Below are 212,768 nucleotides of genomic sequence, written 5' to 3' on the forward strand. Positions count from 1 at the left end.
CTATATAATTTGATGTTTTGACATCTTAAAAGTCACTTCTAGGTCCCGGCGTTTGGCACAGCTCCTGGGACTCCCGTATGGCATATCAGAGTGCCTCACTCAAGTCCCAGCTCCGCTCCTGATTCCAGTTTCCTGCTCGTGCCCATCCTGGAGCCAGCTCCTGATTCCAGTCTTCTGCCCATGCCTCCCATATGGGACACCCAGAGTTCCCAGACCTTAGCTTCCACTTGGACCTGCCATGGTGCAGCAAGAGATGGGCATTCTTTCTGTGTGCCTGCCTGTCTCTCTGCCTTTTAAATAAAATGAAAATAAATATGTTTTAAAAAGTCTTTCTGGGGCTGGCATTGTGGCATAGCGGATTGAGCTGCCGCCTGCCAAGCGGGCATCCCACATGGACGTCGGCTCGTGTCCCGGCTGCTGCACTGCCGATCCAGGTCCCTGCTAATGGCCTGGGAAAAGCAGTGGAAGATGGTCCAAGTGTCTGAGCCCCAGTCACCCATAAGGAAATTGGAAGAGGCTCCTAGCACCTGACTTCACCTGGCCCAGCCCCAGCCCCAGGCGTTATGTGCATCTGGGGAGTGAACCAGCAGAAGGAAGATTCTCTCTTCCTCTCTCTCAATCTGTCTCTCCCTCTCTCTGTTTTACTCTGACTTTCAAATAAATAAAGAAGTTGTTAAGAAAGTCTTTCTGCAGGGAACACTGGCTGCGTGTCTACGCTGTCTACACTGTCTACCTGGAGGCAGAAGCAGATCCCACAGGTTGAGGACTCAGCCCCACAAGACTACTGCCCCACCTCCCCCAGTTCTGATGCCAATCTCAAGTCCCACTTTTTTTTTTTTTTTCTTGACAGGCAGAGCGGATAGTGAGAGAGAGAGAGAGACAGAGAGAAAGGTCTTCCTTTTCTGTTGGTTCACCGTGCTGATCCTAAGCCAGGAGCCAGGTGCTTCTCCTGGTCTCCCATGCGGGTGCAGGGCCCAAGGACTTGGGCCATCCTCCACTGCACTCCCAAGCCACAGCAGAGAGCTGGACTGGGAGAGGAGCAACTGGGACAGAATCCGGCGCCCGGACCAGGATTAGAACCCGGGGTGCCGGGGCCGCAGTTGGAGGATTAGCCTAGTGAGCCATGGTGCCAGCCAAACTCCACGTTTTATCTTTGAAGGTGGCTGATAGGCTATAAACTGAGGTTCCTATGACCCCCTCTTTGGGCTCAATAATTTGCTAGGGTAGTTCACAGAACTCGGGGATGCATATGCTTACATTCACCAATTTATGATAAAGTATATTTTAAAGGACACAAATGAACAGCCAGATGAAGAGACATGCAAGCTGAGGCCTGAGAGCTTCCATCCCAGGGAGTTAAGGTGTTCTACACTCCCTGGACCTGGCTATGTTGTTCACCTTTCTGGAAACCTCTTGATCTCAGTCTTCTAGTTTTTGTTTTAATTTGCACAGAGGTTTCATTACATAGGCAACACAATTGGATCATGGGTCACTTTCAGCACCACCTTCCTCCCTGGAGGTGGAGTGGGTAAGGCTGTGAGTCGCAACCTCTGCACCTCTTGGTCCCCCTGGCAAACATGCCACATCTGAGGTTAGGATGGTTTCTACGCACTTCCAACAGTTAACTCAGGTGTGGTTGAAAGGAGCGCACTTGTAGCAATTGCAAAAGACTGACTTTTATCTTTGTTGCTCTGGGACTATGCAAGGGGTTATTTCAGGAACCTAGGAGAAAAGGCCAAATATTTTAACAGAAAATACTTATTCTTCCAGTGACTTAGGAAATTACAAAGGTTATAGGAAATGTGGTCCAAAACCAATACATATAGCTATATATGATATATATATATATGTTTTATATTCAACATAGTTAGGCCAACAATGGCCGCATCTGTACTCAATAGGTACTTTTTTCTTGCCACTATTCCCTAAATGATATAATAAAACAACTACATATGTAGAATTTATATTGTATTAGGTATTTTTTTTTTTGACAGGCAGAGTGGACAGTGAGAGAGAGAGACAGAGAGAAAGGTCTTCCTTTGCCGTTGGTTTACCCTCCAATGGCCGCCGCGGTCAGCGCGCTGCGGCCGGCGCATCGCGCTGATCTGATGGCAGGAGCCAGGAGCCAGGTGCTTTTCCTGGTCTCCCATGGGGTGCAGGGCCCAAGCACCTGGGCCATCCTCCACTGCACTCCTGGGCCACAGCAGAGAGCTGGCCTGGAAGAGGGGCAACCGGGACAGAATCCGGCGCCCTGACCGGGACTAGAACCCGGTGTGCCGGCGCCGCTAGGCAGAGGATTAGCCTAGTGAGCCGCGGCGCCGGCCCTAGGTATTATAAGTAATAATTTAGAGAGATTTAAAATATGTGGAAGGATATGCGTAGGTTACAGGCAAGCATTATGCCATTTTACCTGTGCATTTCTTAACTTACAGCAGGTCTTGGAACCAAACCCTCAGTGATACTAAGCGGATTCCTGTATGGGAATACTGGTTCAAGGCCTGGCTACTCTGCTTCTGATGAACATTCATGATAATGTGCTTAGAAAGGCAGCAGAAGAGGACTCAGGTACTTGAGCGGAGGATGGCCGGACTGCTTGGGCACCTGTACCTATATGGGAGACCTAGAAGAGGCTCTGACCCCTGACTTTGTCCTGGCCCAGCCTCAGCCACTGCAGCAATGCAGGGAATAAACCAGCAGAGGGAAGATCTCTCTCTCTCTCTAACTCTTTGAAATAAATAAATAAATCTTTAAATAATAATAATAACATGGAAAATTAATGACCATTGATTACATATTATGCTACAAAGAAAACCACGCTAAGTTGTCAACATATATAGAAATAGCATAACATCTTTGGGATTTTTTGAGCTTTATTTACTTATTTGAAAGGCAGAGATAGAGGTCTGGTGCTGTGGTGCAGTGGGTTAACTCCCTGGCCTGAAGTGCTGGCATTCCAAATGGGTGCTGATTCGAGACCCAGCTGCTCCACTTCCAATCCAGTTCTCTGCTATGGCCTGGGAAAGCAGTAGAACAGAAGATGGCCCAAGTCCTTGGGCCCCTGCACCCATGTGGGAGACCCAGAAACAGCTCCTGGCTGCTGGCTTCGGATCAGCACAGCTCTAGCCATTGTGGCCAACTGGGGAGTGAACCATCAGATAGAAGACCTCTCTCTCTCTTCTCTCTACTTCTCCTCTCTCTCTGTAACTCTGACTTTCAAATAAATAAATAAAAAATCTTAAAAAAAGAAAGGCAGAGATAGAGAGCATAGGAGAGAGAGAGAGAGAGAGAGAGAGAGAGAGAGAGAGAGAGAGATATCTTCCATTGGCTGGTTCACTCCCCAGATGTATGGAACAGCTAAGGTGGGATAGGCGAGGCCAAAGTCAGGATCTGGGAGCTGTTTCTGGGTCTCCCACATGGGTGTCAAGGGCCCAAGCCCTTAAGCCGTCTTCTGTTGTCTTCCTGGCTATTAGCAAAGAGCTGGATCGGAAGTGGAGCAGCCAGGACTCAAACCGGCACCCATATGGGATGCCAGCTTTACAGATGTTGGCTTAACCTGCTACACCATAATGTCAGCCCTGGGTTTTCTTAGCAATGGCTACAAATCGCCAGAAAAAAGAAAGTACATACACAAAAGGATCTTCCATCTCAAAACATCTCAAAGCATCACTTCCTAGAGTCTTTGATATACAAATGAAAATACTTTCTTTGAGTTTAAAAACAACTCTAAAAGGGTTTATGTCTGTAAACACACGTGTCTGTTCATTTAGCAGACACGTGGACATATTTCCTAGCTGTTGTTGAAAGGCAGAGAACAATTCACTCTAGTAACACTGAGTGAGCTTAATGCCCAATCTTGATGTATCATTTCATCCTACACTGAAGGCAACCACAGTCCTCCACAATTCTTGATCTGAGGTATGGGTCAGGCCATACATAAGGTGATTCTGGAACATCATGTTATCCCATAAAATCAGAAATTGCTCTTAAAAAAAGTTGGGAGGGACCAGCACTCTTGTGTGGTGGGTAGGGCCGCTGCCTGTAGGGCCAGCATCCCATGTGAGCACCATCGAGTCTCTGCTGCTCCTCTTTGATCCAGCATTCTGCTGTGGCCTGGGAAAGCAGTGGAAGATGGCCCAAGTGCTTGGTCCCGGCACCTGCATGGGAAACACGGGGAAAGTTCCTGGCTTCAGATCAGCACAGTTCCAGCCATTGCAACCATATGGAGAGTGGATCAGTGGTTGGAGGACCTCTCTCTCTCTCTCTTCCTCTCTTTAATTCTGCCTTTCAAATGAATAAATAAATCTAAAAAAAAAGTAAGGAGCACATGACAGAAAACACAAAAGACAGCTTGAAGGATTTCCTGGTGGTTAAACATTGGGAACACTGAGCACCAAGATTTAACCATCAGTCAATTTCATAGATAATGAAGAGCTCTTGACTTTACAAAGTAAATTAATTAACAAATGAATAAAGACCGACAGGGAGGGATGCTGCTTCCTATAGTATGTTGCCTGTATATGTGGAGAGAATGTTGGAGTTGGAACATTTAAATAATCATAGTAAACACTGATTTGGGTTCCAAGTTATGGATGAAAAATCTGGTCTTAGAAAATTTGATGAAGTAGGTAGGATGTTTATATCTCTTGAAGTGTCTCCTCACAGAATGACTATATATTGCTAGGGGAAAGTTATGAAATAATAGAGAAATGAACAAATAGATAGGGAAATGGACAGCACCTTGTCACAGGGATCAAAGTGAACACCAATGAGTGTTAGATGAACATGTGCTCATTCTGTGACACTCGGAGAAAGATTCCAGCCCTGAATGCTAGAACAGCAAATTCAATGTAAGGATCACTCAGCTGAAAAAATGGTGTGTGTACACCCACCACCTTCTTTAAAATGTCAAGGGACAGAACATTAAAAGAAAATGAAGAGAAAGTTATGTTTATTTCCTCGCTGACCAAGACCTATTGGAAACCCATTTCCTTACATCAACATGGCAGTTTCTGGGAACAAGAACAATGAAAGGCCGGTGCTGGGGCTCAATAGAGTAATATTCTGCCTGCTGTGCTGGCATCCCAGGTTCTAGTCCCGGTCAGGGCACTGGATTCTGTCCTGGTTGCCCCTCTTCCAGTCCAGTACTCTGCTGTGGCATAGGAGTGCAGTGGAGGATGGCCCAAGCCCTTGGGCCCTGCACCCTCATGGGATACCAAGAGGAAGCACCTGGCTCCTGGCTCCTGGCTCCTGGCTCCTGGCTTCAGATCAGTGTGGTGCACCGGCTGCAGCATGCTAGTTGCGGCGGCCATTGAGGGTGAACCAACGGAAAAAGGAGGACCTTTCTCTCTGTCTCTCTCTCTCACTGTCCACTCTGCCTGTCAAAAAAAAAAAAAAAAAGAACAGTGAGGATTGTTGTGGGGCTGCAATGCATCTTGTGCTATTGTCTGAATGATTGTGTTCCTCAAACTCATATGTAAAAATCTGGCGGAAGTCCCACATACTGGTGGATGTCCCAGAGACCTCCTGGGGAGGTGATTAGGACATCAGTGCAGGGTCTTGAAGAGCAGAATCCATGCCCTGAAAAACCAGGCCCCTGGGAGCTTGTGACCCCGACCCAGTGTGAGGGCACAGTGAGAAGGCACCATCAGTGAATCCAGGGTTGAGCACACAGGGGGACTACAGCTGCCAGCAATTCCAGTCTCTAAAACAGGTGACAGTAATTTTCTGACTTTTTAAGCTTCCTATTTCCTGGTATTTTCTTGTAGTGACCAGTGAACTGAGACACTTTGGGTGTGAGGCCACCTTGGCTCAGACATGCCCTCTACCTTGACTCAGAGAGTGGGATGCCGGGAAGTACTCTGCTGACCCAGGAGCCCTCCTCACTTCTCACTTCACTCAGGACCCTTCAAAGCCCAAACACGGCTTCAACCTGTTGAGGACACAACATGGCCAAACAGCCTCTGGCTCAGGGAAACCACAGTCCTGGAGGCTTGATGCCCAAGGGTCTAAGACATTGACACATGAGGGCTTGATGTAGCAAACTCCAAACATGTTTTTTCATTTGTGTTTTTCACTGGGAACCAAGACGCAGATGCATGAGCTCAGGGCAACATGGCCCCAGGTCTCCTATCTGGGGGATTTTTGTGAGATGGCTTCCTAATATCCAAGTGTTGTTAAGGTTCTAAGAAATAGTCACATCTTAAATACTCCTGCATCCTGTACTCAGGACTGCCTGGACCTGGACAGTTGTCTGAAACACATTGTCCTCTTTTTCCACAACTGTGTGTTGGGCACCTGCTGCTTCATCCCAGCCCAGGGTAGTTAATGTGAGCTGCATCTGCACTTGCTTGATCCACATGCCTGGGTCTCTGGCTGCGGTCTCTAAAGACAATTTGGGCATGCTGGCTGGTACTTTCCTTCTTCTGCTCCTGCATTTCCCACTCTCTCTTGGCAGCTTAGAGATGCTCTCCTGCGTTACCCGCATGAAGACCCGGCTGCTCAAGGATGGGGATCTGATTGTTGGAGGGTTTTTCCCACTTTATTTATTTCAACATAATACAAATCTCCATGAATTGGCTATCAAACCAAAGGCATTGAAGGAACTATATTTTGACAGGTAAATTTCTTATTTGTCTTTGATTATTTTTGAAAACCCAACTCTACTTATCTCAAGATGATTTTGAAAAAGACACCGTGCAGTAGGTCAACTATGCCATGAATCTCCCTGCACCTTTCCTGCCCTTATATATCACAATGCTCAGAGTTTAAATATTGTGCCTGCTCCCAGTAGCCAGGGTTCCTCAAAGCTGAAGAGAAAGTAACTCCTCTTGCTTAGATTCTGTCTACCTTCTATTCCTGCAACCCTCGCCCCTTCGCCTGGAGTCCATGCCCACAGTTCTTTCTTTCCCCCATGGCTGGGTATAAACAAAGAGAGACTCAGACCCTGGGATTTGAACGGTAGTCTCACTTTGGTGGTTATCCCTGAAATGGTGTCAAGTCAAGTACTTCAATGACAGACTTTGGCTGATAGGATAGCAGAAGAGCCTGGAGCAAAAGTTCCCTTCCATTGGGTATCATGCAATTGTCAGAGTTCCTTTCCCACAGGTGTTCAATGCTGTCAGCTAGCACAGAGACCAAGACATCCCAAGTCTTGCCCCTAGCAGGAACAGATGCCTGCTAAAGTCCTTTGAGCTGTAAAGTTCTAGAATCCATTTATACACTTCCTGCCTGAGGTCTGTGTACCTGCAGTGCTGGAAGTCCGGCGAGGAACACAGCACTGCTCCCCTAGCTGTTATTGCTTCCATGTAGCTGCTCTCATAGTGCTGGGACTTGAATTTCTTCTCTTTTGTATTTAATGATGTGTGTGTCATTCCTGTATCCCTGGCCTTTGAATTTATCCCTGATATAATTATTGTGTGTGTTGGGAGGTGTTTCCAGCTATCCTTTGTTGCTGCTTTGGTTTGGGGTGTTGTTTTTCTTTCTTTGGCCATCCATCACCATAAGAATTCTCCATAGGACACAATCAAAGTGTTTTGGGGGAAGACGGAGAAGCATCTTTGTAAGGAAGAGTTGCAGTGTTTTTGGTGACATGACATGCTCTGTTCCAATGTGCTACTATGTTCTCTAGGTTTCCCTTTATAGTTCATCAATCATTAGCTTTTTTTCCATGTCTTCCTATCCTTTCTCCTCCATGTATCTCCCAGAGGGCCCTTTAAAATAACGTTGTTGTTGTTGCTGTTACTACTGCTGTGGAATTATGTTTAAGTACTTCTTAGGTTGTGCTGTGGCTGCTGATGCTGGCGTTGTGCTGGGGCTTGGTTGAGGATCCGAGAAAGCTAAAGCAGAGTGCTTTCCTGTACTGGTCTAGACTTGGACAGGGTTGTATGATGGCAGAAGAGATGAGTGATTTGTCCAAGCCACCAGAGAGACCTTAGGACGCTCTCTCATGGTCTAGGAGGATGCCTGAGGAAGGGTCATGTTCATCTCAAGGCCTCCTGGAGCTCCAATAATCTTCTTGAAATTATAGGAAACTTTTATCTAATCTTCTACATATACATATCAATAATGAACCAAAACAGGGTGGCTTTCAATACAATTCCTTTAGTATGGTTTTCTTTTCTTTTTTTTTTTTGTTAAGACTTTTTATTTATTCATTTTACAGGTAGACTTACAGACAGAGAGAGAGACAGAGAGAAAGGTCTTCCTTCCATTGGTTCATCCCCCAAATGGCCACTACGGTTGGACCTGTGTCGATCTGAAGCCAGGAGCCAGGTGCTTCCTCCTGGCCTCCCATGCGGGTGTAGGGGCCCAAACACTTGGGCCATTCTCCACTGCCCTCCTGGGCCACAGCAGAGAGCTGGACCAGAGGAGGAGCAACTGGGACTAGAACTTGGTGCCCATATGGGATTCCAGTGCTACAGGCAGAGTATTAACCAAGTGAGCCATGGCGCCGGGCCCCTAGTATGGTTTTATTATCTAACATCATACCATAAGTATGTGTTGTAACAATAAACATTAATGTTATCAATTTTAGAGTTAGTCCAACATACTTTTTGGATAATAGGGTAACTTTTTAAAGAAGATTTATTTTATTTGAAAAGCAGAGTTAAAAGAGAGAGAGAGGAGAGGGAGAGGGAGAGGGGGAGAGAGAGAGAGAGAGAGAATCGTCCATCTGATGATTCACTCTCCAATGGCTGCAACAGCCAGGGCTTGCCAGATGGAAGCCTGGAGTTAGGAGGCTCCTCTGGGCCTCCCACATGGGTACAAGGGCCCAAGGACTTGGGGCATCTTCTGCTGCTTTCCCAGGCCATAGCAGAGAGCTGGATCTGAAGTGGAGCAGCCAGGACTAGAACCGGCACTCATACGGGTGCCAGCATTACAGGTGAGCTTTACACACTGCACCACAATGCCAGTCCCTTGAGTGACATTTTTGGTGTTTTATAAATAAAAGTATCAGCAGCATACTTGGTGATACATCTTTGCACACTGAGAGTGCAGGAAATGAACTCTTAATAGAGCAGTGAGGACAGCAAGCTTCCTTCTGACTTTTCACAAATAGACTAAGTCTTCCTAGATGCACTGTTTGACATGCTCACTAGGAGCACTTATGAGTATCCATATTCTGTACTTACAGGAAGTCATTACTCATTTTATGTTCACCAAATCTGATACATGATGAGGGGAGAACCATAAATACTGTCGGTTACCTTTGTTATTTTTTATCATGTAGTTCCTAACTTAGGACTGATTACTCATGACCTACCTTTATTCCCTTAACCTACGTCTGTTAGTCTCAAATGTGTTGCTTTCTTTATAAAAATCTGTTTGAGAGACAGGCATAGAGAGCGTACTCCCATTCACTGATCTATTCCCACCCACTATATCCAGGGTTCTGAAGTTGGGAGTGCAGAACTTAAGCCAAGCCTCCTAAGTGTGTGGCTGGAACCCGATTACTTGAACCATCACTGGTGCCTCCCAAGGTCTGCATTAAGATGAAGATGGAGGCAGGAGCTTGGGCCAGGAATTACACTTTAGTAGTTTAATGTGGGATTGGGTATTGTGTAATCTTTAGATTAGATGCCCTTCTCACACACTTTTTGTTTCTATGAGATCAGTTTATATGTTTGTTTGTTTTTTATTTTTCTTTTGATAGGCAGAATTAGACAGTGAGAGAAAGACAGAAAGGTCTTCCTTCCGTTGGTTCACTCCCCAAAATGGCTGCTACGGCCAGTGCGCTGCGCTGATCCGAAGCCAGGAACCAGGTGCTCCCTCCTTGCCTCCTATGCTGGTGTAGGGCCCAAGCACTTGGGCCATCCTCCCCTGCTTTCCCAGGCCACGGCAGAGAGCTGGACCGGAAAAGGAGCAACCAGGACAGAATCCGGCACCCCAACCAGGACAAGAACCCGGGGTGCTGGTGCTGCCAGTGGAGGATTAGCCTAGTGAGCAGCAGCACCGGCCTGAGTTTATATATTTGTACAAGAGTTATGTGTATATGTCCAGCAAGTATTTCACATTTTTTGTGTCAATTTGTGTATTTTTGTTATCTTGATAGCACAGAAAGTACCATAAATTTGCATGTAGAATAAAGGATATACATAATTTCTTTTGTTCCTCTGGCTTTTTGGGTCAGAGAAAGGTATATGTTTAATTTAAGTACCTTGAAACAACTAAAATTTGGTTTTGTTTAATCTGTGAAGTAAGAATTTAACTTGGCTAAATGTTCCACATGTTTAATCTGTAGGATTAGATGACTTTTCCCCACTGATATAAAATATAAGCTTTGTTACAAATGCAGAAATATTTTCAAGGCCATTTTACTGGTCTGTTTTATTGCACTTTTTTTTTTTTGGAAGGCAGAGTGGACAGTGAGAGAGAGACAGAGAGAAAGGTCTTCCTTTGCCGTTGGTTCACCCTCCAATGGCTACCACGGCTGGCGCACTGTGGCCGGTGCACCACGCTGATCCAAAGGCAGGAGCCAGGTGCTTATCCTGGTCTCCCATGGGGTGCAGGGCCCAAGTACTTGGGCCATCCTCCACTGTTCTCCCTGGCCACAGCTGAGAGCTGGCCTGGAAGAGGGGCAACTGGGACAGAATCCGGCACCCTGACCGGGACTCGAACCTGGTGTGCCAGCGCTGCAAGGCGGAGGATTAGCCTAGTGAGCCATGGAGTCGGCTGTTTTATTGCACTTATTAAAGTAATTCCACTGACACATTTACCTTAAATGTGAGGGTCAGAGGACATCAAATATTCTTTCTAATTCATAATTATCATAGTGCATCTGGTAAAGACATTTCTCCTTTTGTGAGTTTTAATTATTTTCCACAATGCCCCCAACACTGCATTGATTTTCTTGGAATGAATGACTTGAGTATACAGCAGATGTTTCCAAAGAACAAGGTATGAACTTGTTTGTGAGGTCTGGGTATGCTTTCTTGCAGGTTACAACTTAAAAGTTACCAGTACCTTCTGGCCTTTATATTTGCCATTGAAGAGGTCAACAGGAGCCCACACCTGTTACCCAACGTGTCCCTGGGATTTGGTCTCTACAACGCCATCCATAGTGAATGGAAGACCCTGGAGAGCACCCTGACCTGGTTGTCTGCCGTGGGCAAGGCCATTCCTAATTACACCTGTGTGAGGAAGAGCAAGTCTGTGGCAGTCATTACAGGAAACACAGGGGCGATTTCAGCACAGATAGGGGTGCTGTTGGAACTCTACAAATTCCCTCAGGTAAGAGGAGAAAAATGTCTTTCCTCTTCAGGTGCCTTCTTAGGTGGCTTCAAGAGTATAAGAAGTGAATGGGTTTATGTGTTTTCAAAGCACCAGAATATAACTGTGTATGTTTGTGTGTGTGTCTTCATTGGACTTTTCCTTTTATATATTGCTTTATTAAAAAGGCAGAGTTACAGAGAAGGGGAAAGAGAGCTACAGAGAGAGAGAGAGGAGAGAGAGAGAGAACGTCTTTCATCTGCTGGTTCACTCCCCAAATGTCCACAACAGCCACGGTATGGGCAGGTTGAAGCCAGGAGCCAGGAGTTTCTGCTGGGTCTCCCATGTGGGTGGCCAGGACCCAAGGACATGGGCCATTTTCCTTGCTTTCACAGGCACATTAGAAGGGAGCTGGTTCATATGTGGAGCAGCCAGGAACCAAACAGGCACACATAGAGCTGCCCCACCACAACTTTGCTGGTGGAGAGGAGGTTATGGGTAAAAGGCAGCAAGAAATAATTTTCTATGCACTGTGATACCTTGAAGTGCTGAGCTGCAAAGCTTTCTCAGTCTTCCAGTAACACTCGTAGGGAGAGTGACGTCCTATTAATTGTCTTCCAACACTTCCTCCAATCAACATCCTGCAGTTACTGAATGAAATCTTAGAGCCAAGGGTGTGCATGGAGTGTGGTGCTTCCCTGCAATACGTTCTGAGGTCTTGCTTCTGCAGAACTCATTTTCACTCTAGCTCACCTATGGTCCTTTTGATCAAATTCTGGGAGAAAATCATCAGTTTACCTACCAGAAGCTCCCAGGGAATCATCTCTGGCCCTGGGCATGGTGTCCTTGATGCTGCACTTCCACTGGACGTGGGTGGGGTTGGTCATCGCTGAGGACACCAGGGGCATTCAATTCCTGTGGGATATAAGAGATGAAATGAACAAGAACGAGATCTGTGTGGCCTTTGTGGAAATGCTCTCTGTCATGGGCAAGAGGAATGCACCATCTGATTGGCACTACTACTTTAGAATCTTAGAATCAACTGCAAGTGTAGTGGTCATTTATGGTGACACAAACTCATTAATGAGCCTGAGTTTCTCAAAATATGGGCTCCTTGTGACTTGGAAAGTGTGGATCACGACATCACAATGGGATTTCATCACCAGTGATGTGGAGCTCATGATGGACACATTCCATGGGACTTTGAGTTTTTCACACTCCCACAATGAAATCCCTGGTTTCAAGCATTTTCTCAAGACAGTGAATCCATCTGTGTACCCAGAAGACTTTTATCTCACTAAATTTTGGTTTCTTTACGTTCCCTGCTCGATTTCAAAGTCTGACTGTGAGACGTTGCAGGGCTGTTCTGTGAATGCCTCTCTGGAGGATCTGCCAGTGCACGTCTTTGACATGAGCATGTCTGAAGGGAGTTACCACATCTACAATGCTGTGTATGCCATGGCCCACACCCTTCATGAAACGCTTCTTCAGCGGGTAGAGGTGCAGCCAGTGTGGAATGGAGATGGGTTGATGATGTACCCCTGGCAGGTACTGTATCTTCTCCAGGCAGCTTTGCTGTGTTCCTTGTTGACCTATCACAGTACAGAGTCTGTGCTCACACTTAGCTACATGGTGAATTGCTTTAGGGTTTGATGGGAATGACAGAGTGCTCTGTTGTTACAAAATATGCAGCACGTGTGGCCATTATTCCCTGGCATTTTCAGTGTGCCACATCTATAGCTCTTCTAGCACTGAGGAATTTTACACTGAGTGGCATTACAGAAGCTGGGAAGCTAGTCTGTTCATGACAACATGATGCCAGGCACCAGCAAGGCTAATAAACAAAACTGACCAAGGAATTCTGCAAGTGTTTTAGGCAGTAAATGTTATTATGTAAATTTGCATAGAAGGTAACCAAGCTCTAATAAGTGGGTGGTGAGGAATTTAACTTTATTATAGAGAGGTTTCTGAATTCCATATACAGTGATCATATTCATGTTTCATAGTATAGACTGGGTAGTTTAAAGAAAAAATTTCTTGCCTTATGCCTCTGGTGGGTGAAGTCTATGACCAAGTTGCCATTAGGGTTGATTTCTTCTGAGGTCGGCCTCCTCGACTTCCAGAAGGCTATGCTACCCCTCTGTGTTCCTAGGGTCTTCCCTGTGTGTACACTGTGTCCAGACTCCTTCTTTTTCTGAGGAGGCCAGCCGGACTGGATTCAGGAACCACCAAAGATGTCATTTTAACTTCGTTTTCTCCACAGAGAGCCAGTTTACACAGATAATTACAATTATGAGCTTCTAGTAGTTAAGGATGACAATATCATTTTAATTCTGTAATATTTCCACTATCAGACTGTGTATTGTAATACACAACAAGACACATATATGATGTATATAGTGCATTTCATATGTAGTCTCCTTAACCATGTGCTACAAATGTATTATCCATTTAATAATTATAATTTTAACAATTTTTAAACAGTAACAATTTAAACCAAGAATTCTGATGAGCTTCAATAGTTTGACTTTAATCAGAGATTCCTCTATCTAAATTGAATACACAATTATGTAAGTGTGCTTCCTTTCCTTTGTTCTTAAGCTTAACTCCTTTCTGAAGAACATCAAATTTGACAACAGTGTTGGTGATGAAGTGAATCTGGATCAGGAACGAGTTTTTAGGAAAGACTATGACATTCTCAACTACTGGAATTTCCCTCAAGGCCTTCACCTCCAGGTGAAGGTTGGAAAGTTTTCACCACGGGCTCCACATGGTCACCGTCTTTCCATATCTGAGGAGATGATAGAGTGGAATGTGGAGTTTAAAGAGGTCAGTTGCACAGATGAAATACCAGGTTTGTGGCTGGCACTGTGGCATAGGGGTACAGGTACTACTTGCAGCACTGGCATTCCACGTGAGAGTCAGTTCAAGTCCCTGCTGCTCCTTTTCCAATCCAGCTCCCTGATAATGCACCTGGGCACGCAGCAGAAGATGGCCTAAGTGCTTGGGCTTCTGATCCTTGTGGGAGACCTGGGAGAAGCTCTGGCTCCTGACTTTGGATCGGTTCAGCTCTGGCCATTGCAAATGTCTGGGGAGTGAACCAGAGTATGGAACATGTCTGTCTGTCTGTCTGTCTGTGTCTCTCTCTCATTCTCTCCCTGTAACTGTGCCTTTCCAATAAATAAATAAGTCTTTTCCAAAAGTATGCCAGTTTGTGCTTACAGAGAGATCTTCAGTACAGAGCTCCATGCTGGGAATTGTGCAGGTCCTGAGAGCATGGCAGAGCAGCACACAAGTGCATGCCAACTTCCCTTCTGCACTGCCATTTTGCTTACTCTGGTGATTTCCACGGAATGTCCAAGAAAATGTTTCCCTGTGGATAACTGAGTGTCACCTGCTGAAACAGAGTGCCCAGGCCATGAATGGAGTGTGCCGATTTCTTGTCCACCTGGATATTCTGACAATGCACAGTGGGAACAGAATCAGATAACCATGATGACACTTCTCAAGACTCTCTGATTTGTTTTAGATTCCCCGTTCTGTGTGCAGTGAGAGCTGTGGCCCAGGATTCAGGAAAACCCACCAGGAGGGACAGGCTGCCTGTTGCTTTGACTGTACCCCTTGTCCAGAGAATGAGATTTCTAATGAGACAGGTACAGAATTGAAGATTCTCTGTAGTTTTCATTAATTTAAGTTAAATTTAATTGGGCTTATGACTACCATGAAAGCACAGCATGAGATGCAAATTTGAAATTTGTTGGGGTCTTGAGAGAAAGAGCGTAGTGAAATCATGTGTTGAGGACTTGAAGGCTTCTGAGAACCAATCTCAGCCTGACTGTCCTTTGCCTGCTCACTCATATTGGTCATGAGGGATGCAAGTGAATCCAAACTCTGGCCTGTTTCACCCCATTGTTTGCCTCTGTGTAGTCATGACTGTAGGCACTCAGGTACAACGGTCCCTGTTTTTATTAATTTATTTTTTAAGCGGCCTACCCCAGCATTCTTTTATTCCCCTACAACAGGTGCCAGCACTTACCACAGAACACATGCAAGCTTTCCTGAAAGGAAACAGAGTGTGGGAGAGACTGCTTACTCTCCCAGTGTCCACAGCTAGAAATCAGGACGTAGGGATTGGCCATGGGAAAATAGTCTAAATGAAAGAAGTACCCTAGAAGAGAGAGACCTCCAGTGGGAGTTGGGCACAGCTGCTAACTCATGTTGACATGTGTGCATTTCTACCAGAATGCTTGGTTCCAGTCTCATCTCTTCCACTTCCATGCCAGCTCTGTGCTGCAGTGCGTGTTTCAAATTTCTTTATCTACTGGAAAAGCAGAGTTGCAGAGAGAGAGGGAGAGGGAGAGACATAGAAAGAAGTCTTCCATTCATTGATTCACTCCATAAGGGCCAGGACTGGGTCATGCTGAAGCCAGGAGGCTGGAACTCCATCCAGGTCTCCCATGCAGGTGCCAGGGGCCCAATACTTGAGTCCTCTTCTTCTGATATTCCAGGCACATTAGCTGGTAGCTGCATTGGAAGTGGAGCAGCTGGCACTGGTACAGGCATAGAGCATGCCAGCATTGTGGGCAGCAGCTTGACCAGCTCTGGCACAGGCTATCCCCCCACCCCCGCTTCCTATCATGCATGCCCCGGAAAGAAGTAGATAATTACTTGAGTACTCAGATCCCTGCCACCCATCTGAGAGATCTGAATTCACTTCTAGGTTCCTGACTTCGGCCTGTCCTGTCCTTGGCAATGTCAGTCTATGGTTAATGAACCAGCAGAGGGCAAATCTCTCTCCCTCCTTATTTTATATCTCTTCCCATTTCTGTGTCTCTAGTCATCTCTCTCTCTGCCTTATAATTAAGTACCATTAAATTAATATTTGACGTCAGTAAGGTTGCCAGGTAGCTAATCAGTATAGTAAGTAAGAGTTTCAATTTATGCAAGAAATACACTTGATATTAATTATAGCAGAAAGCAATGATTCCGCCGACACCAAGACATTCCTATAGTAACTTCAAGTTGAAATGAAGGTTACCAAAATTTGCTAATGCCTATAAAAGAATTGATGAAATGGAAGCGAGTGAAACAGGAATGAACTGCTAAAATGATACTCTATTTAGTGACAAGAAGACTCAAAATTAAATGTTATCAGTTCCTGTCATCTGTAAGGTGTCCACTGTGACATTCTAACAGACACTGGGAGTTGACAAAGTGTTCAGAAGTTTGAATGGAAGGATAGCAAGAGGACTGGATTCCAGACCACATTCAGAGTGGGAACATTGACTGTCACGTGTGAAAATGTATGTTATTGCTGAGACAGTGTTTCTTTCTTTGCCTTTTGACACTCCTATGACCTCTGTATTCATATTCTGAAATGTTTTATAGTTATCGTGAATATCATAATTTATCTGTGGGGTTTCAGATATGCATCATATGTTAGTTGTGTTTTCCTGTGTGTACACCACAAAAGAAGCTAAAAGTTACTCTACTAACACATTTCCAGTATAGAGTATTATAAGCTGTAGTCATCATGTGTGCATAAGATTTCCAGACTTACTCATGGTCATTGAGCAACATAGGTATAGATGAAGGTTTTGTTGTGATACAGAAAACTACACTTTGAACATAAAAGCTAATCACAAAGGGGAAAAGGGAATATTATTGCTATTACCAAGCAAGGGAGAGAGAGAGTACACGCATGTGCTCAATGAGAGAGAGAAAAAGGAAGTCAGAGAGGGGGGGGAGAAAGAGAGAGTGAGAGAGAGAAAAAGAAAAGAGAGAAAAAAGAAGAGGGGGTGGAAATGACATGAAAACATACTCCATGTAATAATCTCAGGTTGGTGTCTATTATGGCAACAGAGATAAATATGAATATTTTCCGTGACTGTGCTGAGTGAATGCTGAGAACCACTGCCAGCCAAATAATGCCCTGCTTGTCTCCCCAGATGTGGAGCAGTGTGTGCGCTGTCTAGACGACCGTACCCAAATCCTGCACGAGATCGGTGCCTGCCCAAGGTCGTGGTGTTCCTGGCCTATGAAGACCCGTTAGGAGCAGCACTGGCCGGGCTGGCTCTTGGCTTCTCTGTGCTCACTGCTCTGGTACTTGGGGTGTTTGTGAAGCACAGAAACACTCCCCTAGTCAAGGCCAATAACCACAACCTCAGCTACACCCTGCTCACCTCCCTGTGTCTGTGCTTCCTCTGCTCCCTGCTTTTCCTTGGCCGTCCCAACACAGCCACCTGCATCCTCCAGCAGACCACGTTTGCCATCGTGTTCACAGTGGCTGTGTCCACCGTCTTGGCTAAAACCATCACCGTGGTCCTGGCTTTCAAGGCCACAGCACCAGGGAAGAGGATGAGGCAGTGGTTGGTGTCAGGCACACCCAACTCTGTCATTCCCATCTGCTCCCTCCTCCAAGTGATGCTCTGTGGAATCTGGCTGGGAACGTGTCCTCCCTTCATTGACACAGACACACATGCTGAGCCTCAGCAGCTCCTGGTCCTGTGCAACAAGGGCTCTGCCACTCTCTTCTACCTCGTGCTGGGATACCTGGGTCCCTGGCTCTGGGCAGTTTCTCAGTGGCTTTCTTGGCCAGGAGTCTGCCTGATACATTCAATGAAGCCAAATACTTGACATTCAGCATGCTGGTGTTCTGCAGTGTGTGGGTGACCTTCATTCCTGTGTATAATAGCACCAAGGGGAAGGTCATGGTGGCTGTGGAGGTCTTCTCCATCTTGGCCTCCAGTGCGGGACTCCTGGGCTGCATCTTTGCCCCCAAGTGCTACATCCTTCTGGTGCGGCCAAACAGGAATGTTTTACAAGGAATAAAGGAGAAAGCAAGGTGTAGTTAATGCAGACTGTGCATTAACTCACAGGTTTTATAAAATGAAAGCAAGGGCTGAATCTAACCACAGCACTCTGGTATGCAGGACTGAGGTAGAGCAGAACACTGCACCTTCTCATTGGACACGAGGCTCTCCTTTCTGTAACAGCTCAGGGCACTCCAGCCTTCTTTCTGTTCATCCTAACAACACGTAGGTTTTTGTCTTCTTGACTGTGTTAATTTAATTTCAATATCATACCTTAAAATTTCTAGTTCTTGTACATAAATTACTTTTCCAGTGCTTTTACTGTACAGGTTTTAATTGCACAATATATTTTGATATGGCTGTAAAGGTGAACTAATGACTAGAGTCAAACAAACTCACATATGCATCATTTGTGTAGTTGTATTTTCCAGTGTGTGCACCACTAAAGCAGCTAAAAGTTGCACTACTAACACATTTCCAGTATAGAGTACTATTAGCTGTAGTCATCCTGTTTGCCTCAGACTTACTCATTTCACTCACTACGGGCGGAATAGTGAGGGCGTGCATCGATAGTCCAGGAAAAGATAGTTTAATAAAAGTGGAGTTACGGTAGCCTCAGGAAAAGGAGCAGGGAGAAATTGCAGAGGAAACTCTTCCAGATCTAGTGGCTGTGACTCAGAGGACCTATGAGGAGAGCAAGGTCGCCCAGTGCATGGAAGCGGAGCCGCAGGACCCTCAGGACCCTCCGGACCCGCCGGAGCTGCAGAGTCTGCATGCCAGCACTGGAAGGGGAGGTGAGACAAAACCTCTCGGTAACCCAAGACATTGGCGGGGAAAGGCAGAAAGAGCCTGCAGAGAACGAGGCCTGAAACCCCATTAGGGAAAGTTCACCAGGCTGGCTGGAGGAGAGAAAAAAATCGAATAAATAAGGGGAACCTGCACGGACATTTAGCCTCTCTGTCCACTCACCTTACAAAGCCGAGCAAGACAAAGGACAGGCGCCATTTTTCATAAGTAAAGCGGTGCGTGCTATTTTGCATATGTAAAGCGGGTGCCCCTCATTAGCCAAGCAGAAAAACCTGACTCTGGTAAGCAAACGAATACCCACAGGGGCCAGATTTCATACATCAACTACTCTCAATTCCACTCAGCTTGTGGAATTACTTCCCAACTGAGTCGAGAGAGAGAGAGAGAGAGAGAGAGAGCAAGAGAACAATCAGGGTGAATCACCTTTGGCACACCCTTAACCCTGTAGAACCAGAGCTCTCTGGCCACACCCATTACAGCCTCTAAGGATCCATCAAAGCAGACAGTCTTCTTAATGTAGAATCACAGTATATCAAGAAAAAACCAAAGAAAATCTCCAATATGCCAAACAAATGCAAAAGCCGAGGTAACAAGAACAAGGAAGACACTATGACACCCCCCAAATGAAATAGACACCCCAATTCAAGATTATGAAGATGATGGGATAGAAGAAATGCAAGAAGCGGATCTCAAAAAATTTATGATAAGAACATTTAGAAGTTCTCAAAAACAAATTCTCGAACTACAGAAATCCTTAATGGACAAGATAAAAAATCTCTCTTATGAAAATGAAATATTAAGGAGGAATCAAAATGAAATGAAACAACTAGTAGAAAATGAAACTGTGATAGTGACGAGAAATCATAATGAAATGAAGAATTCAATAGATCAAATGACAAACACATTAGAGAGCCTTAAAAACAGAATGGGTGAAGCAGAAGAGAGAATATCGGACTTAGAAGACAGAGCACAGGAAAATATACAATCAAACCAAAGAAAAGAAGAAGAAATTAGAAATCTAAAAAATATTGTCAGGAATCTTTAGGATACTATTAAAAAAACCCATCATTCGGGTTCTAGGAGTTCCTGAAGGCATGGAGAGGGAGAAAGGATTAGAAGGCCTTTTTAGCGAGATACTAGCAGAGAACTTTCCAGGTTTGGAGAAGGACAGAGACATCCCAGTACAGGAAGCTCATAGAACCCCTAATAAACATGACCAAAAGAGATCCTCACCATGATACGTTGTAATTAAATTCACTACAGTGAAACATAAAGAAAAGATCCTAAAATGTGCAAGAGAGAAACGTCATATTACTCTCAGAGGATCTCCAATCAGACTCACAGCAGACTTCTCATCAGAAACCCTACAAGCTAGGAGGGAATGGCGAGACATAGCACAGGTACTAAGAGAGAAAAACTACCAGCCCAGAATATTATATCCTGCAAAGCTCTCATTTGTGAATGAAGGTGAAATAAAGACCTTCCACAACAAACAGAAATTGAAAGAATTTGTCGCCACTCGTCCAGCCCTGCAAAAGATGGTTAAAGATGTGTTACACACAGAAACACAGAAACACGGTCATCAATATGAAAGAAGGTAAATGAAGGAAATCTCACACCAAAAGATCACAGGACGTTCAAAACATGTATCAGAAAATATCTTTGGCAAATGGCAAGGCAAAGCTACTACTTATCAATAGTCACATTGAACGTTAATGGCCTGAACTGTCCAGTTAAAAGACACCGATTGGCTCATTGGGTAAAGGAACAAAACCCATCTATTTGCTGCTTACAAGAAACACATCTTTCCAATAAAGATCCATACAGACTGAAAATGAAAGGCTGGAAAAAGATATACGATGCCAACAGAAATGAAAAAAGAGCGGGCATAGCCATCTTAATATCAGACAACATAAACTTTACCACAAAAACTGTTAGGAGAGACAAAGAGGGGCACTATATAATGATTAAGGGATCAATTCAACAGGAAGATAAAATGATTATCAATGTATATGCACCTAATTACAGGGCACCGGTTTATTTAAAATATTTGTTAAGGGACTTAAAGGGAGACTTAGACCCCAATACAATAGTACTGGGAGCCGTCAATAGCCCACTCTCATAGATTACAGATCAACAGGACAGAAGATCAACAAGGAGACAGTAGATTTAAATGACACTGTAGCCCAAATCGATGTAACAGATATATCCAGAACTTTTCATCCTACACAGAAAGCATTTACATTCTTCTCAGCATTACATGGAACCTTCTCCAGGATTGACCACATACTAGGCCATAAAGCAAGTCTCAGCAAATTCAAAAGAATTAGAATCATACCATGCAGCTTCTCAGACCACAGCAGAATGAAGTTGGAGATTAGCAACTCAGGAATCCCTAGAGCCTATGCAAACACATGGAGATTGAACAACATGCTCATGAATGAACACTTGGCCATAAAAAAAATTAAAAGACAAATAAAAATTTTCTGGAAGTAAATGAGGATAACAGCACAACATACCAAAACTTATGGGATACAGCAAAAGCAGTGTTAAGAGTAAAGTTTATATCAATAGGTGCCTACATCAAGAAATTGGAAAGGCACCAAACAGATGAGCTTTCACTGCATCTCAAGGATCTAGAAAATCTGCAGCAAACCAGACCCAAATCTAGTAGGAGAAGAGAAATAATTAAAATCAGAGAAGAAATCAACAGGATTGAATCCAAAACAACATTAGAAATATCAGGCAAACGAGGAGTTGGTTTTTTGAAAAAATAAACAAAATTGACACCCCATTGGCCCAACTAACTAAAAAAAGAAAAGACACAAATCAATAAAATCAGAGATGAAAAAGGAAATGTAACAACAGACACCACAGAAATAAAAAGAATCCTCAGAAATTACTACAAGGACCTGTATGCCAGCAAACAGGAAAACCTATCAGAAATGGATAGATTCCTGGACACATGCAACCCACCTAAATTGAACCAGGAAGACATAGAAAACCTAAACAGACCCCTAACTGAGACAGAAATTGATACATAATAAAGGCCCTCCCAACAAAGAAAAGCCCAGGACCAGACGGATTCACTGCTGAATTCTACCAGACCTTTAAAGAAGAACTAACTCCAATTCTTCTCAAACTATTCAGAACAATCAAAAAAGAGGGAATCCTCCCAAATTCTTTCTATGAAGGCAGCATCACCTTAATTCCTAAGCCAGAAAAAGATGCAGCATTAAAAGAGAATAACAGACCAATATCCCTGATGAACATAGATGCAAAAATCCTCAATAAATTTCTGGCCAATAGAATGCAACAACACATCAGAAAGATCATCCATCCAGACCAAGTGGGATTTATCCCTGGTATGCAGGGATGGTTCAACATTTGTAAAACAATCAATGTGATTAACCACATTAACAGACTGCAAAAGAAAAACCATATGATTATCTCAATAGACGCAGAGAAAGCATTTGATAAAATACAACACCCTTTCATGATGAAAACTCTCAGCAAACTGGGTATGGAAGAAACATTCCTCAATACAATCAAAGAAATTTATGAAAAACCCACAGCCAGCATCCTATTGAATGGGGAAAAGTTGGAAGCATTTCCACTGAGATCTGGTACCAGACAGAGATGCCCACTCTCACCACTGCTATTCAATATAGTTCTGGAAGTTCTAGCCAGAGCTATTAGGCAAGAAAAAGAAATTAAAGGGATACAAATTGGGAAGGAAGAACTCAAACTATCCCTCTTTGCAGATGATATGATTCTTTATTTAGGGGACCCAAAGTACTCTACTAAGAGACTATTGGAACTCATAGAAGAGTTTGGCAAAGTAGCAGGGTATAAAATCAATGCACAAAAATCAACAGCCTTTGTATACACAGGCAATACCATGGCTGAGGAAGAACCTCTATGATCAATCCCATTCACAATAGCTAAAAAAAAATCAAATACCTTGGAATAAACTTAACCAAGGACGTTATAGATCTCTACAATGAAAATTACAAAACCTTAAAGAAAGAAATAGAAGAGGATACCAAAAAATGGAAAATCTTCCATGTTCATGGATTGGAAGAATCAATATCATCAAAATGTCCATTCTCCCAAAAGCAATTTACAGATTCAATGCTATACAAATCAAGATACCAAACACCTTCTTCTCAGATCCGGAAAAAACGATGCTGAAATTCATATGGAGACACAGGTGACCTCAAATAGCTAAAGCAATCTTGTACAACAAAAACAAAGCTGGAGGCATCACAATACCAGATTTCAGGACATACTACAGGGCAGTTGTTATCAAAACAGCATGGTACTGGTACAGAAACAGATGGATAGACCAATGGAACAGAATTAAAACACCAGAAATAAATCCAAACAGCTACAGCCAAGTCATATTTGATCAAGGACACAAAACCAATCCCTGGAGTAAGGACAGTCTATTCAATAAATGGTGCTGGGAAAATTGGATTTCCATGTGCAGAATCATGAAGCAAGACCCCTACCATTCACCTTACACAAAAATTCACTCAACATGGATTAAAGACTTAAATCTACGACCCGACACCATCAAATTAGTAGAGAGCATTGGAAAAACCCTGCAAGATATAGGTACCGGCAAAGACTTCTTGGAAAATACCCCAGAAGCACAGGAAGTCAAAACCAAAATTAACATTTGGGATTGCATCAAATTGAGAAGTTTCTTTACTTCAAAAGAAACAGTCAGGAAAGTGAAGATGCAACCGACAGAATGGGAAAAAATATTTGCAAACTATGCAACAGATAAAGGGTTGATAACCAGAATCTACAAAGAAATCAAGAAACTCCAAAACATCAAAACAAACAACCCACTTAAGAGATGGGCCAAGGACCTCAATAGACATTTTTCAAAAGAGGAAATCCAAACATCTAACAGACACATGAAAAAATGTTCAGGATCACTAGCAATCAGGGAAATGCAAATCAAAAGCACAATGAGGTTTCACCTCACCCCGGTTAGAATGGCTCACATTCAGAAATCTACCAACAATAGATGCTGGAGAGGATGTGGGGGAAAAGGGACACTAACCCACTGTTGGTGGGAATGCAAACTGGTCAAGCCACTATGGAAGTCAGTCTGGAGATTCCTCAGAAACCTGAAGATAACCCTACCGTTCGACCCAGCCATCCCACTCCTTGGAATTTACCCAAAGGAACTTAAATTGGCAAACAAAAAAGCGGTCTGCACCCTAATGTTTATTGCAGCTCAATTCACAATAGCCAAGACCTGGAACCAACCTAAATGCCCATCAACGGTAGACTGGATAAAGAAATTATGGGATATGTACTCTTTAGAATACTATACCGCAGTAAGAAACAACAAAATGCAGTCATTTGCAACAAAATGGAGGAATCTGGAACACATCATGCTGAGTGAAATAAGCCAATCCCAAAGGGACAAATACCATATGTCCTCCCTGATTGGTGACAACTGACTGAACACCAAAAAGGAAACCTGTTGAAGTGAAATGGACACTATGAGAAATGGTGACTTGATCAGCCCTTGCCCTGACTGTTGATGAACAACTTAATACATTATTCCTCTTAGTATTTTTTTTTGTTTGTTCTACTTAATATGACTGGTTTAATTCTGTAATTAATACACAGTTATTCTTAAGTGTTGAAAATTAACTGAAATGTGATCCCTGTTAAACATAAGAGTGGGAATAAGAGAGGGAAGAGATGTATAATTTGGGGCATGCTCGGGCTGACTTGCCCCAAATGGTAGAGTTAGAAACATACCAGGTGATTCCAATTCAATCCCATCAAGGTGGCATGTACCAATGCCATCTCACTAGTCCAAGTGATCAATTTCAGTTCACAATTGATCATAATGAAAGGACTAAGAGTCAAAGGGATCACATAAACAAGTCTAGTACCCGCTAATACTAACCGATAGAATAAATAAAGGTGAGAGTGATCCAACATGGGAAGCGAGATACTCAGCAGACTCATAGAATGGCAGATGTCCTAAACAGCACTCTGGCCTCAGAATCAGCCCTAAAGGCATTCGGATCTGGCTGAAAAGCCCATGAGAGTATTTCATGCATGGAAAGCCAAGACACTCTGGCAAAAAAAAAAAAAAAAAAAAAAAAAAAAAAAAAAAAAAAACCAAAAAAAAAACAAACAAACCCTAAATGAAAGATCTCTGTGAGTGAGATCCCAGTGGAAAGAACAGGTCTTCAAAGAAGGAGGTACTTTCTCTGAAGGGAGGAGAGAACCTCCACTTTGACTATGACCTTGTCTAAACAAGATAAGAGTCGGAGAACTCAAAAGGCTTCCATAGCCTTGGAAACTCATGACTGGAGCATAGGGAGATTACTGATGCCATAGACAGGAGTGTCAATTTGTAAAGTCAACAACAGGAGTCACTGTGCACTTACTCCTCATGTAGGATCTCTGTCCTTAATGTGCTGTACATTGAGATTTAATGCTATAACGAGTACTCAAACAGTATATTTCACTTTGTGTTTCTATGTGGGTGAAAACTGTTGAAATCTTTATTTAATGTATACTAAACTGATCTTCTGTTAAAAAAAAAAGAAAAAAAGAAAAAAGAAATTATCAATTCCCAACTTGGCTCTTACTGGATTAAACATGACAATAGGTCTGATCTGATTTCATCATCATTTAAAAAATCATCTATTGTTTTTCACTTTATGTTTCTGTGTGGGGTGCAAAATGTTGAAATCTTTACTTAATGCATACTAAACTGATCTTCTGTATATTAAGAGAATCGAAAATGAATCTTGATGTGAATGGAAGGAGAGAGGGAGTGGGAAAGGGGAGGGTTGCGGGTGGGAGGGACAGTATGGGGGGGAAGCCATTGTAATTCATAAGCCGTACTTTGGAAATTTATATTCATTAAATAAAATTTAAAAAAATCAATGTGAATAACCTCAAGAGCATAGATGATAATAAAAATGTTTTTTTTTAACTTTTATTTAAAAAATGTTTTGAAAACAGAAAAAAAAAGAAATTATGGGACATGTACTCTATAGAATACTATACAGCAGTCAAAAAAATGAAATCTGGTCATTTGCAACAAGATGGAGGAATTTGGAAAACATCATGCTGAGTGAATTAAGGCAGTCTCAAAGGGACAAATATCATATGTTCTCCCTGATTGGCGACAACTAACTGAGCACCAAAGGGGAAACTTGTTTAAGTGAAATTGACACTATGAGAAACAGTGACGTGATCAGCTCTTGTCCTGACTGTTGATGTACAATGTAATACTTTACCCATTTTAGTATTTTTTTGTTCTTGTACTATTGGTTCAACTCTAATTATCACACAATTATTCTTAGGTGTTTAAATTTTAACTGGAAAGTGATCCCTGTTAGGAATTTGGAAAGCATTATGCTGAGTGAAATTAGCCAGTCCCAAAGAGACAAATACCATATGTTCTCCCTGATCAGTGACAACTAACTGAGCACCAAAAAGGCAACCTGTTAAAGTGAAATGAACATTATGAGAAACGGTGACTTGATCAGCCCTTGCCCTGACTGTTGATGAACAACTTAATACGTTATCCCTCTTAGTATTTTTTTGTTTATTTGTTCTACTTAATACTTTTGGTTGAATACTGTAATCAATACACAGTTATTCTCAAGTGTTGAAACTTAATTGAAAAGTGATCACTGTTAAATATAAGAGTGGGAATAAGAGAGGGAAGAGATGTGCAATTCGGGACATGCTCATGCTGACTTACCTCCTACAGTAGAGTTAGAAACATACCAGGGAATTCCAATTCAATCCCATCAAGGTGGCATGTACCAATGCCATCGCACTATTCCCAGTAATCAATATCTGTTCACAATTAATCATAATTATAGGACTAAGAGCCAAAGAGAGCACATAAACAAGACCAGTGTCTGCAAATACTACCTGATAGAATAAAAAAGGGAGAGAACGATCCAACATGGGAAGTGAGATACACAGCAGACCCATAGAATGGCAGATGTCCTAAACAGCACTCTGGCCTCAGAATCAGCCCTTAAGGCACGCGGATCTGGCTGAAAAGTCCATGAGAGTATTTCAGGCATGGAAAGCCAAGACACTCTGGCAAGAAAAAAAAACCTAAATGAAAGATCTCCACGAGTGAGATCCCAGTGAAAAGAACAGGTCATCAAAGAAGGAGGTACCTTTCTCTGAAGGGAGGAGAGAACTTCCACTTTGACTATGACCTTGTCTAAATATGATCAGAGTTGGTGAACTCAAAAGGCTTCCATAGCCTTGGCAGCTCATGAGAAGAGCCTAGGGTGATTACTGATGCCATAAACAAGAGTGTCAAATTGTTAAGTCAACAACAGGAGTCACTGTGCACTTACTCCTTATGTAGGATCTCTGTACTTAATATGCTATACATTGTGATTTAATGCTATAGCTAGTACTCAAACAGTATATTTCACTTTGTGTTTCTATGTGGGTGCAAACTGTTGAAATCTTTACTTAATATATGCTAAACTGATCTTCTGTATATAAAGAGAATTGAAAATGAATCTTGATGTGAATGGAAGGGGGGAGGGAGAAGGAAAGGGGAGGGTTGCGGGTGGGAGGGGAGTTATGGCGGGAGCAAGCCATTGTAATCCATAAGCTGTACTTTGGAAATTTATATTCATCAAATAAAAGTTAAAAAAAAAGAAGTAAAAAATTTCACTCACTACACATTTGAAACCTCTGACCTATTTTCCACACTCCTTTTCTCCTGACCTCAGGATCCACAGGAACCACTATTCTATTTGAGACAACACAGATAAATGTGGTTGAGTACAGGAAATTGAACCATGCCATTATGAGGCCTGATGTGTCCAAAATCTGCAGGGTACACCAGGAGGCTCAGAACTCAGGAAGGCCAAGGCTGCAGGCCTTGTCTAGTGTCCTGCTGATGAGCCAGGAAGGGCTGAAGTCGTCCATGAGAATGCTGAGCTGCCTGCTGCACAGTCTCCTTCTTGGTTTTCAACTCAGACCTTCCACTGACTACAGGAGACCCAGCCAGAGTAGCAAGGGAAACGTTCTTTGCTCAAAGACCACCAACTTCATCACTCATCTCATCTAAAACAACCGACCAGAAACCCCAGAGTAATATTGATCAAATGCCAGGGTAATCAAGGGTCCAGTAGGGATGAAACATCTAATGAGAAATCACATATTTTCTTACTCAGCAGGGTCAAAATCCACTAATTTGATTTACCAAGTATAGGGATAGCAGAGAAAATTGCACTGCAGGTACATATCTGTGCTAGGCTGACCAGGAAAATGAGTAGAGGAATGGTCTTTCTCGGTGCATCAAACACCTCTCCCCAAAGAACAGAATCACAAGAGCATGGTCTCACTGCAATTTTGCAAAGTGCAAAGGGAAGAGATGGGAGATGCTCCTGGGAAGATGGAACAAACTGATATTTCCTACTGGGCTACGTTCAGGCGCTTGGATTCTCTTCTGTGGTGGATGGAAAGTTGCGAGGGGTGTGAGTCAGTCACAGTCATTATGACATTAACATCATCTTGGGGGCAGAATGATGGTTGGGGAAAGGGAACTGAATGTGCCAAAGGGCCAGTCAGGTTTTCTGGCTCTGTCTCTGGCAACTGCAGACCTCTTTATGCAACAGACACTGGGGTCTCATCTCTGCACACCCAATTTCACTCTGCATCATTTAGTCAAAATCCAGAGGCTGTCACTATGGTACAGTAGGTTAATATTCCACCTGCGACTCTGGCATCACATATGGGTGCTTGTTTCAGTCCCAGTTGCTCCACTTCCTTCCAGCTCTCTGCTATGGCCAGGGAAGGTCGCAGACGATGGCCCAAGTGCTTGGGCCCCTGAACCCATGTGGGACACACGGGGAAGCTCCTGTATTCAGATCAGCTCAGGTATGGCCATAGCAATGATTTGGAGTGGATGTGGGAGACCGGGAAGAAGCACCTGGCTCATGGCTTGTAACTGGCAAAGCTCTAGCCATTGCAGCCCTTTGAGGTGTGAACCACCAGAGGAAACACATCTCTCTCTCTCTCTCTCTCTCTCTCTCTCTCTTTCTCTCTCTCTCTCCTTCTCTCGATCTCTCTACTGTCTGTATCTCTACCTGTCATATAAAATAAATAAAATCTTTTTAAAAATTCTGGTCTTAGAATCTTTGATGAAGTAGTAGGATGTTTACATCTCTTGAAGTGTCTCCTCACAAAATGACTATATATTGCCAGGGGAAAGTTACGAAATAATAGAGACGTGAACCAATAGATAGGTAATGGGCAGCCCCTTGTCACAGGGATCAAAGTGAACACCAATGAGTGTTAGATGAACATGTGCTCATACTGTGACACTCGGAGAAAGATTCCAGCCCTGAACACTAGAACAGCAAACTCAACATAAGGATCACCCAGCTGACAAACGGTGTGTGTACCCCCATCACCTTCTTTAAAAACAATGTCAAGGGACAGAACATTAAAATAAATGAAGAGAAAGTTAAGCTGCTTTCCTCACTGGCCATGGCCTATTGGAAGCCCATTTCCTTACATCAACAGGGCAGCTCCAGGAACATGAACAGTGAGGATTGTTGTGGGGCTGCAATGCATCCTGTGCTATTGTCTGAATGATTGTTCCCCTCAAACCCATATGTAAAAATCCTAACCTGCACATACTGGTGGATGTCCAGGGACCTCCTGGAGATGTGAGTAGGACATCAGTGCAGGGTCTTGAAGAACAGAATACCTGCCCTGAAAAACCAGGCCCCTGGGAGCTTGTGACCCCGACCCAGTGTGAGGGCACAGTGAGAAGGCACCATCAGTGAATCCAGGCTTGAACCCGCATGCGGACTATGGTTGCCAGTACGACCCAGGCTCTGGAACAGGTGGCAATAACTTTCTGACTTTCTGAGCTTTCTGTCTCGTTGTATCTCCTTGTATTTTCTTTTAGTGACCAGTGAACTGAGACACTTTGGGTGTGAGGTCACATTGGCTCAGACATGCCCTCTACCTTGACTCAGAGAGTGGGATGCTGGGAAGTTCTCTGCTAACCCAGGAGCCCTCCGGACTTCTCACTTCACTCAAGACCCTTCAAAGCCAAAACATGGCTTCGACCTGTTAAGGGCACAACATGGTCAAACAGCCTCTGGCTCTGGGGAACCACAGTCCTGGAGGCTTGATGCCCAAGGGTCTAGGACATTGACACATGAGGGCTTGATGTGGCAAACCCCAAACATGTTTTTTCACTTGTTTTTCACTGAAACTGAGACATAGGTGCATGACCTCAGGGCAAATATTGTCCCCAGGTCTCCTATCTGGGGGATTGCTGTGAGATGACTTCCTAATATCAAGTGCCGTTAAGGTGCTAAGAAATAGTCACGTCTTAAACACTCCTGCATCCTGTACTCAGGACTGCCTGGACCTGGACAGTTGTCTTAAACACATTGTCCTCTTTTTCCACAACTGTGTGTTGGGCACCTGCTGCTTCATCCCAGCCCAGGGTAGTTAATGTGAGCTGCATCTGCACTTGCTTGCTCCATATGCCTGGGTCTCTGGCTGCGGTCTCTAAAGACAATTTGGCAATGCTGGCTGGTACTTTCCTTCTTCTGCTCCTGCATTTCCCACTCTCTCTTGGCAGCTCAGAGATGCTCTCCTGCGTTACCTGCATGAAGCCCAGCCTACTCAAGGACGGGGATCTGATTGTTGGAGGGTTTTTCCCACTTTATGTTTTTCATCATTTCCCAGATCTCTATGAGTTCCCTATCAAACCAAAGGCATTGACAAAACTGTATTTCGACAGGTAAGTCTCTTGTCCATCTTTGATTATTTTAGGAAACCCAGCTCTACTTATCTCCAGATGATTTGGTCAAAAGACACAGTGTGGTAGGTCAGACAATGCCGTGAACCTGCATGCACCTTTCCTGCCCTTAAGGACAACATTCCTGGAATTTAAATATTGTGGGTGCTGCCAGTAGCCAGGGTTCCTCAAAGCTGAAGAGAGAGTAACTCCTCTTGCTTAGATTCTGTCTACCTTCTATTCCTGCAACCCTCACCGCTTAGCCTGGAGTCCATGCCCACAGTTCTTTCTTTCCCCCATGGCTGGGTATAAACAAAGAGTGACTCAGACCCTGGCATTTGAATGGTAGTCTCACTTTGGTGGTTATCCCTGAAATGGTGTCGAGTCAAGTACTTCAATGCCAGACTTTGGCTGATAGGATAGCAGAAGAGCCTGGAGCAAAAGTTCCCTTCCACTGGGTATCACGCAATTGTCAGAGTTCCCTTCCCACAGGTGGTCAATGGTCTCAGCTAGCACAGAGACCAAGACATCCCAAGTCTTGCCCCTAGCAGGAACAGATGCCTTCTAAGCTCCTTTGAGCTGTGAAGCTCTGGAATCCATTTACACACTTCCTGCTGTGGTCTATGTACCTGCAGTGTCTGCAAGTCACGCTAGGAACACAGCACTGCTCTCCTAGCTGTTTTTGTTTTTTTTTAACTTTTATTTAATAAATATAAATCCAAAGTACAACTTTTGGATTATAGCTGCTTTTTCCCCCATAATCACCCTCCCACATGCAACCATCCCATCTTCCACTCCCTCTCCCATCCCATTCTTCATAAAGATTCAGTTTCAAATATCTTTATGTACAGAAGATCAATTTAGTATATACTAAGTAAAGATTTCAACATTGCACCCACACAGACACACAAAGTATAAAGTACTGCTTGAGTACTAGTTATACCGTTAATTCACATATTACAACACATCAAGGGCAGAGATCCTACGTGGGGAACAGGTGCACAGTGACTCCTGTTTTCCATTTAACAATTGACACTCTTCTTTATGACATCAGTAATCACCCGAGGCTCTTGTCGTGAGCTGGCAAGGCTATGGAAGCCTTTTGAATTTGTCAACTCTGATCTGATTATACAAGGCCAGAGTCAAAGTGGAAGTTCTCTCCTCCCTTCAGAGATGGCCCATTCTTTCCACCCTAGCTGTTCCTTATTTGCTGCCTGCAGCTTCTCTCCTAGTGCTGGTGATTTGAATTTCTTTTGTATTTAATTATGTGTCAGTGCTGTAGCCCTGGCCTTTGAATGTATCCTGATACATAATGGCATTTAGGTTGACTTAATTTCCTGGCTAGCGTGGTTTGAGCTGCAACAAACATAGAGGTGCAGAGGACTTTATTATTTGCCAATTTTATTTCCTTTGGGTAAATTTTGAGGAGTGAGGTGGCTGGGTGGTATGGTAGGGCTATATTCAGATTTCTGAGATATCTCCAAACTGTCTCCATACTGGCTTTACTAGTTTGCATTCCCAACAACAGTGCATTAGGGTACCTTTCCCCAACATCCTCACCAGCATTTGTTGTTTGCTGATTTCTGTATGAAAGCTGTTCTTACTGGGGTGAGGCGAAACCTCATATTGGCTTTTATTTGCATCTCCCTGAGGGCTAGGGATCCTGTGCATTTTCATGTGTCTGTAGCCTTTTTGGATTTGCTATTTTTGAGAAATGTCTATGTATGTCCTTTGCCCACTTCATGACTGGGTTCTTTGCTTTGCTATTGTTGAGTTTTTGATCACTTTATATATTCTGGTTATTAATCCAGTATCAGTTGCATGGTTTGCAAATGATTTCTCCCATTCTGTTGGTTGTCTCTTTACTTTCCTGACTGTTTCCTTTGCTCTACAGAAGCTTCTCAACTTGATATAATCCTACTTGTTAATTTTGGATTTTATTGCCTGTGCCTCTTGGGTCATTTCCAGGAACTCTGTGCCTAGGCCAATGTCTTGAAGGGTTTCCTCAATGCTCTCTAGTAATTTGATGGTGTAGGGACCTAGATTTAATCTTTTAACCATTTTATGGCTTTTTCTTAAGATGTAAGTTAAGGGTCTTGCTTCATATTTCTGCAGTGGAAATCCAGTTTTCCTAGCACTATTTGTTGAAGATAGTGTCCTTGCTCCAAGTATTGGTTTTAGATACTTGATACAATATATAAATATAAGTTGGCTGTAGATGTTTGGATTGATTTCTGGCATTTCTATTCTTTTCCATTGGTTTATCCTTCTGTTTTTGTACCAGTACCAGGCTGTTTTGATTATAACTGCCTTGTAGTATGTCTTAAAATATGGTATTGTTTGCCTCTGGCTTTGTTTTTGTTGTATAAGATGCTTTAGCATCTTACGTTTCTAAATGAATTTGAGCATCATTTTTTCTAGATCTGAGAAGATTGTTGTTGGTATCTTGATTGGTATAGCATTGAATCTGAAAACTATTTTTGAAGAATGGACATTTTGATGATATTTATTCTTCCGATCTATGAAATTGGAAGTTTTCCCATATTTTATGTCTCCTTCTATTTGTTCTTTAAAGTTTAGTAATTCTCATTAGATACCTTTGAGTTCCTTGGTTAAATTTATCCCAAGGTATTTAATTTTTCTGTAGATATCATTAATGGCATGGATGTTAGAAATTCTTTCTTAGCTATGGCATTGTCTGTGTGTAAAAGGCTGTTGTTTTTTTTTTTTTTTTGTATGTTTTTAGATCCTGCTATTAAACTCCACTCTTTTATGAGTTCCAGTAATCTCCTAGTGGAGTCTTTTGGTTTCCCTGTATGTATCATCGTATCATGTGCAAAACAGGATTGTTTGACTTCATCCTTACTGATCTGGATCACTTTGATGTTGTTTCTTGCCTGATGGCTTTTGGTGCAACTTCCAGGACTATATTGAACACAATGGAGAGAGTGGGCATCCATGTCTGGTTCCAGATCTCAGTGGGAATACTTCCAGTTTTTCCCCCTTTGACAGGATGCTGGCCTTGGGTTTGTTGTAAATTGCATTAACTAGTTTGAGGAATGCTCCTTCTAGCCCGGATTTGCTTAGAGTTTTCATAAGGAAAAGTATTTTAAGGCTGTTTTATGGGTCAGTTTCAATGCACTTTTTAAAGTAATTCCACTGACACATTTACCTTTCATGTGAGGGTCAGAGGACATCAAATATTCTCTGATTCATAATATTCATAGTGCATCTGGTAAAGACATTTCTCCTTTTGTGAGTTTTAATTATTTTCCACAATGCCCCCAACACTGCATTGATTTTCTTGGAATGAATGACTTGAGTGTGCAGCAGATGTTTCCAAAGAACAAGGTGTGAACTTGTTTGTGAGGTCCGGGTATGCTTTCTTGCAGGTTACAACCTAAAAGTTACCAGTACCTTCTGGCCTTTATATTTGCCATTGAAGAGGTCAACAGGAGCCCACACCTGTTACCCAACGTGTCCCTGGGATTTGGTCTCTACAACACCATTCATAGTGAATGGAAGACCCTGGAGAGCACCCTGACCTGGTTGTCTGCCGTGGGCAAGGCCATTCCTAATTACACCCGTGTGAGGAAGAGCAAGTCTGTGGCAGTCATTACAGGAAACACAGGGGCGACTTCAGCACAGATAGGGACGCTGTTGGAACTCTATAAATTCCCTCAGGTAAGGGAAGAAAAATATCTTTCCTCTTCAGATGCCTTCGTAGGTGGCTTCAAGAGTATAAAATTGAGTAGTTTCATGTATTTTTATAGAGCCAGAATATAAACTTTGTGTGTGTGTGTGTGTGTGTGCTTGTCTTCATTGGACTTTTCCTATTTTTATGGATTTATTTGTAAGGCAGAGGTACACAGAAGGAGGGAGGGAGGGAGGGAGAGAGAGAGAGAGAGAGAGAGAGAGAGACAGAAGAGCTTCCTCTGTGTCTTCCACATGGGTCACATGATCCAAGGATTTGGGCCTTCTTCCCTGCTTTCCCAGGCACATTAGCAGGGAGCTGGTTCAGATGTGGAGCAGCCAGGAATTGAACAGGTACACATAGAGCTGCTCCACCACAACTTATCTGGTGGGAGGAGGAGCTGAGTAAATGCAGCATTGATAATTGTCTATGCACTGTCATACCTTGAAGTGCTGAGCTGCAAAGCTCTGTCAGTCTTCCAGAGAGCCTATGCAGGGAGAGTGACATCCCATTTATTAACTTCCAACACTTCCTCCAATCAACATTTTTCAATAACTGAGTGAAATCTTCTCAGAGCCAAGTGTGTGTATGGAGTGTGGTGCTTCCCTGCAATACATTCCGAGGTCTTGCTTCCACAGAACTCATTTGTTCTCAACATCTTCATTTTCACTCTAGCTCACCTATGGTCCTTTTGATCAAATTCTGGGAGAAAATCATCAGTTTACCTACCAGATGGCTCCCAGGGAATCATTTCTGGCCATGGGCATGGTGTCCTTGATGCTGCATTTCCACTGGACGTGGGTGGGGTTGGTCATCTCTGAGGACACCAGGGGCATTCAATTCCTGTGGGATATAAGAGAGGAAATGAACAAGAATGAGATCTGTGTGGCCTTTGTGGAAATGCTGTCTGTCACAGACAGGACGTATGCACCATCTGATTGGCACAACCACTTTAGAATCCTAGAATCAACTGCAAACGTGGTGGTCATTTATGGTGACACGAACTCATTTATGGGTCTGAGTTTCTCAAGACACGGGCTCCTTGTGACTTGGAAAGTGTGGATCACGACATCGCAATGGGATTTCATCACTAGTGAGAATGAGATCATGATGGACACATTCCATGGGACTTTGAGTTTTTCACACTCCCACAATGAAATCCCCGGTTTCAAGTATTTTCTCAAGACAGTGAATCCTTCCAAGTACCCAGAAAACTTTTATCTCACTAAATTTTGGTTTCTCTATTTCCCCTGCTCAATTTCAAAGTCCGACTCTGATATGTTCAAGGCCTGTCCCGCAAATGCCTCTCTGGAGGATCTGCCAGTGCACGTCTTTGACATGAGCATGTCTGAAGGGAGTTACCACATCTACAATGCTGTGTATGCCGTGGCCCACACCCTTCATGAAATGCTTCTTCAGCGGGTAGAGGTGCAGCCAGTGTGGAATGGAGATGGGTTGACGGTGTACCCCTGGCAGGTACTGTATCTTCTCCAGGCAGCTTTTCCTTGGTCCTTGTGGACCTATCACAGTACAGAGACTCTGCTCATACTTAGCCACATCATGAATTGCTTATAGGGTATGATGGGATGACAGAAAGCTCTGTTGTCACAAAATCTGTAACACATGTGGCCGATGTTCCCTGGCATTTTCAGTGTGCCACATCTGGATCTCTTCCAGGACTGAGGAATTTTACACAGGATGGCATACAGAAGGTGGGAAGCTAGTCTGTTGATGACAACATTCGCCAGGCATCAACAAGGCCTGACCATAAGGAATTCTGCAAGTGTTTTAGGCAGTAAATGTTATTACCTCAGTTTATACAGAAGGCAACCCAAGCTCTAAGTAAGTGGGTGATGATGTATTTGACTTTATTATAGACATGTTTCTGAATACCATGTACAGTGATCATATTAATGAGTAGTGTATACTAAACAGTTTAAAGAAGAGAAATTCCTTTTCTCACAGTCCTGGTAGCTGAAGTCTTGGACCAAGTTGCCCGGAGGGTTAAATTCTTTGAGGTCTGCCTCCTCTACTGCCAGATGGCTATACTACCTTTGTGTCTTTGTAAGGTCTTCCCTGTGTGTGCACTGTGTCCAGACTTCCTCTACTTCTGAGGATGCCAGCCACACTGCATTCAGGAGCTCCACCCCCCATGACATTATTTTAACTTCTTTTTCTCCACAAAAAGCCAGTTGGCATACACAATCACAATTCTGAGGTTCTAGGAGTTAAGGACGGCAATATAGGAAAGGTTAGGGATCATTTTAATTCTGGGCTATTTCCACTATAACACCGTGTATTGTAATAGACAATATATATTGTACTTTATACATAGTCTCCTGAATCATGTGCTATCAATGTATTATCCCATTTGAATAATTATAAATTTAAAATTTTTTGAACAGAAACAATTTGAAGCATTAATTCTGATGAGCTTGAATAGTTTGACTCTAATCAGAGATTCCTCTATCTAAATTGAGTACACTGTTATGTAAGGGTGCTTTTTTTTGTTTTTAAGCTTAACTCCTTTCTGAAGAACATCAAATTTGACAACAGTGTTGGTGATGAAGTGAATCTGGATCAGGAACGAGTTTCTAGGAAAGACTATGACATTCTCAACTACTGGAATTTCCCTCAAGGCCTTCACCTCCAAGTGAAGGTTGGAAAGTTTTCACCACGGGCTCCACATGGTCACCGTCTTTCCATATCTGAGGAGATGATAGAGTGGAATGTGGAGTTTAAAGAGGTCAGTTGCACAGTTGAAATACCAGGTTTGTGGCTGGCACTGTGGCATAGGGGGTACAGGTACTACTTGCAGCACTGGCATTCCACGTGAGAGTCAGTTCAAGTCCCTGCTGCTCCTTTTCCAATCCAGCTCCCTGATAATGCACCTGGGCACGCAGCAGAAGATGGCCTAAGTGCTTGGGCTTCTGATCCTTGTAGGGGACCCGGAAGAAGCTCTGGCTCCTGACTTTGGATCGGTTCAGCTCTGGCCATTGCAAATGTCTGGGGAGTGAACCAGAGTATGGAACATGTCTGTCTGTCTGTCTGTCTGTGTCTCTCTCTCATTCTCTCCCTGTAACTGTGCCTTTCCAATAAATAAATAAGTCTTTTCCAAAAGTATGCCAGTTTGTGCTTACAGAGAGATCTTCAGTACAGAGCTCCATGCTGGGAATTCTGCAGGTCCTGAGAGCATGGCAGAGCAGCACACAAGTGCATGCCAACTTCCCTTCTGCACTGCCATTTTGCTTACTCTGGTGATTTCCACTGAATGTCCAAGAAAATGTTTCCCTGTGGATAACTGAGTGTCACCTGCTGAAACAGAGTGCCCAGGCCACGAATGGAGTGTGCCGATTTCTTGTCCACCTGGAAATTCTGACAATGCACAGTGGGAACAGAATCAGATAACCATGATGACACTTCTCAAGACTCTCTGATTTGTTTTAGATTCCCCGTTCTGTGTGCAGTGAGAGCTGTGGTCCAGGATTCAGGAAAACCCACCAGGAGGGACAGGCTGCCTGTTGCTTTGACTGTACCCCTTGTCCAGAGAATGAGATTTCTAATGAGACAGGTACAGAATTTAAGATTCTCTGTAGTTGTCATTAATTTAAGTTAAATTTAATTGGGCTTATGACTACCATGAAAGCACAGCATGAGATGCAAATTTGAAATTTGTTGGGGTCTTGAGAGAAAGAGCTTAGTGTAATCATGTGTTGAGGACTTGAAGGCTTCTGAGAACCAATCTCAGCCTGACTGTTATTTGCCTGCTCACTCATATTGGTCATGAGGGATGCAAGTGAATCCAAACACTGGCCTGTTTCACCCCATTGTTTGCCTCTGTGTAGTCATGACTGTAGGCACTCAGGTACAACGGTCCCTGTTTTTATTAATTTATTTTTTAAGCAGCCTACCCTGGCACTCTTTTATTCCCCTACAACAGGAGCTAGCACTTCCCACAGAATACATGCAAGCTTTCCTGAAAGGGAACAGAGAGTGGGAGAGACTGCTTACTCTCCCAGTGTCCACAGCTAGAAATCAGGACATAGGGATTGGCCACGGGAAAATAGTCTAAATGAAAGAAGTACCCTAGAAGAGAGAGACCTCCAGTGGGAGTCTGGCATAGCTGCTAATCACGTTGACATGTGTGCATTTCTACCAAAATGCTTGTTTCCAGTCTCAGCTCCTCCACTTCCATGCCAGCTCTGTGCTGCAGTGCGTGTTTCAAATTTCTTTATCTACTGGAAAAGCAGAGTTGCAGAGAGAGAGGGAGAGGGAGAGACATAGAAAGAAGTCTTCCATTCATTAATTCACTCCATAAGGGCCAGGACTGGGTCATGCTGAAGCCAGGAGGCTGGAACTCCATCCAGGTCTCCCATGCAGGTGCCAGGGGCCCAATACTTGAGTCCCTCTTCTGATATTCCAGGCACATTAGCTGGTAGCTGGATTGGAAGTGGAGCAGCTGGCACTGGTACAGGCACTCATAGAGCATGCCAGCATTGTGGGCAGCAGCTTGACTAGCTCTGGCACATGCTACCCCCCCTTCCCGCTTCCTATCATGCACACCCTGGAAATAAGTGGATAGTTAGTTGAGTACTTCGATCCCTTCCACCTTCCTGACTTTGGCCTGGCCTGGCCTTGGCAACTGTGGGTCTATGGAGAATGAACCAGTAAATGGAACAATCTTTCTCCCTCTCCCTTCCCATTTCTGTGTCTCTTGCCATCTCTTTCTCTCTCTGTCTTATCATTAAGTACCATTAAAATTGATATTAGACTTCAGTAAGGTTACCAGGTAGCTATCATTATAGTAACGAAGAGTCTCAATTTATGCAAAAATACACTTGATATCAATTATAGCAGAAAGCAATGATTCCACTGACAGCAAGAAACATTCCTATAGTAACTTCAAGCATGAAATGAAGATTATCAAAATTTGCTAATGCCTATAAAAGAACTGACTAAATGCAAGCGAGTGGAACAGGGGTGAACTGCTAAAATGAAACTCTATTTAGTGACAAGAAGACTCAACATTAAATGTTATCAGTTCCTGTCATCTGTAAGGTGTCCACTGTGACATTCTAACAGACACTGCGACTTGACAAAGTGTTCAGAAGATTAAATGGAAGGATAACGAGAGGACTGGATTCCAGACCACACTCACAGAGGGGACATTGACTGTCATGTGTGAAAATATATGTTAAAGCTGAGACAGTGTTTCTTTCTTTGCCTTTTGACACTCCTATGACCTCTGTATTCATATTCTGAAATGTTTTATAGTTACCCTAAATCTCTTCACATATATCACTACTCTTATTGTTACATACTAAAAACTGGAACTTCCTGGAATATCTCTGTAATTTCTATAGTTTGCTGACCTTAGAACATTTTAGGAGAAAATTTATGGATTTTATTGACTATAACAATGTTGTTGGAGGCCAGAAATATCCTAGGGTTTCACTCACATTTCCTTTCATGGGAATCTTAGTTCTTCCAGGACATAGGATGAGTGGATTACACTCTGTGGTGCATTTTCCTTTTCTGAAAAATGGGATATCGCAGTGGGTAAAATATGCAATTCCAAAGGTCTTCAAGTCCACATTCTATGTCTTGATCATGTAATATCACCCAGAACCTAGGCCCTCTCTAGCTTGTTGCTTGCTTTTCTGCATGAATGAATAAAAAATATGGGAGAATGATGTATTGAGCTAAAATAGGTATAGATTGATGGTTTCATTGTGATACAGAAAACTACACTTTGAACATAAAAGCTAATCACAAAGGGGAAATATGAATTTTATTGCTATTCCCAAGCCAAGGAGAGAGAGAGTACATGCATGTGCTCAATGAGAGAGTGAGAGAATGAGAGAGAGTGAGAGAAAAAGAGAGAAGAGGAAGAAAAGTAGAAGGGGACAGAAATTGCCTTGGAAATATACTCCATGTTTTAAACTTGGTTGATGACTAATAAGGCAACACAGCTAGAGAGAAATATTTTCCGTGACTGGGATGAGTGAATGCTGAGAACCACTGCCAGCCAAATAATGCCCTGCCTGTCTCACCAGATGTGGAGCAGTGTGTGCGCTGTCTAGACGACCAGTACCCAAATCCTGCACGAGATCGGTGCCTGCCCAAGGTCGTGGTGTTCCTGGCCTATGAAGACCCGTTAGGAGCAGCACTGGCCGGGGTGGCTCTTTGCCTCTCTGTGCTCACTGCTCTGGTACTTGGGGTGTTTGTGAAGCACAGAAACACTCCCCTAGTCAAGGCCAATAACCGCAACCTCAGCTACACCCTGCTCGCCTCCCTGTGTCTGTGCTTCCTCTGCTCCCTGCTTTTCCTTGGCCGCCCCAACACAGCCACCTGCATCCTCCAGCAGACCATGTTTGCCATCGTGTTCACAGTGGCTGTGTCCACCATCTTGGCTAAAACCATCACCGTGGTCCTGGCTTTCAAGGCCACAGCACCAGGGAAGAGGATGAGGCAGTGGTTGGTGTCAGGCGCACCCAACTCTGTCATTCCCATCTGCTCCCTCCTCCAAGTGATGCTCTGTGGAATCTGGCTGGGAACGTGTCCTCCTTTCATTGACACAGACACACATGCTGAGCCTCAGCGGCTCCTGGTCCTGTGCAACAAGGGCTCTGCCACTCTCTTCTACCTTGTGCTGGGATACCTGGGGTCCCTGGCCCTGGGTAGCTTCTCAGTGGCTTTCTTGGCCAGGAGACTGCCTGATACGTTCAATGAAGCCAAATACTTGACGTTCAGCATGCTGGTGTTCTGCAGTGTGTGGGTGACCTTCATTCCTGTGTATCATAGCACCAAGGGGAAGGTCATGGTGGCTGTGGAGGTCTTCTCCATCTTGGCCTCCAGTGCGGGACTCCTGGGCTGCATCTTTGCCCCCAAGTGCTACATCCTTCTGGTGCGGCCGAACAGGAACGTTTTACAAGGAATAAAGGAGAAAGCAAGGTGTAGTTAATGCAGACTGTGCATCAACTCACAGGTTTCATAAAGTGAAAGCAAGGGCTGAATGTAACACACCACTCTAGTACACAGGAATGAGAGAGAGCAGAGCACTTTACCTTTTTCTAGGGACATGACATCTCCTTTCTTTCATAACCTCAGGGAACTGTGTGACTTGCAGTGATTGTCCTGAATTTTGCGTGGCTGCCATTATTATTGTATCTATTGAACACTTTTTTACACTAAGACTTCTCTATCTGACGCAGTTATCACTTTAACAATACTTTCACCTATTCATTTAAATTGTAAAATGTTTTGTTTCAGATGTGCAAAGTGAATTGTTATTTAGAGACAATCGTACTTATGTATTGCCTTGCAGTTACCTTTTCCTATGTGTGTATCACAGCAGCAAAAATCTTCTCCACTAAAAAATTTAGTATAGAACAGGATACTAGGGGCCAGCACTATAGTGTAGCAGGTAAATCTGCCTGGAGTTTTGCCATTCCATATGGCCTCCAGTTCGAGTCCTGGCTGCTCCACCTCCACCCCAGCTTTCTGATATGGCCAAGGAAAGCAGTGGAAGATGGCTTAAGTCCTTGGGCCCCTGTACTCACATGAAGACCTGGAAGAATCTCCTGGCTCTGGATATTGTAGCCATGTAGGGAATGAACCAGTGGATGGAAGACCTCTCTCCCTCTCTGTAACTCTGTCTTTCAAAAAAATAATAAAACTTTAAAAAAAATTTAAAATGAGCAACTGTGTATTTCTGCCCCTATGGCACACCTTGATGTTCCTGAAGTAACTCAAATGAAGAATGTGTTTTATTTTTTGAGTTGGCTAAACTTGTGATGGAGGCAGCTAAGTTAATCACATTGTCTCGTTTACTTGTTGGTCTACAAACTAACCCAAAACATAGAAGTCACAGAAGGAACTGATTTTTAAATATCACATGATACTGTATATGAGACATGGGAAGTGTCCTTACCTGCCCACTCCAAGGAAGTGCAGTGAGAAGCAAGGCTTTATTAGTGGTCATGCAAGAGTGGATGCAAGAAGACAACCAGGGTGGTTAAAGTAAGTGATATATTCCCCACAGCACGCAGGTCGCTGCCCCGGTTCCTCAATGTCTGTGTACAATGCCTTGTCCAATCCTTTCCGAGGGTTCTCTTACACCATGATCTTTTTCCTCCCTTCCCTATTTAATTGTCTGTTTCTCAACAATGAAACCTTCCCTCCCTTCTCCATGTCAGCCCTTCCCTAATGTCCCATTTGCCTCAGGGCATTGAAGTTAGTAAGTCTTGATATCAGGTATTGTGATGCCTCTGACTTTGTTTTGGTTGTACAAGATTGCTTTAGCTATTCGAGGTCTGCTGTGTCTCCATATGAATTTCAGCATCATTTTTTCTAGATCTGAGAAGAATGTTGTTGGTATTTTGATTGGTATCACATTGAATCTATAAATTGCTTTTCAGAGAATGGACATTTTGATGATATTGATTCTTCCAGTCCATGAGTCTGGAAGATTTTTCCATTTTTTGGCATCATCTTCAATTTCTTTCTTTAAGGTTTTGCAATTTTCATCGTAGAGATCTTGAACGTCCTTGGTTAAGTTTATTCCAAGGTATTTGATTGTTTTTGTGGCTATTGTGAATGGGATTGATTCTAGCAGTTCTTTCTCTGCCATGGCATTGCCTGTGTATACAAAGGCTGTTGATTTTTGTGCACTGATTTTATATCCTGCTACTTTGCCAAACTCTTCTATGAGGTCCAATAGTCTCTTAGTAGAGTTCTTTGGATCCCCTAAATAAAGAATCATATCATCTGCAAAGAGGGACAGTTTGACTTCTTCCTTCCCAATTTGTATCCCTTTAATTTCTTTTTTTTTTTTTTTTTTTTTTTTGCCTGATGGCTCTGGCTCAAACTTCCAGTACTCTATTGAATAGCAGTGTTGGGAGTGGGCATCCCTGTCTGGTACCAGATCTCAGTGGAAATGCTTCCAACTTTTCCCCATTCAATAGGATGCTGGTTGTAGGTTTTTCTTAAATTGCCTTGATGGTATTGAGGATGTTCCTTCTGTACCCAATTTGCTTAGAGTTTTCATGATGAAAGGGTGTTGTATTTTATGAATGCTTTCTCTGCATCTGTTGAGATAATCATATGGCTTTTCTTCTGCAGTCTGTTAATGTGGTGTATCACATTGATTGATTTGCAAATGTTGAACCATCCCTGCATACCAGGGATAAATCCCACTTGGTCTGGGTGGATGATCTTTCTGATGTGTTGTTGCATTCTATTGGCCAGCATTTTATTGAGGATTTTTGCATCTATGTTCATCAGAGCAATTGGTCTGTAATTCTTTTTCTCCTTGCTTCTTTTCCAGGTTTAGGAATTAAGGTGATGCAGGTTTCATAGAAAGAATTCGGGAGAATTCACTCTCTTTCGATTGTTCTGAATATTTTGAGAAGAACTGGAGTTAGTACTTCTTAAATGTCTGGTAGAATTCAGCAGTAAATCCATCCATCCAGTCCGGGTTTTTTTCTGTTGGGAGGTTCAATTACTGATTCAATTTCTGACTCAGTTCTGCGTGTTTTAATATTTCTGTGTCTTCATGGTTCAATTTTGGTAGGTTGCCTGTGTCCAGGAATCTATCCATGTCTGATAGATTTCCCAGTTTGTGGACATAGAATGCTTTGTAGTAATTTCTGATGACTCTTTATTTCTGTGGTGTCTGTTGTTACATTCTCTTTTTCATCTCTTATTTTATGGATTTGGATTTTCTTCTTTTTCTGGTTAGTTGGGCCAATGATATGTCGATTTTGTTTATTTTTTCAAAACACCAGCTCGCCGTTTTGCTTATCTTTTGTAATGTGTTTTTTTTTTTGGATTTAATTCTGTTGATTTCTTCTCTGATTTTAATTATTTGTCTTCTCCTACTAGTTTTGGGTCTGGTTTGCTTCAGTCTTTCTAGATCCTTGAGATGCATTGATAGCTCAATTCTTTGTTGCCTTTCCAGTTTCTTGATGTAAGACCTATTGCTATAAACTTTTCTCTTAATACTGTTTTTGCTGTATCCCATAAGTTTTAGTATGTTGTGTTATTATCCTCATTTACTTCCAGAAACTTTTTTATTTCTCTCTTGATTTGCTCTATACCCACTGTTCATTTTGGAGCATGTTGTTCAGTCTCCATGTGTTTGCATATGCTCTAGGGATTCCTGAGTTGCTAATTTCCAGCTTCATTGCATTGTGATCTGAGAAGATGCATGGTATGATTTCGATTCTCTTGACTGTCCTGAGACATGCTTTATGGCCTAGTATGTGTTCAATCCTAGTTTTTTTATTCATTCATTCAGTCTGTGACTTTTAACTGGAGAATTGAGGCCATTAACATTCAATGTGACTATTGATAAGTAGTGACTTTGCCCTGCCATTTTCCCAAAGGTATTTCTTTTTTTTCACTTTTTTTAAATAAATATAAATTTCCAAAGTACAGTTTATGGATTACAATGGCTTTTCTCCCCCATAACTTCCCTCCCACAGCAACCCTCCCATTTCCCACTCCCTCTCCCATCCCATTTGCATCAAGATACATTTTCAATTTCTTTATACAGAGAAGATCAATTTAGAATATATTAAGTAAAGATTTCAACAGTTTGTACTCACACAGATGCACAAAGTATAAAATACTGTTTGAGTACTAGTTATAGCATTAATTCAGGGTACAACACATTAAGGACAGAGATCCTACATGGGGAGTAAGTGCACAGTGACTCCTGTTGTTGACTTAACAAATTGACACTCTTGTTTATGGCATCAGTAATCCCCCTAGGCTCTAGTCATGAGTTGCCAAGGCTATGGAAGCCTTTTGAGTTCACTGACTTCAATCTTATTTAGACAAGGTCATAGTCAGAGTGGAAGTTCTCGCCTCTCTTCAGAGAAAGGTACTGCCTTCTTTGAAGACCTGTTCTTTCCACTGAGATCTCACTCACAGGGATCTTTCATTTAGGTCTTCTTTTTTTTTGCCAGAGTGTCTTGGCTTTCCATGCCTAAAATACTCTCATGGGCTCTTCAGCCAAATCCAAATGACTTAAGGGCTATTTCTGAGGCCAGAGTGCTATTTAGGACATCTGCCATTTTATGAGTCTGCTGTGTATCCTGTTTCCCATGTTGGATTATTCTCTCCTTAATTCTATCAGTTCGTATTTGCAGACACTAGTCTTATTTATGTGATCTCTTTGACTCTTAATCCTGTCATTATGATCAATTGTGAACTGAAACTGATCATTTTGACTAGTGAAATGGCATTGGTACATGCCACCTTAATGGGATTGAATTGGAATCCCCTGGCACATTTCTAACTCTACCATTTTGGGTATTCAGCTTGAGCATGTCCCAAATTGTACAGCTGCTCCCTCTCTTATTCACACTCTTATATTTAACAGGGAACACTTTTCAGTTAAAATTTAAACACCTAAGAATAATTGTGTGTTAATTACAGAGTTCAACATATAGTATTAAGTAGAACAAAAAAATACTAAAAGGGATAAAGTATTAAGTTGTTCATCAACAGTCAGGACAAGGGCTGATCAAGTCACTGTTTCCCATAGTGTCCATTTCACTTCAACAGGTTTCCTTTTTGGTGCTCAGTTAGTTGTCACAGATCAGGGAGAACATATGATATTTGTCCCTTTGGGACTGGCTTAATTCACTCAGCATGGTGTGTTCCAGATTCCTCCATTTTGTCGCAAATGACCGGATTTCATTGTTTTTGACTGCTGTATAGTATTCTATAGAGTACATGTCCCATAATTTCTTTATCCAGTCTACAGTTGATGGGCATTTAGGTTGGTTCCAGGTCTTAGCTATTGTGAATTGAGCTGCAATCAACAGTAAGGTGCAGACCACTTTTTTGTTTGCCAATTTAATTTCCTTTGGGTAAATTCCAAGGAGTGGGATGGCTGGGTTGAATGGTAGGGTTCTATTCAGGTTTCTGAGGAATCTCCAGACTGACTTCCATAGTGGCTTGACCAGTTTGCATTCCCACCAACAGTGGGTTAGTGTCCTTCTTTCCTCACATCCTCGCCACATCTGTTGTTGGTAGATTTCTGAATGTGAGCCATTCTAACTGGGGTGAGGTGAAACCTCATTGTGGTTTTGATTTGCATTTCCCTGATTGCTAGTGATCCTGAACATTTTTTCATGTGTCTATTGGCCATTTGTATTTCCTTTTGAAAAATATCTATTGAAGTCCTTGGGCCATCTCTTATATGCGTTGTTTGCTTTGGTGTCATGGAGTTTCTTGTTCTCTTTGTAGATTCTGGTTATCAACCCTTTATCTGTTGCATAGTTTGCAAATATTTTTTCCCATTCTGTCGGTTGCCTCTTCACTTTCCTGACTGTTTCTTTTGCAGTACAGAAACTTCTCAATTTGATACAATCCCAATAGTTAATTTTGGCTTTGACTGCCTGTGCCACTGGGGTCTTCTCCAAGAAGTTTTTGCTGGTGCCAATATCTTTCAGGGTTTCTCCATTGTTCTCTAGTAATTTGATGGTGTCAGGACATCGATTTAGATTTTAATCCATGTTGAGTGTTTTTTTGTGTAAGGTGTAAGGTAGGGGTCTTGCTTCATGCTCCTGCATGTGGAAATCCAGTTTTCCCAGCACCACTTGTTGAATAGACTGTCCTTGCTCCAGGAATTGGTTTTAGTCTTTGATCAAATATAAGTTGGCTGTAGATGTTTGGACTGATTTCTGTTGTTTCTATTCTGTTCCATTGGTCTATCTGTCAGTTTCTGCACCAGAACCAGGCTGTTCCCAAAGATATTTCTACAGTATGCTTTGAACTTTTTGTGAACTTATACTGAGAGTTTGTCTTTGTTAGGGAACGATTCTTAGAGAAAGTAATTGTAGCACAGTTTGAAAGAAAGTCACTGTGGGCTGGCACCGTGGCTCAATAGGCTAATCCTCCACCTGTGTCCCTGGCACCTTGGGTTCTAGTCCCAGTTGGGGTGCTGGATTCTGTCCCAGTTGCTCCTCTGCCAGTCCAGCTCTCTGCTATGGCCTCGGAGTGCAGTGAAGGATGGCCCAAGTGCTTGGGCCCTGCACCCACAAAGGGAAACCAGGAGAAACACCTGGCTCCTGGCTATGGATCAGCATGGTGCACTGGCCACAGCACACCAGCCGCAGCAGCCACTGGGGGGTGAACCAATGGAAAAAAGGATCTTTCTCTCATCTGTCTCACTGTCCACTCTGCCTGTCAATTAAATAAATAAATAAATAAATAGAAATAACTGTGCAGTAGAAAAGTAGCCACTCAAGAGTGCAAGTTTGACAAGATAAGAGTCGGAGAACTCAAGGGGCTTCCATAGCCTTGGAAACTCATGACTGGTGCATAGGGAGATTACTGATGCCATAAACAGGAGTGTCAATTGGTAAAGTCAACAACAGGAGTCACTGTGCACTTACTCCTCATGTAGGATCTCTGTCCTTAATGTGCTGTACACTGAGGCTTAATGCTATAACGAGTACTCAAACAGTATATTTCACTTTGTGTTTCTATGGGGGTGCAAACTGTTGAAATCTTTACTTAATGTACACTAAACTGATCTTCTGTTAAAAAAAAAAAAGAAAAGAAACTATCAATTCCCAACTTGACTCTCACTGGGATTAAACATGACAATAGGTCTGATCTGATTTCATCATCATTTAAAAAAAATCATCTATTATTTTTCACTTTATGTTTCTGTGTGGGAACAAACTGTTGAAATCCTTACTTAAGGTATACTAAGCTGATCTTCTGTATACTAAGATAATCGAAAATGAATCTTGATGTGACTGGAAGGGGAGAGGGAGTGGGAAAGGGGAGGGTGGTGGGTGGGAGGGACGGTATGGGGGGGAAAGCCATTGTAACCCATGAGACGTACTTTGGAAATTTATATTCATTAAATAAAAGATAAAAAAAAAAGTGCAAGTTTGAAAAGGGATAGCCTGATTGGACAGTCTAACCACAAACCAGAAACCAAATGTCATAACCATCATCACCATGACTATGGGACCCTATGAAGTCAGCTGGTGGGCAGGGATAGCCTTGAAAAACTGTATATAAGGGGATGATGCTCAGACACTATAAACCGGAGGTTGCTCAGTCTCTCTCCCCGGTCCGTAGTGCCTTGTGCCTGTGGGGAGAAGCTCCTGGTCTTTAGCTCCTAGTGCCTACAGGAGTTGGTGATCTCTTCCCCTAGTCACCTAGAGTACCAATAAAGTGTGTTTAGCTTGACCTTCCTCAGTCTCCTCGACTCTTTCTTTGGGGCAACCCGGCCAGTTCCCGGAGGGGGAGTCCTGACAGCTGGCAGTAATACATTGACTTGATGTTGGACGGTGAGGGGATGAGTCCTTGAGGAATCATTAAAAGGGTGAGTAGTGGTGGTTGAAAGAGACCACAATGGGTGGGATGTCCCAGTCAAAAGAATATAGACAGGCACTAATGAGTGTAGAGAAGGTGAAGGTCCTTCCAGGCCAGGCACCAAGAGGTAAGAAAGTGAAGTGCTACTCACCAGGAAATATAACATGGGCTTCTAAGCTGCAAGCAGCTTGTACAGGACAGGACCTCCAAGATCTGTGGATCTTGGAAGAGGTAGAAAACCCCTTGGAGGGCCGGCACCGTGGCTCAACAGGCTAATCCTCCACCTTGTGGCGCCTGCACACCAGGTTCTAGTCCCGGTTGGGGTGCCAGATTCTGTCCTGGTTGCCCCTCTTCCAGGCAAGCTCTCTGCTGTGGCCCAGGAGTGCAGTGGAGGATGGCCCAAGTGCCTGGGCCATGCACCACATGGGAGACCAGGAGAAGCACCTGGCTCCTGCCTTTGGATCGGTGCGGTGCTCCTGCCAACCAGCGCCAGCTGCGGCGGCCATTGGAGAGTGAACCAACGGCAAAGGAAGAACTTTCTCTCTGTCTCTCTCTCTCACTATCCACTCTGCCTGTCAAAAAAAAAAAAAAAAGAAAAAAGAAAAAAAAACAAACCTCTTGGAGGAATTTCTACAAAGAGAATGTGCCACCACCGGGAAGGAGTATAAATGTGCAGTAGACACCCTTAAGGTGTTAATTTGTTGTGGCAAGGGATTAAATCTAGAAAATACAGGAGATGCCTGTAAATTCTATGATGCCATAACAGAATGTCGGCAAAAACCTCAGGTTGTTCCCAGGGAGTTAACAAGGAAGTAAACACAAAAGAACAGTCAGCTTACCCGATAATGTTAAGAGGTGGTAGACAAGAATATGAGCCTGTGGGACCTGGACTAATAGCCACTTGACTTAAACAAGTCCAGGAACACGGTCTCACGCACCCAGCTACCATCACTTATTTTGCAGTAATTTCAGTAAACTTGACATCGATAGACATTAATATGCTACTAAATGTAACTCCTGGCTTTGCAGCAGAGGAACAGCTAGTCATAGACAAGATAAAATAGAAGGCAATAGCATGGGATGAGATGCATCCCCTTATCCCAGCTGAAGAACTCAAACTATCCCTCTTTGCAGATGACATGATTCTTTATTTAGGGGACCCAAAGAACTCTACTAAGAGACTATTGGAACTCATAGAAGAGTTTGGCAAAATAGCAGGGTATAAAATCATGCACAAAAATCAACAGCCTTTGTATACAAGACAATGCCATGGCTGAGGAAGAACTGCTAAGATCAATCCCATTCACAATAGCTACAAAAACAATCAAATACCTTGGAATAAACTTAACCAAGGACGTTAAAGATCTCTACGATGAAAATTACAAAACATTAAAGAAAGAAATAGAAGAGGATACCAAGAAATGGAAAAATCTTCCATGCTCATGGATTGGAAGAATCAATATCATCAAAATGTACATTCTCCCAAAAGCAATTTATAAATTCAATGCAATACCAATCAAGATACCAAAGACATTCTTCTCAGATCTGGAAAAAAATGGTGCTGAAATTTATATGGAGGCACAAGAGACCTCGAATACCTAAAGCAATCTTGTACAACAAAAACAAAGCTGGAGGCATCTCAATACCAGATTTCAGGACATACTACAGGGCAGTTGTAATCAAAACAGCATGGTACTGGTACAGAAACAGATGCATAGACCAATGGAACAGAATTGAAACACCAGAAATCAACCCAAACATCTACAGCCAACTTATATTTGATCAAGGATCTAAAACCAATTCCTGGAGCAAGGACAGTCTATTCAATAAATGGTGCTGGGAAAACTGGATTTCCACGTGCAGAAGCATGAAGCAAGACCCCTACCTTACACCTTACACAAAAATCCACTCAACGTGGATTAAAGACCTAAATCTATGACCTGACACCATCAAGTTATTAGAGAACATTGGAGAAACCCTTCAAGATATTGGCACAGGCAAAGAGTTTCTGGAAAAGACCCGGGAGGCACAGGCAGTCAAAGCCAAAATCAACTATTGGGATTGCATCAAATTGAGAAGTTTCTGAACTGCAAAAGAAACAGTCAGGAGAGTGAAGAGACAACCGACAGAATGGGAAAAAATATTTGCAAACTATGCAACAGATAAAGGGTTAATAACCAGAATCTACAAAGAGATCAAGAAACTCCACAAAAACAAAACCAACAACCCACTTAAGAGATGGGCCAAGGACCTCAATAGACATTTTTCAAAAGAGGAAATCCAAATGGCCAACAGGCACATGAAAAAATGTTCAAGGTCATTAGCAATCAGGGAAATGCAAATCAAAACCACAATGAGGTTTCACCTCACCCCGGTTAGAATGGCTCACATTCAGAAATCTACCAACAACAGATGCTGGCGAGGATGTGGGGAAAAAGGGACACTAACCCACTGTTGGTGGGAATGCAAACTGGTCAAGCCACTATGGAAGTCAGTCTGGAGATTCCTCAGAAACCTGAAGATAACCCTACCGTTCGACCCAGCCATCACACTCCTTGGAATTTACCCAAAGGAATTTAAATTGGCAAACAAAAAAGTGGTCTGCACCTTACTGTTGATTGCAGCTCAATTCACAATAGCTAAGACCTGGAACCAACCTAAATGCCCATCAACGGTAGACTGGATAAAGAAATTATGGGACATGTACTCTTTAGAATACTATACCACAGTAAGAAACAACGAAATCCAGTCATTTGCAACAAAATGGAGGAATCTGGAACACATCATGCTGAGTGAATTAAGCCAGTCCCAAAGGGACAATTACCATATGTTCTCCCTGATCGGTGACAACTGACTGAACACCAAAAAGGAAAACTCCTGAAGTGAAATGGACACTATGGGAAACAGTGACTTGATCAGCATAGCCCTGACTGTTAATGAACAACTTAATACATTATCCCTCTTAGTAGTTTTTTTGTCTGTTCTACTTACTATGACTGGTTTAATTCTGTAATTAATACACAGTTATTCTTAAGTGTTAAAAATTAACTGAAATGTGATCCCTGTTAAACATAAGAGTGGGAATAAGAGAGGGAAGAGATGTATAATTTGGGACATGCTCAAGCTGACTTGCCCCAAATGGTAGAGTTAAAAACATACCAGGGGATTCGAATTCAATCCCATCAAGGTGGCATGTACCAATGCCATCTCACTAGTCCCAGTGATCAATTTCAGTTCACAATGGATCATAATGAAAGGACTAAGAGTCAAAGGGAGCACATAAACAAGTCTAGTACCTGCTAACACTAACCGATGGAATAAATAAAGGGGAGAGTGATCCAACATGGGAAGTGGGATACTCAGCAGACTCATAGAATGGCAGATGTCCTAAATAGCACTCTGGCCTCAGAATCAGCCCTAAAGGCATTCGGATCTGGCTGAAAAGCCCATGAGAGTATTTCAGGCATGGAAAGCCAAGACACTCTGGCAAAAAGATCTCTGTGAGTGAGATCCCAGTGGAAAGAACAGGTCTTCAAAGAAGGAGGTACCTTTCTCTGAAGGGAGGAGAGAACCTCCACTTTGACTATGACCGTGTCTAAACAAGATAAGAATCAGAGAACTCAGAGGGCTTCCATAGTCTTGGAAACTCATGACTGGAGCATAGGGAGATTACTGATGCCATAGACAGGAGTGTCAATTTGTAAAGTCAACAACAGGAGTCACTGTGCACTTACTCCTCATGTAGGATCTCTGTCCTTAATGTGTTGTGTATTGAGATTTAATGCTATAACGAGTACCCAAACAATATATTTCACTTTGTGTTTCTATGGGGGTGCAAACTGTTGAAATCTTTACTTAATGTATACTAAACTGATCCTCTGTAAAAAAAAAAAAAAAAGAAAGAAAGAAATTATCAACTCCCAACTTGACTCTCACTGGGATTAAACATGACAATAGGTCTGATCTGATTTCATCATCATTTAAAAAATCATCTATTATTTTTCACTTTATGTTTCTGTGTGGGAGCAAACTGTTGAAATCCTTACTTAAGGTATACTAAGCTGATCTTCTGTATATTAAGATAATCAAAAATGAATCTTGATGTGAATGGAAGGGGAGAGGGAGTGGGAAAGGGGAGGGTTGTGGGTGGGAGGGACGGTATGGGGGGGAAGCCATTGTAATCCATAAATCGTACTTTGGAAATTTATATTCATTAAATAAAAGTTAAAAAAATAAAATAAAAAAAACTGAAAAAAAAGAAGAAGAAAAAATGTATGTCTTTAGAGAATTTGGGTCCACCTCCTATAAGATGGTCATGCTGGCAGAAGCCTTAAAGGCTGGAGATAGACAGCAAGGGTCAAGAAGTTTTCAGGGAACTTTTTACAGATGAGGAAAAAAGGGGCATATGGAAAGTAATTGTAGGAGTGGAGAAAAAACTATAATTGTGGGAGAACAGGACATATGGCAAAAGTATGTAGACAGCCAAAAAATGGGAAAGTGGGGGGGAATGCCCCCCGGACCATGATGGCATCTGCCCAGAATATCCAGTCATCTATCTCACCATCTGCCCCACCCCAGTGGGAAACACAGATAGAAGCCCCAGCCACAGGGATCTACCTGAAACTACCAAAATAGAATTAAAACAAAGACCTACCTTAAAGGTAAACCTAGGGGGGAAAGATATAATAGGACTGTTAGACACAGGGGCTGATTTAACTATAATAAGGGAACAAGAGGCTAAAGGAATAAAAGAAGGGATAACAGAGGATGGCAAAATATAGAGGGGGTGGGAGGGTGCTCTAAATTACAAAAAATATCACAGGTTACGCTGAAAAACAAAAAAGGAAGGGAGACAAAGACATCCATTCTAATATCCCCAGATAGTCCCATCAATATATTCGGAAGGGATATCTTAACAAAGTTAAGGGTAGCCCTAATTATGGTGTAACTTTCTACCCAAATTACCCCAATGAAGATAAAAATGAAGGATCCTAGTAAAGGTCCCTTGATTCCCCAATGGCCTTTAACCAAAGAAAAAATAGAAGGAATTAAGGAAATAACAAAGAGACTACTAGAGGAAGGGAAGATATCTCCAGCAAACTCAGATAATCTCTGGAATACCCCAATATTTGTGATATGGAAAAAAATCAGGTAAATGGAGAATGTTAATAGATTTTAGAGAACTTAATAAATTAGTAGATAAGGGAAGAGAAGTTCAGTTAGGTATTCCACACCCTGGAGGATTACAAAGAAGAAACCAGGTTACTGTTTTGGATATAAGGGATGCTTATTTTACCATTCCTCTGGATAAGAATTTCAGGCAGTACACTGCCTTTACCATCGCAGAGGTTAATAATCAAGGTCCAGGACATAGGGATGTTTGGAATTGCCTCCCATAAGGTTTTGTATTGAGTCCCTTGATTTACCAAAGATTGCTAAGGGACATACAAGAGCCCTGGAGATAACAACACCCAGAGGAAGATCTTTATCAATATATGGATGATATATATATATTGAGTCCGATCATTCTCCAAAACAACACAAACCGATTGTAGAAAAACTTAGAAAAATGCTTCTAGAAAAGGGATTCGAGTCCCTGAATGAGAAATTACAAGAACAATATCCTTATTCATGGACGGGGTACTTGTTGCACCCGAATAAATGGACATTGCAAAAACTAGAGTTGCCAGAACTTCCAGAGAAACGCACCCTAAAGGAACTACAAAAGTTAGTAGGACTCCTTAATTGGATGACCCAAGCTGTTCCTGGAATTAAGACAAAACCTTTTACTCTCATGAGGAGGGGAAACCAAGAATTAAATAGTATCAGGGAATGGCCCTGAAGCAAGACAGGAGTTACAGACTATAAGGAAGCTATTACAAGAACACAAACCTTTAAGCTACTGGGAACCCAGCAAGGAAGGTTACTGTGCAGTTATGATGGGAGGTAACACCATAAATTATAAAGTGCACTAAGGATCTGATATCCTTTGTGTAGGTAGACAGGAATTTCCAAAGGTATTAGCAGCATCTCCTCTAACTAGAGCCCTAAAATGTCTACATAAAATTAGACAAGAATGTATTATACGAATAGGGCAAGAACCTATATATAGGTTACCTATTAAAAAAGAGGATTTAGATGTTATGATTCATGAAGACCCCTACTTGCATTGGGAACTGAAGATTGAATGTACCCATGTGCCTTTTTTTTTTTTGAAAGGCAGAGTGGACAGTGAGAGAGAGAGAGACAGAGAGAAAGGTCTTCCTTTGCCATTGGTTCACCCTCCAATGGCTGCCACGGCTGGCACACTGCGGCCGGCACACCGCGCTGATTCGAAGGCAGGAGCCAGGTGCTTCTCCTGGTCTCCCATGGGGTGCAGGGCCCAAGCACTCGGGCCATCCCCCACTGCACTCCCTGGCCACAGCAGAGAGCTGGCCTGGAAGAGGGGCAACCTGGACAGAATCCGGCACCCTGACCGGGACTAGAACCCGGTGTGTGGCACCGCTAGGTGGAGGATTAGCCTATTGTGCTGGGGCGCCGGCCCCCTGTGCCTTTAATGCTTAGAAGGGTGCTAAGCAGTCTTCAATATCATCCTGTGCGAGGACCTAATATGGCTTTTGGAGATCAGATGGAGTTAAACTAATTAAGGAGAGTAAAGGTAGTAATCAAGAATTAGAAAAAAGAGCCATGCTACTAGCCCTTCAAGAAGGACCCCCGATAATGAATATAGTTACGGATTCCCAATATGCATATACATTAATTGAGGCTAGACCCCTGCCTGTAAACATTGAAGAACCCTTGCTTAGAACCATACTAGAAGCTATAGAAAATAAAGAAGAAATTTACATCCAATGGGTGCCTGGACATAAGGGAATCCCAGGCAATGAAAATATTGACAAATTAGTTTCACAAATAAGTACAACTCAAGTAAACTTGGTAGTACAAGGTGGTTACATTAAGGAAAAAGAACCAGAACAGATTGGATACTCCATAAGTGCCTCAAAAGATCTGGTACTTATGCCAAAGGTAATAGAGACCCTTAACCACAAACACGGATTACCATAATCCCAGGACAGTGGGAGTGGATAACAGAAAATCAGAGATGGCTGAGGCCAAAGTAAGGGTAGTTAGAGGTTTCATCAGCCCAGGAGATCAAAATCCTTGAAAGATAAGATTGGTCAACCTATCCCAAAAAGTAGTACAGGACAAGTAATAGCTCAGTTAATTTTAATGCCTGTCCTCCATGACATAAATAAGGCACCAAATGTCTTTTTTCTAGAACATATTGAGACAGCCACGGACGATCATGCTAAAAGGCATAGTGATGTGTCATACCTGAGACAACAATTCAGCTTACCAAAAATTGTAGCAGAAAAAATAATAAAGAACTGCCCCAAGTGTGCACATAAAGGAGGAACTACTCATATTAGCAATCAGGGCCAGGACTTTTGTAAATAGATGTGACCGACTATGAGGCCCGGCTAACTCTGGTAGCCATTGAGACATCCCACTCCTTGGAATTTATCCAAGTAAATTAAAGTGGCAAACACAAAAGCTGTCTGCACCTTACTGTTGATTGCAGCTCAATTCACAATAGCTAAGACCTGGAACCAACACAAATGCCCATCAACAGTAGACTGGATAAAGAAATTATGGGATATGTACTCTTTAGAATACCATACAGCAGTCAAAAACAATGAAACCCGGTCATCTGCAACAAGAAGGAGGAATTTGGAAAACATTATTCTGAGTGAATTAAGCCAGTCCCAAAGGGACAAATATCATATGTTCTTCCTGATCGGCGACAACTAACTGAGCACCAAAGGGGAAATTTGTTGAAGTGAAATTGACACTATGTTTTAGTACTAATGGTTGAGCTCTGTAATTAACACACTATTATTCTTAGGTGTTTATATTTTAACTGAAAACTGATCCCTGTTAGGAATTTGGAAAGCATTATGCTGAGTGAATTAAGCCAGTCCCAAAGGGACAAATATCATATGTTCTCCCTGATCCGCGACAACTAACTGAGCACCAAAGGGAAACTGTTGAAGTGAAATGGACACTATGATAAACAGTGACTTGATCAGCTCTTGTCCTGACTGCTGATGTACAATGTAATACTTTATCCATTTTAGTATTTTTTTTGTTCTAGTACTATTGGTGGAACTCTGTAATTAACACACAATTATTCTTAGGTGTTTAAATTTTAACTGAAAAGTGATCCCTGTTAGGAATCTGGAAAACATCATGCTGAGTGAAACATGCCAGTTTCAAAGGGACAAATATCATTTGTTCTCCCTGATATGTGACAACTAACTGAGCTCCAAAAGGAAACCTGTTAAAGTGAAATGAACACTATGAGAAATGGTGACTTGATCAGCCCTTGCCATGACTGTTGATGAATAATTTCATACGTTATCCCTCTTAGTATTTTTGTTTGTTCTACTTAATACTTTTGGTTGAATACTGCAATCAATACACAGTTATTCTTAAGTGTTGAAACTTAACTGAAAAGTGATTGCTGTCAAATATAAAAGTGGGAATAAGAGAGGGAAGAGATGTGCAATTTGGGACATGCTCAAGCTGACTTGCCCCAAATGGTAGAGTTAGATAGGTTGATCAATTTCTGTTCACAATTGATCATAATGATAGGACTAAGAGTCAAAGGGATCACATAAACAAAACTAGTGTCTGCAAATACTAACTGATAGAATAAAAAAGGGAGAGAATGATCCAACATGGGCAGTGAGATACACAGCAGACCCATAGAATGGCAGATGTCCTAAGCAGCACTCTGGCCTCATAATCAGCCCTTAAGGCATGCGGATGGCTGAAAACCCCGTGAGAGTATTTCAGGCATGGACAGCCAAGACACTCTGGCAAAAAAAGAAAAAAAAACTAAATGAAAGATCTCTGCGAGTGAGATCCCAGTGGAAAGAACAGGTCATCAAAGAAGGAGGTACCTTTCTCTGAAGGGAGGAGAGAACTTCCACTCTGACTATGACCTTGTCTAAATATGATCAGAGTCGGTGAACTCAAAAGGCTTCCACAGCCATGGCAACTCATGACAAGAGCCTAGGGGGATTACTGATGTCATAAACAAGAGTGTCAAATTGTAAAGTCAACAACAGGAATCACTGTGCACTCACTCTCTTGTAGGATCTCTGTCCTTAATGTGATGTACATTGTGATTTAATGCTATAACTAGTTCTCAAACTGTATTTTTCACTTTGTGTTTCTATGTGGGTGCAAACTGTTGAAATCTTTACTTAATATATGCTAAACTGATCTTCTGTATATAAAGAGAATTGAAAATGAATCTTGATGTGAATGGAAGGGATGAAGGAGCGGGAAAGTGGAGGTTGCAGGTGGGAGGGAAGTTATGGGGGGAAGCCATTGTAATCCATAAGCTATACTTTGGAAATTTATATTCATTAAATAAAAGATAAAAATGTTGATTATCAACATAAAGACAGACATACAGCAAATGGAATACAATTAAGAGTCCAGAGGAAAACCCATACCTCTATAATGGGTTGATTTTCTTTGTAAAATATTTTATGTATTTATTTGAAAAGCTGAGTTAGAGAGAGAGAGCAAGATAGGGATAGAGAGGGAGAGGGAACGAGGGAGAGAGAGGGAGAGGGAGCAAGGGAGAGGGAAAGACGAGAGAGGGAGAGGAAGAGAGGGAGAGAGAGGGAGAGAGGGAGAGAAAGGAAGAGGGAGAGAGGCAAAGAGAGGGAAAGGGAGAGGGAGAGAGGGAGAGAGAGAAAACTTCCATCCACTGACTTGCATCCCAAATGCCTGCAGCAGCTGTGGCTGGGCCAGGCTGAAGCTAGGGGCCAGGAGATTTTTCCAGGTCTCTCATGTGGGTGGCAGGGACTCAGGGACTTGGGCCATATCTTCCATTGCTTTTCCAGGCAGAATAACAGGAAAATAGAACAGCCAGGTCTCAAACACACATAATATTAGGATGCTAGCATTGCAGGTGGTGGCTTTACTTACTATGCCACAGTTCCTATTCCTCTCAATTGCTTCAAGAAGGGTGCAGGACTAATGGAGGAAACATCTTCTCAACAACTAGATATGCACATACAAAAAAATGTTCCATTACCTTATGGCACATGTAAAACATAATTCAAAATGGATCAAAGATCTAAATACAAGGGGTAAAATCAGGATAAATCTTCCCTTGGATATTGGAATGGTTTCTGAGACATTACATCAACACTTAACTACAATAAAGGATTAAATTGGACTTCTTCAAAATTAAATGTATTTTTTTTGCATCAAAGACACTATGAAAAGAGTGAAGAGGAAAACTCAAGAATGAGATAGAATATTTGGAAGTCATTATCCCAGTATACAGAAAATAAGATGACTTACGACCCAACAAGAGGGGACAACCAGTTTAAAGAATGGCAAAAGATTTAAGCCAGTATTTCCCCAGTGGAAAAAAAACAAATATCCAACAAGAACATGAAAATATGATCGACTCCATTAGTTACCATGGATATGAGTATGAAAACACAATTAGATACCACTTCACGACCTCTAGGATGAATATACTGAAAAATACACAAAGAAAACCCAAAATAGAGAAAATAACAGCATTTGACAAATATATAGAAATATCTCATAAAGTTAAACAGAGCTAACAACTGGTCCAGAAATTCCATTGCTACAGTTTACCCAAAGGAACTGAAAACTGCTGTTCACACCACAGTTTGCACTGAAATGTTAGTAGTAGTGCAGAAGAACATAAATTCTCTGATCCCCTTAATGTGAAATATCTGAATAGGCAAATCCATAGGGACAGAAAGCAGTTGCTAGAGAGGAGGGGGATTAGAGAATGGAGAGTGCCTGCTTACTGAGTATCTTTTTCTTTGTGGATCGATGAAAATTTTTGTAAGGGTTCCTTATATCACTGAATCATGTATCTTAAAATGCTGCCTCTTCTGTGCTACGCCATTCTGAGCTGTTGCAGTAGCACCTGGACACATCATGCATAAAATTCGATGGGACAGGAATGTTTTACAAAGAATAAAGGAGAAAGCCAGGTCTAGGGGACCATAAGCAGACTGTGCATTAACTCACAGGTTTTATAAAATGAAAGCAAGTGCTGAAACTAACCACAGCACTCTGGTATGCAGGACTGAGATGGAGCAGAACGCTGCACCTTCTCATTGGACATAAGGCTTTCCTTTCTTTCGGTAACAGTTCAGGGCACTACAGCATTCTTTCTATTCATCCTAATAACATGTACGTTTTCAATTTTTGACTTAATACATTTAATTTTCTATGATCATATAAAATTTTTCATTCTTGTCACATAAGCTACTTTTCCAGTGCTTTTACTGTACACGGTTTTTTTCCCATTGTTCTGTGAACTTTATTTATTTATTTATTTATTTATTTATTTTAAACTTTTATTTAATGAATATAAATTTCCAAAGTACGACTTATGGATTACAATGGCTTCCCCCCCATACCGTCCCTCCCACCCGCAACCCTCCCCTTTCCCACTCCCTCTCCCCTTCCATTCACATCAAGATTCATTTTCGATTATCTTAATATACAGAAGATCAGCTTAGTATACATTAAGTAAAGATTTCAACAGTTTGCTCCCACACAGAAACATAAAGTGAAAAATAATAGATGATTTTTTAAATGATGATGAAATCAGATCAGACCTATTGTCATGTTGAATCCCAGTGAGAGTCAAGTTGGGAATTGATAATTTCTTTTTTTTTTTACAGAAGATCAGTTTAGTATGTATTAAGCAAATATTTCAACAGTTTGCACCCCCATAGAAACACAAAATGAAATATACTGTTTGAGTACTTGTTATAGCATTAAGTCTCAATGTACAGCACATTAAGGACAGAGATCCTACATGAGGAGTAAGTGCACAGTGACTCCTGTTGTTGACTTTACAAATTGACACTCCTGATTATGGCATCAGTAATCTCCCTATGCACCAGTCATGAGTTTCCAAGGCTATGGAAGCCCCTTGAGTTCTCTGACTCTTATCTTGTTTAGACAAGGTCATAGTCAAAGTGGAGGTTCTCTCCTCCCTTCAGAGAAAGGTACCTCCTTCTTTGAAGACCTGTTCTTTCCACTGGGATCTCACTCACAGAGATCTTTTTGCCAGAGTGTCTTGGCTTTCCATGCCTGAAATACTCTCATGGGCTTTTCAGCCAGATCCGAATGCCTTTAGGGCTGATTCTGAGGCCAGAGTGCTATTTAGGACATCCGCCATTCTATGAGTCTGCTGAGTATCTCGCTTCCCATGTTGGATCACTCTCCCCTTTATTTATTCTATCGGTTACTGTTAGCAGGTACTAGACTTGTTTATGTGCTCCCTTTGACTCTTAGTCCTTTCATTATGATCCATTGTGAACTGAAATTGATCACTGGGACTAGTGAGATGGCATTGGTACATGCCACCTTGATGGGATTGAATTTGAATCCCCTGGTATGTTTCTAACTCTACCATTTGGGGCAAGTCAGCTTGAGCATGTCCCAAATTATACATCTCTTCCCTCTCTTATTCCCACTCTTATGTTTAACAGGGATCACATTTCAGTTAATTTTCTTTTTTTTAATGTTTTATTTAATGAATATAAATTTCCAAAGTACGACTCATGGATTACAATGGCTTCCCCCCCCATACCATCCCTCCCACCCACAACCCTCCCCTTTCCCACTCCCTCTCCCCTTCCATTCACATCAAGATTCATTTTCGATTATCTTTATATACAGAAGATCAGCTTAGTATACATTAAGTAAGTATTTCAACAGTTTGCTCCCACACAGAAACATAAAGTGAAAAATAATAGATGATTTTTTTTTAAATGATGATGAAATCAGATCAGACCTATTGTCATGTTGAATCCCAGTGAGAGTCAAGTTGGGAATTGATAATTTCTTTTTTTTTTTTACAGAAGATCAGTTTAGTGTACATTAAGTAAAGATTTCAATCGTTTGCACCCCCATAGAAACACAAAGTGAAATATACTGTTTGAGTACTCGTTACAGCATTAAGCCTCAATGTACTGCACATAAAGGACAGAGATCCTACATGAGGAGTAAGTGCACAGTGACTCCTGTTGTTGACTTTACATATTGACACTCCTATTTTTGGCATCAGTAGTCTCCCTATGCACCAGTCATGAGTTTCCAAGGCTATGGAAGCCCCTTGAGTTCTCCGACTCTTATCTTGTTTAGACACGGTCACAGTCAAAGTGGAGGTTCTCTCCTCCCTTCAGAGAAAGGCACCTCCCTCTTTGAAGACCTGTTCTTTCCACTGGGATCTCACTCACAGAGATCTTTTTGCCAGAGTGTCTTGGCTTTCCATGCCTGAAATACTCTCATGGGCTTTTCAGCCAGATCTGAATGCCTTTAGGGCTGATTCTGAGGCCAGAGTGCTATTTAGGACATCTGCCATTCTATGAGTCTGCTGAGTATCCCACTTCCCATGTTGGATCACTCTCCCCTTTATTTATTCCATCGGTTAGTGTTAGCAGGTACTAGACTTGTTTATGTGCTCCCTTTGACTCTTAGTCCTTTCATTATGATCCATTGTGAACTGAAATTGATCACTGGGACTAGTGAGATGGCATTGGTACATGCCACCTTGATGGGATTGAACTGGAATCCCCTGGTATGTTTCCAACTCTACCATTTGGGGCAAGTCAGCTTGAGCATGCCCCAAATTATACATCTCTTCCCTCTCTTATTCCCACTCTTATGTTTAACAGGGATCACATTTCAGTTAATTTTCAACACTTAAGAATAACTGTGTATTAATTACAGAATTAAACCAGTCATATTAAGTAGAACAGACAAAAAAATACTAAGTCGGATAATGTATTAAGTTGTCCATTAACAGTCAGGGCTATGCTGATCAAGTCACCATTTCTCATAGTGTCCATTTCACTTCAGGAGGTTTCCTTTTTGGTGTTCAGTCAGTTGTCACCGATCAGGGAGAACATATGGTAATTGTCCCTTTGGGACTGGCTTACTTCACTCAGCATGATGTGTTCCAGATTCCTCCATTTTGTTGCAAATGACTGGATTTCGTTGTTTCTTACTGTGGTATAGTATTCTAAAGAATACATATCTCATAATTTCTTTATCCAGTCTACCATTGATGGGCATTTAGGTTGGTTCCAGTTCTTGGCTATTGTGAATTGTGCTGCAATAAACATTAGGGTGCAGACCACTTTTTTGTTTGTCAATTTAAACTCCTTTGGGTAAATTCCCAGGAGTGGGATGGCTGGGTCGAACGGTAGGGTTATCTTCAGGTTTCTGAGGAATCTCCAGACTGACTTCCATAGTGGCTTGACCAGTTTGCATTCCCACCAACAGTGGGTTAGTGTCCCTTTTTCCCCACATCCTCGCCAGCATCTGTTGTTGGTAGATTTCTGTATGTGAGCCATTCTAACCGGGGTGAGGTGAAACCTCATTGTGGTTTTGATTTGCATTTCCCTGATTGCTAGTGACCTTGAACATTTTTTCATGTGCCTGTTGGCCATTTGGATTTCCTCTTTTGAAAAATATCTATTGAGGTCCTTGGCCCATCTCTTAAGTGGGTTGTTTGTTTTGTTTTTGTGGAATTTCTTGATCTCTTTGTAGATTCTGGTTATTAACCCTTTATCTGTTGCATAGTTTGCAAATATTTTTTCCCATTCTGTCGGTTGTCTCTTCACTCTTCTGACTGTTTCTTTTGCAGCACAGAAACTTCTCAATTTGATGCAATCCCAATAGTTGATTTTGGCTTTGACTGCCTGTGCCTCCCGGGTCTTTTCCAGAAACTCTTTGCCCGTGCCAATATCTTGAAGGGTTTCTCCAATGTTCTCTAATAACTTCATGGTGTCAGGTCGTAGATTTAGGTCTTTAATCCATGTTGAGTGGATTTTTGTGTAAGGTGTAAGGTAGGGGTCTTGCTTCATGCTTCTGCACATGGAAATCCAATTTTCCCAGCACCATTTATTGAATAGACTGTCCTTGCTCCAGGAATTAGTTTTAGATCCTTGATCAAATATAAGTTGGCTGTAGATGTTTGGGTTGATTTCTGGTGTTTCAATTCTGTTCCATTGGTCTATCCATCTGTTTCTGTACCAGTACCATGCTGTTTTGATTACAACTGCCCTGTAGTATGTCCTGAAATCTGGTATTGAGATGCCTCCGGTTTTGTTTTTGTTGTACAAGATTGCTTTAGGTATTCGAGGTCTCTTTTGCCTCCATATGAATTTCAGCATCATTCTTTCTAGATCTGAGAAGAATGTCTTTGGTATCCTGATTGGAATTGCATTGAATCTATAAATTGCTTTTGGGAGAATGGACATTTTGATGATGTTGATTCTTCCAATCCATGAGCATGGAAGATTTTTCCATTTTTTGGTATCCTCTTCTATTTCTTTCTTTAATGTTTTGTAATTTTCATCGTAGAGATCTTTAACGTCCTTGGTTAAGTTTATTCCAAGGTATTTGATTGGTTTTGTGGCTATTGTGAATGGGATTGATCTTAGCAGTTCTTTCTCAGCCGTGGCATTGCTTGTATATACAAAGGCTGTTGATTTTTGTGCATTGATTTTATATCTTGCCACTTTGCCAAACTCCTCTATGAGTTCCAATAGTCTCTTGGTAGAGTTCTTTGGATCTTCTAAGTAAAGAATCATATTGTCTGCAAAGAGGGATAGTTTGACTTCTTCCTTCTCAATTTGTATTCCTTTGATTTCTTTTTCTTGTCTGATGGCTCTGGCTAAAACTTCCAGAACTATGTTAAATAGCAGTGGTGAGAGTGGGCATCCCTGCCTGGTGCTAGATCTCAGTGGAAATGCTTCCAACTTTTCCGCATTCAATAGGATGCTGGCCCTGGGTTTTTTATAAATTGCATTGATTATATTGAGGAATGTTCCTTCTATACCCAAATTGCTTAGAGTTTTCATCATGAAAGGGTGTTGAATTTTATCGAATGCTTTCTCTGCATCAATTGAGATAATCATATGGTTTTTCTTCTGCAGTCTGTTAATGTGGTGAATCACATTGATTGATTTGCGAATGTTGAACCATCACTGCATACCTGGGATAAATCCCACTTGGTCTGGGTGGATAATTTTCCTGATGTGTTGTTGTATTCTATTGGGCAGAATTTTATTGAGGATTTTTGCGTCTATGTTCATCAGCGATATTGGTCTAAAATTTTCTTTTTCTTTTTTTATATTTTTTTAACTTTTATTTAATGAATATAAATTTCCAAAGTACAGAATATGGATTACAATGACTTCCCCACCATAACGTCCCTCCAACCTGCAACCCTCCCCTTTCCCACTCCCTCTCCCCTCCATTCATGTCAAGATTGATTTTCGATTCTCTTTATATACAGAAGATCAGTTTAGCATACATTAAGTAAAGATTTCAACAATTTGCTCCCACACAGAAACATAAAGTGAAAAATACTGTTTGAGTACTAGTTATAGCATTAAATCTCAATGTACAGCACACTAAGGACAAAGATCCTACATGAGGAGTAAGTGCACAGTGACTCCTGTTGTTGACTTAACAAATTGACACTCTTGTTTATGGCCTCAGTAATCACCCTAGGCTCTTGTCATGAGCTGGCAAGGCTATGGAAGCCCCCTGTGTTCACTGACTCTGATCATATTTAGACAAGGCCATGGTCAAAGTGGAAGTTCTCTCCTCCCTTCAGAGAAAGGTACCTCCTTCTTTGATGACCCATTCTTTCCACTGGGATCTCACTCGTGGAAATCTTTCATTTAGGTTTTTTTTTCTCCCGAGTGTCTTGGCTTTCCATGCCTTAAATACTCTCATGGGCATTTCAGCCTGATCTGCATGCCTTAAGGGCTGATTATGAGGCCAGAGTGCTGTTAGGACTTTTGCCATTCTATGGGTCTGCTGTGTATCTCACTTCCCATGTGTGGGGAGCAACTGGGAGCAACTCGGACTAGACTAAGTTACTGGAATTAAGACTTATTCTATGCATCTGCACTCCCACAATATGGCGCTGGGAGAGGAGGAAACAGCTTCTACACAGCTGCCTCCAGTTCAACCAATAAACAGCAGGACCTGCTCCTGATTGGAGGAGAGCAGCGTACTCGGCGTGTGGGTAGCAGAGTTGGGGTTGCAGGAAGAGGACTATAAAGGAGGAGAGAGACAACATGTACCAGGAACATCTATCTGAAGGAAAACCTGTGCAGCCCCTGAGAGAGCCGGCCGGCGGTGTACCGCTCCCCTGCAGAAGTGGGGAAAGTGGCAGGGGGCCCGCCCCTCCACGGAGGTGGAGGGATGGTAGCCAACCTGGGAAGAAGCAGCAGCAAACCCGGGGAGGGCCGAGCAGACAAAAGAACAATGCAGGGTACTGTGTCGTTCCTCCACGAAGACGGGGAGCGACACCCATGTTGGAAAATTCTCTCCCTTTTTGATTCTATCAGCTAGTATTTGCAGACACTATTCTTGTTTATGTGATCCCTTTGGTTCTTAGTCCTATCATTACGATCAATTGTGAACAGAAATTGATCACTGGGACTAGTGAGATGGCATTGGTACATGCCACCTCGATGGGATTGAATTCAAATCCCCTGGTATGTTTCTAACTCTACTGTTTGAGGTAAGTCAGCTTGAGCATGTCCCGAATTGCACATCTCTTCCCTCTCTTATTCCCACTCTTACAGTTAACAGCGATCACTTTTCTGTTAAGTTTCAGCACTTAAGAAGAATTGTGTATTGATTACAGTATTCAACCAAAAGTATTAAGTAGAACAAACAAAAAAAATACCAAGAGGGATAACATATTAAGCTGCTCATCAACAGGTCAGGGTGAGGGCTGATCAAGTGCTGCATCTTTCTCTGGCTTAGGGATTAAGGTGATGCTGCCATCCTAGAAAGAATTTGGGAGGATTCCCTCTTTTTCGATTGTTCTGAATAGTTTGTGAAGAATTGGAGTTAGTTCTTCTTTAAATGTCTGGTAGAATTCAACAGGGAATCCATCTGGTCCTGGGCTTTTCTTTGTTGGGAGGACCTTTATTGCTGTTTCAATTTCTGTCTCTGTTATGGGTCTCTCTGTCTCTGTTATGGAGAACCTCTGAGAGTAATCTGACATTTTTCTCTTGCACATTTTAGAATCTTTTCTTTATGTTTCACTGTGGTGAGTTTGATTACAACATGTCGTGGTGAGGATCTCCTTTGGTCATGTTTACTAGGGGTTCTATGACTTCCTGTACTAGGATGTCTCTGTTCTTCTCCAAACCTGGGAAGTTCTCTGCAAGTATCTCACTAAAAAGGCCTTCTAATCCTTTCTCTCTCTCCATGCCTTCAGGAACTCCTAGAACTCGAATGTTGGTTTTTTAATAGTATCCTGTAGATTCCCAACAATATTTTTTAATTTCTAATTTCCTCTTCTTTTCTTTGGTTTGACTGTATACTTTTCTGTGCTCTGTGTTCTAAGTCTGATATTCTGTCTTCTGTTTCACTGACTCTGTTTTTAAGGCTCTCTAATGTGTTTGTCATTTTGTCTATTGAGTTATTCATTTCATTTTGATTTCTCTTCACTATCACACTTTGTGTTCTACTGGTTTCTGCATTTCATTTTGATTCCTCCTTAAGATTTCATTTTCTCGAAGGAGATTTTCTAACCTGTCCAGTGAGGAATTCCATAGCTCAAGCATTTGTTTTTGAAATCTTCTAATTGTTCTTATCATAAATTTTTTGAAATAGATGTCTTGCATTTCTTCCATCTCATCTTCATAATCTTGGCTTGGGGTGTCTTGTTTATTTGGGTGTGCCATAATGTTTTCCTTGTTCTTGTTTCCTCAGTTTCTGCATTTGTAGCTTGGCATTGTGGAGATATTCTTTGGATTCTTCTTCCCTTGCTGTGGTGTTTTTCCTTGTTACACTATGACTGTATTAAGTGGACTGTCTGCTTTTGATGGAGCCTTAGAGGCTTGAGATGGGTGTGGCCTGAGAGCTCTGTTTGGTTCCTCAGGGTTAAGGGTGTGCCAAATGTGACACTCCCGGGTTAGCCATGGTAAATCTCTCTCTTTTCTTTCTTTGTTTTTTTGATTCAGAAGTGAAGTAATTTCACACAGCTGAGTGGAATTGAAGGTAGTTAGCAGGTGAATGATATACCCACAGGAGCCAGAGATCAGAAGCTCTTTGCCAAGGACCACACAGGGAATCTGTTCTGCCCTCAATGTGGGCTCAAATTCTCCTGCAGTCTCCCACTGGGTTTGCCAAGGTTTCCGAATTGTAGCTCTCTGGAGAGTACTCATGCGAACTCTGTGAGTTCTCTCACCCACCATCTCTTTATTCACAGTCTCAGTTCATTAGCACCATACATTCACTAGGTCCTAATCTCCTGTTATTTCACACACACACCCCCAGAGTCAGGTTTTTCTGCTTGGCTGTGGGCTGGCGCATCCCTGAGGTCACCCCACTTATAACGTATGTCCAAAATGGTGCCTGCTCTGTCTTGCTCACCTTTGAGAGGTGAGTGGAGAGAGAAAAACTCATGTCCCTATCAGTCACATTTTTTTTCCTCTCTCTTCTAGTTAGCATGATGAACTTTTCTCCATGGGGTTTCAAGCCCCATTCCTGCTAGTCTCCTCTTTCCACTTGCCCACCGGTGTCTCGGGCTATTGAGGTTTGGCTCAACTCACGTTCCAGTGCTGGTGCGTTGATTCTGCTGCTGGTGTCTGGAACCGTGGGCTCCCACGCTCTCCACGCAGGTCCACTGTGAATCATAGTTCCAGAAGTGTTTCTTCTGCTGTTTCTTCCCCTACTCTTCCTTGAACCTGCAGTATCTCCACTTTTATTAAACTGTCTCTCCCCGGACTATCAGTGTGCCCCCTTCCTATTTTGCCATCTTGCTGCTCTCCTCTCTTCATTTTCTTTTAACTTTCTGTGTCCTTGACATTGTTTTTAAAGAAGTGGTGGCTGTACACACACCCTTTGTCAGCTGAGTGATCCTTACGTTGAATTGGCTGTTCTAGTGTTCAGGGCTGGAATCTTTCTCCGAGTGTTACAGTATGAGCACATATTCATCTAACACTCATTGGTGTTCACTTTGATCCGTGTGACAAGGTGCTGTCCATGTCTCTATCTTTTATTTTCATTTCTCTATTATTTCATAACTTTTCCCCTGGCAATATATAGTCAGTCTGAGAGGAGACACTTGAAGAGATGTAAACATCTATGAGTATCATCAAATATTCTAAGATCAGATTTTTTTTAATTTTATTTATTTTATTTTATTTTATTTTATTTTTTTTGCTGTCTTGGGATTCTTTTTTTTTTTTTTAAACTTTTATTTAATGCATATAAATTTCCAAAGTACGACTTTTTTTTTATCTTTTATTTAATGAATATAAATTTCCAAAGTACGACTCATGGGTTACAATGGCTTCCCCCCCCATACCGTCCCTCCCACCAACAACCCTCCCCTTTCCCACTCCCTCTCCCCTTCCATTCACATCAAGATTCATTTTCGATTATCTTAATATACAGAAGATCAGCTTAGTATACCTTAAGTAAGTATTTCAACAGTTTGCTCCCACACAGAAACATAAAGTGAAAAATAATAGATGATTTTTTTTAAATGATGATGAAATCAGATCAGACCTATTGTCATGTTTAATCCCAGTGAGAGTCAAGTTGGGAATTGAAAATTTCTTTCTTTTCTTTTTTTTTTTTTTTTTACAGAAGATCAGTTTAGTATATATTAAGTAAAGATTTCAGTCGTTTGCACCCCCATAGAAACACAAAGTGAAATATACTGTTTGGGTACTCGTTATAGCATTAAGCCTCAGTGTACAGCACGTTAAGGACCGAGATCCTACATGAGGAGTAAGTGCACAGTGACTCCTGTTGTTGACTTTACCAATTGACACTCCTGTCTATGGCATCAGTAATCTCCCTATGCACCAGTTATGAGTTTCCAAGGCTATGGAAGCCCCTTGAGTTCTCCGACTCTTATCTTGTTTAGACAAGGTCATAGTCAAAGTGGAGGTTCTCTCCTCCCTTCAGAGAAAGGTACCTCCTTCTTTGAAGACCTGTTCTTTCCACTGGGATCTCACTCACAGAGATCTTTTTGCCAGAGTGTCTTGGCTTTCCATGCCTGAAATACTCTCATGGGCTTTTCAGCCAGATCCGAGTGCCTTTAGGGCTGATTCTGAGGCCAGAGTGCTATTTAGGACATCCGCCATTCTATGAGTCTGCTGAGTATCTCACTTCCCATGTTGGATCACTCTCCCCTTTATTTATTCTATCGGTTGGTGTTAGCAGATACTAGACTTGTTTATGTGCTCCCTTTGACTCTTAGTCCTTTCATTATGATCAATTGTGAACTGAAATTGATCACTTGGAGTAGTGAGATGGCATTGGCACATGCCACCTTGATGGGATTGAATTGGAATCCCCTGGTATGTTTCCAACTCTACCATTTGGGGCAAGTCAGCTTGAGCATGTCCCAAATTATACATCTCTTCCCTCTCTTATTCCCACTCTTATGTTTAACAGGGATCACATTTCAGTTAATTTTCTTTTTTTTAATGTTTTATTTAATGAATATAAATTTCCAAAGTACGACTTATGGATTACAATGGCTTCCCCCCCATACCGTCCCTCCCACCCACAACCCTCCCCTTTCCCACTCCCTCCCCCCTTCCATTCACATCAAGATTCATTTTTGATTATCTTAATATACAGAAGATCAGCTTAGTATACATCAAGTATGGATTTCAACAGTTTGCTCCCACACAGAAACATAAAGTGAAAAATAATAGATGATTTTTTTTAAATGATGATGAAATCAGAGCAGACCTATTGTCATGTTTAATCCCAGTGAGAGTCAAGTTGGGAATTGATAATTTCTTTTTTTTTTTTTTTTTTTTTTTTTTTTTTTTTTTTTTACAGAGGATCAGTTTAGTATGCATTAAGTAAGGATTTCAACAGTTTGCACCCCCATAGAAACACAAAGTGAAATATATTGTTTGAGTACTCGTTATAGCATTAAATCTCAATGTACAGCACATTAAGGATAGAGATCCTACATGAGGAGTAAGTGCACAGTGACTCCTGTTGTTGACTTTACCAGTTGACACTCCTGTCTATGGCATCAGTAATCTCCCTATGCTCCAGTTATGAGTTTCCAAGGCTATGGAAGCCCTCTGAGTTCTCCGACTCTTATCTTGTTTAGACAAGGTCATAGTCAAAGTGGAGGTTCTCTCCTCCCTTCAGAGAAAGGTACCTCCTTCTTTGATGACCTGTTCTTTCCACTGGGATCTCACTCGCAGAGATCTTTTGCCAGAGTGTCTTGGCTTTCCATGCCTGAAATACTCTCATGAGCTTTTCAGCCAGCTCCGAATGCCTTTAGGGCTGATTCTGAGGCCAGAGTGCTATTTAGGACATCCGCCATTCTATGAGTCTGCTGAGTATCTCACTTCCCATGTTGGATCACTCTCCCCTTTATTTACTCCATCGGTTAGTATATGAGAGGTAGAGTTACAGACAGTTGGAAAAGAGAGAGAGAAAGACAGGGGGGGGGTCTTCTATCCATCGGTTCACTCCAGAAAAGAGGAGAATGACTGGAGCTGTGCCAATCCAAAGCCAGGAGCCAGGTGCTTCTTCCCGGTCTCCCACATCCACTCCAAATTGTTGCAATGGGCAGAACTGCCTGAGACCAGCTCCAGCACTCCAGAGTCCCCAAGGTGTGAAAGGTGTCGACGCTTAAAGAAATGAGAGACACACTCACAGCAAGGCTGATGGCATGGCTCTGGCTCTCAAGCGCCAGACTATATTTTTATCAGAAGTCAAATAATGATTCTGTTTTCTCACAATGACAAGTCTGTTGTCCATTTGTTTCTAATTACAATTTCTTTTTTTTTTTCTCAAGGGCACATTAGAGCATGGGTTACAATCACAGACAGGTGCAAGATAACGGGCCGCCCACACACGCCAAGGCCTGGAGTGCTGCTGAGCTATGGAGAAATTGGCTACACAAGCTAGAGTAGTATCTTCCTAATCTAATCTTTATTAGAAGCACCAGGTCAAAGCAGGCCCTTTTTAAAATGGATCCCCTCTTTGCAGTTCTTTCTGTAATTCTTTCATTTCTTTATTGTACTTATTTAAAGGTTCACTTAGATCTATACTACAGTTTTGACATCCTAACCATTCTTGTATTTGTAACATTTACTGAATTAAAGCTTTAATAACATTTATCTTTATTGTAGTGGGAAGTATATTACCAGGGAGCCTGTTGCCTTTTAACCCTTTTCCATAAACAGGTCAACCTTGCATAAAGCATTAACCATTTCTACTACACTAACATTCTGCATGCTTAAAATTCTACAAAGCAGTGGACATTTTGGGTGTTATGAGACAAAGCGTTCTTCCCTAAAATTAATAATACAGCTATCATTAGCAGGGCCACCAGGAAGCTCTGGCTTTCTTATGCAGAGTGTAGTTCCCAACAAAACTAAAACCACCAAGAGCACCACAGCTGTTGTTCTTACCAAATGCTGAGACAGACCTTCTGCTGTGACCTTGTCAGCCAGCCAAAGTTGCTTTCGCCCCACAACAGAACTGAGCAGATCTGATTACAGGAGCTTCCTCGCATCTCCCACATGGGTGCAGGGGCCCAAGCACTAGGGCCATCTACACTGCTTTCTCAGGCCACAGCAGAGAGCAGGATCAGAAGAGGAGCTGCTGGGATTTTAACTGATGCCACATGGGATGGCAGCACTGCAGGTGGCAACCCTATACCCCAGCCACAGTGTCAGCCCCCCACTACCTTCTTTAAAATTGCAATTTCTGACTTTATGAAATAATGTTATATTACAGTGTCATCTTAGGTTTGGCCTGAACCAAACCTAGAATCAAGAATTGTGGAGGATTTTGGTTGTCTTCAGTACAGGATGAAATGATACATCAAGATTGGACATCAAGCTCACTCCATGCTACTGGGGTGAATTGTTCTCTGCGTTTCAGCAAACAGCTGGCAAACATGTCCACATGTCTGCTAAATGAACAGACACATGTGTGTACAGCACAAACCCTTTCAGAGTTGTTTTTTCAATCCAAAGAAAGCATTTTCCTTATATAACAAAGACTCAAGGAATGAATGGCTTAGCGAACAGACTTAAAAGCTATGGATAAAGAGTAGCTTTGCTTCACTCTGCCTTCCCTCCTCCTTGGAGAGCCTCCCACTGACTATTAAGCAGGATGTGCCCTGGTGATAGTGGTACAGCCCCCTGTTAGTGCTCATTAGCTTTCTCCTTTCCTTTTTCTTCTCTGGTCAAGGACTTGCCATAGTTCTTTCTACCCTTTCTATGTAGTGCTTTGTTAGACAAGGTGGAAGTGTGGAGTATCTGAAGTATCATAAGTTTCCACTTTATCTTTGTGTTTATAATTTTCTGATTCTAGTAACACCTTTACTTTTTCACTTATTTTTCTTATTTTTCAATCCTCCCAGTTTTACTACCAGAAACAGTTTTAAGCATTTTCTTGCTTTGAGATGGAAGATCCTATTGTGCCTCCACTGTTTGTTTTCTGGCTATCTGTAGCCATTTTGTTAAGAAAATGCAGGGGCTGCCCTTGTGGTATAGCCTTGTGGTATCTGCCATGCTGGCATCCCACATGGCTGGCAGTCAAGCCCTGGCCACTCCACTTCTTTTTTCTCCAGATATTTATTTATTTATTTGAGAGGTAGATTTACATACAGTGAGAAGGAGAGACAGAGAGAAAGGTCTTCTATCCATTGCTTCACTCCCCAAATGGCCATAACAGCCGGAGCTGAGCCAATCAGAAGCCAGGAGCCAGGAGCTTCCTCCAGGTCTCCGGCATGAAGCAGTGGCCCAAGCACTTGGGCCATCTTCTACAGCCTTCACAGGACATAGCAGAGATCTGGAAAGAAAGTGGAGCAACTGGGACTGGAACAAGAGCCCACATGTTATGTCAGTGTTGCACATGGAAGATTAACCTACTGTATAACAGTGAAAGCCCCTGTGTTTTCACTAAATGATGCAGAGTGAAATTGGGTGTGCTGAGATGAGACCCCAGTGTCTGTTGCATAAAGAGGTCTGCAGTTGCCAGAGACAGAGCCAGAAAACCTGACGGGCCCTTTGGCACATTCAGCCCTCTCTTCCCCAACCATCATTCTGCCCCCAAGATGATGTTAATGGTGTAATGACTGTGCCTGACTCACAGCCCTCACACTTTCCATCCACCACAGAAGAGAATCCAAGCGCCTGAACGTAGCCCAGTAGGAAATATCAGTTTGTTGCATCTTCCCAGGAGCATCTCCCATCTCTTCCCTTTGCACTTTGCAAAATTGCAGTGAGACCATGCTCTTGTGATTCTGTTCTTTGGGGAAAGGAGTTTGATGCACCTAGAAAGACCATTCCTCTACTCATTTTCCTGGTCAGCCTAGCACAGATATGTACCTGCAATGCAACGTTCTCTGTTTCCCTGTACATGGTAAATCAAATTAGTGGATTTTGCCCTAGCTGAATAAGAAAATATGTGATATTTCATTAAATGTTTCATCCCTACTGTACCCTTGATTACCCTGACATTTGATCAATATTACTCTGGGGTTTCTGGTTGGTTGTTTTAGATGAGATGAGTGTTGAAGTTGGTGGACTTTGAGCAAAGAACGTTTCCCTTGCTACTCTGGCTGGGTCTGCTGTAGTCAGTGGAAGGTCCGAGTTGAAAACCAAGACAGGAGACTTTACAGCAGGCAGCTCTGCAAACTATGGACAACTTCAGCCCTTCCTGGCTCATCAGAAGGACACTAGACAAGGCCTGCAGCCTTGGCCTTCCTGAGTTCTGAGCCTCCTGCTCTACCTTGCAGATTTTGAACACATCAGGCCTCATAATGGCATGGTCCAATTTCCTGTACTCCACCACGTTTATCTGTGTTATCACAAATAGGATAGTGTTCCTGTGGCTAATGAGGTCAGGAGAAGGTGTGAAAAACAGGTCAGAGGTTACAAATGTTTAGTGAGTGAAATGAGTAAGTCTGATGCACACAGCATGACTACAGATAATACTACTCTATACTGGAAATGTGTTAGGAGTGCAACTTTTAGCTACTTTGTGGTGCACACACAGGAAAATACAACTATGCACATGATGCATATGTGACTTTGTTTGACTCTAGTCATCAGTTCTGTTTGTATAGCTGCATCAAAACATCATGTTGTGCAATTTAAACCTGTAATGTAAAAGCACTGGAAAAGTAATTTATGTGACAAGAACTAGAAATTTTAAGGTATGATGTTAAAATTACATTAACACAGTCAAAAAGAAAAAAACCCTACATGTTATTAGGATGAATAGAAAGAAGGCTAGAGTGTCCTGAGCTGTTAGTGAAAGAAAGGAGAGTCTTGTGTCCAATGAGAAGGTGCAGTGTTCTGCTCTATCTCAGTCCTGTGTACCAGAGTGCTGTGGTTAGATTTAGCCCTTGCTTTCATTTTATAAAACCTGTGAGTTAATGCACAGTCTGCTTATGGTCCCCTAGACCTTGCTTTCTACTTTATTCCTTGTAAAACATTCCTGTTCGGCCGCACCAGAAGGATGTAGCACTTGGGGGCAAAGATACAGCCCAGGAGTCCCGCACTGGAGGCCAAGATGGAGAAGACCTCCACAGCCACCATGACCTTCCCCTTGGTGCTATGATACACAGGAATGAAGGTCACCCACACACTGCAGAACACCAGCATGCTGAACGTCAAGTATTTGGCTTCATTGAACGTATCAGGCAGACTCCTGGCCAAGAAAGCCACTGAGAAGCTGCCCAGGGCCAGGGACCCCAGGTATCCCAGCACGAGGTAGAAGAGAGTGGCAGAGCCCTTGTTGCACAGGACCAGGAGCTGCTGAGGCTCAGCATGTGTGTCTGTGTCAATGAAGGGAGGACACGTTCCCAGCCAGATTCCACAGAGCATCACTTGGAGGAGGGAGCAGATGGGAATGACAGAGTTGGGTGCGCCTGACACCAACCACTGCCTCATCCTCTTCCCTGGTGCTGTGGCCTTGAAAGCCAGGACCACGGTGATGGTTTTAGCCAAGATGGTGGACACAGCCACTGTGAACATGATGGCAAACGTGGTCTGCTGGAGGATGCAGGTGGCTGTGTTGGGACGGCCAAGGAAAAGCAGGGAGCAGAGGAAGCACAGACACAGGGAGGCGAGCAGGGTGTAGCTGAGGTTGCGGTTATTGGCCTTGACTAGGGGAGTGTTTCTGTGCTTCACAAACACCACAAGTACCAGAGCAGTGAGCACAGAGAAGCCAAGAGCCACCCCGGCCAGTGCTGCTCCTAACGGGTCTTCATAGGCCAGGAACACCACGACCTTGGGCAGGCACCGATCTCGTGCAGGATTTGGGTACTGGTCGTCTAGACAGCGCACACACTGCTCCACATCTGGTGAGACAGGCAGGGCATTATTTGGCTGGCAGCATTCACTCATCCCAGTCACAAAAAATATTTCTCTCTAGCTGTGTTGCCTTATTGGACACCAACCAAGGTTAAAACATGGAGTATATTTCCAAGGCAATTTCTGTCCCCTTCTCCTTTTCTTCCTCTTCTCTCTTTTTCTCTCACTCTCTCTCATTCTCTCACTCTCTCATTGAGCACATGCATGTACTCTCTCTCTTCTTGCCTTGGGAATAGCAATTAAATTCATATTTCCCCTTTGTGATTAGCTTTTATGTTCAAAGTGTAATTTTCTGTATCACAATGAAACCATCACCTATACCTATTTTAGCTCAATACATCATTCTCCCATATTTTTTATTCATTCATGCAGAAAAGCAAGCAACAAGCAAGAAAGGGCCTAGGTTCTGGGTGATATTACATGATCAAGACATAGAATGTGGACTTGAAGACCTATGGAATTCCATATTTTACCCACTGAGATATCCCATTTTTCAGAAAAGGAAAATGCACCACAGAGTGTAATCCACTCATCCTATGTCCTGGAAGAACTAGGATTCCCATGAAAGGGAATGTGAGTGAAATCCTAGGATATTTCTGGCCTCCAACAACTTTGTTATAGTCAATAAAATCCATAAATTTTCTCCTAAAATGTTATAGGGTCAGCAAACTATAGAAATTACAGAGGTACTCCAGGAAGTTCCAGGTTTTAGTATGTAACAGTAAGAGTAGTGATATATGTGAAGAGAATTAGGGCAACTATAAAACATTTCAAAATATGAATACAGAGGTCATAGGAGTGTCAAAAGGTAAAGAAAGAAACACTGTCTCAGCTGTAACGTATATTTTCACATGTGACAGTCAATGTCCCCTCTTTGAATGTGGTCTGGAATCCAGTCTTCTCAATTTCCTTCCATTTAACCTTCTGAACACTTTGTCAAATCCCAGTGCCTGTTAGAATGTCACAGTGGATACCTTACAGATGACAGGAACTGATAACACTAAGTTTTAATCTTCTTGTCACTAAATAGAGTTTCATTTTAGCAGTTCACCCCTGTTCCACTCGCTTTCATTTAGTCAATTGTTTTATAGGCATTAGCAAATTTTGGTAAATTCATTTATGCTTGAAGTTACTATAGGAATGTTTCTTGCTGTCAGCAGAACAATTGTTTTCTGCTATAATTGATATCAAGTGTATTTTTGCATAAATTGAAACTCTTAGTTACTATAATGATAGCTACCTGATAACCATACTGAAGTCTAATATTAATTTTAATGGTACTTAATTATAAGGCAGAGAGAGAAAGAGATGGCAAGAGACACAGAAATGGGAAGAGAGAGTGAGAAAGATTTTGTCATTTGCTGGTTCATTCTCCATAGACCCACAGTAGCCAAGGCCGGGCCAGGCCAAAGTCAGGAACCTATTTCTCTCAGGAAGGTGGAAGGGATCCAAGTACTCAAGTAACTATCCACTTATTTCCAGGGTGTGCATGATAGGAAGCAGGGTGAGGGGGTAGCATGTGCCAGAGCTGGTCAAGCTGCTGCCCACAATGCTGGCATGCTCTATGAGTGCCTGTACCAGTGCCAGCTGCTCCACTTCCAATCCAGCTACCAGCTAATATGCCTGGAATATCAGAAGAAGAGGGACTCAAGTATTGGGCCCCTGGCACCTGCATGGGAGACCTGGATGGAGTTCCAGCCTCCTAGCTTCAGCGTGGCCCGGTCCTGGCCCTGATGCAGTGAATCAATGAATAGAAGACTTCTTTCTTTGTCTCTCCCTCTCTGTGTAAATCTGCTTTTCCAGTAGATAAAGAAATTTGAAACATGCACTGCAGCACAGAGCTGGAATGGAAATGGAGGAGCTGACTGGAACCAAGCATTCTGGTAGAAATGCAGACATGTCAACGTGAGTTAGCAGCTGTGCCCAACTCCCACTGGAGGTCTCTCTCTTCTCAGGTACTTCTTTCATTTAGACTATTTTCCCGTGGCCAATCCCTATGTTATGATTTCTAGCTGTGGACACTGGGAGACTAACCAGTTTCTCCCACCATCTGCTTACCATTAAGGTAAGCTTGTGTTCTGTGGGAAGTGCTGGGACCTGCTGTAGGGGAAAAAGAAGAGTGCCAGAGTAGGCTGCTTAAAAAAATAATAAAAAAAGGGACCGTTGTACCTGAGTGCCTACAGTCATGACTACACAGAGGCAAACAATGGGGTGAAACAGGCCAGAGTTTGGATTCACTTGCATCCCTCATGACCAATATGAGTGAGCAGTGCCAAGGACACTCAGGCTGAGATGGTTCTGGGAAGCCTTCAAGTCCTCAACACATGATTACTCTAAGCTCTTTCAAGACCCCAACAAATATCAAATTTGCATCTCATGCTGTGCTTTCATGTTCATCGTAAGACCAAATAAATTTAACTTAAAATAACCAAAACTATAGAAAATTTTATATTCTGTACCTGTCTCATTAGAAATCTCATGCTCTGGACAAGGGGTACAGTCGAAGCAACAGGCAGCTTGTCCCTCCTGGTGGGTTTTCCTGAATCCTGGGCCACAGCTCTCACTGCACACAGAATGGGGAATCTAAAACAAATCAGAGAGTCTTGAGAAGTGTCATGATGGTTATCTGATTCTGTTCCCACTGTGCATTGTCAGAATATCCAGGTGGACAAGAAATCGGCACACTCCATTCATGGCCTGGGCACTCTGTTTCAGCAGGTAACACTCATTTATCCACAGGGAAACATTTTCTTGGACATTCAGTGGAAATCACCAGAGTAAGCAAAATGGCAGTGCAGAAGGGAAGTTGGCATGCACTTGTGTGCTGCTCTGCCATGCTCTCAGGACCTGCAGAATTCCCAGCATGGAGCTCTGTACTGAAGATCTCTCTGTAAGCACAAACTGGCATAGTTTTGCAAAAGACTTATTTATTTATTGGAAAGGCACAGTTACAGGGAGAGAATGAGAGAGAGAGAGAGAGAGAGAGTGAGAGAGATGTTCCATAATCTGGCAATGGCCAGAGCTGATCTGATCCAAGCCAGTAGCCAGAGCTTCTTCCAGGTCACCCACAAGGATGAGGAGTGCAAGCATGTGGACCATCTTCTGCTGCATTCCCAGGTGCATTATCAGGGAGCTGGATTGGAAAAGGAGCAGCAGGGACTTGAACTGACTCTCACGTGGAATGCCAGTGCTGCAAGTCGTACCTGTACCCCCTATGCCACAGTGCCAGCCACAAACCTGGTATTTCAACTGTGCAACTGACCTCTTTAAACTCCACATTCCACTCTATCATCTCCTCAGATATGGAAAGACGGTGACCATGTGGAGCCCGTGGTGAAAACTTTCCAACCTTCACCTGGAGGTGAAGGCCTTGAGGGAAATTCCAGTAGTTGAGAATGTCATAGTCTTTCCTAGAAACTCGTTCCTGATCCAGATTCACTTCATCACCAACACTGTTGTCAAATTTGATGTTCTTCAGAAAGGAGTTAAGCTTAAAAACAAAACAAAACAAAAAAAAAAAAAAAGAAAGAAAGAAAGGAAGCACACTTACATAATTGTGTATTCAATTTAGATAGAAGAATCTGTGATTAGAGTCAAACTATTGAAGCTCATCAGAATGATTGCTTTAAATTGTTTCTTTTTAAAAAGTGTTAAAATTATACTTATTAAGTTGATAATACATTTATAGCACATGGTTAAGGGACTATGCATAAAGTACACTATATACATCATATATGTGTCTTGTTGTGTATTACAATACACAGTCTGATAGTGGAAATATTACAGAATTACAACGATATTGTCAGGCCAGCACCATGGCTCAATAGGCTAATCCTCTGCCTTGTGGCACTGGCACACCAGGTTCGAGTCCCGGTCAGGGCGCCGGATTCTGTCCCAGTTGCTCCTCTTCCAGTCCAGCTCTCTGCTGTGGCCCGGGAGTACAGTGGAGGATGGCCCAAGTACTTGGGCCCTGCACAGTGTGAGCACAGACTCTGTACTGTGATAGGTCCACAAGGAACACGGCAAAGCTGCCCGGAGAAGACACAGTACCTGCCAGGGGTACATCGTCAACCCATCTCCATTCCACACTGGCTGCACCTCTACCCGCTGAAGAAGCATTTCATGAAGGGTGTGGGCCACGGCATACACGGCGTTGTAGATGTGGTAACTCCCTTCAGACATGCTCATGTCAAAGACGTGCACTGGCAGATCCTCCAGAGAGGCATTCGCGGGACAGCCCTGCAACGTCTCACAGTCGGCCTTTGAAATCGAGCAGGGGAAATAGATAAACCAAAATTTAGTGAGGTAAAAGTCTTCTGGGTACTTAGACGGATTCACTGTCTTGAGAAAATGCTTGAAACCAGGGATTTCATTGTGGGAGTATGAAAAACTCAAAGTCCCATGGAATGTGTCCATCATGATCTCAGTCTCACTAGTGATGAAATCCCATTGCGATGTCGTGATCCACACTTTCCAAGTCACAAGGAGCCCATGTCTCCAGAAGCTCAGGCTCATTAACGAGTTCGTGTCACCATAAATGACCACCACGTTTGCAGTTGATTCTATGATTCTAAAGAGGTAGTGCCACTCAAGTGATGCATACGTCCTGTCTGTGACAGAGAGCATTTCCACAAAGGCTTCACAGATCTCATTCTTGTTCATTTCTTGTCTTATATCCCACAGGAATTGAATGCCCCTGGTGTCCTCAGAGATGACCAACCCCACCCACGTCCAGTGGAAATGCAGCATCAAGGACACCATGCCCATGGCCAGAGATGATTCCCTGGGAGCCATCTGGTAGGTAAACTGATGATTTTCTCCCAGAATTTGATCAAAAGGACCATAGGTGAGCTAGAGTGAAAATGAAGATGTGAGAACAAATGAGTTCTGCAGAGGCAAGACCTCGGAATGTATTGGAGGGAAGCACCACACTCCATGCACACCCTTGGCTCTGAGAAGATTTCACTCAATTATTGCAGGATGTTGATTGAAGGAAGTGTTGGAAGTCAATTTACAGGACGTCACTCTCCCTATGAGCACTTCTGGAAGACTGAGAGAGCTTTGCAGCTCAGCACTTCAAGGTGTCAGTGCATAGCCAATTATTTCTTGCTGCCATTTACCCATAACCTCCTCTCCACCAGGAATGTTGTGGTGGGGCAGCTCTATGTGTGCCTGTTTGGTTCCTGGCTGCTCCACATATGAACCAGCTCCCTTCTAATGTGCCTGTGAAAGCAGGGAAAATGGCCCATGTCCTTGGGTCCCTGCCACCCATGTGGGAGACCCAGCAGAAAAACCTGGCTCCTGGCTTCAGCATGACCCCACCGTGGCTGTTGTGGCCATTTGGGGAGGGAACCAGCAGATGAAAAACTCTCTCTCTCTCTCTCTCTCTCTCTCCCTCTCTCTCAGTAGATCTCTCTCTCCCCTTCTCTGTAACTCTGCCTTTCTAATAAAGCAATACATAAAAGGAAAAGTCCAGTGAAGACACACACACATACACAGTTATATTCTGGTGCTTTGAAAACACATGAACCCAATCAGTTCTTTTTTTATCTTTTTTTTGTGACAGGCAGAGTGGATAGTGAGAGAGAGACAGAGAGAAAGGTCTTCCTTTGCCGTTGGTTCACCCGCCAATGGCCACCACGGCTGGCACGCTGTGGCTGGCGCACTGCGCTGATCCGAAGGCAGGATCCAGGTGCTTCTCCTGGTCTCCCATGGGGTGCAGGGCCCAAGCACTTTGACCATCCTCCACTGCCTTCCCAGGCCACAGCAGAGAGCTGGCCTGGAAGAGGGGCAACCGGGACAGAATTCAGAGCCCCGACCGGGACTAGAACCCGGTGTGCCAGCACCACTAGGTGGAGGATTAGCCTAGTGAGCCACGGCGCAGGCCTCACATTTACTTCTTATACTCTTGAAGCTACCTAAGAAGGCACCTGAAGAAGAAAGACATTTTTCTCCCCTTACCTGAGGGAATTTGTAGAGTTCCAACAGCGTCCCTATCTGTGCTGAAATCGCCCCTGTGTTTCCTGTAATGACTGCCACAGACTTGCTCTTCCTCACACAGGTGTAATTAGGAATGGCCTTGCCCACTGCAGACAACCAGGTCAGGGTGCTCTCCAGGGTCTTCCATTCACTATGGATGGCGTTGTAGAGATCAAATCCCAGGGACACGTTGGGTAACAGGTGTGGGCTCCTGTTGACCTCTTCAATGGCAAATATAAAGGCCAGAAGGTACTGGTAACTTTTAGGTTGTAACCTACAAGAAAGCATACCCAGACCTCACAAACAAGTTCACACCTTGTTCTTTGGAAACATCTCCTGTACACTCAAGTCATTCATTCCAAGAAAATCAAGGCAGTGTTGGGGGCATTGTGGAAAATAATTAAAACTCACTAAAGGAGAAATGTCTTTAGCAGATGCACTGTGAATATTATGAATCAGAGAATAGTTGATGTCCTCTGACCCTCACATTAAAGGTAAATGTGTTGGTGGAATTACTTTTAAAAATGCAATAAAAACTGCCTCAAAATACTTCTTTTCCTTAAGAAAACTCTAAGAAAATTCCCTTTAGAAGGAATAATCTCAACGTAATTAGGGCAATTTATGACAAAACCAATGTCTGCATCCTATTAAAGGGGGAAAAACTGGAAGCATTGCCACTGAGATCTGGAACCAGACAAGAATGACCACTCTCTCCATTGCTGTTCAATATAGTTCTGGCAGTTGTACCCAAAGCCATGAGGCAAGAAAAAATATGAAAGGGATTCAGATCAGTAAGGATGAAGTCAAGCAATCCCTATTTGTACATGATAGGATTATATATATAGGGGAACCAAAAGACTTACTAGGAGACTACTGGAACTCATAAAAGAGTTTGATAAAATAGCAGGATACAAAAAAAAAAAAAAACCAGCCATAACGCACACGCAATGCCATGGCTAAGAAAGAACTTCTAAGATCAATCCCATTAATAGGCTGCCCTGTGGCTCACTAGGCTAATCCTCCACCTGCAGCACCAACACCCCAGGTTCTAGTCCCAGTCGGGCAACGGATTCTTTCCAAGTTGTTCCTCTTCCAGTCCAGCTCTCTGCTGTGGCACAGGAATGCATAGGAGGATGTGCTTGGGCCCTGCACCCGCATTGGAGACCAGGAGGAAGCACCTGGCTCCTGGCATCAGAGCAGCATGGCCCGGACTGCAGTGTGCTGGCAGCAGCTGCAATTTTGGGGGTAAACCAAAGGAAGGAAGACCTTTCTCTCTCTCTCTCTCTCTCTCTCTCTCTCTCTCTCTCTCTCACTGTCTAACTCTTCCAGTCAAAAAACATTTTTAAAAAGATCAATCCCATTCACAATAGCTAGAAAAAAATAAATGCCTTGGGAAAATTATAACCAAGGAAGTCAAAATCTTAACGATGAGAATTACTAAATTCTAAGGAAGAAATAGAAGAAGACATAAAAAAGGGAAAAGCCTCCCATGTTCATGGATTGGAAGAATCAATGTCATCAAAATGTCCATTCTTCCAAAAATAATTTTCAGATTCAATGCTATACCATTCAAAATACCAACAACATTCTTCTCGTCTAGAAAAAATGATGCTGAAATTCATATGGAAACATAAGAGGCCTAGAATAGCTAAAGCAATCTGATACAACAAAAATAAAGGCAGAGGCATAACAATACCAGATTTCAAGACATACTACAAGGCACCTATAATGAAAACAGCCTGGTCCTTGTACAGAAACAGATGGGTAGACCAATGGAACAGAATAGAAATGCTAGAAATCATTCCAACCATCTGCAACCAACTTATTTTAGACCAAGGAGCAAAAACCATTCCCTGAAGCAAGGACAGTCTCTTCAACAAATCATGTTGGGAAAACAAGATTTCCAAAAGCTGAAATATGAAGCAAGACCCCTTCCTTACACCTTACACAAAAGCCATTCAAAATGGATTAACAATCTAAATCCAGGACCCAGCATCATCAAATTACTAGAGAGCATTGAGGAACATTGCAAGACATCACCCTAGGCACAGAGTTCCTGGAAAGGACCCCAGAGGCACAGGCAATAAAATCCAAGGTTAACAAATGAGATTACCTCAAACTGAGAAGATTCTGTACAGCAAAGGAAATAGTCAGGAAAGGAAAGAGGCAACCAACAGAATGGGGGAAATAATTTGCAAACTGTGGGGAGCAACTCGGACTAGACTAAGTTACTGGAATTGGGACTTATTCTATGCATCTGCTCTCCCACAATATGGCACTGAGAAGGGAGTAACAACTTCTGCGCAGCTGCCTCTCCTCAATTTGATTGACTGAGCTGCAGGAGCTGATCTTGCTCCTGATTGGAGGAGAGCAGCGTACTCAGCGTGTGGGTAGCAGAGTTGGGATTGGCGGAAGAGGACTATAAAGGAGGAGAGAGACAGCATGCACCAGGAACATCTAAGGGGAACATCTATTTGAAGGAACACCTGTGCAGCCCCCGAGAGAGCCGGCCGGCGGTGTGCCGCTCCCCCGCGGAAGTGGGGAAAGTGGTAGGGGGAACCGCCCTTCCACGGAGGTGGAAGGGACGGTAGCCAACCCGGGAAGAACCAGCAGCAAACCCGGGGAGGGCCGAGCAGATGAAAGAACAGCGCAGGGTCCTGTGTCGTTCCTCCACGAAGAGGGGGAGCGACATAATGGTGCCGTGACTCGGATAGGAAGCCTAGGCAAGGTTTAGTGTCGTTCCTCCACAAAGAGGGGGAGCGACAGCAAACCACGCAACTGATGAAGGATTAATAACCAGAATCTATAAGATGATCAAAAACTCAACAATAGCAAAGCAAAGAACCCAGTTAAGTGGGCAAAGCACTTACATAGACATTTCTCAAAAATAGCAAATCCAAATGGCCCACAGACACATGAAAAATGCACAGCACCACTAGCCATCAGGGAGATGCAAATCAAAGTCACAATGACGTTTTGTCTCACCCCAGTTAGAACAACTTTCATACAGAAATCAACAAACAACAAATGTTGGTTAGCATGTTGGGAAAAGGTATCCTAATGCAGGGTTGGTGGGAATGCAATCTGGTAAAGCCACTATGGAAGACAGCTTGGAGATACCTCGGATACCAAGTCCAAGTCCAGAACAGTACAGGAAAACACTCTGCTTTAGCTTTCTTAAATCCTCAACCCTACCATGGCAGAATGCCAGCATCAGCAGCCACAGCACAACCTGAGAAATATTTAAACATAATTCCACACCGTAGTTACAGCAACAAGAACTATGTTATGATAAAGGGCCCTCTGTGAAACGCAGGGAGGACAAAGGATAGGAAGACATGGAAAAAACAGCTAATGATTGATGAACCATGAAGAGAAACCTAGAGAACATAGTAGCACATTGGAACAGAGCATGGCATGCCACCAAAAACACTGTAGATCTTACTTAAAAGCTGCTTCTCCATCTTCCTCAAAACACGTTGATTATGTCATACGGAGAATTCTTATGGGAATGGCCAAGAAAGAGAAACTACACCTCAAATAAAAGCAGCCAAAAAGGATAGCTGGAAACACACCCCATTAATTGTATCAGGGATACGTTCAAAGGCCAGGGATACAGGAATGACACACACTTAATGAAGTACAAAAGAGAAGAAATTCAAGTCCCCAGCACTATGAGAGCAGCCACATGGAGGGAATAAGAAACAGCTAGGGGAGCAGTGCTGTATCCTAGCCAGACTTCCAGCACTGCAGGTACACAGACCTCAGGGAGGAAGTGTATAAATGGATTCCAGAGCTTCAAAGCTCAAAGGACCTTAGCAGGCGTCTGTTCCTGCTAGGGGCAAGACTTGGGATGTCTTGGTCTCTGCTAGATGAGAGCACTGACCACCTGTGGCAAGGGAACTCTGACAATTGCGTGATACCCAATGGAAGGGAACTTTTGCTCCAGGCTCTTCTGCTATCTTATCTTATACCCAGCTGTGGGGGAAAGCAAGAACTGTGGGCACGGTCTCTGGGCTACGGGGAGAGGGTCGCAAGAGTAGATGGCAGATGGATCCAAAGCAAGAAGAGTACTCTTGTCACCTGTGAGGAGCCCCCAGCTACCGGCAGCATCCAAAATATTTAAACTCTGACAGTGTGGTTCATAAGGGCAGGAAAGGTGCAGGGAGATTCATGGCATAGTTGACCTACCACACTGTATCTTTTGAAAGAATCATCTGGAGATTGGTATAGTTGGGTTTTCTAAGATAATTAAAGACAAAGAAGAAACTTACCTGTCAAAATACAGTTCTTTCAATGCCTTTGGTTTGATAGCAAATTCATGGAGATCTGTATAATGCTCAAATAAATAAAGTGGGAAAAACCCTCCAACAATCAGATCCCCATCCTTGAGCAGGCTAGGCTTCATGCGGTTAATGCAGGAGAGCATCCCTAAGCTGCCCAGAGAGAGTGGGAAATGCAGGAGCAGAAGAAGGAAAGTACCAGCCAGCATGCCAAATTGTCTTTAGAGACCGCAGCCAGAGTGCAGGCATGTGGAGCAAGCAGGTGCAGGTGGAGCTCACGTTCACTACCTTGGGCAGGGATGAAGCAGCAGGTGCCCAACACACAGTTGTGGTTAAAGAGGACAATGTGCTTCAGACCATTGTCCAGGTCCAGGCAGTCCTGAGTACAGGATGCAGGAGTATTTAAAACGTGACTATTTCTTAGCACATTAATGGCACTTGAGATTAGGAAGTCATCTCACAGCAATCCCCCAGATAAGAGACCTGGGGACAATATTTGCCCTGAGGTCATGCACCTATGTCTCACTTCCAGTGAAAAACAAGTGAAAAAACATGTTTGGAGTTTGACACATCAAACCCTCAAGTGTCAATGTCATAGACCCGTGGGCATCAAGACTCCAGGACTGTGGTTTCCTTGAGACAGAGGCTGTTAGGCTGTGTTGTGCCCTTAACAGGTCCAAGCCATGTGATGGCTTTGAAGGGTCCTGAGTGAAGTGAGAAGGCCAGAGGGCTCCTGGGTCAGCAGAGTACTTCCCAGCATCCCACTCTCTGAGTCAAAGTAGAGGGCATATCTGAGTTAAAGCTGGCCTCACACCCAAAGTATCTCAGTCCACTGGTCACTACAAAAAAATACCAGGAGACAGGGAGCTGAAAAAGTCAGCAAGTTATTGCCACCTGTTCCAGAGCCTGGGTCATGCTGGCTGCCATAGTGCCCAAGCAGGCTCGAGCCTGGATTCACTGATGGTGCTTTCTCACTGTGCCCTCACACTGGGTCGGGGTCACAAGCTCTCAGGGGCCTTGTTCTTCAGGACATGGATTCCATTCTTCAAGACCCTGCACTGAGGTCCTAAGCACCTCCCCAGGAGGTCCCCTGTACATCCACCAGTATGTGCAGCTTAGGATTTTTACATATGGGTTTGAGAGACACAATCATTCAGACAGTAGCACAGGATGCATTGCAGCCCCACAACATTCCTCATTGTTCATGTTCCCAGAGCTGCCATGTTGATGTAAGGAAATGGGCTTCCAATAGGCCATGGTCAACGAGGAAAGAAACATAACTCTCTCTTCATTTTCTTTTAACTTTCTGTGTCCTTGACATTGTTTTTAAAGCAGCTCGTGGCTATACACACACCGTTTGTCAACTGAGTGATCCTTACGTTGAATTGGCTGTTCTAGTGTTCAGGGCTGGAATCTTTCTCTGAGTGTTACAGTATGAGCACATGTTCATCTAACACTCATTGGTGTTCACTTTAACCCCTGTGACAAGGTGCTGTCCATGTCTCCATCTTTTATTTTCATTTCTCTATTGTTTCATAACTTTTCCCCTGGCAATATAAGTCAGTTTGTGAGGAGACACTTGAAGAGATGTAAACATCTATGAGTTTCATCAAATATTCTAAGATCAGATTTTTTTAAACAAATTTATTTATTTTATATGAGAGGTAGAGTTACAGACAGTGGGGGGGAGAGATAGAGAAAGAGAGAGAGAGAGAGACAGAGACAGAGACAGAGAGATGTCTTCCATCCATTGGTTCACTCCAGAAAAAAGTGCAATGATGAGCTGTGCCAATCCAAAGCCAGGAGCCAGGTGCTTCTTCCTGATCTCTCACATCCACTCCAAATTGTTGCAATGGGCAGAACTGCCTGAGACCAGCTCCAGCACTCCAGAGTCCCCAAGGTGTGAAAGGTGTCGACGCTTAAAGAAATGAGAGACACACTCACAGCAAGGCTGATGGCATGGCTCTGGCTCTCAAGCACCAGACTATATTTTTATCAGAAGTCAAATAATGATTCTGTTTTCTCACAATGACAAGTCTGTTGTCCATTTGTTTCTAATTACAATTTCTTTTTTTTTTTCTCAAGGGCACATTAGAGCATGGGTTACAATCACAGACAGGTGCAAGATAACGGGCCGCCCACACACGCCAAGGCCTGGAGTGCTGCTGAGCTATGTAGAAATTGGCTACACAAGCTAGAGTAGTACCTTCCTAATCTAATCTTTATTAGAAGCACCAGGTCAAAGCAGGCCCTTTTTAAAATGGATCCCCTCTTTGCACTTCTTTCTGTAATTCTTTCATTTCTTTATTGTACTTATTTAAAGGTTCACTTAGATCTATTCTACAGTTTTGACATCCTAACCATTCTTGTATTTGTAACATTTACTGAGTTAAAGCTTTAATAACATTTGTCTTTATTGTAGTGGGAAGTATATACCAGGGAGCCTCTTGCTTTTAACCCTTTTCCATAAACAGGTCAACCTTGCATAAAGCATTAACCATTTCTACTACACTAACATTCTGTATGCTTAAAATTCTACAAAGCAGTGGACATTTTGGGAGTTATGAGACAAAGTGTTCTTCCCTAAAATTAATAATACAGCTATCATTAGCGGGACCACCAGGAAGCTCTGGCTTTCTTATGCAGAGTGTAGTTCCCAAGAAAACTAAAACCACCTATATTGGGGGGAAGCCATTGTAATCCATAAGCCGTACTTTGGAAATTTATATTCATTAAATAAAAGTTAAAAAAAATTAAAACCACCAAGAGCACCACAGCTGTTGTTCTTACCAAATGCTGAGACAGACCTTCTGCTGTGACCTTGTCAGCCAGCCAAAGTTGCTTTCGCCCCACAACAGAACTGAGCAGATCTGATTACAGGAGCTTCCTCGCATCTCCCACATGGGTGCAGGGGCCCAAGCACTAGGGCCATCTTCCACTGCTTTCCCAGACCACAGCAGAGAGCAGGATCAGAAGAGATCTCCTGGGATTTTAACTGATGCCACATGGGATGGCAGCACTGCAGGTGGCAACCCTATACCCCAGCCACAGTGTCAGCCCCCCACTACCTTCTTTAAAATTGCAATTTCTGACTTTATGAAATAATGTTATATTACAGTGTCATCTTATGTTTGGCCTGAACCAAACCTAGAATCAAGATTTGTGGAGGACTTTGGTTGTCTTCAGTACAGGATGAAATGATACATCAAGTTGGACATCAAGCTCACTCCATGCTACTGGGGTGAATTGCTCTCTGCCTTACAGCAAACAGCTACCAAACATGTCCACATGTCTGCTAAATGAACAGACACTTGTGTGTACAGACATAAACCCTTTCAGAGTTGTTTCTAAATTGAAGAAAGTATTTTCATTGTATAACAAAGACTCAAGGAAGTGATGACTTTGAGAACAGACTTAAAAGCTATGGATAAAGAGTAGCTTTGCTTCACTCTGCCTTGCCTCCTCCTTGGAGAGCCTCCCACTGACTATTAAGCAGGACGTGTCCTGGTGATAGTGGTACAGCCCCCTGTTTGTGCTCATTAGCTTTCTCCTTTCCTTTTTCTTCTCAGGACAAGAACTTGCTGTAGCTCTTTCTACCCTTTCTATGTAGTGCTTTGTTAGACAAGGTGGAAGTGTGGAGTATCTGAAGTATCATAAGTTTCCACTTTATCTTTCTGTTTATCTTTTCTGTTAATGTTGTAATGACTGTGCCTGACTCACAGCACTCGCACTTTCCATCCACCACAGAAGAGAATCCAAGCACCAGAACGTAGCCCAGTAGGAAATATCAATTTGTTCCATCTTCCCAGGAGCATCTCCCATCTCTTCCCTTTGCACTTTGCAAAATTGCAGTGAGACCATGCTCTTGTGATTCTGTTCTTTGGGGAGAGGTGTTTGATGCACCTAGAAAGACCATTCCTCTACTCATTTTCCTGGTCAGCCTAGCACAGATATGTACCTGCAGTGCAATGTTCTCTGCTATCCCTGTACTTGGTAAATCAAATTAGTGGATTTTGCCCTTGATGAATAAGAAAATATGTGATTTCTCATTGGATGTGTCATATTTACTGGACCCTTGATTACCCTGACATTTGATCAATATTACTCTGGGGTTTCTGGTTGGTTGTTTTAGATGAGATGAGTGTTGAAGTTGGTGGACTTTGAGCAAAGAACGTTTCCCTTGCTACTCTGGCTGGGTCTGCTGTAGTCAGTGGAAGGTCCGAGTTGAAAACCAAGACAGGAGACTTTGCAGCAGGCAGCTCTGCAATCTCATGGACAACTTCAGCCCTTCCTGGCTCGTCAGCAGGACACTAGACAAGGCCTGCAGCCTTGGCCTTCCTGAGTTATGAGCCTCCTGGTCTACCCTGCAGATTTTGGACACATCAGGCCTCATAATGGCACACTCCAATTTCCTGTACTCCACCACGTTTATCTGTGTTGTCACAAATAGGATAGTGGTCCTGTGGATCCTGAGGTCAGGAGAAGGTATTGAAAACAGGTCAGAGGTTACAAATGTGTAGTGAGTGAAATGAGTAAGCCTGATGAACACAGCATGACTACAGATAATAATACTCTACACAGGAAATGTGTTTGTATTTCAACTTTTAGCTGCTTTGTGGTGCACACGAAGGAAAATACAACTAAGCATATGATGCCTATGTGACTTATTTGACTCTAGTCATGAGTTCTCTTTATATAGCTACATCAAAACATCATGTTGTGCCATTAAAAACTGTACAGTAAAGGCACTGGAAAAGTAATTTATGTGACAAGAACTAGAAATTTTAAGTTATGATATTAAAATTACATTAACACAGTCAAAAAGAAAAAAAACATACATGTTATTAGGATGAATAGAAAGAAGGCTAGAGTGTCCTGAGCTGTTACAGGAAGAAAGGAGAGCCTCGTGTCCAATGAGAAGGTGCAGTATTCTGTTCCATCTCAGTCCTGCATACCTGAGTGCTGTGGTTAGATTCAGCCCTTGCTTTCATTTTATAAAACCTGTGAGTTAATGCACAGTCTGCTTATGGTTCCCTAGACCTTGCTTTCTCCTTTATTCCTTGTAAAACGTTCCTGTTCGGCCGCATCAGAAGGATGTAGCACTTGGGGGCAAAGATACAGCCCAGGAGTCCCGCACTGGAGGCCAAGATGGAGAAGACCTCCACAGCCACCATGACCTTCCCCTTGGTGCTATGATACACAGGAATGAAGGTCACCCACACACTGCAGAACACCAGCATGCTGAACGTCAAGTATTTGGCTTCATTGAACGTATCAGGCAGACTCCTGGCCAAGAAAGCCACTGAGAAGCTGCCCAGGGCCAGGGACCCCAGGTATCCCAGCACGAGGTAGAAGAGAGTGGCAGAGCCCTTGTTGCACAGGACCAGGAGCTGCTGAGGCTCAGCATGTGTGTCTGTGTCAATGAAGGGAGGACACGTTCCCAGCCAGATTCCACAGAGCATCACTTGGAGGAGGGAGCAGATGGGAATGACAGAGTTGGGTGCGCCTGACACCAACCACTGCCTCATCCTCTTCCCTGGTGCTGTGGCCTTGAAAGCCAGGACCACGGTGATGGTTTTAGTCAAGATGGTGGACACAGCCACTGTGAACACAAGGGCAAACGTGGTCTGCTGGAGGATGCAGGTGGCTGTGTTGGGACGGCCAAGGAAAAGCAGGGAGCAGAGGAAGCACAGACACAGGGAGGCGATCAGGGTGTAGCTGAGGTTGCAGTTATTGGCCTTGACTAGGGGAGTGTTTCTGTGCTTCACAAACACCCCAAGTACCAGAGCAGTGAGCACAGTGAGGCAAAGAGCCACCCCGGCCAGTGCTGCTCCTAATGGGTCTTCATAGGCCAGGAACACCACGACCTTGGGCAGGCACCGATCTCATGCAGGATTTGGGTACTGGTCATCTAGACAGCGCACACACTGCTCCACATCTGGGGAGACAGGCAGGGCATTATTTGGCTGGCAGTGATTCTCAGCATTCACTCAGCACAGTCACAGAAAATATTCATATTTATCTCTGTTGCCATAATAGACACCAATCCGAGATTATTACATGGAGTATGTTTTCATGTCAGTTTCCACCCCCTCTTCTTTTTACTCTGATTTCTTTCTCTCTCTCTCTCTCTCTCTTTCTCTCTCTCTGTCTCTCTCTCTCTTTCTCCCTCTGTCTGTCTCTGAATTCCATTTTCTCTCTCTCATTGAGCACATGCATGTATTCTCTCTCTTCCTTGCTTGGTAATAGCAATAAAATTCTCTTTTCCCCTTTGTGATTAGCTTTTATGTTCAAAGTGTAGTTTTCTGTATCACAACAAAACCTTCATCTATACCTATGTTGCTCAATGACCATGAGTAAGTCTGGAAATCTTAGGCACACATGATGACTACAGCTTATAATACTCTATACTGGAAATGTGTTAGTAGAGTAACTTTTAGCTTCTTTTGTGTTGTACACACAGGAAAACACAACTACACATATGATGCATATCTGAAACCTCTCAGATAAATTAGGATATTCACGATAACTATAAAACATTTCAGAATATGAATAGGCAGGTCATAGGAGTGTCAAAAGGCAAAGAAAGAAACACTGTCTCAGCTTTAACATACATTTTCACACATGACAGTCAATGTCCCCTTTGTTAACATGGTATGGAATCCAGTCCTCTCATTATCCTTCCATTTAACCTTCTGAATACTTTGTCAAGTCCCAAATGTTTATTAGAATGTCACAGTGGACACCTTATAGATGACAGGAACTGATAACTTTTAATTTTGAGTCTTCTTGTCACTAAATAGAGTATCATTTTAGCAGTTCATCCCTGTTTCCCTCATTTCCATTTCATCAATTCTTTTATAGGCATTAGAAAATTTTGGTAATCTTCATTTCATGCTTGAAGTTACTATAGGAATGTTTCTTGGTGGCGGCGGAATCATTGATTTCTGCTATAATTAATCTCAAGTGTATTTTTTGCATAAATTGAAACTCTTACTTACTATACTGATTAGCTACCTGGCAACCTTACTGAAGTCAAATATTAATTTTCATGGTACTTAATTATAAGGCACAGAGAGAAAGAGATGGCAAGAGACACAGAAATGGGAAGAGATAGAAAAATAAGGAGGGAGAGAGATTTTGCCCTCTGCTGGTTCTTTCCCCATAGGCCGACATTGCCAAGGACAGGCTAGGCTGAAGTCAAGAACCTACAAGTGAATTCAGATCTCTCAGATGGGTGGCAGGGATCTGAGTACTCAAGTAATTATCTACTTCCTTCCAGGGCATGCATGATAGGAAGCAGGGGTGAGGGAGTAGCATGGGCCAGAGCTAGTCAAGCTGCTGCCCGCAATGCTGCCATGCTCTATGAGTGCCTGTACCAGTGCCAGCTGCTCCACTTCCAATGCAGCTACCAGCTAATGTGCCTGGAATATCAGAAGAAGAGGACTCAAGTATTGGGCCCCTGGCACCTGCATGGGAGACCTGGATGGAGTTCCAGCCTCCTGGCTTCAGCGTGGCCCGGTCCTGGCCCTGATGGAGTGAACCAATGAATGGAAGACTTCTTTCTTTGTCTCTCCCTCTCCCTCTCTCTCTGCAACTCTGCTTTTCCAGTAGATAAAGAAATTTGAAACACGCACTGCAGCACAGAGCTGGCATGGAAGTGGAGGAGCTGAGACTGGAACCAAGCATTCTGGGAGAAATGCACACATGTCAACATGAGTTAGCAGCTGTGCCCAACTCCCACTGGAGGTCTCTCTCTTCTAGGGTACTTCTTTCATTTAGACTATTTTCCCGTGGCCAATCCCTATGTCCTGATTTCTAGCTGTGGACACAGGGAGAGTAACAAGTCTCTCCCACACTCTGTTCCCCTTCAGGAAAGATTACATGTATTCTGTGGGAAGTGCTGGGACCTGTTGTAGGGGAAAAAGAAGAGTGCCAGAGTAGGCTGCTTAAAATATAAATTAAAAAAAGGGACCATTGTACCTGAGTACCTACAGTCATGACTACACAGAGGCAAACAATGGGGATGAAACAGGCCAGAGTTTGGATTCACTTGCATCCCTCATGACCAATATGAGTGAGCAGTGCCAAGGACACTCAGGCTGAGATGGTTCTGGGAAGCCTTCAAGTCCTCAACACATGATTATGCTAAGCTCTTTCAAGACCCCAACAAATTTCAAATTTCCATTTCATGCTCTGCTTTCATGTTTGTTATAAGACCAATTTAATTTAATTTAAAATAACCAAAACTACAGAAAATTTTATAATCTGTACCTGTCTCATTAGAAATCTCAATCTCTGGACAAGGGGTACAGTCGAAGCAACAGGCAGCCTGTCCCTCCTGGTGGGTTTTCCTGAATCCTGGACCACAGCTCTCACTGCACACAGAACGGGGAATCTAAAACAAATCAGAGAGTCTTGAGAAGTGTCATCATGGTTATCTGATTCTGTTCCCACTGTGCATTGTCAGAATATCCAGGTGGACAAGAAATCGGCACACTCCATTCGTGGCCTGGGCACTCTGTTTCAGCAGGTGACACTCAGTTATCCACAGGGAAACATTTTCTTGGACATTCAGTGGAAATCACCAGAGTAAGCAAAATGGCAGTGCAGAAGGGAAGTTGGCATGCACTTGTGTGCTGCTCTGCCATGCTCTCAGGACCTGCAGAATTCCCAGCATGGAGCTCTTTACTGAAGATCTCTCTGTAAGCACAAACTGGCATACTTTTGGAAAAGACTTATTTATTTATTTGAAAGGCACAGTTACAGGGAGAGAAAGAGAGAGAGAGAGAGAGAGAGAGAGAGAGAGAGAGAGAGAGAGAGAGAGATGTTCCATACTCTGGTTCACACCCCAGACATTTGCAATGGCCAGAGCTGATCTGATCCAAGCCAGCAGCCAGAGCTTCTCCCAGGTCTCCCACAAGGATCAGGGGCCCAAGGACACATGCCATATTCTGCTGAATCCCCAGGGGCATTATCAGGCAGCTGGATTGGAAAAGGAGCAGCAGGGACTTGAACTGACTCCCATATGGAATGCCAGTGCTGCAGGTAGCACCTGTATCGCCTATGCCACAGTGCCAGCCACAAACCTGGTATTTCAACTGTGCAACCGACCTCTTTAAACTCCACATTCCACTCTATCATCTCCTCAGATATGGAAAGACGGTGACCATGTGGAGCCCGTGGTGAAAACTTTCCAACCTTCACCTGGAGGTGAAGGCCTTGAGGGAAATTCCAGTAGTTGAGAATGTCATAGTCTTTCCTAGAAACTCGTTCCTCATCCAGATTCACCTCATCACCAACACTGTTGTCAAATTTGATGTTCTTCAGAAAGGAGTTAAGCTGAAAAACAAAAAAGCACCCTTACATAACAGTGTACCCAATTTAGATAGAGGAATCTCAGATTAGAGTCATACTATTGAAGCTCATCAGAATTCTTTCTTTAAATTGTTACTGTTTAAAAATTGTTAAATTTATAATTATTCAAATGAGATAATACATTTTTAGCACATGGTTAAAGAGACTATGTATAACGCACATTATATACTGCATGTATGTGTCCTATTGTCTGTAATAATACACAGTGTGATACTGGAAATATGACAGAATTAAAATGATCCCTAACCTTTCCTATATTGCTATCCTTAACTCCAGAACCACAGAATTTTGAGTGTCTATGTAACCTTGCTCCTTGAGTATATATGAAGTGAAAATGATGTCACTGGGGCGGGCGCCAAAATGCAGTCTGGCTGGCCTCCTCTGAGAAGAGGAAGTCTGGACGCAGTGCACACACAGGGAAGGCCCTATGAGGACACAGGGCTATCAGAACCATCTACAAGTCGAGGAGGCAGTCTTCAGAGGAAATCAACCCTGCTGGCAACTTGGTCATACACATCAGCCACCAGCACTGTTTGGCATCAAAGTTTTGTTCTTTGAACTCCCCAGTCAATACTAGGAAACATGAATATGATCACTGTACATGGAATTCAGAAACATCTCTACAATAAAGTTAAATCATCATCACCCACGTACTTAGAGCTTCGGTTACCTTCTGTGCAAATTTACGTCATAACATTTACTGCCTAACACACTTGCAGAATACCTTGGTCAGTTTTGTTTATTAGCCTTGCTGATGCCTGGCAAATGTTGTCATGAACAGACTAGCTTCCCAGCTACTGTAATGCCATTCAGTGTAAAATCCCTCATTCCTGGAAGACATTCAGATGTGTCACACTGAAAATGCCAGGGAACATTGGCCACTTGGGTTACACATTTAGTAACCACAGAGACCTCTGTTATCCCAACAAAAACAAAGCAATTCACCACGTGGCTAAGTATGAGCATAGCTGCTGTGCCATGAGAGGTCCACAAGCAACATGGAAAAGCAGTCCACCACATGGCTATGTATGAGCAAAGCCTCTGTGCTGTACATGCTCTCAAGGAACAAGGAAAAGCTGCCTGGAGAAGACACAGTACCTGCCAGGGGTACACCGTCAACCCATCTCCATTCCACACTGGCTGCACCTCTACCCACTGAAGAAGCATTTCATGAAAGGTGTGGGCCACGGCATACACGGCATTGTAGATGTGGTAACTCCTTCAGACATGCTCATGTCAAAGACGTGCACTGGCAGATCCTCCAGAGAGGCATTCACGGGACAGCTCTGCAACGTCTCACAGTTGGCCTTTGAAATCGAGCAGGGGAAAAGTCTTCTGGTTACTTAGATGGATTCACTGTCTTGAGAAAATGCTCAAAACCAGATATTTCATCGTGGGAGTGTGAAAAACTCAAAGTCCCATGTAATGTGTCCATAATGAGCTACATCTCACTGGGGATGAAATCCCATTGTGATGTCGTGATCCACACTTTCCAAGTCACAAGGAGCCCATATTTTGAGAAGCTCAGGCCCATTAATGAGTTCATGTCACCATAAATGACCACCATGCTTTCAGTTGATTCTAGGATTCTAAAGTGGTAGTGCCAATCAGATGGTGCATACCTCCTGTCTGTGACAGAGAGAATTTCAACAAAATCCACACAGACCTCGTTCTTGTTCATTTCCTCTCTTATATCCCACAGGAATTGAATGCCCCTGGTGTCCTCAGAGATGACCAACCCCACCCAGGTCAGTGGAAATGCAGCATTAAGGACATCATGACCAGGGCCAGACAGGATTCCCTGGGAGCCATCTGGTAGGTAAACTGATGATTTTCTCCCAGAATTTTATCAAGAGGCCATAGGTGAGCTAGAGTGAAAATGAAGATGTGAAATCAAATGAGTTCTGTGGAAGCAAGACCTCGGAATGAATTGCAGGGAAGCAGCACACTCCTTGCACACCCTTGGCTCTGAGAAGATTTCACTGTTATTGCTAGATTTTTATTTGGAGGAAGTGTTGGAAGTCAACTTACAGGACTTTACTCTCCCTGTGAGGGCTCTCTGGAAGACTGAGAGAGCTTTGCAGCTCAGTACTTCAAGGTATCACAGTGCATATCCAATTATTTCTTTCTGCCATTTACCTATAACCTCCTCTCCACCAGCAAAGTTGTGGGGGGTGGGCAGCTCTATGTGCACCTGTTTGGTTCCTGGCTGTTCCACATCTGAAACAGCTCCCTGCTAATGTGCCTGGGAAAGCAGTGGAAGGAAGATGGCCCATGTCCTTGGGTCCCTGCCACCCATGAGGGTGACCCAGCAGAAGCTCCTGGCTCCTGGCTTCAATCTGCCACCACCCTCACCATTGTGGACATTTGGGCAATGAATCCACAGATTAAAGACTCTCTCTCTCTCTCTCTCTCTCTCTCTCTCTTTGTACCTCTGCCTTTCAAATAAATACTTCTTTAAAAAGAAAAGTCTAATGAAATAGCACAAACACACACATACACAGTTTATATTCTGTCTATATAAAAATACATAAAGCGGGCCGGTGCTGTGACGCAGGAGGTTAATGCCCTGGCCTGAAGTGCTGGTTCAAGACCCAGCTGCTCCACTTCTTATCCAGCTCTCTGCTATGGCCTGGGAAAGCAGTAGAAGATGGACCAGTCCTTGGGCCCCTGCATCCATTTGGGAGACCCAGAAGAAGCTTCTGGCTTCGGATCAGTACAGCTCCAGCCATTGCGTCCAATTGTGGAGTGAACCAGCAAATGGAAGACCTCTCTCTCTCAGCCTCTCCTCTCTCTGAAACTCTGACTTTCAAATAAATAAATAAATATTTTTAAAAATACATAAATCCATTCACTTCTTTTCCACTTGAAGCCACCTAAGAAAGCACCTGAAGAGGAAAGATGTATTTCTCCCCTTACCTGAGGGAATTTGTAGAGTTCCAACAGCGTCCCTATCTGTGCTGAAGTCGCCCCTGTGTTTCCTGTAATGACTGCCACAGACTTGCTCTTCCTCACACAGGTGTAATTAGGAATGGCCTTGCCCACTGCAGACAACCAGGTCAGGGTGCTCTCTAGGGTCTTCCATTCACTATGGATGGTGTTGTAGAGATCAAATCCCAGGGATACATTGGTTAGCAGGTGTGGGGTCCTGTTGACCTCTTCAATGGCAAATATAAAGGCCAGAAGGTACTGGTAACTTTTAGGTTGTAACCTACAAGAAAGCATACCCAGACCTCACAAACAAGTTCACACCTTGTTCTTTGGAAACATCTCCTGTACACTCAAGTCATTCATTCCAAGAAAATCAATGCAGTGTTGGGGGCATTTTGGAAAATAATTAAAACTTACAAAAGGATAAATGTCTTTACCAGATGCACTATGATAATTATGAATCAGAGAAATTGTTTGAAGTCCTCTGACGCTCAAATTAAAGGTAAACATGTCAGTGGAATTACTTTTAAAAGTGCAGTAAAACTGCCTTAAAAATACTTCTTTTCCTTATGATAACGCTAAGCAAATTTGCTCTAGAAGGAACATTCCTTAACATAATTAAGGTCATTTATGACAAACCCAAGGCCAGCATCCTGTTGAAGGGGAAAAACTGGAAGTATTCCCACTGAGGTCCAGAATCAGACAAGGATGCCTGGTCCTGCTACAGAAACAGATGGATAGACCAATGGAACAGAATAGAAATGCCAGAAATCATTCCAGCCATCTCCAAACAACTGATATTAGACCAAGGAGCTAAAACCATTCCCTGGATCAAGGACAGTCTCCTCAACATGTCATGCAGGGAACACTGAATTTCCACATGCAGAAATAGGAAGCAAGACCCCTCCCATACACCTTACACAAAAATCCATTCAAAATGATTAATGATCTAACTCTAGGACCCAATGCCATCAAATTACTAGAGAGCATTGAGGAAACCCTGCAGACATTGGCTTAGGCACAGAGTTCCTGGAAATGACCCCAGAGGCACAGGCAGTAAAATCCAAGATTAACAAGTGGGACTGCCTCAAACTGAGAAGCTTCAGTACAGCAAAAAAAAAAAAAAAAAAAAAAAAAAAAAAAAAAAACAGGAAAGGAAAGAGGCAACCAACAGAATGGGAAAAGTATTTGCAAACCATACAACTGATAAGTGATTAATGACCAGAATATACTAAGTGATCAAAAAACTCAACAATAGCCAAGCAAAAAACCCAGTCAAGAAGTGGGCAAAGCACTTACATAGATATGTCTCACAAAAAGCAAGTCCAAATGGCCTACAGAAAATTAAAAATCCTCAGGATCACTAGCCATTAGGGAGATGCAAATCAAAACCACAAAAGGTTTCTCCTCACCTTAGTTACAACAGCTTTCATACAGAAATCAACAAACAACAAATGCCTGCTAGGATGTGGGGGAAAAGGTACCCTGATGCACGGTTGATGGGAATGCAAACTGTAAAACCACTATGGAAGACAGCTTTGAGATACCTCAGAAATCTGAAGATAGCCTTGCAAAAGGTTCCAGCCATCCCACTCCTCAGAATTTACCTAAAGGAACAAAATGAAACTGGCAAATAATAGAGACTTCTGCACCTCTATGTTTGTTGCAGCTCAATTCACAATAGGCAAGACATGCAGTCAACCTAAATGCCCATCAATGGAAGACTATAACCTTGACGTTTATTGTTAGAACAAATACTTACCGTGAGATGTTAGATAAGAAAACCATACTGAAGAGAAATGAATAGAAAACCCCCCCATTTTGATTCATTACTATCTATATATAGAGAATTAGAAGAGTAATTGGCCTCAGGGAAGCCTTGAGATGCAGGTATCCCTTCCTCAGGCATCTTTCTAAGACCAAGGGGGAGCATCCTCAGGTCTCTCTGGTAGCTTGGACAAGTCACTCTTCTCCTCTGCCATCAGACAATCCTGTCCAAGTCTAGAGCAGTACAGGAAAGCACTCTGCTTTAGGTTTCTCAGATCCTCAGCCCTGCCATGGCAGACCGCCAGCATCAGCAGCCACAGCCCAGCCTGAGAAGTATTTAAACATAATTCAATGGCAGTCAGAACAGCAACAAGAACAACGTTATGTTAAAGGGCCCTCTGGGAGATACATGGAGGAGAAAGGATAGGAAGACATGGAAAAAACAGCTAATGATTGATGAACCATGAAGAGAAACCTAGAGAACATAGTAGCACATTGGAACAGAGCATGTCATGCCACCAAAAACACTGCAGCTCTTCCTTACAAAGATGCTTCTCCATCTTTCCCCAAATTACGTTCATTGTTTCCTATGCAGAATTCTTATGGATGGCCAAAGAAAGAAAAACAACACCTCAAGTAGAAGCAGCCAAAAAGGATGGCTGGAAACACACACCATTAATGGTATCAGGATACATTCAAAGCCCAGGGATACAGGAATGACACACACTTCATTAAATACAAAAGAGAAGAAATTCAAGTCCCCAGCACTATGAGAGCAGCCTCATGGAGGGAATAAGAAACAGCTATGGGAGCAGTGCTGTGTTCCTAGCCAGACTTCCAGAACTGCAGGTACACAGACCTCAGGCAGGAAGTGTATAAATGGATTTTGAGCTTTACACTCAAAGGACCTCAGCAGGCATCTTTTCCTGCTAGGGGCAAGACTTGGGATGTCTTGGTCTCTGCTAGTTGAGAGCATTAACTCTGACAATTGCGTGATACCCAATGGAAGGGAACTTTTGCTCCAGGTTCCTCTGCTATCCTATCAGCCAAAGTCTGGCATTGAAGTACTTGACTTGACACCTTTTCAGGGATAATCACCAAAGTGGGACTACCATTCAAATGCCAGGGTCTGAGTCTCTCTTTGTTTATACCCAGCCATGGAGGAAATCAAGAACTGTGGGCATGGACTCCAGGCTAAGGGGTAGGGTTGTAGGAATACAAGATAGACAGAATCTAAGCAAGAGGAGTTACTCCCTGTTCACCTTTGAGGAGCCGTCAGCTACTGGGAGCATCCACAATATTTAAATTCCAGAAATGTTGTCCATAAGGGCAGGAAATTTGCATGCAGGTTCATGGCATTGTCTGACCTACCACACTGTGTCTTTTGACAGAATCATCTGGAGATAAGTAGAGCTGGGTTTCCTAAAATAATCAAAGATGGATAAGAGACTTACCTATCAAAATACAGTTCTTTCAATGCCTTTGTTTTGATAGCAAACTCATCGAGATCCATATGATGTTGAAATAAATAAAGTGGGGAAAACCCTATAACAATCAGATCCTCATCCTTGAGCAGCCGGGTCTTCAAGCGGGTAACACAGGAGAGCATGTCCAAGCTGCCCAGAGAGAGTGGGAAATGCAGGAGCAGAAGAAGGAAAGTACCAGCCAGCATGCCCAAATTGTCTTTAGAGACCAAAGCCAGAAATGCAGGCATGTGGAGCAAACAGGTGCAGGTGGAGCTCACGTTGACTATCCTGGGCAGGAATGAAGCAGCAGGTGCCCAACTCACAGCTGTGGAAACAGAGAGCAATGTGTCTCAGACCATTGTCTAGGTCCGTGCAGTCCTGAGTACAGGAAGCAGCGATATTTAAGATGGGACTATTTCTTAGCACATCAATGGCACTTGGATATTAGGAATTCATCTTGCTGACTTCCACCAGCTAGGAGACCTGGGACCATGTTGCCCCGAGGTCATGCATCTGCGTCTCGGTTTTGAGTGAAAAACATAAATTTAAAAACATGTTTGGAGTTTGCCACATTACGCCCTCATGTGTCAATATAATTAAACCCTTGGGCATCAAGACTCCAGGACTGTGGTTCCCCTGAGCCAGAGGCTGTTTGACCATGTTGTGCCCTTAACAGGTCCAAGCCATGTGATGGCTTTGAAGGGTCCTGAGTGAAGTGAGAAGGCCAGAGGGCTCCTGGGTCAGCAGAGAACTTCCCAGCATCCCACTCTCTGAGTCAGGGTAGGGGGCATGTCTGAGCCAATGTGGCCTCACACCCTAAGTGTCTCAGTCCACTGGTCACTATAAGAAAATACCAAGAAACAGGAAGCTGAAAAAGTCAGCAAGTTATTGCCACCTGTTCCAGAGCCTGGGTCCTGCTGGCTGCCATAGTTCCCAAGCAGGCTCGAGCCTGGATTCACTGATGGTGCCTTCTCACTGTGCCCTCACACTGGGTCGGGGTCACAAGCTCCCAGAGGCCTGGTTTTTCAGGCCATGGATTCCATTCTTCACCCTCACCCATGACCAAATCACCTCTCCAGGAGGTCCCCTGGACATCCACCAGTATGTGCAGCTTAGGATTTTTACATATGGGTTTGAGGGACACAATGATTCAGACAGTAGCACAGGATGCATTGCAGCCCCACGACAATCCTCATTGTTCTTTTTTTTTTTTTTTGACAGGCAGTGTACAGTGAGAGAGAGATACAGAGAGAAAGGTCTTCCTTTGCTGTTGGTTCAACCTCCAGGGGTTGCTGTGGCTGGCACACTGTGCTGATATGAAGCCAGGAGCCAGGTGCTTCCTTCTGGTCTCCCATGCAGGGGCAGGGCCCAAGCACTTAGGCCACCCTCCACTGCACTCCTGGGCCACAGCAGAGAGCTGGACTGGAAGAGCGGCAACCAGGACAGAAACCAGGACCCGGACTGGGACTAGAACCCAGTGTGCCAGCTCTGCAGGTGGAGGGTTAGCCTATTGAGCCACGGCACCAGCCTCTCATTGTTCTTGTTCCTGGAAACTGCCATGTTGATGTAAGGAAATGGGCTTCCAAGAGGCCATGGCCAATGAGGAAAGCAGCATAACTTTCTCTTCATTTATTTTAATGTTCTGTCCCTTGACATTGTTTTTAAAGAAGGCGGTGGCTGTACACACACCGTTTGTCAGCTGAGTGATCCTTACGTTGAATTTGCTGTTCTAGTGTTCAGGGCTGGAATCTTTCTCCGAGTGTCACAGTATCAGCACATGTTCACCTAACACTCATTGGTGTTCACTTTGATCCCTGTGAAAAGGGGCTGCCCATTTCCCTATCTATTGGTTCACTTATGTATTATTTCATAACTTTCCCCTGGCAATATATAGTCATTCTGTGAGGAGACACTTCAAGAGATGTAAATATCCTACTACTTCATCAAAGATTCTAAGACCAGATTTTTTAAAAGATTTTAGTTCTTTTATATGAGAGGTAGAGATACAGACAGTAGAGAGATCAAGGAGGGAGAGAGAGAGATTGAGAGAGGGAGGGAGAGAGAGAGAGATGTCTTTCCTCTGTTGGTTCACACCTCAAATGGCTGCAATGGCTGGAGCTTTGCCAGTTACAAGCCATGAGCCAGGTGCTTCTTCCCAGTCTCCCACATCCACTCCAGACATTGTAATGGCCATACCTGAGCTGATCTGAATACAGGAGCTTCCCCAGGTCTCCCACATGGTGCAGTGGCACAAGCACTAGGGCCATCCTCCACTGATTTCCCAGCCATAGAAGCAAGCAAGATCACAAGAGAAGCAGCTGGGACTCGAGCTGGTGAGCATATGGGATGGCAGCACTGCAGGTGGCAACCCGAAAACCATGCCAAAGCATCAGTCACTCCTCTACCTTCTTTCAAAGAGCAATTTCTCAGTTTATGGGATAATGTTATATAACGGAGTCACCTTATGTTTGGCCTGACCCAAACCTAGGATCAAGATTTGTGGAGGATTTTGGTTGTCTTAAGTACAGGATGAAATGATACATCAAGATTGAATTGGTAGAGTTGGAAACATACCAGGGGATTCCAATTCAATCCCATCAAGGTGGCATGTGCCAATGCCATCTCACTACTCCAAGTGATCAATTTCAGTTCACAATTGATCATAATGAAAGGACTAAGAGTCAAAGGGAGCACATAAACAAGTCTAGTATCTGCTAACACCAACCGATAGAATAAATAAAGGGGAGAGTGATCCAACATGGGAAGTGAGATACTCAGCAGACTCATAGAATGGCGGATGTCCTAAATAGCACTCTGGCCTCAGAATCAGCCCTAAAGGCACTCGGATCTGGCTGAAAAGCCCATGAGAGTATTTCAGGCATGGAAAGCCAAGACACTCTGGCAAAAAGATCTCTGTGAGTGAGATCCCAGTGGAAAGAACAGGTCTTCAAAGAGGGAGGTGCCTTTCTCTGAAGGGAGGAGAGAACCTCCACTTTGACTATGACCGTGTCTAAACAAGATAAGAGTCGGAGAACTCAAGGGGCTTCCATAGCCTTGGAAACTCATAACTGGTGAATAGGGAGATTACTGATGCCATAGACAGGAGTGTCAATTGGTAAAGTCAACAACAGGAGTCACTGTGCACTTACTCCTCATGTAGGATCTCTGTCCTTAACGTGCTGTACACTGAGGCTTAATGCTATAACGAGTACTCAAACAGTATATTTCACTTTGTGTTTCTATGGGGGTGCAAACGACTGAAATCTTTACTTAATGTACACTAAACTGATCTTCTGTTAAAAAAAAAAAAAAGAAAAAAGAAAAAGAAAAAGAAAGAAATTATCAATTCCCAACTTGACTCTCACTGGGATTAAACATGACAATAGGTCTGATCTGATTTCATCATCACTTAAAAAAAATCATCTATTATTTTTCACTTTATGTTTTTGTGTGGGAGCAAACTGTTGAAATACTTACTTAAGGTATACTAAGCTGATCTTCTGTATATTAAGATAATCGAAAATGAATCTTGATGTGAATGGAAGGGGAGAGGGAGTGGGAAAGGGGAGGGTTGTGGGTGGGAGGGACGGTATGGGGCGGGAAGCCATTGTAACACATGAGTCGTACTTTGGAAATTTATATTCATTAAATAAAAGATAAAAAAAAATTAAAAAAAAATCATCTATTATTTTTCACTTTATGTTTCTGTGTGGGAGCAAACTGTTGAAATACTTACTTAAGGTATACTAAGCTGATCTTCTGTATATTAAGATAATCGAAAATGAATCTTGATGTGAATGGAAGGGGAGAGGGAGTGGGAAAGGGGAGGGTTGTGGGTGGGAGGGACGGTATGGGGGGGGAAGCCATTGTAACACATGAGTCGTACTTTGGAAATTTATATTCATTAAATAAAAGATAAAAAAAAAAAGAAATGATACATCAAGATTGGACATCAAGCTCACTCCGTGCTACTGGGGTGAATTGTTCTCTGCCTTTCAGCAAACAGCTGGCAAACATGTCCACATGTCTGCTAAATGAACAGACACATGTGTGTACAGACACAAACCCTTTCAGAGTTGTTTTTCAATCCAAAGAAAGCATTTTCCTTATATAACAAAGACTCTAGGAAGGGATGACTTAGTGAACAGACTTAAAAGCTATGGATAAAGATATGCTTCACTCTGCCTTCCCTCCTCCTTGAAGAGCCTCCCCACTGACTATTAAGCAGGATGTGTCCTGGTGATAGTGGTACAGCCCCCTGTTAGTAATCATTAGCTTTCTCCTTTCCTTTTTCTTCTCTGGTCAAGGACTTGCTGTAGCTCTTTCTACCCTTTCTATTTAGTGCTTTCTCAGACAGGGGGAAGTGTGGAATTATCGGAAGTATCATAAGTTTCCACTTTGTCTTTGTGTTTATAGTTTTCTGCTTGTAGTAATGCTTTTACTTTTCCAAATATATTTCTTATTTCTCGAACTCCCCAATTTTTCTACTAAAAGAGTTTTAAGCATTTTCTTGCTTGGAGATGGAAGATCCTATTGTGCCTCCACTGTTTCTTTTCTGGCAATTAGTAGCAATTGCATTAAGAAAATTGAGGGGCTGCCATTGTGGTATAGCAGGTTAAGCAATCATGTGTCATGCTGGCATCCAATATGGGTGCCCGTTCGAGCCCTGACCACTCCACTCATTTTTTTAAGACATTTATTTAGTTAGTTATTTGAGAGGTAGATTTACATAGAGTGAGAAGGAGAAACAGAGAGAAAGGTCTTCCATCCTTTGGTTCACTCCACAAATGGCCATACTCCGGAGCAGAGCCAATCAGAAGCCAGGAGCCAGGAGCCAGGAGCTTCTTCCAGGTCTCCTGCATGAGTGCAGGGGCTGAAGCACATGGGCCATCCTCTGCAACCTTCACTGGCCATAGCAGAGAGCTGCATAGGAAGTGGAACAACTGGGACTGGAACAAGCACCCATATGTGATGCCGGTGTCACAGGTGGAAGATTAACCTAGTGTATGACAGTGAAAGCCCCTGGATTTTGATGAAATGATGTGGAGTGAAATTGGCTTGAGAGATGAGACCCCAGTATCTGTGGCATAAAGAGGTCTATAGTTGCCAGAGACAGAGCCAGAAAACCTGACTGGCCCTTTGGCACATTCAGTTCCCTTTCCCCAACCTTCATTCTGTCCCCAATATGATGTTAATGCCATAATGACTGTGCCTGACTCACAGCCCTCACACTTTCCATCCACCACAGAACAGAATCCAAGCACCTGAACGTAGCCCAGTAGGAAATATCAGTTTGTTCCATCTTCCCAGGAGCATCTCCCATCTCTTCCCTTTGCATTTTGCAAAATTGCAGTGAGACCATGCTCTTGTGATTCTGTTCTTTGGGGAGAGGTGTTTGATGCACCTAGAAAGACCATTCCTCTACTCATTTTCCTGGTCAGCCTAGCACAGATATGTACCTGCAGTGCAATGTTCTCTGCTATCCCTGTACATGGTAAATCAAGTTAGTGGATTTTGACCCTGCTGAGTAAGAAAATATGTGATTTCTCATTTGATGTGTCATATTTACTGGACCTTAGAGTACCCAGACATTTGATCAATATTACTCTGGGGTTTCTGGTCGGGTGTTTTAGATGAGATGAGTGTTGAAGTTGATGGACTTTGAGCAAAGAACATTTCCCTTGCTACTCTGGCTGCGTCTCCTGTAGTCAGTGGAAGATCTGAATTGAAAACCAAGACAGGAGGCTGTGCAGCAGGCAGCTCAGCATTCTCATGGATGACTTCAGCCCTTCCTGGCTCATCAGCAGCACACTAGACAAGGCCTGCAGCCTTGGCCTTCCTGAGTTCTGAGCCTCCTGGTCTACACTGCAGATTTTGGACACATCAGGCCTCATAATGGCATGGTCCAATTTCCTGTACTCAACCACATTTATCTGTGTTGTCTCAAATAGCATAGTGGTCCTGTGGATCCTGAGGTCACGAGAAGGAGTGTGGAAAATAGGTCAGAGGTTTCAAATATGTAGTGAGCGAAATGGGTAAGTCTGATGCACACAGGATGACTACAGCTAATAGTACTCTATACCGGAAATGTGTTAGTAGTGCAACTTTTAGCTGCTTTAGTGGTGCACACACAGGAAAATACAACTACACAAATGATGCATATGTGAGTTTATTTGACTCTAGTCATTAGTTCACCTTTACAGCCATATCAAAATATATTGTGCAATTAAAACCTGTACAGTAAAAGCACTGGAAAAGTAATTTATGTGACAAGAACTAGAAATTTTAGTTATGATATTAAAATTACATTAACACAGTCAAAAAGAAAAAACTTACATGTTTTTAGGATAAACAGAAAGAAGGCTGGAGTGTCCTGAGCTGTTACAGAAAGAAAGGGGAGCCTCGTGTCCAATGAGAAGGTGCAGTATTCTGCTCTACCTCAGTCCTGCGTACCAGAGTGCTGTGGTTAGATTTAGCCCTTGCTTTCATTTTATAAAACCTGTGAGTTAATGCACAGTCTGCTTATGGTCCCCTAGACCTGGCTTTCTCCTTTATTCCTCGTAAAACATTCCTGTTCGGCCGCACCAGAAGGATGTAGCACTTGGGGGCAAAGATGCAGCCCAGGAGTCCCGCACTGGAGGCCAAGATGGAGAAGACCTCCACAGCCACCATGACCTTCCCCTTGGTGCTATGATACACAGGAATGAAGGTCACCCACACACTGCAGAACACCAGCATGCTGAACGTCAAGTATTTGGCTTCATTGAATGTATCAGGCAGACTCCTGGCCAAGAAAGCCACTGAGAAGCTGCCCAGAGCCAGGGACCCCAGGTATCCCAGCACGAGGTAGAAGAGAGTGGCAGAGCCCTTGTTGCACAGGACCAGGAGCTGCTGAGGCTCAGCATGTGTGTCTGTGTCAATGAAGGGAGGACACGTTCCCAGCCAGATTCCACAGAGCATCACTTGGAGGAGGGAGCAGATGGGAATGACAGAGTTGGGTGCGCCTGACACCAACCACTGCCTCATCCTCTTCCCTGGTGCTGTGGCCTTGAAAGCCAGGACCACGGTGATGGTTTTAGCCAAGACGGTGGACACAGCCACTGTGAACACGATGGCAAACGTGGTCTGCTGGAGGATGCAGGTGGCTGTGTTGGGGCGGCCAAGGAAAAGCAGGGAGCAGAGGAAGCACAGACACAGGGAGGCGAGCAGGGTGTAGCTGAGGTTGCGGTTATTGGCCTTGACTAGGGGAGTGTTTCTGTGCTTCACAAACACCCCAAGTACCAGAGCAGTGAGCACAGAGAAGCCAAGAGCCAGCCCGGCCAGTGCTGCTCCTAACGGGTCTTCATAGGCCAGGAACACCATGACCTTGGGCAGGCACCGATCTCGTGCAGGATTTGGGTACTGGTCGTCTAGACAGCGCACACACTGCTCCACATCTGGTGAGACAGGCAGGGCATTATTAGGCTGCAGTGATTCTCTGCACTCACTCCTGGCACCCAAAATATTCATATTTAGCTGTGTTGCCCTATTAAGACACCACCTAATGAAAGATTACATGGGAAATATTTCTAAGTCTTCCGGTTTGGTGTTCATGGCAGGTTAAGCTGCTGCCTACGAGCCCAGCATCCCATATCAGGGCACCAGTTCAAGTCCTGTCTGCTCCACTTCAGATTCTGCTCATTGCTGATAGACCTGGGAAAGCAGCAGAGGATGGCTCAAGCTCTTGGCCCCAAAGTTGAGACTCAGATGTGCTTCTGGATTCCTGGTTCAGCATAAACCAGTCTGGGTCATTGGGATCACTTGGGGATTAAACCAGCTGAACGAAGACTGCTATTTCTCTCTCTCTCTGTCTCTCTCTCTCTCTCTCTTTCTCTCTCTCTTTCTCACTTTTCTCATCCACACAAAAGTCTGCTGTTCAAATAAGTAAATTAATCAATGAAAAATTTTAAATCTCTCTGTCTCACTCTTACTCTCTAGCTTGATTATGGTAATAAAGTGTGCATTTCCCCCATTATAATTAATTTTCATTTTGAAATGTGGAGTTTTTATATGAAAACAAAACCACCATCTACACCTATTTCTTTAATTTCTTCCATTAAGGCTTGTAGTGTTCATTTAATCAACTCCTCTTTTACAATCAAACACTAGCAAATTTGAGCAATCAATTTCATTCTGAAAATAACTATAGTTTTATTGTTATATCAATAGAAGAATTTTTCTTCTATATTTAAAATCAAATATATTACTCATATAATATGAAACTGTTTGTATATACTGATTGAGTAAATGGAAACCTCAGTGGGCCGGGACAGTGGCTCAATAGGCTAATCCTCCACCTTGGGGCACCGGCACACTGGGTTCTAGTCCTGGTTGGGGCGGCGGATTCTGTCCCGGTTGCCCCTCTTCCAGGCCAGCTCTCTGCTGTGGCCAGGGAGTGCAGTGAAGGATGGCCCAAGTCCTTGGGCCCAGCACCCGCATGGGAGACCAGGATAAGCACCTGGCTCCTGGCTTCAGATCAGCGTGGTGCGCTGGCCACACCGTGCCAGCTGCGGCAGCCATTGGAGGGTGAACCAACGGCAAAGGAAGACCTTTCTCTCTGTCTCTCTCTCTCACTGTCGACTCTGCATATCAAAAAAAAAGAAAAATAAACCTAAGTGGTCTCTAGTGCTAATTCCAATTGCCATTAGCTTCAGTCACCATGTATAGATTTGCAAAATGGTAATTTTATCATCTTGTAATTGGGATTCCTGCTCCCTTTCTCTATAGTGATTGTATTATATAGATTTTCTGGAAAAATATTAAATAATAGTGATAAAATGTGTATTCTATCTTCTGTGTGCTTTAACTGATAAGGGAAAAACTACACTTTAAATAATTCTTACATTTACAAGCCGGGGAATCTATAGTATGTAGTTCCCGTGATCTCCATATTTACTTCACTGTATACAGATTTTTTTTCTCTTTTTTTTCACTTTATTGTATTTAGTTGAAAGACAGTTACAGAGAGAGGTAGATACAGAGAGAGAGGACTTCCATTGGCTCTTTCACAACCAGATGGCCGCAACAGCTGGAGCTGCACCGATCTGAAATCAGGAGCAAGGAGCTTCTTCAGGGATTCCCATATGGGTGCAAAGACCTTGGGACTTGGGCCATCTTCTATTCCTATTCCAAGTCATAGGCAAAAGCTTTATCTGAAAAGGAGCAGCCAGGACTAGAACAAGCACCCATATGGAGTTCTGGCACTTTACACCAGGGTTTCAACATGCCACAGTGCCACCCTTCCTTTTTTATTGTTTGTTCTCTGAAGAGAGAATGAAGAATGGGATATTTTTCCATAACTCCAAAGGAAAACCCTTACATTTTAAGCTTTAATAACATAATGATGAGCAGATTAAGTAGTATTTTCCCATTATCGAGAGTATGCATGTATTCTCTGTGAACTATGAAAATCTGTTGTAAGGGAAATTGTGACTGGTGCCAAGTAGACTCCAAGAAAAAAGGATCCAAATGAACAGAATCAGGAGTATTTATACCCAGCTGCCTGAAATTGTCATATGGGGGGGGACAGGGATGGACAAGACAGATTTAGCAGTCCTTTGCATTCTTCACACGTCCAATATGAGTGAGAGGAGATAAAGGCACAAGGTTGTCACAGGGCAGAGAGAAACCAAAGGCAACAGCACATAGCCTACTCCAAGTTCTTGTACCACAAGACCCAGCCAGAAAGCAACACTGTATTTAATGTTTTCAGGTCCAATATTGTAGCCCCAAGTCTCATTAAATTTTAGCTCAACCAAAATGAAATCTTTTGAATTGTGTACCTGTCTCATTAGAAATCTCATTCTCTGGACATGGGGTGCAGTCGAAGCAACAAGCAGCCTGTCCGTCCTGGTGGGTTTTCCTGAATCCTGGGCCACAGCTCTCACTGCACACAGAGCGGGGATTCTAAATGAAATCAGAGAAGTCTTAAAGGTGTCACAAATGCTATCCTATGTTACAACTGAGCAATTCCAGGACATCTAGGGAGACTACAAGTCATTACATTTCATTCAGGGACTGCGTGTCCTGCTCCATTGTCTGACATGCAGCTTATCAAAACTGGAAACATCTGCCTTAAAATCCAGTGGACTTCATCAGACTAAGGAAAAACTAAGTGTAAAGTACAAGCCAACATCCAACAGTATGGTCCTCCTCCTGCCGAGAGGGCCAGAATTCACAGTCAGGGTGATCTCTGATTGATATGTGTAGATACAAACCCACCATTCAAAACTGCAGAACCAACCTCTTTAAACTCCACATTCCACTCTATCATCTCCTCAGATATGGAAAGACGGTGACCATGTGGAGCCCATGGTGAAAACTTTCCAACCTTCACCTGGAGTTGAAGGCCTTGAGGGAAATTCCAGTAGTTGAGAATGTCATAGTCTTTCCTAGAAACTCGTTCCTGATCCAGATTCACTTCATCACCAACACTGTTGTCAAATTTGATGTTCTTCAGAAAGGAGTTAAGCTTAAAAACAAAAAAGCACCCTTACATAACAGTGTACTCAATTTAGATAGAGGAATCTCAGATTAGAGTCATACTATTGAAGCTCATCAGAATTCTTTCTTTAAATTGTTACTGTTTAAAAAATGTTAAATTTATAATTATTCAAATGAGATAATACATTTATAGCACATGGTTAAAGAGACTATGTATAACGCACATTATATACTGCATATTGTGTCCTATTGTCTATTATAATACACAGTGTGATACTGGAAATATCACAGAATTAAAATGATCCCTAACCTTTCCTATATTGCTATCCTTAACTCCAGAACCACAGAATTTTGAGTGTCTATGTAACCTTGCTCTTTGAGTACTTATGAAGTGAAAATGATGTCACTGGGGCGGGCGCCAAAATGCAGTCTGGCTGGCCTCCTCTGAGAAGAGGAAGTCTGGATGCAGTGCACACACAGGGAAGACCCTATGAGGACACATGTGTATCAGAACCATCTACAAGTCAAGGAGGCAGTCTTCAGAGGAAATCAACCCTGCTGGCAACTTGGTCATACACATCAGCCACCAGCACTGTTTGGCATCAAAGTTTTGTTCTTTAAACTCCCCAGTCAATACTAGGAAACATGAATATGATCGCTGTACATGGAATTCAGAAACATCTCTACAATAAAGTTAAATCATCATCACCCACGTACTTAGAGCTTTCACCTTCTGTGAAAAATTAAATCATAACATTTACTGCCTAAAACACTTGCAGAATTCCTTGGTCAGTTTTGTTTATTAGCCTTGCTGATGCCTGGCAAATGTTGTCATGAACAGACTGGCTTCCCAGCTACTGTAATGCCATTCAGTGTAAAATTCCTCATTCCTGGAAGAGATTCAGATGTGTCACACTGAAAATGCCAGGGAACATTGGCCACTTGGGTTACACATTTTGTAACCACAGAGACCTCTGTTATCCCAACAAAAATAAAGCAATTCACCACGTGGCTAAGTATGAGCATAGCTGCTGTGCCATGAGAAGTCCACAAGCAACATGGAAAAGCAGTTCACCACGTGCCTATGTATGAGCAAAGCCTCTGTGCTGTACATGCTCTCAAGGAACAAGGAAAAGCTGCCTGGAGAAGACACAGTACCTGCCAGGGATACATCGTCAACCCATCTCCATTCCACACTGGCTGCACCTCTACCCACTGAAGAAGCATTTCATGAAGGGTGTGGGCCACAGCGTACACGGCATTGTAGATGTGGTAACTCCCTTCAGACATGCTCATGTCAAAGACGTGCACTGGAAGATCCTCCAGAGAGGCATTCACGGGACAGCCCCGCAACATCTCACAGTCAGACTTTGAAATCGAGCAGGGGAAATAGAGAAACCAAAATTTAGTGAGGTAAAAGTCTTCTGGGTACTTAGATGGATTCACTGTCTTGAGAAAATGCTTGAAACCAGGGATTTCATCAAGGGAGTGTGAAAAGCTCAAAGTCCCATGGAATGTGTCCATCATGATCTCATTCTCACTGGTGATGAAATCCCATTGTGATGTCGTGATCCACACTTTCCAAGTCACAAGGAGTCCATATTTTGAGAAGCTCAGCCCCATTAATGAGTTTGTGTCACCATAAATGACCACCACGTTTGCAGTTGATTCCAGGATTCGAAAGTGGTAGTGCCAGTCAAGTGATGAATACATCCTGTCTGTGACAGAGAGCATTTCCACAAAGGCCTCACAGATCTCATTCTTGTTCATTTCATCTCTTATATCCCACAGGAATTGAATGCCCCTGGTGTCCTCAGAGATGACCAACCCCACCCAGGTCCAGTGGAAGTGCAGCATCAAGGACACCATGCCCACGGCCAGAGAGGATTCCCTGGGAGCCATCTGGTAGGTAAACTGATGATTTTCTCCCAGAATTTGATCAAAAGGACCATAGGTGAGCTAGAGTGAAAATGAAGATTTGATCTCAAATGAGTTCTGCAGAGGCAAGACCTCGGAATTATTGCAGGGAAGCACCACACTCCATGCACACACTTTGCTCTGAATTTATTTCACAGTTATTGCTGGATATTGATTGGAGGAAGTGTTGGAAATCAACTTACAGGACTTCACTCCCCCTGTGAGGGCTCTCTGGAAGACTGAGAGAGCTTTGCAGCTCAGCACTTCAAGGTATCACAGTGCAGAGCCAATTATTTCTTACTGCCATTTACCCATAACCTCCTCTCCAACAGAAACATTTGGTTCCTGGCTGCTCCACATCTGAACCAGCTCCCTGTTAATGTGCCTGGGAAAGCAGTGGAAGATGGGCCATGTCCTTGGGTCCCTGCCACCCATGTGGGTGACCCAAAAAAAGCTCCTGCCTCCTGGCTTCAGTCTGCCACCACCCTCACTGTTGTGGCCATTTGGGCAGTGAATCCACAGACTAAAGACTATCTCTCTCTCTCACTCTTTCTGTACCTCTGCCTTTCAAATAAATACATCTTTAAAAAGAAAAGTCTAATGAAGACACACACACACACATAGAAAGTTTATATTCTGTCTCTATAAAAATACATAAAGCGGGGCCAGCTTGTGACGCAGGAGGTTAATGCCCTGGCCTGAAGCGCTCAAGACCCAGCTGCTCCACTTCTTATGCAGCTCTCTGCTATGGCCTGGGAAAGCAGTAGAAGATGGACCAGTCCTTGGGCCCCTGCATCCATTTGGGAAACCCAGAAGAAGCTTCTGGCTTCGGATCAGTACAGCTCTAGCTGTTGTGGCCAATTGGGGAGTGAACCAGCAGCTGGAAGACCTCTCTCTCTCTCAGCCTCTCCTCTCTCTGAAACTCTGACTTTCAAATAAATAAATAAATATTTTTAAAAATACATAAATCCATTCACTTCTTTTCCACTTGAAGCCACCTAAGAAGGCACCTGAAGAGGAAAGATGTATTTCTCCCCTTACCTGAGGGAATTTGTAGAGTTCCAACAGCGTCCCTATCTGTGCTGAAATTGCCCCTGTGTTTCCTGTAATGACTGCCACAGACTTGCTCTTCCTCACACAGGTGTAATTAGGAATGGCCTTGCCCACAGCAGACAACCAGGTCAGGGCGCTCTCCAGGGTCTTCCATTCACTATGGATGGCGTTGTAGAGATCAAATCCCAGGGACACGTTGGGTAACAGGTGTGGGCTCCTGTTGACCTCTTCAATGGCAAATATAAAGGCCAGAAGGTACTGGTAACTTTTAGGTTGTAACCTACAAGAAAGCATACCCAGACCTCACAAACAAGTTCACACCTTGTTCTTTGGAAACATCTGCTGTACACTCAACTCATTCATTCCAAGAAAATCAATGCAGTGTTGGGGGCATTTTGGAAAATAATTAAAACTCACAAAAGGAGAAATGTCTTTACCAGATGCACTATGATAATTATGAATTGGAGAAAATGTTTGATATCCTCTGACCCTCACATTAAAGGTAAATGTGTCAGTGGAATTACTTTTAAAAGTGCAGTAAAACTGCCTTAAAAATACTTCTTTTCCTTATGATAACGCTAAGCAAATTTGCTCTAGAAGGAACATTCCTTAACATAATTAAGGTCATTTATGACAAACCCAAGGCCAGCATCCTGTTGAAGGGGGAAAACTGGAAGTATTCCCACTGAGATCCAGAACCAGACAAGGATGCCCACTTGCTCCATTGCTGTTCAAAATAATCCTGGCAGTTGTACCCAAAGCCATCAGGCAGGAAACCAAATCAAAGGGATTCAGTTTTAGCCACAGCCATGAGGGAAGAAAAAACATCAAAGGGATTCAGATCAGTAAGGATGAAGTCAAACAATCCCTGTTTGTACATGATAGGGTTATACATATAGTGGAACCAAAAGACTCCACTAAGAGACTACTGGAACTCATAAAAGAGTTTGCTAAAATAGCAGGATATAAAAATACACAAAAAACAGCAGCCTTTACCCACAGACAATGCCATGGCAAAGAAAGAACTTTTAAGATATAGCCCATTCATATGGAGGCACAAGAGACCTCGAATAGCTAAAGCAATCTTGTACAACATAACAAAGCCAGAGTCATCACAATACCAGATTTCAGGACATACTACAGGGCAGTGGTAATCAAAACAGCATGGTACTGGTACAGAAACAGATGGATAGACCAATGGAACAGAATTGAAACACCAGAAATCAACCCAAACATCTACAGCCAACTTACATTAGATCAAGGATCTAAAATCAATTCCTGGAGCAAGGACAGTCTATTCAATAAATGGTGCTGGGAAAACTGGATTTCCATGTGCAGAAGCATGAAGCAAGACCCCTACCTTACACCTTACACACAAATCCACTCAACGTGGATTAAAGACCTAAATCTACAACCTGACACCATCAAGTTATTAGAGAACATTGGAGAAACCCTTCAAGATATTGGCACAGGCAAAGAGTTTCTGGAAAAGACCCGGGAGGCACAGGCAGTCAAAGCCAAAATCAACTATTGGGATTGCATCAAATTGAGAAGTTTCTATACTGCAAAAGAAACAGTCAGGAAAGTGAAGAGGAAACCGAAAGAATGGGAAAAAATATTTGCAAACTATGCAACAGATAAAGGGTTAATAACCAGAATCTACAAAGAGATCAAGAAATTCCACAAAAACAAAACAAACAACCCACTTAAGAGATGGGCCAAGGACCTCAACAGACATTTTTCAAAAGAGGACATCCAAATGGCCAACAGGCACATGAAAAAAATGTTCAAGATCACTAGCAATCAGGGAAATGCAAATCAAAACCACAATGAGGTTTCACCTCACCCCGCTTAGAATGGCTCACATACAGAAATCTACCAAAAACACCTGCTGGTGAGGATGTGGGGAAAAAGGGACACTAACCCACTGTTGGTGGGAATGCAAACTGGTCAAAGCCACTATGGAAGTCAGTCTGGACATTACTCAGAAACCTGAATAGATCCCTTCCATTTTACCCAGCCATCCCACTCCTTGGAATATACCCAAAGGAATTTAAATTGGCAAACAAAAACGCGGTCTGCACCCTAATGTTTATTGCAGCACAATTCACAATAGCCAAGACCTGGAACCAACCAAAATGCCCATCAACGATAGACTGGATAAAGAAATTATGGGATATGTACTCTTTAGAATACTATACCGCAGTAAGAAACAACAAAATCCAGTCATTTGCTACAAAATAGAGGAATCTGGAACACATCATGCTGAGTGAAATAAGCCAGTCCTAAAGGGACAAATACCATATGTTCTCCCTGATCGGTGACAACTGACTGAACACCAAAAAGGAAACCTGTTGAAGTGAAATGGACACTATGAGAAATGGTGACTTGATCAGCATAGCCCTGACTGTTAATGAACAACTTAATACATTATCCCTCTTAGTAGTTTTTTTTGTCTGTTCTACTTAATATGACTGGTTTAATTCTGCAATTAATACACAGTTATTCTTAAGTGTTGAAATTTAACTGAAATGTGATCCCTGTTAAACATAAGAGTGAGAATAAGAGAGGGAATAGATGTATATTTTGGGACATGCTCAAGCTGACTTGCCCCAAATGGTAGAGTTAGAAACATACCAGGGGACTCCAATTCAATCCCATCAACGTGGCATGTACCAATGCCATCTCACTAGTCCAAGTGATCAATCTCAGTTCACAATTGATCATAATGAAAGGACTAAGAGTCAAAGGGAGCACATAAACAAGTCTAGTGCCTGCTAATACTAACCGATAGATTAAATAAAGGGGAGAGTGATCCAACATGGGAAGTGAGATACTCAGCAGACTCATAGAATGGCAGATGTCCTAAACAGCACTCTGGCCTCAGAATCAGCCCTAAAGGCATTCCGATCTGGCAGAAAAGCCCATGAGAGAATTTCAGGCATGGAAAGCCAAGACACTCTGGCAAAAAAAAAAAAAAAAAAAAAAAAAAAAAAAAAAAAAAAAACTAAATGAAAAAACTAAATGAAAGATCTCTGTGAGTGAGATACCAGTGGAAAGAATAGGTCTTCAAAGAAGGAGGTACCTTTCTCTGAAGGGAGGAGAGCACCTCCACTTTGACTATGACCTTGTCTAAACAAGATAAGAGTCGGAGAACTCAAAAGGCTTCCATAGCCTTGGAAACTCATGACTGGAGCATAGGGAGATTACTGATGCCATAAACAGGAGTGTCAATTGGTAAAGTCAACAACAGGAGTCACTGTGCACTTACTCCTCATGTAGGATCTCTGTCCTTAATGTGCTGTACATTGAGACTTAATGCTATAATGAGTACTCAAACAGTATATTTCACTTTGTGTTTCTGTGTGAGTGCAAACTGTTGAAATCTTTACTTAATGTATACTAAACTGATCTTCTGAAAAAAAAAAAGAAAAAACATTATCAATTCCCAACTTGACTCTCACTGGGATTAAACATGACAATAGGTCTGGTCTGATTTCATCATCATTTAAAAGATCATCTATTATTTTTCACTTTATGTTTCTGTGTGGGAGCAAACTGTTGAAATCTTTACTTAATGTATACAAAACTGATCTTCTGTATATTAAGAGAATCAAAAATGAATCTTTATGTGAATGGAAGGGGAGAGGGTGTGGGAGAGGGGAGGGTTGCGGGTGGGAGGGACGGTATGGGGGGAAGCCATTGTAATCCATAAGCTGTACTTAGGAAATTTATATTCATTAAATAAATGTTAAAAAAAATCTATCCCATTCACAAAAACTACAAAAAAAATAAATACCTTGAGATAAATTTAACAAAGGAAGTCAATGATCTCTACGACGAGAATTAATAAACTCTAAAGAAAGAAATAGAAGGTGAAATAAAAACATGGAAAAAACTTCCAGGTTCATGGATCAGGAGAACCAATGTCATCAAAATGCTTCCAGAAATAATTTTCAAATTCAGTGCTATACCATTCAAAATACCAATAACATACTTCTCAGCTCTCAAAAACATGATGCTGAAATTCATTTGGAAACATAAGAGGCCTAGGATAGCTAAAGCCATCTGATACAACAAAAATAAAGCCAGAAGCATAACAATACCAGATTTCAAGACATACTAGAAGGGTCAGCACCACCACTCACTAGGCTAATCCTCCACCTGTGGTGTTGCACCCCGGGTTCTCATCTCAGTCAGGGCACTGGATTCTGTCCCAGTTGTTTCTCTTCCAGTCCAGCTCTTTGCTGTGGCCCGGGAAGGCAGTGGAGGATGACCCAAGTGTTTGGGCCCTTCACCCCCATGGGAGCCCAGATGGAGGCACCTGGCTCCTGGCTTCAGATTGGTGCAGCGTGCCAACTGTGGCGGCCATTTGGGGGGTGAACCAATGGAAGGAAGAGCTTTCTCTTTCTCTCTCTCTCTCTCTCTCTCACTGTCTAACTCTGCCTGCCAAAGAAAAAAAAATAGACATACTAGAAGGCAGTCATAATCAAAACAGCCTGGTCCTGCTACAGAAACAGATGGATAGACCAATGGAACAGCATAGAAATGCCAGAAATCATTCCAACTATCTCCAAACAACTGATATTAGACCAAGGAGCTAAAACCATTCCCTGGATCAAGGACAGTCTCCTCAACAAGTCATGCTGGAAACACTGAATTTCCACATGCAGAAATAGGAAGCAAGACCCTTCCCATACACCTTATACAAAAATCCATTCAAAATGATTAATGATCTAAATCTAGGACCCAATGCCATCAAATTAGTAGAGAGCATTGAGGAAACCCTGCAGACATTGGCTTAGGTACAGAGTTCCTGGGAATGACCCCAGAGGCACAGGCAGTAAAATCCAAGATTAACAAGCGGGATTGCCTCCAACTGAGAAGCTTCGGTACAGCAAAAAAACAGAAAAGGAAAGAGGTAACCAATAGAACGGGAAAAGTATTTGCAAACCATACAACTGATAAGTGATTAATGACCAGAATATACTAAGTGATCAAAAAACTCAACAATAGCCAAGCAAAAAACCCAGTCAAGGAGTGGGCAAAGCACTTACATAGATATGTCTCACAAAAAGCAAGTCCAAATGGCCTGCAGAAAATTAAAAATCCTCGGGATCACTAGCCATTAGGGAGATGCAAATCAAAACCACAAAAGGTTTCTCCTCACCTTAGTTACAACAGCTTTCATACAGAAATCAACAAACAACAAATGCCTGCTAGGATGTGGGGGAAAAGGTACCCTGATGCACTGTTGATGGGAATGCAAACTGTAAAACCACTATAGAAGACAGCTTTGAGATACCTCGGAAATCTGAAGATAGCCTTGCAAAAGGTTCCAGCCATCCCACTCCTCGGAATTTACCCAAAGGAATGAAATGAAACTGGCAAATAATAGAGTCTTCTACACCTCTATATTTGTTGCAGCTCAATTCACAATAGGCAAGACATGCAGTCAACCTAAATGCCCATCAATGGAAGACTATAACCTTGACGCTTATTGTTAGAACAAATACTTACCGTGAGATGTTAGATAAGAAAACCATACTGAAGAGAAATGAATAGAAAACCACCCTGTTTTGATTCATCACTGATATCTATATATAAAGAATTAGAAGAAGAGTAATTGGCCTCAGGGAAGCCTTGAGATGCAGGTATCGCTTCCTCAGGCATCTTTCTAAGACCAAGGGGGAGCATCCTAAGGTCTCTCTGGTATTTTGGACAAGTCACTCTTCTCCTCTGCCATCAGACAATCCTGTCCAAGTCTAGACCAGTACAGGAAAGCACTCTGCTTTAGGTTCCTCAGATCCTCAACCCTGCCACGGCAGAACGCCAGCATCAGCAGCCACAGCACAGCCTGAGAAGTATTTAAACATAATTCCATGGCCGTCAGAACAGCAACAAGAACAACGTTATGTTAAAGGGCCCTCTGGGAGATACATGGAGGAGAAAGGATAGGAAGACATGGAAAAAACAGCTAATGATTGATGAACCATGAAGAGAAACCTAGAGAACATAGCAGCACATTGGAACAGAGCATGTCATGCAACCAAAAACACTGCAGCTCTTCCTTACAAACATGCTTCTCCATCTTTCCCCAAATTACATTCATTGTTTCCTATGCAGAATTCTTATGGATGGCCAAAGAAAGAAAAACAACACCTCAAATAGAAGCAGCCTAAAAGGATAGCTGGAAACACATACCATTAATTATATCAGGGATACATTCAAAGCCCAGGGATACAGGAATAACACACATTTTATTAAATACAAAATAGAAGAAATTCAAGTCCCCAGCACTATGAGAGCAACTACATGGAGGGAATAAGAAACAGCTAGGGGAGCAGTGCTGTATTCCTAGCCCAACTTCCAGCACTGCAGATACACAGACCTCGGGCAGGAAATGTGTAAATGGATTCCAGAACTTCCCAGCTGAAAGGACCTTAGCAGGCATCTGTTCCTGCTAGGGGCAAGACTTGGGATGTCTTGGTCTCTGTGGTAGCTGAGAGCATTGACCACCTGTGGGAAGGGAACTCTGACAATTGCAAGATACCCAATGGAAGGGAACTTTTGCTCCAGGCTCTTCTGCTATCCTATCAGCCAACGTCCGGCACTGAAGTACTTGACTTCACACCATTTCAGGGATAACCACCAAAATGAGGCTACAGTTCAAATGCCAGGGTTTGAGTCACTCTTTGTTTATACCCAGCCATGGAGGAAAGCAAGAACTGTGAGCATGGACTCCAGGCTAAGGGGTAGAGTTGCAGGAATACAAGATAGACAGAATGTAAGCAAGAGGAGTTACTCTCTCTTCAGTTTTGAGGAACCCCGGCTACTGGGAGTATACACAATATTTAAACTCTGAGCATTGTGATACATAAGGGCAGGAAAGGTGCAGGGAGATTCATGGCATAGTTGACCTACTGTACAGTTTCTTTGTCAAAATCATCTGGAGATAGGTAGAGCTGGGTTTCCTAAAATAATCAAAGACAAATAAGAAACTTACCTGTCAAAATATACTCCTTTCAATGCCTTTGGTTTGATAGCAAACTCATGCAGATCTGTATGATGTTGAAATAAATAAAGTGGGAAAAACCCTCCAACAATCAGATCCCCATCCTTGAGCAGGCTGGGCTTCATGCGGTTAACGCAGGAGAGCATCCCTAAGCTGCCCAGAGAGAGTGGGAAATGCAGGAGCAGAAGAAGGAAAGTACCAGCCAGCATGCCCAAACTGTCTTTAGAGACCGCAGCAGAGATGCAGGCATGTGGAGCAAGCAGGTGCAGGTGGAGCTCACGTTCACTACCCTGGGCTGGGGTGAAGCAGCAGGTGCCCAACACACAGTTGTGGAAACAGAGAGCAATGTATTTCAGACCATTGTCCAGGTCCAGGCAGTCCTGAGTACTGGAAGCAGGAGTATTTAAGATGGGACTATTTCTTAGCACCCTAATGGCACTTGGATATTAGGAATTTATCTTGCTGTCTTCCACCAGCTAGGAGACCTGGGACCATGTTGCCCTGAGGTCATGCATCTGCGTCTTGGTTCCCAGTGAAAAACACAAATTAAAACACATGTTTGGAGTTTGCCACATCAAGCCCTCATGTGTCAATGTCCTAGACCCTTGGGCATCAAGACTCCAGGACTGTGGTTCCCCTGAGCCAGAGGCTGTTTGGCCATGTTGTGCCCTTAACAGGTCTGAGCCATGTTTTGGCTTTGAAGGGTCCTGAGTGAAGTGAGAAGGCTAGAGGGCTCCTGGGTCAGCAGAGAACTTCCCAGCATCCCACTCTCTGAGTCAAGGTAGAGGGCATGTCTGAGCAAATGTGGCCTCACACCCAAAGCGTCTCAGTCCACTGGTCACTACAAGAAAATACCAGGAAACAGGAGGCTGAAAAAGTCATCAAGTTATTGCCACCTGTTCCAGAGCCTGGGTCCTGCTGGCTGCCATAGTCCCCAAGCAGGTTCAAGCCTGGATTCACTGATGGTGCCTTCTCACTGTGCCCTCACATTGGGTTGTGGTCACAAGCTCCCAGGGGCCTCATTTTTCAGGTCATGGATTCCGTTCCTCAAGACCCTCACCCATGACCTAATCACCTCCCCTGGAGGTCCCCTGGACATCCACCAGTATGTGCAGCTTAGGATCTTTACATATGGGTTTAAGAGACACAATCATTCAGACAGTAGCACAGGATGCATTACAGCCCCACAACTTCCTTTTTACAGGCAGAGTGGAAAGTGAGAGAGAGAGACAGAGAGAAAGGTCTTCCTTTTGCCATTGGTTCACCCTCCAATGGCTGCCGCATCTGGCGGGCTGCAGCTGGCCCACCTCACTGATCTGAAGCCAGGAGCCAGGTGCTTCCTCCTGGTCTCCCATGTGAGTGCAGGGCACAAGGGCTTGGGCCATCCTCCAATGCACTCCCACACAACAGCAGAGTACTGGACTGGAAGAGGGGCAACCAAGACAGAATCCAGCGCCCCAACCAGGACTAGAACCTAGGATGCCAGCACAGCAGGGGGAGGATTAACCTATTGAGCCCCAGCACTGGCCTTTCATTGTTCTTGTTCCCAGAAACTGCCATGTTGATGTAAGGAAATGGGCTTCCAATAGGCCATGGCCAGTGAGGAAACAGCTTAACTTTCTCTTCATTTATTTTAACGTTCTGTCCCTTGACATTGTTTTTAAAGAAGGTGGTGGCTGTACACACAGCATTTGTCAGCTGAGTGATCCTTACATTGAGTTTGCTGTTCTAGTGTTCAGGGTGGAATCTTTCTCCAAGTGTCACAGTATGAGCACATGTTCATCTAACACTCATTGGTGTTCACTTTGATCCCTGTGACAAGGGGCTGCCCATTTCCCTATCTATTGGTTCATTTATATATTATTTCATAACTTTCCCCTGGCAATATATAGTCATTACATGAGGAGACACTTGAAGAGAAGTAAACATCCTACTACTTCATCAAAGATTCTAAGACCAGATTTTTTAAAAGATTTTAGTTCTTTTATATGAGAGGTAGAGATACAGACAGTATAGAGATAAAAGGAGATGGAGATGGAGATGGAGAGGGAGAGGGAGAGTGAGAGGGGGAGAGAGAGTGAGAGAGAGAGAGAGAGAGAGAGATCTTTCCTCTGTTGGTTCACACCTCAAATGGCTGCAATGGCTGGAGATCACCAATCACAAGGTATGAGCCAGGTGCTTCTTCCCGGTCTCCCACATCCACTCCAAACATTGTAATGGCCAGACCTGAGTACAGGAGCTTCCCCAGGTCTCCCACATGGGACAGTGGCACAAGCACTAGGGCCATCTTCCACTGCTTTCCCAGGCCATAGAAGCAAGCAAGATCACAAGAGAAGCAGCTGGGACTCGAACTGATGCCCACATGGGATGGCAGCACTGCAGGTGGCAACCCTATCCCCATGCCAAATCACCAGTCCCTCCTCTATATTCTTTTAAAGAGCAATTTCTGACTTTATGGGATAATGTTATACTACGGAGTCACCTTATGTTTGGCCTGACCCAAACCTAGGATCAAGATTTGTGGAGGATTTTGGTTGTCTTCAGTGCAGGATGAAAGGATACATCCAGATTGGACATCAAGCTCACTCCATGCTACTGGGGTGAATTGTTCTCTGCCTTTCAGCAAACAGCTGGCAAACATGTCCACATGTCTGCTAAATGAACAGACACGTGTGTGTACAAACATAAACCCTTTCAGAGTGCTTTTTCAATCCAAAGAAAGCATTTTCCTTGTATAACAAAGACTCTAGGAAGTGATGACTTAAAGAACAGACTTAAAAGCTATGGATAAAGAGTAGCTTTGCTTCACTCTGCCTTCCCTCCTGCTTGGAGAGCCTCCCCACTGACTATTAAGCAGGATGTGTCCTGGTGATAGTGGTACAGCCCCCTGTTAGTGCTCATTAGCTTTCTCCTTTCCTTTTTCTTCTCTGGTCAAGGACTTGCTGTAGCTCTTCCTACCCTTTCTATTTAGTGCTTTGTCAGACAAGGTGGAAGTGTGGAGGCATCGGAAGTATCATAAGTTCCACTTTGTCTTTCTGTTTATAGTTTTCTGTTTGTAGTAATGCCTTATTTTTCACTTATTTTTCTTATTTCTTGAACTCCCAGTTTTTCTATTAGGAAGAGTGTTAAGATATTTCTTGCTAGGAGATGGAACATCCTGTTGTGTATTCACTGTTTGTTTTCTTCCTTTTGTAGCCATTGCATTAAGAAAATCCAGGGGCTGCCAATGTGGTGTAGGAAATTAAGCCATCATCTACAAGGGTGGCATCCCATATGGGTGCCAGTTCGAGACCTGGCCACTCCACTTCCTTTTTTCTGAAATAGTTATTTATTTATTTGAGAGGTAGATTTACATACAGTGAGCAGGAGAGACAGAGAGAAAGGTCTTCTATCCATTGGTTCACTCCCCAAATGGCCATAACGGCCAGAGCTGAGCCAATCAGAAGCCAGGAGCCAGGAGCTTCTTCCAGGTCTCCCACATGAGTGCGCTGGCCCAAGCACTTGGGCCATCCTCTGCAACCTTCACTGGCCATAGCAGAGAGCTGGAAGGAACTGGAGAAAATGGGACGGAAACAAGCATCCATATGTGATGCTGTTGTGGAAGATTAACTTGCTGTACCTCAGTGACAGCCTCTGGATTTTGACTTAATGATGCAGAGTGAAATTGGGTGTGGAGAGATGAGACCCCAGTGTCTGTTACATAAAGAGGTCTGCAGTTGCCAGAGACAGAGCCAGAAAACCTGACTGGCCCTTTGGCACATTCAGTTCCCTTTCCCCAACCTTCATTCTGCCCCCAACATGATGTTAATGTCGTAATGACTGTGCCTGACTCACAGCCCTCGCACTTTCCATCCACCACAGAACAGAATCCAAGCGCCTGAACGTAGCCCAGTAGGAAATATCAATTTGTTCCATCTTCCCAGGAGCATCTCCCATCTCTTCCCTTTGCACTTTGCAAAATTGCAGTGAGACCATGCTCTTGTGATTCTGTTCTTTGGGGAAAGGTGTTTGATGCACCGAGAAAGACCATTCCTCTACTCATTTTCCTGGTCAGCCTAGCACAGATATGTACCTGAAGTGCAATGTTCTCTGCTATCCCTGTACTTGGTAAATCAAGTTAGTGGATTTTGCCCTAGCTGAATAAGAAAATATGTGATTTCTCATTAAATGTGTCCTATTTACTGGACCCTTGATTACCCTGACATTTGATCAACATTCTCTGGGGTTTCTGGTTGGTTGTTTTAGATGAGATGAGTGTTGAAGTTGGTGGACTTTGAGCAAAGAACATTTCCCTTGCTACTCTGGCTGGGTCTCCTGTAGTCAGTGGAAGGTCTGAATTGAAAACCAAGACAGGAGACTTTGCAGCAGGCAGCTCTGCAATCTCATGACAACTTCAGCCCTTCCTGGCTCATCAGCAGCACACTAGACAAGGCCTGCAGCCTTGGCCTTCCTGAGTTCTGAGCCTCCTGGTCTACACTGCAGATTTTGGACACATCAGGCCTCATAATGGCATGGTCCAATTTCCTGTACTCAACCACATTTATCTGTGTTGTCTCAAATAGAATAGTGTTCCTGTGGCTCCTGAGGTCAGGAGAAGGTGTGGAAAACAGGTCAGTGGTTACAAATGTGTAGTGAGTGAAATGAGTAAGTCTGATGCACACAGCATGACTAAAGCTAATAATCCTCGATACTGGAAATGTGTTAGTAGTGCAACTTTGAGCTACTTTGTGGTACACACAAAGGAATATACAACTAAGCCCATGATGCATATGTTAATTTGTTTGACTCTGGTCATCAGTTCTATTTGTATAAATGCATCAAAACATCATGTTGTGCAATTTAAACCTGTACAGTAAAAACATTAAGAGTAGCTGACATTACAAAATTAGAAATTTCAGGTTATAATAGAAAAATAAATTTAAAAGTCAAAAATTGAAAACCTACATGTTATAAGGAAGAATAGAAAGAAGGCTGGAATGCCCTGAGCTGTTAGGAAAGAAAGGAGAGCCTCATGTCCAATGAGAAGGTACAGTGTTCTGCTCTATCTCAGTCCTGCGTACGAGAGTGGTGTGGTTAGATTCACCCCTTACTTTCATTTTATAAAAACTGTGAGTTAATGTACAGTCTGCTTATGGTCCCCTAGACCTTGCTTTCTCCTTTGTTCCTTGTAAAACATTCCTGTTTGGCTGCACCAGAAGGATGTAGCACTTGGGGGCAAAGATGCAGCCCAGGAGTCCCGCACTGGAGGCCAAGATGGAGAAGACCTCCACAGCCACCATGACCTTCCCCTTGGTGCTATGATACACAGGAATGAAGGTCACCCACACACTGCAGAACACCAGCATGCTGAACGTCAAGTATTTGGCTTCATTGAACGTATCAGGCAGACTCCTGGCCAAGAAAGCCACTGAGAAGCTGCCCAGAGCCAGGGACCCCAGGTATCCCAGCACGAGGTAGAAGAGAGTGGCAGAGCCCTTGTTGCACAGAACCAGGAGCCGCTGAGGCTCAGCATGTGTGTCTGTGTCAATGAAGGGAGGACACGTTCCCAGCCAGATTCCACAGAGCATCACTTGGAGGAGGGAGCAGATGGGAATGACAGAGTTGGGTGCACCTGACACCAACCACTGCCTCATCCTCTTCCTTGGTGCTGTGGCCTTGAAAGCCAGGACCACGGTGATGGTTTTAGCCAAGATGGTGGACACAGCCACTGTGAACACGATGGCAAACATGGTCTGCTGGAGGATGCAGGTGGCTGTGTTGGGATGGCCAAGGAAAAGCAGGGAGCAGAGGAAGCACAGACACAGGGAGGCGAGCAGGGTGTAGCTGAGGTTGCGGTTATTGGCCTTGACTAGGGGAGTGTTTCTGTGCTTCACAAACACCCCAAGTACCAGAGCAGTGAGCACAGAGAAGCCAAGAGCCACCCCGGCCAGTGCTGCTCCTAACGGGTCTTCATAGGCCAGGAACACCACGACCTTGGGCAGGCACCGATCTCGTGCAGGATTTGGGTACTGGTCATCTAGACAGTGCACACACTGCTCCACATCTGGGGAGACAGGCAGGGCATTATTTGGCTGGTAGTGATTCTCAGCATTCACTCATCCCAGTCACAGAAAATATTTTTCTCTAACTGTGTTGCCTTATTGGACACCAACCAAGGTTAATCATGGAGTATATTTCCAAGGCAATTTCTGTCCCCTTCTACTTTTCTTCCTCTTCTCTCTTTTTCTCTCACTCTCTCTCATTCTCTCACTCTCTCATTGAGCACATGCATGTACTCTCTCTCTTCTTGCCTTGGGAATAGCAATAAAATTCATATTTCCCCTTTGTGATTAGCTTTTATCTTCAAAGTGTAGTTTTCTGTATCACAATGAAACCATCACCTATACCTATTTTAGCTCAATACATCATTCTCCCATATTTTTTATTCATTCATGCAGAAAAGCAAGCAACAAGCAAGAGAGGGCCTAGGTTCTGGGTGATATTACATGATCAACACATAGAATGTGGACTTGAAGACCTTTGGAATTCCATATTTTACCCACTGCGATATCCCATTTTTCAGAAAAGGAAAATGCACCACAGAGTGGAATCCACTCATCCTATGTCCTGGAAGAACTAGGATTCCCATGAAAGGGAATGTGAGTGAAACCCTAGGATATTTCTGTCCTCCAACAACGTTGTTATAGTCAATAAAATCCATAAATTTTCTCCTAAAATGTTCTAGGGTCAGCAAACTATAGAAATTACAGAGGTATTCCAGGGAGTTCCAGGTTTTAGTATGTAACAATAAGAGTAGTGATATATGTGAAGAGATTTAGGGTAACTATAAAACATTTCAGAATATGAATACAGAGGTCATAGGAGTGTCAAAAGGCAAAGAAAGAAACACTGTCTCAGGTTTAACATACATTTTCACACGTGACAGTCAATGTCCCCTCTGTGAATGTGGTCTGGAAGCCAGTCCTCTCATTATGCTTCCATTTAACCTTCTGAACACTTTGTCAACTCCCAGTGTCTGTTAGAATGTCACAGTGGACACATTACAGATGACAGGAACTGATAACGCTTAGTTTTCATCTTCTTTCACTAAATACAGTTTCATTTTAGCAGTTCACCCCTGTTTCACTCACTTCCATTTCATCAATTCTTTTATAGGCATTAGCAAATTTTGGTAATCTTCATTTCATGCTTGAAGTTACTATAGGAATGTTTCTTGCTGTCGGCGGAATCATTGATTTCTGCTATAATTGATATCAAGTGTATTTTTTGCATAAATTGAAACTCTTAGTTACTATAATGATAGCTACCTGGTAACCTTACTGAAGTCTAATATTAATTTTAATGGTACTTAATTATAAGGCTGAGAGAGAGAGATGGCAAGAGACACAGAAATGGGAAGGGAGAGGGAGAAAGATTTTCCCATTTGCTGGTTCATTCTCCATAGACACACAGTTGCCAAGGCCAGCCCAGACCGAAGACAGGAACCTATTTCTCTCAGGAAGGTGGAAGGGATCCAAGTACTCAAGTAATTATCCACTCATTTCCAGGGCTCGATGATTGGAAGCTGGGTGAGGGGATAGCATGTGCCAGAGCTGGTCAAGCTGCTGCCCACAATGCTGGCATGCTCTATGAGTGCCTGTACCAGTGCCAGCTGCTCCACTTCCAACCCAGCTACCAGCTAATGTGCCTGGAATATCAGAAGAGGACTCAAGTATTGGGCCCCTGGCACCTACATGGGAGACCTGGATGGAGTTCCAGCCTCCTGGCTTCAGCGTGGCCCGGTCCTGGCCCTGATGGAGTGAATCAATGAATGGAAGACTTCTTTCTTTGTCTCTCCCTCTCTCTGTAACTCTGCTTTTCCAGTAGATAAAGAAATTTGAAACACGCACTGCAGCACAGAGCTGGCATGGAAGTGGAGGAGCTGAGACTGGAACCAAGCATTCTGGTAGAAATGCAGACATGTCAACGTGAGTTAGCAGCTGTGCCCGACTCCCACTGGAGGTCTCTCTCTTCTTTGGTTCTTCTTTCATTTAGACTATTTTCCCATGGCCAATATCTATGTTATGATTTCTAGCAGTGGACACAGGGAGACCAACCAGTCTCTCCCACAATCTGCTTACCATAAGGTAAGCTTGTGTTCTGTGGGAAGTGCTGGGACCTGTTGTAGGGGAAAAAGAAGAGTGCCAGAGTAGGCTGCTTAAAAAATAAATTAATAAAAACAGGGACCATTGTACCTGAGTGCCTACAGTCATGACTACACAGAGGCAAACAATGGAGATGAAACAGGCCAGAGTTTGGATTCACTTGCATCCCTCATGACCAATATGAGTGAGCAGTGCCAAGGACACTCAGGCTGAGATGGTTCTGGGAAGCCTTCAAGATCTCAACACATAATTAGGCTAAGCTCTTTCTCTCAAGACCCCAACAAATTTCAAATTTGCATCTCATGCTGTGCTTTCATGTTGGTCATAAGACCAATTAAATTTAATTTAATTTAAAATAACCAAAACTACAGAAAATTTTATAATCTGTACCTGTCTCATTAGAAATCTCATTCTCTGGACAAGGGGTACTGTCGAAGCAACAGGCAGCTTGTCCCTCCTGATGGGTTTTCCTGAATCCTGGGCCACAGCTCTCACTGCACACAGAACGGGGAATCTAAAACAAATCAGAGAGTCTTGAGAAGTGTCATCATGGTTATCTGATGCTGTTCCCACTGTGCGTTGTCAGAATATCCAGGTGGACAAGAAATCGGCACACTTGATTCATGGCCTGGGCACTCTGTTTCAGCAGGTGACACTCAGTTATCCACAGGGAAACATTTTCTTGGACATTCAGTGGAAATCACCAGAGTAAGCAAAATGGCAGTGCAGAAGGGAAGTTGGCATGCACTTGTGTGCTGCTCTGCCATGCTCTCAGGACCTGCAGAATTCCCAGCATGGAGCTCTGTACTGAAGATCTCTCTGTAAGCACAAACTGGCATACTTTTGGAAAAGACTTATTTATTTATTGGAAAGGCACAGTTACAGGGAGAGAATGAGAGAGAGAGAGAGAGAGAGAGAGAGAGAGAGAGAGAGAGAGAGAGAGAGGTTGATGTTCCATATTCTGGTTCACAACCCAGACATTTGCAATGGCCAGAGCTGAACCGATCCAAGCCAGGAGCCAGAGCTTCTGCCAGGTTGTCCAAAAGGATCAGTAGTGCCAACACTTGGACCATCTTCTGCTGCATGTCCATGTGCATTATCAGGGAGCTGGATTGGAAAAGGAGCAGCAGGGACTTGAACTGACTCTCACGTGGAATGCCAGTGCTGCAGTTGGCAGCTGTACCACCTATGCCACAGTGCCTGCCACAAACCTGGTATTTCAACTGTGCAACTGACCTCTTTAAACTCCACATTCCACTCTATCATCTCCTCAGATATGGAAAGACGGTGACCATGTGGAGCCCGTGGTGAAAACTTTCCAACCTTCACCTGGAGGTGAAGGCCTTGAGGGAAATTCCAGTAGTTGAGAATGTCATAGTCTTTCCTAGAAACTCGTTCCTGATCCAGATTCACTTCATCACCAACACTGTTGTCAAATTTGATGTTCTTCAGAAAGGAGTTAAGCTCAAAAAGAAAAAAAATAAAAAGAAAGAAAGGAAGCACACTTACATAACTGTGTATTCAATTTAGATAGAGGAATCTCTGATTGGAGTCAAACTATTGAAGCTCATCAGAATTATTGCTTTAGATTGTTTCTGTTTTAAAATTTTAAATTTATAATTATTCAAATGGGATAATACATTGATAGCGCATGGTTCAGGAGACTATGTTTAAAGTAAAATATATATTGTCTATTACAATACACGGTGTGATAGTGGAAATAGCACAGAATTAAAATGATCCATAACCTTTACTATATTGCCATCCTTCACTCCTAGAACCTCAGAATTGTGATTGTATATGCCAACTAGCTTTTTGTGGAGAAAAAGAAGTTAAAATAATGTCATAGGGGGGAGGATCCTGAATGCAGTGTGGCTGGCATCCTCAGAAGTAGCGGAAGTCTGGACACAGTGCACACACAGGGAAGACCCTACAAAGACACAAGGGTAGTATAGCCATCTGGCAGTAGAGGAGGCAGACCTCAAAGAATTCAACCCTCTGGGCAACCTGGTCCAAGACTTCGGCTACCGGGACTGTGAGAAAAGGAATTTCTGTTCTTTTTTTTTTTTTTTTTTTTTTTTTTTTTTTTTTTAGTTTTTTTCTGCTTTAATTTTTTTAATATAAACAGATGTCAAGTAGTTAACCCATGTAATTCTCCTTTCTTTTAATTTTTGCAATAACACTATTAATTTGCTTTGTAGCACAGGCTTTTTTTTTTTTTATCTTTTATTTAATGAATATAAATTTCCAAAGTACGTCTCATGGGTTACTATGGCTTTCCCCCCCATACCGTCCCTCCCACCCACCACCCTCCCCTTTCCCACTCCCTCTCCCCTTCCATTCACATCAAGATTCATTTTCGATTATCTTAGTATACAGAAGATCAGCTTAGTATACCTTAAGTAAGGATTTCAACAGTTTGTTCCCACACAGAAACATAAAGTGAAAAATAATAGATGATTTTTTTTTAAATGATGATGAAATCAGATCAGACCTATTGTCATGTTTAATCCCAGTGAGAGTCAAGTTGGGAATTGATAGTTTCTTTTTTTTTTTTTTTTTTTTTTTAACAGAAGATCAGTTTAGTGTACATTAAGTAAAGATTTCAACAGTTTGCACCCCCATAGAAACACAAAGTGAAATATACTGTTTGAGTACTCGTTATAGCATTAAGCCTCAGTGTACAGCACATTAAGGACAGAGATCCTACATGAGGAGTAAGTGCACAGTGACTCCTGTTGTTGACTTTACAAATTGACACTCCTGTTTATGGCATCAGTAATCTCCCTATGCACCAGTCATGAGTTTCCAAGGCTATGGAAGCCCCTTGAGTTCTCCGACTCTTATCTTGTTTAGACAAGGTCCTAGTCAAAGTGGAGGTTCTCTCCTCCCTTCAGAGAAAGGCACCTCCCTCTTTGAAGACCTGTTCTTTCCACTGGGATCTCACTCACAGAGATCTTTTTGCCAGAGTGTCTTGGCTTTCCATGCCTGAAATACTCTCATGGGCTTTTCAGCCAGATCCGAGTGCCTTTAGGGCTGATTCTGAGGCCAGAGTGCTATTTAGGACATCCGCCATTCTATGAGTCTGCTGAGTATCTCACTTCCCATGTTGGATCACTCTCCCCTTTATTTATTCTATCGGTTAGTGTTAGCAGATACTAGACTTGTTTATGTGCTCCCTTTGACTCTTAGTCCTTTCATTATGATCAATTGTGAACTGAAATTGATCACTTGGAATAGTGAGATGGCATTGGCACATGCCACCTTGATGGGATTGAATTGGAATCCCCTAGTATGTTTCCAACTCTACCAATTGGGGCAAGTCAGCCCGAGCATGCCCCAAATTATACATCTCTTCCCTCTCTTATTCCCACTTTTATGTTTAACAGGGATCACATTTCAGTTAATTTTCAACACTTAAGAATAACTGTGTGATAATTACAGAATTAAACCAGTCATATTAAGTAGAACAGACAAAAAAAAAAATACTATGAGGGATAATGTATTAAGTTGTCCATTAGCAGTCAGGGCTATGCTGATCAAGTCACCATTTCTCATAGTGTCCATTTCACTTCAGGAGGTTTCCTTTTTGGTGTTCAGTCAGTTGTCACCGATCAGGGAGAACATATGGTATTTGTCCCTTTGGGACTGGCTTACTTCACTCAGCATGATGTGTTCCAGATTCCTCCATTTTGTTGCAAATGACTGGATTTCGTTGTTTCTTACTGCGGTATAGTATTCTAAAGAATACATATCCCATAATTTCTTTATCCAGTCTATCGTTGATGGGCATTTTGGTTGGTTCCAGGTCTTGGCTATTGTGAATTGTGCTGCAATAAACATTAGGGTGCAGACCGCGTTTTTGTTTGCCAATTTAAATTCCTTTGGGTATATTCCAAGGAGTGGGATGGCTGGGTAAAATGGAAGGGATCTATTCAGGTTTCTGAGTAATGTCCAGACTGACTTCCATAGTGGCTTTGACCAGTTTGCATTCCCACCAACAGTGGGTTAGTGTCCCTTTTTCCCCACATCCTCACCAGCAGGTGTTTTTGGTAGATTTCTGTATGTGAGCCATTCTAAGCGGGGTGAGGTGAAACCTCATTGTGGTTTTGATTTGCATTTCCCTGATTGCTAGTGATCTTGAACATTTTTTTCATGTGCCTGTTGGCCATTTGGATGTCCTCTTTTGAAAAATGTCTGTTGAGGTCCTTGGCCCATCTCTTAAGTGGGTTGTTTGTTTTGTTTTTGTGGAATTTCTTGATCTCTTTGTAGATTCTGGTTATTAACCCTTTATCTGTTGCATAGTTTGCAAATATTTTTTCCCATTCTTTCGGTTTCCTCTTCACTTTCCTGACTGTTTCTTTTGCAGTATAGAAACTTCTCAATTTGATGCAATCCCAATAGTTGATTTTGGCTTTGACTGCCTGTGCCTCCCGGGTCTTTTCCAGAAACTCTTTGCCTGTGCCAATATCTTGAAGGGTTTCTCCAATGTTCTCTAATAACTTGATGGTGTCAGGTTGTAGATTTAGGTCTTTAATCCACGTTGAGTGGATTTGTGTGTAAGGTGTAAGGTAGGGGTCTTGCTTCATGCTTCTGCACATGGAAATCCAGTTTTCCCAGCACCATTTATTGAATAGACTGTCCTTGCTCCAGGAATTGATTTTAGATCCTTGATCTAATGTAAGTTGGCTGTAGATGTTTGGGTTGATTTCTGGTGTTTCAATTCTGTTCCATTGGTCTATCCATCTGTTTCTGTACCAGTACCATTCAGAAATCTACCAACAACAGATGCTGGCGAGGATGTGGGGAAAAAGGGACACTAACCCACTGTTGGTGGGAATGCAAACTGGTCAAGCCACTATGGAAATCAGTCTGGAGATTCCTCAGAAACCTGAATATAACCCTACCGTTCGACCCAGCCATCCCACTCCTTGGAATTTACCCAAAGGAGTTTAAATTGATAAAGAAAAAAGCGGTCTGCACCCTAATGTTTATTGCAGCACAATTCACAATAGCCAAGACCTGGAACCAACCTAAATGCCCATCAATGGTAGACTGGAATTTCTGTTCTTTAAACTGTTTAGTATACACTACTCATTAATATGATCACTGTACATGGTATTCAGAAACGTGTCTATAATAAAGTCAAATACATCATCACCCACTTACTTAGAGCTTGGGTTGCCTTCTGCGTAAATTGACGTCATAACATTTACTGCCTAAAACACTTGCAGAATTCCTTATGGTCAGGCCTTGTTGATGCCTGGCGAATGTTGTCATCAACAGACTAGCTTCCCACCTTCTGTATGCCATTCTGTGTAAAATTCCTCAGTCCTGGAAGAGATCCAGATGTGGCACACTGAAAATGCCAGGGAACATCGGCCACATGTGTTACAGATTTTGTGACAACAGAGCTTTCTGTCATCCCATCATACCCTATAAGCAATTCATGATGTGGCTAAGTATGAGCAGAGTCTCTGTACTGTGATAGGTCCACAAGGAACAAGGAAAAGCTGCCTGGAGAACATACAGTACCTGCCAGGGTACACCGTCAACCCATCTCCATTCCACACTGGCTGCACCTCTACCCGCTGAAGAAGCATTTCATGAAGGGTGTGGGCCATGGCATACACAGCATTGTAGATGTGGTAACTCCTTCAGACATGCTCATGTCAAAGACGTGCACTGGCAGATCCTCCAGAGAGGCATTCGTGGGACAGCCCTGCAACATCTCACAGTCGGACTTTGAAATCGAGCAGAAGAAATAGATAAGCCAAAATTTAGTGAGGTAAAAGTCTTCTGGGTACTTGGAAGGATTCAGTGTCTTGAGAAAATGCTTGAAACCAGGGATTTCATCGTGGGAGTGTGAAAAACTCAAAGTCCCATGGAATGTGTCCATCATGAGCTCCATCTCACTGGGGATGAAATCCCATTGTGATGTCGTGATCCACACTTTCCAAGTCACAAGGAGCCCATATTTTGAGAAGCTCAGGCCCATTAATGAGTCTGTGTCACCATAAATGACCACCACGTTTGCAGTTGATTCCAGGATTCTAAAGTGGTAGTGCCAATCAGATGGTGCAATCCTCTTGCCCATGACAGAGAGCATTTCCACAAGGCCACACAGACCTCGTTCTTGTTCATTTCATCTCTTATATCCCACAGGAATTGAATGCCCCTGGTGTCCTCAGAGATGACCAACCCCGCCCACGTCCAGTGGAAATGCAGCATCAAGGACACCATGCCCAGGCCCATAGATGATTCCCTGGGAGCCATCTAGTAGGTAAACTGACGATTTTCTCCCAGAATTTGATCAAAAGGACCATAGGTGAGCTAGAGTGAAAATGAAGATGTTGAGAACAAATGAGTTCTGTGGAAGCAAGACCTCAGAATGTATTGCAGGGAAGCAGCACACTCCATGCACACACTTGGCTCTGAGAAGATTTCACTCATTTATTGCTGGATATTGATTGGAGGAAGTGTTGGAAGTCAACTTACAGGACTTCACTCCCCCTGTAAGGGCTCTCTGGAAGACTGAGAGAGCTTTGCAGCTCAGTACTTCAAGGTATGACAGTGCATAGACAATTGTAAATGCTGCATTTACTCATCTCCTTCCACCAGGAAAGTTGTGGTGGAGCAGCTCTATGTGTACCTGTTCAATTCCTGGCTGCTCCACATCTGAACCAGCTCCCTGCTAATGTGCCTGGGAAAGCAGGGAAGAAGGCCCAAGTCCTTGGATCATGCGACCCATGTGGAAGACACAGTGGAAACTCCTGTCTCTCTCTCACTCTCACTCTCTCTCTCTCTCTCTCTCCTTCTGTGTACCTCTGCCTTTCAAATAAATCCATAAAAATAGGAAAAGTCCAATGAAGACAAACACACACACACACAAAGTTTATATTCTGCTCTATAGAAATATGTGAAACTACTCAATTTTATACTCTTGAAGCCACCTAAGAAGGCACCTGAAGAGAAAAGATGTATTTCTCCCCTTACCTGAGGGAATTTGTAGAGTTCCAACAGCGTCCCTATCTGTGCTGAAATCGCCCCTGTGTTTCCTGTAATGACTGCCACAGACTTGCTCTTCCTCACACAGGTGTAATTAGGAATGGCCTTGCCCACTGCAGACAACCAGGTCAGGGTGCTCTCCAGGGTCTTCCATTCACTATGGATGGCACTGTAGAGATCAAATCCAAGGGACACGTTGGGTAACAGGTGTGGGTTCCTGTTGACCTCTTCAATGGCAAATATAAAGGCCAGAAGATACTGGTAACTTTTAGGTTGTAACCTGCAAGAAAGCATACTCAGACCTCACAAACAAGTTCACACCTTATTTTTTTGGAAACATCTGCTGTACACTCAAGTCATTCATTCCAAGAAAATCAATGCAGTGTTGGGGGCATTGTGGAAAATAATTAAAACTCACAAAAGGCCGGCGCCGTGGCTCAATAGGCTAATCCTCCACCTTGCGGCGCCGGCACACCGGGTTCTAGTCCCGGTTGGGGCGTCGGATTCTGTCCCGGTTGCCCCTCTTCCAGGCCAGCTCTCTGCTATGGCCAGGGAGTGCAGTGGAGGATGGCCCAGGTGCTTGGGCCCTGCACCCCATGGGAGACCAGGAAAAGCACCTGGCTCCTGGCTCCTGCCAGGATCAGCGCGGTGCGCCGGCTGCAGCGGCGGCCATTGGAGGGTGAACCAACGGCAAAGGAAGACCTTTCTCTCTCTGTCTCTCTCTCTCTCACTGTCCACTCTGCCTGTCAAAAAAAAAAAAAAAAAAAAACTCACAAAAGGAGAAATGTCTTTACCAGATGCACTATGAATACTATGAATCAGAGAATATTTGATGTCCTCTGACCCTCACATTAAATGTAAATGTGTCAGTGGAATTACTTTAAAAAGTACATTGAAACTGACCCACAAAACAGCCTTAAAATACTTCTTTTCTTTATGAAAACTCTAAGCAAATCTGGGCTAGAAAGAACATTCCTCAAACTAATTAAGGCAATTTACAACAAACACAGGCCAGCATCCTGTTGAAGGGGGAAAAACTGGAAGTATTCCCACTGATATTTGGAACCAGACATGGATGCCCACTCTCTCCATTGTGTTCAATATAGTCCTGGCAGTTTCACCAAAAGCCAACAGGCAAGAAACAAAATCAAATGATTCAGATCAGTTAGGATGAAGTCAAACAATCCTATTTTGCACATGATAGGATGATACATACAGGGAAACCAAGAAACTCCACTAGGAGAATACTGGAACTCATAAAAGAGTGGGGTTTAATAGCAGGATCTAAAAACATACAAAACAACAGCCTTTTACACACAGACAATGCCATAGCTAAGAAAGAATTTCTAACATCCATGCCATTAACGATATCTACAGAAAAATTAAATACCTTGGGATAAATTTAACCAAGGAACTCAAAGATATCTAATGAGAATTACTAAACTTTAAAGAACAAATAGAAGGAGACATAAAATATGGGAAAACTTCCAATCTCATAGATCGGAAGAATAAATATCATCAAAATGTCCATTCTTCAAAAATAGTTTTCAGATTCAATGCTATACCAATCAAGATAGCAACAACATTCTTCTCAGATCTAGAAAAAATGATGCTCAAATTCATTTAGAAAAATAAGAGGCTAAAGCATCTTATACAACAAAAATAAAGCCAGAGGCAAACAATACCATATTTTAAGACATACTACAAGGCAGTTATAATCAAAACAGCCTGGTACTGGTACAAAAACAGAAGGATAAACCAATGGAAAAGAATAGAAATGCCAGAAATCAATCCAAACATCTACAGCCAACTTATATTTATATATATTATATCAAGGATCCAAAACCAATTCTTGGAGCAAGGACACTATCTTCAACAAATAGTGCTAGGAAAACTGGATTTCCACTGCAGAAATATGAAGCAAGACCCTTACCTTACACCTTAAGAAAAAGCCATTCAGGAAGGGGAGAGGGAGTGGGAAAGGGGAGGGTTATGGGTGGGAGGGACATTATGGAGGGGAAGCCATTGTAATCCATAAGCTGTACTTTGGAAATTTATATTCATTAAATAAAAGTTAAAAAAAAAGAAAAAGCCATTCAAAATGCTTAAAAGAGTAAATCTAGATCCCTACACCATCAAATTACTAGAGAGCATTGATGAAACCCTTCAAGACATTGGCCTAGGCACAGAGTTCCTGGAAATGACCCAAGAGGCACAGGCAATAAAATCCAAAATTAACAAGTAGGATTATATCAAGTTGAGAAGCTTTTGTAGAGCAAAAGAAACAGTCAGGAAAGTAAAGAGACAACCAACAGAATGGGAGAAATTATTTGCAAACCATGCAACTGATACTGGATTAATAACCAGAATATATAAAGTGATCAAAAAACTCAACAATAGCAAAGCAAAGAACCCAGTTAAGTGGGCAAAGCACTTACATAGACATTTCTCAAAAATAGCAAATCCAAATGGGCTACAGACACATGAAAAATGTTCAGGATCACTAGCCCTCAGGGAGATGCAAATCAAAGCCAATATGAGGTTTCGCCTCACCCCAGTAAGAACAGCTTTCATACAGAAATCAGCAAACAACAAATGCTGGTGAGGATGTTGGGGAAAGGTACCCTAATGCACTGTTGTTGGGAATGCAAACTAGTAAAGCCAGTATGGAGACAGTTTGGAGATATCTCAGAAATCTGAATATAGCCCTACCATACCACCCAGCCACCTCACTCCTCAAAATTTACCCAAAGGAAATAAAATTGGCAAATAATAAAGTCCTCTGCACCTCTATGTTTGTTGCAGCTCAAACCACGCTAGCCAGGAAATTAAGTCAACCTAAATGCCATTATGTATCAGGATACATTCAAAGGCCAGGGCTACAGCACTGACACATAATTAAATACAAAAGAAATTCAAATCACCAGCACTAGGAGAGAAGCTGCAGGCAGCAAATAAGGAACAGCTAGGGTGGAAAGAATGGGCCATCAAAGAAGGAGGTACCTTTCTCTGAAGGGAGGAGAGAACTTCCACTTTGACTCTGGCCTTGTATAATCAGATCAGAGTTGACAAATTCAAAAGGCTTCCATAGCCTTGCCAGCTCATGACAAGAGCCTCGGGTGATTACTGATGTCATAAATAAGAGTGTCAATTGTTAAATGGAAAACAGGAGTCACTGTGCACCTGTTCCCCATGTAGGATCTCTGCCCTTGATGTGTTGTACTATGTGAATTAACAGTATAACTAGTACTCAAGCAGTACTTTATACTTTGTGTGTCTGTGTGGGTGCAATGTTGAAATCTTTACTTAGTATATACTAAATTGATCTTCTGTACATAAAGATATTTGAAAATGAATCTTTATGAAGAATGGAATGGGAGAGGGAGTGGAAGATGGGATGGTTGCATGTGGGAGGGTGATTATGGGGGAAAAAGCAGCTATAATCCAAAAGTTGTACTTTGGATTTATATTTATTAAATAAAAGTTAAAAATAAAAACACAACAAAAAAAAACCAGCTAGGGGAGCAGTGCTGTGTTCCTAGCGTGACTTGCAGACACTGCAGGTACATAGACCACAGCAGGAAGTGTGTAAATGGATTCCAGAGCTTCACAGCTCAAAGGAGCTTAGAAGGCGTCTGTTTCTGCTAGGGGCAAGACTTGGGATGTCTTGGTCTCTGTGCTAGCTGAGAGCACTGACCACCTGTGGGAAGGGAACTCTGACAATTGTGTGATACCCAATGAAAGGGAACTTTTGCTCCAGGCTCTTCTGCTATCCTATCAGCCACAGTCTGGCATTGAAGTACTTGACTTGACACCATTTCAGGGATAACCACCAAAGTGAGACTACCATTCAAATGCCAGGGTTTGAGTCACTCTTTGTTTATACCCAGACATGGGGGAAAGAAAGAACTGTGGACATGGACTCCAGGCTAAGCGGTGAGGGTTGCAGGAATACAAGGTACACAGAATATAAGCAAGAGGAGTTACTCTCTCTTCAGCTTTGAGGAACCCTGGCTACTGGCAGCACCCACAATATTTAAATTCCAGGAATGTTGTCCTTAAGGGCAGGAAAGGTGCATGCAGGTTCACGGCATTGTCTGACCTACCACACTGTGTCTTTTGACAGAATCATTGGGAGATAAGTAGAGCTGGGTTTCCTAAAATAATCAAAGATGGATAAGAGACTTACCTGTCGAAATATAGTTTTTTCAATGCCTTTGGTTTGATAGGGAACTCATAGAGATCTGGAAAATAATGAAAAACATAAAGTGGGAAAAACCCTCCAACAATCAGATCCCCATCCTTGAGTAGGCTGGACTTCATGCACGTAACACAGGAGAGCATTTCTAAGCTGCCAAGAGAGAGTGGGAAATGCAGGAGCAGAAGAAGGAAAGTACCAGCCAGCATGCCCAAATTGTCTTTAGAGACCGCAGCCAGAGACCCAGGCATGTGGAGCAAGCAAGTGCAGATGCAGCTCACATTAACTACCCTGGGCTGGGATGAAGCAGCAGGTGCCCAACACACAGTTGTGGAAACAGAGAGCAATGTGTTTCAGACAACTGTCCAGGTCCGTGCAGTCCTGAGTACAGGATGCAGGAGTATTTAAGATGGGACTATTTCTTAGCACCTTAATGGCACTTGGATATTTGGAAGTCATCTCACAGCAATCCCCCAGATAGGAGACCTGGGGACAATATTTGCCCTGAGGTCATGCACCTATGTCTCAGTTCAGTGAAAAAACATGTTTGGAATTTGCCACATCAAGCCCTCATGTGTCAATGTCCTAGACCCTTGGGCATCAAAACTCCAGGACTGTGGTTTCCCTGAGCCAGAGGCTGTTTGGCCATGTTGTGTCCTTAACAGGTCGAAGCCATTTTTTGGCCTTGAAGGGTCCTGAGTGAAGTGAGAAGGCCAGTGGGCTCCTGAGTCAGCAGAGAACTTCCCAGAATCCCCTCTCTGAGTCAAGTAGAGGGCGTGTCTGAGCCCATGTGGCCTCACACCCAAAGTGTCTCAGTCTGCTGGTCACTACAAGAAAATATGAGGAGATACGATGAGAAGGAAGCTCAGAAAGTCAGAACATTATTACCACCTGTTCCAGAATCTGTGTCCTGCTGGCTGCTGTAGTCCCCATGCGGGCTCGAGCCTGGATTCACTGATGGTGCCTTGTCACTGTGCCCTCACACTGGGTTGGGGTCACAAGTTCCCAGGGGTCTGGTTTTCAGGGCAGGTGTTCCATTCTTCAAGACCCTGCACTGATGTCCTAATCACATCTCCAGGAGGTCCCTGGACATCCACCAGTATGTGCAGCTTAGGATTTTTACATATGAGTTTGAGGGGCACAATCATTCAGACAGTAGCACAGGATGCATTGCAGCCCCACAACAATACTCACTGATGTTCCCGGAGCTGCCATGTTGATGTAAGGAAATGGGCTTCCAATAGGCCATGGTCAGCGAGGAAAGAAACAATTCTCTCTTCATTTTCTTTTAACTACTGTGTCCTTGACATTGTTTTAAAAGAAGGCGGTGGCTGTACACACACCGTTTGTCAGCTGAGGGATCCTTACGTTGAACTGGCTGTTCTAGTGTTCAGGGCTGGAATCTTTCTCCAAGTGTCACAGTATGAGCACATGTTCATCTAACACTCATTGGTGTCCACTTTGATCCCTGTGACAAGGGGCTGCCCATTTCCATATCTATTGGTACACTTATGTATTATTTCATAACTTTCCCCTGGCAATATATAGTCATTCTGTGAGGAGACACTTCAAGAGATGTAAACATCCTACTACTTCATCAAAGATTCTAAGACCAGAATTTTTAAAAAGATTTTATTTATTTTATATGAGAGGTAGAGATACAGATAGTAGAGAGATCAAGAGAGGGAGGGGGAGAGAAAGAGAGAGAGAGACAGACAGAGAGAGAGAGAGAGAGAGAGAGAGAGAGAGAGATGTGTTTCCTCTGGTGGTTCACACTTAAAATGGCTTCAATGGCTAGAGCTTTGTCAATTACAAGCTACGAGCCAGGTGCTTCTTCTCGGTCTCCCACATCCACTCCAAATCATTGCAATGGCCATACCTGAGCTGATCTGAATACAGGACCTTCCCCAGGTCTCCCAGAAGGGTGCAGGGGCCCAAGCACTTGGGCCATCTTCCACTGCTTTCCCAGGCCATAGCAGAGAGCTGGATCAGAAGTGGAGCTGCTGGGACTCGAGCTGAGACCACATGGGAAGGCAGAACTGTAGGTGGCAACCCTATACCCCAGCCACAGCATCAGCCCCTCCTCTGCATTCCTTTAAAGAACAATTTCTGACTTTATGAGATAGTGTTATCTTACAGAGTCACCTTATGTTTGGCCTGAACCAAACCTGGGATCAAGATTTGTAGAGGACTTTGGTTGTCTTCAGTACAGGATGAAATGATACATCAAGATTGGACATCAAGCTCACTCCATGCTACTGGGGTGAATTGTTCTCTGCCTTACAGCAAACAGCTGGCAAACATGTCCACATGTCTGCTAAATGAACAGACACGTGTGTGTACAGACATAAACCATTTCAGAGTTGTTTCTAAACTTGAAGAAAGCATTTTCCTTATATAACAAAGACTCTAGGAAGTGATGACTTAGTGAACAGACTTAAAAGCTATGGATAAAGAGTAGCTTTGCTTCACTCTGCCTTCCCTCCTGCTTGGAGAGCCTCCCCACTGACTATTAAGCGGGATGTACCCTGGTGATAGTGGTACAGCCCCCTGTTAGTGCTCATTAGCTTTCTCCTTTCCTTTTTCTTCTCTGGTCAAGGACTTGCTGTAGCTCTTTCTACCCTTTCTATTTAGTGCTTTGTCAGACAGGGGGAAGTGTGGAGGCATCAGAAGTATAATAAGTTTTCACATTGTCTTTGTGTTCATAGTTTTCTGCTTGTAGTAAAGCTTTTACTTTTCCACTTATTTTTCTTATTTCTCAATCCTACCAGTTTTTCTAGTAGAAACAGCTTTAAGCATTTCCTTGCTTTGAGATGGAAGATCCTTTTGTGCATGCACTGTTTGTTTTCTTCCTTTTGTAGTCATTTTTTAGAGAAAATGCAGGGGCTGCCAATGTGGTGTAGCAAATTAAGCCATCATCTACAATGGCGGCATCCCATATGGGTGCCAGTTCAAGACCTGGCCACTCCACTTCATTTTTTCTGAAATAGTTATTTATTTATTTATTTGTGAGGTAGATTTATATACAGTGAGAAGCAGAGACAAAGAGAAAGGTCTTCCATCCATTGGTTCACTCCCCAAATGGCCAAAATGACCAAACCTAAGCCAATCAGAGCCAGGAGCCAGGAGCTTCTTCCAGGTCTCCTGCATGAGGCAGTGGCCCAAGCACTTGGGCCATCCTCTGCAACCTTCACTGGCCATAGCAGAGAGCTGGAAGGAAGTGGAGAAAATGGGACTGAAACAAGCACCCATATGTGATGCCGGTGTTGCAGGTGGAAGATTAACCTACTGTGCCAGAGCGAAAGCCCCTGGATTTTGACTAAATGATGCAAAGTGAAATTGGCTTGAGAGATGAGACCCCAGTGTCTGTTGCATAAAGAGGTCTGCAGTTGCCAGAGACAGAGCCAGAAAACCTGACTGGCCCTTTGGCACATTCAGTTCCCTTTCCCCAACCATCATTCTGCCCCAAGATGATGTTAATGTCGTAATGACTGTGCCTGACTCACAGCCCTCACACTTTCCATCCACCACAGAAGAGAATCCAAGCGCCTGAACGTAGCCCAGTAGGAAATATCAGTTTGTTCCATCTTCCCAGGAGCATCTCCCATCTCTTCCCTTTGCACTTTGCAAAATTGCAGTGAGACCATGCTCTTGTGATTCTGTTCTTTGGGGAAAGGTGTTTGATGCACCTAGAAAGACCATTCCTCTACTCATTTTCCTGGTCAGCCTAGCACACATATGTACCTGCAGTGCAATGTTCTCTGCTATCCCTGTACATGGTAAATCAAGTTAGTGGATTTTTCCCTTGATGAATGAGAAAATGTGTGATTTCTCATTAAATGTGTCATCTTTACTGGACCCTTGATTACCCTGACATGTGATAAATATTACTCTGGGGTTTCTGGTTGGTTGTTTTAGATGAGATGAGTGTTGAAGTTGGTGGACTTTGAGCAAAGAACGTTTCCCTTGCTACTCTGGCTGGGTCTCCTGTAGTCAGTGGAAGGTCTGAATTGAAAACCAAGACAGGAGACTGTGCAGCAGGCAGTTCTGCAATCTCATGGACAACTTCAGCCCTTCCTGGCTCGTCAGCAACACACTAGACAAGGCCTGCAGCCTTGGCCTTCCTGAGCTCTGAGCCTCCTGGTCTACCCTGCGGATTGTGGACACATCAGGCCTCATAATGGCATGGTCCAATTTCATGTACTCAACCACGTTTATCTGTGTTGTCACATTTAGAATAGTGTTCCTGTGGCTCCTGAGTTCAGGAGAAGGAGTAGTATGGAAAATAGGTCAGAGGTTACAAATGTGCAGTGAGCGAAATGAGTAAGACTGATGCACACAGGATGACTACAGCTAATAGTACTCTATACTGGAAATGTGTTAGTAGTACAACTTTTAGCTGCTTTAGTGGTGCACACACTGGAAAATACAACTACACAAATGATGCATATGTGAGTTTGTTTGACTCTAGTCATGTGTTCACCTTTACAGCCATATCAAAATATCATATTGTGCAATTTAAACCTGTACAGTAAAAGCACTGGAAAAGTAATTTATGTACAAGAACTAGAAATTTTAAGGTATGATATTAAAATTAAATTAACACAGCCAAAAAGAAAAAAAAACCTACATGTTATTGGGATGAATAGAAAGAAGGCTGGAGTGTCCTGAGCTGTTAAAGAAAGGAGAGCCTCGTGTCCAATGAGAAGGTGCAGTGTTCTGATCCATCTCAGTCCTGCGTACCAGAGTGGTGTGGTTAGATTTAGCCCTTGCTTTCATTTTATAAAACCTGTGAGTTAATGCACAGTCTGCTTATGGTCCCCTAGACCTTGCTTTCTCCTTTATTATTGTAAAATGCTCCTGTTCAGCCGCACCAGAAGGATGTAGCACTTGGGGGCAAAGATACAGCCCAGGAGTCCCACACTGGAAGCCAATATGGAGAAGACCTCCAAAGCCACCATGACCTTCCCCTTGGTGCTATTATACACAGGAATGAAGGTCACCCACACACTGCAGAACACCAGCATGCTGAACATCAAGTATTTGGCTTCATTGAATGAATCAGGGAGACTCCTGGCCAAGAAAGCCACTGAGAAGCTGCCCAGGGCCAGGGACCCCAGGTATCCCAGCACGAGGTAGAAGAGAGTGGCAGAGCCCTTGTTGCACAGGACCTGGAGCCGCTGAGAGATATCCCAGGGAGTCCCAGGTTTTAGTATGTAACAGTAAGAGTAGTGATATATGTGAAGAGATTTAGGGTAACTATAAAACATTTCAGAATATGAATACAGAGGTCATAGGAGTGTCAAAAGGCAAAGAAAGAAACACTGTCTCAGCTTTAACATATATTTTCACACATGACAGTCAATGTCCCCGCTCTGAATGTGGTCTGGAATCCAGTCCTCTTGTTATCCTTACGTTTAACCTTCTGAACACTTTGTCAACTCCCAGTGTCTGTTAGAATGTCACAGTGGACACATTACAGATGACAGGAACTGATAACATTTCATTTTGAGTCTTCTTGTCACTAAATAGTTTCATTTTAGCAGTTCATCCCTGTTTCACTCGCTTGCATTTAGTCAGTTCTTTTATAGGCATTAGCAAATTTTGATAATCTTCATTTCATGCTTGAAGTTACTATAGGAATGTTTCTTGCTGTCAGTGGAATCATTGCTTTCTGCTAAAATTGATATCAAGTGTATTTTTTGCCTAAATTGAAACTCTTAGTTACTATAATGATAGCTACCTGGTAACCTTACTGAATGCTAATATTAATTTTAATGGTACTTAATTATAAGGCAGAGAGAGAAAGAGATGGCAAGAGACACAGAAATGGGAAGGGAGAGGGAGAAAGATTTTCCCATTTGCTGGTTCATTCTCCATAGACCCACAGCTGCCAATGCGAGGCCAGGCCAAAGTCAGGAATCTATTTCTCTCAGGAAGGTGGAAGGGATCCAAGTACTCAAGTAATTATCCACTTATTTCTAGGGTGTGCATGATAGGAAGTGGGGGTGGGGGATAACATGTGCCAGAGCTGGTCAAGCTGCTGCCCACAATGCTGCCATGCTCTATGAGTGCCTGTACCAGTGCCAGCTGCTCCACTTCCAACCCAGCTACCAGCTAAAGTGCCTGGAATATCAGAAGAAGAGGACTCAAGTATTGGGCCCCTGGCACCTGCACGGGAGACCTGGATGGAGTTCCAGCCTCCTGGCTTCAGCGTGGCCCAGTCCTGGCCCTGATGGAGTGAATCAATGAACGGAAGACTTCTTTCTTTGTCTCTCCTTCTCCCTCTCTCTCTGTAACTCTGCTTTTCCAGTAAATAAAGAAATTTGAAACACGCACTGCAGCACAGAGCTGGCATGGAAGTGGAGGAGCTGAGACTGGAACCAAGCATTCTGGTAGAAATGCAGACGTGTCCCATAATTTCTTTATCCAGTCTACTGTTGATGGGCATTTAGGTTGGTTCCAGGTCTTGCCTATTGTGAATTGTGCTGCAATAAACATTAGGGTGCAGACCGCTTTTTTGTTTGCCAATTTAAATTCCTTTGGGTAAATTCCAAGGAGTGTGATGGCTGGGTCGAACAGTAGGGTTATCTTCAGGTTTCTGAGGAATCTCCAGACTGACTTCCATAGTGGCTTCACCAGTTTGCATTCCCACCAACAGTGGGTTAGTGTCCCTTTTTCCCCACATCCTCGCCAGCATCTGTTGTTGGTAGATTTCTGCATGTGAGCCATTCTAACCGGGGTGAGGTGAAACCTCATTGTGGTTTTGATTTGCATTTCCCTGATTGCTAATGACCTTGAACATTTTTTCATGTGCCTGTTGGCCATTTGGATTTCCTCTTTTGGAAAATGTCTATTGAGGTCCTTGGCCCATCTCTTAAGTGGGTTGTTGGTTTTGTTTTTGTGGAGTTTCTTGATACTCATTTTCATGGTAACTAATGGAGCCGATCATATTTTCATGTTCTTGTTGGATATTTGTTTTTCCACTGGGGAAATACTGGCTTAAATCTTTTGCCATTCTTTAAACAGTTGTCCCCTCTTGTTGGGTCATAACTCATCTTATCTTCTGTATACTGGACCTGTAGGAGATAATGATTTCCAAATATTCTATCTCATTCTTGAGTTTTCCTCTTCACTCTTTTCATAGTGTCTTTGATGCAAAAAAAAACACATTTAATTTTGAAGAAGTCCAATTTAATCCTTTATTGTAGTTAAGTGTTGATGTAATGTCTCAGAAACCATTGCAATATCCAAGGGAAGATTTATCCTGATTTTTACCCCTTGTATTTAGATCTTCGATGCATTTTGAATTATTTTTTACATGTGCCATAAGGTAATGGAACATTTTTTTGTATGTGCATATCTAGTTGTTGAGAAGATGTTTCCTCCATTAGTCCTGCACCCTTCTTGAAACAATTGAGAGGAATAGGAACTGTGGCGTAGTAGGTAAAGCCACCACCTGCAATGCTAGCATCCATTATGTGCATTTGAGTCCTGACTGTTCTACTTTCCTGTTATTCTGCCTGGAAAAGCAATAGAAGATATGGCCCAAGTCCCTGAGTCCCTGCCACCCACATGAGAGACCTGGAAAAATCTCCTGGCCCCTAGCTTCAGCCTGGCCCAGCTACAGCTGCTGCAGGCATTTGGGATATAAGTCAGTGGATGCAAGCTTTCTCTCTCTCCCTCTCTCCCTCTCCCTTTCCCTCTCCTTGCCTCTCTCCCTCTTCCTTTCTCTCCCTCTCTCCCTCTCTCCCCCCCTTCCTCTCCCTCTCTCTGTCTTTCCCTCTCCCTCTCCCTTTCCCTCTCTTTGCCTCTCTCCCTCTTCCTTTCTCTCCCTCTCTCCATCTTTCCTTCTCCCTCTCTCTCCCTCGCTCTCTCTCCCTCTCCCTCACTTCCTCTCCCTCTCTCTACCTCTGTCTTTCCCTCTCCCTCTCTCTCCCTCTCTCTGTCTTTCCCTCTCCCTCTCTCTCCCTCACTCCCTCTCACTCTCTCTCCCTCGCTCCCTCTCCCTCTGTATCCCTCTCTTGCTCTCTCTCTCTAACTCAGCTTTTCAAATAAATAAATAAAATATTTTTAGAAAGAAAATCAACCAATTATAGAGGACTCTTAATTGTATTCCATTTGCTGTATGTCTGCCTTTATGTCGGTAATCAATTTTGAAATATGGAAATGTTGATTTTTCAACTTCTGAAAGAGTGTTTTGGCTTCTTGAGATCTTTTGCACTTCCACATGAATTTTAGAACATCTTTCTATTTCTGTTAAAAGAGGTCATTTCAATTTTTATAGTAATCACATTGAATCAGTAGATCACTCTGGAGAGTATTTGCCATCTTAATGTTAAATCTTCTAATCCCTATATTGGGGTCTCTTTTCATTTATGTAAGTTCACTTTCTTTCAGCAATGATTTATAGTTTTCAATGTCCAAGTCTGGTACCTTCTCGTTTATTCCCAAGATTTTATCCACTTTGATAGAATGTGAATGGAACTGCTTTCTTAATTTATGTTTTGTATTCATTGTTGTTACAGAAATGCAATGTGTTTTGTGTGTTGTTTCATATCCTGTAATTTTGCTGAACTTTGTTATTAGTTCTAATGGTTTCTGTGTGGATTCTTTAGGATTTCTGATGTATATGATCTTGCCCCCTAAAAATAGTTTCATTTCTTCATTTCTAATCTTGGTGGCTTTTATTTCTTTTTCTAGTACAACCACTCTGGCTAGAACTTCGAATGAAATGGTAAATAGAAGAGCTGAAAGAGGACATCCTTGTCTTTTTCCTGACCTTCCAGGGAAAGCACCGTTTTTCCCATACTCATCCCCTTTATCATGTGGCTGGAGCTTCTTTCTTTTTTTTAATTTTTTTATTTTTTTTTATTTTAATTTTTGACAGGCAGAGTGGACAGTGAGAGAGACAGAGAGAAAGGTCTTCCTTTCGCCATTGGTTCACCCTCCAATGGCCACCACGGCCAGCGCACTGCGGCCGGCGCACCGCACTGATCCAAAGCCAGGAGCCAGGTGCTTATCCTGGTCTCCCATGGGGTTCAGGGCCCAAGCACTTGGGCCATCCTACACTGCCTTCCCGGGCCACAGCAGAGAGCTGGCCTGGAAGAGGGGCAACCGGGACAGAATCCGGCACCCCGACCGGGACTAGAACCCGGTGTGCCAGCGCCACAAGGCGGAGGATTAGCCCAGTGAGCCACGGCGCTGGCCTGGAGCTTCTTTCTATCTCCAGCTTATTGAGCATTTTTGTCAGGAAAGGGATTGAATTTTAGCAACTTAGTGTCTGCATCAATTGAGATGATGTCTTTTCTTTTCATCTACTAATGTGGTGCATTATTTCTGTACTCTAGAATGTGGTGCATTTGCATCTCCTTTGCATTCCTGGAATAATATCACTTGCTCCTGATGTATAAGTGCACATTTTTAGTATACTACTGCATCCTTCTAGTATTTTGCAGGGGACTTTTCCGTTTATATTCCCTTTCACATAAAATTCCACGTTTCTCAACATTCGTGAATTAACAAGAGAGAAATCTTTCATCTGCAGGTTCACTCCCCAGATGACCACAATGGCCAGAGCTGGGCTGATCCAAAACCAGGAGCCAGGAGCTTCTTCCAGGTCTCCCACATGAGTGCAGGGGCCCAAGGACTTGGGACAACTTCTACCGCTTTTCAAAAGTGGAACAGCCAGGACTCAAACTGGCGCCCACATGGGATGCTAGTGCTGCAAGCTGGGATTTTTTTTTATTTGACAGGTAGATTTACAGAGAGAGACAGAGAGAAAGGTCTTCCTTCCATTGGTTCACCCCCCAAGTGGCCGCTATGGCCAGTGCATTGCACCGGCGCACCGCGCTGATCCGAAGGCAGGAGCCAGGTGCTTCTCCTGGTCTCCCATGGGGTGCAGGGCCCAAGTACTTGGGCCATCCTCCACTGCACTCCCGATTCACAGCAGAGAGCTGGCCTGGAAGAGGAGCAACTGGGACAGAATCCAGCACCCTGACCGGGACTAGAACCCGGTGTGCCGGCACTGCAAGGTGGAGGATTAGCCTAGTGAGCCACAGTGCTGGCCTCACTGAATAAATTTTCTAAGCATTGTTTTTCTATACCTTCAGAATTCCTAAGACATGTGTAGGTTGTCACTTGATGGTGTCCCATAGGTCCTGAAAACTCTTCTGTTTTCCATCTTCTTCTTCCTATCCTTCTCCTTTTATTTTTTTTAACATTTATTAAATGAATATAAATTTCCAAAGTACAGCTTATGGATTACAATGGCTCCCCCCCCATAACTTCCATCCCACCCACAACCCTCCCCATCCCACTCCCTCTCCTCTTCCATTCACTTCAAGATTCATTTTTCCAGTGCCGCGGCTCAATAGGCTAATACTCCACCTTGCGGCACCATCACACTGGGTTCTAGCCCCAATTGGGGCACCGGGTTCTGTCCCGGTTGCCCCTCTTCCAGGCCAGCTCTCTGTGGCCCGGGAGTGCAGCAGAGGATGGCCCAAGTGCTTGGGCCCTGCACCCCATGGGAGACCAGGAGAAGCACCTGGCTCCTGCTTTTGGATCACCCAGTGCGCTGGCCGCAGCAGCCATTGGAGGGTAAACCAACGGCAAAAGGAAGACCTCTCTCTCTCTCTCTCTCTCTCTCACTGTCCACTCTGCCTGTCAAAAAAAAAGATTCATTTTTAAATATCTTTATATACAGAAGAATAATTTAGCATATATTAAGTAAAGATTTCAACAGTTTGCAGAAACACAAAGAGTAAAATACTGTTTGAGTACTAGTTATAGCATTAAATCACAATGTACAGCACATTAAGGACAGAGATCCTACACGAGGAGGAAGTGCACAGTGACTCCTGTTGTTGACTTAACAATTTGACACTCTTGTTTATGGTGTCAGTAATCACCCTAGGATCTTGACAGGAGTTGCCAAGTCTATGGAGGCCTTTTGAGTTCTCTGACTCTAATCATATTTAGACAAGGTCGTAGTCAAAGTGGAAGTTCTCTCCTCCCTTCAGAGAAAGGTACCTCCTTCTTTGATGACCTGTTCTTTCCACTGGGATCTCACTCACAGACATCTTTCATTTAGGTCATTTTTTTTTTTTTTGCCAGAGTGTCTTGGCTTTTCATGCCTGAAATACTCTCATGGGCTTTTCAGCTGTATCTGAATGCCTTTAGGGCTGATTCTGAGGCCAGAGTGCTGTTCAGGACATCTGCCATTCTATGAGTCTGCTGAGTATCTCACTTCCCATGTTGGATCGCTCTCCCCTTTATTCTATCGGTTAGTATTAGTAGGCACTAGACTTGTTTATGTGATCCCTTTGGCTCTTAGTCCTTTCATTATGATCAATTGTGAAAAGAAACTGATCACTTGGACTAGTGAGAAAGCATTGGTGCATGCCACCTTGATGGGATTGAATTGGAATCCCCTGGCACATTTCTAACTCTACCACTTGGGGCAAGATAATTTGGGATTGAGCATGTCCCAAATTGTACATCTCTTCCCTCTCTTATTCCCACCCATATATTTAACAGGTATCACTTTTCAGTTAAGTTTCAACACTTAAGAATAATTGTGTATCAATTATAGAGTTCAATCAATAGTATTAAGTGGAACAAAAAAAATACTAAAAGGGGTAAAGTATTAAGTTGTTCATCAACAGTCGGGACAAGGGCTGATCAAGTCACTGTTTCTCATAGTGTCCATTTCACATCAACAGGTTTCCTTTTTGGTCTCGGTTAGTTGTCACTGACCAGGAAGAATGTATGATATTTGTCCCTTGGGACTGGCTTATTTCACTCAGCATGATTGAGACAGTAATAAAGGCCCTCCCAACAGAGAAAAGCCCAGGACCAAATGGATTCACTGCTGAATTCTATCAGACATTCAAAGAAGAACTAACTCCAATTCTTCTCAAACTATTCAGAACAATTGAAAAAGAGGGAATCCTCCCAAATTCTTTCTATGAAGCCAGCATCACCTTAATCCCTAAGCTGGATAAAGATGCAGCATTGAAAGAAAATTACAGACCAATATCCCTGATGAACATAGATGCAAAAATCCTCAATAAAATTCTCGCCAATGGAATACAACAACACTGGCCGGCGCCACGGCTCAACAGGCTAATCCTCCATCTAGCGGCACTGGCACACTGGGTTCTAGTCCCAGTTGGGGCGCCGGATTCTGTCCTGGTTGCCCATCTTCCGGGCCAGCTCTCTGCTGTGGCCCGGGAGTGCAGAGGAGGATGGCCCAAGTGCTTGGGCCCTGCACCCCATGGGAGGCCAGGAGAAGCACCTAGCTCCTGGCTCCTGCCTTTGGATAGGTGCGGTGTGCTGGCTGCGGCGGCCATTGGAGGGTGAACCAATGGCAAAAGGAAGACCTTTCTCTCTCTCTCTCTCTCTCACTGTCCACTCTGCCTGTAAAAAAAAAAAAATACAACAACACATCAGAAAAATCATCCACCCAGACCAAGGGGGATTTATCCCTGGTATGCAGAGATGGTTCAATGTTTGCAAATCAATGTGAAGCACCACATTAACAGACTGCAGAAGAAAAACCATATGATTATCTCAAAAGATGCCGAGAAAGCATTCGATAAAATTCAACATCCTTTCATGATGAAAACTCTAAGCAAACTGGGTATAGAAGGAACATTCCTCAATACAACCAAAGCAATTTATGAAAACCCACGGCCAGCATTCTATTCAGGCAAGAAAAAGAAATTAAAGGAATACAAATTGGGAAGGAAGAACTCAAACTATACCTCTTTGCAGATGACATGATTCTTTATTTAGGGGATCCAAAGAACTCTACTAAGAGACTATTGGAACTCATAGAAGAGTTTGGCAAAGTAGCAGGATATAAAATCAATGCACAAAAATCAACAGCCTTTGAATACACAGGCAATGCCATGGCAGAGAAAGAACTGCTAGGATCAATCCCATTCACAATAGCTACAAAAACAATCAAACACCTTGGAATAAACTTAACCAAGGACGTTAAAGATCTCTATGATGAAAATTACAAAATCTTTAAGAAAGAAATAGAAGAGGATACCAAAAAAGGGAAAAATCTTCCAGGCTCATGGGCTGGAAGAATCAATATCATCAAAATGTCCATTCTCTGAAAAGCAATTTATAGATTCAATGCGATACCAATCAAAATACCAAAGACAATCTTCTCAGATCTGGAAAAAATGATGCTCAAATTCATATGGAGACACAGGAGGCCTCAAATAGCTAAAGCAATCTTGTACAACAAAAACAAAGCCGGAGGCATCACAATACCAGATTTCAGGACATACTACAGGGCAGTTGTTATCAAAACAGCATGGTACTGGTACAGAAGCAGATGGATAGACCAATGAACAGAATAGAAACACCAGAAATCAATCCAAACATCTACAGCCAACTTATATTTGATCAAGGATCTAAAACCAATTCCTGGAGCAAGGACCGTCTATTCAACAAATGGTGCTGGGAAAACTGGATTTCCACATGCAGAAGCATGAAACAAGACCCCTACCTTACACCTTACACAAACATCCACTCAACATGGATCAAAGACCTAAATCTATGACGTGACACTATCAAATTACTAGAGAACATTGGAGAAACCCTGCAAGATATTGACACTGGCAAAGACTTCTTGGAAAAGACCCCAGAGGCACAGGCAGTCAAAACCAAAATCAACTATTGGGATTGCATCAAATTGAGAAGTTTCTGTACTGCAAAAGAAACAGTCAGGAGAGTGAAGAGACAACCGACAGAATGGGAAAAAATATTTGCAAACTATGCAACAGATAAAGGGTTAATAACCAGAATCTACAAAGAGATCAAGAAACTCCACAAAAACAAAACCAACAACCCACTTAAGAGATGGACCAAGGACCTCAATAGACAATTTTCAAAAGAGGAAATCCAAATGGCCAACAGGCACATGAAAAAATGTTCAAGGTCATTAGCAATCAGGGAAATGCAAATCAAAACCACAATGAGGTTTCACCTCACCCCGGTGAGAATGGCTCACATACAGAAATCTACCAACAACAGATGCTGGCGAGGATGTGAGGAAAAAGGGACACTAACCCACTTTTGGTGGGTATGCAAACTGGTAAAGCCACTATGGGAGTCAGTCTGGAGATTCCTCAGAAACCTGAAGATAACCCTACCGTTCGACCCAGCCATCCCACTCCTTGGAATTTACCCAAAGGAAATTAAATTGGCAAACAAAAAAGCTGTCTTCAACTTAATGTTTGTTGCAGCCCAATTCACATTAGCGAAGACCTGGAACTAACCTAAATGCTCATCAACAGTAGACTGGATAAAGAAATTATGAGACATGTACTCTATAACATACTATACACCAGTCAAAAACAATGAAATCTGGTCATTTGCAACAAAATGGAGGAATCTGGAACACATCACGCTGAGTAAAATAAGCCAGTCCCAAAGGGACAAATATTTCCTTCTCCTTTTCTTCTTTTTGGTCTATTGCAAAAGCTTCCAGTTCAGATAGTCTTTCTTTTCCTTCACTTAGTCTGTTGCCTAGGCTTTCCACTGTATTTTCATTTGTCATATTAATTCTTCATTTCCAGCATTTCAGTTTTTTATTAGTATTTGTGTTTCCAAGAAGAATTTCTTATCCATATCACTTTCAGATTTATTTAATTCATATAACTACTTGGTGTTTTTGAGTAATCTTACCCTCATTCTTTTGAATTCCTTTTCAGGCATTTCATCAATCTCCTTGTCTTCACAACTTAATATTGAAGTTATTGTGATCATTTTGGGGAGTAATGTTGTCTTCTTTGTTCATGTTTCTATTAGTTATATGCTTATTTTTTTCATCTGGAGAAACACTTGTTGATATCTCTTCTGAGGGGAAGGACCTATAGGCAGTGGAATGCCACCACCTTTGGTGGATATCCAGAGGTGTGTGGTGGGTGGGACCAGGGAGTTCTGGCCAGCATTTTTGAGTGAGGAAGAGCCTAGGGTGACACCCAAGTTATTTGTGGTAGATCTCTATAGTCAGTAGAGAAGATAGGATGATCACTCTGGCTGGCATGATCACTGCCTCTATCCTTCTCTATGCCATGGTGGAACAAGTGCCTAGGGTGAGTTCACTGTGGCTGCAACCACCCCCTTCCCAACTCACCTCAAGTACATAGTGTGAGCATGGAGCCCTCCACCATGTCCATTCTGAGCTTCTGGGCTCAGACTCAGTAATTGCCCAAAGACCCGGCAACACCTCACACCTTTATTGGTTTCCTAGCCTATCACACAATCACAGGACTGCTGCAGTCACAAGGTGTAGGGTTCCCACAGTCGCAGGATGCAGGGGATCTACTCTCTGCCCTTTGAGCCTATCGGTCCAGAGATAATCCCCCCACACCCCATCCCTGAAGCCAGCTAACTGCCCAACAGAGGTGTCAGGTGATCCACATTGGCAAGCTGAGGCTGACACTTTGGTGGGAGAAGGGGAGGGGAGCAATGTGCCAAGTGGGAACCTACCCCATGCCCAACGTTCCAGGCCAGACTCAAAGTCAGTGGGGACTGTGGATTTCTGACAAAATCCATCATAGGTGCACAGGCCACAGTCTTCACTCACCTTTTTCTGCAAAGGCGGTGCTTACCCTGCTGGTCACCAGGCACCTTGGAAGGTGGAAGGAAAACAATGTGCCCTCTGTCCACAAAGTTAAGTGCCACCCTGCCCCTAGCCAGTCATCTGCCCAGATTGAAAGTCAGTGGGGACTTTGAATTTCTGTGACAAAATTCACCTGAGGTATGCTGGCTGCAGCAGCCTCCACTAGCCTTATTCTGGAAGTGGGGCTTCCCACTCTGGTTGCTGGGCACCTTGCTGGGAGGCGGGGAGGGGAGCCAAGTGCCCTCCATTCACGTTAAGAGGCACCCTGCTCTCTGCCAACTCGTCTGTCTGGACTCAGCTAGTGGGGCTCACAAGGTTCTACCCCAGACAAGATCACCAGTGGAGCACTGGATTCCGTACCTGCCTCTTACCTTGTTCTGGGAAGATGGCTCCCCTGCCTGCTGCTGGCCACAGGAGTCAGTGCTGGCATCCTGTGAGCTGCCGTGTGTTTCTACAATCTCCACTGCTCCTGGGAGGCTCCCTTCTTTCTGCAGACTTTTCACTGAAAACTTCTCTCCAACTGTCTCCTAGGAAAGCAGATCCTCCCATTTTACTAGTATCTTCTCATGATCAACATCAGTGCATCTTTTCCTTATTTAGCCAGCTTGGAACTCCTCAGCAAGTCTCTTAATTCTTCTGTGTTTTTTTTTTTTTCTCCTACAAAAAAGAAAAAAATCATCTAGGGGCTGGCTATGTGGTATAGTGGTTAGAGCCACTGCCTGCAGTGGCAGCATCCCATATGGGCACCAGTTCAAGTCCTGGCTATTCTACTTCTGATCCAGCTCTCTGCTATGGCCTGGAAAAGCAGTGGAAGATGGCCCAAGTCCTTGGGCCCCTGTACCCATTTGGGAGACCTGGAGAGAGCTCCTGTCTCCTGATCAGCCCAGCTCTGGCCATTGCACCCATTTGGGTAGTGAACTAGCAGATGGAACGCCTCTCTCCCTGCCTCTCTGTAACTCTGCCTTTCAAATAAATAAATCTTTAAAAAAAAATCTAACCACAAGGTTATATTGAGGAATTTTGATTAGTGGGATTAACAGAGGCATTAGGAAGAGGCTGAATTTCACACCGTGAGAATCAGAACACAGGGAGATACTTTTTTCTTGGTATAATAAAAGTAAGTAAAAAACAGGAAAATTCTTTTTACTGTACATCTTTTATACATCTTCAGGTTTTTGAATGATGAGGTCATACTAGTAATCCAAATATTAACATTTTAAAATAAAGTGAAACAATTAAGAAGTACTACTAAAGTAATATGTAGGAAAAAATTTCCTTGAAATGAAAATTTTTTAAAGGCTCCAAACTACATATCCAACTTATGATCCTAAATTTCAAAGATAAACCTTTGTCAAGTGCCAGACAGAAATATGTTCTTAATGAGATAGCCAATTAGAGCCAGCCAAATACAAAACTAATCCCAGAAAATCTGTAAATATGCCACATGGCAAAGAGGAATTAAATTGCAGATAAGAATTTCAGGTTCTTGGGGCCAGTGTTGTAGCATAATAGGTTAACCTGTTGCCTGCAATGCCAATATCCCAAAATATGCACCAGTTCCACTTCCGGCTGTTCCACTTCCTATCCAGGTCCCTACTAATGCACCTGGAAGGTGGAAGATGGTGTAAATCCTTGGGCCCCTGCCATCTAAGTGGGAGACCTGAATGAAGCTCCTGGTTTCAAACTGGCCCATTCCCAGCCATTGCAGCCATTTGGGGAGTGACCCAGTGGATAGAAGATCTATCATCACCCTCTCTAACTCTGCCTTAGAAATGGACACATTTTTTAAAGGAATTAAGGTTCTTAATCAGACGACTTTTAAGGTCAGATAATCCTGAATTACACATATGAGGCCCGAAAAGTGGGAAAGAGGCAGAAGGGTCAGCATCAGACTTGTCTGGTAACTGCTGGCTTTGAGATGGAAGAGTGACACCAAGCCAAGAAATGGGGTTAGCCTCTAGAAGCTGAAAAAGCCAAGAAAAGGATTCTCCCATTCTACTTCCTAAGGAGAACTCACACCTGCCAATATCTTGATTTTTGTCTATAGAGACCTATTCAGAATATTGACTTCCAGCTAAATGTTTTTTAAAAATATAGTATTTTTTAAAAGATTTGTTTAAGAGGTAGAGCTAGAGAGAGGAAGAGATAAGGAAGGTCTTCCATTCACTGGTTCACTCCCCAAATGGCCACAATGGTCAGAGCTGAGCAGATCTGAGCCAGGAGCCAATAGCTTTTTCTGGGTTTCCCACACAGGTGCAGGGACCCAGGCACTTTGGTATCTTCCACTGCTTTCCCAGGCCATAAGCTGAGAGCTGGATCAGAAGAAAAGCAGCCAGGACTCAAACCAGCACCCACATGGAATACTGGAGACAAAGACAGAGGCTTAGCCTCCCAGGACACAGCACCAGCCTCAATAAACCTGTTCTAAGCTGTTAAATTTGCATAATTTGTTATAATAGCAATAGGAAACAAATATACCTATATAGGCCAAGATAACCAGACTAGTACTGGGTTTCTCCAAGACCAGAAGCCTGACTTCACTGACAGGACATCTGTAGAGTAATAAGAAAAAAACCCTGCAGTCCAAGAATGTTGTTCTCACCTAAGATATAATTTCTGATGGTGCAAGAAAATTTTGGAATATAGAGTCACAAATGACCATTTACTGAATAACTATGAATAACTAAGACAACAGTCCAGTAAGTAGCATATGAACTGAAACTGGAAAGCAATGAAAAATGGGACCAGCAATGATTATTACTGAGTTTGTGTAAATTTAGTGGCAATATGGGTAAGTCTGAGAATAGAAGTATCAAAACATTGAACTCAGAGACCTATTAGCTCAGTTTTCATTAGCTTGTGGAAAGATTTAAAAATGAGCTTTCAAGTGTACTCCTCCTACTGAATACATCTTTTCTTTCCATATCTCACAAACAAAAGCTAACTACTGAGCTTGTAACAGACTAAAGTGTTCAACACATCAATAATGCCTGGCCTTGGGAAAGCCAGCTCAAGTTGGAAACTAATCTGATTTAGCCCAGGCAGCATGACCAGAGGACTGAATTTATTGTAACAGACTGTAAAGGGATACAAATAACTAAGAGCACAGGAAGCATCTAGGCTGAACAGGCCTTGTCCCAGTCAACAAAACACTGAACGCTCCTAACACAGAACTTTTTATCTTTCAGATGCCAAATAATATCCCGCTATTTCCTCCTAACGATTAAACCATCAAGCAGCTTTTTCAATGAACTATGTTAACATCCATGACTAATAAAATACCATTATCAGGCACACAACCAGCTCCAGCACCCATCTGTTCCTGACTTGCCATTAGTCACATTCTCGGCAGCTTAAACTCCCTTTCATACTTCTTGTGAGATCAGGCCCACACTGCAGTTCAATAGGCTAATCCTACACCTGGAGCGCTGGCACCCCAGGTTCTAATCCTGACTGGAGCACCAGATTCTGTCCCTGTTGCCCCTCTTCCAGGCCAGCTCTCTGCTGTGGCCTGGGAGTGCAGTGGAGGATGGCCCAGGTCCTTGGGCCCTGCACCCGCATGGGAGACCAGGAGAAGCACCTGGCTCCTGGCTTTGGGTCAGCGCAGTGCGCCGGCTACAGTGCGCAGTGGCCATTGGGGGGTGAACCAATGGAAAAGGAAGACTTTTCTCTCTCACTGTCCACTGCCTGTCAAAAAAAAAAGTGTGTGAGGTCATTCTGATCAAGTAATGACTATTAAGATGGGGAGATAACCACTATCCTAAGGGCACAGTGGAAATTCCAATTAATCCTTTGAGTTTTAAAACTCAGCTAAATTTTTCTTTAATAAGAAATAACAGATCAAGTGACAGGCTGAAAACCAATGGATCAGCAAGTGTACCAGGCAAACAAACATCAGGTACCAAAAGAACTGCCCTAGGCCAAGGGTTGGCAAACTTTAAGAGTCAGAGACTAAGTATGCTTTTGTGGTCATGTAAACTGCTGTGCCTACTCATTTCTGATGTAGCTGTGCAGATGCAGTCAGATGATAAACAAATGAGCATGGCTGTGTTCCAGTAAGACTTTATTCATCAAAGAGGCAGCAGGCTGGATTTGGCTAGTAAACCTCTGTGGTAGGCAAAATTGGTTATTATGTAATTATAAAACCTACAATTCATAATGAAGGGTTAGTAATGTATTTTATAGGCAAAGAACATAAATTAAAAAGCAAATGTCTCTGGAAGTTCAAGATCTAGGTTCAAAAAAACTTCAATTTTAAGAAATTCTGTGCCTGTAAGTCAAATTATGTAAAACATGGGAGAATTTTATCATTATAATTCATTGGCTTGATACTTATTAGAAATGTGTACCCTAAAATATGTATTTTCTCAATATTCATGGAACATACACAAAAATCAATCCTCTATTTAGCCACAAAGAAAAAAAATGTAAAATTCAAAACAGTAGGTATCTCCGGGCCACTTTTATCAATCATAATAAAGTAAAATTTTACTTAGTATGCTATTGGTTACAAGTTTACAAAATACACAACCAACAGTAACTTCACCAATAAAGATTTAGTTTTCTTATAACAAGGCATCAAAGAAGCAGTTCTAGTTGAGTGTTGTTGATCTGGGTCAGCTTGTCTGAATCCTGTTTTCTCCTCCTGGTTCCAAGACAGCTGCAGGCATCACGCTCGCATGGCAAGATGTTTACAAGCAAGAAGTGAGAAAAGGAGTCTTCCAATACTGTTGCTGTGGATTCATTCTGAGAGGAGGAGTGTGGTGGGGGCAAGAGGCGCGGGATCACCACACAGACCCCGGGAGCTGGGTGAAAACAGGCCAGAGGCAAGCAGCCGTAGACTCGTTTATTTCAGTTGGTACAGCAGCTTAAATAACCAAGATAGCCAATCCGGTCAAGGTGTGGTTTATGCCCTAATCAATCACAGCCTGTTGCCAGGAAGGCTCTGATGCCAGGTGGTTTCCAAAGCCATCCAATCTCAGCCTGTTGCCAGGCAGGCTTGGTTGCCAGGTGGGTTTCAAAGCCATTCCTGAGTAACTGAAGCTCATTTGTCAACGGCTACTTGGCACAGCCTTCTCATTCCACCACACAATACATCTCTTCTGAATGAGAAAACTCTTTCCCCAAACCCCCAGCAGACAACACTGGCCACCACTGGGGGACATATGGCCACCCAAAGCTGCACACACTAAAAAGTTAGTATCTGATATTTTCAGACTCTAAGGCAAGGCAAAGGCTTCCATTAAGGGAAAGAGGGCATGGGTGCTGGGTAGGCAACCAGTATTTGTCTGTCATGGAATTCCTAACAGATAACCCCAATTAAGAAACACTCCCAAATTTAGACCACTCCTGAATCACAAAGTAATTAAAACTGAGATTCCTGGACTACCCTCACTCTGCCTTTATTTCGTTCTTCCATTTCCTGGATGCTTGGCAGTCTAGAATAATGCATTTAATGTGTATTTGATATAGTCTTTCAGGTTTCATGTAGATACATGACCTTGGCTGTAAAGATTCCACTGCGGGTGGTTCTGGGTGCATCTTTTGGCAGCTTATTCATTATCATCCATGGTAATTCTGTTTTATTTTTTTGTGAACCTGAGAGTAATTTGGCTTTTTGTTTTCTATTTCCAAGAAAAGGAAAACTTCAGGCTTTTGTTATGATTATTACAATGTGGTTAGAAAATGTGATTCTGAAACATATTAAACATCTTTTTCCCTTCTTCCTCTGCTTCTCAGGCAGCCATGGGTTAAACCATTTACAACCATAAAATTTTTCTTGGGATAGAAATTTTCTGACATACGATAACCTCTAAGCGAATGTATCCTCACTTGTATTAGAGTCCTGAAGACTTTCTCCAAGACACAGGTGTTAGCTTGGATCAGCCTAACCTAATAGGCTTTCCTTGTTACTTTCATTCATATGGCTGCTTGCCAACATAAATTCTCTGATAATTAATAAGGGATACGTGCTGATAGGCCTTTCTACATTTATTATATTCACATGTGTTTCTCTGTTATGCAGCTTCTGACGTTGAACAGTAGTTAAATCGTGAATTAAGGTCCTCCTACAGTCCTTATATTTATAGGGTCTTTTCTCAGTATGAGTTCCTTGATGTTGAATCAGTTGTGAGCAATGACTAAAGGCCTTCCCACATTCCTTACACTCATATGGTTTCTCACCTGTATGAATTCTATAATGCACAGTAAGATGCGAAACCCGTTTGAAGGCCCTTCCACATACTTTACATTTGTAGGGTTTCTCTCCAGTGTGAATTCTCTGATGCTGCTTAAGCTGTGAACTCACTCTAAATGTCTTTCCACATACTTTACAATCATACGGTTTCTCACCAGTATGAATTCTCTGATGTCGAATAAGAGTTGAGCCCTGATTAAAGGCCTTCCCACAGTCCTTACACTCGTAGAGTTTTCTGCCAGTATGAATAGTCTGGTGTTGAATCAGCTGAGACCGATGACTAAAGGTCTTCCCACATTCCTTGCAAGCATAGGGTTTTTCACCAGTATGGATTCTGTAATGTACTTTAAGATGTGAGATCCGATTGAAGGCCTTGCCACATTCTTTACACTGGTATGGTTTCTCTCCAGTATGAATTCGCTGATGTTCAATCAACTGTGAACTTCGACTAAAGGCCTTTGCACAATCCTTACATTCATAAGGTTTCTCCCCAGTATGAACTCTCTGGTGTTGTATGAAATTCGATCCAGAATTGAAGGCCTTCCCACATTCCTTACATTCATAGGGTTTCCTTCCAGAATGAATATTCTCATGTTGAATTAGTCGTGAGCCATATTTAAAGGCCTTCCCACATTCCTTACATTTATAGGGTTTCTCATTAGTATGAATTCCTTGATGATTAATAAGAAAATCCTCTTGCCAGAAGCTTTTTCTACATTTGTTATATACAAAATGTTTGTCTTCAGTATGAATTTTCTGATAAAAAGTAAGGGATGATTGCTGGTCAAAAGTGGGCATTTCTTCGTGACTGATTAACATTTGATTGAAAGGTCTATCTGGATTTCCTGGCTGTCTGTCAAACTGGCTTCTGCCATCCCAATCATCTTGGACACTTGAATGCTCAAGATCATTACTTGTGAGACACTCCCTTATCCCCCACTGGGGTACCTCAATTTCACAAACAGGCTGCTCTGGAGATGATACCCTGGTATCATATTGGGACTCCAACACTGAAAAAGAACAAAAAAGCAAGTGTTTTGTATTCCCTTCCCTGGAAAGAGGACTGTAGACAAAACTGAAGGTACAGACCGAAAACAGCTACAGCCCCTTCCTGTGGTTAGGCAACTGCAAAGTGAACAGGCAGAAGAGAGAAAGGGAAAATATCATGAGGTGAGATGAGGGAGGTAACCAAGTGAGAACTGATTAACAACAGGTCTAAAATGCTAGTGTGACTCACTCATCTCTGAACCATGTTTTTTTAAATGAGTGTTTCCATGAGACTCTAGAAAAGACAAAAATAATCTGTAGAGTGACAATAAGAAATCACTGGTTGCCTGAGGCTGAGAAACTGAGCAATAAGGAACACAGAGAACTATCAGGGTAAAGCAGATATTCTGTCTCGATTGTGTTGGTGGTTACATGAGTGTAGAAATCTGTCAACACTTATCAATATTATATTCAAAACATGTACTTTATTAATTTAAGTTATACCCAATAGAATACATTTTTAAGTGAGGATTTCACAAGATGAAATTAGTTAACAGTTGTATAACATGAATATAATATTATTAAATTGTACACGTAATTAAAATGTTTTATGAGTATTTTACAACGTTAAAGAATGCAAATAAAAGCAACGGAATGAGTGTGGCGCTGGATCCACACCCTGCCTCAGTGGCCAGAGGACATGTGGGAAAAGGAACGAGCCAGAGCCTGCCAGGGATGTGGCAGTACGGTAGCAGTTATTTTCACATACCCAGTGGAAGTTATGGTTATGCTGCTGCCACCTTCTGTGACAGTTCCTGTATCCAACACTGAGCTGAGCACCAACTGAGCAGAAGCCTCCTTTGGATCTTTCCACTGCTTAAAGGTAACCTTGGTAAAAGAAGGCTCTTGTTCCTTGTTTAAAGGATTAGGTCCAGTTTACTGGAGATGGGCATCCTTGCAAAGCAACAAACTTCACTGCTAATTCAAATTCCTAGAACAAGTTGAATGGGATATGTGGTCCTGATTTGACACACGGGGCAAGATTGCAGCTACAGTGGCAAGTCTCAGTTACAGTACGTAACTCCACGTGAACTAAAAAGTCTCCTTAAAGCTTGATGTGAGGATCCATGGCAGAAAGCAAATGAATGCTTTTAACTGCGGCCATAAAGTTTACCAGATGGGTGGCCTTAGAGGATGTCATGGGCACATGTCTGCTGCACACAGTGGTGTATCAGAGATTAACTCATTTTACTATTTGTGAAAATGCTAAGCGAAAACTACTGAAATACAGGATTGCCTCTACCATGGAAAATACTGAAGACTGAAAAGGCATCAGATTTTTGTGGGAATGATGTTGGCTGTCACTTTAAAATTTTACGTCACAACTACTGTGCATTTATGTATCACTGCAACAAGATCATATAAAAAGGACTTCAAAGATATTAGCTCAGATACTGTGTTTGAATGTTCAAGAGGAAGTCTATGGGTCTTTTTGCTGTGGTCCAACTATTCATCTGGCGATATAAACTGCAAACACAACCATTATGATGGCTACTTATGTATTATTTACTCAATGGTTAAAGACACCTAGTTGTTATCTTACAAGAAAGAAAGAAAACTAAGAGACTGCAGTAGACTGTGGGACAGTAAAATTAGCATGGTGCTGAAAGCTGGGTTCCTAGTGTAACAATATTGAGGCGGTGGAACCTTTAAAAAGGAGTGATTAGAGGATGGGGGCGGGGGGGCAGTGACCGCCACTGGAAGGGACTAACGCCCATCTCAGAGGAGGGCAGGTATCATGTGACTGAGTCAGCTCTCCTGAGAGGAGGCTGTTATTGAATGAGGCCTCTCCAGGTGCTAGGGCCCCTGCGCAGCAGCCAGTTCCCTTCCTGCTTTTCTGCCACTGTGAAATCACCATGAGCCCATTACTGGGACTCCAGTGCCATCCCGTTTGGGAATCACAAACCAAATAAACCTCTTTATAAGTTATCCAGTTTCAAGGATGGGAGTACAAAATCGAATTGAAAGATAACTTTATTTTCCTGCAAAAATATTTTGGAATCCATTCAGTTTTTTCATAATATGCACCTCCCATGAACTTTTTGAAGACACCTCAGATATTTAACAATGATTTAAATTGCATTTCTCTCTCTCTCTCTCTCCCTCCCTCTCTGCCTCTACTCTCTCTGTGTAACTCTTTCAAATAAATAAATCTTCAAAAAGGGGGGGGGGGGACAGCGCTGTGGCACAGAGGGTTAATGCCCTGGCCTGAAGCCCCAGCATCCCTTATAGGCGCCAGTTCAAGACCTGGCTGCTCTACTTCCCATCCAGCTCTCTGCTATGGCCTGGGAAAGCAGTAGAAGATGGCCCAAGTCCTTGGGCCCCTGCACCCATGTGGGAGACCCGGAAGAAGCTCCTGGCTCCTGGTTTCAGATCAGCACAGATCAGCACAGCTCCGGCTATTGCGGCCAACTGAGGAGTGAACCATCGGATGGAAGACCTTCCTCTCTCTTTCTCTCTCTGCCTCTCCTCTCTCTGTGTAACTCTGACTTTCAAATAAATAAATAAATCTTAAAAAAAAAATTGCATTTTAAAAAGAGTATTTTAGACAATGTATTTTTTGCCCATTCAAATTTCTTCCTCATCATGCCATTGTATTTCTTATTAATCATTGTATAGATTAATGACTTTTACACTAATCTTTTTTAAGAGATCTAAATTGTTTTATTTTAGCTTTTGCTAAATTATTTGAATGTATACACTGCATATATAAAGAATTAAATAATGGCCTATCACTCATAACTAAAGTCAAGTTTTTAAGAGCTGGTATCTTTTGATTCATGTGAGGTTTGCTATTCTTGCATTTATGTAGATGGCTGTAAATCATGTGCACTGGCTCCATATTTGTTAACCAGATGACTTTTATTTAAATTGTTAGAAGTTAAATATGTACTTACAAAAAAGAAAAAATGATAGGGATTCTGTCTAAAGAACCCAGCAACCAGGATGAAAGGATTCTCACTGGCTAAATCTGGAAAAATATGAACACGATGATAAATAATGGTATGGGATGTAATTTAAGTGATGTAAGATTGACTAATATTTGATAAAAATATTTGATAAATAATAAAATAAAAATATTTGATAAATAAAAATATTTGATAAAAATAAATGCATAAATGATGAAAAGGAAAAAGTTCTTCTTTATAAATAAGCTAACTAATGAATGAGGAAGAATAAAGCTTTTTTTTTTTTTTTTTAAATCACTATTTTGTAGTCATCGTAGGCAAGATCTGACAGAGAGAACTCTCAATGGATTCTGAATCTGGCAAATGAAAAATCTGTTGAGAGGACATTCATATGTTCTTAAAGTTCCCACAAATCATAGCGTGGCCCTCTCCTCCAGTGGCTGCCCACAGATAGAATCCAAACCCCTTAACATGGCTGCCATTCCTATTTTTCCTTTGTGCTCCTTGCCTTGCTTCCAACTCCAGCCACATTAGTCATCCTGTCTCTCAGAGGTACCAGTGCTTCCCCTGGGCAAGTCTTTGACACACACCAGCTACAGCTGATATTTTCCCAACTACAATTCAACTACCATGTCTCAGCTAAACTGTCTTATACTTGGAGAGGTCACCAGTCCCAAATGCACCCCAACAGAAACGGCTTTTTCTTTCATGTATCTGCATACACATGCATGTATGTGAATGCCTATTTTCTCCCCACAGTATAAGTTTTGTGTATGTGTGTGTGTAAATGTCGAATTCTCCCTACAGGATCAATTCCATGAAGGCAGGGATTAAGTCTGCCTACCTTACCAAAGTTTACTGTAGCACATTCTATGGTGCATAATAAAGGCTCAATATGTATTTGCTGACCAACTTGTTCCTTTAGAAAAGTAGTCAAATGGTGTGAGTGGCACAGGGGTTAAGAAACCCCTTGGGGTATCCATATCCCATATCACAGTGCCTACGTTTGAGTCCCAACTCCACTTTTGATTCTAGCTTCCTGTAACACACACCCTGGGAAGCAGCACCAATGGCTCAAGTAGTTGGGTCCCTGCCACTAACATGAGAAACTTGTACTGAGTTTTGGCTTCTGCACAGCCCACCTCTGGCTGTTGCAGGCATTTGGGGAGTGAACCACTGGATGAAAGATCCTCCTTTCTGCCTTTCAGATAATAAAAAATTTGCTAACTGGATAGAAAAAGAGAAGTGGTCAAAAGACAGAAACATCTTCCTAAAGAGAAAATGCTTTCCTCAGGAACCACCATATTTGTATTGTAGCCCTAAAATGCAAATGGAATTTTCAAATGTTTCAGGAAGGAAAGAACTACTACTCTAGTCATATGCTACTGACAAACCAACAAAGATGATAAGCTACACTTTCTGAATTTGGCAACTTGGAGGAAGATTTTCCAATGAAAGAGCCTACTTCCTTGCCAATCAGCTAACATGTGAACCTGCAGTAGCTGCTCCCTTCCCACTGATGTCTCACTCACCTGGACACAGGTCTCCTACCGTCACCCTCTCCTCTATCCAGGGCTCTCTGCCTTGCTCCAGAAAGGAGATCACATCAGGTTTGGATATGCAAAGACCTGGAGATGAAACATGCCTCCTTATTATAGTGTGTGTGAGGGGTGGCGTGAGGGAGGATAAGGTTGGGAAGCAGAACCAGGGCTTGGTCACTGAGCAAAAGGGGCATTGCAGGGACACCAGGGGAAGACATGACAGTCATCTGAGGGTGGGAAGATGCAGCTTCAGCCAATGGGCTATACTTTCACCTCAAAAATGAGCATCTAGTCACAAAATGAAGGTACTCAGAAACTGACCAGGAAGGGATGAGCATACACCAGATTACCTTACCCAATGAGACCAGGCTGCTGTAGGTCTCCAGCATCACGTCTCTGTACAAATCCCTCTGGACAGGTGCCAGCCATTGCCATTCTTCTTGAGAGAAGACTATGGCCACATCTCTGAACAACTCTGACCCCTGAAACAACAGACATGCATGATATATGTGTATTTCAATGTTTCACTGTGGTATGAGAGCAGTCGCATGGGTTTCTGCAGGAAGGGGTTGTTCTAATGAAAAGAAAGCAGGGGCTGGTTGTGAGCAGATGATAGTGGACTATGGGCCTGAGAAAAACAAAATGTTCAAACATTCCGAAACACTCCATTCTATTTCAAATCAAAGCTCTTGTGCACAGATATGGGATGGGACTAAACCATGAAAATCAAAGCAAATGCAATTTTCCTTACTGTAAGAAACAGTGTATTAAACATGTCGTCTACTCTGCTTGGCACATAATAAATTCTCAAAGTGACAGATTTATCATTTTTATCTTCATAGAATAATAATAATAATACAAAGCTTTTTGATGGACTATCTTCAAATATTCTGTTCAAAAATATTCTATAGGGGACAGCACTGTGCCACAGCAGGTAAAGGTCACCAGTGCTGGCATCCTATGTGGGCACCAGTTCGAGTCCCGGCTGCTGCACTTCTGATCCTGCTCTCTGCTATGGCCTGGGAAAGCAGAAGAAGATGGCCCAAGTCCTTGGGCCCCTGCACCCTTGTGGGAGACCCAAAGAAACTCCTGGCTCCCAGCTTCGGATCAGTGCAGCTCCAGCCATTGTGGCCAGTTGGGGAGTGAACCAGCAGATAGAAGACCTCTCTGTCTCTCTCTAACTCTTTCAAATGAATAAATAAATCTTTTTTAAAAATAAAAATATTCTATAAGAACTGTTTTAAGTGTGGGTATTCAGCCTAGTAGTTGGGATGCCCATGTGTCACATCAGTTTCCTGGTAATGTAATTCTGCGAGGCAGCAATGACGACTCAAATAACTGGGTTCCTGCTCCCGTATGGGAGGCTTGGATTGAGTTCCCAGTTCCCAGCTTCCATCCCAAAGGCCAGCCCTGGCCATTCTGGGCATTAGGGAGGGAACCAATGGATGGGAGCTTGGTCTATCTGTCTCTCAATTAAATTTTTAAGAATTTCAATTTTTTTCTATATTACAAAGAGTATTTTCATGTATGTCAACACTTTCTTGAAGAGCTAAGTTCACTGCTACATTAGAACATATCACAAGCATTTTTTATGAGAAAAACATGAAGATCACTTTTATTGAATGTGCAGTTTCCTATCAAGTGAAAAGAAAGACTCATTCGTTTATTTTATATTCATAGGTTGGATCAGATCTCCAAAGCACTTTCAAGTTCTAAACATGTGCCCATCTGACTGTCTCCCTTGCTATCACCTACCAGCCATAGCTCTGCACAGCTGTTGCTCATAAGCTGAGGAAGCTAACGCAGAGTGACCCGGCATCAAACACCTTTCAACTTCAAATTAGAGGTTGAACACCTAATCTCTAATAGAGTCCCAGCTAAGCCTCAATTACACAAGGACACATAACTCTCTTCCAAAGCAGAACACTGCAACAAGGCTGAATTTGAGTCCAACCAGCACCACTTCCCCATGTAATCACTAATAGTAAGTGCTGATTTCTGTCTCTTCAAACTTCAGTTCCTACAATGGATGCTCTCAATTCCTAATTGGAAAGGGACTTCAGCTCCACTTAGCCTCCTGGCAGAAGACTGAACCATGAGGAGATACAGAATCCTATACAGCATGAATCCACGAGGAGGGAGCAATGGGAGAGGGACTGGTTGTGCAGACCTTTTAATTCCCTAAAATGGGAACCTCTGAGAACCGAATTCCTGCGTGGAACCCACATGCCAAGTTTCAGGATAAGCAAATATTTACATGATTTTAAAACTCACGAGGGACATGACTTTTAGAATTTCAAGGGCTGACGAGTTCTCCTCCTGGATCCTCCCTTGGGGAAGGGCAGACTCCTGAGGTGGCAGAGCTGGGGGAGGAAAGAGCAAACATGAGAGGCTAGGCTTGCCTGACAGCTCCCAGAATGCCAAGGTTCAAGTCCCTGCCTGCTGGCCCTCCACCAACCACAAAAATTAGAGCGTTGGGACAAACCGTCATCTTAAAACAACCTCAGGACATCACCATTAGCTGCCAAGGAGACAGGGAACCATGGTTCTTTCTGTCCTGTTTCTACTAAATACTCAGAAGTCCTGCCTTCTCTGCAGACGCAAATCTGAGGGAGGAATGCTGAGACCTGTTCTCACTGAATCCCACCTCAAGGACAAGGAGGGCTCTCAGCAGCCCAGGGATCACAGAGCACCCGCATAATCTGCATCCTCGGTCCGAAATAAAGCCTTGCCAGCACCGAGCCATCTGACTTTGTCACGTATCAAATGTCACACCAGGAGGCTACCTGGCTCTTTTTGGCACGTCCAAGTTCACAAAGAGCCCCACAACTCAACCTGAGGCTGCATGGGTTCTGCCCTAAGAAACAGGGTGGGGCTGCAGGGGACAAGTGGACAACTTAGATGGAGCAGGCCCAGTGCTCCATTATCACCACACGCATATGCCCTTCCATTAGACACGGCAGTGTACAAAACTGCACACACAGTGTCACCTGCCGTAAAACTGGAAATCAGTACACACCAGGCACTTCTGGTGCCAAATGACTGGGTTAATTCTGAGGCAGCTTTAGTGTGCAATGCCAAGCAAAAAAAAAAAAAAAGTCCATAATATGTATCCTTTGTACAATATGAAATCAGTCAGCAAAACAAAAGCCAAGCCCATGCATCCACCGACTCGAACGGTAGATACTAAGTATTAAGAGCGTTCTCGTTTAAACCACTTCTCTAGTTTATCGTCAAGTGTGTGGCACTTTGGACAGCACCTTGCACGTCACAGCCATTTAATTCTAAGCAATGCGTAAGTGAAATAGTCCCTGGAGCTGCCGAACATGCTGGAACAGGCAGTCGCACGATGACGTCTGTCAGTATTACTGGAATCGCCGTAGAACGCTCTCGCACACGCAGGGCCTGGATTTACTCGACTGTTCCACTGCTAAACAGGGAATTCGACCGAGGTCGTCTAAAACGTCCCCGAGTGCCAGGCTGCTTCTAAACTACTACTGGTTCCAAATCTTTTGGGATCACGTCATTGAGTCCTGGAGGCAGTTACTGCACCCGCGTGTCAGCGGACGCATGGAAGCACACTGCACCCCAGTTTCAACCAAACGCTAGTATTCGAAAGGGCCACGGACCCCTCCACACCCACCTACGAGGTCCAGGGGCCTGGGCTATGACGCTGGGCGCCGAAAGGGGGCGCTGGCGGGGCCCGTGCCCCAGGGGCCGGCGGGAGATGTAGTCCTGAGCGGGAAAAGCCACACACTGGCGCCGGCGCCGGACGTCCCGGCTTCTCGCAGGTCCGACGCCTGCCTGGCCGTGGGTCTCGCTCCCGCTAACTCCCAGGAACGCCCGGAAAGCTCCAGAAGCCCTCACGTGCCGCCGCCTCGGGCCCAGGTGCCGCCGGCGCCGCTGAGCGCTCCCAGCCCGGCAGCGGTGGAGTGGCCGCCCGGAGCCGGAAGATGGCGCAGACGCACAAAGCACCGCCGGCGCGGCCGCAATGACTTCTGGGAAACGTAGTCTCTACCAGGCCTCGAGGCCGGGCACCGCGAGGCTTCCGAGTGCGGACGGCGCATGCGTGCGCGCGTCCCGCGTGTCGGGCCCCGCGGCTTCGCCGGCTGCGCGTGGTTCTGCGGCCGTGCGTGCGGGGCTCTCCCGGCGGTCCGCGGGGTCCGCTCCTCGGGGGCGTGGGTCGTGGCTTCAGTGGCTGTAACGTGTAATGGTGGCCTCACGCACTGTGTGGGCTGTGAAACACCCTCTCAGCCGTGAACTCGCCGGTTCCGTGAGGTACAAGTTCACTCGAGGATGGGAAGGGGGGAAAGCGAGGCGCCTGTCGGGAGCTGACACGGGGAACTCGGGTTTCCGGAGAGGAATGCACAGAGATTGACTTGGTGGAGGCTCCAAAGAGTGTATTTGTTGGCCGGCACCGCGGCTCACTAGGCTAATCCTCCGCCTTGCGGCGCCGGCACACCAGGTTCTAGTCCCGGTCGGGGCGCCGGATTCTGTCCCGGTTGCTCCTCTTCCAGGCCAGCTCTCTGCTGTGGCCCGGGAGTGCAGTGGAGGATGGCCCAAGTGCTTGGGCCCTGCACCCATGGGAGACCAGGAGAAAGCACCTGGCTCCTGGCTCCTGCCATCGGATCAGCGCGGTGCGCCGGCCGCGGCGGCCATTTGGGGGGTGAACCAACAGAAGACACCTCTATCACTGTCTAACTCTGCTTGTCAAAAAAGAAAAATGGTTTTTCCCAAGCTGGCATAATCTCAACTTATTGTAAGTCTCGTATTTTTATATGTTTAGTCTGATTCCAACTTCGTGCTGTTAAAAGACACTCTTGTTAGCATTTGTGAGGGGATCGCAATGTGTGGAGGATGGTACCGTTAAGCTCTAGTTGGACAAACTTAGTACTGCCCTGCCTAAAGTGTCACCCTGGTATTCCCCATCCTCTTTCCCCCTGCTCTCTGGTTTTAAGTCCCATTATCACATCTGAAGAAATTAACAGTCGTAATATTCGCATACATACAGCCCAAGTTCAGGTTTTCCACACTTGATTCTAATTTTTAAGTGGATAATTTACTGAGTTGTGTGACCACCTACCGCAACATTTTTTTAACATTATTTATTTACTTATTTATTTATATGAAAGAGTTACGGAGAGACAGGGAGAGAGAGAGAGATCTTCCATCCGATGGTTCACTCCCCAATTGGCTGCTACAGTCAGAGCTGTGCCAATCTGAAGCCAGGAGCTTCTCTGGGTCTCCCACAAGGGTGCAGGAGCCCAAGGACTTGGGCCATCTTCTGTTGCTTTCCCAGGCCATAGCAGAGAGCTAGATCTGAAGAGGAGCAGCCGGGACTAGAACCAGCACCCTTATGGATGGCATGCCAGCGCTGCAGGCGGTGGCTTTGCCCACTACGCCACAGCACCAGCCCCACTTTTTTAACTCTTGATCCAGCCTCTGATTCAGGTTCATACAATGTATTTATTATATCTTTAAACTTTCAGTTTAGGAGAGAATTTCACAATTAAGACATTGATCTTAAAAACTCCTTCAACTACAAAAGATTAATTTTCACCTGCTGTAACCTTGTAACCTGTAACCATGTTGAAGAACAGATCCTGGGGCAGGCACTGTGGAGTGGCAGGTAAAGCCTCCACTTGAAGCGTGGGCATCCCATGTGGGTGACAGTTGGAGCCCTGCTGCCCCATTCCAATCCAGCTCCCTCTTATGGCCTGGGAAAGCAGTAGAAGATGGCCCAAGTGCGTGGGACCCCACATCATGTGGGAGACATGGAAAAAGCTCCTGGCTCCTTGTGGGCAGCCACGGGTAGTCGCTCCCTTTGTTTACACTTAAACATATGAATGGAGACTTCACAGACAATTAGGCTAGGGGAGATTCCGGGAAGAGGCAGGAAGAACCTAAACCTTTCACAAGAGATGATACAGATAATCAGTCACACCTGTAACCTGCATTTATCACCTAAATGTTTTATTGTAACCTTAAAAGCCTTTTTGATATGTAAATCTTTTGTGCTCCTTCTTGTAAACAACTGGTCATGTTTAAATACTACTGGATTTCTTCAATAAACGAGCCTTGATCAGGACTTGTCTTGGCTCCATTCTTTGCGTCCTTGTCCCCGCATTCCCACTCTCTGTTTCAGGAAGACCCAGTTCATTGTGCCGCAGGCCGGCACAGCTCCTGATCGGCACAGCTCTGGCCATTGTAGCCATCTGGGGAGTGAACCAGCAGATGGAAAATCTCTCTGCTTCTGCTCCTGTCTCTGCCTCTGTAACTCTGCCTTTCAAATAAATAAATAAATTCTTTTTTTTTAAATGTCTGTTATAAAAAGGAAAAACAGCTCCTGATCAGACCCATGAAGTCTCACTCATACCCTACAATCTCCTTACTGCACATGTTAGTGCAGACTAGCTTTACCAGTTTTGAACTTTGCGTAAGTAGAATTAAAATATGTGTCAGCCTTCCTCCAACATTTTATTTGAAATTTGTTCATGTCTGTGTTGTACATCTCAAGGACATCAGTTCCCCAATACTATATTCCCCCATGAAAATAGATGGGTGGAAAACATGCATGAATGTCTAGGAATACCCCAAGAGGAATGCTATGAGGATATACTAACCTCATCAGATGTTAAAACATTCTGATCAGCTTTTCAATTAAAACTGTATGGGATTGACCTATGAATTGTTAAACCAGTAGAATAGAATTCAAAGTCTAGAAATACTTTCAAATGGGGAAATTTAGTGTACAATAAAGATGACAAATCAGGTTAAATGGATGTTCTTAATACATTACATTGGGGAATAACTGGGAGAGTCATTTAGAAAAGATTCAATTGTATTCTTACCTTCTTCTATTAGAATCAAAATTCTAAATTGACCTGAGGTCTAAGTGAAGCTTTAGAAATACCAGAAGGTTTAGAGGTGAATTCCATTATAAGCTGTATGTGTGAAAATTCTTTCTAATTGTGGCTGAAAACTCTATAGACTTAGTAAATGAAAAGACATTTTTGAGAACATGAAAGCACTTATGCCAGCACCATGTCTCATTAGGCTAATCCTCCACCTGCGGTGCCAGTACCCTGGGTTCTAGTCCCAGTTGCTCCTCTTCCAATTCAGCTCTCTGCTGTGGCCCGAGAGGGCAGAGGAGGATGGCCCAAGTGCTTGGGCCCTGCACCTGCATGGGAAACCAGGAAGAAGCATCTGGCTCCTGGCTTCAGATGGGCACAGTGCGCCAGCCATAGCAGCCATTTGGGGGGTGAACCAACGGAAGGAAGACCTTTTTCTCTATCTCTCACTAACTCTGCCTGTCAAAAAAAAAAAAAAAAAAAAAGCACTTATGCAAAGTAAAATACTCTACAAGCAAAGGCAAAAGACAAACGAAAAATTGGAAGAAAATATTAACACCTTTATATACCTCAGATAAGAGCTAGCAATTTTATATAAAGAAAACAAAAACAAGAAGCCATAAGCAACTTCTGATCACTCAGAAAAGCATGAGTAGTGATGTGGAAACTATTTGTTATAAAATTGAACAAATTGGGGCCGGCCTGATACACTGGCATCCCATATGGGCACCAGCTCTAGTCCCAGCTGCTCCACTTCCGATCTAGCTCTCTGCTATGGCCTGGGAAATCAGTGGAAGATGGCCCAAGTGCTTGAGTCCCTGCACCTGTGTGGGAGACAAGGAAGAAGCTCGTGGCTCCTGGCTTCAGATTGGCACAGCTCCGGCCATTGCGACCAATTAGGGAGTGAACCATCAGATGGAAGACCTCTCTTTCTGCCTCTCCTCTCACTATGTAACTCTGACTTTCAAATAAATAATCTTTAATAAAAAATAAAATAAAATTGAACAAATTAATACATTAGTTTTGGAGAGCCAGTCTTCTCCTGGTGGAGAGGAGAGAAATATATACAGGATGAGGAAAGGCAAGGAAGAATCCTGTGCTGTGGGTTCGATGTAAATTCGTGATAGAAGTGTGCATACCTCAACACAGTTTACTGAGGTTAACATCAGGATTGATGTCGTGCTAAGAGTAAATACATCAACATATACAGACAGATGTATTATGAGCAAATGGCTCACATGATTATGGAAAAGTCACATGATCTGCTGTCTGCAACCTGGGTAACCAGGGAAGCTGGTGGCACAGTTCTAGTCCAAACCCAAAACCTGGAGAACCAGTAGAGTCAATAGTGTTAAGTGCTAGTCCAAACCCAAGGGCCAATAAAGCAGGAGTGCCGATGTCCTGAGTAGAAGAAAAGTGGCTGTCTCTGCTCAGAGAGAGAGAGAGAGACTGCTCTACCTCCACCTTTTTGTTGTATAAAGTAGGAGTGCCGATGTCCTGAGTAGAAGAAAAGTGGCTGTCCCTGCTCAGAGAGAGACTGCCCTACCTCCACATTTCTGTTGTATTCAGGCCCTGGATGGACTGGCTGCTACCCACCCACCCTACAGAGGACAGCCATCCACTCTACTCAGCTCACCAATTTGAATGTTTTCTTTCCTGGAAACACCTTCACATACCCAGAGATAATGTTTTACCAACTACCTGGGCATCCCTCAGCCCAGTACAATGGGCATTTTAAAATCAGTGATCACAAGAGGGGAAAATGATACTACAGCAACTGTGAAAGCTGGCTACTTTGGGGCCAAGCACTGTGGTGCAGCAGTTAAGATGGAGCTTGGGACACCCACATCCCACATCAGAGTGCCTGGATTGGAATCCATGCTCTGCTTCCGATCCAGTTTCCAGCCAATGTACATCCTGGGAGGCAGCAAATAATGACTCAATACTTGGGCCTCTGTGACACATGTGGGAAACTCAGATGGAGTGTTCCAGAATTGTATCTTCAGCCTGGCTCAGCAATGGCTGATGCAGGCACTGGGGAAAGAGCCAGTGAATGGAAGATCTCTGTCTCTCTGACACTCTGCCTTTTGAGTAAAATGCAAATAAATGAATAAAATAACGATACAGCAATAATGTATCCTGATGAAGTAAGAAGAAGGGGAAGAGACTGCAAAAGTAAAGAATAGAGACTCGATGACCCATGGAAAAACCATTAAGTAATCTAACATACTTGTATGAGTGATCGAAGTTCAAGAAGAAAGTACTGAGAGAAAAATATTTCAAGAAATAATGGCCAAAATTCTCCAAATTCATTGAAAACTATAAACTCACAGATTCAAGACACTCAGCGTACACCAATCAAGATGCACACAAAGAAAACTTCATCAGGGGCCAGTGCTGTGGCATAGCAGGTTAAGCCACAGCCTGCAGTGCTCACATTCTATAGGGACACTGTTACAAGTCCTGGCTGCTCCACTTCTGATCCAGCTCCCTGATAATGCACCTGGGAATACAGCAAAAGATGGCCCAAGTCCTTGAGCCCCTGAACCCTTATGGGATATTGGATGAAGCTCCTGGCTTTAGTTTGGCCCAACCTTGGCTGTTTCTGCCATTTGGGAAGTGAACCAGTGGAAGGAATATTCTCTCTCTCTCTCTCTCTCTCTCTCAATCCCCCTCCCTCCCTCCCTCCCTCTCTTTCTCTCTCTCTCTCTCTTTCTCTTTCTCTAACTTTGCCTTTCAAATAAAATAGATAAATCTTCTTTTAAAAAAAGGCCAAAGAAAAAAGCATATTATTTTCAGATGGGTAAAGCAAAAATTACAGAAACTTATGAAATTGAACCTATACCTTATATCACAAACTGTCTCCAATTTGAGGTGTAAAAATACATGAATTTTAAAGAAACTCAGAGTGGGTGGTTCAGAGTGGGTGTTTATCTAGTGATTAAGAGATTGGATCTGATTCCTAGTTCTGGCTCCCAATTCCAGCTTCCTGCTTATAAAGACCATGATAGGCAGTGGTGATGGCTTAAATAACTGGATTCCTACCTCCCACATGGGAGACCCAAATTGAGTGCCTGTCTTCTGGCTTTGACTCTCACCAAGCTTCAGCTGTTGCTGGCATTTGCAGAGTGAACCATTAGAGAGGATCGATCTCTCTCTCTCTCTCCCCACACACACACACTCTACCTCTCATAAAATTTAAAATTTTTCTCTCTTCAGTTCCTCTATTATAAGGGATGAGAGCAGGTGATCTTGCCTCTTTTATAATTTAATGTAGACAACGATGAAGATTTGTCACCCTTTCCTTCTGCAGTCAAAACAGCAGTGGGGCCAGAGGGACTTGGTTGGTAGCAGAGAAAGCAACCCTCACTGCCAATGGTGAGGGGAGTGGGGAAAGGATAACTCTACACGTGATACAAAGACAACATCAAGAATGTCGTCCAGTTCCTTGCTTCCATTGACTTCCAGCTGGAGTCTAGAGTTACTGCTAACTACAATGCTACTGGTGTAAATTGCAATAAATCCAGGCAGGGAGAAGGGTAGAGCCGACTCCAACTGGCTACCATGATTTGGCCACATATTAGTGTCCCATCAGGTTTCATGTCCTAAAATTTAATCCCCAATGTGAGTTACTAAGATTGTGGAGACTCAGTCCAACTATGGCATTCAGAGGTGGATCTTCTGGAGCTAATCAGGGTTAGACAAGGTCATCAGGATGCAGCCCACATGACTGAAGCCAGGTGGTTTTATTTTTGAAAAGGGAGATTGACAGAAGAGACATACAGACACTTAGGCACATACTCCCTGTATCTGCCATGTGATGCCCTGCACTACCTAAGGACTCTGCCAGCAAACATACCATCCCAAGATGCAGCCCCTTGACCATGGTTCTCCAGAATCACCAGCCAAATGAAACCTCTTTCTGTACAGTCACCCAGTCTCGGGTATTTCATTTTAGTTAATGCAAACTGGACTAATACACTGCTTAAGCATTGAGAAAATATATTGTCCCTGGTAGCCACAAGTTTGGGATAGACTGTATGAATGGCTTAATCTGTGGAGCCTGACTTCCAGTGTTTGATATAGGGCTCTACAGATCAAAGACATGATGAGGACTGGAGCCTGAGCCCATGCCCATGAAAAGACACTGAAAGGTTTTCAAAACAGGAGGACTTGTTCTCAATTTAAAAGATCCTGCTGGCTTTCCTTTGGGTCCTGTATCTGCAACTAAGCCTATAAAAGCAAATAGACCAGGGTGCACATATTGAATCTACATGTTACAATTGTGCTTTAAATATTTTCCTCTTCATTCCTGTTTTTTTTTTTTTCTTCAGTATGCATACCTTTTAGGAGCAAGATAAAATAAGGTTTCTGTTTTGAATTTTTAAAAATGAGTAGTAGTGTAATAGTCTCTACCTCTACATAGGCTATGAAATGTAATGTTTCTCTTTTTATAAAAACTTACTTATTTACTTGAAAGGCAGTTAGAGAGAGAGAGAGAGAGAGAGAGAGAGAGAGAGAGTCGTCCATCTGCTGGTTCACCCCCCAAATGGCCACACCTTCCAGAGCTGGGCTGATCTGAAGACACAAGCCTGGAGCTTCTTCCAGGTCTCCCACGTGGGTGCAGGAGCCCATCTTCTACTGCTCCCGCAGGCCATAGCAGAGAGCTGGACTGGAGGTGGAGCAGCCAGGACTTGAACTGGCACTCATATGGGATGTCGGCCTGAAGGTGGTAGTTTTATTAACTACGCCACAGGGCCGGCCCCAAAATGTAATATTTCTAATGCTTAAATAATTTTTCTAGCATTTGATCACTTTTTCTTTTGTAAGGTACTTATTTGGGTCTTCTTTGACCAAATAAGTCTTTTTTTGTCTTCTTTCCTTGCATAGAAAGTCATTGAAATGTGGAGCTCCCTGATATATTCCCTTTCTCCCTCCCTCCTTCTCTCTTTACCATGATACTTTTAGGAAAAAAAAAAAATCTCTGTAAAGAAATGACAGGTATTTGCTCTCCCAGCCTCTCCCAGCTCCCCTGAAGATGACTCTACAGTATGTTTTGGCTTCTACTCTTTTCGGAGATGAGAATTTCTAATGTTTGTTAGCATTTACTACCAGTATTTATTCTAAGTATTTGACTGATGTCCTCTCTCTTTTTGGCCTCACACACACCTTATTAATGAAGTAATATCTCCAGTTTAGACATGGTACAACTGAGGCCCACAGAAATTCAGTAACTTGTCCAGATTCCTACAGGAGTAAGAGAGCAGTGCTGGACAGGGATACAGGCAGTAGGAACTCAGACTCTTCACTGTTAACCACTATAGTGATCAGAAAAAACACATTCATATTGTGCTCATTTTTAATGATACCAATAAATTCTTTTTTTTTTTTTTTTTTTTTGACAGGCAGAGTGGACAGTGAGAGAGAGAGACAGAGAGAGAAAGGTCTTCCTTTGCCGTTGGTTCACCCTCCAATGGCCGCCGCTGCAGCCGGCGCACCATGCTGATCCGATGGCAGGAGCCAGGATCCAGGTGCTTTTCCTGGTCTCCCATGGGGTGCAGGGCCAAAGCACCTGGGCCATCCTCCACTGCACTCCCGGGCCATAGCAGAGAGCTGGCCTGGAAGAGGGGCAACCGGGACAGAATCCGGCACCCCAACCGGGACTAGAACCCGGTGTGCCGGCGCCGCAAGGTGGAGGATTAGCCTATTGAGCCACGGCGCCGGCCTGATACCAATAAATTCTGATAAGAAAAAACTACTGACCGGTGCCACGGCTCACTAGGCTAATCCTCCGCCTGTGGCGCCGGTACCCCGGGTCCTAGTCCCAGTTGGGGTGCCAGATTCTGTCCCGGTTGCTCCTCTTCCAGTCCAGCTCTCTGCTGTGGCCTGGGAAGGCAGTGGAGGATGGCCCAAGTCCTTGGGCCCTGCACCAGCATGGGAGACCAGGAGAAGCACTTGGCTCCTGGCTTTGGATCAGCACAACACACTGGCCGTGGCAGCCATTTGGGGGATGAACCAATGGAAGGAAGACCTTTCTCTCTGTCTTTCTCTCACTGTCTAACTCTGCCTGTCAAAAAGAAAAAGAAAAAAAAAAGAAAAAACTACTAAGAACTATTTTGTCAAGGGCCAAGTAGCCATCATCCTCCTTCAATGCATTCCTAGCAAACAAGTAACAAAGCATATTTTGAAGAAGGGGATCCTAATGTTTCGGATATTGGAAATAGAAGAATTTTGTTATAAACCCTGGTGATTATATTTAAAAATCACGTGTAGATAAAATAATTTTCTTAAAAAAAAGAAAATGAATGAAGTTCTTTAAATCGCTCAAATGGAATCTTAAAGAATGTTTACCCACTTTAAAGTGTGTAAAAAGACTTGAAATGCACATCTGCAAAGAGATTTACCAAACCCTGCATTTATCATCATGCTTTCCTTGCCTTCCTGCCCCTCCCCCACATCCATCTAGCTGGCTGTCTTCCCCTCCCCCAATCCACCCATCTGGCTGTCTTCCCCTCCCCCAATCCACCCATCCGGCTGTCTATCTGTATCTCTTACTCACTTGGCTGAGATGTGAGATTGAGAACAAGGTGCTCTACCTCACCACTGTTATTGTACTGGAAAAGGGGGAAAGAACACACACTGGAGGGAAGAAATACAACTTTGTACTTGCAGATGACATGACTGTCCACACAGAAAACTTCAGGAAGCAAGACAGCAAATGCTTCTAGAACTAATGAATGAGTTGAGCAAGTTGAACAACTTAAAAAAAGAAAATCACTTTCCACACTAACAATGACCATGCTGAACTTGAAATTAACTCCATGTTATTTACATTTTATCTCAAGAAAATGAAATGCCTAGGCATTAACATAGTGAAACACATATAGCATCTTATGCTGAATATTACAAATGCTGGTGAAGGAAATTTTAAAAGATTTAAATAACTGAAGAAGCACTCCATGTTCATGGATTGAAACATCTAACAGCAAAAAATTTCAGTTTTCAAATTGAAATAGTTTAATGAAATTCCTAACAAAACACCAGGGAATATTTTTCCTAGACACAAAAGAACATATAGTAAACTTTATATGGAAAAGGACAGGATACAAAATAGCTAAAATAATCTTGACAAAAAAATAATATAGGTGAAATCACTACCTGATATCAGCGCATACCATAAAGCCAGAATAATCAAAACAAGGAAGTATTGCCAAAGGGATACATGCATAGATTATTGGAACAAAACAGGGAATTCAAAACTAAATTTATTAAAAATAAATAAATAAAAATAAGATCACATAATTATGTTCAACTGGTTTTTAACAGCTTCATTGAGATGTAATTTACACAACATTTAATTCTTATATTCAAAATGTACAGTTCATTTTAAAAAATACTTTTACAGGTTTTTTAAGCACCACCAAAATATAATTGCAAAATATTTTCTTCACAAGAAACTCTGAACCTGTTAATGGTCATTCTCCATCCCTTCTTACCAACCCTAAGCAATTTCTAATCTACTTTCTGTCTCTGTGTCATTATCTGTTCTAGACATTTCATATAAATGGATTTCATATAAATGTGGTCTTCTAAAGGTTAGTTTCTTGTACTCAGTATAATACATGTAGTATATATCAGCACTTCAATATTTTCTATGGTTAATATGAACATGTGAATTATCACCACTCTGGCATTATAAAGCTGCAGTGAATAATTATTACCACTTTTTACATGTTTGTGTTTTCACTTTATTTTTTTATTAAAGGTTTATTTATTTATTTGAAAGTCAGAGTTACAGAGAGAGAGGAGAGGCAGAGAGAGAGAGAGAGAGAGAGAGGCCTTCCATCTGATGGTTCACTTCCCAATTGGCTGCAATGGCTGGCTGGAGCTGTGCCAATCCGAAGCCAGGAGCCAGGAGCTGTTTCTTTGTCTCTCACGTGGGTGCAGGAGCCCAAGCATTTGGGCCATCTTCTACTGCTTTCCCAGGCCATAGCAGAGCTGGATCGGAAGTAGAGCAGCTGGGTCTCGAACCGGCGCCCATATGGGATGCCAGCGCTTCAGCCCAGGGTGTTAATCCACTGACCACAGCGTCAGTGCCATGTGTTTTTACCTTTTAAAACATTTATTTGAAAGCCAGAGTGACAGAGAGACTAAGAGACAGAGAAAGATCTTCAGTCTACTGGCTCATGCCCCAACTAGTCACAATAGCCAGGGCTGGGTCAGCCTGAAGCCAGGAGACCAGAACTCCACCCGATCTCACATGTGGGGGCCCAGTACTTACAGCACCTTCTATTGCCTTTCCAGTTGCATTAGCAGGAAGTCAGATTGAAAACAGAGCAGCCAGGAGTTGAACCAGCACTTCTAAATGGGATGTCACTTTGCAAATGGTAGCTTAACCCATTGTGCCACAACACCAATCAATCTCTCTATGTTTTCACTTTTCTTTTTTTTCAGATTTTTTTATTTGAAAGTCAGAGTTATAAAGAAAGAGAAGGAGAGGCAGAGAGAGAGGTCTTCCATCCTCTGGTTCACTCCCCAAATGGCTGCAACAGCTGGAGCTTCTTCCAAGTCTCCCATGTGGGTACAGGGACCCAAGGACATAGGCCATCTTCCACTGCTTTCCCAGCCCGTAGAAGAGAGCTGGATCAGAAATGGAGCCGCCGGGACTTGAACTGGCGGCCATATGGGATGCTGGCACTGCAGGTGGCAGCTTTACCTGCTACGCCACAGCGCCGGCCCATTTTCACTTTTCTTAGCTATAAACTTAGAGCTGAAATTGTTGGATCATACAGTTACTCTAGGTTATGGACTGAATTGGGCCTCCTCCAATTCATTTGTCAAAGTCTCAGTTCTAGTACTTTAACTATATTTAGAAATAGGGTCTTTAATGTGGGTAATTAAGTTAAAATGAGGCTGTTCATAGGAGACCCTAATCCAATGTAACTGCTGTCCTTGCAAGGGGGTACAGACACAAGGGATGCACAGGCGGAGAGGGAAGAGTAGGTGGAGAAGCAGGGAGAAGACAGCCATCACAAGTCAACGACAGGGTCCTCAGGAAACACCACAGCTGCCAACACTTTGGCCTGAACCTTCACCCCTGGAACTTTGAGAAAATAAATTTGTGTTGCTTAAGATACTTGGTCTGTGGAGTCAGTGCTGTGGCTCAGTGGGTTAAAACCCCAGCCTGCAGCACCAGCATACCATATGGGCACCAGTTTGAGTCCCAGCTGCACCTCTTTTGATCCAGCTCTCTACTGTGGCCTGGGAAACCAGCGGAGGATGGCCCAAGTCCTTGGGCCCCTGCACCTATGTGGGAGACAGGAAGAAGCTCCTGGCTCCTGGCTTCGGATGGGCGCAGTTCTGGTCATTGCGGTCATTTGGGGAATGAACCAGTGGAATGGAAGACCTCTCTCTGGCTCTACCTCTCTCTGTAACTCTGCCTTTCAAATACAATAATTCTAAAAATAAAAAAAAAAATACTTGGTCTGTGGCATTTTGTTATGGCAACCCTAAAAAATCAATATACTGCATACTAACCTTTTGAGAAACTTCCACAATGCTTTCCAAAGCAGCTGCACGATTTTAGATTCTCACCAGCAATGTATGAAGATTCCAATTTCCCCACACTCTTGCCAGCACTTACTATCTTTTTATCCTGGCCATCACGGTGGGTTTGAAGTATGCCACTGTGGTTTTCATTTGCCTTTCTCCAATGACTTAGTGATGTTAAACACTGTTTCAAGTTCTTAGGAATCATGTATATATTTCCTTTAGAGAAATGTCTATTCAAATCTTTGTCAACTTAAAAATCTGTAGTATCTATATTCTTATCAATGAGTTGTAAGTGGTCTTTACACGTTCTAGATGCATGTCCTCATCAGATGTCTCAACCGATTTTTTCTTTTAGAGGCACAAAAACAGTTCTAAGGGGGAAGTTTAGCCTTTTCTACAAATACTACTGTAGCGATTGCACATCTATCCATAAGAAATGAGAGAACACTGACCTAAACTTTAAATATCTCATACAAAAGTTAACTCAAAATGGATTGTGGGCTTAGATTTGTTTCAGTACTAGCCTGTGAAAAATTAAACAAGGCTTTCTTATTATAATTGATGGTGAAATAAATGCTGCCTCTTCTGCCCGAAGATTCCACGATTCCTCTCTACGACTCAAGATTCTGCACTTAGGAAATTCTATTAAACTTGGATACGGCAGGCAGACATCTACCGGTGATTACTCATTGAAGGACAAATGTTTTAATGCAAATCAGATAAACTGATTCACCTTGTGACTACCAACCTTCATAGAGGGTTCTACAAACAGAAGAAATTCCCAAGAAAACAAAAAAATATTACCACCTGGCTTCTTCAGGTTACCGATACCCAATCTCTTCATATGTCTGTTAAAAACGGGGGGGAAAAAAACAAAAACCTAGAACTTTGATGTCTTACCTTGCATAGGGTTTTAGTTTTTAAAAGTAACAGGGGGCCGGCGCCGCGGCTCACTAGGCTAATCCTCCGCCTTGTGGCGCCGGCACACCGGGTTCTAGTCCCGGTCGGGGCGCCAGATTCTGTCCCGGTTGCCCCTCTTCCAGGCCAGCTCTCTGCTGTGGCCCGGGAGTGCAGTGGAGGATGGCCCAAGTGCTTGGGCCCTGCACCCCATGGGAGACCAGGAGAAGCACCTGGCTCCTGCCATCGGATCAGCGCGGTGCGCCGGCCGCAGCGCACCGGCCGCGGCGGCCATTGGAGGGTGAACCAACGGCAAAGGATGACCTTTCTCTCTCTCTCACTGTCCACTCTGCCTGTCAAAAAAAAAAAAAAAAAAGTAACAGGAAAAAAAGAGACAAACACGCAAAAGGAAGAAGCAATTATTTCAACACTCACACAAAACCAACTACAGTGTCTGCGGACTGTGTTCCTTTAAACTCCTTACACGGAGGGCTGTTTTCCAACAGTGACGACCGTAACCCCCTCCGGGCCCTCACGGCTCCCCGACCCACAGCGGGAGCGCTTGTACCCTACGTGGGCTCCGCGACGGCGGGGAGTTCAGTCAGCGTTCCAGCCCCGACAGCGAGCACACCGGGGCGCCGGACCCCGGCCCCGCGGGCTGGCCGCCGCGCCCTGCGCATGCGCCACCACGGCCCGCCCGCCAGGCCCCGCGGATCCCGGGGGTCGGAGCGGCGTCCCGTGGGCGGCGCAGGCAGCGGCGCGTGGCCCAGACGACCCGAGAGCGCGGACGACTCGCAGCCGACACGCGGGACCCAGCGGCGGCCCCGGCGCCCCGGGGCTAGCAGTCCCAGAATGCTCTGCGCCGCGCCGGCCCGGACCTCGGACTCCATTTCCCGGCGGCCCCTGCGGCAGGCCGCGGCTGCCGGCCCCAGCGCCCAGGCACCTTTGTGAGCGCGGCCGGCGACGGGAGATCGAGCCCCGGCCCCGGCCCTCTTCTCCGCGCACTTTGCGGACCCGGAGGGAGGAGTCGGTGAGGAGGGCGGGGGCGGGCGGGCACTGGGCAGCCCCCACCCCCACCGCCGGGACGGGGCTGGCGCCGGAAACGGGCGCCGGGGGCCGCCGTGCCGCCGTGTGGGAGAATGTGTGTGACCTTGTGGGACGGCGTGTGTGGCCGTGCGAGGCCTCGTGCAGCGCCGCGAGACCGTGTGACAGCGTGGGACGGTGCGGGAGGAACCTGGGAGGGTGCAGGGGCCTGTGACCGCGTCTGCGAGGCTGTCGTCGTGTGTGGGCGGTGTGAGGGGCGTGCGACTGCGGGCGGGGCGTCCTGATCCCCAGACCCGGGATTCTTCAGCGACTCACTTTCCGAGGCAGTGTGGTCCGGTGGAAGAGAACTCCAGACTCAGAAGTTGGGATGGCTGTTCGCCCGCCCCTTTCCTCTCCCTGAGAATCCAGGTGGACTTCCAGGCAGAGTTTCTTAACCAGGAACAGATCCGGCCTGTCCTAACTCTGGACATGGGCCCCTCTGGTTCTCCAAGGCATGCGCTCTGTGGCTTTTTCTCCTGTCCTTGCAAAAAGGCTAGGGACAAACGCCCTGTCAGCATCACCGCCTGGTGAAGACTAACAAGCAGACTTGGTTTCCACTTTGGTTACTTGCATATTACCATGACACCTCAGGTAATTCGCCAACAGTCTTCCTGTGTGGGAGCTTGCAAGACCCTTAGTTGATAATGCCATTCTGTAATTGCGTTACTGTTTATAAACAGACAACCTGTGCACAGAAAATGTACATTTTTGGGATGTAAAGCATTAGGAAACATAAACTATATATTAATTACTTCTTCAGTGACACATAGATCTGCTTCCGCGGTGGGGAGAGAAACGGAAGGAGAAGGAAAGGAGCTTCGGAGGCTCGTGATGCTGGGAGCTGCAGGAAAGGCCTGGTGTTTTGTGGTTTGTCCCCTCTCCCAGCTGTTTCTCAGGATTCTTCCCTTCTCCACAGAGGAGCCTGAAGAAGCAGGACCGAAGACCTGTCATACATTCTTAGTCTTAAAGCCATGTCCAAGGTAAGGACGCACTTCTTTTCTGAGTTGCCCTCTCACTTCTCAGATTATGTGAACATTTTGCTTTTCTTTCCAAATTCCCCAGCCTAACAAAGTCCATTTATTGAGTAAACTGCTCTTCATGTCTTCCATTCCACTAAAAGGAAGTCCTAACAAGTCCAGTGATCTTTTTTCTCCCAGCCAGCATTTTCATCTTCATTCAAGAAATAGTTCAACACCTTGTGTGAGTTCAGTGTGTTGTCAGGGAGATACATACTCCTGTGTGATACAAAAGGCTTCACTGTGGGGACTTTATTCATTGTGGGTGAGGGGTGTATTCAGTTGTGACTGCTAGCAGAGGGCTTTTCCAGAGATCTGGATTTGAAAGGAAGGCAAGAAAGGAGGGATGTGGGTAGTGTTTTTTTGTTTGTTTGTTTTTAGATTTACCTATTTTGCAAGTCAGAGGGAGATATATACGGAGAGAGATCTTCCATCCACTGATTGACTCCTCAGATGACTGCAATAGCCAGTGCTGGGCCAGGCCAAAGCCAGGAGCCAGGAGCTTCTTCTGGGTCTCCCACGTGGATGGCAGGGACCCAAGTACTTCAGCCATCATCCGCTGCTTTCCCAGGTGCATTGGCAGGGAGCTAGATCAGAAGTGGGGCATAGCGGCGCTGGCACACTGGGTTCTAGTCCCAGTCGGGGCGCCGGATTCTGTCCCGGTTGCCCCTCTTCCAGGCCAGCTCTCTGCTATGGCCCGGGAGTGCAGTAGAGGATGGCCCAAGTGCTTGGGCCCTGCACCCGCAAGGGAGACCAGGAGAAGCACCTGGCTCCTGGCTTTGGATCAGCGCGGTGCGCTGGCCGCAGTGTGCTGGCCGCGGCGGCCATTGGAGGGTGAACCAACGGCAAAAAGGAAGACCTTTCTCTCTGTCTCTTTCTCTCACTGTCCACTCTGCCTGTCGGAAAAAAAAAAAAGTGGGGCAGCCAGGACACAAACTGGCGCCCATATGGGATTTCGGCATTGCAGGCTTTACCAGCTGTGCTACAGTGCCAGCCCCCTTACTGCACAGTCTTCGTCATATCATAGGCAGAGTCTCTTGCTCAGTATGATTTTGAGGAATGGGATGTGCTGAGTCTTGAGTGTTAAAGTGTGAATCAGCTGGGAGAGATGTTTTCCAGGTGCTCTGAGCTTTGATGAGTAAACTTCCAGGAGTAGAGAGGTACCATTTAAGGGACATTCTGAGCAGCAGGCTACAGCTCTGATATTCTAGGTCATCCAATTAAGATTAACAGGATTAATATCAGAAAATAGAAGAACTTTTTTTGAAAAACGTACATGTTTTTAAAAAGCTACATAAATCCATAACAAAACATCAAAAATACATGGAATAGGAACCAGAAGAAATGAACCAAAAGAGCATATAATGTCCAGAAATAAATGCAAGTATAAGAAAGGAGAATATTTATTCACTCACTGCATATGGTTACTGTGCAGTAAGTACTGTGGTAGGGGCCAGCACTGTGGCCTAGCGGGTTAAGCTGTTCCTGTGATGCAGGCAGGCCACATGGACACCAGTTTTTGTCCTGCTTGCTCCACTTCCAGGCCAGCTTCCTGCTAATGGCCTAGGAAAAGCAGCAGCAGGTAGCCAAGTGTTTGGGCCACTGCCACCCACATGGTTACTTGGATGAAGCTCCTGGGCTCCTGGATTTGGTCTGGCCCAGCTGGGGCCATCTGGGGAGTAAACCAGTTATCTCTCTCTCTCTTTACCTCCCTCTCTCTCTGTAAATAAATCTTTTTTTTTTTTAAAGTACTATGGTAAATAGGCCGGCACGCCACTCACTAGGCTAATCCTCCACCTGTGGCGCCGGTATTCCGAGTTCTAGTCCCGGTTGGGGCACCGGATTCTGTCCTGGTTGCTCCTCTTCCAGTCCAGCTCTCTGCTGTGGCCCAGGAAGGCAGTGGAGGATGGCCCAGGTGCTTAGACCCCTGCACCTGAATGGGAGACCAGGAAGAAGCACCTGACTCCTGGCTTCAGATCGGCACAGCCTGCCGGCTGTAGTAACCATTTGGGGGGTGAACCAATGGAAGGAAGACTTTTCTCTCTGTCTCTCTCACTAACTCTGCCTGTCAAATAAAAAAAAGGGGGGGGGGATCAGCTAGAACAACACTGTCCAATAGAATTTCCTACAATGACTGATGACTGAAATGTTTTATATTTGTACTGTCCAATCCAGTAGCCATTAGCCACATGTGGCTTTGAACACTTGTATATGCTAGCCTGACTGAGGAACTGAATTTTCAATGTAGATTAATTTAGATTTAAATAGTCTTATGTGACTAGTAGCTACTGTATCTGCACAGATTTAGGCTCATAAAATGAAAAGGCCAGAAGGAAGATTATGGATGATCTTGTCCGAGTTACTCATTGTACAGATGAGAAAAAAGAGGTAAAGGAAGGAAAGGGATATGTCTGTGTTACTAGTTAGTGACTGAGTCAGAGTTAAGAAGTTGTAAAATACTTTGAGGGTCAGTAGCATAGATGATGGTTAGTGATTTGAAGACAGAAGTAGGAAATAATGAAGGACACTGGAGAAACTCTGCTGGGGGCCATCATGTCACTTCCCAGAAACTTCATTGGCTTTCTATCTTACTGGAATGAAATGCAGCATCCTTCCTGTAGCCTATAAAATGCTATGGAAGTGTCGGCGTTTCCTTCCAACTGATAATCGGCAGTGCCCTTTCCTGTCTGACAGAGGCTTTGTCTTTTCAGACCCGACTCATGTTTCCATCTTTCTCAAAGGCCTTTCTTTCTCAGATTGTTCTGCTTTCAGAAGTGTTTTAGAGATGTTTCAGTAGTTCAGCTTTTCAAACAGCTGATGCGTGCAACTATTTCTTGGGACTATACTCTTCTGCCCCTTATGGCTAGTTGCAACTTTTAAAAATATTTATTTATTTTATTTATTTGAAAGGTAGTCAGAGATCCATCATGGCCCACGACATTCAGCGATGGGCCAAACTGAAATGAGGAACCAGGAACCAAAATTGGGTCTCTCACGTGGGTGGCAGGGACTCAACCACTTGTGCCACAACCTGCTGCCTCCTACCATGTGCATGAGCAGGAAACTAGAATCAGGAGTGGAGCCAGGCACTCTGATATAGGATGCAGCATCCCAAGTAGTATCTTAACTACTATGCCAACTGCCTGCCCCACCTCCTTAGCATTTTTTGCATTGCTCAGACTCATTTTTCATTAAAATTGTTTCTGCCTAAGATGACCAATATATTTGAATATACCTTCAAAAGGAAGACTCTGCGAAGAGTCATATAAGAGTAGGGGTAACAGTGGGGGATCTGTCACTCAACTTGCTTGTTTTAACGCATACATCTGTGTAAGTCATAGTTTTGCAAAATCACTTGTTTACTATGTCTATTACATATATTTAATGTTAGAAAGTCAACATTATAAGCATCAAATATATTTACATATAACCCTATTGATATCACCAGAACATTGACCATTCTGTTGTACAGCTGGGAAAAATACCAGTTTAGACTACTTACATCTTAGGAGGTTTAACTCGTGACCTGCCCCCACACTTTCTTTACTGCCCATTGTGTCTTGATTTCCCTATACTGAAAAATGCTCTGGCAATTCATTTGAATAATGGATTATTTGGCCGGCGCTGCGGCTCAATAGGCTAATCCTCCGCCTAGCGGCGCGGGCACACCGGGTTCTAGTCCCGGTCGGGGCGCCGGATTCTGTCTTGGTTGCCCCTCTTCCAGGCCAGCTCTCTGCTGTGGCCCGGGAGTGCAGTGGAGGATGGCCCAAGTACTTGGGCCCTGCACCCCATGGGAGACCAGAAGAAGCACCTGGCTCCTGCCTTCGGATCAGCGCAGTGCGCTGGCAGCAGTGTGCCACCCGCGGTGGCCATTGGAGGGTGAACCAACGGCAAAGGAAGACCTTTCTCTCTGTCTCTCTCTCTCACTGTCCACTCTGCCTGTCAAAAAAAAAAAAAAAAAAAATGAATGGATTATTTTATTCTTGATTGTTTACAGTGATGTGTTATTGCACTATTTTGTAATTGTGTATGTTCTATTTTCTCCACCAGTAGAAAATATCTCTGCAATGATACACTTCCTATGACAAAATATCAAAACTAAGCATAGAGAAGACATCTAACAGTTACTTGTCATATGTTGCTAAAACCCAAGATGCCATCAGATAATTTCACTCTTTGTACTATTTCTCTCTGCAAGTGTAGTCAGTATGACTCTTTGGCCTAGGCTTATGTGAGGATCTGAACCCTAATTGAGCCAGAACATGTTTATGTTATTTCAGGATTTGGTGACATTTGGGGATGTGGCTGTAAACTTTACTCAAGAGGAATGGGAGTGGCTGAACCCCGCTCAGCGGAACTTGTACAGGAAGGTGATGTTGGAGAACTACAGGAGCCTAGCATCACTAGGTAAGCAACTTTCAGTGCTATATCTGGGAAGCCTCTGTATGCTTTACTACCATCTCTCTTTCTGTGGTCCCCAGAATAGGCTGAGCTGTATAGAACTGGTAAGCTTTATTAGACTATTTTCTGCAACTTCATCTTCCCTAGTCTTCAGAATACTTCCTCTCTTCGTTCTTTTCATCAACTTCCTCTTGTAATGCCCCACTTTCCTAATGTCTGAGAGACTGTTCTTGATTTCGACACATGGCTCATTCTCCCTTCATTTCTTCTACACAGGAGTTTCTGCTAAGCCAGATGTGATCTCATTATTGGAGCAAGGAAAAGAACCCTGGATGGTGAAGGAGGGAACAAGAGGCACATGCCCTGGTGAGTGAAAGTGAACTAGTGAAGTGGAAGCCATTTCCTGGAAAAAGCTCAGGTATTCTGAAAGGTTCCAGCTTATAATTGTTTCTTCCTGATAGATTTTATTAAAAGTTCAAGGCTTGGGAAGAAACATTGAGGTAATTTTAGCATGAGCTCCCCTAATTTATTCTCTGTGTATTTTATCTCCTAAGTTACTATCTTCTCTGATGACCCGTTTTTTTCATTCTCTGGGTCCTGTGTTACTCATTTCTTTTAGATTGAAAGATTAATGCATTTACTTATTCACGTATTCTTTTGCCAAGATTATTCAGAGATTTCTAAACCATCAAAGAAAAAAAGGTGTTTCTAGTTTTATTTTCAGGACTGGGTAACTGGAAGGTGATGGCACTTAATAAAATAACCAGAATAAAATGATGGGAGGAGAGATGATGAATTTACTAGGAAACATGAGAGATGTATTTTTATGAGATGGGGAGATTCCCAAGGGAAGAAATGCAATGTGCTATTGGGTTGGAAAACAGGGGTTCAGAAAAAAAGTGTGATTTAAAGATATTAGTGTGAGTGAGCGATCACCTTAGAGTTTGTGAGGCAAAGCCTGATGCTTAGGCATTTATGGGGAAGTGGGTCTTTGAAAACTTTCTCAGTGTTCTCTAGAATTTATGGCTTTGGTTAAATGTTATATTTTTCTAGGTATTTATCCTATTCATTTGGTTATCATATTTCCATGAACTTGGGCAAAGTAACCTATAATTATTTTTATTTCTTTTATATCCAATTTTAATTTATTTTATATAATAATTCTATTTTAGAAGAATCTATTTATTGGGTTTGCCTGTCATAAATCATTTTTTATTTTTTAAGACTCAGCTTATGGATTTATCTGTTAGTGCTTCCATTCTTTCTTTTCCAATTCACTATTTTTGCTTTTCTCTTAACTAATTCTTTTAGTTTTATTTTGCTCTCCATGTTGCTAAAATGAAACCTTAATCTATTCTTTTCATCCTCTCTTAAGTAATGAAATTACTAAGTTTACTAATTTTCCTGAGTTTATCTTCAGCTGTCTTCTAAAGATTCTGATACGTATTTTTTAAATTTACATTGTATCTAAGAGTTGTCTAGAATAGTTTTCTGGTTTTATTGCATTTTGATCAGATTGTTTTACTATATTTGAACAGATGGAATTATTAAAGAATTATTTAGACGCAGTAAACTATATCCGTATTAACTGTACAATTTGATGAGTTATGACATTTGCATACACCCTGAAATCATAACAATGCAGATACAGCATTTCCATCATAACACTGCTGTCTCTTTGCAGCCCATCCTCTTTTCCACACCTACTTCCAAACACTAATCTGATCTTTGTCATTTTAGATTAGTTTGCATTGAAACTAATGGGAAGCATGTAGTATCTATTCTGTTATATTTGGCTTATTCCACTCAGCATAATTATTTTGAAATTCATCTGTATTGTGGCATGTATGCAAGTTGAGCTGTATTATGTTAAATAGTATCCATTCACAACAAAATGTTTTATACATCCACTAGCCTGGTGATGGACATTTAGGTTGTTTCCAGTTTTTGGCTATTATAAAGCAAACTGCTATGAAGTATGCAGAGGACGTTGTGTGAACATACGTATTCATTTATTTTGAGTGAATAACCAAGAGTGGAAGAACTAGTCATATTAAGCATATGTTTACTATTTTAAGAAACTGTCAGATAGTCTTCCAGAAGGATTGTACCGTATATTCGTTCCCTCTAGCAGTATATGAGAATTCCAGTTGTTTCCATATCTTCATCAGATCTTAGTAATTTTCAGTAGTGTTTCTAATTTTAGTCATTCTAGTGGCATATTGTGGTTCTAATGTGCATCTCTGTGATGACTAATAATGTTGAACATCTTTTTTTAAGCATATTGGTCATGCATATATCTTCCATAAAGTGTTCGTATCTTTTGTCCCAGTTTTATTGTGTTGATGGCCTTCTAATTATTGAGTTGCAAGAGCTGTGTATATAGTCGTTCTAAAATTTTTCTTTATTTATTTGAAAGATCTCCCACGTGCTGGTGCACTTCCCAAATGCCAACCACAGACAGGGCTGGGCCAGCCCAAAACAGCAGGGACCTCAGTCTGGGTCTCCTACGTGGGTGGCAGGGACCCAGCTACTTAAATCATTACCTGCTACCTCTTAGGGTGCATGTCAGCAGTAAGCTGGAATTGAGAGCAGAGTGGGGACATGAACCAGGAATCCCAAGCAGGCAGTGTCTTAACAACTACACCAAATGCCCTACCCTCTCATACCTGTATACAGTCTTAAAATAAGTTCTCTGTTATTTATATATATTGGGATATATGCCTGCCAATTGTGACTTGCCTTTTCGTTTTTACGCTGCTCTCTTTTGTAGTGCCAAAGTTTTCCATTTTTAAAAGATGTATTTATTTATCTGAAAGGCAGAGCTAGAGAGAGAGAAAGGTCTTCCATCTTCTGGTTCACTCCCCAGAAGACCAAAGGACCCAGGAACTACATCCATGTTTCCCATAGAGATGACAGGGGCCCAAGCCGGAGCCATCTTCTGATGCCTTTTCAGGTGCAGTAGCAGGGAGCTGGATCAGAAGCTCCCTGACAGGACTTGAACCAGCAACCCAGCATGGGGTGCTGGCATCACAAGTGGCTGCCTGACCTGCCGCGCCACAACACCAGCCCTGACATTTTTCAAATCCAGTTTATTCATTAGTTTTGGTTGGAGCTTCGTTTACCTATCTAGGAAATTCTTGCTACTGACAGGTCACAAAGGTTTTCTTTTAGGAGTTATGTATTTTTAGGTTTTACATACAGTCTGTGATTCATTTTGAGCTAATTTGTGTGTCTTAATATGAGGTAAAGCTTGAGGTTCATTTTTTTCCATGTACATACATATCTGTACAGTTTCCTCTTTACTCCTTGTTGGGACTTTCCTTCCCCATCGTATTGCCTTAGTACCTTTGCTCAAAATTAGTTGATTACATTTACATGAGTTTGGTTCTCGACTATTCTGTTTCAATGACCTATGTATGTCTTTCACTACTACCACAGTTTGGAATCCAGTAGCTTTATCATAAAAAGGACAATTTGTAACATTGGTTTGACTATTTTATTTTAGATCATTTGCATTTCATATACATTTCAGAAGAAATTCCTTTCTTAGGAATATTTTGTAGTATCCAGTAGAGTGGGCTTATATGTCTTTAAAAAATCTATTCTCAAGTTATTTTATGGTATTTTGAATGCTATTATAAATAGAATTATTTAACATTACATTTTTACAATAGTTTGCTGCCAGTATGCAAAAATATTAATTAGTTTTAAGACTAAGTTCGTATCTTATTGCCTTCTGGATTCATTGGGTAGTGGTTCTAATAGTTGCTTTTTTAAAAGATTTATTTATTTATTTGAAAGGCAGAGTTACAGAGATGGAGGAAGACACACAGAGATCCTAACTGCTGGTTCACTCCTCAAATAGCCATAGTGGCCAGCGCTCCGGCAGGCTGAAGCCAGGAGCCTGAAACTCCATCCAGGTCTCCCATGTTTGTTGCAGGAGCCCAGGTACTTCAGCCATCTTCCTCTGCTTTCCAGTGCATTAGCAGGAAGTTGGATCAGAACTGGAGTGGCCATACTCAAACTGGCTCTCTTATGGGGTGTCTGCATTGCAAGCTGTGGTTAAACACTGTGCCACAACACTGTCCTCCCTAGTAGTTGTTTTGTAGGTTCCTGAGAATTTGTCTAAGGCAACCATGCCATCTGCAAATACAGCTTTATTTCTTTACTTATGATCTTTATGACTTCTTTTTCTTTACATATTGCAGTGACTAGGACCTCCTGGACAGTGTTGAACAGAAGTGGTAAAAGCAGATATACATGTATTCCAGTCTTAAGAGACGTATGTTCTTTCACTATTACATAGATGTAAGCTGTAGGTTTTTCAGATGCTCTTGATCAGTTTGAAGAAATTCCTTTCTATCCTGGTTTGCTAAGAATTTTTATAATAAATAGGTCAAAAACTATCGGCTGGCGCCACGGCTCAACAGGCTAATCCTCCGCCTAGCGGCGCCGGCACACCGGGTTCTAGTCCCAGTCGGGGCGCCAGATTCTGTCCCGGTTGCCCCTCTTCCAGGCCAGCTCTCTACTGTGGCCCAGGAGTGCAGTGGAGGATGGCCCAAGTGCTTGGGCCCTGCACCCCATGGGAGACCAGGAGAAGCACCTGGCTCCTGCCTTCGGATCAGCGCGGTACACCGGCTGCAGCGTGCCGCCTGCAGTGGCTATGGGAGGGTGAACCAACGGCAAAGGAAGACCTTTCTCTCTGTCTCTCTCTCTCTCACTGTCCACTCTGCCTGTAAAAAAAAAAAAAAAAAAAAAAGGAAAAACTATTGAAATCATCATGTGATTTTCATTTAATCTATTAATACAATGAATTACATTGATTTGTTTTCTAATATTAAACCAACCTTGCATTTCTGAGATTAAACCCTACATGGTCAAGATTGTGCTTCTCATGTTACTGGATTTGATTTGCTGCAGTTTTATTAGGAATTTTGCATTTATGTTCATGTGCTACATTGAGCTGTAGGTTTACTTTGGTAATTTCTTTATCTGGTTTTATTATCAAGTAATACCAGTCTTATGAAAACAGGAAATATTTTTCCCTCTTTTATTTTCTGAAAGAGTTTGGATAGAATGGTATTATTTCTTCTTTAAATGTTTGGCAGACATCACCAGTGAAGATATCTGTGCCTAGAATGTTTTTTATGTAATAGGTTTCACAGTTATATAGTTCTTGAATCAGCTTTGGTAGGCTATATCTTTCAAGAAATTTGTGCTTTCAAGAAATCTAAGGCAACAAGTTGCCTAATATGAGTTATAAATAATATTATCTTTTCAATGTCTGTGGGATGTTTAATGATAACTCCTCTTTCAGTTCTAATGTTGCTGACATCTGTTCCAAGCAAAAAGACTTGGTCAATGATCTCTTCAAAGAAGATTTGGCTTCATCTTCTTTTTGTTTTCTCTTAAGTTATTTTCTCTTCTTAGCTTTTTTGTTTCTGTCTACTTTCTTTGTCTTTGTTTCAGTCTGCTCCTGATTTCTTTTTTCCAAAGATTTTTAAAGGCACACTGAAAGAAAGAGAGGGAGAAAGAGATTTTCTGTCTGCTGGTTCACTCCCCAAATGGCCACAAGAGCCCTGGGATGGGCCAAGCTGCGACCAGGAGCCAAGAACTCCATCCAGGTCTCCCTCATTGGTGGCAGGGGACCAAGCACCTGTGCCATCATGTGCTTCTTTCTCAGGTGCATTAGCAGGCAGCCAGGTTGGAAGCCAAGCAGCCGGATTGGAACTAGCACTGTGAGGTGGGATGCTGGCGTTGCAGGTGGCTGCTTAAACTGCTATACAACACCAACCCTTTTCTTCACTTGCTTGGTGATGCCTTAGAGTATTGATTTTCAGAGTTTAAGTTTCTTTTCAATATAAGTATTTTAAAGCTATAAATTTTCCAAATTTTCCTTTAAGAACTGTTTTAGGTAGGTAGGATTTAAGGAAAATAAATTATTTTTAAAAAAAAGAACAGTTTTTAGCTGTATCCCACAAGTTTTGATATGTTGTACTGTCATTATTAATCAATTCAAAGTATTGTCTAATTTCTCCTGTTATACTCTTTAGCTCATAGATTATATAGAAATATGTATTTCTTCTTCTTCTTCTTTTTTTTTTTTTTTTTTTGACAGGCAGAGTGGACACTGAGAGAGAGACAGAGAAAGGTCTTCCTTTGCCGTTGGTTCACCCTCCAATGGCCGCTGCGGCTGACGCACTGTGGCCAGCGCACCGCGCTGATCCGATGGCAGGAGCCAGGTGCTTCTCCTGGTCTCCCTTGCGGGTGCAGGGCCCAAGCACTTGGGCCATCCTCCACTGCACTTCCTGGCCACAGCAGAGAGCTGGCCTGGAAGAGGGGCAACCGGGACAGAATCCGGCACCCCGACCGGGACTAGAACCCGGTGTGCCGGCGCTGCAAGGCAGAGGATTAGCCTAGTGAGCCACGGCGCCAGCCAGAAATATGTACTTCAATTCCAAGAGATTTCAAGTTTATTGGACCTCACTACTGATTTTTAATTTAATTCTGTTGAGGTTAGAAAACATACTTTTTATGATTCCAGGATTTTCATTTTCTTGAGACTGGATCTGTTTTGCCCAGCATGTGGTCATCTTACTGAAGGCACCATGTGCACTTGAATGCAAGTTGCACCACTGTTGGGTATAGTGTTCTATAAATATATTAGATCAAGGTAGTTAATCCTATTGAGATTCTCCAGGTATTAACTAATTTTTGTCTAGTTTTTGTCAATTGCTGAGCAAAGCATATTAAAATCATTCATTAGCATTATGCAATTGCCTATTTCTTTTTTTTTTAATATTTATTTATTTATTTGAAAGTCAGAGTTACACAGATAGAGGAGAGGCAGAGAGAAAGAGAGTGAGTGCCTCCCATCCGCTGGTTCACTCCCCAATTGGTCTCAATGGCTAGAGCTGCACTGATCTAAAGCCAGGAGCCAGGAGCTTCCTCCAGCTCTCCCATGTTGGGTGCAGGGGTCCAAGGACCTGGGCCATCCTCCACTGCTTTCCCAGGCCATAGAAGAAAGCTGAATCAGAAGTGGAGCAGCCGGGACTAGAACCGACACCCATATGGGATGCCGGCACTGCAGGCAGCAGCTTTACCCGCTATGCCACAGCACTGGCCCCGCTTATTTCTATAACCATTTTGTTTTATGTATTTGAGGCTTTCTATTAGCTACCTACACACTTCTGGTTATTATGTCTTCCTGAGGAATTGATCTATTTATAATTATGACATGACTCTCTTAATCTTTGGTAATACTCTATTTGAAGTCTATTTTATCTAATATGAATATAGTCTTGTACCCTTCTTACACTTAACTGTTTTCATGTAACAGCTTTCTCCAGTTACTGTATCCTTATAGTTAATGTTTTCTGTAAGCAGCATATGGCCTGGCTTTCCTTTGTTATCAGTTCTTACAAAGTTGGCCTTTTCTTGGATGTCTACGCCATGAATATTTAATATAATTATTCACATAATTTTATTTGAGTCCATCATTCAGTTTTTTCTTTGCTCTTTTTTTTTGTGGCTTGGTTCCCACTTTCCTGTATTCTCTATGGTTGTCTGAATATTTTTTAGAATTCTACCTCAATTTATATGATGGATTCTTACCCCTCTTCTGATCTAATTAACCAGAAACTGCAGAGGTCAGCAATCTGTAATTCTGATACTCTAAAACTTGAGAATCATGGCTGTAATGATTGTAATATTACAGCATGAATGTTTCTATCTAAGATGAATCAATATAATAAAGACCATACCTGCATTTTTACTTTCTTATCACACTTTTATAAATTTGCTTCTGGGTTTAATTAGATTCAGTGCACCCTGTCATTCACTTCATATTCCCTGCCCAAAGAGCTCTAGGATTTCATCTGCATGTTGACCTTCTTTTGAGGTATTCTTGAAAGTGATTTGTAATTATTTGTTTAGAGGGAGGGTAGAGTTTGGAAGGGCATTGAGGTAGGGCATCAAGAGTTAGCAGCTTCAATTCAAGTATCCTGTCTTTAGATTTTTCTTCCTACCAGGTCTGGCTATCTACCTAGTTAATATGTCCAGTACAGTGGGGGTTTCATACTTGATTTAAGCCATTTACCCCATTCATGTAAGCAGATCATTCTAATGAGAGGATGAATTAGTGTTCTACATCATGTATTCTTGATTCATTATTCATTAAATTGTTAAATACCTGCCAAGCCTATCTTAGGCAATGGGTATCCTTAAGTTAAAAAATAAAATAAAATAAAATAAAAAACAAGTCTTACATGTGAAAGTTTACATTCTAGTGAGGATACAAGAGTAAATTAATATGTAATATAAGTAACAAGTACTATGAAGAGCAAGATAGGAAAACAGGTCGGGTGTAATATTTTATCTTAGATGGTCGAAAAGGCCATAATGAACACGTAATATGTCAGCAGAACCTCAAATGAAAAAATGTATTGAAGGAATGGGTCCAGCAGATATCTGGGGGATATGTTTTGTAGACAGAGAAACAGTAAGTGTGCTATTCTTAACGTCTGAAAAATGCTAACCCTTATAGCTGAAGAGGAGTAGGCAAGCGAGAGAGGAATGAAAGATGAGGTCAGGGCTGGTGTTGTGGTGCAGCAAGTTAGGGTACCACCTGCAATGCTGGATCCTTTGTGGGAATGCTAGTTCAAATCCTGGCAGCTCTACTTCTGATCCAGCTCCCTGCTAATGTGCCCGGGAAGGCAGTGGAAGATGGCCCAAGTCCTTAGATTTATTTTATTTATTTGAAAGACAGAATTACAGAGAGAGGTAGAGACAGAGAGAGAGGTCCTCCATCTGCTGGTTCACTCCCCAGATGGCCGCAACGTCTGAGCCAGAACCCAGGAGCCTCCTCTGGGCCTCCCATGCGAGTGCAGGGGCCCAAGGACTTGGGCCATCTTCTACTGCTATCCCAGGCCACAGCAGAGAGCTGGATTGGAAGAGGTGCAGCTGGGACTAGAACCAGTGCCCACAAGGGATGCCAGTGCCTCAGGCCAGAGCCTTAACCTGCTGCGCCACAGCACCAGCCCCAAAATACTACCTTTCAAATACATAAATAAAAAATAACATGGGAGGTTGGTGTTGTGGCTTTGCAGATAAGGCTGCAGCCTGCAATGCCCACAGCCTATATGGGCTCTGGTTCATATTCCAGCTGCTCCACTTATAATGCAGCTCCCTGCTAATGCATGTGAGAAAAGCAGCAGCAGATGGCCCATGGGGAGACCTGGAAGAAGCTCCTTAGGTTCTGGCTTCAGCCTGGCTCAGCCCAGGCCATTCTGGTCATCTAAGGAATGAGCCAGTAATGGAAGATCTCTTTCTCTCTCTGCTTCTCTGTCTCTCCCTCTCCCTGTAACTCTGACTTTGAAATAAAAATAAATCTCTACAAAAAGAAAAAGAAAAAAAGAAAGATAAGGTCAGAGGATACCAAATCATGTCATTTTGTAAACCTTGACAAGAATTTTGCTATTATAAATGTGTTGACAACCACTTGAGCCAGAGTGTTGTGACCCAATTTGGGAATGGAACAGGAAAGCCAGATTAAAGCCTGTGTAAGTTAATAAAAGCAAGCAGCTTGGTACAAAGTTATTTTTCATGAGGGCAATTTAGCTTCAGGGGTCAACTGAAATTTTACATTTAAGTGGAACTTATCACATAGAAAAGGTTTTTAGGAAGACTTTCTTTTCTAACTGCAAAAGTTTAACCATAGAGTCTCATGAGCATCCTAAGGCCATCTGGTGTATCTTTAGGTATAGGTATCTAATGGATACCTATAGCTAAATTATCCATATTTTAAAATTGGCTTTATAAAGATAATTCAGCTTGAATGCAGGATAACCTGCAGCAAAGGAGGAATGATGTTGAGGATTGTTATATTAACAAATATAAAATAATGTGATTTTAGATGACTTCTCAAATGTTTTCTGACATTTACCTTACTGGTTTTACATGATTTTTCCTTAATCAACTATTTGCATTCTCACTGGTTATAACTTCATACTTTTTAGATTGCATTAAGAGCTATTAAATCCTTGAACTTCACATGTACTTTATTCACTCACTTTTATTTTAGAAGTTTATTATATTATAATCAATAAATATAAAATGTTTTTGATATCTTTTAGATTGGGAGTATGTATTTGAAAGCAGTGAATTTTCATCAAATCAAGATATTTTTGAAGAATCATCCAAACTAATGACAACGGGAAGAAGCCATCTTGGTCATAGCCTTGACTGCCGCAGTTTGAAAGAAGACTCTGAAAGTTTGGACTGGTGTAAAAAACATTTGGGAAGTCAGGAGCCACATTCTAGTCAATTGATCATCGATGATAAAGAAATCCTCTCTGAAGATCAAAGTAATAAGTATAATAAACCTTGGCAAACATTCCATCAGGTTGCAATACTAGATATACAACAGAATTTTCCCACCAAGGAAACAGTACATAAGCATGTGCCACAAAAAAGAAGTTACCGAAAAAAATCTGTTGAAATGAAACACAAGAAAGCCTATGTAGAAAAGAAACTTTTGAAATGTAATGAATGTGAGAAAGTCTTCAACCAGAGTTCCTCCCTTACTCTTCATCAGAGAATCCATACTGGAGAGAAACCCTATGCATGTGTTGAATGTGGGAAAACCTTCAGCCAGAGTGCAAACCTAGCTCAACATAAAAGAATACACACTGGGGAGAAACCCTATGAATGTAAAGAATGTAGGAAAGCCTTCAGCCAGAATGCACACCTTGCCCAACACCAGAGAGTTCACACTGGAGAGAAACCTTATCAGTGTAAAGAATGTCAAAAAGCCTTCAGCCAGATTGCACACCTGACTCAACATCAGAGAGTTCATACTGGAGAGAGACCTTTTGAATGTATTGAATGTGGAAAAGCCTTTAGTAATGGTTCATTTCTCGCTCAGCATCAGAGAATTCACACAGGGGAGAAACCTTACGTATGTAACGTGTGCGCAAAAGCCTTTAGCCATCGTGGGTACCTAATTGTGCATCAGAGAATTCATACTGGAGAGAGACCCTATGAGTGTAAGGAGTGCAGGAAAGCCTTCAGCCAATACGCACATCTTGCACAACATCAGAGAGTTCACACTGGAGAAAAACCCTATGAATGTAAAGTGTGTAGGAAAGCCTTCAGCCAGATTGCATACCTTGATCAACACCAAAGGGTTCATACTGGAGAGAAACCCTATGAATGCATTGAATGTGGGAAGGCCTTTAGCAATAGTTCATCACTTGCACAACACCAGAGAAGTCACACTGGAGAAAAGCCCTATATGTGTAAGGAATGTAGAAAAACGTTTAGCCAAAATGCAGGCCTTGCTCAGCATCAAAGAATTCATACGGGAGAGAAACCTTATGAATGTAACATCTGTGGGAAAGCCTTTAGCTATAGTGGATCTCTGACCTTACATCAGAGAATTCATACTGGAGAGAGGCCCTATGAATGTAAAGACTGCAGGAAATCCTTCAGGCAGCGTGCACACCTCGCTCACCACGAGAGAATTCATACTATGGAGTCGTTCTTGACTCTTTCCTCACCTGCCACATCCAATCAGTTACCAAGACCTGTAGGTTTTATCTCTTAAATCTGTTAAGAATCTGACCCCTTTAATCATTTCCATTTTATCATCCTAGTCTAATACATATTAATCTGTTTGATATAGAATATGGAAATAACATTCTACTTGGTCTCTGTACTTTCACAATTCTTTGTCAGTTGTCCACATTGCATCAAACCTATATTTTTAAAAAGTAATTCTGATCATATCATTTCCCTCTTATTAAAATCCCTCAGTGGCATCCCTTAATTGTAGGTTAAAGCATACATTCCTCAAAATAGCTAAAAGATCCCCAACGTCCTCCAATACCTTTTTGTTGGACTACCTTCTAAATCCCTTTTTCAAGTAAATATCCATCTTGTTTTCAGGATACTCATCCAAAATTAAGAACTTATTCCAACATCAAATAGATTTTGGTTCCAATCCTTCCTCTTCCATTTTGTAGCCCTCTAATTAGGGGGTCCATTTTGTTCTTTTAAACTTCAATCCTCTTACTTATATTATGGAAATAATAATGGTACTACCTCAAAAGTTAGTGGGAAGGGTAAATAATGCATGTAAACTCAGCAGAGTGCCTAGCATAAAATAATAAATATTAATGTAAAGAAAAAGATACCATGTATAAAAAGAAGAGTTGATATCTCATTCCCTCACCTGAGAAATAAGAAGCAACTTAGGGTCGGAAAGGTAGGAAGTTTTTTGGTTTTTTTATCGCTAAGGAAAGAAATTGCGAGGAGTTTTGATAAGGAACAGCAGTAACTCTTCTGCAGACAGTGATGAGGATATCTGATATAGTACTGATGTTAGTTTCCATGATGATATGGGTTAGATGGTGGCTTCTATTTCAAAATGAATATAGATACTCTGACTTCATTGACAAGAAAAGCAACCTCATTAGATACTCAACAATGTGAAGAAGCGAGACTTTCTTTTAGAACAGGCAGAGTTAACAGAGATGTATTCACTATTCACATGTAAACAAAGGCAAAACAGAAATTTGAAAACTTGAAAAGGCAAATAGCCAATGAAGAATTTAAAATGAAGTGTACGTTTGGCCCCCTTTCCTAGTTCCAGTTGGAAAAACTGTATCAAACATTTAAATTAGAAGTTTCCAAGGATCCATAGCTACAGGAGAAAAGAAAGCAAAACGTTAGGCTAGTACTCATAAACTGCTGCTCAGACACGTTTGATTTGGTATGTGTTGAGTTTGAAATGAACAGGAACACCTTTGGGAGAGCATTTGTTTTCCAGTTCTCCAAAGTTCAAGCCATTACATGTTTCTTTCTATCTAGTGTGCTTTATTCTTTATTTGTATTACTTTCTAACTCCTGACGGCTTTGAGTATGCAATCAATACAGTAACCAGTTCATATATGAATACAGATACAAGGAAAATGATGAAAGTTTAATGAAGGATGAAAATGAGGACTTGAATAGACACTTTGCTCTTCTCTGTGGGAAGACTTACTGTTACACAGATGTTAGGAGCTCACAAATTAACCTGCAGATTCTTTGGACCTAACAAAATCCCAAAAAATGTTTCAAAGTTTGAAACATTGCATGTGAACAATACACACACATTCATACAGATATACACATAAAATATGGAATAAAAGTGACTTCACATCAGTGATTTTATAGTACTGGGAAAATTGATTCTGTTCTGTATAAAAAACAAGCCATTTCTGTACTTTAAAGTTGATGTACCTAAATGTGGAAAGGAAAAATTAGAGAATGCTGACATTTTATAGTGATGGATAAGAACAGTCTTAAAAATGGCATGAGATCTAGAAGCCTCCTCCTCTCCTCTTATACACAAAGATTCATAGGTTAATTGCATAAGAAACATTTTTTTAATGTTCAAAGAGTTACAAGATTCTTTTAAGTTTCAGAATGGGAGAAAATCATTACAACACATAACCTATAAAATTCACATCTTCAACATAAAAGTGCTCCTACAAATCAATTATAAAGTGACAACTTCTGACCCCTATGGGCAAAATACATAAACGGGCAATGTGTGACTTATAAACTAGGATCAGGAAAAAAAAAAAAAAACAATAAGATAGCCATTTTCCAGTATACTGCTACATTTTCATTGTGAAAGCATAGATGTGGGAAAGTATGAGTTTGTGTAAATTTTCTGGTTGGCAATCTGACAAAATTTTCATTGGGAAAACTAGGCACACAACTTCTCCCCAGATCCCATTCATAGGCATGTGAAAGGTACCAAACAAAAGGACAGAAGGGTAAGGGGTCATCAGTTGATGAGAGAGTTAAATGTTGTAAAAGACAAAAGGAAACTAGAGTTCATTCACAAAGTACAAATGGCTAAAAACAAACACCTGATTAACCTCCCCTCAACTTCAGTGTTTAAAAGGTTAACCTTAGTATCAAGGGAAGCTTAACAGTATTTAGAGAAACAAAGTTAAACAGTGTAATGTCAAATATTGGCAGTGATGCAGGGAAATGATTACTAACATGGCAGCTACTGATGAGGCAGAGAGGTTTTTTGTTTTGTTTTGTTTTGTTTTGTTTTTGCTTTGTTTTGTTTTGTTTTAGAGACAGAGTGGGTGAGAGACTGAGAGACATAGGGAGAAAGGTCTTCCTTTTCCGTTGGTTCACCCCACAATGGCCGCTGTGGCTGGCGCACTGCAGCCGGCGCATCGCACTGATCAGAAGCCAGGAGCCAGGTGCTTCTCCTGGTCTCCCATGCAGGTGCAGGGCCCAAGCACTTGGGCCATCCTCCACTGCCTTCCTGGGCCACAGCAGAGAGCTGGACTGGAAGAGGAGCAACTGGGACAGAATCCGGCGCCCCAACCGGGACTAGCTGGCTCAGAAGAGGAGCAGCAGGGACTACAACCATATGCCCATATAGCATTTATGCAAATGCTCAGATTTTTTATCATGTTAAATGTTTCTTCTGGAGAGGGAACTGGGATTGGCTGCTAAGTCAAAGGGAGACCTAATCTATCTATACTGTCTAAAGTCTAAACCAAGAAAATGATAATGTAAGTTAAAATTGTTTAAGATATGAAAACAAATTGAACTTGTGGAGAACTAGGTCAGCTAAAGTGAAGACCTGACTGCCTAAATTAAAGCCTTCTTTTTGGAATTTGGAGGACCCTCTCAGGGATTTGCAAATCCTAGATACTGGTGAATTTTCCCACTCTGAGAAACACCTACAGTGAGAGTATCCAAAGAAAGTATATAAGAACAAAAGAAAATGACAGACAAAAAGGGACAGGAGAATTAATAAGGTCCAACATCTATTTTCTGGAAATAGAAAATGCAAGGGTGTATCAAATAAATGATTAAGACCCTTTCTAAACTGAAGAATGTATGAACGGTCAGCTTGGAATATAACTCAATGTTTGGACAGGATGGATTGGGAAAACCACAACAGGTATATATATATAAAAAAAAAAAAACAAATATGCTTGTGAAATCTCAGATTTAACACAAGAACAACATTCTAAAAGCTTTCAAATAGTGTCTAGGTCACATAAAAAAATAAAAGAGCAAGAATTAAGAATTAAGATAGCTTTGGTTTTTCTTAAGTCGTAGGAGAGGAGAGAATACAAAATAGTATCTTCCAAGTTATGATGTAAAATTACCTTGAACCTTGAAGTCTATACCCAGCCAATAATTATTAAAGACCATATTGATATCTTTGAATATGCAGTTTACTTCCATATATCCTTTTTGGGGATATTAAATGTAGGCTCTAGCATAATGTGGATTAGAAAGGAAGAAAATAGAACAGGCTTCAATAAATAGTGGATCTAACATACAAAAGCGATGTTGAGGATTACTAGGATGACCACTCTGCAACAAGCAGAGAGAGCAACCAGACCAAATTATTGCTAAGAATTTAGGAGTCAATGAAGAGAATTTCATGAAGAATGGAATGCATTCCATTAAATAGAATTCATATGATGTTGGAGTATCTTAGCAGTATGATGGAGACAATTTTATTCTTAAAAAGAAGCGAAGACAGGCTGGCGCTGCGGCTCAAAAGGCTAATCCTCCGCCTAGCGGCGCCGGCGGATTCTGTCCCAGTTGCCCCTCTTCCAGGCCAGCTCTCTGCTGTGGCCCGGGAGTGCAGTGGAGGATGGCCCAAGTGCTTGGGCCCTGCACCCCATGGGAGACCAGGAGAAGCACCTGGCTCCTGGCTTCGGATCAGCGCAGTGCACCGGCCGTGACGGCCATTGGAGGGTGAACCAACGGCAAAAGGAAGACCTTTCTCTCTGTCTCTCTCTCTCACTGTCCACTCTGCCTGTCCAAAACAACAACAACAACAAAAGAAAAAAAAAAAGCAAAGACAGACAATTACTGAGAAAAATGGGGGAAAAAAACCATAGCAGTTATCATGGTCCTAATATTAAATGTGACAGTCGAGGACTTGCATTCTTCTCCTTTCCATTCTCATTTCAGATTATTTTGGAGGCAGACAGAGGGAGCTCCCGCCTGCTGATGCCTTCCTCAAATGCCTGCAGGGACTAGACAGGGAATCCTGCCAGGAGCTGGGAATGTACTGCCATTCTCCCACAAGGGAGGGAGAAACCCAAGTACTAGAGCCATCACTGCTGCATCCCGGTGTTACAACCTACAACCAGAAATCAAACCCAGACCCTCTGATGTGGGATGTACATCATCGTAACCATTAGGCTAAACGCCTACCCCATGAATATTTGTTCAAACAATATACTAGTTAACACATACAAATCTTACATGATATATTCCTGTTTTCTTTCTTCCATCCTTTGTGCTTTTCAAATCTTTTACTTTCATATATGCTATAAACATACAATGTATTCAATGTGTACAATGTATTTAAGGTTTATTTTTATTTGAGAAAGTTACAGAGAGAGGTAGAGACAGAGAGGTCTTCCATCCACTGGTTTACTCCCCAGATGGCCGCAATGGCCAGAGCTGCACTGATCCAGAGCCAGGAGCCAGGAGCTTCCTCCGGGTCTCCCAAGTGGGTGCAAGGACCCAAGAACTTGGGCCATCCTCTACTGCTTTCCCAGGCCATAGCAGAGAGCTGGATGGGAAGTGGAGCTGCCAGCTCACAAACCAGCACCCATATGGGATGGCAGTGCTTCAGGCCAGGGTTTTAACCCACTGTGCCACAGCGCCAGCTCCTATGATGTATTCTTTGGATAGCCAGTTGTCTTTTACCTAAAGAAAAATTATTTTGCATTCACTTTTTCCATTTCTAGGTCTCTCCATTTCATTGTGTACAAGTATATCCAAGTACCTATTGTTTCATATTCCTTTTGCTTGAGAAACTCCATTTACTATTTCCCATAAAGTGATTCTTCTTGTACTGTGTTCTCTCACCTTTCTCTGAAAAGGTCTTTATTTCTCTGTTAATTTGCAATATATTTCTATGAAAAATAGATTATTACCTCTTTCAGCACTTTAAAGATGCCACTACACCGTCCTTTTATCTTTGTTCCTCTGTATATGTCTTTTTCTCCCTCTCTGACTTCTTTCAGTATTTTGTTTTCAGCAGTTTGACAATGCTATGCCTAGGTGTAGACAGTGTACAACTGTGTTTTTGATATGTATCATTCTATTTTTTAAAAAAAGATTTTATTTGACAGGTAGAGTTACAGTGAGAGACAGAGAGAAAGGTCTTCCGTTGGTTCACTCTCCAAATGGCCGCATCAGCTGGAGCTGCGCCAATCCAAAACCAGGAGCCAGGTGCTTTCTCCTGGTCTCCCATGCAGGTGCAGTGGCCCAAGCACTTAGGCCATTCTCCACTGCTATCCCAAGCCACCGCAGAGAGCTGGACTGGAAGAGGAGCAACCGGGACTAGAACCAGCACCCAAAATGGGATGCCGGCACCGCAGGTGGAGGATTAACCTTGTGTGCCCCAGCACCAGCCCCAGTATGTATCATTCTTGATGTTTCTGAGTTTCATAGATTTATGTTCTGGGGGTCACTAATTTTGGAACTTTCTTGGCCAAAGAAGTTTCTTCTTCAGCTATTTCTTCTGCCTTGTTTTCTTTATGCCTAATGAGATTCCAATTATGTGTGTGTTCTAGCAGTGAGTATTCTCCCACAGCTCTTGGATACTGTTTCTCTATTTCCCCCTCCCCTGGTGTTTCAGTTTGGATATTTTGTATTAGTCTAGCATCAAGCTTACTTTTTTTTTTTTTTTTTTTTTTTTTTTTTTTTTTTTTTTTTTTGGACAGGCAGAGTGGACAGTGAGAGAGAGACAGAGAGAAAGGTCTTCCTTTGCCGTTGGTTCACCCTCCAATGGCCGCCGCGGCCGCCGCGCTGCGGCCGGTGCACCGCGCTGATCCGATGGCAGGAGCCAGGAGCCAGGTGCTTTTCCTGGTCTCCCATGGGGTGCAGGGCCCAAGCACCTGGGCCATCCTCCACTGCACTCCCTGGCCACAGCAGAGAGCTGGCCTGGAAGAGGGGCAACCGGGACAGAATCCAGCGCCCCGACCGGGACTAGAACCCGGTGTGCCGGCGCCGCTAGGCGGAGGATTAGCCTAGTGAGCCGCGGCGCCGGCCAAGCTTACTTATTTCTTGGGTGTGCCAAACATACTGATGAATGTGTTGGAGACACCATGCTTCTATTACTGTTTTTCATTTCTTAATATTTCCATTTGGTTACATTTTTCTAGTTTTTAAAATTTTAATGTTTTTAGTTTTTATTAATATACAGAGGACAGATTTAATATATTTCACAGGTACAATTCAAAGAAGATAACTGTACTTCCCTCCCTTCCTCTTCCCTCAGTCTTCCTCTTAGTTTCCGTATCTCTGCCCAAATGTTGCCTATTTTGTACTTTTATCCAACTGGTAACTTATCATTAAAGGGATTTAAAATTCCGTGTCATATAGTCCACAAGAGTTAAGTCACTTCTGAATTTAGTTCTGAGGAATGCCTTGTTTCTCGGGAGGTGTTTTCTTGGATTTTGAAAATAAATTTTAAAAAATTTACCTGAGGCCAGCGCCACGGCTCAATAGGCTAATCCTCTGCCTCCGGCACTGGGACATCGGGTTCTAGTCCTGGTCGGGGCACCAGATTCTGTCCTGGTTGCCCCTCTTCCAGGCCAGCTCTCTGCTGTGGCCTGGGAGTGCAGTGGAGGATGGCCCAAGTGCTTGGGCCCTACACCCCATGGGAGACCAGGATAAGCACCTAGATCCTGGCTTCGGATCAGTGTGGTGCGCCAGCCGCAGCGGCCATTGGAGGGTGAACCAATGGCAAAAGGAAGACCCTTCTCTCTGTCTCTCTCTCTCTGTCCACTCTGCCTGTAAAAAAAAAAAAAAAAAAAAAAAAAAAAATTTACTTGAAGGACCAAGACAGTTCACTCCCCAAATGTCTATAATGGCTGGGGTTGGGTCAGGCAAAAGCCAGGTCTCCCATCTGGGTGGCAGGAACTCAATTTACTGGGCCATTACTGCTACCTGCCAGTGTTAGCATTAACCTAGCTGAAGTCAAGAGCCAGAACCAGGTATCAAACCCAGGTACTCTGATATAGGACACAGGTGTCTTAACCAGCATCTTAACAGTTAAGCCACTTACATTTTTATGTGCATTTCTGTGTGCCATTTTACTTTTGTCTCCTCGGGAAGCCAGGTATCTTATGAGAAACAGAAAAAGTAGGTCCTGAGAGGATATGTCTTTCCTTCTATTAAACCTATAGTGTTTGTGTGTGTGTTTTAATATAGAATTAAGGTTTTTTGTTGCCACGGTTAACCCACAGGCTTCAAAATCCACTAGTGATTATTTTTAGGAGAAAAGCTAGTTTTCCCAGAGTTTATGTCAATGTCTGGGTCTTTTTCAGGTTTAATGTTCCTATGGATTATGCTTCAGATACTATTTTCATTCATTCAGATATTTGCATATTTACCACTTAACACTGTACCAGTTGCTGTACCAAATGTTGGTACTTTTAACTCTGCAAATCCTCCACTACCCTCTGTCATTATTATATGCAGCTGTACTTTTCTCCCTGCCTTGAATAGCCTTCCAACTTGTGTGTGCCTTGTAAATTCCTATTCTTCTTGTAATGCTATCACCATCTCTAAAGCAAACAATCCCTGCCCCTAAACTCTCCATCATCATGGAGTTCATCCTCCTCAGTTCTACCTGTGCATCTTAGACATAGCTGTTTACCTGGTAACTGTAGGTGGCTGGGATTATGAACTGTGTCTTATTAGTTTGTATGTCCTCAAGGTTTATTACTGATTGGTCCAAGGTAGTTACATATACAACAAATATGCAGGAGAGATGTTTGCTAAAGGAGAAGTGGAAATCCATT

General features: G+C 43.1%; 7 protein-coding genes, 1 long non-coding RNA gene and 1 pseudogene across 21 annotated transcripts; 4 read left to right on the forward strand and 5 right to left on the reverse strand.

Annotated features, from left to right (window-relative positions):
• Window positions 1–10,890: 10,890 nt before the first annotated feature.
• LOC100344275 (vomeronasal type-2 receptor 116) lies at window positions 10,891–20,184 on the forward strand. The gene is given in 8 exon segments (XM_017338510.3): window positions 10,891–11,229; window positions 11,957–12,011; window positions 12,014–12,756; window positions 13,810–14,037; window positions 14,738–14,861; window positions 17,157–17,186; window positions 17,189–17,764; window positions 17,767–20,184. Coding segments are annotated over 8 exon segments (2,358 nt in total). The 5' UTR covers window positions 10,891–10,923; the 3' UTR covers window positions 18,063–20,184.
• A 10,094-nt stretch (window positions 20,185–30,278) lies between these two features.
• Window positions 30,279–41,342, forward strand: LOC100343768 (vomeronasal type-2 receptor 116). Its single transcript, XM_002722576.5, has 6 exons — window positions 30,279–30,636; window positions 34,026–34,317; window positions 35,003–35,803; window positions 36,846–37,073; window positions 37,775–37,898; window positions 40,384–41,342. Exons 1-6 carry the CDS (start codon window positions 30,377–30,379, stop codon window positions 41,289–41,291), a joined length of 2,613 nt encoding a protein of 870 aa, XP_002722622.3. The 5' UTR covers window positions 30,279–30,376; the 3' UTR covers window positions 41,292–41,342.
• Window positions 41,343–74,747: 33,405 nt separating this feature from the next.
• On the reverse strand, window positions 74,748–83,278 carry LOC138846758 (vomeronasal type-2 receptor 116-like). Of its 3 annotated transcripts, none has more exons than XM_070063444.1 (5): window positions 82,096–83,278; window positions 80,185–80,985; window positions 79,397–79,624; window positions 78,594–78,717; window positions 74,750–76,121 (listed from the first exon to the last, which is right to left on the reverse strand). In XM_070063444.1, exons 1-5 carry the CDS (start codon window positions 82,399–82,401, stop codon window positions 75,232–75,234), a joined length of 2,349 nt encoding a protein of 782 aa, XP_069919545.1. In that variant the 5' UTR covers window positions 82,402–83,278; the 3' UTR covers window positions 74,750–75,231. The 3 variants fall into 3 exon arrangements, with proteins under 3 accessions (XP_069919542.1, XP_069919545.1, XP_069919543.1); XM_070063442.1 differs by having other exon boundaries at window positions 74,755–76,121; window positions 80,185–80,394; window positions 82,096–83,098; XM_070063441.1 differs by lacking the exon at window positions 82,096–83,278 and having other exon boundaries at window positions 74,748–76,121; window positions 79,490–79,624; window positions 80,185–81,444.
• Window positions 80,594–137,975, forward strand: LOC138846763 (uncharacterized). Of its 2 annotated transcripts, XR_011384301.1 has the most exons (4): window positions 80,594–80,712; window positions 80,818–80,931; window positions 114,212–114,325; window positions 136,715–137,975. It is a non-coding gene; the product is annotated as an uncharacterized lncRNA (long non-coding RNA). The 2 variants fall into 2 exon arrangements; XR_011384302.1 differs by lacking the exons at window positions 114,212–114,325; window positions 136,715–137,975 and adding an exon at window positions 97,477–100,575.
• Window positions 86,798–98,178, reverse strand: LOC138846760 (vomeronasal type-2 receptor 116-like; annotated as a pseudogene).
• LOC100343264 (vomeronasal type-2 receptor 116) lies at window positions 108,090–115,664 on the reverse strand. The gene is made up of 5 exons (XM_051830778.2): window positions 115,379–115,664; window positions 113,579–114,379; window positions 112,221–112,448; window positions 111,760–111,883; window positions 108,090–109,374 (listed from the first exon to the last, which is right to left on the reverse strand). The coding sequence occupies exons 2-5, from the start codon at window positions 114,320–114,322 to the stop codon at window positions 108,461–108,463; spliced, it is 2,010 nt and encodes a 669-aa protein (XP_051686738.2). The 5' UTR covers window positions 114,323–114,379; window positions 115,379–115,664; the 3' UTR covers window positions 108,090–108,460.
• LOC138846759 (vomeronasal type-2 receptor 116-like) lies at window positions 123,601–158,002 on the reverse strand. The gene is made up of 5 exons (XM_070063457.1): window positions 157,776–158,002; window positions 137,546–137,837; window positions 131,786–132,013; window positions 130,940–131,063; window positions 123,601–128,448 (listed from the first exon to the last, which is right to left on the reverse strand). The coding sequence occupies exons 1-5, from the start codon at window positions 157,832–157,834 to the stop codon at window positions 127,535–127,537; spliced, it is 1,617 nt and encodes a 538-aa protein (XP_069919558.1). The 5' UTR covers window positions 157,835–158,002; the 3' UTR covers window positions 123,601–127,534.
• A 3,448-nt stretch (window positions 158,003–161,450) lies between these two features.
• Window positions 161,451–173,085, reverse strand: ZNF582 (zinc finger protein 582). Of its 6 annotated transcripts, none has more exons than XR_011384297.1 (6): window positions 172,741–173,085; window positions 171,372–171,460; window positions 169,453–169,579; window positions 169,089–169,184; window positions 162,404–164,610; window positions 161,451–162,349 (listed from the first exon to the last, which is right to left on the reverse strand). XR_011384297.1 is itself a non-coding variant. In XM_070063459.1 (5 exons), exons 2-5 carry the CDS (start codon window positions 171,378–171,380, stop codon window positions 163,292–163,294), a joined length of 1,551 nt encoding a protein of 516 aa, XP_069919560.1. In that variant the 5' UTR covers window positions 171,381–171,460; window positions 172,741–173,085; the 3' UTR covers window positions 161,451–163,291. The 6 variants fall into 6 exon arrangements, 3 of the variants coding, with proteins under 3 accessions (XP_069919560.1, XP_069919561.1, XP_069919562.1); XR_011384298.1 differs by having other exon boundaries at window positions 171,355–171,460; XR_011384299.1 differs by lacking the exon at window positions 171,372–171,460.
• Window positions 173,086–173,169: 84 nt separating this feature from the next.
• On the forward strand, window positions 173,170–206,541 carry ZNF583 (zinc finger protein 583). Of its 6 annotated transcripts, none has more exons than XM_070063455.1 (5): window positions 173,170–173,375; window positions 188,241–188,460; window positions 192,777–192,903; window positions 193,174–193,263; window positions 203,034–206,541. In XM_070063455.1, the coding sequence occupies exons 2-5, from the start codon at window positions 188,452–188,454 to the stop codon at window positions 204,503–204,505; spliced, it is 1,698 nt and encodes a 565-aa protein (XP_069919556.1). In that variant the 5' UTR covers window positions 173,170–173,375; window positions 188,241–188,451; the 3' UTR covers window positions 204,506–206,541. The 6 variants fall into 6 exon arrangements, with proteins under 6 accessions (XP_069919556.1, XP_069919557.1, XP_008248423.1 ...); XM_070063456.1 differs by lacking the exon at window positions 173,170–173,375 and adding an exon at window positions 186,851–187,427 and having other exon boundaries at window positions 188,397–188,460; window positions 193,174–193,315; XM_008250201.4 differs by lacking the exon at window positions 173,170–173,375 and adding an exon at window positions 186,858–187,427 and having other exon boundaries at window positions 188,397–188,460.
• Window positions 206,542–212,768: the final 6,227 nt, after the last annotated feature.

The sequence above is a fragment of the Oryctolagus cuniculus genome, chromosome 18, assembly GCF_964237555.1.
Source record: "Oryctolagus cuniculus chromosome 18, mOryCun1.1, whole genome shotgun sequence".
NCBI lineage: Eukaryota > Metazoa > Chordata > Mammalia > Lagomorpha > Leporidae > Oryctolagus > Oryctolagus cuniculus.

Coding starts and splice junctions, on each gene's coding strand:
- LOC138846758 (XM_070063444.1), bottom strand. CDS start 82,401: ATGCTTTCTTGTAGGTTACAACCTAAAAGTTACCAGTACCTTCTGGCC. Junction 80,986..82,095: donor AACTCTACAAATTCCCTCAG/GTAAGGGGAGAA, acceptor TTTTCACTCTAG/CTCACCTATGGTCCTTTTGA. Junction 78,718..79,396: donor GGAATGTGGAGTTTAAAGAG/GTCAGTTGCACA, acceptor GATTTGTTTTAG/ATTCCCCATTCTGTGTGCAG.
- ZNF583 (XM_070063455.1), top strand. Junction 192,904..193,173: donor CAGGAGCCTAGCATCACTAG/GTAAGCAACTTT, acceptor TCTTCTACACAG/GAGTTTCTGCTAAGCCAGAT. Junction 193,264..203,033: donor AACAAGAGGCACATGCCCTG/GTGAGTGAAAGT, acceptor GATATCTTTTAG/ATTGGGAGTATGTATTTGAA.
- LOC100343264 (XM_051830778.2), bottom strand. CDS start 114,322: ATGGCTCCCAGGGAATCCTCTCTGGCCGTGGGCATGGTGTCCTTGATG. Junction 112,449..113,578: donor TGACGATGTATCCCTGGCAG/GTACTGTGTCTT, acceptor TTTGTTTTTAAG/CTTAACTCCTTTCTGAAGAA. Junction 109,375..111,759: donor TGAGATTTCTAATGAGACAG/GTACACAATTCA, acceptor CTGTCTCACCAG/ATGTGGAGCAGTGTGTGCGC.
- LOC100343768 (XM_002722576.5), top strand. CDS start 30,377: ATGCCTGGGTCTCTGGCTGCGGTCTCTAAAGACAATTTGGCAATGCTG. Junction 34,318..35,002: donor AACTCTATAAATTCCCTCAG/GTAAGGGAAGAA, acceptor TTTTCACTCTAG/CTCACCTATGGTCCTTTTGA. Junction 37,074..37,774: donor GGAATGTGGAGTTTAAAGAG/GTCAGTTGCACA, acceptor GATTTGTTTTAG/ATTCCCCGTTCTGTGTGCAG.
- ZNF582 (XM_070063459.1), bottom strand. Junction 169,185..169,452: donor CAGCAGCCTGGTCTCATTGG/GTAAGGTAATCT, acceptor TTTCATCTCCAG/GTCTTTGCATATCCAAACCT. Junction 164,611..169,088: donor GGTAGGAGACCTGTGTCCAG/GTGAGTGAGACA, acceptor GTTCTTTTTCAG/TGTTGGAGTCCCAATATGAT.
- LOC138846759 (XM_070063457.1), bottom strand. CDS start 157,834: ATGCCAGCACTGACTCCTGTGGCCAGCAGCAGGCAGGGGAGCCATCTT. Junction 131,064..131,785: donor GGAATGTGGAGTTTAAAGAG/GTCAGTTGCACA, acceptor GATTTGTTTTAG/ATTCCCCGTTCTGTGTGCAG. Junction 128,449..130,939: donor TGAGATTTCTAATGAGACAG/GTACAGATTATA, acceptor CTGTCTCCCCAG/ATGTGGAGCAGTGTGTGCAC.